This window comes from Symphalangus syndactylus, chromosome 1 (genome assembly GCF_028878055.3).
Source record: "Symphalangus syndactylus isolate Jambi chromosome 1, NHGRI_mSymSyn1-v2.1_pri, whole genome shotgun sequence".
Taxonomy (NCBI): domain Eukaryota; kingdom Metazoa; phylum Chordata; class Mammalia; order Primates; family Hylobatidae; genus Symphalangus; species Symphalangus syndactylus.
This window is the reverse complement of record NC_072423.2, coordinates 68748996-68954597: the sequence shown is the minus strand read 5'-3', so window position 1 is coordinate 68954597 and position 205602 is coordinate 68748996. Positions and strand designations below refer to the sequence as shown.

General features: G+C 44.0%; 2 protein-coding genes and 4 pseudogenes across 9 annotated transcripts; 4 read left to right on the top strand and 2 right to left on the bottom strand.

Moving 5' to 3' along the window:
• Positions 1–9787: 9787 nt before the first annotated feature.
• LOC129488303 (large ribosomal subunit protein uL16-like) lies at positions 9788–16517 on the top strand (annotated as a pseudogene).
• LOC129461572 (uncharacterized) lies at positions 16052–16146 on the top strand (annotated as a pseudogene).
• A 13738-nt stretch (positions 16518–30255) lies between the features above and the next one.
• Positions 30256–133331, top strand: LPIN2 (lipin 2). Of its 6 annotated transcripts, none has more exons than XM_055237066.2 (20): positions 30256–30490; positions 88698–88898; positions 95231–95326; positions 98475–98776; positions 109649–109756; positions 110748–110871; positions 112317–112662; positions 115879–115978; positions 118836–119023; positions 121110–121203; positions 121604–121673; positions 122464–122553; positions 123470–123552; positions 124910–125054; positions 125742–125890; positions 126428–126514; positions 128109–128261; positions 128657–128771; positions 129423–129526; positions 129866–133331. In XM_055237066.2, exons 2-20 carry the CDS (start codon positions 88707–88709, stop codon positions 130008–130010), a joined length of 2691 nt encoding a protein of 896 aa, XP_055093041.1. In that variant the 5' UTR covers positions 30256–30490; positions 88698–88706; the 3' UTR covers positions 130011–133331. The 6 variants fall into 6 exon arrangements, with proteins under 6 accessions (XP_055093041.1, XP_055093020.2, XP_055093021.2 ...); XM_055237045.2 differs by lacking the exon at positions 30256–30490 and adding an exon at positions 61317–61715; XM_055237046.2 differs by lacking the exon at positions 30256–30490 and adding an exon at positions 61541–61649.
• Positions 52620–56062, bottom strand: LOC129488302 (U1 small nuclear ribonucleoprotein C-like; annotated as a pseudogene).
• LOC129459856 (cysteine and histidine-rich domain-containing protein 1-like) lies at positions 101292–104742 on the top strand (annotated as a pseudogene).
• Positions 133332–136231: 2900 nt separating the features above from the next.
• EMILIN2 (elastin microfibril interfacer 2) lies at positions 136232–203019 on the bottom strand. 3 transcript variants are annotated; one of them, XM_063640818.1, is made up of 8 exons: positions 202662–203019; positions 202051–202173; positions 165125–165300; positions 157872–159797; positions 143149–143550; positions 141279–141311; positions 140461–140589; positions 136232–137237 (listed from the first exon to the last, which is right to left on the bottom strand). In XM_063640818.1, exons 1-8 carry the CDS (start codon positions 202793–202795, stop codon positions 136900–136902), a joined length of 3261 nt encoding a protein of 1086 aa, XP_063496888.1. In that variant the 5' UTR covers positions 202796–203019; the 3' UTR covers positions 136232–136899. The 3 variants fall into 3 exon arrangements, with proteins under 3 accessions (XP_063496888.1, XP_063496891.1, XP_055093011.1); XM_063640821.1 differs by having other exon boundaries at positions 143149–143547; XM_055237036.2 differs by having other exon boundaries at positions 143149–143535; positions 202662–203002.
• Positions 203020–205602: the final 2583 nt, after the last annotated feature.

The window sequence follows — 205602 nt, the reverse complement described above, 5'->3', positions numbered from 1 at the left end:
CTTAGAAGAAATCTTTTGGGTAACAATATGATTTAATGTATGTTTAAATGCTCTTTTTTATTATTATTATTATTTTTTTATTTTTATTTTTTTTTGAGACGGAGTCTTGCTCTGTCGCCCAGGCTGAAGTGCAGTGGCGCAATCTCGGCTCACTGCAAGCTCCGCCTCCTGGGTTCACGCCATTCTCCTGCCTCAGCCTCTCGGAGTAGCTGGGACTACAGGCGCCCGCCACCACGCCCAGCTAATTTTTTTTTTTTTGTATTTTTAGTAGAGACGGGGTTTCACCGCAGTCTCGATCTCCTGACCTCGTGATCCGCCCGCCTTGGCCTCCCAAAGTGCTGGGATTACAAGCGTGAGCCACCGCGCCCGGCCTTAAATGCTCTTGGACAAGCGCAGTGGCTCACATCTGTAATCCCAGCACTTTGGGAGGCCAAGGCAAAAGGATCCCTTAAGCCCAGGAGTTTGAGACCAGCTTGGGCAACAAAGTGAGACCTCCATCTCTACAAAAAATTAAAAATTAGCCAAGCATGGTGGCGTACGTCTGTAGTCCCAACTATTCAGGAGGCTGTGGCGGGAGGATCGCTTGAGCCTGGGAGGTCAAGACTGCAGTGAGCCATTATCACCGCAGTGCACTCTAGCCTGGGTGACACAGCGAGATCCTCTTTTTTTTTTGACATGGAGTCTTGCTCTGTCGCCCAGGCTGGAGTGCAGTGGCACGATCTCAGCTCACTGCAAGCTCCACCTCCCAGGTTCACACCATTCTCCTGCCTCAGCCTCCCAAGTAGCTGGGACTACAGGCACCCGCCACCACTCCCAGCTAATTTTTTGTATTTTTAGTAGAGACAGGCTTTCACCGTGTTAGCCAGGATGGTCTCAATCTCCTGACCTTGTAATCCGCCCGCCTCGGCCTCCCAAAGTGCTGGGATTACAGGCGTGAGCTACCACGCCTGGCTGAAAAGATCCTATCTCAAAAAATAAATAAACAGGCGGGGCACAGTGGCTCATGCCTGTAATCCCAGCACTTTGGGAGGCCAAGGTGGGTAGATCACCTGAGGTCAGGAGTTTGAGACCAGCCTAGCCAACCTGGTGAAACCTCGTCTCTACTAAAAATACAAAAATTAGCTGAATGTGGTGGTGGGTGCCTGTAATTCCAGCTACTTGCGGGGCAGATGAGGCAGGAGAATCGCTTGAACCCAGGAGGCAGAGGCTGCAGTGAGGCGAGATCATTCCACTGCACTCTGGCCTGGGCAACAGAACAACTCCGTCTCAATAAACAAACAAACAAACAAACAAACAAATCCTCTTTGTTATTGTGTAAAAAAATCAATTTCTTTTGTAAGTTACTTGCAAAAAGTCCAAACACGAAATGCTAAACAATATGGTTGTGAGAGACCATAAACAGCTTAATCTGTAGCTGGAACTAACATATCTTTACCACCAAAGTCTAATAAAGAGCAACTTCCAAGAAGCAAAATGTTTGCCTCCACTTGATGATTTCTGCTTGGAGTTTTAGCCCCGCAGTGGGCATTTGTCCTTTCGCAGCTGCACAAAATCCAAATTCCTTTATTGTGTTAGAGGGAAGATCCTACTATATGAGTCTTGGGATGGAAAGCCAAACAGCCCAGGCCTTATTGGTTTCTACCTTGTGCTATATTTAGCCACCTTCTAGGTACACAATATATGTTGGCTGAACTGAAAATGTAAACAGGAAGGAGAAAGATTTCACAACCAGGAAAGGCTACACAGTTGAGTCAGGGCTTTGTGCTCTGTTCCCAACTAGCTCCACTGCGACTAGCTATCTTTGGTCACAAAACTTGCTCAGTTAGTTGCTATTTTCTGCATCAGCATATTTCAAAAGGAAATGAACCTGCTGACTTAAGTGATGTAAGGAGTAATCGATGAATGAAAATTAACTAGCGATATCCATATAAAATTCTATTTGTATTTTATACTAAAAGATAAAATATGCCTAACTCACAAATACTCATTATAAGCTTTTTGTTTGTTTGTTTTTTGTTTTTTTTTAGTTTGCTTTAGTTCAGCTCCTAGGAATTTCTATACCATATGTTATTATAAACGTTAATTTATTTTATTCTTCATACAATTATAAAATAAAACAGGCCGGGTGTGGTGGCTCATGCCTGTAATCCCAGGACTTTGCGAGGCCGAGATGGGCGGATCATGAGGTCAGGAGATCAAGACCATCCTGGCTAACACGGTGAAACCCCATCTCTACTAAAAATACAAAAAATTAGCCTGGCGTCGTGGCGGGCGCCTGTAGTCCCAGCTACTTGGGAGGCTGAGGCAGGAGAATGGCATGAACCCAGGAGGTGGAGCTTGCAGTGAGCTGAGATGGCGCCACTGCATTCCAGCCTGGGCGACAGAGCAAGACTCCGTCTTAAAAAATAATAATAAAATAAATAAATAAAATAAAAGCAAAACAAAAGTTTTTAGGTTGGGTGCAGTGGCTCACACCTGTTATCCTAGCACTTTGGGAGGCCAAGGTGGGCAGATTGCTTGAGGCCAGGAGTTTGAGAACAGCCTGGACAACATGGTGAGACCTTGTCTCTACAAAACAAAATTTTTTTTTTCATTACCCTGGTGTGGTGGTGTGTGCCTGTAATCCCAGCTACTCAGGAAGCTGAGATGGGAGGATCACTTGAGTCTGGGGCAGTGATCCAAGATTGTGCCAATACACTCTAGCCTGGGCGACAGAGTAAGACCCTGTCTCAAAAAAAAAAAAAAAGAAGAAAGAAAAATTTTTGTTATCATGTATCAAAATTCCAGTTTCTGCACATTTAGGGAATCTTTCTTCTTGTACTTAATTAAATAAAATCTTTTAATTGGAAATTTAATAGTTAACAACTTTTTTAGTTTTAATTAAATTGTATATTTCTTACTGTATTATTCCTTATTCTTTGTTCTCACCTTCTTTAAGGGCTTCTATAAATTCAGTTTCCTTTTTTTTTTGTTTTTCCCTTTGAGACAGGGTCTTACTCTGTCATCCAGGCTGAAGTGCAGTGGTGTGATCATGGCTCACTGCAGCCTAAGACTCCTGGGTCTGAAGCAATCCTCCCACCTTTGCCTCCCAAGTAGCCAGGACCACAGTCATGCACCACCACACCGGCTAATTTTTGTTTTTTTGTGTGTGGAGATGGGATATTGCTATGTTGCTCAGGCTGGTCTTGAACTCCTGGGTCCAAATGATCCTCCCACCTCAGCCTGGCAAAGTGCTGGGATTACAGGTATAAGCCACCACACCCAGCCACCAACTTTAACACACGAGTATACATCTTGTTTTTTTTGTTTTTTTTGTTTTTTTGTTTTTTTGTTTTTTTTTTGTTTTTTTTTTGAGACGGAGTCTCGCTCTGTCGCCCAGGCTGGAATGCAGTGGCGCAATCTCGGCTCACTGCAAGCTCCGCCTCCCGGGTTCACGCCATTCTCCTGCCTCAGCCTCTCCGAGTAGCTGGGACTACAGGCGCCCGCCACCACGCCCGGCTAATTTTTTGTATTTTTAGTAGAGACGGGGTTTCACCGTGGTCTCGATCTCCTGACCTCGTGATCCGTCCGCCTCGGCCTCCCAAAGTGCTGGGATTATAAGCGTGAGCCACCGCGCCCGGCCACGAGTATACATCTTGTTCAGAACACACACATCCATACGTGGGCACCTTTGCTTTGTTTTCCCTGCCACCTTCATCAACCTCTGAGATTTTTGCAAATCGTAAATCATAGCCACAAAATACAATAGACTGAAACTCCCCCACGTGTGTGTGTCTCGCTAAAGCCAAGGTGATTTAGGATATAAGCTTAAAAGAACTATCGGCCGGGCACAGTGGCTCCCGCTTGTAATCCCAGGACTTTGGGAGGCCAAGACGGGCGGATCACGAGGTCAGGAGATCGGGACCATCCTGGCTAACACGGTGAAACCCCGTTTCTACTAAAAATACAAAAAATTAGCTGGGCTTGGTGGCGGGCGCCTGTAGTCCCAGCTACTGGGAGGCAGGAGAATGGCGTGAACCCAGAAGGCGGAGCTTGCAGTGAGCCGAGATCGCACCACTGCACTCCATCTAGCCTGGGCGACAGAGCGAGAGCGAGACTCCGTTTCAAAAAAAAAAAAAAAAAAGAACTATCACTGCTGTTTATTGACCTGCCTTGCCATTTTATGGCTTTTCCCAATGAAATGAGACAGAAAAACATTTAATGAGAAGTACATACAGTTTGGGAGACATAGCATCTTTAGCAGTCTTTACAAATTAAATGCTGCACATGTGGGAGCGATAAGATGTAGATCACTTCCTGTAATACCGTTTCCATGTTCCTGAAAATCTGAATATAAAAGAAATTTTTGAAAGTGAAGCTTAAGGCCGGGCGCGGCGGCTCACGCTTGTAATCCCAGCACTTTGGGAGGCCGAGGCGGGCGGATCACGAGGTCAGGAGATCGAGACCACGGTGAAACCCCGTCTCTACTAAAAATACAAAAAAAAAAAAATTAGCCGGGCGTGGTGGCGGGCGCCTGTAGTCCCAGCTACTCGGAGAGGCTGAGGCAGGAGAATGGCGTGAACCCGGGAGGCGGAGCTTGCAGTGAGCCGAGATTCCGCCACTGCAGTCCAGCCTGGGCGACAGAGCGAGACTCCGTCTCAAAAAAAACAAAAAGAAAGTGAAGCTTAATTCTTTTTGAAATCTGCCTTGAATCTTTTTATAAAACAAAGGAGCCTTCTGACATGTGAGCAATAAACCACCAATTTATCCTGTTTTACCAGCATAGATTTTAGGCTAGAACTAAAACTTCATTGAGCTTTTAGAGGTTTGGTTAACGAATTAACAAATATTAGCTAGGCATGATGGTGCTCATACGTGTAATCCCAGCACTTACGGAGGCCAGGTGGGCAGATCACTTGAGTTCAGGAGTTTGAGACCAGCCTGGGCAACATGGTAAAATCCCATCTCTACAAAAAATACAAAAATTAGCCAGGTGTGGGACTACGTGCCTTTAATCTCAGCTACTCCACAGGCTGAGATGGGAGGATCCCTTGAGCCCAGGAGGTAGAGGTTGCAGTGAGCCAACATTGCATCACTGTGCTCCAGGCTGGGTGACGGAGTGAGACTGTCTCAAGAAAAAAAAAAAAAAAACAGAATTTACAAATATTAATTGAGCATCTACTAAGTGTCAGGCACTATGCTACGTGCTCAGGTGCATTGGTGAACAAAACATAAGATCCTGCTTGAATGAAGTGTGCAGCCTAAAAGGCAAGACAAACAACAAGCAAACAAATAAATGAGATAATTACAAGAGAAAATAAGCAGGATGGTAAGACGGGAGAGTAGGCTGGGTGCAATGGCTCACACCTGTCATCCCAGCATTTTGGGAGGCTGAGGCAGGCGTATTGCTAGAGGCCAGGAGTTCAAAACCAGCCTGATAAACATGGCAAGACCCCGTCTCTACAAAAAAATTTAAAAATTAGCCATGTGTGACGGTGTGTACCTGTAGTCCCAGCTACTCGGGGGCTGAGGTGGGGATTGCTTGTGCCTAGGAGTTTGAGTCTTCAGTGAACTATGATTGCACCACAGCACTCCAGCCTGGGGAACAAAGGGAGACCTCGTCTCTATAGAAAAATTTAAAAATAAAAAGAAATGGAGAATAATGGAGAAAGCAGCCTTAGAAAAGATCACCAGGGGCTGGGCGCAGTGGCTCATGCCTGTAATCCCAGCACTTTGCGAGGCCGAAGTGGGTGGATCATGAGATCAGGAGTTTGAGACTAACACGGTGAAACCCCCGCTCTACTAAAAATACAAAAAATTAGCCAGGTGTGGTGGTGGGTGCCTGTAGTCCCAGCTACTTTGGAGGCTGAGGCAGGAGAATCGCTTGAACCCTGGAGGCGGAGGATGCAGTGAGTTGAGATCGTGCCACTGCACTCCAACCTGAGTGACAGAGTGAGACTGTCTAAAAAAAAAAAAAAAAAGAAAAGGTCTCTATGAGGAGGGGTCTTGGGAGCTGAGGCTTGAAGACGGAGAGAAAAGCAGCTTGTGAAGAGCCAAGGAAGGGCATTCAGGTATTAACTTGGGGGAAATTTCATAAGTGCAGGGGCAAAGAAAGGCCCCAGGGAAGGCTTTTTGTTGGAGTTGTGTTTATCCAGTATACATAGAGGAGAAGATTGGAGATAGGAGAGACCAATACCTTGCGTCAGTGCTCTAGTTCTCTTGCTTTTTTGAAAGATGTTGCCTATGATGCCATCTTTGAAATATGATAGTATTTCCTCAGGAATTCTTAGGTTGATGAAAAAAACAGGTAAGCACCTGTGTTTCTTCCCTTTTAAAGCTCAGACACCACAGGACCGGGGCTGGGGGAAAATAGATGGTAATGGAGGCATACTTTCTGTCTTTTTTTTTTTTTTTTTTGAGACAGAGTCTCACTCTGTTGCCCAGGCTGGAGTGCAGTGGCGTGATCTGCTCACTGCAAGCTCTGCCTCCCGGGTTCACGCTAGCCTCCTGCCTCAGCCTCCTGAGTAGCTGGGACTATAGGCATCCACCACCATGCCCGGCTAATTTTTTTTTTTATTATTATTTTTAGTAGAGATGGGGTTTCACTGTGTTAGCCAGGATGGTCTCGATCTCCTGACCTCATGATCTGCCCGCCTCAGCCTCCCAAAGTGCTGGGATTACAGGTGTGAGCCACCGTGCCCAGCCAATGGAGGCATACTTTCAAATAATAACAGTAACCTTCTGTTGAGGACTTACTCTGAGAGATTCTAAGAGATTTACATTAATCTCATTTACCCTTATAACCAGACTACTCATTAGAGATGCACTCAGCTGCAAGTAATACAAGACCTCAATGACAGTAGCTTAAATCCATGGTAAATGGGAGGATTTTTTCTCATATAGCAAGGACTTCCAAGGTATACAGTCCAAGGCTAGAAGAGCTGCTCAATGATGCTGTCATGGACTCAGGATCCCTTTATATTTCTGCTCCTCCAGCATTAAAATGTTGGTTTTTGTTTTCTGCTTATCCCCTTGCAGTTACAAGATAGCTGCTACAGCTCTAGCCATTACATGTGTGTTACAGGCAGAATAAAAGAATATACAGAAGAGAAGGAACAATACCTCAGACTTCATTTATGTCTTACTGGTGATAACTGAACCACACTGCCAATTCTGTCTGCAAGAGAAGCTGGAACACACATTCTCCTTTTTTTTTTTCCTGAGATGGAGTCTCGCTGTGTTGCCCAGGCTGGGGTGCAGTGGTGCGATCTCGGCTCACTGCAACCTCTGCCTCCCGAGTTCAAGCGATTCTCCTGCCTCAGCCTTCGGAGTAGCTGGGACTACAGGCACACGCCACCATGCCCTGCTAATTCTTGTATTTTTAGTAGAGACGGGGTTTCACCATGTTGGCCAGGATGGTCTCGACCTTTTGACCTCATGATCTGCCCGTCTTGGCCTCCCAAAGTGCTGGGATTGCAGGTGTGAGCCACTGCGCCCGGCCACATTCTACTTTTTATAGCCCGTAAGGTAGAGGTAGATAAGGGAGGAGGGAGTTAGGCTGAAGATCAGGTTTGCCAGTCAGTAGTACCTGCCAACATTGGGATTATCTTTCCATGTAAAAATCAAATTTAAAAACTGAGGTTTTTGACCAGGTGTGGTGGCTCACACCTGTAATCCCAGCACTTTGGGAGGCTGAGGTGGGCAGATCATGAGGTCAGGAGTTCAAGACCAGTCTGGCTAACATAGTGAAACTCCGTCTCTACTAAAAATACAAAAAATTAGCCAGGTATGGTGGTGTACGCCTGTAATCCCAGCTCCTTGGAAGGCTGAGGTAGGAGAATCGCATGAAACCAGGTGGAAGGCAGAGATTGCAGTGAGCCGAGATCGCGCCATTGCACTCCAGCCTGGGCGACACTGCAAGACTCCATCTCAAACAAAGAAACAAAAAACTGAGGGTTTTGTTTTTGTTGTTCTTTTTTTTTTTTTGAGATGGAGTCTTCCTTTGTCGCCCAGGCTGGAGTGCAGTGGCAAAATCTTGGCTCACTGCAAACCTCCACCTCCCAGGCTCAAGCAATTCTCCTGCCTCAGCCTCCCCAGCAGCTGGAACTACAGGCATGCACAACCACGTCTGGCTAATTTTTTGTATTTGTAGTAGAGAAGGGGTTTTGCCACGTTGGCCAGGCTGGTCTCGAACTCCTGATCTCATGTGATCCACCCACCTTGGCCTCCCAAAGTGCTGGGATTACAGGCATGAGCTACCGTTCCCAGCCTTTAAAAACTGAGTTTTAAAGGAGTTACACTAAGACACAAAGTCACAAGCAAGTAAACAAGTGATGGATTCCATGGTTTTAACCACTGCCTATGTTAGTAGACAACCCTTCCATTACTTACAGTGTTCCAGAAATACAAAGGATGTTTGTGGCAGCAACAACATCCTCAAAGCAGCGTTAGGAAAAGTGGCACAAACATTCATAATTATCTGTCATAGTCATCATTACCAAAAACATTTATACCAAAACTTCTATCCTAAATGACAGGGCTGCAAATAATTAAAGAACATTTTTAGTCCTTGAGGGAGTTACAAGTTAGTTGGATGAACCAGACACACAGTGGCTCATGCCTGTAATCCCAGCATTTTGGGAGGCTGAGGTGGGCAGATCACCTGAGGTCGGGAGTTTGAGACCAGCCTGACCAACATGGTGAAACCCCATCTCTACTAAAAATACAAAAATTAGCTGGGCATGATGGCAGGTGCCTGTAATCCCAGCTACTTGGGAGGCTGAGGCAGGGAGAATCACTTGAACCTGGGAGGCGGAGGTTGCAGTGAGCCGGGATGGTGCCATTGCACTCCAGCCTGGGTGACAGAGCAAGACTCTGTCTCAAAAAAAAAAAAAATAAATAAAAATAAATAAATAAAATAAACAACAATGCAGGTAAGCAAGTAAGCATAGATTTGTTACCATGCGAATGGTTGCAACAATATAAGTGCTAGAAGTTCCAAGAATGGAGAGAATAGCATATAGACTCTATTAACCACTGAGGGCTTTGGAGATCAGGTAATTCAAGAACTGATTTTGTGAATGAGGAGTCAGAGGTCAAGTAGCTGAGCAGAAACTAGGACCCAGAGATAGAGCATTTTAATCCATTCCCTTTCTTCATGGCACACTGCTATCAAGGACTAAACTATTCAAGGAAGGCTTCCTGGTAGAGATGGACTTTAAGCTGAGCCTTGAAGGCAGGCAAGAATTAGACAATCAGAAGCAGAGAAGTAGAGTGTTTCAAGTTGGCCGAGTGTCATAATAAAAGCTGCAGACCTGGGAATGAGTATGATGTTTTCCTGCAGTAATGAGGAGATGGGTTTGGCTGGAACGGAGAGAGAAGAAAGAGAAAGCAAGGTTGGAAGTTAGTGGAGGTAAACGCCCTGGACTCTAGCTGTCTGGAAACAGGGCCAGGACACTACTCACTGTCACACAACTTTCTTGCCATTGGACATAGCTGTAGGACGCCGTCCACCCACTGAGTAGATCTGTCTTTGCTGGCAAGGCCACATTCATCCATGTGTGCGTCATGTGCTTATAGAGGTTCTGTAGTGTAAGACACAGGGCTGAATACTCTTGAGGAAATGACACAAATTAGCCATGCATCAGGCAGGCAAGTATCTAATAATCTGGAAGGGGAGATTGGATTTATACCTAAATAATCACATGCAGGGCCTGTATACAAGGTACACATGTGATCTATTTCAGATACAAACAAGTTGCCTTGCCATTCAATAAAATGAAAGGAAAAATGATGTCTAGTTGGTGAGATGAAGGAAAACTTTTCAGGAGAGGCAGCACTTGCACAGAACCTGGAAGAATTGGTGGAAACAAGGAGCAGGACAACACTGCAGGAGGGAGCAACTTCAGCAAAGTTGGGTGAGGGGCAGGGAGTGCGTCTAGTTAACAGATAGGATTGGAGGACGCGTGAAGGCAATAGAGAGGATCAGAGTGAGTGGTGCATGTCACCAAACCAATCCCTTTGGGGGCTCATTGGCTGAAGAGGAACTATAGGGTGGCACTGCCATTGTGAAAATCTCCAGGTTGCTCGGTTTTCCTCATATAACTGGTTCAGGCATTCAAAGGCTCACTCTGTCTCCCAGGCTGGAGTGCAGTGGTGTGATCAAGTCTCATGGCAGCCTCAACCTCCCAGGCTCAAGCTATCCTCCCTCTTCAGCCTCCTGAGTAGTTGAGACTACAGGCACAGCTAATTTTTGTTTTTGTTTTTTGAGAGACGGGGTTTTGTCATCCTGCCCAGGCTGGTCTCAAACTTCTGGGCTCAAACGATCTGCCTGCCTTGGCCTGCCAAAGTGCTGGGATTACAGGTGTGAGCCACCACACCTGGCCCAAAGGCTACTGAGACTTTAAATTGGAAATAGTTGGCTCCTAACAATTGTGTCAGTTACACCAAGCAAACATCCTTTAGATCCCACTTTATTATTTATTTATTTGTTTTTGAGACAGAGTCTTGCTCTGTCTCTCAGGCTGGAGGGCAGTGGCGTGATCTTGGCTCACTGCAACCTCCGCCTCCCGGGTTCAAGTGATTCTCCTGCCTCAGCCTCCCAAGTAGGCGAGCTTACAGGCATGCGCCACCATGCCTGGCTAATTTTTGTATTTTTAGTAGAGACAGGGTTTCACCATACTGGCCAGGTTGGTTTCGAACTCCTGACCTCAGGTGATTCGCCCACCTCAGCCTCCCAAAGTGCTGGGATTACAGGTGTGAGCAACCGCACCCGGCCTCTTTTTTATTTTTTTATTTTTATTTTTAATTTTTTAAATGTTTTTAAATTTTATTTATCTTTTTTTTGAGACGGAGTCTCGCTCTGTCACCCAGGCTGGAGTGCAGTGGCAGGATCTTGGCTCACTGCAAGCTCCGCCTCCCGGGTTCATGCCATTCCCCTGCCTCAGCCTCTTGAGTAGCTGGGACCACAGGCGCCCGCCACCACGCCCGGCTAATTTTTTGTCTTTTTAGTGGAGACAGAATTTCACCATGTGGCCAGGATGGTTTCGATCTCCTGACACTGTGATCCGCCCGCCTTGGCTTCCCAAAGTGCTGGGATTACAGGCATGAGCCACCGCGCCAGGCCTCTTTTTTATTTTTATTTTTTGTAGAGATAGGGTCTCACTTTGTTGCCCAGGCTAGTCTTGAACTCCTGGCTTCAAGTGATCCTCCTGCTTCGGCCTCCCAAAGTGCTGGGATTACAGGCTTGAGCCACTGCGCCTCACCCCCGATCCCACTTTCTAACAGTGATATGAAAGAAAGTTTTATTGAACAGTATTAGGAGGTTTTTGAGTGCAACTCAGAAATGAGTTGATAAGACTCTGATGCCGGGGGCTGGCTTTTCAGGAGTCTTCTATCTCCAAAACAATAATAAAAACAAAATAATATGTCCTCTAGGAGGCTAAAAAGGGAAGAGATAAAGAGATGTCAGCTCTGCAGGAAAAGCTTTCCAGGCCTGGACATGCTCTTCTATATGGTGATCTAAATTTAGACTCCAATCTGAAAGCAGGAGAGAGACTGTTTGTTTCCATTGTAAATTCCACTTTCCCGGTTTGAATTTCCTTTAGAATCTTGCGGAGTCATTTCAAAAACTCCCATCTCAGGCCGGGCGCGGTGGCTCACGCTTGTAATCCCAGCACTTTGGGAGGCCGAGGCGGGCGGATCACGAGGTCAGGAGATCGAGACCACGGTGAAACCCCGTTTCTACTAAAAATACAAAAAATTAGCCGGGCGTCGTGGCGGGCGCCTGTAGTCCCAGCTACTCGGAGAGGCTGAGGCAGGAGAATGGCGTGAACCCGGGAGGCGGAGCTTGCAGTGAGCCGAGATCGCGCCACTGCACTCCAGCCTGGGCGACAGAGCGAGACTCCGTCTCAAAAAAAAAAAAAAAAAAAAAAAAAACTCCCATCTCAGGCTGCATCTGCTTCCAGGCTGTAGACACACAGAGCTGTGTTTTGGGGCACAGGAACACAGGAAGATTCCAGAAAACTCCTCAAAAGTTGAGAAGCCGTGCAACTTGGAAAGGAAGGTCATTATTTGACTGTGACAACATCAGCCATGAGGAAGATTTTCTTCACAGTGCCCTACCTTCGCCCCCACACTGCTCTTGTTTCTTGTCCACAGGGCAGTGGGTTACTAAAGCTGATGGCTGATCGCCGATTGCATGCAGATGCCTGGGGATCCTCCTTGTCAGCCTCCTCCATGCCACTCCCCTGTTTGTGCCTTTCTTTTATCGCTTCCCTCCCGGGCTGACACAGAAGGTCTCAGTATTTTGTGTGTTGTGTTTTGAGGGGAGGTTGGAGCCAGAGTGGGATGTGTTATCTGAGGGTGAGGGAGGGTTGGGGATGGCAGAAATTCCAACGAGGAAATATTGGAAAATCTGTCCTTGTTCTTTCTTCCTGCATTCTTTGAGACATGTGATGATGCTTTCTTGTCCTCCTGGAAGTTAGTGGTCACAAACTAGGCCATCCCTGGGTTCAAAAGTAGTCTCCTTTTAAAAGTTTTTTTGTTTTGTTTTGAAGAAGGGTCTGTCACCCAGACTATAGTGCAGTGGTGCAATCTCAGCTCACCGCAACCTCTGCCTCCCAGGCTCAAGCAATCCTCCCACCTCAGCCTCCTGAGTAGCTGGAACTATAGGCATGAGCCACCACACCTAGTTAATTTTTGTATTTTTGTAGAGATGAGGTCTCACCACCTTGCCCAGGTTGGTCTCGAATTCCTGGGCTAAAGCAGTCGGCCCGCATCGCCCTCCCAGAGTGCTGGGATTACAAGTGTGAGCCACCATGCCTGGCTAGATTGCTAATTTTAATAACTACATAGTGCTCTAAAATTACTGAGCATTTATTTCATCACTTCTGGGGATTTTTACTTAATGATGGAAGAATCTCCTAGTGAGAACACTGAAATTCTATTTCTACCAGAGTAGAAAATAGTCTACAAAGCCATACACCTTCCCCTTAATTTTTCTAACATTGGGGAAAATTTGTCCAACATTAATAAGCCATTTAGATAAATAAGGAGAAAGAAAACAGAAAAACTTTGTGCTGTCAACAAAAATTTATTGAATTAGAAGAACTTTCATGTAGGAGAAAATTGGAAGAGGAAAAAGAAGAGTGAAGTGTGAGAGACAACCACTCTTTTTCGCTGAGAGTCACTTCCCTAATAAGATTTCACTTTCCTGATGTTAAATAAAAATTATGTTCAGGTGTGGTGGTGCCGACCTATAGTCTCAGCTACTAGGGAGGCTGAGGTGGGAGGATCACTTGAGCCCGGGAAGTGGAGGCTGCAGTGAGCCATGATTGTGCCACTGCACTCCAGCCTGGGTGACAGAGCAAGACCCTGTCTCAAAAAAAAAAAAGAAAAGAAAGGAAAAAAAAATCATGGGAGGTCATTGTTTCAGACTAAGCTCCTGCGCTAGGCCCCAATAGACCAGACTAAAAATTAAAATGGAGTCATCCATGCTACAGTTTCACATCACCAAACCCAAACTAAATTGTTATTTGACCTTCCAAGCAATCACGAGAGAGGTAACAGCCAATTTCCCAAACAGGCCAGTGTAAATCTTCAGTCTGCAGGGTAACGGAGTTCCCCCTGCTTTAATTCTTATGGAAAAAAGAAGCAGACTGACCTAATATTAACTAATCAGTTATTTTTCTATTGTTCTGTCTCCCTGTCTCCCCCTTATAAGAAAAATAGCTTTGAAACTAATGCTGCCTTTATTCTTGGCTTCTGCTCTCTTCAGCCCTTCCTTGTCTATAAAGACAGCCCCTTCTGCTCAGCTCCGGAACACTTACACTATTTCATGGAATGAAGTGCTGTCCGATTCTCATCACAGCAAGGGCAATTGAGAACTTTAAACTACATTTGTTGAAAATGTGTCTCTTGACGCTAATGTTTAAGGAGCATCCCTTATCAGGGATCATTGTGCAGAGCACACACCCAAAAACTGAGGAGAAAGGAGGGGTTTAAAGTGTTTTTTTGAAAGATTTAAGGAGACCAGAGGTGGGAACACCTTCTTAAGGACAGTTCACAATAGTTCCAAAATTCCATTCAAATTTGTGGCTATTCTGAAAATAATTTAAGACAATGGCTGTTGAACCGAGCAACCTGGAAGCGCCAGGAAATTTTCGGGGCTGGCCTCAGGGTCCTCGCTGTACAGCAGCTTTCACACACGCTGGCGAGCCGATTTCTTCCTCGGTGAGTGCCTTTTAAAATCTCTCCTCCCCTCTGTAGCTTCTAAAATGTTACTATCATTATTTGTTTAGTTATAATGTAAAATATGGGATGATGAAGGCTTAGTGTTACAAAGGATCAGCGAAATCACCAAGTGCTAATAAATTAAATCCTTCATACACAGAATTTACAGAACACATTTTCTCTAAACGGCCCGGTTTTAAACTACGGAAGGCAGTGTGTTCTCCAACAGGATCATGATTTTCAGAGTGCCTATAGGCAGGTCTCCTTAGATAGGTCGGCCTGCTGAGTAAAACAACAGCCCTGCCTAATCTTGGAATGAATTGTGCCTGACAAGAACTGCCCATGACCCGAGGGATTCAGACAGGACAAGATTCCAGAGGGGATTTCTGCTGCAGCTGCGGTTCCGTACCTTGGCCTTCAAGATCCCTGGTTTTATGACCTGGCAGCACATGACCGGTGAAAATAAGAAAGTCCATTGACCAACTGGAAGAATCTTTGTGCCCAGGACTAAGAATGATAACCACCCAGTTCAAAGAAAGCAAACAGGCTGGGTGCGGTGGCTCACGCTTGCAATCCCAACACTTTGGGAGGCAGGCGGATCACATGAGGCCAGGAGTTCCAGGCCAGCCTGGCCAACATGGCAAAGCCCTATCTCTACTAAAGATACTGAAATTAGCCAGGCATGGTGGTGCAGGTCTGTAATTCCAGCTACTCTGGAGCCTGAGGCATGAGAATCAATTGAACCTGGGAGGCTGTGGTGAGCTGGATCAGGCCACTGCACTCCAGCCTGGGCGACAGAGGGAGACTCTGTCTCAAAAAAAATAAATAAAATAAAAAAGCAAACAAACCTAAATGGAGTGATTTGGGGCTATGTATATGTGAGTGACTTATTAGAAGAGTCTTCATGTTTCTACTAGTTTTTTTTTGCACTTCTGACCCATTTTGTGTAACTTATTCTTCCTCACCTTTTACAAAGATTTATTACAAAACAAACTGCAGTGCCTTGTTGAAAAACCATTCCTTGCAGTGCGATAGGAAAGTTCTAAAGAACACTGAGTTTGTCTTCTAAGTGTGAACGGAAATTTACAGAGCTTATAGGAGCACAATAACGTTTTAAAAAATACAGATGTATGTATGTATTAATTCATTCTCCTTTATCCTTCATTTATTTTAGTTTTTATTGTGAAATAATAATACACACAAACACCTATGTATCCATCACACAGGCCAAGAAACGGCACATTCCCCTGCTCCAGACTTACACCCAACTCCGATTGCACTGTCTCTCTCTTTCCTGCAATTTCTGTCATTTCCTTATTTTTCTTTATAGTTGTTATCACCTATGCTTTTATCTTGAAACAGTATATCATTTTTGGAATAGAATAAGAATCATGCTTTGATCTTGTGATGTTTCTTTGCTTAAGATTTTATTTTTGAAATTCATCCATGTTGATGTAAATCAGTAGGATTTCATTATATGATTACACCACAGTCTAAGTATCCATTCCACCTTTGGTGGACATTCATGTTGTTTCTTTGCAATTATGAGCAATGCTGCTCTATTTTTGTATGTGTCTTTGAGGGCACTTGGGCAAGAATTTCTAGAGGGCATGTACCTAACATTGGAATTACTGGTCCCTGTGTGTGTGTGCACGTTGAACTTTCTAGATAATAGCAAACTGTTTTCTAAAGTTGTTACAGTTTGACTCTGGGTACCCACAGTCCCAGCTACTTGGGAGGCGGAGGCAAGAGGATTGCTAGAGGCCAGGAGTTCAAGTCCTGTCTGGGCAACATAGGGAGATCCCATCTCTTAAATAAAAAGATTTTTTTTTAAAAGAAGTTGTACATGTGCAGTGGCTGCAAACAGCAGCTTTCTTGGTAGTGTGTGCAGCCTGTTTCTTGTATAGGTTGCTCTAAGGGACCTTGGAGACAGGCCTTTCAGATGGGTGTTCATGTCTCTGACCTTTCACTACCCCAATGTAGGCTCCAAACAGGCACGCGAAGTGCCTTTGGAAAGAAAGCCCCAGGGCACTGTGGCCAGGGTTAACATTGGCCAAGTTATCATGTCCATCCGCACCAAGCTGCAGAACAAGGAGCATGTGACTGAGGCCCTGTGCAGGGCCAAGTTCAATTTCTCTGGTCACCAGAAGATCCGCATCTCAAAGAAGCAGGGCTTCACCAAGTTGAATGCTGATGAATTTGAAGACATGGTAGCTGAGAAGCGGCTCATCCCAGATGGCTGTGGGGTCAAGTACATCCCCAGTCGTGGCCCTCTGGACAAGTGGTGGGCCCTGCACTCATGAGGGCTTCCACTGTGCTGCCCCCTCTTAATACTCACCAATAAATTCTACTTTCTGTCCAAAAAAAAAGTTGTACAATTTGGATTTGAACCAGTGATGTGCCTGAATGCTGCTTGATCACTGCATGACCTTGGCATTAGTAACACCTCCAGCAGTTGGCATTGAACAACTTTAAAATTTTTAACCATTCTGGCCAGGCATGGTGGCTCACACCTGTAATCCCAGCACTTTGCGAGGCCGACGCAGGCGGATCACATGAGGTCAGGAGATCCAGACCAACCTGGCCAACGTGGCAAAACCCAGTTTCTACTAAAAATACAAAAATTAGCCAGGCCTGTAATCCCAGCTTCTTGGGAGGCTAAGGCACAAGAATTGCTTGAAACTGGGAGGTGGAGATTGCAGTGAGTCAAGATCACGTCACTGCACTCCAGCCTGGGTGACAGAGCAAGACTGGCTGAAAAAAAAATTAATTAATTAAAAAAAATTCAGTCGTCCTGATGGGTGTGTGGTGGTATCTCATTGCAGTTCTTTTTTTTTTTTTTTTTTTTTTTTTTTTTTTTTTTTTTTTTTGAGACGGAGTCTTGCTCTGTCTCCCAGGCAGGAGTGCAATGGCGCGATCTCGGCTCACTGCAAGCTCCGCCTCCCGGGTTCATGCCATTCTCCTGCCTCAGCCTCCCGAGTAGCTGGGACTACAGGCGCCCGCCAACACGTCCGGCTAATTTTTTGTATTTTTAGTAGAGATGGGGTTTCACTGTGTTAGCCAGGATGGTCTCGATCTCCTGACCTCGTGATCCGCCCGCCTCGGCCTCCCAAAGTGCTGGGATTACAGGCTTGAGCCACCGCGCCCGGCCAACAGTTCTTTTTTTTTTAACAATTGATTTATTTAAGAGATTCCACAATAACATAAAACAGAAAACAAAAACCTATTTTATTTCTCCCCAAATCTGGTAAGATTAGCCGGACGCGGTGGCTCACGCCTGTAATCCCAGCACTTTGGGAGGCTGAGGCCGGTGGATCACGAGGTCAGGAGATCGAGACCACGGTGAAACCCCGTCTCTACTAAAAATACAAAAAAATTAGCCGGGCGTGGTGGTGGGCGCCTGTAGTCCCAGCTACTCGGAGAGGCTGAGGCAGGAGAATGGCGTGAACCCGGGAGGCGGAGCTTGCAGTGAGCCGAGATTGCGCCACTGCACTCCAGCCTGGGTGACAGAGCAAGACTCCGTCTCAAAAAAAAAAAAAAAAAATCTGGTAAGATTAACTTCTGGCATTTCAGATAACCTAAACTGTCACAGAGATTTGAAAACATGATCTAATGCACAAATGCTATACAATAAATACAGCTGATTAAAATTTAAAAAAATTTAACAGTAGATAAGCTGTTGTATGTATAATTTGGTATTACACAAAAAACAGTTTAACCATGTTACTTAAAATAAGACACAGATACAGAAAACCACATTAAATGATAGCTTAATGAATTATCTTTTTTTTATACTTTAAGTTCTAGGGTACATGTGCACAACGTGCAGGTTTGTTACATATGTATACATGTGCCGTGTTGGTGTGCTGCACCCATTAACTCATCATTTACATTAGGTATATCTCCTAATACTATCCCTCCCCCCTCCCCCCACCCCACAACAGGCCCTGGTGTGTGATGTTCCCCTTCCTGTGTCCAAGTGTTCTCATTGTAAAATTCCCACCTATGAGTGAGAACATGAGGTGTTTGGTTTTTTGTTCTTGCGGTAGTTTGCTGAGAATGATGGTTTCCAACTTCACCCATGTCCCTGCAAAAGACATGAACTCATCCTTTTTATGGTTGCATAGTATTCCATGGTGTATATGTGCCACATTTTCTTCATCCAGTCTATCATTGATGGACATTTGGGTTGGTTCCAAGTCTTTGCTATTGTGAATAACTTACTTTCTCCTGATTACTTGTCAGGCCTCTGAGCCCAAGCTAAGCCATCATATCCCCTGTCACCTGCACGTATACAATCCAGATGGCCTGAAGCAACTGAAGATCCACAAAAGGAGTGAAAATAGCCTTAACTGATGACATTCCACCATTGTTATTTATTTCTGCCCCACCCTGATACGATATATTCTCCCCCTCTCCCCACCTAAGAAGGTACTTTGTAATATACTCCCTGCCCTTAAGAAGGTACTTTGTGCCGGGCGCGGTGGCTCACGCCTGTAATCCCAGCACTTTGGGAGGCCGAGGCGGGCGGATCACGAGGTCAGGAGATCGAGACCATCCTGGCTAACACGGTGAAACCCCGTCTCTACTAAAAATACAAAAAATTAGCCAGGCGAGGTGGCAGGCGCCTGTAGTCCCAGCTACAAGGGAGGCTGAGGCAGGAGAATGGCGTGAACCCCGGGGGGCGGAGCCTGCAGTGAGCCGAGATCGCGCCACTGCACTCCAGCCTGGGTGAAAGAGCGAGACTCCGTCTCAAAAAAAAAAAAAAAAGAAGGTACTTTGTAATATTCTTCCCCCGCCCTTAAGAATGTACCTTGTACGCCTATCCCAAACCTATAACAACTAATGATAATCCCACCACCCTTTGCTGACTCCTTTTTCGGACTCAGCCCATCTGCACCCAGGTGAAATAAACAGCCTTGTTGCTTACACAAAGCCTGTTTGGTGATTTCTTCACACGGACGCATGTGACATTACTAATGAAATTAAACATCTTTTCATAAGTTTATGGGCATTTGTGCTTATTTTTTGTGAAATTCATCTTCATTTCTTTTGTTAATTTTTCTACTGATTGCGAAATTTTTACTTACTGATTCATAGGAGTTCTTCATGTATTCTGGATTCTAATCTTGGGTTGATTATATATGTTGCAAATATATTCTCCTGGAATGGTGCTTGTTTTTGTTTTGTTTTGTTTTACTCTTTTTATGTTCTCTTTTAAAGAAGTCCTAACTTTAATGTAGATAAATATATCAGTCTTTTCCTTTATAGTTAGTGCTTCTTGTGTCTTGTTTAATAAATCCTTTCACTCAGAATTTGATAGCATATTCTTCTGTATTATCTCCTAAAAATTTTATATCATGAATCATGGAGTCTAAGTTGAGATTTATTATAAAAAAATCAATCACAATTTCAGAAATGGTAAAATGTGGAAAAGAATGTATATCCTTGAAATGACGACAGGAGCACAATTTTGATTTCTCATTTAGGTCTTTTTTTTTTTTTTTTTTTGAGACGGAGTCTCGCTCTTTCACCCAGGCTGGAGTGCAGTGGCGCGATCTCGGCTCACTGCAGGCTCCGCCCCCCGGGGTTCACGCCATTCTCCTGCCTCAGCCTCCCGCGCAGCTGGGACTACAGGCGCCTGCCACCTCGCCCGGCTAATTTTTTGTATTTTTAGTAGAGACGGGGTTTCACCGTGTTAGCGAGGATGGTCTCGATCTCCTGACCTTGTGATCCGCCCGCCTCGGCCTTCCAAAGTGCTGGGATTACAGGCATGAGCCACCGCGCCCGGCCTCATTTAGGTCTTTAATCCAACTAAAGCTGATTTTGGGATATGATGTTGAGTCTAAATTTAATTTTGCCATATGGATAATCACTATTGTTTGAAGTATTCTCCAAACTTCATGTGTCGGAAATGTAATCCCCAAATTCATATGTTGATGGTATCTGGAGGTGGGGCCTTTGGGAGGTAATTGAGATTAGATAAAGTCATCAGGAGTCCCAATGCTGGGACTGGTGGCTTTATAAAAAGAGGAAGAGGGACTTGAATTAGCATCCCTTGCCCTCTTGCCACCAGAAGCCCCCTGCTAGGTTACAGCACGAAGGCCTTCACCAGATCCGGCCCATCCACCTTGGACTTCCAGCCTGCAGAACTGTGAGCCAGAGAAACTTATTTTCTTTATAAATTACCCAGTGTGGTATTTTGTTATAGCAATGAAAATGAATACAATAATCAACTGCCTCCTAACCATTTATTGAAAAATCCATCTTTTCCCCAATATTCTGAATTGCCCCCTCTGCCATACATCAAGTGTCTGTATATGTTGAACCTATTTCTGAGCTTTCTCTTACATTTAAAAAAAATGGCTAGGCGTGGTGGCTCACACCTGTAATCCCAGCACTTTGGGAGGTCCAGGGAGGAAGATCACTTGAGTCCAGAAGTTCGAGACCAGCCTGGGCAACATAGTGAGACCCTGTCTTTTTTTTTTTAAATCACTTTATTAAAAAATAAAAAATAAAATTACTTTTTATATTTTCTTATTTATTTATTTTTATTTTTTAAAATAGAGATGGGGTCTTTCCACATTGTCTAGGCTAGTGTTGAACTCCTGGCCTCAAGTAATCCTGCCACCTTGGCTTCCCAAAGTGCTGGGATCACAGGTGTGAGCCACTGTGGCTGCTAATTATTAAACTGACAAAAGTTACATATATTTATGGTGTACAACATGATGTGTTGATACGTGCATACATTGTGGAATGGCTAAATCAAGCGGATTAACATATTCATTACCTCACACACTTTTTTTTGTGTGCGTGGTGAGAATTTCTATTGCATTTGATTGGCCTATTTGTCTAATTGGCCCCTGTACTAATATGACCCTGCCTTCATCCTATAGTTTTGATATATAGAAAGGTAATTCCTCCCTCTCTGTTTTTCTTCAAGAGTCTTTTGAAGAAGTAACCTCTATTTTGAATGAAATTGCATTGAATTCATAGATCAATTTATTGAGAATTAATATTTTTATGAGATTGGATCTATCTCCAAATATGGTATTTCTCTAACTAGGTCTTCTTCATAGTTTTTCATTGAAGTTTCCTAATTCTCTTTATAGAGGTCTTGCTGGGCATAGTGGCTCATGCCTGTAATCCCAGCACTTTGGGAGGCTGAGGCAGGAAGGTCACTTAAGCCCAATAGTTCAAGACCAGCCTGGGTAACATAGTGAGACCCTTGTCTCCACAGATTTTTTTTTTTTTTCTTTTTGAGATGGAGTCTCATTCTGTCGCCCAGGCTGGAGTGCAATGGCGCGATCTCGGCTCACTGCAGCCTCCATCTTCCAGGTTCAAGCGATTCCCCTGCCTCAGCCTCCCAAATAGCTGAGACCACAGGCGTGTGCCACCACTCCCAGCTAATTTTTTTATTTTTAGTAGAGACGGAGCGGGGTGGGGGGGGCGGTCTCACCATGTTGGCCAGGCTGGTCTCGAACTCCTGACCTCAAATGACCCACCTGCCTTGGCCTCCCAAAGTGCTGGGATTATAGGCATGATACCACGCCCGGCCTGTCACCACAAAAATTTTTAAACAAGTTAAAAAAAATTTTTTTTAATTTGGTGTTGCAAGCCTGTGGTCCCAGCTACTTGGGAGGCTGAGGTGGGAGGATCCCTTGAGCCTAGAAGTTGAGGCTGTAGCGAGCTGTGTTCATGCCACTGTACTCCAGCCTAGGTGACAGAGTGAGACCCTGTCTCAAAAAAAAAAAATTTAAAAAATAAAGGTCTTGCTCATATTTTGTTAGATTTATTCCTCAGTCGCTTATTTTTGATATTATTCTAAACGTATCTTTAAAAAAATCTCATTCCAAACTGTTTATTACTGGTATATACAAATGCTAACAATTTTGCATATTGATAGGCCGGGCGCGGTGGCTCACGCTTGTAATCCCAGCACTTCGGGAGGCCGAGGCGGGCGAATCACGAGGTCAGGAGATTGAGACCACGGTGAAACCCCGTCTCTACTAAAAATACAAAAAATTAGCCGGGCGTGGTGGCGGGCGCCTGTAGTCCCAGCTACTCGGAGAGGCTGAGGCAGGAGAATGGCGTGAACCCGGGAGGCGGAGCTTGCAGTGAGCCGAGATTGCGCCACTGCACTCCAGCCTGGGCGACAGAGCAAGACTCCGTCTCAAAAAAAAAAAAAAAAAAAATTTTGCATATTGATTTTAGCATCCAGCAACATTACTCTCACATTCATTTCAATAGGTTATGTATATATTCTTTAGAATTTTGTACACATATGATCATGTCATTGTGATTTCTTTCTTTCCAATACGTACATATTTGATTTCTTTATCTTACCTTATTCCACTATTAGAACCTCTAGTACTATACTGAATAGAAGTGGAGATGGCTGCACACTTATGTTCCTCATTTTAAAATTTTATTTTATTTTTAATATTTATTTATTTTTTTGAGACACCGTCTCACTCTGTCACCCAGGCTGAAGTGCAATGGTGTAATCTCGGCTCACTGCAACCTCTGCCTTCCAGGCTGGAATGATCCTCCTGCCTCAGCCTCCCAAGTAGCTGGGACCACAGGCGTGCACCACCATGCCTGGCTAATTTTTTTTGTGGAGATGGAATTTCGCCATGTTGCCCGGGCTGATCTCAAACTCCTGGGCAAGCGATCTGCCTGCCTCAGCCTCACAAAGTGCTGAGATTACAGGCGTGAGCCACTGCACCCGACCCCTCATTTTTTTTTTTAAAGCAATGATTACTTACGATATTTGCTATATGCTTTTGTAAATCTCCCCTTTTTTTCAAGGAAAATATTCCTAGTTTCCTACGAATTTTATCTGGTTGGATACTCAATTTGATCAAAGACTTTTTCTGAACTTGCTGAGATCGTCATAGGCTTTTTTTTTCCTTTAATCTTTAAATGTAGTGAGTTACATTAATTGATTTTCTCATTTTAAACTAAACTTGCATTTTAAACTAACCTTGGATAAGCCCGTTTGGTTATAATGTATTACCTTGCTGGATTCACATTGTTGAAATTCAGCTCAGGACTTTCGTGTCTATATGTAAGAGTGTTTTGGCCTGGGATTTTTGCTTCTGACACTCTCCTGATCAGATTTTGGTATAAGGTAATGCCAGCTTCATAAAGCGAGTTGAGGGATAATCTCTCCTTTCCATACTTTAGAGTGTGAGATTGGAATTACTTATTACTGGAATGTTCAGTAGAAATCACTGGCAAACTGTTTTAGCTAGATTTTTCTTTGCAGAAAATATTTAACAACAGATTCAAGTTCTTGGATAGTTACGAGTTTCAGTTTTATTAATTTACGCTTCTTGGAATTTCACAAAGTTCTTTTACCTTTGTTAAGTTCTACATCATGTATGATTATAGCTTTCCCTTTATGCTTCACGTTGTGTGTTGTGCCTTCTCCTTTTTCCCTGATCATTTTTCACCAGAAGTTTGAATGCAGTGTTTGGCTTAGTTGGTTCTTTCTATTGCATGTTTGCTTTCAATTTTATTATTTTAAAAATTTTATCTTTATTATTTCCTTTCTTCCATATGACTTTAATTTCCTGTTCTTTTTCTAACTTTTTAGCTCTTTACATTTTAAACAATTTTCTCTTGTAATATAAGCTTTTAGGTCTATAAGTTTCCCCTTAACAACTTGCTCAGTTTTATCCCTCATATTTTCATACATAGTATCAAATATTTGATATATAGCATTTAAATGTTGTCACATTCCCATAGTGCTGTTCATTGGCTCATGAATTTCCAAACAAATAGGTTTTTCTAGTTACTTCTTAAAAAAATTGATTCTTGTCATTTTTTTTTTTTTTTTTTTTGAGATGGAGTCTCACTCTGTTGCCCAGGCTGAAGTGCGGTGGTGCAATCTCGGCTCACTGCAAGCTCTGCCTCCTGGTTTCACGCCATTCTCCTGCCTCAGCCTCCTGAGTAGCTGGGACTACAGGTGCCCGCCACCACGCCCGGCTAATTTTTTTTTTTTTTTTTTTGTATTTTTAGTAGAGACGAGGTTTCACCGTGTTAGCCAGGATGGTCTCGATCTCCTGACCTCGTGATCTGCCCGCCTCGGCCTCCCAAAGTGCTGGGATTACAGGCGTGAGCCACCGCTCCCGGCCGATTCTTGGCTTAATTGCATTGTGGTCAGAGGATATAGTCTGTATGATAAATATTTTCCTTTCTTTCTTTTCTCTCTTTCATTCTTCTTGAGACAGTGTCATGCTCTGTTGCCCAGGCTGGAGTGCAGTGGCACAATCTGGGCTCACTGCGACCTTGACCTCTTAGGCTCAATCAATCCTCCCACCTCAGCTTCCCCAGTAGCTGGGACTACAGGCACACGCTACCACAGCCACCTAATTTATTACATTTTTAGTAGAGGTGAGGTCTCTCTATGTTGCCCAGGCTGGTCTCAAACTCCTGAGCTCAAGCGATCCTCCCAAGCTCAAGCTATCTTCCCGACTTGGTTTCCTGAAGTGCTGGGATTACAGCTGTGAGCCACTGCATCTGGGCAATGCATTCAAAGTTTTCAGATTTGTTAAGACTTGCTTTATTTTATTTATTTATTTATTTATTTATTTATTTATTTATTTAATTTTTTGAGATGAAGTCTAGCTCTGTTGCTCAGGCTGGAGTGCAGTGGCCCGATCTTGGCTCACTGCCTCTGTGTCCTGGGTTCAAGTGATTCTCCTGCCTCAGCCTCCTGAGTAGCTGGGACTATAGGCGTGCACCACCACACTTGGCTAATTTTTGTGTTTTTAGTAGAGACGGGTTTCACCATGTTGGCCAGGCTAGCCTCGAACTCCTGACCTCAAGTGATCTGCCTGTCTCGGCCTCCCAAAGTGCTGGGATTACAGGTGTGAGCCACTGCACCTGGCCTATATGTGTTTTATATGTTCATATGTGACCAGCTTTAGTGAGGTTTCTGGGTCGCCTTGAGAAGTAATTTTTTTTCTTATTCTACTATTTTACTTTTGCAATTCTATATTTATTGGGTCTTCTATTAATCTCCCTACTTAAAGTACATACTAACCTTTACTTCTGCTGCACAAAACTCCCAAGGCTTCAAAAATCAACATTCAAACTCACTAGATTCAGCAAAAATCCTCCAGGCATATGCTGACTTTCGGCTCGGCTTACCTCTCTGGGTTCTGACCTTCACCCTGTCCTGGGGCAATTTCTTAATTTCTTGCCAGTTTATAGATGCCTTCCAGAATATATATATATATTTTTTTTTTTTTTTTTTTTTTTTTTTTTTTTTTTGAGACGGAGTCTCGCTCTGTCGCCCACGCTGGAGTGCAGTGGCGCGATCTCGGCTCACTGCAAGCTCCGCCTCCTGGGTTCACGCCATTCTCCTGCCTCAGCCTCCCGAGTAGATGGGATTACAGGCGCCTGCCATCACACCCGGCTAATTTTTTGTATTTTTAGTAGAGACGGGGTTTCACCGTGTTAGCCAGGATGGTCTCGATCTCCTGACCTCGTAATCCGCCCGCCTCAGCCTCCCAAAGTGCTGGGATTACAGGCGTGAGCCACTGCGCCCGGCCTCCAGAATATATTTTTATTATTTTGCCCAGTATTTTTGTTTTTGTTTTCAGTGGGGGAAAGTTGGTCTAGACACCCAGCTGAGCATATTAGATGAAACAGAAATCTTCACTTATTGTTCATCACATATTTATTGAGCACCTACTATGTATACAATAAGTACTATAATTGTGATCTGTACAAGGTGGACTAGAGGCATAAGAAAAAATACATCGACTGGGCTAGGACAGTAGGGCAATTGAGGGAAGGTGGTGGGAGGTAGTTAAAAATACAGGTTTGTGCCGGGCCTGGTGGCTCATGCCTGTAATCCCAGCACTTTGGGGGGCCGAGGTGGGCGGATCACTTGAGGCCAGGATTTCGAGACCAGCCTGGGCAACATGGCAAAACCCCATCTCTACTAAAAATAAATTAAAAAAAATAGTTTTGGTTCATTCATTTGATGGCTAAATAATAACTATTTTAGAAAGAGAAGAAAAAAATACAGGTTTAGGAGTCAAGGAGGGCTGGAGGCAAATTCTAGCAACACTGCTGACGAGTTATGAGATCTGAGGCAAGACACTTAACATCTCTGTGCCGTAGTTCCTTCATCTGTAAACTGGTGTTAATTATAGAAGTTGAATTACTAGAAGAGCGGGGCACACAGTGATGGTACAGAAAATGCTGGCTATTCTCTGTCCTCACAGAGAAAGAGATGCGGAAGCTGGGAATAACAAAGCTATTTTTCTAAGGTTGAATCATCTCCCCTGGGAGCTGCCAGACAGGAGGGCGTAGGACCACCTCCTTCCAACTCCAGGTTGGAGATACTTGATTCTTATTCTAGAGAAAATCCTTCTCCGCTTTCCAGATTCTCTCAAAGATATGTCTTCTCCCTGGCCCTCTCCCCCTTGACTGAGATAGGTTCCTCACTGAGCATAGAGTTTTGGAAATAAAAGACAGGAAGGAAATGTCTTGCAGACAACTTCTGCTTTCCACTCTGCCAACAACCTCCTGAGACAAGCAGAATGCCTGGGTGCATTCTTATAAGTAGAAGAAGAAAGAGAGAACTCTAAGGAAAAACACAGAAGTTAATATATGAAAAATTATTCTTGCCAGCTACCGTGGCTCAAGCCTGTAATTCCAGTACTTCGGGTGGCTAAGGTAGGAGGCTCGATTGAGCCCAGGAGTTTGAGGTTGCAGTGAACCGTGATCACACCACTTCACTCTGGCCTGAACAACAGAGTGAGACCCTGTCTCCAAAAAAAAAAAAAAAAAATCCTGTTGCAAAAGGGATGATGGAATGGCTGAAGCATACAGACTAGAAGGAGCAGGAGAGAAAATTAGAGAGAAAAGGAGCACACTGAATGCCACGCTAGGGAACTTGATTTGCTTCGTCAAGACAATGGGTTGCCAACCACCTGTGCCATGGCCAGGTCTGCAATTCAGAGTAGAGGATGCTTAGAATTGGGCAGGACTAGAGGGTAGGGAGACCAGCTGGCATATTCCTACAATGGACCACAAAAGAAATGGCGAGGGCCTAATCACAAGCAGGGGTGAGTGGTGCAGCAGAGGAGAGCCCTCAAAGTGGCCAATAGAGTAGCTCTGCAGAGAGCTAGAGCAGGAGTGGTAAGACTTCCCTTAGCAAGAGTAGGAATGATGAGGAGGAATAATGAGGAGGAATGATGGAGGCAGCATGGGAGTAGAGGGAAATGAGACTCCCTCCTAGGTTTCTGGCAAGTATGTCTAAACAGATGACAGTGCCATCAGCCAGGATAGGAGATTCAGGAGGAGCAGGTTTGAAAAAGCACAAATAATGAGTTTGAATCTGACATCACTGTGGACCTTGCTGGTTGAGACATTGAAAGCCACTGAGCACAGGCATGTAGAATTCAGAGGAGTTCCCACTAATGAGAGGAGGAGAGAGTTTCAAGAAGGAAATAATGATCAACAGCATCTTGCCCTGCAGAGATCATGAGGCATGGGACATGAAAGGGGTCTGTTTTATTCGGCAACCAGAAGGTCATCAGTGACTTTAGCCTGAGCAGTTTCAGGGTTACAGGAGGAGCAACCCTGTGAAGATGGGAGAAAACCTGAAACTCTTTCAGGTAGCTTGGGTGGGAAGAGAAGCTGTGTGATAAGTCAACAGCCTGAGGGGGAACTGAGGGGCCACAAAAGCTTCTTTTTCAAGCACAGGAATGAAGCCAGAATTGAGGAAGAGGGGACAATTAGTGGAGTGAGGTTCCTCACTTTGGAGCTGGAAGATGGTGGGTCAGAGGCCAGTCGAAGGAAGCGCTTTCTTCCTCTGACACTCCAGTGGAGTAGGTGGACCTGGGGTGGCCCCTCCACACTTCCTAGGGCAGGAGGTGAAGGGATTTATCATGCAACAAACATTCAGTGAGTCACCACTTTGCTTAAGTGGTGGTGTAAGCTGGTGGACATGAGAAAATGAGGAAAATATTAGCAATATGAACCAATCGTTCTGAGTGAGGTCTCGAACACGAGGTTGTTTGGAGGAAGGGAGGGGAGCTCTAGGGCTTCCTGAATGATGAAAGAAGGGAGCTTGGCAGAATATTTCCCTCCCAAGGCAGAGATAGAGAAAATAGCCTGAGAGAAACAGGAAAAGTCTAAGTGGGAAAAATGGAAGAAAGGAAAGAAAATAAACTCTTAACAGCCTGTTCCAGGTTGCAGACACTAAAGTAGGCACTTTACAGGTTATCACGGGGAATCCACAAAACAATTCTGTAAGAAAGACACTATCTTTTATTGACGTAGAAACTGAGGATTAAATTCTTTCTCTAGCTTTAATTTTTCTTCTCCATATTTATAAAATCCATTGAATATGGAGGGGGATATTTGAGTCCTCTGAAATTTTTATTTTACTTGTGAAGCCAAGTGAGAAGCAGTGAAATGAGGAAAATTCCTAGTGGGCTTGTGCCAGTGAAACTACCTATGTTTCTGTAGGGCCTTGATTACAGATGGGGCAAAACTTTATCGAGTTTCAGAGAAAAGCAGAAGGAACTTAAGTGAGGAAGTGGTCGCCTGCTCCCTGGATCCAAGCACTGCCCAGCTACACCAGGCACTGGTGGGAAGAAACTGGGTTGCAGCTGGATCCTTCACGAAACAGCTTTGTGTATGCAAATGCCTATTTCAGTATCCTCAGAACTGTATAAATGATCACACACAAGATGCACCTCATAAATTACCTGGCATTTATATAGAAGTAACATAGGCTTCTGTTCATTACTTTCAATCATAGAATAGTAATAGAATAGGCTGCAAATTAAAAACCAGTGTGCACCAATAGTATATAGCACCAGGAATCCAGCTTTTTTTTTTTTTTTTTTTTTTTTTTTTTTTTTGAGACAGAGTTTCGCTCCCAGGCTGGAGTGAAGTGGCGCGATCTCGGCTCACTGCAACCTCCCACCTCCGGATTCAAGTGATTCTACAGCCTCTGCCTCCCAAGTAGCTGGGATTACAGGCGCGCCAACACGCCCGGCTAATTTTTGTATTTTTAGTAGAGGCGGGGTTTTGCCATGTTGGCCAGGCTGGTCTCCAACTCCTGACCTCAGGCCATAGACCCGCCTTGGCCTCCCAAAGTGCTGGGATTACTGGCGTGAGCCACCGCGCCCGGCCCCATTTCTTTTCTTTCTGAGACGGAGTCTCTCTGTCGCCAGGCTGGAGTGCAATGGCGCGATCTTGGCTCACTGCAATCTCGGCCTCCCGGGTTCAAATGATTCTCCTGCCTCAGCCTCCTGAGAAGCTGGGATTACAGGCACTCGCCACCACGCCCGGCTGGTTTTTTGTATTTTTAGTTTAGACGGGGGTTTCTCCATGTTGGCCAGGCTGGTCTCGAACTCCTGACCTCAAGTGATCCGCCCGCCTCGGCCTTCCAAAGTGCTAGGATTACAGGCCACCCATTTCTTAAAAAGTATATTTTAATGCTGGGGACGGTGGCTCATGCCTGTAATTCCAGTACTTCGGGAGGCCGAGGTGGGAGGATGTTTGAGCCCAGGAGTTGGAGACCAGCCCGGGTAACACAGCGAGACCCTGCCTCGATAAAAAGAATAAACAAAAAACAACAAAAGAACCCCGGCATATTTTTTAAAATGAGTTGTGTAATAGGATTTTATTTTTTTTTTTGGTGGAGATGTAAGCAAGCAAAGGAGATGTGCTACTAGTGATCAAAACGGGATTATAAAACATTCATTCCCTAGACTTTCTTTGCGCTTTAATATTCCTTTTTGGCAATTGGGCTCTCAGTCCCACGTGACCCGCCGCAGGGTTGCCATGGGGACCGGAAGAAACTTTTTTTTAAAAAAAGTAAGTCTCCTGTCGCCCGAGGCAGTAGAAAATCGAGGCCCCGCCCTCACTCGGCCAGGGGCCCAGGCCCGCAGCCCAGGGACTGCGAGCGGTGAGAAGCCGCACGCCTGCAGCTCGGCGGCGGGGGTGCGGCGCGCGGCCGGGAGCGCGCGTCACGTGGCTGGGGCGGGGCCTGCGCGCTGCCCGCCCGCCCGCTGCCGGCTCGGCCGCCGCAGCCGCCGCGTCCCATTCATGAGGGCCGCCCGACTCAGCTGCGGCCCAGGCGGCTTCCGAGGCAGCGGCGGCTGCTGGCGCTCCGACCCCGTGCGCGCCCCCGACCGACCCCGCCCCCTCGGCTTCCCTCCCCAGCGGGTCCCAGCCATCGCAGTCCAGCCGCCGCCTGCCCTCAGCCGCCCGCTGGCAGGGAGCGGAGCCGCCGTAGGTAAGTGGGCGCGGGCCGGGCTCCTCGCAGGCGTCCCTCCGGGGCTGGCGGCGAGTGTCTGCGCCTGGGGGCTTCCCTCGGCGCGGGCCCGGGGCTGTCCTGCTGGAGGTCCGGACCCTCCGGGGCGGCGCGGGCCCGGGGCTGTCCTGCTGGAGGCCGGGACCCTCCGGGGCGGCGCGGGCTGAGCCGTCCTCTCCTCGCGCCCCGGTCCCCGCTTCCCGGTCCCCGCGCCCCAGTCCCCGACTCGCCACGACCGCGCCACGTAGACGCGGCCCCTACCGCCGCCGCCGCAGGACGGACCGGCGGGGTGCGCGGGGAGCCGGGGGCGGTGGGGCGTCAGTGGTGGTTGCTGAGGACTCTAAACCCGCGCAGTTCCCCCGCCGCCGCCCTGGGGATGGTTACCTGAGACCACCCCGACCACTGGGTTTGGGGCGCAGAGGGGAGTGCGGAAGGCGCGCGGGAGGCCGCCTCTCCATCCCGCCCGCGGCCCTGCGGGAGGGGGCGCCGGGCACGTGATCCGCGGCGAGGCGGGGGCCGCCGAGTTGCTGGTGTTTCTTACCCGCTGCGCTTTGCCCAGCACCTTCGCCTTCAAGCTGTGTGGACCGGGTTCAAATGTGGTTAGTTTCCTCAAAGCCCCCAGCCCCCGGTGCAGATCTTAATTTGTAAGGAACATGTTCAGATACAGTTTGTACTGAGAGCCTCTCTGTCAACTTCTAACGCCAGCGGATCACCATTTTCTCCACTCGCCTGAACATTTTAAGACTGTTTTCATTGAAAATTCAAGGTGACATTTTTTAGGCATAATTATGCAAACCAGTACCAGAAAGATCACCCTTCCTTTCAGAAAAGTACTGGAACTCTGAATACTTGGAAATGCTTTGAAGGACTACTTAGCAAATGGCCAAACTAATTTTTAATGCGCATTCGGGGCTTACCCATTTTTTTTTTTAATTGAAAACGAGGCTCTAGACTTGGTGTCAAGGTAGGCCTTGTTGAAGTTCTTTGCCCAGTAGTGATGGTGGGTGTTACTGTTTAGTAAAACTTGGCCTGGCTAGATTATAGTGTTTTGACAATACAAAGTCGGTTTTGAAATACATTTTGAAATATTTACGAATTATTTAGTGGTCCATACTGGTTTATGTTTTACCGGTCTGGTGTTGATCGTTGTTAGTGGCTTAAGATTGAGAAGAAGTGTAGCAGGTGATGCTGAAGCAGGGGAGAAGCGGCAGAGCTGGCCACACAGTGCAGGGGACACACAGTGCAGGGGACGGAGACAGGTGCTGGGCTGGTCCTCCTGCAGCATCCTCAGTTGTTGGAGGACAGTCATCCTCAGGCCGTGTCCAGCCAGAGAAGAAAAAGAACAGTATGAAGCCACGTGTGATAGCCGTCCAACATCGGCTCTTCCCTCCAATTAAATTGTAGTTGATTGTGGTATGTCAGACTGAAGTATCTCTTTCATTTCGAGACAGAGTCTCGCTCTGTCGCTCAGGCTGGAGTGTAGTTGCGCGATCACCTATCACTGCAATCTCCGCCTCCTCTGTTAAAGCGATTCTTGTGCCTCAGCCTCCCGAGTAGCTGGGTTTACAGGCGTGAGCCACCACACCCAGCTAATTTTTGTATTTTTATTAGAGACCGGGGGTTTCACCATGTTGGCCAGGCTGGTCTCGAACTGCCGACCTCAGGTGATCCGCCCCCCTCGGCCTCCCAAAGTGTTGGGATTACAGGCGTGTGAGCAACCGCCCCGGCCAGACTGAAGTATCTCCATGCCCAAATTTTGATAGGGGTGGCCATAGAAAGCTAGAAATGAAACGACAGGTTCTGTTTTAACGTTTGATGGCACAGTTGAGAGTCAATAGGGACGCATTATGCTTAAGAGAAGCTGGAAATGAAGTGTTTGAAAACCCTTGAACACTATAGTAAAGCACTGTTAAGCAAATAATAGAGTCAGCTGGGGCTTTGTCTCCTTTATTGCTAGGATAACGTAGCAATAGAGGTTCCCATCGCCCTGTATTGCACTTTTGGTTTTAAGGACTGGACCCAGAGTTCCTGAAAGCCAAATTCCATAGCTGCTCAGTAAGTTCCGAGCACATAGCCGGCTTTGGGATGCGATTCGGTCGAGGTCTGTTGAATGAAGGTAGACGCAGCCGGCAGTTTGTCCTTACCAGTGATCTGGAAGCCGGTGGCACTTCCTGAGTGAGCTCACTTACCTTCCCTGAATGGTGAGGCATGGATGAATATTCCTGGTGGTGCCACGTGTTAGAGGTGGTAAAGGGTCAGATGTTTACTTTATTAATATTACATTATGGCTTGGTTCTTTGTGTCAGCTATTCTTCTGTGCCTTGGGTACATATTTCCTAATAGATATCGGCACAGGAACGCTTAGCTGGAGGCTTTGTCTTGTTAGTTGATAGATTAGTAGTAAGAGGTAGAGTTGGTTATCTCCCACAGGTGCTTAGCATTTTACATCAAGAGGTTTTTCTTTAAGCCTGATTTAAGTCTTTCCATCTTTAATTTAAATCCATTTCTTTTTACTCTGACCCCAGTGACTGTCATTGAGTGTGTATTTGCCCGACTTGCCGTGCCAGATTGGTAAGCAGTGGTCTGGAATCTTCATTTTATTTTATTTTTTATTATTTTTTATTTTTTTTGAGACGGAGTCTTTCTCTGTCCCCCAGGCTGGAGTGCAGTGGTGCGATCTCGGCTCACCGCAACCTCCACCTCCTGGGTTCATGCCATTCTCCTGCCTCAGCCTCCCGAGTAGCTGGGAATACAGGCGCCCGCCAACACGCCCGGCTAATTTTTTGTGTTTTTAGTAGAGACGGGGTTTCACCGTGTTAGCCAGGATGGTCTCGATCTCCTGACCTCGTGATCCACCCGCCTCGGCCTCCCAAAGTGCTGGGATTACAGGCTTGAGCCACCGCGCCCAGCGAATCTTCATTTTAAAATCCTGTTTTTCTCTCTCCAATACGCTTCACCGCTTAGTAAGTTTTTATACTTCTCAATGAGACCCAGAGTCTTGTGACCTACCATTTGCCTCCTTCATGATGAAACAACCCACAAGTTGGTAGACAGAGCCTCTAGTTGGCAGAATCCTATATATAATGTATCTTTAAAACTTGAAGAGTTTGAAGGTATTATAGCCTGGAGCAGTAAGTTTTATGGCTAAATCTTGGTAGTAAGACATTTGAATAACTTGGCTTAGCGGCTTTGGTAATTAACTGTGATTTTTGGAATCCACCTCACCTGCTGTCAGCTTGAGTCTTCATTTTAGTAACACACTATTACTAACACTAAATGCTTATTACATGTGTGTTTCAAGACAAGTGTGAGGGAGTTGCTCATCCTGAGGTCCAAATGAAGCAGAGTCAGTGGCAACTCGTGTAGTGGGGAAATGACCAGAATCCTGCCGGGGCCACTTGGTGGGCTGCCTTGCTCTTGATTTTCAGCAGGAAGCTGGTGGAAGCTGGGGTTGGGCATCTGTCTCTGCTCAACTTCTCAGTCAGAAAGGAAAGAGAAGAAAAAAAGATCTGTTAGGAGGTAAACTGTGTTTTAGTACAAGATAAAACTCAATGTCACTTTCAAGATTAAAATGGTGATAAAGTAAACATTTTTATTAATTTGATTCGCTGACTGCAATTCAGTCTTTTTCTGCTAAAGCCTTTGAATGTTGTATTTCAGTGATCAGGTTTGTCAGTTTATGTTAAAATTGTTAACAAGAAATGAGGAAGAAGGCTGGGCGCGGTGGTTCACGCCTGTAATCCCAGCACTTTGGGAGGCCGAGGCGGGCGGATCACCTGAGGTCAGGAATTCAAGACCAGCCTGGCCAAAGTGCTGAAACTCAGTCTCTACTAAAAATACAAAAGAATTAGCCAGGTGTCGTTATGTGTGCCTGTAGACCCAGCTATTCTAGAGGCTGAGGCAGGAGAATCATTTGAACCTGGGAGGCAGAAGGTGCAGTGAGCCGAGATCGTGTCACTGCACTCCAGCCTGGGTGACAGAGCGAGACTCCGTCTCAACAAACAAACAAAAAATGGTACGTATTTTTATAATCTTTGAATTTAGAATTTTACTAGTGTTTTTTTGTTTGTTTGTCACCCAGGCTGGAGTGCAGTGGCACAATCTTGGCTCACTGCAACCTCCGCCTCCCAGGTTCAAGCGATTCTCCTGCCTCGGCCTCCTGAGTAGCTGGGACTGCAGGCACATGCCACCACACCTGGCTAATTTTTCGTATTTTTAGGAGAGACGGGGTTTCACTGTGTTAGCCAGGATAGTGTTGATCTCCTGACCTCGTGATCCGCCCGCCTCGGCCTCCCAAAGTGCTGGGATTACAGGTGTGAGCCACCGTGCCCGGCCGAAACAATACCGTGCCCGGCTGAAACAATTCTTTTGAAAGAGAGAAGTCTCCCTATGTTGCCCAGGCTGGTCTCAGACTCCTGGGGTCAAGTGATCCTCCTGCTTTGGCCTCCTAAAGTGCTGGGATTACAGGCGTGAGCCACCACACCCGGACTGATCTGTTGATTTTAAAGTGGGTATGAGACCTGAGCCCTGGAGTTCGAGACCAGCCTGGACAACATGGCAAGACCCTGTCTCTCCAAAAAAAAAAAAAAACCAGCTATGGTAGTGCGGGCCCCTGTGTGATCCCAGCTGCTCAAGAGGCTAAGGTCAGAGGATGGCTTCAGCCAAGGAGTTGAGGCTGCAGTGAGCCATTTTCATGCCACTGCTGGATGACACAGTAGAACCCTGAGTCTAAATAAATAAATACATGAGTAAGTGGGAAGGAGGGAAGGAAGGAAGGATCTAGGTTTAAAAATTATTTGGCTTTGGTGGTTATGACTAAGCTGTATTAGGTGAAGGGAGGAGCTAAAGATGGGGAAAGCATCCTTCAGAAACTTTAAAGTTGGAACTGGTAATTTTACTGCCCAAAAAATAGATATATGGTATAAAGTAACTTTGTTAGTGACAGATTGAATTTCTGCATTTACCTGTTTCTGAAATAAAATGAAAGGGATAAATGACCTTAGAATATTGATTTAAACTTCTATTTTATTTGAGACAAGGTCTCACTTGGTCACCCAGGCTGGAGTGCAGTGGTGCAATCTCGGCTCACTGCAATCTCCACTTCTAGGGCTCAAGCGATCCTCCCACCTCGGACTCCCAAGTAGCTGGGACCACAGGCAAGCGCCACCGTGCCCAGCTAATTTTTGTACTTTTCTGTAGGACAAGGTATCATCATGTTGCCCAGGCTGGTCTCGAACTCCTGGACTCAAGTGATCCACCCACCTTGGCCTCCGACAGTGCTGGGATTACATCTGTGAGCCACTGTGCCCAGCCTAAGCATCCGTTTTTAAATTTAAAATAAGATGGTCTCTTTTTTATAAAAGGAATCATAATTATAAACAAAAAGTTCATTGGTTAGTGTGGGATTGCAGTTCGCCTAGAAGACTTTTTATATACCCCTGACTAAACAGTAGAATTATATGCTGACCAAGATCGTCCTCATCTATTCAGTGCATTATGATATGACATTTATGGCTCCTGGCAAGATAGATATGTCCAGCTGCACTGGAGACATGTCTTTAAACTTATTCTGAAAGGGAGGTGTCCAGAATGCAAACAGCTCTTAAAAAGTATTTGGAAATAATTTATTCAATATAAGGTCATCTGATCATTTGATTATATGATTTTGAATTGCTCTCCGGTATGTGCCGTCAAAACCGTCAGATCGTTAATATGAATTAGAAGCTCTGATTTGGAGCTGCTTGAATTGTTATGGATATTTTTCCTGACATTTGAGTCTATAAACTTGTGGTCTTTGTAAAACAATGTGCTTTTCTTATGAGCCAACATAAGTTAAGGAATGTTTGGGCTTAGTTGAAGCATCATAGGGGATATATCTTTTGTTTGTTTTAGGAGGCTGTGTTATTTTTTTCTTTGTAAACACTCCGAGACGTCTGTCCACATATTATATTTCTTTAAACTCTTTTAACGGTATTTTTTAAAATTAATAATAGGTACCTGGATGGGTGTTGTGGCTTACGCCTGTAATCCCAGCACTTTGGGAGGCCAAGGCAGGCAGATCACGAGGTCAGGAGATCGAGACCATCCTGGCTAACACGGTGAAACCCCGTCTCTACTAAAAATACAAAAAATTAGCCAGGTGTGGTGGCGGGCACCTGTAGTCCCAGCTACTCGGGAGGCTGAGGCAGGAGAATGGCATGAACCCGGGAGGCGGAGCTTGCAGTGAGCCAAGATAGCACCACTGCACTCCAGCCTGGGCAACAGAGCAAGACTCCGTCTCAAAACAAATAAAAAAATAAAAAAAAATAAAAATAAATAGATATAATAGGTACCTATTTGACATTATAGCCGTAATGTCAATTTACATATAAGCTATTCGAGAATAAGAGTTACTTAGAGAAATACTACTTAAGAGAGAGAGAGAAAGCTTTCTGTTTTTATTATTTAAAATGTTAAACAAATGCTTTTCTTTTCTTTTTTTTTTTAAAGAGACAAGGTCTCACTGTGTCACTCAGGCTGGAGTGCAGTGGGGCTATCACTGCTCACTGCAGCCTTGACCTCCCCAGCCCAAGCAATCCTCCTACCTCAGCCTCCCCAGTAGCTGGGACTACAGGCCCTGCGCCACCATGCTTGGCTACTTTTTTTCTTTTTTTTTTTTTTGAGACGGAGTCTCGCTCTGTCGCCCAGGCTGGAGTGTGGTGGCGTGATCTTGGCTCACTGCAAGCTCTGCCTTCGGGTTCATGCCATTCTCCTGCCTCAGCCTCCCGAGTAGCTGGGACTATAGGCGCCGGCCACCACGCCTGGCTAATTTTTTGTATTTTTAGTAGAGACGGGGTTTCACCATGTTAGCCAGGATGGTCTCGATCTCCTGATCTTGTGATCTGCCTGCCTCAGCCTCCCAAAGTGCTGGGATTACAGGCGTGAGCCACTGCGCCCGGCCCATGCTTGGCTAATTTTTGTATTTTTTCGTAGAGAGCAGGCTTCCCTATGTTGCCCAGGCTGGTCTCGAGCTCTTGGGCTCAAGTGATGTGCCAGCTGTCCTGGGATTACAGGTGTGAGCCACTGTGCCCGGTCAACAAATGCTTTATAAGAAAGGACTGATCTTCTGTTGCAGGATTTTCTAACTGGCTTAGCTGTTAAAAATAACTTATCTAGGTAGCATTATTTGAAATATAGAAATTTGACATTTTGGGGTCTTTAATATCTGGTCTATCCATGGACATTCTTAGTCTGTTGTAAAGTGGTGCTGATGCCTTCTACTTAGGAACACTAGGTATTTCGAGGAGGTGTTTAATATTTGTAAAAGATTATCATTATTACAGTTACCTTATTGAACAACTTCTTTAGGCGTTTTGCTAAGTTTTTTACATAAAGTATCTCTCTTAAGAGTCACATCAACTGTAGAACGTACAGATAATAATGCTGCTTTCTAGGTGAGAACGCTGAAGCTAAAAGAGATTTGCCAGAGGCCACAGCCATGTGGCAGTGATGACCTGCCTCCCCATATTGCCTTGTTCCTATGCTGGCCTGCTGCCCAAGGACTCTTGACAGTTCCTGTGCATTGCTTTATCATCCCTAAATCAATTTTAGCGTTTTGTTTTTGCTTTATTATGATTATTGTTGTTAATTGTTATTTATAGAGATGAGGTCTCTCTGTGTTGCCCAGGTTGGTCTCAAATTTCTGGGCCCAAGCAGTCTTCCCGTTTCTACCTCCCAAAGTGCTGGGATTGCCGGGTTGGGCCACCACACCTGGCTGTTGTTACTTTTATTAGGTAGAAGTGGATAAGCTGTGTGTCTGTGTGTGTTTATTAGGTAGAACTGGATAAGTGCTCTGTGTGTGTGTGTGTGTGTGTGTGTGTGTGTGTGTGTTTAAGATAGGGTCTTGCTCTGTTGTCCAGGCTGGAGTACAGTGGCACGATCTCAGCTCACTGCAGCCTGGACCTGCTGGGATCAAGCAATCCTCCTGCCTGTGCCTCCTGAGTAGCTGGGACCACAGGCATGTGCCACCATCCCTGGCTAATTTTAGTTTTAATAGATATAAGGGTCTTGCTATATCAGCTGAGGAAGATCTGGTACTCCTGGGCTCAAGCGATCCTCCCACCTCAGCCTCCCAAAGTGCTGAGGGGTTAGAGGCATGAGCCACTGTGCCCTGCTGAGATGCTTTTCTTTTCTTCTTCTTTTTTTTTTTTTTTTTGAGACGGAGTCTTCCTCTGTCACCCAGGCAGGAGTGCAGTGATGTGCGATCTTGGCTCACTGCAGCCTCTGCTTCCTGGGTTTAAATGATTCTTCTGCCTCGGCTTCCCTAGTAGCTGGGATTACAGGCACCTGCCACCAAACCCTGCCAATTTTTGTATTTTTAGTAGAGATGAGGTTTCACCATGTTGGCCAGGCTGGTCTCAAACTCCTGACCTGAAGTGATCCACCGGCCTCGGCCTCCCAAAGTGCTGGGATTACAGGTATGAGCCACTGCACCTGGCTGAAGCTTTTCTTTATAGATGTCAGCATCTATAAATTGGTAACAGATAGCACCTACTTTATAGGAGCTGTGGGTTTCTCTGGGTTATTTATGTTTTGAAAGGCAATTGTGTCAAGGAGAGAAATACCAGCCAGGAAGACGGGGAGGTGATGTGGCCCTACCACGCCTACTTGGTGCACTTTGGAATGAGTTGGACAAGGTGAACCTGATGTTCTTTGGCCTGTGTTTCACAGCATGAGCATATCACTGGGCTGAGACTGGATTGAATGTCTAAGCTGTATTTCTCATACAGCATGATCCCTAAAACAAGCTAAATATTGTTCTCGGGCTTATCCTGATAGGAAGGTGACTAAAGGTGTTGGGGAGGAGGAAATGGGCTCAGCGGGACTATGTGAGACATGGTATGTCAGTATCCAACATGGTGCCTTCTTCAAGGATTTTCCCTCGTAATTTTGACAGTTCCTGATTTGAGTAAGTGTACACTGTGACTCCTGGGTTATGTGGCGCTGGACTGTGTGTAGAAGGATCATTAAGTTAAACAGTTTCAGAGTTGAATAGAGCTTCCAGTCTTTTACTCTGTTCAGTATCAGGGGAACCAGCCCCCAATATTTTAATGTAGGTTCTCTCTATTTTCCCTAAGTGACAGCTGGTCTGAGAAATAAAGAGAAAGAGTACAAAGAGAGGAATTTCACAGCTGGGCCTCCGGGGGTGACATCACATATTGGTAGGACCATAATGACCCCGAGCCACAAAACCAGCAAGTTTTTATTAGGGATTTTAAAAGAGGAGGGGGTGTATGAACAGGGAGTAGGTCACAAGGATCCCATGCTTCAAAGGGCAATAAGATCACAAGGCAAAGGCAAAATTAGAATTACTGATGAGGGTCTTTGTCCCACTGTGCACATATTGTCTTGATAAATATCTTAACAGGAAACAGGTTCGAGAGCAGAGAACCAGGCTGACTAGAATTTACCAGGCTGGAATTTCCCAATCCTAGTAAGCCTGAGGGCACTGCAGGAGACCAGGGCGTATTTCAGTCCTTATCTCAACCGCGTAAGACAGACACTTCCAGAGTGGCCATTAATAGACCTCCCCCTAGGAATGCATTCCTTCCACACAGTATCAATTATTAATATTCCCTACTGGGAAAAGAATTCAGCGATATCTCTCCTACTTACACGTTCGTTTATAGGCTCTCTGCAAGAAGAAAAATATGGCTCTATTCTGCCCGACCCCTCAGGCAGTCAGACCTTATGGTTATCTTCTATTGTTCCCTGAAAATCGCCATTATTCTGTTCTTTTCAGGCTACAGTGATTACATATTGTTCAAACACACGTTTTACAGTTTGTACAATAGTGGTCCTGAGGTGACATACATTCTCCGCTTACAAAGATAGCGTGATTAAGAGATTAAAGTAAAAACAGACATAAGACATTATGAGTATTATTAGGGAAGTGATAAATGCCCATGAAATCTTCACAATTTATGTTCAGAGACTGCAGTAAAGACAGGTGTAAAAAGTTATAAAAGTATTAATTTTGGGAACTGATAAATGTCCATGAAATCTTCACAATTTAATTTCTTTTGCCTCGGCTCCAGCTGGTCCCTCCGTTCAGGGTCCCTGACTTCCTGCAACAGTTCAGAAATCGAGGTCCCATCACATTGTTGGTAGCCAGTGGAAACCCCTAATACAGTTGAGTATCTGAATTCTTTTTGAGCAGATCTGTCTTTTGAACTAGTGCTTTCTTCACTGTATCATTTGACTCACTTGGTAACTACATCTGCAGATAAGCTCCCCGCTAACAGAGTTTTAGTGGTGTTTTCCTTAGTGTAATTGAATAAGTGAATGATACATCAGCTCAAAGAACCTTTCATTAAATAGAAATAATACTCATAGACCTTTGGGAATTCCCAAATTCATGAATATACTTTTGATGTATCATTTACTCAGTTGTCTCTTTTGTAATAGGGAGATAACAATACCTACTTGACAGGCTGGTTCTGAGGATTAAATGAGGTCATATGTTAAACTGGAGCCCGCATCCACCTCTAGGTCTTATTAGGCCAGAGAAGCCAGTGTTGAGAGAGTCATAGGACAAAGGGCGAAGGTGAATGAATGAACATTCCTCTTATCCCGAAGTAGCTGATAGTGTCATAGAGGAATCAAGTAGGTCTGCTTCTGCGTAAAGCAGAGTTTTATGAATCAGGGACAGGGAGAGACTTAGAAGGGAATACTGCTTGAGCGATTGTGGGAAAGTCTGAGGAACTGTCTTGGAGTTAGCTCTGGGCTTATATTTTTAATGTGAGAATTTAATGTTTAGTTGAAAGCTTATTTTTATCTCAAAGAAAAACATTGTTTCATGTGTTTGCTTAGAATTTCTTTCTTGACCCAGAAAGGAAGAAATTTCTTTATTCTCATAGTGCCAAAGTTAGAAAACTTGTATACAAATAGTTCATAAGGCCTCTAACATTTTTCTGTAAGCTTGAATAATTGATTTTCATTAGAATGGACACCAATTTTCTTAGCTTATAAAACTACATGAAATGTTATTCTCTGCCAATTGAAAAACGTAGGTACTGGTATACCTATATTGTTACAGTGGCTATTTTTTTTTTTTTTTTTTTTTAATCTTTTGAAGGTCATCCTTTTAAATGCTGGCTGAATCTTTCAGTGCTATCCTTGCCATCAAATGGAAATGGACCTTCCCCCCTAAGTGTGGTATCTTCATGACAGTCAAGAAATAGGACTTTTGTTTTAGGACATCTCCCTGTCTCAAGTGAATTAACTAGATTACTTTGTTGTATTTAAATTTCCTGGTTTGTTTGTTTTGTCTTACTAATGAGACATACCTACAGGTCTCATTAGTAAGATGAGGTCAGGTCAGATGGACCATAGGTGCTGATCCTGAGAGTTGGAAAGGAACTTTTCCTAATTAAAAGCAAAACGAAAAAAGCCTTACAATGCTTATATTTGCTTGGTGTTCATATTTTCCTTCCCTTAAGTAGTTTTCGTTTCTGTAAATATGATTCTTATTCATTAGGCTATATCACATAATAGTTCTATTTATCTTTTAAAATCTTAAGTATATTATTTTTATATGTAATTTAAACATTTAAGTACATAGTACTGTGAGGTTTATAATGAAAAACCCCAGTTCTCTTTCTCACAGCTGATTACTGCTTTCTAGCAAAAGCCCCTTTCATTTCTTTTCTGTTTTTGTGGGATTTGATTCCATGCTTGTATGCATACACTACTGTAGCTTGTTTTTTTCATTTTAGACCTTCTCTATTGATTTCCTACGCTGCAAGATGAAGGTTCATCTCTTACATAACCCTCCTCTCACACGCACATTTCTTTATACTAAGCTCTCAGTACCGTTTTCTAATTTTCTTAATATTCATTGTTTATATTTTCATGGCTAAATATTGCTTACAGCTAAGCATGTGCAGTGATTTTATTTCTTTGCCAGTTCAAATTTTTCTTTTCTCTAGAGTCAACAATTATTTTATTGGTTTACATTTCTTAGTACCAGTCACAAATTCAGGCCCCCAGTTTCTGATAGGACTACAGAACTCTGCAGTCAACACCTCACTCACCCTGAATCCCAGTAATTTCCTATGTTGGATTCTGAGTCCTGGATTACACATTGTCTTCTCTCTTGGCATGCCTCCTCATTTTGATGGAGCACATCCTCCAGCAGCTTTTTGAGAAAGGGTTTACAGGGAGGAAATTCTTTGAGAGCTTACATGTCTGAAAATGTCTTTATTTGAGCCTCCTACCCAACTGATAGGCTAGCTATAGAATGCTAGAATGGAAATAGTTTTCCTTTAGAATTGTTACTTTTGAGAAGTTACCTTTTTTGAGAAGTCTCAAGGCTTTTTAATTTCTCTCTCTCTCTCCCTCCGTCTCCCCCCTCTTTTTCCCCCTTATCCTATCCTTTCCCCGCTACCCATTTTTTTTTTTTTAGCACCTTTCTTTGTCTCTGTTTAAAGTATCTCATTACCATCTCTTGATGAAGCACCTTGGTTTGGGATTTGCCATCTCAGTTTTTGGATGAGACACAGTCTCTTAGGAGGGAACCCAGAAAGTACCCACTTTACCTGGCTTCACAGTGAACCCTCACCCCTGGCTTTGTTTCGTTACTTAGACCTAGCTAGCAGGCAGGTATGTCACCAGAGTCTCCACAGGCCAGAGGGCATAAAAACACCCAGAGACTGTAGTGGGTATTTATCAGTCCTGGTGAGGCCTCTCCCCACAGGTAGAATCATCTGTAGCTGTGTACACTCATGATGTTGGGGAAGTGACTGGCACTAGGTGCCGTACATCTGATGGAGGGCATGGTGTGTATCCTGCTTTGTGTAGTTGTGCCCGTATGGTGATTTTGGAATCATTTGCATAGCCTTTAACGTTGTCTATTAGCACGTTTCTGTCGTGACTGCCTTAGGTGGAGTCCACAACAGTGCAGATATTTCTTCATCCTTTGAGCTGGGCACCTGGTGGGAACTTTCAATTTGGAAAATCATGTTTCTGATGCCAGGAAATTTCTTGTATGATTTATTTGATAATATCCAACCCCTGCCTTCCCCTATCTTTTTTTTTTCTCCTGTTTCTGTACTTTAAAAAGTCTACAAGTCAGATATTGGGTCCATTTTGGATTGATACTCTGATATCATCTTTTTCCTCCTTTTGCCCATTCCTTTATCCTTGTTGGATTTACTGGGAGATTTGCTTTCTACATTTTCTCCTTCTCCTCCTCCTCTTCCTCCTCCTCCCCCTCTTCCTCCTCCTTCCCTTCTTCCGCCTCTTCCTCCTCCTCCTCTTCTTCTTTTTAAAAGAAAAACAGAACAGAGATAAGGTCTCACTAATGTTGCCCAAGTTGGTCTTGAACTTCCAGCCTTAAGCGATCCTCCCACCTCAGCCTCCTGAAGTGCTGGGATTACAGGTGAGACCCACCATGCCTGGCTATTTTTTAATTTTTGTAGAGACAGGGTCTTGCTGTGTTTCCCAGGCTGGTATTTATTCTCCAACTTTTCTATAGAATGTCTTAATTTTACAATTGTGTGTTAATTTCCAAGAGCGCTTTCTCATTCTTGGATGCTTATTTTTATTAGCGTCCTCTCCTAGCTGCTGGTGGGTTGCTGGCAGCCTTTGGCGTTCCTTGGCTTGCAGATGCATCACCCCAACCTCTGCCTTTATATTCACATGGCGTTCTTCTGTGTGCATGTCTGTCTCTCTGTCCAGATTTCCTCTTTTTTTTTTTTTTTTTTTTTTTTTTTGAGATGGAGTTTCGCTCTGTCACCCAGGCTGGAGTGCAGTGGCGCGATCTCGGCTCACTGCAAGCTCCGCCTCCTGGGCTCACGCTGTTCTCCTGCCTTAGGCTCTCGAGTAGCTGGGACTACAGGCGCCCACCACCACGCCTGGTTAGTTTTTTTTATTGTATTTTTAGTAGAGACGGGGTTTCACCGTGTTAGCCAGGATGGTCTCGATCTCTTGACCTCGTGATCTGCCCGCCTTGGCCTCCCAAAGTGCTGGGATTACAGGTGTGAGCCACAGCGCCTGGACCAGATTTCCTCTTTTTATAAGGACATCAGTCCTACTGGATTAGGGCCAGCCCTGATGACCTCGTTTTAACTTGAATACCTCTGTAAAGATCCCCTTTCCAAATAAGGTCACATTCTGAGCTACTAGAGGTTAGGACTTCAGCGTTTCTTTTTTGGAGGATATAGTTCAACCCAAACAGTGGGTTTTGAGAGTGGGGATAACACATGTGACATCCTCTGGGTTTAACAGGATGTCTAGTTACAGCAATATTTTTAAAGGTGCTTTTAGTTACACCTATCTTCACTAATGATCAGAAAGAAACTCTTAGGAAGTAATTTTTAGATTACAACTGGAGATTTTTGTTCAGACTTGTGACTGCTGAAATTTCTGCATGTTCTTGAATGTTTAGTGACAGTATCTGAGTTGTCTCATTTTCACTCTTGCTTTGTTTCTAAAGTCATTTGAAGGTTGGCAAAATGACTAAAGAAAGAACAGCAGCAGTGTCTTATGAGAAAGTAAACCCTATCTATATCCTGGCATAGTTATGTGAACATGTTAGCCAGGTTCTCATGCTCTGTCCCTCCGTGTTATACTCTACTTCTTTTTTCAGATATGAGCTTTCTTGGAGCTTTGTTGCTTAAAAAAAAAAAATGTGTCATGTATTTTCCTGTTTTGGGCTCTACAACCCTTTTCTTTCCTTAAAGTGGCTCTTCCTCCCTCTCTTCAGGCAGCAGCACCCTCTTTTATTTCCTTTATTAATAGTTGTCCCAGCCTAACATATGTTGTTGTTGTTGTCTCTCTCCCCCCATTAGAATATAACCACTACAAGGGCAGGTACCTTGTCAGCCAAGTTCACTGCTTGATCCCCAGCTCTCAGAATAGCATAGACACTGCTGTTGAACAGATCAGTGAGTGAAACAGGCCTTGTTTTCTGACTTTCCAGTGCTGTTTCACTGACTTGCTGTTGCTCTTGGAAGTCCTTCTCTCTTGTTGAAGTAGCTTAGTATGCAAGTCAGCCTGTGATAACACTGCTGGTGCAGCCTTACTTGGCATTTGTTTTGCAAAACTACTTAAAAATAGCCTAAATCTGAGTGATTGTTGGCATTGATTGCAGCAATGCCGTTGGTATGGCCACAGCCTTTCCCTTTACCCAAGTGTCCTCCCAGAGCCAGGAAAGGGAGGTCCCTCTCCTTACATTTCTGAAGATTCCGTTGTGGTCCCGGTGGGCACCGTGCAGAATTTAATAAAGCAGGGCATGAAACTTGAGCTGTGTTTTGATTGACATTGGGAAAGACTCCTGCAGAACACAGGCACAGGGTGCCTGGAGCTGCTTGGCACTGGGAGCTCTGCCTCACGGTCACCATGTTCTGTTTAACTGAGACAAGGAGACACTTCAGGTACTTCCAAAGGAAAGAGTAGGGAAGTAGTGAATTCATGCTTACCGATCTAGCAGACTTCCCTCTGGGAGGCAGGGGAACTGCATCCTTGAGAGCTAAAGGCAAGAAATTGGAGGTGTTTGAAAAACTAAGTCTGTGGCATGGGGGGTAAGGAATCCTCCTGCTACTTCTATGACATCAGCTAAGTAAGCTGATGAATTGATGATTTTTGTTTGTTTCTTTTTGAGTTATACTGCTTCTAGTAATTATAGAAGAGCCTGCTTTCCCCCCACAGGAGTCATTAAACAGTGATTGATGCCATATGTAAGGTTGGTGAATTGTTTATGCAGCAGAAGTCACCTTTTGATCAGAATTGTGGCACACAGCAGAGTTATAGGCATAGTGGCCTGGTACTCTGATGATGTCTTGAAAGTGACTGCTATAGCTTTGACTTCATTAATGTTCCTTTGAATTTGTTATGTTTAGAAAAATATAAGCCTCTGCTGGGTGCAGTGGCTCATGCTTGTAATCCGAGCACTTTGGGAGGCTGACGTGGGTGGATCACATGAGGTCAGGAGTTCAAGACCAGCCTGGACAACAGAGTAAAACCCCATCTCTACTTAAAAAAAAAAAAAAAAAAAAATGAGGCCAGACACAGTGGCTCAAGCCTCTAATCCCAGTACTTTGGGAGGCCAAGGCTGGCGGATCACCTGAGGTCAGGAGTTTGAGAACAGCCTAGCCAACATGGCAAAACCCCGTTTCTACTAAAAATACAAAAATTAGCCAGGTGTGGGGGTGGGCACCTGTAATCCTAGCTACTCGGCAGGTTAAAGCAGAATTGCTTGAATCCAGGAGGTGGAGGTTGCAGTGAGCCGAGATCGTGCCACCGCACTCCAGCCTGGGTGAGGGAGTGAGACTCCGTCTCGAAAAAAGAAAAATACAAGCCTCCAAAAATGAAATGTACATATTTATGATGTGTTGATTCTGGCACCTCTTACGCAGAAGTTTACCATTAGCAAGTATAGCAAACTTGGTGCCATTGGCAAGGCCTTTGTAGAACCAAATGATGCTTTGTTTGGAGAGGGTGGGATGTGGGTCTGTTCTTCTGGGATATATATGATATTCAATAGATAGATAAAGATATTGGTCGGGCGTGGTGGCTCACGCCTGTAATCCCAGCACTTTGGAAGGCCGAGGCGGGTGGATCATGACGTCAGGAGATCGAGACCATCCTGGCTAACATGGTAAAACCCCGTCTCTACTAAAAGTACAAAAAAGTAGCCGGGCATGATGGTGGGCACCTGTAGTCCCAGCTGAGGCTGGAGAATGGCATGAACCCGGGAGCCGGAGCTTGCAGTGAGCTGAGATGGCGCCACTGCACTCCAGCCTGGGTGACAGAGCAAGACTCTGTCTCAAAAAAAAAAAAAAAAAAAAAAAAAGATATTATCCTCGGAGGTAAGCATGTAGTCATATCTTTTCTGCAGCGTCACCATGCCTGTTGAAATGGAGATGTTGGATAATGTAATTGATGGGCATCATAAAAGAACCAATGTAACACTTTTATTTTTGGGATGGAGTCTTGCACTGTCGCCAGGCTGGACTGCAGTGGTGCGATCTCGGCTCACTGCAACCTCCGACTCCTGGGTTCAAGCTATTCTCCTGCCTCAGCCTCCCGAGTAGCTGGGATCACAGGCATGCACCACCATGCTCAGCTAATTTTTTTATTGTTAGTAGAGACGGGGTTTCACCATGTTGGCCAAGATGGTCTCGATCTCCTGACCGCATGATCTGCCCGCCTCGGCCTCCCAAAGTGCTGGAATTATAGGCGTGAGCCACTGTGCCCGGCCGTAACATTTTATTAATAAGTCTTAAGTTTGTCCATAGAGCTAATTACCTCTAATTCTTCAGTTTTGCCCTCCATTATACACATATAATAAGGAAGCTTGGTACCCTGCTTAAAAAATGTGACTGTGAAGGAACATGACCAGAAACTTACACAATGAAATGTACTTTGCACTTTAGGGACAGCGTATACATTTCATCTATGCTGTCATTCTGGAAAACATTTTGAAACACCCCTTCATTTTTAAATTGCTTTCAGAGTCTCACAGTGTATCCTTTTATCCCCAGTGGTGGAAAATCTTTACCCTTCAAGGTAGATTAGGTTTTTGGAAATAGCCAGAAGCCATTCAAAGCAACATCTGATGAACCATGCATGTCAGATGAATCATATTTACTTTTGGAGTATAAGAGTTCTGTGACTATGTGGTATTGACACTCATTTTTATCCTGTGTAGCACCTAAATTAAATTTAAAGATAGTTCTTTCAGGAAGAAAGGGGAGCCCTCATGTCATGTTTTACACAGTGGTGTATCAGTGGAATTAATTTATTGTAGCCTTCAGAGGTGATTGATTTAAAAGACAATATTCATACTAAAGTGTAGATGTGACTAGACAGTTTTACACCAAAACTTGGAAGAAGAGAAAGCACTGGGGACAAATAGGCTGAAGAGTAGCGTTCAGTTGGATGAGTCTTAAGGCATAGGGAAATGGTTTGGGAAGTTAAAACATGCAAAGAGCTGATGATTGAAGCATTTAGATTTAGAAAGTCATTTGTTTTCCTTTCCAGTGTCCCTCATTATTAAATAGCTCCTTGATGGCTGGAATCCTATCCTAACAGTCATCTGCTAAGCACTTACTGTGGCATAGGTCTTGGAACTATTCAGTTCATTGTTCTTTTTTAATGAAAAGAAAAAAGGAAACTAGCATTTATTAAGCATCTGGTAGTTTCCAGGCACCACCTCATGGGATCCTCACAGCAGTCCTACCTGACAGGTGCTCTGAACCCTGCTATATGAAGGGGGCCTGTGAAGCTTTGGCTGACCTGAAACTGAAGGAGGTTCTATGCTGGAGGTCCGTGGCAAGTGGGAGAGCTGTTGTGTAAAACTCCCTGTCTAAATTCAGCCAAGTCATGTGCTTGCCGGCCCACCCCTAACATGTTTGTGGGGACCAGTCAGAACAGGCTTATCAATACAGGGCCATATACCATCTGTTTAAACCAGTGGTTCTCAGCTGCAGACAATTTTGCCCACACACCATCCCCCGCCAGCCGGGGACATTCAGAAATAACCGGAGACATTTTTTTGCCTGTCACAACTGGGGAGGGTGCTACTGGCATCTGGTGGTTGGAGGCCAGGGCTGCTACACTCCTCACTTCCCAAGCAAAGAATTATCTGACCAAAAATGTCAATATGCTGAGAAAACCTATATCTAAACTATTAAAAGCTGTAAATCCAAAGAAAAGATAAATGTTCGAGGAGATGGATATCCCATTTACCCTGATTTGAGCATTACACATTGTATACATGTATAAAATATTATTACATGTCCTCCCCAACTATGATATATCATCAAAAAAATTTTTAAAGCTATAAATCCAGTCACCACCCCCATGGCCTGGCCTCCATGGCCACCAGTGGCCCTGCAGAAGTCTTGTCCTTTGCCAGCTGCCCTAGGGAGCCTGAGCATAGGTCTGCTGCACAGATCTACACTGACCTGCAGGGCACAGGTCTGGGGCAGCTTGGCTTGTGATAACCACCTGTTCCTTTAGCTAAATTGTCTTCAAAAAACTTTCCTAGAGGGTCTGAAATGAAGAAGAAAAACACTTACTGCCTTTGTATTGTGGGTTTGTGATACACAGAGCCTTCTAAAGTGCAGGACCCAGGACTAATGGCAGTATTGGTACCTGAGATATTATAGGCACTGGGAAAGTTCTTGAATGATAGGCGTACATTGATGTACATACAGTCTGTATGACTTCATTTTAAGGGCTGTTACTGTGTGATGTAAGGCTAGATTGAGCATGTTTTAACTACTTTGGCTGGGAAGTAATTGACTTTTTCAATACCTGTATGCTCTCATCTTTCAAAAAGCAGTGGGGTTTAGAACCAGGGGTTCTTTACTTGGGGTCTGCAGACTAACCATAGAGGGGTTCCATCGGATCCTCAGAGCACAAATCTGTGTATGGTTGTGTGGGTATACATGTATGTTGCTGGTTTGCGTGTTTTCTGTAAAGAGGGTATATTGCAAAGCTTAGTTGGGTTCTCAGAAATGAGAATGGCACAAACTACTCATGGGCTATATATATTCTCCAGGGTTACTTCTAGATGTTTCGAAGCTAAGATTAGGAATTTGCTTTGAGATCAGAAGTGGATTTGTTGTGGTCCAGTGTAATTTTTGACTGAAAGAAGAAGCTCTCTGTTGTGTGTAGGTATACATAAAATGAAAGTTACACGTAATTTTTTGTTGAAGTTACTGCTGTGGAATCACCAAGCTCGTGGTAAAAACTAAGTTGTGGGAAATACTTTGCTTTCTACTTAGTGGAGTTGAACGCTCAGAAAGCCATAGTTTTCGAAGTGTCAGATTGTTTTACCTAGAAGGATACATAGAAATTATCTAGAAATTCACTTTTTGGGTGAGGAAATTGAGGGTTAATGATATTCAGTGAGTTGCTCAAATAACCTAAGAAGTTTGTAACAGTATAGGAATAGAAGATGATATTTATAGCCAAGAACGAATATATTCTCATTTTAAACTATGGACTGTATTGACATTGCTCTACATTTCAATTAGAGTTTTATTGCATAATTTTATTCCTATTTTTCTTCTTTCTTCCTTCTTCTTTCTTCTTTCTTCCTTTCTCCTTTCTTCTTTCTTCCTTCTTCCTTTCTTCTTTCTTTTTTCTTCCTCCATCAGGGTCTCGCTCTGTTTCCCAGGCTGGAGCGCAGTGGTGTAATCATGGCTTACTGCACACTCAACCTCCTGAGCTCAAGCCATCCTCCCTCCTCAGACTCTGAGTACTACAGATGTACACCACCACACCTGGCTAATATTTAAAAAAAAATTTTTTTTTTTTTTGAGACAGGTCTCACTGGCTGGAGTGCAGTGGTGCTATCTCGGCTCACTGCAAGCTCTGCCTTCCAGGTTCACGCCATTCTTCTGCCTCAGCCTCCCCAGTAGCTGGGACTACAGGTGCCTGCTACCACGCCGGGCTAATTTTTTTTTGTATTTTTAGTAGAGACGGGATTTCACTGTGTTAGCTAGGACGGTCTCCATCCCCTGACCTCGTGATCTGCCTGCCTCGGCCTCCCAAAGTGCTGGGATTACAGGCATAAGCCACTGCGCCCGGCCTAAAGATTTTTTTATAGAGATGAGATCTCACTACTGTATTGCCCAGGCTGGTCTTGAACTCCTGGAACTCAAGTGATCTTCCCACCTTGGCCTCCCAAAGTGTTGGGATTACAGATGTGAGCCACCGTGCCTGGCCCCATTGCATAATTTTCTAATTGTGGTAAGATTCAACCATTTTTGAATGTATGATTTCGTGGTATTAACTACCATTTACTATGTTGCACAACCATCACTGCTATTTCCAAAATTTTTCATGACTCTAAACTCTGTAACCATTAAGCAATAACTCTCCATTTCCCCCAGTCCCTGGTAACCTCTCATCTACCTTTTATTTATGAATTTGCCTATTCTAGATATTTCACATAATTGGAATCATATGATATTTGTCCTTTTGTGTCAGGCTTATTTCCTTTAGCATGTTTTCAGGGTTCGTCCATGTTGTGGCATGTATCAGAACTTCACTTATTTTCATGACTGAATAATATTCCATTGTATGGATATAACACATTTTGTTTCTTCATTCATCTGTTGATGGACAGTTGTGTTGTTTCCACATTTTGGCTGTTGTGAATAATGCTGCCGTGAACACTGGTATACAAATGTCTGTTTTCAGTTCTTTTGTGTATGTACCTGGGAGTGAAATTGATGCATTATGTGGCAATTCTATATTTATATTTTATTTTATTATACTTTTTTTTTTTTTTTTTTGAGATGGAGTCTCACTCTGTCACCCAGGCTAGAGTGCAGTGGCGCTATCTCAGCTCACTGCAACCCCCGCCTCCTGTGTTGGGCAGTTCTCTACCTCAGCCTCCCAAGTAGCTGGGATTACAGGCGCACACCACCACGCCCAGCTAATTTTTGTATTTTTGGTAGAGATGGGGTTTCACCATCTTGGCCAGGCTGATCTTGAATTCCTGACCTCATGATCCACCCACCTCCCCCTCCCAAAGTGCTGGGATTATAGGCGTGAGCCACCGTGCCCTGCCTTATTATTATTTTTTGAGACAGGCCCTCACTCTGGTGCCCAGGCTGGAGTGTAGTGACATGGTATCAGCTCACTGTAGCCTCGACCTCTTGGGCTCAAGCAGTCCTCCCACCTCAGCCTTCTCAGGAGCTGTGATTATAGGTGCACAACACCACACCTGGCTCATTTTATTTTTTGTAGAAACAGGGTCTCACTATGTTGCCTATGCTGGTCTCTAACTCCTGGGCTCACATGATCCTCCCACCTTAGTCCGCCCCAGTGTGAGCCACAGTGCCCAGCCTGGTAATTCCCTATTTAGCTTTTGAGAAACCACCAAACTTGTTTTCTACAGTGGTTACACCATTTTACATTCTCACCAACAGTGCACAAGTGTTTCAGTTTCTCTAGTTTTCTTTCTAACATATATTTTCCTTTTTTAAAAAAAGTTGACAATTTTATTTTCATATTTCACAATATAAATAAAAACTGTACTTTTTTTGTCCCACTTCTCCACTCCAAAACTATTCTCTCTTTAATAGGAAGGGGGAGTACCTTTTCTGTATCAGGCTGATAAGAAAACACCCAGAGTCACAGCATTGTGATCTCCTGGTGAAGTAGAGCAAGTAATATAAAACTGATATAGGGAGGCCTCCCCTCTATCCTTTCTGTCTGTTCGAGCCATTCTGGGCCAAGTGGGCACCATCATGGGACAAGCAAGAGGTCTCATCATTGGGAGCCCAGGCATCATTGGCATGTGGCCTCCCATGGGCAGCCTCATTCCAGGAGCAGGTCCCACTGGCATCATCCCAGGAGGAGGGCCCCGTATGGGGTGCTGGCATCATACCAGGGTGAGGAGGACCCAGAAGACTGGAGGGAGGTGGTATCATTGTCCCTGCCAGTGGGGGAACAGAGATTGAAGTAGGAAGTATCTTTCCTTGTTGAAATGCAACCCTTGTTTTTTCAGTCAGGCTCTGAGCCTGTTCTTCCATCCATTTCTAATAGTAATCTTTGACATTCTGTCTCTGTTTCCTACCACTGTAATTAATATGTCTTTCTCATAAATGGAGAGTCATGGGTGAGGTGTGTATTGCAGTAGTCACGGCCATTGGCCACTCTGTTCCTTTTTAACAGAAACTATAGCCATCATAGTGGGTATGAATTGGTATCTCATTGTGGTTTTGATTTGCCTTTCCCGGGTGGTTAATGATGTTGAACATCTTTTCATGTATTTATCTGCCATTTTGTATATCTTCTTTGAAGAAGGGTTTATCTAGATCCTTTGCCCATATTTTAATTGAATCATTTGCCTTTTTGTTGTTGTTGTAGGAATTTTTAAATATATTCTAGAGTTAAACTCCCCGATTTGCAAATATTTTCTTAGATTCTGTATGATGTCTTTTTCTTGATCATGTCCTTTGATACAAAAAGTAATTTTAGTGAAATCCAGTTTATCTACTTTTTGTTACTCATGCTTTTGGTGTTATATCTGAGAATCATTTGCCAAATCCAAGATCATGAAGATTTACCCTATGTTTTCTTCTAAGAGTTTTATGGTTTTAGGTCACTGATCCATTTTGAGTTAATTTTTTAATATGGTGTAAAGTAGGGTTCCAACTTCATTCTCTTGCATATAGAAACTTAGTTGTCTCAGCACCATCCGTTGAGGAGACTATTCCTTCTGCCATGCAGTTGATTTGGTACTCTTGTCAAATATCAATTGGCCATAAATGTTTGGGTTTATTTTTGGACTCTCAAGTCTATTCCATTGGTCTGTATGTCTGTTTTATGCCAGTACCACACTGTTTTGATTACTGTATTTTTTTTTTTTTTTTGAGACAGAGTCTCGCTCTGTTGCCCAGGCTGGAGTGCAGTGGTGCAATCTCAGCTCACTGCAGCCTCCGCCTCCTGGATTCAAGCGATTCTCCTGCCCTCAGCCTCCCGAGTGGCTGGGACCACAGGAGCCTGCCACCACACCTGGCTAATTTTTGTACTTTTTGTAGAGACAGGGTTTCACCGTGTTGGCCAAGCTGGTCTCGAACTCCTGACCTCAATCTGCCCGCGTTGGCCTCCCAAAGTGCTGGGATTACAGGCCTCAGCTACTGCACCCAGCCTGATTACTGTAACTTGATAGTAAGTTTTGAAATCCAGAAATGGAAGTCTTCCAACTTTGCTCTTTTTCAGTATTATTTTGGCTAGTCAGGGCCCCTTGTAACTCCATATGAATTTGAGGCTTTTGGAATTTTGATAGTGATTGCCATGAATTTGAAGATCGCTTTAGGTAATATTGGCATCTTAACAATATTGAGTCTTCCTTTTCATGAACACAGATGTCTTTCTATTTACTGAGGTTATCTTTAATTTTTTTTCAGTGATTTTTGCAATTTTAGTTGTATAAGCTTTCACCTCCTTGGTTAAATTTATTCCTAGGCATTTTTTTCTTTCTTTTTTTTTTCTTTTGAGACGGAGTCTCGCTCTGTTGCCCAGGCTGGAGTGCAGTGGCGCAATCTCGGCTCACTGCAAGCTCCGCCTCCCGGGTTCATGCCATTCTCTTGCCTCAGCCTCTGCGAGTAGCTGGGACTACAGGCGCCCGCCACCACTACCGGCTAATTTTTTTTTGTATTTTTAGTAGAGACGGGGTTTCACCGTGGTCTTGATCTCCTGACCTCGTGATCCGCCCACCTCGGCCTCCCAAAGTGCTGGGATTACAAGCGTGAGCCACCGCGCCCGGCCGGCATTTTTTTCTTTTAGATGCATTGCATAATGTTTGAGATTTTAGAAATGCTTAGCATAGTAAATCTGAATTTCAGCTTAAATAATGAGTCTAAGAAGGTACTGTGGAAGACATCTTGAGCTCTAGCTTGTTTGTCCTTGGATATTTAACATAACCTCTCTCTAAACCTCCATTTCTTCATCTGTAAAATATAGGGATAAAGCAAATCTGTCTTTCATGAAAATTGTATAGATCAGAGATAATATATGCAAAGGATTAATTCCAGGGTGTGGCTTACAGTAAATACTAAATAAATAGTGCTTGGCTGCCAGGATTGTGTTTTCTTCTATGATTTCAATATAAATACCTATGTTGTACTTGAAGTATACTTTTTAAAATTGAATACAGTTAATTTGTTGCAAAGGCTGAAAATTTTTACACAAACTAACCCTGTTCCTGAGACAGCCTTTTTATATTAAAGTATGTTGAGTCTGGAAGAAAAATAAAATGAAATGTCACACTTGTTCTGTTTCAATGGTGCTTTATCCTTAGAAGAGGGAGCATTTCTTCTAATGTTGCAACTTTCAGATGCCTCTTTGCTTTTCGAATCCTATCTGTGTCTTGACATTACAAAATTAAATCTTAGACTTTACCAGCATTTAACTTGAAAGAGCAGCAAAGCTGACTAACTTTTCCCTTTTTCTTTTACTACTTAGTGCATTGAGGCTTTACCCTCACTGAAGAATGCAGTTACTGCCACCATCTGGAATTGGATTCATCTGTATGTGTAGAATATAACTTATGTATAAAACTGAGTATCAGTGTTTCAGTTTTTCTCTTTTTCTTACACATCTTAGTGAAGCTTTAGATTGAAGTAGGCAGATTCACTAAGTGTAATAATTCAAGAATTCAGTTACTTTCATTTTAGTTTAAATTTTGCCAGTTAAATAAAATTCTTCATAACACTTAAATATAGCATTAGAATTTCTAAACATTTTGAAACTAAATTCTTTTTTCTCATAGCGAAGTATATTAGTCATTTTTGCCATTTCTCCTGAAGAGCATAAATGAGCCTGCATTCAAGAATATGGAATGTTGCACATTCTGATGGGAAAATAGAGTGGCAGAATATAGTCAGGTTGAGGAGCATGGAAGTTTGAAAAAGAACCAGAAATTTGGAGAGAGAGAGCTGACCACAGAAACAAAGGAGGGTTGCCAGATTCTGTTGGGGACCCATTTAAGGCACAGATCAGTAATTTATACTGTTACCCATCTGGCCTGCTGGCAGCACTCATGATGATTCTTTTTTTTTTTTTTTTTGAGACAGTCTCCCGCTCTGTCGCCCAGGTATGATCTTGGCTCACTGCAACCTCCACCTCAGCCTCCTGAGTAGCTGGGATTACAGGCATGAGCCACCACACTCATCTAATTCTTGTATTTTTAGTAGAGATGAGGTTTCACTGTGTTGGCCAGGCTGGTCTTGAACTCCCGACCTCAAGTGATCCACCCTCCTGGTTTCTAAGTACAGTACTTAACATTACAGCAGCTGTTCGTTTCTATAGATGGAAGAAGGTGGCAGGAAGAAGAGTAATTACTAAGAGTAATTTACTAAGTAAAGCTAATTACAAGTATCTTTTAAATAAAAAAATTGTAATTGTTTGAAAGAGATCACAGCAACAGAATAATTTAAACAACCATCAACAGTTTTTCAGGTGGTGAGAAAATCTTGAGTTAGAACTGTTGTGAGGAACCAGCTGTGGAACAGAAAATTGGAGTCAAAGATGGACCTGAAATGTCCACGTGGAAAAAAATAAGTCAAGGAATGTGAGGATGAGGGGTTCCTACATGGTGCCAATACATTTTGTGATAATTTTCATTTATATTTTCTTTGGATTGTCTTAATGATATAATCAACTCTTGCTCACCTTCATTTGTTGTTTGTTGCTGTTTTTTGGGGGCAAGCTTTAAGCTGTCTCAGTTTTTGATCTGGAGTATAGGAACCCAGCACTGGCTTCTTCCAATACCTTCACTTGGCCTCAGTGTTATGATGCACTGGGCCACCCCTGTTATTGTGAGTCTATAACAAGTAATTTGTTTCTGAAAAGATTAAAGCATTATACTTTGAAAATTATTTAGTGTTTTAAATTTTGATGATAGTAAGACTTGCATTTCAACAGGATTTTTTGAGTTTGAATGAAATGGGGGTGATATAACCCTAGTACAGAAAATCGTATACTTAAGAGTGTCATCACTGTGCAAACTGCTATTCAGGCGTGAAATGGGAGAAGAAAAAGACACATTTAAACAGAAACAATTAGGCAATTAACAGGCCCCTTCTTCACCCCGACGTCCACCGCTGTCAAGCAACTGAGGCCTCAGGAGTCCTGCCTGAGCAGAACAGAGGGTTTTCCATTTCTTTTGGCTTTATTTTGTTGAAAACGTTGTCCAAAAGTTGTGACACAAGTCAGGCCATGATTCTTCCGATCCTTAATTAGGCTGTTTAGCTTTACTCTCTTAATGTTCAGATGCACTTGACTGCTACAGCCAGGCAACTCTCAGTATTATCTCTCTCGTCTCCAAATAATGGGTAAAAGCTTGACCTCGAACATTTGTGTTGGAAGGGTTAGACCGCAGAGGTTGTTTGGTCCTAAGCTCCTTAAACTGCGATGTGTACACTGAGCATATTCTACTTCTTACAGTAAATGTCTTGCATTAACCTTTGAACTTGGAAGAAGAAAGCTTTGGCCAGTTAGTCTTTCTTTCTTTTTTTTTTCACATTAAATAAATAGACTTATCAGGATAGACTACAAAATGTATGAATTTTAAAGATAAATGGCAAGTGTTCAAAGAAGTTTATCTTTGGGAGAGTCACTTTAAACTGGGCCTTTGACCTCAGGAGACCCTCCCTTGTTTTTTCTCTTCTGTTCCTGGAAAGATCTGTTTGCATTTGATTATTCACTCACAGTTCAGTGAAATTGCCAGCCACTAGCTATCTTGTTTAGAATTTTGAGACTGTATGAGGATATTACGAAACACTGGAACTGAGTAAACTATATAACCATTACCCAATGAGCAGTTAAACTACAAATGTTTGAAAAACCCAAGAGTTGGCCGGGCGCGGTGGCTCACGCTTGTAATCCCAGCACTTTTGGAGGCCGAGGCGGGCGGATCACAAGGTCAGGAGATCGAGACCACGGTGAAACCCCGTCTCTACTAAAAATACAAAAAAATTAGCCAGGCGTGGTGGCGGGCGCCTGTAGTCCCAGCTACTCGCAGAGGCTGAGGCAGGAGAATGGCGTGAACCCGGGAGGCGGAGCTTGCAGTGAGCCGAGATCGCGCCACTGCACTCCAGCCTGGGTGACAGAGCGAGACTCCGTCTCAAAAAAAAAAAAAGAAAAGAAAAACCCAAGAGTGGTAGCAAGAGGAATTTTATCTTGGTTTTGAATAAAACATCAGTCCCTTTGGGGTTGTTTTCATAAACAGTGAATTATAAGTGATTCCATTTAGAAGAAGCACTTCATATGCTTTAGTGTAGATGGTGAGAGTCATTTGGCTCTAAATGAAAACATTTGTTTCAGGTGAGCCATGGTCCGTTACATGTTCCCTTTGTTATGAGGAGCCTTGAAAATGCAGAAATGCACTTAAGTTCTTCACTATAGAGAAATTCGGGTGGGTGTTATGAAATTCTTTGTAATTGAGGTTATACAATATTTTCATGATTTTTTAATAATCAAAACTTAGTTTTGTCACATCTTCATTGGTAATCCAGGAGCAAGGTGTTGTGTTTCCATAGTATGGCCACTGGGGGGAGTACAATTATTTTCATGTTTTATGGTAAAATAACATGCTTGTGGTGTAAAGGTATTTCTGTTGAACCAGCTTAGTACAGCTTCAGATAAACAAATTCTAGCTAGAAAGTTTTAAATAAATCATTATACCCTCTTAAAAAGCCCTGTATACCTAGTCTTACATACTTATGGGATTAGTAGTAGAAAAAAACAAAGAAGGTATATATTTTACTTAGCATCATTAAAGTTGTGGAATCTGAACAAGATTCTGTTTTTCCTAACTAGCATTTTAGCTTTGTTTCCCTAAGTTAGACTATTTTTTGAAAGAGTTAAGTCTTGGGAAAAAGACTTCCAATTTCCATGCACTTTTTAAAAAAGATCATTGAAGATGTTATACAAAAGTAAAAAGTAGCTTTTCTCAGTATTCATTTATTTTTATTTTAGCCTGTAGAGAAGAAGTTTGACAATACAGTAGTGTTTTCCTTTGAAAATCATAGGGATGGTTAAGAATCGTTGGTTGTGATTTTAACATTTATCCATCAAGACTGAAAAGTGCCACCTTGCAGATGGGGGGCTGGAAGCAGAACTTCGGCTACCAGCCTTGAAGGTCAGGGTGATCCACAGGTGGCCATAGGAGGAAACTGTAGGTGTGTACCTGTTGGCAACACAGATGTTTAGAAAATGAGCTCACTTCTGATGGGTCCATAGTACATGTTCCTTGCAGTCAGGACATTCTGGGAGTCATCAGCTAAAACAAGGAAACAATACAAACACTAGCAGGAAACCCCAAATGACTGGCTTGGGCGCCCTGCCTGTTGTGTAAGCTGCGTTGCAGGCAAGAGTTGCTGAACAGAATTCTACCCGCTGACCTCTGCCCTGCTGGATCTCCACCACGCCTCACTTGCTAAGCCTTTGCTCCTGCCTCTTGTCAGCCTCCTCCTGCCGATCCCCAGCATGTTCTCTCTTTGTCTCTGCTTGACATAACACAAAAAAGCACTGAACCAGAAACTGGGAGGCTTCTTGTCCTGGCACCTTTGCTGACCAGTTGGGTGACATTGGGCTAATTGCCTGACCTCTTTCTGGGCCTCAGTTTCCTCACATTTAAAATGGATATGGTTTTTGTCTTTCTTCTTTCCACCCTCCTTACAGTTTTCCCCTTCTCCCGCTATCCAGTTGAATATTTTCTCATCTCTTCTACATTTTATTTCCTCTGCCCCTGTAACTTTCCTTTTTTTCACCTTCTTAGGTTTCTATTTAATCTCCCTTTCTCCTGCTAGCCTCCCCTTCTTGCTGACCTCTGGCTTCTTCCATTTTTCTCCACTGGCAGCGCCCCAATATCCGGTTTTTATCACTACCATCTGATGCCAAGGATCCTGAACTGCAGTAGATCATGGATGAAGAGATTTAAATTTTTATTTATTGCATAAAATTTAGACCATAAAAACCTAAACAGTTCTCTTCTGGAAGTAGGAGTTTGTGTACATGATGTGTATTGAATTAGATCACAAGCAACTGGGCACTTTGGTGTACTGCAGGCCCACGATACTATGCTGGGCTAGAAGGCAAGCAGGAAAACATGCTGCATGCAAGATAAGTTTTGCCATTTCTAATTTTGGTGAAATTGGTTTTTAATTCTGCCACTTAACGTTTTTATTATATGAACCTTGGTGGTGTGTTACTCTATTAAGCATCACCAAACACCTATTACTTGGTCAAACATTTGAAAATTTTGTCTTATGTGAAGTTTAGATGCAGAGAAAAAGGTTTAATGTGAAGATTAAATGGATGTGGATCGGCTAGTATATTGTTGATGAATTAACTAAATACGTTAAAGGAATGATGAACAATCCAGTTGTCCTCAGTTCTTCCTTACCTATAACTTGCCTGAATGTCCTTTTCCCCACCTTGTTCTCAAGATTGTCTTGGGGCCTTAGAGCAGCATTGTCCAATAGAAATAAAATGTGAGCCACATGTGTAATTTCAAATTTTCTAGTAACCACATTTTGAAAAGTGGAAAAAGAAAAAACTAGGTAAAGGTAAATGTAATATCTTATTTAACTCAGTATATCCAAAATATCCTTTAAACATGTAGTATATATTAGAAATTATGAGATTATTTTATTCTCTTTTCATTCTTAGTTTTGGAAATCCAGTGTGTATTTTACACTTGGAGCACATTGCAGTTGGTGCTGGCCTGATTGCCAGTGCTCAGTAGCCACATGTGGCTAATGGCTATTTGTGATGAACAGCACAATCCTAGACAATGGTATGAAAAAAATAGCATATCTTAATTCAGAAATCTAATATGTTTGTCCATGTGAGTTAAGTGTGTTTGCGGTTTTTAGAAAAATTCAGTTAAAATTACTATGTGTTGACTTACTGAGAACTGCCAAGGAAATACCAGGAATGTTTGAATTTTACAATGTTGCATTATCATATTCTTGAAATCAAATAAATTCTGCTTGTTATATACAGTGCTGAGCAGGATATCTCCCAAAATTGTGAAAATACCTTGGGTCACACCAGTCTGACAAAGGAAAAGTGTTCAGTAGTTGGGCTCTTGGAGGCATGTAATCTGGCTGACTTTGGGAAGCTCCCTGCTGCTCGGAAAATGTCTGTAAATTACTTTCCTTACATGATTAGCTTACATAAGATCACTCTCCTTATGTATAGTAGCTGTTTTTATTTCTAAAAAATGAGGATGTGATTGGTTTAGAGAATCATTAACTCAATCCCTGTCCTGTGTGATGGAAGCTGCAGTGGCCATCATGTGATTGGGCAGGTCTTGGTGCCTATCAGTGTAAACACATGGCACAACCTGTCCCATGCCCCTGCTTATCTCCTTTGGGGAGAAGGGGTTGAGGTATTTTGAGCAAATCTCATTGGTAAACTTGTGTATGCATTGCTTTTTTTTTTTTTTTTAAGAAACATTTCCTTTCAGTTTTAGCCATATAACTGTGTCTGCAAGCAGTTTGTACTCAGTTTGTCAAGAGAGCAGCTTTCTGTTTTGATTATACACCTTCATCTCTGAAAAAAGACATGCTAGTTAAATTTCAAGATGTTTTACTTAGAAGATGATAAGGAAGATGAGGAGGTTTGTAAAGGCTCATTAAATAAAACTCAAGATATTTACCATGACAAGTCCCCTCCTGGTATCCTGGTGAGTTACATCTCCCAATGTCCCTGCTCCCTTCCCTGCTTGCTCAATCTGGACACTACTGAGAGACGAGGGGATGGCACCCACCAAAAGAAAAAGACTAATGCCCTTTCTTAGGAAAATGTAATGTTGTAGTGAATTTTATTAACTTCTAAGTGTTACGTTGAACAGAAATCTTTGGCTACCTGCCCTCCTGCATTTACTGTGCCATCTTTCTACTGTCTCTATTTGTTATTTAACAAAAGACTTTTTTTCCTAGGAAAAAAAATGAAGTTGCTGTTTTAAACTGAGAATTTTTAAAAATTATGTTTCAAAAATAATATATTTGGTTTCACATTCTCTGCATTTAAGTGTAGTAGTAAAAATCATATAAAAGTGTTACAGTTTTTGTTGGCCTAGCCACAATTTTTGGAATGATAAACTAATATTTTGAAGCTGACGTTGTATTTGGATATATGAGAGAGAGTGGCTGCAGTTACTTTCTTCTGTGATCATAAACAAGAAATTTTTGTAAGCTTGAAATATGTGGGGAAAATATAAATTGTATGAACTTGTTTAATCCAGAGTTTTCTCTCTTGTTACTAGATATGACTTAGAACAAGTTATATAAGCTCAGTGTAAGTCCCAGAAATCTGCATTAAGGAAACAAAATCAAGTGACTCGAGGACAGTGTAACTCTACCTGTGGAAGCTTTCCTTTAAAAATAATAGGAAGGAAACACTATTTTCAAGGTTATTTTTTAAAATTAAGGATGGACATTTTTATGAAAACAAGCATAAAATCAATGAGACAAAAATTAGTTTGTAAAATCTGTGGCTCATAATCTGATTTTAGTTTTAAGGTTATACAAATGTTTATTATCTTTAAAAATGTTATCACACTCTGCTTTTTGCTTTTGGATCTGTTAGTAAAAGTGTACTTGTTCAGAGTTCTCAGGAACTAATGGAAAGACGTGGTTTGAATATGAATGGAAGAGTCAGGTGCTACCAAGGGAGGCAGTTTGCTTTTGAAATCAACATTGTAATGTTATAGAATGTATACACATATTGGCTTACTCAACATTTGTTGTAAAGGTCAGAAGGGAGAATAGAGAACCTTGCTGACTTTTTACGAAATACTTTAAACATTCATATATTAAGTAGCACTAACACACATAAACTGTCCCTCACAGGAAGTTCTTAAGACTTGTGTCTGCTGGTATTTTCCAGAAAGAGGTCAAGGGGTGTTTGCTTAGGCTGCATTTTATTAACGGTCCCGTTTTATGTTGCCATTAGAACATTGAAGTCTAATGAGTCACCTCCCTGTCCCATGAGAAACATGAGTTTTCTTAATGCTAACGTTTGGGATAAGGATCTGATATCTGCTTAGTAGCATGTAATGATTATATAGGAGTTTGACTTTATAACCTGGGTGTGTGTGGTGAGAGGGAGAATCCTGGTTTTCAGGGTCCAGGCCTTCTATGACCTGAACACTCCTTACAAGTCACATCCTTTCTGGGCACCCCTCTTGTAAGGTGACAGTTTCAGTTTTGAAAGAGTCTTTCCTCATGGTTTTGTGATTTAGGAATATAAATTTATCATCTCATAATTTAGAAAACCTCATGAGATTTCTATGCTTTGTTAGAAATCGAGGTGGGCGGATCACGAGGTCAGGAGATCGAGACCACGGTGAAACCCCGTCTCTACTAAAAATACAAAAAAATTAGCCGGGCATGGTGACGGGCGCTTGTAGTCCCAGCTACTCGGAGAGGCTGAGGCAGGAGAATGGCGTGAACCCGGGAGGCGGAGCTTGCAGTGAGCCGAGATTGCGCCACTGCACTCCAGCCTAGGCGACAGAGCGAGACCCCGTCTCAAAAAAAAAAAAAAAAAAAGAAATTGGGAAATTTCAAAGATGATTGTTTCATATTTTTTGAAACACATGAAGACAATACCTTTATCTGCTAAGGAAAAAGCTAAATTATTTTATATTCAAATACTCTGAAGTCCCAGAAGAATCTACTGGCCATATTTTCACCCCATTTAGGGCAGAATATACTACAGGAGTTCTTAGCCAAACTTGTAATCCTCAGAAATGCTTATAGAATTGGAGCTTTTCTGCAGTTGAGAGCTGGGGGGGACTCTAGAGGTCACCTGACTATTCTTGTTAGAGAGAACCCCCGGCACAGAGCCCAGACCTCTTCTCCGGCGGAAGTGAGACTTGATCTTGGGTCTTCACATCCTCACCAGCTGCAGGGGACTCCAGGAAGCCCTGAGGGCAATGCCCCTCAATCCTCATCTCTGTGAGCTATTTATCAAAGAACCAGGGCACCTCTGGTTGATGCCAAAAAGCTCAACCAGATTTAATAACACAAACAGTGGTTGGAGGTGGCAAGTCACCCTGTAGGTGGGGCACATGATATGAGGCAGAGTGCTTCATGCTAAGTTAGGAAACCCTGAGTCCACCCAGGATTTGGGGTGGGGCTGAGGTTGGTGGTGGGGAACCCTACCCATAACACATTGTCATTACTGATTGTTGCCCAGGTTCCTAGGACAACTCTAGGTGAACAAGTCTAAAACTAATTATGTTCCTCCAGTCTAGCATGGCCAGTGTTCAGAAAAGTAATTATTTAATTGAGTGGAATTTTATTTCCTCATAGAAATAATGTTGCTGTACCTAACTGTCTCATAATTAGCCAGAGAACTCAACCAGAGTTCCGAGTCTTATAACAAGGGGGAAGAAGGGCTAATGCAAGAATTTCCTCTTTCTTTCTGGATAAGGGCCAAGTTTCACCAAAATTTTTGAGACAAACATTTTCTGAGTTCCATTTTCAAAGCCATGTTTTAGCTCCCACTCTCCACAGCTAATAACTTTGGGCTTGAAAATGATACCTTTCCTCTCTCCTAACTCCCCTAAGTTTTAGGAGTGTTTGTGCTCTTGCCACTGAGCTGTGAATGGGTGATGGTTCCTTAAGCGCTGCAGAAGTAGCTGCATTGGAGGGAGAGGATTCTGGTAAACCTACAGGTGTGCTTTGGTAGGCTCACTAGCCAAGTGACAGTGTGCACTGAAATGAAAACTCTGAGGCCTGCTAAGAGGATATATTGGGGGATCATACAAGATTACTGGTTAGGCAGTTTGGGGGAGTAAATTCTCTAAAAGTCTTTGTTTTCAAAGCATGCTCACCACAGATGAGCTCAGGAATTTGGGGGAGAGTAGTTTTGGGATTGTGGACATGAATATGTTTTGGCTATTTGAAAATTATTTATTATTCATTTTTATATTTATGCCCCCATCTGTTTTCAGTGAGGAAGGACTTAGAAATAGTTTACAGTTAAAACATACATGCACACAGACTGCCTTCACACACACTGTATATTACATAGCTAAGCCTATTAATGTAGAGGAAACAAAATTGTCTTCATTTAGCAAATATTTATTGTGCTACAACTGAGTCCAGTAGATGCATGTAAATCAATTTTTTTTTGTTTGCCTTCACTAATATGTCTGAATTTTTTGCTGCTCTGGGTTTATGAATAACACAGCTGGGCAGATATCCAGCAAATGGCTATATGAATGCTACCATGTTGAGTTTGCCTGGATGCTTGGTCCTGATTACACGCTCGGCATACTCAGTTCGTTAGAGTGCCTGGTGAGCCCTGTATTGTAGATGTGATCCAGGTGTAGTCTTCGTGCGTTGGGAAAACACACCTTAGTTACCACTGTGCCTTTAGATGTCTCAAAAAGTCAGGCTGCTGGCCTGGCCTAGAGGAGATGGACACAACTCTGAAAGGATCTGAATAAAAATCTCGGTTGGGCATGGTGGCTCACACCTGTAATCCTGCACTTTGGGAGGCCCAGGCAGGCAGATCACTTGAGGCCAGGAAGTGAGGCAGGAAAGGAACAGGAACTACTACACCTTTCTTCAGCTCTGTTCACTGTCAAGAAAACAAGAGGGTTTGGGAGTCATTCCACGCACCTGTGGTCCTGAGACACAGCTTGAGATGTGCTACATTCTGGGATCGATCATTTGGAGGCTTTCAAAAGTACTTGCACTAGAATCTGCAGATGGGGAGGCCTGGTCATGAGGATTCCCCAAGCACCTTAGTGACTCCAACATGCACTGGGGGTGAGAAGCGAGCCCCAAGGACGGTGATGCCCACATCTGACTCATCACTGAGTCAATCTCTATGGAGCGTTCAAAAGAAAATACAGATTTCCCAGACAGACTGAAGCAGAATTGAAGGCAGTAGTGGAGGCCAAGAATAACTGTTTTGTTTAGTTTTGAAAATGAAACTACAGACTTTATTCAGATTCTTCTTACCAATGTCCTTTTTCTGCTCCAGAACCCAGCCTTACCTTGAATTGTCCTGTCTCCTTAGTCTCTTCCAATCGTGACAGTTCTTTAGTCTTTGCTTTTGATGACCTTGATGTTTTGATGAGCACTGGTCAGATATTTTGTTGAATTTGTCTCTACTTCGGTTTGTCTGATGTTGTCTCATAATTAGATTGAGGTCGTGTGTTTTTGGTCAAAATACCTCAGAAGTCCTTTTCAATGAGTCATACCAGGAGTCCCTGAAGTCAGTGTGTCTTAAGTTTTCCCAATCACTTGATTATGGTGGTGTCTTCCGGGTTTCTCTAATATAGAGTTAAAATTTTTTCCTTTTGTAATGAATGTGTATCTTGGGGAAAATACTTTGAGGCTATCCAGACATCTTGTTTATCTTGTTTCTCTTTCAACTTCTTTTTTTTTTTTTCTTTAAAGACAGAATCTTGCTCCGTTGCCCAGGCTGGAGTGCAGTGGCGCAGTCTTGGCTCACTGCAGCCTCCACCTCCCGACTTCAAGCAGTTCTCCTGCCTCAGCCTCCTGAATAGCTGAGACTACAGGTGCCACCACTCCCGGCTTCTTTTTGTATTTTTAGTAGAGAGGGTTTCATCATGTTGGTCAGGCTGGTCTTGAACTCTTGACCTCAAGTGATCCACCTGCCTTCACCTCCCAAAGTGTTGGGATTACAGGCATAAGCCACCGAGCCCGGCCTCTCCTCAAACTTTTTCTTCTATTTTTACCATCCATTGTTGGATCTTGCCTTTCATAAATAATGCTGTGATATATTCCGATAGTGAGTTTCTAGTTTCCTCATTTTTTCTTCATTAATTAGAATTCATCTGTAAGAGCTGTCATTTCTCACTTATATATTAATTTATTGTATCAGTGAGGACTCAAGAATATTTTATTCAACTGATGATAATCTAGTAATCCTATTTTGTTGCTCAGATTGTCCTGTGTTCAGCTCTTGGGAGTATACTCCTGTTTTTTCTCTGACATATGCTTGCTCTTGATTTTGAGCATTTCCCAGTCTCTGGCTCCACAAGATGCTCCAGCATTATCTTGTATTTTCCTGCCCACAGCCGTAGAATGAATCAACCACTTCTCCAAGCAGCCCTGGTTCCTTTTATTGGAGAAAGATATTTAGAAAGCAAGATCTGAGCCATAGATGGGCACACTGTTTTGAGAGTATCCTTGATTCTAGGTCCTCTTCATAGAGAGTTAGGATATTTGAGTGTGTTTTCTAGCTCAGGTATAAACACATCAGTGCTTGTGCATCTAGTTACCTGTGTATATACTTTAAAACCATGGGTTCATACCGAGACCTCCAATTCCAGCCCAACACCACAGGGTTCATTTTAGCCTACCTCTGTAGGAAGTTTTATTTTTAGAAGCTTTCCCAGGTGTTTATGATTTTTTTTTTTTTTTTTTTTTTTGAGACACGGTCTCACTGCCACCCAGTCCGGAGTGCAGTGTAGGAGGCAACCTCTGCCTCCCAGGCTCAAGCAGTCCTTTCGCCTCAGCCTTCAAAGGAGCTAGGACCTCAGGCACGTGGCACCACACCTGGCTAATTTTTGTATTTTTTTGTGGAGACTGTTTTGCCACGTTGCCCAGGCTGGTCTTGAACTCCTGGGCTCAAGTGATCTGCCTGCCTTAGCCTCCCAAAATGCTGGGAATACAGACTTGAGCCACCACACCCAGCCCCAGCTGTTTATGATTAATTAGACTTGGGGAACGATGACTTCTGGGTGTATATCTGTGGATCCAAGGGCTCCTACGGCTTAGTTAAGTACTCTTAGTTAATGAACAGTCTGTTCCATGGTGCAGTATCGTTTTCCATAACTGGGTAATCATCATTTCTTCTTATACTAAAAAGAATTTTTATGTCACTCCTAGCTAGCTCTCATTAGTAAAGTAAGTCCCCTGTTTTGTGTGGGAAATGGTAGTTTTCATGGCTAGTATGCTTATAAACATTTGTCAGAGAAATTGAGCACACCTCAGGAAATGTTTAGTGGGTTGAATGCCCAGGGAGGCTGTTAAACATTTTAAAAAACATATAGACAATTCACCCAAACAAATGACAGAAAGGCTCAGGATTCCACTAAAACCAAATTTATTTTAATCCTTGAGTTATCTTCTTTTTGCTAAGGCAGTCTACATTGTTTTTTCCATGTGTAGCTTGCTTTCTAAAGCAGGTGCTCTGTCAGACTTCTTGATAAGAAGCCCTTCAACCCCGGTTATTGAGAGTACTGACTGTGAACTTTGGGCCTGCATATGCTTGTTAATTTAGTAGCTGTCACCATAGCTACAGGAGTTGCAATGGTAGTCCATCTGGCTTGTTCTTACCCTCATTTACTAGGATACCATATGATACAGGTTGAGGGACCTTCAACCCAGGGTATTAACATAATTAGGACAAGTAATTACTTGACATTTTAAACTTGTCCTAATTGTGTTAATGTTAACTGTGATATTAACTAAAGTTCTTTGATGGGTGAGAGAGGATGAGATGGGAGATAAAGGGGATGAGCAAAGTTTAACATGTCCTTCCCTAGACATAGAACCTATAGTAATATATTACTTTGTTTCCAGTCTGGGGCTGTAATTTTGATGGTGGAAGAATCGTACAAATTCCTGACTTCTAGGTCAGTGTGTAAATAGAAAAAACTTCTGATAGAGTTGGAGTGTTTCAAAAGAAATTTTATCCCACCAATGTCAGTGATAGTCAACCCTGAAAGTACTACGCATGGCTTCTAGAGCAACCTGCTAAAATTGTGTGCCTTTTGTATGTGGAATTAAGCCAAATAATTAGATTTCCTGGCTTATTTTAGAGTTGCTTATGGTTATCAATAGTCGCCATCAAAATAGGTTAACTACACAATTCTTTTAGGTGGTTTAGGATAAGGACATACCCCTTAAAACACGCTTTTATGATCATAATGTAATCGTATCTGTAAGACTACTCGTAATAAAAAGCTTGGCTAGGTGTGGAATCCCAGCACTTTGGGAGGCAGAGGTGGGTGGATCACCTGAGGTGAGGAGTTCGAGACCAGCCTGACCAACATGGAGAAACCCCGCCGTCTCTACTAAAAATACAAAATTAGCTGGGCGTGGTGGCGCACCCCTGTAGTCCCAGCTACTTGAGAGGCTGAGGCAGGAGAATCACTTGAACCCGGGAGGCAGAGGTTGCAGTGAGCTGAGATTGCACCATTGCACTCCAGCCTGGGCAACAAGAGTAAAACTCCATCTCAAAAAAAAAGGCTTAAGATTTTTCATGTATGGTAGCATATGGAAGAATCATCATAGCCTTCTAAAGGCCTTTATGAAATTCCTACCCACACATAGCCTGAAAATTCCATAAATTTTTAGGAGCTGTTTTAGGTTTCAGTGAAGTGAGCATGGGTATTTAAGATGGACATACCAGGGCTTTTGTCAGGTCATGTCTCTGCGTAACTGCTTGACTATAGATAAGTTGCTTCTCTCAGCCTCAGTTTTCTTATTAGTACAATGAATATAACATTTACCTCACCTAGTTGTGAGGATTAAATCAGATGAGGTATGTAAAATGGCATTTGGGGTTTAAACATTTTTGTTTTGTTTTGTTTGAGTCAGGATCTTGCTCTGTTGCCTAGGCTGGAGTGCAGTGGCACAAACACTACAGCCTTCACTACCCTGGCTCAGGCGTTCTCTCCCACCTCAGCCTCCGGAGTATCTGGGACTACAGGCATGCGCCACCACACCCAACTAATTTTTTTAAAAAATTCTATGTAGAGGTGGAGTCTCCTTACATTGCCCAGGCTGCTCTCCAACTCGTGGGCTCAAGTAATTCTTCTGCCTTGGCCTCCCAAAGTGCTGGGATTACAAGTGTGAGCCAACGCACTCAGCCTAAAATGGCAATTGGAAGGGGTAAGTTAGTGCCCTCTCCACTTTTTCCCCCATCACCTCCGTGTAACTAACATTAGGAAGAATAATGAGTAAAACATCTGAATTATAGCTTATGTAATTTGTTGAGGATATACAATGTTTAAAAAGTTAAGACCATGAGAAAATGAATTTGAATTTTCACCAGTATAGAGGTGAATTTACATTTTAAGCAAATCCCACATGTGAAAATCCAAACTTAAAAAACAGTTACATTATTTTACAAAGGAAGGATTTCTCTAATAACAGGCTCCCCCAAGGACACTGGAGATACCTTAAAAACAATACCAGTAAAAGGCCAGGCGCGGTGGCTCACGCCTGTTAATCCCAGCACTTTGGGAGGCTGAGGTGGGCGGATCACGAGGTCAGGAGATCGAGACCATCCTGGCTAACATGGTGAAACCCCATCTCTACTAAAAAATACAAAAAAGTTAGCCGGGTGTGGTGGCGGGCGCCTGTAATCCCAGCTACTGAGGAGGCTGAGGAATAAGAATGGTGTGAACCTGGGAGGCAGAGATTGCGCCACTGCACTCCAGCCTGGGCCACAGAGCAAGACTCCGTCTCAAAAAAACCAGCAACAACAACAAAAAAAAACAATGCCGGTAAAATCAACTTTGTAAAAAGATATCTTAGCAATCCCGTTTTAAAATATCCAAGTGAAATGAAATTATGTTCACACAAATGCCTGTACACAAATGTTTATAGTACAGAATGAGCATCCCTAATCCAAAAATCTGAAATCCAAAATGCTCTAAAATCCAAAACTCTCTGATGCCACAAGTGGAAAATTCCACACTTGCCCTGGTGATAGGTCCCAGTTGAGATGCAGTTAAAGCTTTGTTTCGTGTGCAAAATTAATTGAAAATATTTTCTATAATTACCTTCAGCCTATGTGTTTAAGGTGTATATGAAACATAAATGAATTTTATGTTTGGACTTGGGTCATTATGTATATGCAGATATTCCAAAATCTGAAAATATCCAAAATTCAAAACATTTCTGGTCCTGAGCATTTTGGATAAGGGGGATACTCAACCTGTAGTTTTATTTGTAATTTCCAAAACCTGGAAACAACCCAGATATCTTCTAGCTAGTGAATGGATAAACATTTGATACATCCATACAGTGGGGTACTACTTAACAGGGAACAGACTACTGATACATGCAGCAATATTGATTGTCACATGGACTGTGCTAAGCTAAAGAAGCCAGAATCCAAAGGTACATACTGTATGGTTCCATTTATATGATATTCCAGAGACGGCAAGACTAGGGACAGAAAGCAGATCAGTGATTGGCATGGGTGGGGAAGTGGGATTGACTCCAAATGGGTTTGGGCATTTTGGAGAGCAGTCTGATTGATCTGTATCTTGACTATAGTGGTGGCTACAGCAATGTGTGGTCACAACTAACAACTGTACACTACAAAAGGGTTAATTTTACTATCTGTAAAGTGTATTGCTTTTTTTTTTGTTTTAAGAAAAATCTATTTTGAATAGTTCAAGGTACAGCTGTTTGTAATCTTAAAACTTCATAGCAAAATTGGCATGAACATTTAGCTGGAATTTTTTCTGTGCTGATAGGTATAACCATTACACAAAGGTTAACTTAAGTAATAGTTTAATATCTTTCATTATTAATTATAAACAGAATGTTGAACTGATTACAGTTCTTAATGATTTTACTTCTTGCATTTCTCTGTAGTTGCCAGTCAGGTTAAATGTTGCCTGTAACAGCATCTGTCACCTCATGTACAGAGGTCAAAACTGGGCATATTTTAGCCTTGATGGAAACAGACAAGAATTAAATTACCAGAAAGCTTCATGACAAGGTCTTATTTTCATTTTGGGAAATGAAGGGAGAAGCATTAAAGAGAAATGTGGAAACAGGAACCATTTAGTTTTTCAGAGCTATGGTAGTTCGAAACAAGTTTGGCCATGTGAGTGTTGTCAGGGCTGAGGAGGGGAGTGGGGCCCCCTTTTGGGTATATGCTGCTTACTATTTTAGGATCTCCTTAAGCCACACATGTTATTTTGAAATTTAACGGTAAAATTGAACATTAGTTTTTCTTGCTCTGTACCAGGTTCTATTGCTGAAGAAAATTCATGTTCTGGTACATTATCGAGCACAGGAAAATTAAACTGTTGTTTCCAGCCATTTTCCTTAAAGGCTCTGCTCTGTAGCATAATTATATTGGGCATTTTCATAAAAGTCAGCTGACTAGTAGACAATGGATAACTTTGTGGTTGTGTTTTGTTTTCCGTAATAATCTATAGTTACGGCACCCTTGCTTCTGCCTCGGCTGACTTCACACTGACTTCCTCTGACGACCAGCAGTCTCTGCTGCAAGTTACTGCTGGGCTGCTCAGTATTCCCCAGAATGATCTACATGGTGTCATTTGTTCTCACGGGGATATTTTTAGATTCACCCATCCTGAGGCGGTGTCATTTTTGTCACTGACATAGACTAGATTTATGCAAGTTTTTCTCTGTGAGGTCTTCAGCAGCTTCTGGAGGAAAGTATTGGTTCTGAACACATGGGCATTGCTTTTGGGACTTTGGGTTAACTTCCACCATGGATTTCTTTTTTTTTTTTTTTTTTTTTTGATACGGAGTTTCACTCTGTCGCCCAGGCTGTAATGCAGTGGCGCGATCTTAGCTCACTGCAACCTCCGCCTCTTGGGTTCAAGCGATTCTCGTGTCTCGGCCTCCTGAGTAGCTGGGATTACAGGTGCCCACCACCATGCCTGGCTAATTTTTGTATTTTTAGTAGAGAGTTTCACCATGTTGGCTAGGCTGGTCTCAAATTCCTGACCTCAGGTGATCCACCCATCTCGGCCCCCAAAGTGCTGGGATTACAGGCGTGAGCCACCGCACCCGGCCTGGTTTTGTTTTGTTTTGTTTCCCTCTGTGCATGGTTATATGTATCTTCACTTACCTCTTGAATTTTACTCTAAGTCAGTGAGATAAAACACAACACTGTGTATATTTCTCCCTCTCCTTGCTGATTCTGTTCACTAGGTCTTGCATTCATTCATTCATTTATTCATTGGTCCACTCATTGATCCAAAACCACTTATTTTTTTTTTTTTTTTTTTTTTTTTGAGACGGAGTCTCGCTCTGTCGCCCAGGCTGGAGTGCAGTGGCACAATCTCGGCTCGCTGCAAGCTCCGCCTCCCGGATTCACGCCATTCTCCTGCCTCAGCCTCTCCGAGTAGCTGGGACTACAGGCGCCCGCCACCACGCCCGGCTAATTTTTTTGTATTTTTAGTAGAGACGGGGTTTCACCGTGGTCTCGATCTCCTGACCTCGTGATCCGCCTGCCTCGGCCTCCGAAAGTGCTGGGATTACAAGCGTGAGCCACCGCGCCCGGCCATCAAAACCACTTATTAAGAACCTACTATTGCTAGGCACTGTGCCAAGCTTTCAGGAAACAGTGAAGCTTGCGGGACTTTTCCCTTCTTTACCAGAACTCAAGAGTTTGAAGGTGGCCTAAATGTTCATGCTGCGTGGTGAGTGCTGTGGTAGGGAGAGGGCAGGGGGCCTTGGGCACTCACAGCAACAGATCCCATCTTGTCACCTCTGCTTTCTTCTCAGCCACTGAGTCCACACATCCTCCCCCATCATCTTTTTGATCTTTGCCATTGTGCTCTGGGGATTCACAATCTGTTGTGGATGTACGTTCCTTTTTGATCCCACTTCCTCCTTACCCAGGAAACCTGAAACATCCTTGCTCCTCTTACGAAATACTAGATTAAGATGAAAACTGGTATTGGCTTTTGAAGAATTGTCCAGAAAATTATTGGGCCAATGACTGGGGTGGGTAGAAGATGGGGGCTGGTAATTTTTGAAGATGAACTAGGTGATGTTTATGGTCCTTCCTTAAGTTATACCTGCTGAAAAGCTGAAGTAGACACTGTCGTTGAGTAAAGGTCTGGGCCGCCACTGGGAGAGAAGGTGCATTGCTATACTAGGAAAGCATCTTCCCTTTTCTGAGCCCTACTCAGTCCAACAAAGCAGTTCATCTGTTTATAGAAAGTGAGTGTGTTGAAATCATCATAGAGAAGTGAACTCAGTGAGCAGAAGTCTCAGCTTTCAGATTCCCTCAAAGGAAATAACATGGTGACAGATCCAAAAATCCTAATTTAAAACTTACCAGCCCTGAGAACTAAGCTTAAGGCCAGCTTCATATTTTCTCATTTTTAAAACATTAAAAATTGTTTTTCTTAATAGATTAAGTTGTTAAGTAGAATAAAGTGTTATCTGGGTTACATTTGAAGCATGTTCTTGCTAGTTTTGCCAGGCTGATATTTGCAGGAGGGTGTTTTAGGGCTCTAGGTGGCTTTATCCAGTCAGGATCTAGCCTGATTTAAGTCCTTTGTTGGCAACATTGGAAATGGACTCTGAACAACCACGCAAAGAAACTTAACTGGCTCATCATTCAGAGAGATGCCAAGAGAGCAAGAGCCAGGGCCACCTGGGGTGTCAGTGTTCCAAGCTGGTGGGCCTTCTGCATCCCAGGTGGCCCAGCCCTCCCAGTCTTGGGTGGCCTTGGCTCTGCATACACGTTTCATGAATATCTGTTTGGGCCAGATGTCTCCCACCCCTGTCAGCCAGCAGATACCAAGGCCTGGGTCCCATATTATAGACATGGCTACTGGGGGCTCACCCTTGTGTTTCGGTGCTTCTCTGAGCACTGAAATCATTGAAATCCAGGGAGCCCTGTTTTTACCTTCAGATCTAGCCATTGCCTTATGTGTCTGTTTAAATTCCCAAACAGAAATATTGAATTAGAAAATCCCCTCTTCTTACTTACATATCCCAAAGGTTGATATTGAGTAATATTTGGTTGTAATTGTGGAAGGGGTCCTTAGGAAAGCAGTCTTCCCAGGCCGGAATTTCTGAGTTTTTTGACAGAAGCACTGCCAGTTCTAGAATTTAAGTATCATAAAATAATCAGGTCAGCTGTCATTAAAATGTCTAAAATTCTATTACTATCTATTGCTTCCACTTCTGATCCACACTTAACAGACCTTGACATCTTTATACGACAGGATGTGAACTTGAGCCCATAACAACTTAGTCTTCGTAACAAACTTAATCAGGCTTAGGAGAAAGTTCTTGCAACAGAGCCTAGAGTTAGTTCCCAAGCTTGGGTGTCTGTCAGAATCATGGGTAACCGATTTTTAAGACCTCATTTCCAGCTTTTTATGTAGTAGGTCTGGGTTGGGGTTCAGGAACGTGTATTTGTTTTTATCCCCCTTTCCCATATTTTTCATGAATGAACCTACATTCTTAAGCACCAAAACTTTGATTCTATTGCAGACAGTCCAGGGACCACTCTTTGAGAAATACTGACCTAGAGTGTGCTTCTTGCCAGTTTTCCTCATTTAGTGGGGAAAAAGAAGTTAGATATGAAAACCTCCCTGACTGTGACTTCAAACAGTGGAGGTGATGGGGTTGCTCTGATTTAGAAAGACAGAGTTCGTGATCTACAGGGAATTGACTAGAACCTCAGATCCTCCAAGGCACACCTCATCCTGACTAAATCTCATTCTCTCAGGAGGGAGTCCTCTGAGGCCCAACACCAGCTCAGAAAGATTCAAAAACTCCCTGTGTTTTTTCTCTGTAAAAGACAAAGGACAGGACAATTCCCAAGGCTCAGAGCCTTTGTGTAGTCAGTTTTCTGTTGAACTGATTTTGGAAGTAGCACAAAGTAGCAAGAGCTCTTACTTTTACATGGAACTATGCTTCCCTAACCTGGCTCATCTTCGTAATTAGTTCTTAAGCTTTAAAACAGTGAGAAATTTGCATTTTTTAAAACCACCCAGAATGATTTTCATGTACACAAACTTTTGAAGCAGTGTGGTAGTAAGTAATGTTAAGTTCAACCTTGATAGGAAGTTGCCCACCAGGTCTACTCTTTTTATTTCCATATCTCTAAATTGGTTCATGCAACAGAATTTACTGAATGCCACCTATGTGCCAGAGGTATTTCTAGCTGTCTAGAAATTGTGGCATGGTCCTCACCAGTTTCTTTGCCCTTAGCATCTACCCTTAGTCAGTCATCAAGACTGATTCTCAGCTCCCTGTGTGTCTCTTCTGCTGTAGAGCTGTGCGGTCTCTTGCCTGAATTTGTTGTGGTGACTTCTGGAGTAGTCTGTCCGCCTTTAGCTACCTCTTCTCTAGTTCTTCCTCCCCCTGTGACCTAATCCTGTCGCTTCCCTGAACAGAAGCACTGATTGCACCCATTGCCCACATGATAAACTTGCACAGGGTCCAAGGCCTTGCGTCATCTCACTTTTGTCTCTCAAACTTAGCACACTTTCCCATAAGCTGTTCTCTCTGCCTGGGACTGCCCACTGGGAACTTTCCTTCCTTAATCTGTTCAGCCCTTTACACATACTTCCACTTCTAGAACAAATATTTTCTGCTGCGTGAAGCCTTACCTAACTCTCCCAAGTAGATTTTTTCTCTTTTTGTTCTCTAGTCTTCCTAACAGTCTCCCAAATAGCATTATCATAAGGGATTATATAAGACAGTATTTGTTATATCTCTTTCAAGAACCAGGGTCCTCTGAGAGTGGATGAGGGCAGAATTTTGTTTATCTTCATAGGGACTTACTGTAGTGACTGGCATGAAATAGGTGCTTAATTTTGACTGCGTGAAAACTAAACTGTACCAGAAACAGGCCAGTATAATGGGCATCTTTTTTTGTGATTGTTTCTGAGTTAGACCTGTAGGGGGATTACATCGAGAGCCTTTCCCGGGTAAGGCTTCTTCGAGATTTCCTTTTTCATTGTGATGAAAAAGCTGTCTGGATACTTGGTGTATTCAGGAAGTTTGCTGGGAGGCACTGGGTTTTTGTTTACAGAGTCTGTACAGGGACTAAATCGTCCTAGAAATGAAGGAGAACACTTTGACCAGTCACCCTACACTGCCGGGGCAGCAGGAGACCCGCTGTGTTCTTGAGGAGACATTCGGGGCTCTTTCTCCACTGAAGGTCTAGGAGCAGTGAGTGTTAGATGCTCAGCTGTCAGCACTTCTCATGGGCCGTCTTAGCTTCAGGGAGACCGCATGGGCTTTAATGGACCATCTATTTTGTGCTCCTAGGGGTAGGCCAGGTTGTTCCTTGTGCGGCTGCTATTTTCTATTTCTTGTTTTATAAAGTGGGAATTTAAAGATAGCTAATATAAAATAATACAAAACCAAAGAAACAAATTGGCATTCTACTATGACGGGGAAAAGAAATAACCAGGAAGTACAAAGTAAGGCATTTGCTTGAATTTAAATGTCCGAGAACAGCTTCCCCTCGGAAAGGCTGGAATCCCCGTCAGGGCTTGGCGTCGGGAGTCTGTGGCCCTGCTTTCAACTTATCCTAGACTGCGCTGTGTTGTATACTTTTCCTTTCTTCTGTCTAGCTAGGTTGTAACCTCCTTTCGTTCTTTGTAATCCCTTAGCATCTGGTGGGTACACTGTAAATGTTTTGTAAAATGTTTTTTTTTTTTTATTATTATACTTTAAGTTTTAGGGTACATGTGCACAATGTGCAGGTTTGTTACATATGTATCTATGTGCCATGTTGTTTTGCTGTACCCGTTAACTCGTCATTTAGCATTAGGTATATCTCCTAATGCTGTCCCTCCCCCCTCCCCCCAACCCACAACAGTCCCCGGAGTGTGATGTTCCCCTTCCTGTGTCCATGAGTTCTCATTGTTCAATTCCCAACTATGAGTGAGAACATGCGGTGTTTGGTTTTTTGTCCTTGTGATAGCTTACTGAGAATGATGTTTTCCAATTTCATCCATGTCCCTACAAAGGACATGAACTCATCATTTTTTATGGCTGCATAGTATTCCATGGTGTATATGTGCCACATTTTCTTAATCCAGTCTATTGTTGTTGGACATTTGGGTTGGTTCCAAGTCTTTGCTATTGTGAATAGTGCCGCAATAAACATACATGTGCATGTGTCTTTATAGCAGCATGATTTATAGTCCTTTGGGTATATACCCAGTAATGGGATGGCTGGGTCAAATGGTATTTCTAGTTCTAGATCCCTGAGGAATCGCCACACTGACTTCCACAATGGTTGAACTAGTTTACAGTCTCACCAACAGTGTAAAAGTGTTCCTATTTCTTCACATCCTCTCCAGCACCTGTTGTTTCCTGACTTTTTAATGATGGCCATTCTAACTGGTGTGAGATGGTATCTCATTGTGGTTTTGATTTGCATTTCTCTGATGGCCAGTGATGATGAGCATTTTTTCATGTGTTTTTTGGCTGCATAAATGTCTTCTTTTGAGAAGTGTCTGTTCATGTCCTTCACCCACTTTTTGATGGGGTTGTTTGTTTTTTTCTTGTAAATTTGAGTTCATTGTAGGTTCTGGATATTAGCCCTTTGTCAGATGAGTAGGTTGCAAAAATTTTCTCCCATTCTGTAGGTTGCCTGTTCACTCTGATGGTAGTTTCTTTTGCTGTGCAGAAGCTCTTTAGTTTAATGAGATCCCATTTGTCAATTTTGGCTTTTGTTGCCATTGCTTTTGGTGTTTTAGACATGAAGTCCTTGCCCATGTCTATGTCCTGAATGGTATTGCCTAGGTTTTCTTGTAGGATTTTAATGGTTTTAGGTCTAACATTTAAGTCTTTAATCCATCTTGAATTAATTTTTGTATAAGGTGTAAGGAAGGGATCCAGTTTCAGCTTTCTACATATGGCTAAGCAGTTTCCCCAGCACCATTTATTAAATAGGGAATCCTTTCCCCATTTCTTGTTTTTGTCAGGTTTGTCAAAGATCAGATAGTTGTAGATATGCGGCATCATTTCTGAGGGCTCTGTTCTGTTCCATTGATCTATGTCTCAGTTGTGGTACCAGTACCATGCTGTTTTGGTTACTGTAGCCTTGTAGTATAGTTTGAAGTCAGGTAGTGTGATGCCTCCAGCTTTGTCCTTTTGGCTTAGGATTGACTTGACGATGCGGGCTCTTTTTTGGTTCCATATGAACTTTAAAGTAGTTTTTTCCAATTCTGTGAAGAAAGTCATTGGTAGCTTGATGGGGATGGCATTGAATCTATAAATTACCTTGGGCAGTATGGCCATTTTCACGATATTGATTCTTCCAACCCATGAGCATGGAATGTTCTTCCATTTGTTTGTATCCTCTTTGATTTCATTGAGCAGTGGTTTGTAGTTCTCCTTGAAGAGGTCCTTCACAACCCTTGTAAGTTGGATTCCTAGGTATTTTATTCTCTTTGAAGCAATTGTGAATGGGAGTTCACTCATGATTTGGCTCTCTGTTTGTCTGTTATTAGTGTACAAGAATACTTGTGATTTTTGTACATCGATTTTGTATCCTGAGACTTTGCTGAAGTTGCTAATCAGCTTAAGGAGATTTTGGGCTGAGACAATGGGGTTTTCTAGATATACAATCATGTCATCTGCAAACAGGGACAATTTGACTTCCTCTTTTCCTAATTGAATACCCCTTACTTCCTTCTCCTGCCTGATTGCCCTGGCCAGAACTTCCAACACTATGTTGAATAGGAGTGGTGAGAGAGGGCATCCCTGTCGTGCCAGTTTTCAAAGGGAATGCTTTCAGTTTTTGCCCATTCAGTATGATATTGGCTGTGGGCTTGTCATAGATAGCTTTTATTATTTTGAAATACGTCCCATCAATACCTAATTTATTGAGCGTTTTTAACATGAAGGGTTGTTGAATTTTGTCAAAGGCCTTTTCTGCATCTATTGAGATAATCATGTGGTTTTTGTCTTTGTTTCTGTTTATATGCTGGATTACATTTATTGATTTGCATATGTTGAACCAGCCTTGCATCCCAGGGATGAAGCCCACTTGATCATGGTGTATAAGCTTTTTGATGTGCTGCTGGATTTGGTTTGCCAGTATTTTATTGAGGATTTTTGCATCAATGTTCATCAAGCATATTGGTCTGAAATTCTCTTTTTTGGTTATGTCTCTGCCAGGCTTTGGTATCAGGATGATGCTGGCCTCATAAAATGTGTTAGGGAGGATTCCCTCTTTTTCTATTGATTGGAATAGTTTCAGAAGAAATGGTACCAGTTCCTCCTTGTACCTCTGGTAGAATTCAGCTGTGAATCCATCAGGTCCTGGACTCTTTTTGGTTGGTAAGCTATTGATTATTGCCACAATTTCAGAGCCTGTTATTGGTCTATTCAGAGATTCAGCTTCTTCCTGGTTTAGTCTTGGGAGGGTGTATTTGTCGAGGAATTTATCCATTTCTTCTAGATTTTCTAGTTTATTTGCATAGAGGTGTTTGTAGTATTCTCTGATGGTAGATTGTATTTCTGTGGGATCGGTGGTGATATCCCCTTTTTCATTTTTTATTGCATCTATTTGATTCTTCTCTCTTTTCTTCTTTATTAGTCTTGCTAGTGGTCTATCAATTTTGTTGATCTTTTCAAAAAACCAGCTCCTGGATTCATTAATTTTTTGAAGGGTTTTTTGTGTCTCTATTTCCTTCAGTTCTGCTCTGATTTTAGTTATTTCTAGCCTTCTGCTAGCTTTTGAGTGTGTTTGCTCTTGCTTTTCCAGTTCTTTTAATTGTGATGTTAGGGTGTCAATTTTGGATCTTTCCTGCTTTCTCTTGTGGGCATTTAGTGCTATAAATTTCCCTCTACACACTGCTTTGAATGTGTCCCAGAGATTCTGGTATGTTGTGTCTCTGTTCTCATTGGTTTCAAAGAACATCTTTATTTCTGCCTTCATTTCATTATGTACCCAGTAGTCATTCAGGAGCAGGTTGTTCAGTTTCCATGTAGTTGAGCAGTTTTGAGTGAGTTTCTTAATCCTGAGTTCTAGTTTGATTGCACTGTGGTCTGAGAGACAGTTTGTTATAATTTCTGTTCTTTTACATTTGCTGAGGAGAGCTTTACTTCCAACTATGTGGTCAATTTTGGAATAGGTGTGGTGTGGTGCTGAAAAAAATGTATATTCTGTTGATTTGGGGTGGAGAGTTCTGTAGATGTCTATTAGGTCCACTTTGTGCAGAGCTGAGTTCAATTCCTGGATATCCTTGTTAACTTTCTGTCTCGTTGATCTGTCTAGTGTTGGCAGTGGGGTTTTAAAATCTCCCATTATTATTGTGTGGGAGTTTAAGTCCCTTTGAAGGTCACTCAGGGCTTGCTTTATGAATCTGGCTGCTCCTGTGTTGGGTGCATATATATTTAGGATAGTTAGCTCTTCTTGTTGAATTGATCCCTTTACCATTATGTAATGGCCTTCTTTGTCTCTTTTGATCTTTGTTGGTTTAAAGTCTATTTTGTCAGAGACCAGGATTGCAACCCCTGCCTTTTTTTGTTTTCCATTTGCTTGATAGATCTTCCTCCAGCCCTTTATTTTGAGTTTATGTGTATCTCTGCACATGAGATGGGTTTCCTGAATACAGCACACTGATGGGTCTTGACTCCTTATCCAGTTTGCCAGTCTATGTCTTTTAATTGGAGCATTTAGCCCATTTACATTTAAAGTTAATATTGTTATGTGTGAATTTGATCCTGTCATGATGTTAGTTGGTTATTTTGCTCGTTAGTTGATGCAGTTTCTTCCTAGCCTCGATGGTCTTTACAATTTGGCATGTTTTTGCAGGGGCTGGAACCGGTTGTTACTTTCCATGTTTAGTGCTTCCTTCAGGAGCTCTTTTAGGGCAGGCCTGGTGGTGACAGAATCACTCAGCATTTGCTTGTCTGTAAAGTATTTTATTTCTCCTTCACTTATGAAGCTTAGTTTGGCTGGATATGAAATTCTGGGTTGAAAATTCTTTTCTTTAAGAATGTTGAATATCGGCCCCCAGTCTCTTCTGGCTTGTAGAGTTTCTGCTGAGAGATCAGCTGTTAGTCTGATGGGCTTCCCTTTGTGGGTAACCCGACCTTTCTCTCTGGCCGCCCTTAACATTTTTTCCTTCATTTCAACTTTGGTGAATCTGACAATTATGTGTCTTGGAGTTGCTCTTCTCGAGGAGTATCTTTGTGGCGTTCTCTGTATTTCCTGAATCTGAATGTTGGCCTGTTTTGTAAAATGTTGACTCGGTTAAGCACCTACACGTTGTGGGCAAGCCCCTGGAGGACTGTCACCCCCTGCCCTCTCTGACCGGGGAGAAGCTTGCAGCAGCTGCTGCTGTGGGTACCTTTGCTGTTTCATCACTTACTTTTGGGGGAAGTTTTTACCCTCCAGAATCCCCCCCAGATTCATATTGGCCACCTCTAGGTTACTCTGGGATTCTTGGAGAAAACCATAGGGATTTAGTATAACCTGAGTTCAGCCCTCAGATTTTTTTTGGCCTCAGGGACACCACATCACTTTGAGACCCAATGATTTAAGCCATGGGTCAGAGGTAGTAGAGAAAGTTGGGACCCTGAGTATAGGTAGAACTGGGTTCTAGTGAATGGTAGACACCTCTTATATCAATCTCAAATTTATAATGAAATTAATAATGCCTGCTAGCATAACCTACATTCTCTTTTTGAAAATCAAATGAGGTATGCTTGAGGAAGTTCTTGAAAAATATTACATGCTAATCAAATGCAAACTGTAATCATGGGTGTCCTGAAGGAGTTTGGTCCAGGAGCACAGGGGCAAGCTGGAATGTTTACCTACATCCTAGGTAACAGTGTCCTGTTGTCTATTTCCTGAAGCATCTTGTGTCTCTCTTGCCTCCTAGCATACGCCTCATGTCCATGAGCAGAAAGTTAGCTGCAATGGCATGTTCTTTGGTAAAAGCTGTTTTAACCTCTGTCCACAAGCCTCACGACATGTGGCGCTCCCAGGAGTCTGCTTTGTAACACTGGACCATGGTCCAGCGGGAGGGTTAATAGTAGTGGTGTGAGGAGACTTGGAGGGTGAGTATGGCTTCTTTGGACTCCCTGTAATCATTTCATCTTTAAGTAGCCAAGTAGCATTAAGTAAAAATGATACTCATATTGCTGAAAGCAGCCCACTTGCAGTAAGAAATCTGGAGGCTTCATGAAGGCTTTTATCATGTTTACTTAGAGCATTTCTGTTACTTAGAGATGCAAGTAAGGGCTTAGTTTCTAGGCTCATACTTGAGTTTGAATATTAGCTCTGCCACTTAATAGTGTGCTGACCTTGGGTATTTCTGAACCCGAGTTTCCACATATAAATGGGAATACCAAATCCATGGGTATCTGTGAAGACTACATGAGATAACATACAGGTTAACATAGCACTTGACACATGAGAGATGTGTAACAAGTTTAGTTGTGTGTTTGTTGGTAGTAGTACTAACGATACTAGTACTGATTAGATATTTGGAGATAAACTTAAGAAACAGATTTTGAAACACTTAAAATAATGGTTTAGAATGTATCCATTTTGAGGCCAGTTGTGGTGGCTCACACCTGTAATCTCAGCATTTTGGGAAGCCGAGGCAGGTGGATTGCTTGAGCCCAGGAGTTCAAGACCACCCTGGGCAACATGGCAAAACCCTGTCTCTACAAAAAAAATACAAAAATTAGCTGGGCATGGTAGCACATTCCTGTAGTCCCAGCTACTCTGGAGGCCAAGGTGGGAGCATCGCTTGAGCGCAGGAGGCGGAGGTTACAGTGAGCAGAGATCGCACCATTGCAGTCCAGCCTGGGCAACACAGTGAAACCCTGTCTCAAAATGAAAATAAAAGTAAATAGAATGTGTCCATTTTGTGCTGATAATTTATGAATTTTTTATTGTTTTTAAACTACCTTGTATCTCTGATTACTCTTTTCCTTAACAAAAGTTATTTTTGATTGAACACGTCAAATAATTGAAATAATTTTAAGCAGTTTTTGTAGGAGGGGGATTGGTATTTGAACCTATTTACTGATGCTTTTTTTTTTTTTTTTTGAGATGGACTCTCACTGTCACCCAGGCTGGAGTGCAGTGGCACGATCTCAGTTCACTGCAACCTCTGCCTCCTGGGTTCAAGCGATTCTCCTGCCTCAGCCTCCCGAGTAGCTGGGACTACAGGCACGTGTCACAGTACAGGCCAATTTTTTGTATTTTAGTAGAGATAGGGTTTCACCATATTGGCCAGGCTGGTCTTGAACTCCTGACCTCAAGTGATCTACCTGCCTCGGCCTCCCAAAGTGCTGGGATTACAGGCGTAAGCCACCACACCTGGCCCATTTTATTTATAAATCCATACTCCATATAGTGATTATTCATTTTAGTTTCTTTGATGCTCAGCAAAAGATGCTAAGCTGATCTTCAAACTTTTGGTGAATAACGAAATCTTGAAAGCTACCCATTTATTCCAGTGTGTGTCCTTTTATACCTTAAAATATTTGATAAGAAAAATACGATAGTGGGCACTGTCAGATTTTATGCATGAAGGACTAATTTGGCTTATTGAATTTTATATGCAAAGGGCCATTTGGCCTCTAATAAGTATTGTAGTTGCTTATTTTCTACTGCTTTTTTTTTCTTCACTTTTTTATTTGAGTAATCAATAAGTACTTCTTTTTCTTCAGAGCTCCCAATATTTAATCCAGCCCATGGGAAGGTACCTAGGCCTAAACAGCACACTGTATATTAATTACATACACTGTATAGCAGTTAGGCCATATCTGAGCCATTGTGTCTAGTTGTCTTTAAATATCGTTTTTAAAGATGGACATAAATAATTGTCATAAGAGTCAAAGTAAACCCAATCAGTTCAAATATTTTAAGGAATAACAATGCTTAGCCTAGAATAGATGAGACTCCGATAAATTCTTTGGTGTGTTGTGGTTTCATTTGGAAGAGCATGGTAATATTCAGTGTGACTTCTAGTGGACATAATAGTTTTCTGACATTTTTATGGACTTCTTGGTAAAGTAGTGAGTCTCTGTCAACTGTAAAGATCCCAAAACTGAAATGCAGTATAGCATTTGATGTTTAAGAAGAGACTTGTCTTAGTCAGCTTGGGCTACTGCAGCAGAATACCATAGATGGTATTTGGCTTAAACAACAGACATTTATTTCTTACCATTCTCACAGTTCAAAGTGCCAACTGATGGGGCTCTCTTCCTGGTTTGCAGACTTCTTGCTGTATTCTCACGAGGAAAGGAAAGAGAGCATGGTCTAGGTCTGTTTCTCCTCTTAGAAGGACACTAATCCATCACATGGAGGCTCCACCCGTATGACCTCATCTAAATCTATTTACTTCCCAAAGGCCCTATCTCCAAATACCATCACATTGGGCGTCAGGGCTTCAACATATGAATTTGGTGGTGGTGGGGGACGGAGGGAGGTCATAGATATTACTTAACTTTTCTAACCCTCATTTCTTTTTTTTTTTTTTTTTTTTTGAGACGGAGTCTCGCTCTGTCACCCAGGTTTGAGTGCAGTGGTGTGATCTGGGCTGACTGCAACCTCCGTTTCCCAGGTTCAACTGATTCTCCTGCCTCAGCCTCCCAAGTAGCTGGGATTACAGGCACATGCCACCACGCCCGGCTAAGTTTTTGTATTTTTAGTAAAGACGGGCCTTCACCGTGTTGGCCAGGCTGGTCTCGAACTCCTGACTTCAAGTGATCTGCCTGCCTCAGCCTCTCAGAGTGCTGGGATTACAGGCGTGATTCGCTACACCCAGCCTTAATTGTCTTTAAAAATAGAAATAATACCACCTCTAAAGTAGTTCTGAGATAATAATGAATAAGTTTAAGAATTTGGGATGTTATGAGCTTTCAAAAAAAGAGTTGCTTCCGGTGTAATTATTGTTAGAGTATTTCAGAGATGTGTTAGAAGCGTTTTTGGTCTTTGTTAAAAGAATGGGCTGGATGTATTCTCCTTGTTCCAAGAATCAGCAAGTGCACTTTAATATTTTTATTTATGCCCGTAAGCCTCAAGATAGGGATGCTGCTCTGTGACCATTTTTCATTTCCACATTTTACTTTCTGTGTGGGCATCTCCAAATGAACCTGCCTTTCTGGTTATATATTCTGTCTTTGCTTTTGCTCTTTTTTCTCTGTGACTTCTTGTTTGTTTCTTTCTGCATGGCTCTCCCTTGGTCTCTGTCACTCTCCGTTATTTATTTTCTTCTCCCACATTTTCCCTCATCATTCATGATAAAATATGAGGAATAGTTTATAGTGTGTTATTTTGCTATATTTTTTAAACATTTGGGTTACATCATTGTGTATCTTTTCTGCTGCTGGTTCAGAGTGTGGCTTTCCCAGGTGTTGACCAGGACAGGTCTGACTTGGTTCTTATCGTGTAGCTATGCTGGGCTAGCATGTAGGAATAAGGTATATGGCGCTAAATTCTGCTTCAAGAGCAGGCTGTTTAACATATCCCTCATGCCTATGACGAACAACTGAGTTTCCTCCAGACATAACAGTGAGGAAGCCTCTTTCCCCAGCTCTGTTGGGGTGACCCTTCTAGCAGACAGCTGCTCATCATTCCCAGGGTGTAGCACGTTAAGCTACAGGCCTCCCTTTACTTTTGTTTTATCAGCCTTCACAATATAAATGTCATTGTTTCATTATCTGTCAAGAGAAAACCAGTTATTTGACAACCTATATTTTTCTACATTTAGCAACTGGCATTTACACATTAGGTTTTCCCATATAACAGCACATCCCTTAACCGTGGTAGTTAAAATAATCTTGAATAGATACAGTTACACTTAATTATGAATTTTATGTTGATGGAAGCTTGTTACACATTTATGTTTATAAGACTTGTTTGTGGCTGAATGTCAATGCTTAAAAGTTAGCATTTTTTTTGTTTATTTTAAGAAAAGGTCTAACAATTATGATTTTTTTTTGTTTCTTGTAATAAAATTCATTTTAACATTGCTACCACCATTCAAGCAGTAATACCAAGATTGACTGCTTGAACGCTGTTTAATTCATGTGTGTGCCATGTAGGTAAAAAGCATGTTGTGAATATGCATTACAGAATATGAAAAGGATGCATGAGATCTAGCTGTGTTATTTTTTAGAACCACATGTGAATCTACGGTGACCTCAAAATAGAAATGTAATTATTAAAAACATAATGGGGTGTTATATGAATATTTTGATGAAACACTATTAACTCCCCACACTTTTTTTTTATGTTTCTTATTTTTTTAGTCTCATTTATTACTAGTTCATTTGTTCATTCATTCAAGAAATGATTATTGAGCACTTGATACATGCTTAATTTGGTTTAGCTATTGAGGTCAAATCAATTATTCCAAAACCAAAACCATCACCAGATTATAATTGTTTGATGTCACATAAAGGATGTCATCTTATTTTGTTATTTAGGAGTAAGTTTTGCAGCACAAGCGTTTTCCAGCTCTTCTATGGGTGCATTTAAGGGCCTTGATAACATTAGTTTTAAAATATTTTAAAAATTTCTTCCAGGGTAAAATTATCATGGCGATGCTTCGTGGTGTAGAACTGATGGGCCTTGATTACACATTCATCTGCTTGTAGGAACAGGAAACAATTTAAAATCAGGGCTCTGCCGTGGCCACTCATCTGTGAAGAGCAGAGTGAATTTCTGTGCAAGCAGATATCCTGGAGGCCCCTGAGTTTTCCCAAGAAGACAGCGTTCTTTCTCCCAGTTCAGTTTTGGACTCAACTAGCAACACAGAACATGCTCTCTGAAACTTTTCAGTGCATGGACCTTTAATTAGCTCAAGGCAGCTTCCAAGCTGGGTGTAGAGAAACCATGAGCATGAGCTACTTATGGCAGACAGCCTGGAGAGCAGTCGGTCAGTCCTGTGGTTGGGTGAAAAGTTGGCCTCTGAATTAGCTGGAGCATTGGAGGGACTCTTGGTTACTCTCTGTCATTCCAGTCCCCAGAATGGCTTTCACTGAATTGTGCTTTGGCATAATATTAGGGGTGTCAGCATCTAATGAATAAAATGCGGAGGTGTATTCAATAGCTGGAAGTGAAATCTGACATTAGGACTGAAGGGGGGATTTGGTTTTTATTAGTGGAAAAGTTGGGGATGGGGCCAAGGCAATAAAGCCACCCCTGGCTTTAGCTGTACTTCCTCTCCTTTGAGCCTTTCTGGAGAATTCCGTGCAGACCTTTTGATTGTGATTCGAATAGTGAATTGAGGTTGAGGAACAAGAGTAAAACCTTTTTCTGTGCTGTGAACTTTGTAGAACTTGATTGCATGTTCCAGTTAGTTATATTGAGTCATTGAAGGGATTTTTCCGTAGAAGTAATGTTATAAATGGTCTAGGCTCAGGCAGACTTGCCAGAGTTTATTTAATCTAGCATGTGTCTGAACCATACTATTCTGGTAATAATAGTTCCTTACAAAATGTAGCCCTCACTAATTTATTACATTGGTTCTGTTGGAAGATGAATCTCTGGTTTCTCCTGGGGATGTTTGTTTTTTCTGTTTGGCTGCTATGGCCAAAGTGGGTGCAGTAGCTCCAGGTTCCAAAGGGTCTTGGGCAGGAGGTCAAGGTTCTTTGGTGATTCTGTGCTGGTCTTGAACTTTGGGGAAAAAGTCCCTAATGCCAGTCAGTATTGTCCAGATTGCTGGGAAAGGAAAGGGAATGCCTCAGGCCCTGGCTGGAGCAGCCTCTCAGATACAAAGGAGAATAGTCTCGGGTGGTCTGTGTGTGGAAATGTGTAGAAACAGTGGTAGCATGAGACTGTTGGGTTCAAAATTAACAAGGCTAATGATATGAAATCTGGCATACAAGTGAGTAGTGTCGTTTTTGTTATGACTGTTATTTCTTTGTCATTGTCAATAGATCACAAATTTAGTGTTAACATCTCATCTAATTTTTGTTTCTTGTAGTCTCAAACCATGAATTATGTGGGACAGCTGGCTGGGCAGGTGATTGTCACTGTGAAGGAACTCTACAAGGGCATTAACCAGGCCACCCTCTCTGGGTGCATCGATGTCATCGTGGTACAGCAGCAGGATGGCAGCTATCAGTGTTCGCCTTTTCATGTTCGGTTTGGAAAGCTGGGAGTCCTGAGATCCAAAGAGAAAGTGGTGAGTGTCCTCAAGGAGAGGAAAAGTCATCCTGAGATTCAAAGAGAAAGTGAGTGAGTGTCCTCAAGGAGTAGAAAAGTCATCCTCTATGAATAAATCGCTATTGTGAGTTTTCTGGGCCTTTTTTTTTTTTTAACCTGAATGATGTTGAGACAGTGTTATGAGAAGTCAACCTTTATGTATTGCTTTTGAAGTTACTTTGAAAACCACAAAGCTCGACTGCAGAAGTCTCTTCAAGGGAAAGGGAAACTGAAAATTATTATAATAATCTTACATGTTGCAACTCAGAAAAGCAAAACAGAAACTAGATGGGGAAACTTAGGCATATTTAGAAAAAGAAAAGTTCCCTTTACCTTATATAGTATTTTTAAATACTTAGGTTAATACCTTCATACCAATTGTAAATGGAATAGGTTGGTATAATCAAGAAAACACACACACACACACACACACACACACATATTTTTGAGTCGGAGTCTCACTTTGTTGCTCAGGCTGGAGTACAGCGGTGTGGTCTTGGCTCATTGCAACCTCCGCCTCCCAGGTTCAAGCGATTCTCCTGCCTCAGCCTCCCGAGTGCCTGGGATTACAGGTACATGCCACCATGCCCCCCTAACTTTTTGTATTTTTAGTAGAGATGGGGTTTCACCTTGTTGGCTAGGCTGGTCTCGAACTCCTGACCTCAAGTGATCCACCTGCTTCGGCCTCCCAAAGTTCTGGGATTACAGGTGTAGAGCCACCGCACCTGGCCATATTTTTTTTTTTTTTGAGACAGAGTCTCACTCTGTCGCCCATGCTGGAGTGCAGTGGCGCGATCTCGGCTCACTGCAAGCTCCTCCTCCCGGGTTCACGCCATTCTCCTGCCTCAGCCTCTCCGAGAGCTGGGACTACAGGCGCCCACCACCACGCCCGGCTAATTTTTTTGTATTTTTAGTAGAGACGGGGTTTCACCGTGGTCTCGATCTCCTGAACTCGTGATCCACCCACCTCGGCCTCCCAAAGTGCTGGGATTATAAGCGTAAGCCACCGCGCCCAGCCCATATTTTTTTTTTTTTTAAAGGAAATTAATTAATGCCACATTTTGTTTGTTTTGACAAAGCTGTAAAAACTTTTGTAATCTAAATTCTTTTGTTGATACCAGGACTTGTCCCCATGTTTGACCGAAATGCTAACCAACAGACCATAGACTGGTAGACTTTCGTTTGTTTTAGGGAAGATTGATTCAGGAAGAAGATATTAGTGTAGGTTTTTCTTTTTTATATATCCTCTTCAGGTTATGGAGCAGCTGGAAGTTTTGGTAGTATATCTGATGTCAATCAAATTAGAAAACAGAGCTAGTAATAACACTTGGCAGGTACACAGTAAGATTTCTCTTTCTACTCTTGCCTCGCAGTATCTACTTAAATAACATAGAAAGGCTTTGTCAACATTTTAAAGCACAACAAAAGATCTTCACCATTTTCTGGCACAGACCTAAAAGTATGTGGTAGAGGACCACTGGTGTAAGTTGAAAACATTTATTTTCAGCTTTTTGCTATTTTATATAGCTGATCTTTAAATAGAAATTTCCTTCTGTTTAATTAAACTTAAATGTTATTTTGAGAGTGAAAGAAAATGGATTTCACAAAACTAGATATTCTTTTTCTTTTTTTCCTCCAGGAAAAACATCTCATTTCTAGGTATTACAAAATCAGTTTCCACTGGAGAACCACATTTCAGGGTAGCAGGGCCTGTGTGGTCTGGCCAGAGTCACCCTTTAGAAAGCAAAATCAGTTGCAGTTTACTTAGGGACTTAGAAACTTTCCATTGCAAAACAGTGTTATTTAGCCATAGTTTAGCTTCTCTGAAATTTTTTCTTTCTTTGTGGTAATACCAATAGTACTTTCAGACTGAACCTGTTCTGGGGGAATTGGCAACAAACTGAAATTTCTCATTAGTTGTGTATGAATCTATTGTAAAACTGCTGTTAAGGTATCATCATCATTATTATTATTTTTTTTTTGCTGGGATTGTTTTTTATCACATTGGATCAGTGTCTGGCCTTTCAAAATGGAACCTGAAGGCAGATCTAAGCATGTATGCATCTGTAAATGGTGATCAAATAGATAAAACACCTTTTCCTGCTTGCTGTGTGCCTCTAATTTAGGAAATAATACAATTCCTGTGCAAAAGCTACACAATCGTGTTACTATCTTGTCAAAACGTTGCATTTTTAATAGGAATGTACCCATGAGACACAAGAAAAGAGAATTTTTTTCCCCCTACTCCCTTAGTATCTCAAAAACCCAAATAATATGTTTGGGAGGAAATGTGGCCGTTTGATTTACCAAAACAGCTTTCCTGTGAGAAAACTGAAAAACTGTGAGAGTAAAACTGAAATCATGCCTACTTTGAGATACGCTGGCAATTTGCATTAACTATTTGTCTTATTTTAAGTCAGTTTGGGTTAGGGAAAGCTGGCTATTGATGTGAAAGTAGGACCCCAAATTTTCAAATACGGTTGTACCTATGAAGTGAATTTGAAATCATGACCACCTTAAAACCACTGTTTAGAGTGATGTAGTATAATAATTTTCCCACTGCCATCGATATGTAATTGTTTGGTAGAACAGCAGTACTCCCAGTAAATTTAATAACTTAGGAGTTTACTTTTAGAAGGTAAACATGTACTTGATATTTTAAAATTTATTGATATCAGAAAAAGCTGATTACTTGATTATTTATAAATTTTTTTTTTTTTTTTTTTTTTTTTTTTTTTTTTTTTTTGAGATGGAGTCTCGCTTTGTCGCCCAAGCTGGAGTGCAGTGGGGCAATCTCTGCTCACTGCAACCTCCGCCTCCCTGATTCAAGCTTTTCTCCTGCCTCAGCCTCCCGAGTAGCTGGGATTATAGACACGTGCTACCACGCCTGGCTGAGTTTTGTATTTTTAGTAGAGATGGGGTTTCTCCATGTTGGCTAGGATGGTCTCAAACTCCTGATCTCAGGTAATCCACCCGCCTTGGCCTCCCAAAGTGCTGGGATTACAGGTATGAGCCACCACGCCTGGTCAGATTATTTATCAAAGTTAAGTAACCCAGTGTATTAAAACTATTTTCATTGCTGATAACAGAAATTTACCCTCTACTAGCTTAGGCAAAAAAAGCCTGCTGTCAGAATTCCCTTTTTCTTTCCCCACCTCTCATCTCTGCTTCCACTTCTGTTTTCTCTCTAATGTAAGATGGCCACCAATACCTCCAGGCTCACAGTCTGTTAACTCATCAACCCCAGTGGAGAGAGAGCTTCCTACAGAAGTATCAGTATTTAGTCTCCCTGTCAAAGGAACAGACATATCTCTGGGACCAGTTTCTGTAGCTGGGAAAGGGATATATTTATTGGCTTTGGACAGCAGCACACCTCTATTCCCTAAAGCCACACCAGAAATACAGGTTGAGTATCCCTTATCTGAAATGCTTGGGACTAGAGCATTTTGGATTTCAGTTTTTTTTCATTTTGGGAATATGTACACTATACTTACCGGTTGAGCATCCCAAATCTGAAAATCTGACGTCTGAAGTGCTCCAGTGAGCATTACCTTTGAGTGTCACGTAAATGCTCAAGAAGTTTCAGATTTTTGAGCATTTTTAGATTTCAGATTTTTTGATTTGAGACACTCAGCTTGTATATGATTTGAAACAGGATGAATAGACTCCCAAAAGACATTTGAGCTATTCTTACCCAAAGAGTGGTAAGCCAGTTCAAAAGTCTAGTACATTGACTGTTTCTCAGAGATACCAGTTTCATTTCAGCATCTTAGTCCTATGTCATGTTCAGCACAATTAAGCCACAGTGTAAGAAGTAAGACTATATGGAAATGAGGGGTTATTTTAAAAACTGTTTTACTAGAATTTAATACATCAAATTAGTGTCCTTTTTAAAATAATCACCTTGGTGGGAAGAATATGTTCCAACTTGGTGCTCTCTCAAAATATTTCTAAAATCTTTGTGTTGTTGTTGCCTGAAGAGTTCACAGCATATTCTTTTAAGTATTGCCAATATTGGCATAATTTGATGTTAGGTTTAATTTTTGGAAAGACCAAACTCCATTTAAAGTCACACAAAGATGATAAAGTAAGTTGTCACATTGAGACATGTCATACTTGGTCTCTAAAAGTAAGGGCTGTGAAGTGTTAATTTTTCTGAGGTAGTGTATGAATAGTTTAGAGTCTGAATTTACATGTTAAAGAAGCATTCTTCTATTTTCCCAGCTACACTGGATAAACGGATAGCCTCCAAAAATGAAATTAGTTGCTCAAATTGTCCCAGTTTGACTGTTAGTATATGTCCTTCAAGTTGAGTTCCTTTGAAATGCTCCCATCAGTTTTTGAACCCTTCCTTCCCAGTACCAGAAGGTGTTCCAGAAGAAGCTACTTTCCCTGCCTCAGCTCTGGCATTAATTATTTTACTCCAGTGCTTTTTATTGAAGAATAGTATTTACGAACAAAGATCTGATTATTAGGTGTGCTCGTAACTCCTGAGGTATCATTGCTTCTAGGCAGCCCAAGCCGGCAGAGCTAGGAAATGGGTGGATGTGTGCACGCGTACACACACACACACACACACACACACATCCCCCTGCATCTATATATGAAAATCATGAGTGCACACGGGTTCCTCCAGTTCCCATCCACCATCGCAGGCTTCTTTCCCCCTCCTTATTTATAATTTTTTTCTTTTTCAACAGGAAACATGGCTCTGATTATCATCAGTATATCTGCTTAGTTACTCAATCCTAGGCAACACAAAATAGTTTCAGAATTGCTAACTCAAATCTCTGTGAATGTATTAACTACTGCAGAATATTTGTTTGGAGTAACATATAAAATATGTCTTTAGACTTATAATACAAGTCAAAATACTGTTTCCAAGGTAACTTAGGTTAGTTCCATTCTTCCTCACCCACTTCAGTATGGTTATGTTATTCATACATAGGAGATTTTTTTGTTTGTTTTTGTTTTGTTTTGTTTTGTTTGTTTTTCTTTTTGAGATAGAGTTTCACTCTTGTTGCCCAGGCTGGAGTGCAATGGCGTGATCTCGGCTTACTGCAACCTCCGCTTCCCGGGTTCAAGTGATTCTCCTGCCTCAGCCTCCCTAGTAGCTGGGATTACAGGCGTGTGCCACCATGCCCGGCTGATTTTGTATTTTTGGTAGAGACGGGGTTTCACCATGTTGGTCAGGTTGGTCTCGAACTCTTGACCTCAGGTGACTTGCCCACCTCGGTCTCCCACAGTACTGGGATTACAAGCATGAGCCACTGCACCCGTCCCATACATAGGAGTTTTATAACAAGCATTTTGACAAAATATGTTGATAAGGTTTGGATGTCTCCTCCAAGTCTCATGTTGAAATGTGAACTCCAGTGTTGGAGGTGAGCCTGGTGGGAGGTGTTTGGATCATGGGGGCAGATCCCTCATGGATGGCTTAGCACTATCCACTTGGGGATGAATGAGTTTTTGCTGAGTTGACAAGATCCAATTGTTTTAAAAGTGTGTGGCACCTTTGTGTGGCACCCCCAGTCTCTTGCACCTGTTCTCACTATGTGACATGTCTGCCCCCACTTCGCCTTTCACCATGAGTAAAAGTTTTCTGAGTCCTCCCCAGAAACCAAGCAGATGCCAACACCATGCTTGTACAGCCTGCAGAACCATGAGCCAGTTAAACCTCTTTTCTTTATAAATTGCCCAGCCTTGGGTATTTCTTTATAGCAAACACAAAAGTGGCCTAACGCATATGTCTACTTGAATTTTTTTTTTAACATGATATTACTTATTTCATCATTTCACCTGGTTCCTGGGAAAATGGAACTGCCATCATCAGTGACCAGTCACAGCACTGATTGTCACCTGTTACTTATGTAGTGATCTGTGGGCAGAGCTGTCAGTGAAGTTGTACTTGATGCCGTTGCTCACAGCGCACATCCTGAGGTTCCTGAAACTGTGTGTATCTGAACCGCGTGAGGTGAGGCCTGCCTGTGCCATAACTTGGAAAGTGTGCAAATGTTTGACAGTAATATTTCCCCCATTTTAAATTTGAAAAATATTTTAAAATTTTTATATGTTGTAAAAATAGATGGTGCAACACTTTCTTTCAATTCCTGGTTGTCCGTCTCTCCCTCTGCCAGCTCCATTTGGCTTCTTAGGGGTTAGATACGGGCAAGTAGCAGTGTTTCTCAGAGGCTGTAGTTCTAGGAACCTCAAAACTATGCTAAGTTTGGCTTGAGAACTCAGAGTTGCGGTTTAGTTTAACTTGAAGGAAAGACTCCTTGAACATTAAGTCATACTTTGTTTCTCCCATAGATTGATATAGAAATCAATGGCAATGCAGTGGATCTTCACATGAAGTTGGGTGACAACGGAGAAGCTTTCTTTGTTGAGGAGACTGAAGAAGAATATGTAAGTTTCCATGGGTCACACCCTCCTTACACAGTGTGCTCAGGCCTCTGGTACATGGCCCAAACGGACTGTTTAGCAGTTTTTTATGGTTGATTGTACAGAGGACTGTTGTTGGCAAGACAAGCTTTAGTTTTATGTTGAAGAACTAAGCTGTCAAAAAGGAGCTGAAGGGATGAGGAATTTTTCTCCATACAAAGTTTCAGGGTGCAGGGAGCATGCTGAATGCACATACTTGCACTTTTTGTAAGGGAAGGCACATCACTTTCTAGCTTTAATGAGCTTTCTTAGTGTTGCTTCTGGTTCGCATCTTGACTTGAATACATTCAGTTCTGCCTGAGTAAGGCATTTCTTTTCTGGCTGTGTGTTTATCCATATGTGACCTTTCGACTGGGAATCATGTTTACCATTTTGGTTGGGATATTACATCCCTCACCTTGAGTAGTCAGGTGAATTAATTTATTATGATCTCAAGAGAGTTAAATTAATTGGCATATATCCTTTTATAAGTGATTGCATGTTTGACTTCCTCTAGCAAACGAGCATGATTTTGTTATAATTCCCCCCTCCCCAGCACACACATTCTGTATCTACTGATTTGAACGCTGGTTAACGATGGATTCTTGATGGATTCAGTGGATCTTTTTATTTATTTATTAATAATAGATTTTACATTCTCACTGAAGAACTCAGATCACGTAACGTGAATCTTTTTAAAAATTCTTTCAAAGGTATCAGTACATCATTCTTCATAAAGAATAAAATCTCAAATAGCAAAACTGATGAGCATCAAGTTATTAAGGATACAGGACTACTTTTTCGGCTTTAAAGATGAACTTACAGTTTGATACAATAAATTTACAAAGAAAATTATTACCAAAAAATACAATAGCAAAATGAGATTGTTTATCATTTTTTGATTGAGAAACCAACAACTTAGGTACCAGTATGTAAAGCAGCATTGAAACACTATGATTTATGAAGGGGAAGCTTGATCAGACTGGTGCTTTTTCTAGTTTCGTCATTACTTGTCTTTATAATACCTTGTTTGCATTTAGTTGGCCTGAGCAACATTTTTCCTTATCAGAGACAGAGGCAAAGAGCAGAATGAAACATAATAAATGACATCTGTCAAAAAAAAAAAACACTTTTTGTATGTTTCTTAAAATTATGTATAATTTCATAACACTGAACTTCTAGATCAGCAGGTACCGTAAGTGAGAGGACTGGGTTATTGATAGTTAACCTCGTTTTCATGGCTTATTCTGACAGTTCCACTAAAAATTATGCTTAGCAAGGACAACTTGGAGAATGTCAACTTTTCAGCCTTTTTCTCCCTATTCCACATATGACCACATTGACCAGAGTTTATCTTGTGTAGTATGCTTCTCTTTAAAATTAAAAATTGTTAATTTATCCAACAAATGTTGGAATTACTAGTCTATGCCACATGCTATGAATACAACATGCTCCTGTTCCTCTAGGGGTTCGTCATTTAGAGTAGGATAAAAATGACCAAAAACCCAGTTTGTTGCCATTTATTTGCTTTTTTTTCTCTCAAAATTTTCTCATTTAATTATATGTCATCAACATTCCTTTCAAGTCTAGCTCTAAACCTAACTCTGTGCTTTTAATAGCTGCACAGTATTCCATAGTATGGACATACCACAGTTTGTTTAACCATTTTCTTACTGGTAGGCATTCAGGTTATCTTCATCCCACAAACATTGCTATAACAGAACTAAGAAATACCACCAGAAACAAAAAGAGCTTTAAGTAAAATAAAGATCATTGAATTAAAAATCCTCAAAGTCAGAGACCACAACCTCTCATCTGGGTTTCTTTTGGACATTCAGAATATCTTATTACACTTTCTCTGTAAGTGTGTGTTGCTGGTGAACACAGATTTCTCCTAGGTAAATCAAACTTTAGCGTCAGGGTAGTATGTTTATCCAAGCTAAGTTCAAAAGCTTAATAAAAATTAATTACAGAAACCCATACATTTTCAGAACTATTGTTTAAAAGCTTGAGTATTTTAAATTATATGAGGTTAATTTTTTTGTTGTTGTTTGTTTGTTTTGAGATGGAGTCTTGCTCTGTTGCCCAGGCTGGAGTGCAGTGGCATGATCTTGGCTCACTGCAACCTCCCCCTCCCAGGTCCAAGCAATTCTTCTGCCTCAGCCTCCTGAGTAGCTGGGATTACAGGCATGCATCACCATGCCCAGCTAATTTTGTATTTTTAGTAGAGACAGGGTTTCACCACGTTAGCCAGGCGGGTCTCAAACTCCTGACCTCAGGTGATCCACCTGCCTCTGCCTCCCAAAGTGCTGGGATTGCAGGCATGAGTCACCACGTTCTGCCTGAAGTTAATTTTTATCTCTATTATGTACCTTCCATTTCCTCTGATGATACAAAAAGGAATGAAACAAATGGCTAAGACATGAATTTACTGAACACCAGACTTGATCATTTATTTCGTATTAAGAGTTTGACTGCTTCTAAATATTGGGCCTTATTTTCTTCTTTTGAATTCCTACAGGAAGGAATATTTCTTTTTTTTTAAACATAAATGCTTTATGGTTTAAAACTTTACTAATGTCATTTGTTATAGGGTATTGTCTCTAATTGCCTTTCTCCAATTAATTTGGCAAAACATAAGCATTGGCCACTCTGTATCACTGCATCCTCACGTCACTCACCTGTCCTGCTGCCCTTTGTCTGATGCAGTGTCCTTAATCTCTGCCTTCTGCTTTGCCGTGTTCTGAATGTTCTATGTGAGTTCTTGAGAGAGTCCTTTGTAACACCTCCTGAGATGGTTGCTGCTGCTTTGATCTTTGCTTTGTGAAGAATTTAATGGGCTTAGCTTTAATTATGGCTTTGGGGTGTTCCATGCTGACTTGGCATGTCAGTTCCTTCAGATGGACTCGGTTACATGTACCCAAGTGGGCTAGTACTTAGCTGCCTCACAGGGGAAAGACCTCCTCAGAGTACAGTAGGCAGTGCCTTAGTTCAGTGGGACTTTCTTGCCTTTAGGGAATATGTATTTTTTTTTTTTTTTACCACTGTGAAAATTTATATATTCAAAATATTACTGCTTTAATTCACTGTCGAGTTTGTCTTGGATAACTTTTCTTTCTCCATTCTCCTCAAGGAAAAGCTTCCTGCTTACCTTGCCACCTCACCAATTCCTACTGAAGATCAGTTCTTTAAAGATATTGACACCCCTTTGGTGAAATCGGGTAGAGATGAAACACCATCTCAGAGTTCAGACATCTCACACGCCTTGGAAACAGAGACAATTTTTACTCCAAGTTCTGTGAAAAAGAAAAAACGAAGGAGAAAGAAATACAAACAGGACAGTAAGAAGGAAGAGCAGGCCGCCTCTCCTGCTGCAGAAGACACATGTGATGTAGGCTTGAGCTCCGACGATGACAAGGGGGCCCAGGCAGCACGGTAGGGCTCTCAGCCTGGGAAGGGTCTTGTGCGGGTACCTAGAGTTCATGTGAAGCCAGGAGCTGCCAGTTTTTTTATGGATACACAGTGTGAGGTTTGGGCTTGTTTTCCCCCTTTACGGTTTATTGTGGAATCGAGCAGCAAAGGCAGTTTCTTTGTTCCTTTCAACTATTCTATAAATATGCTACTGAAATGTCATTTGTAGCAGACTGGTTGTGTGTTTCTTTTCATAAAGAAGTTTCCAGGAGCCAAATAAGTTCTAAGTCAAAAGATCTGAATTAGTGATTGGTCCCTGGGTGAGCAGATACGGATGGACACCATGTCATCTCTGGGATTTCCCTACCCAGTGGCCTTAGGCTTGGTATCTTTTTCCTGAGGAGTTGAGTTTTGTTTTGTTGGAATTGAAAAGGAAGGATTTTTATTTTTTTACTTGAGCACTTGATTGCTGCTTATTTACCTGCTCTGTAGAAGAGCTCATTGTATGCCATTTTTCATGTTAGCACCGCTTGGGGTTGAAAGGGAGCAGTTGGGAGTAGAACATGTTTTCTCATTCAAGATTCCGTTTTCATCCACCTGTTGTACTCAGTGGCCACCTTGGCACTAGGACCATGGTGGGGATTCTCTTTATTGGTGATGACTGGACAGGAAGCTGCTGCCCACGAGTGGCCCTGCATTTCCAGACTCTCTATTTGTGGAGGGAGCTGCTGGTCCACTCGTGTGTTTTCACCCCATTGCCGAAAAGAGGTCACACCCTACTTCCTGGAAAATGGTGATATTCAAGTGTTTTTCATCCTAGAATAGATGGAGATAATTTCTTTCACTAGCTATGGAAACCAAATATATATATCAAGAGTAAACTCTACCTCAATCTAGTATGTGTTTTATTTGTCAGTCTTTTGTTTGTTTTAAATGGTCAAATCAGGAAAAAAAATACGCTTTGTATTGTTTTGTTTTGTTTTTTAATTGAGACAGGTTCTCCCTGTGTTGCCCAGGCTGGAGTGCAGTGGTGCAATCATAGCTCACTGTAACCTTGAACTCCCGAACTCAAGCAGTCCTCCCACCTCAGCCTCCCAAGTAGCTAGGACTTTATGTGCTTACCCCTATACCTGGCTAGTTTTTAAAATTTTTCTGTAGAGATGGGGTCTTGCTATGTTGCCCAGGCAACATAGCAAATTCCTGGCCTCAAGCAACTCTCCTGCCTCAGCCTCCCAAAGTGCTGACATTACAGGCATGAACCACTGAGCCCAGCAAAAAATGTTAATATAGTATTAGTATATTATAATTATACTGCATAATGAATAACACAGTATAATCCTTTTTTGTAAAACAATTTTCTAAAATTTTGAAATTTAGATTTTAAATCTTAGAATTAAACATCTACATTTGATAGTAATTTTTTACAATTCGATATAAGTAACATAGCCATTTTTAATACATGAAATTTTTTTCTACTCTTGTTTTATTGCTCACTGGCTGTCATGTCTGTGGTGTTCTGTCTTACTCCTCCCACGCTGAATATGTAACACTTTGATTTCAGTTCTGATAGAATGCAGAATTTCTCCAGTAGAACTAAATAACAAAAGATAGAAAGCAATAGTGGAAAAGTATGTTAAGCTCTACAAACGAGAGTACACTATATTTACAAAATTTTAAAATCCTGAATGAATCAATAAATTTAGGTAATTTTTTTGTCAGTGTCAAAATACTAGCTGAAGAAGAGTTTCATCATAGATGTTCTGAACTCTACTTTTATATATCATTGATTCCCAAAGAAATTTAAGCTGATAAAAAGTACCAGAATTTCTTAAAAAGAGACTCTTCCTGTCCTTTTCCTTCCTTCCTTTCAGTCTTTTAAAGGTTATTTGTCCTTCTCTTCCCTAGGAGAATAAAGTATGATAATTTTTACTTTTCTACTGCTTGACTTCAGGAATATTAAAAACATTATTATTATTATTATTTTTTGAGACGGAGTTTCGCTCTTGTTGCCCAGGTTGAAGTGCAATGGCGCAATCTCGGCTCACCGCAACCTCTGCCTCCCAGGTTCAAGCAATTCTCCTGCCTCAGCCTCCCTAGCTAGTAGCTGGGATTACAGGCATGTGCCACCACGCCCGCCTAATTTTGTATTTTTAGTAGAGATGTGGTTTCTCCATGTTGGTCAGGGTGGTGTCGAACTCCTGACCTCAGGTGATCTGCCCGCCTCGACCTCCCAAAGTTCTGGGATTACAGGCATGAGCCACCGCGCCTGGCCTAAAAACATTATTAAAAGGCCAGGCACGGTAGCCCATGCCTATAATCCCAGCACTTTGGGAGGCCAAGGCGGGAGGATCACCTGAGGTCAGGAGTTGGAGACCAGCCTGGCCAACATGGTGAAACTCCATCTCTACTAAAAATACAAAAATTAGCTGGGTGTGGTGGCAGGCTAATTACTCAGGAGGCTGAGGCAGGAGAATCACTTGAACCTGGGAGGTGGAGGTTAGAGTGAGCTGAGATCACACCACTGCCCTCCAGCCCGGATGACAGAGCAAAACTCCGTCTTTAAAAAAAAAAAAAAATTATAAACAATTTCCTTTAAAAGTTTTGTCTAATGTATAGTAAAGTGTGTAGGTGGGCAAGAAGCATGTATTCTTTTGAGAAAAACTTGAAATGCTTACACATCATAAGTTTTATTAGGATCAACCTTGTAATGCTCCCAGTGCTGCATTCTTGAAAATATTTTTACCAACTAAAATTCTTCCAAGATCTACCAAAAAGAGCACTGAAGTAATGCTTTTGTCTTAAAATTTTGTTGACGTGTGTCCTTTGTCAGACATAATAGAGCAACGTTTAGAATTCCTGAACAACCTACAGCTTGGGAAATTAAAACAATTTCTAAAACATATGCCAAGTTCCCTACTAAATTGTACAAGAATCATTATTCTAAAGGAATTTGCAAATGAATGTTGTAAGCCAATGCATTGCAGAAATATTCGTACATACCTTGTTTTTCCTGATGGTGTGAAAGGCTGTATCCACTGTGTACTGATGTGGTTGACAGGTATGAATGGCTGCCAGCCCATCTCTAAGCCAGTAGCTTGCTGGCTTGGTAAGCAGGCATGTCACAACACACGTAAGTAAGCTAGGGCCTTGCTGTTTTCAGGAGGTTGGTGGTTTGCTTTTTCATTAGGTTACCATGGAATAATTGATGCTGCCACCTGAAGGAACTCTTCCATGAAATTTCCTTAAAATAGAATCTGCTTAAATAATACAGCCAACAGAAATTAGGACTTTAAAAAAAGAAAACAAAATGTAAACATCTGTGAAAATTTAGGTTGTTTTCTGAAATAAGCACTGAGCTAAAAGGTAGACAGACTGGGCCTATTATAGATTGTAGAACAGTAGCCTCTTCATCACTCAGGGCGTTGGTTTCTTAATCTAGAAAGTGAGAGGGTCGAAGGGGCCTTTAAAAGGCCCCTTTCAGCCCTGCACCTAGACTCTAATATTATTTGAGGGAAGCTGTTTACGGTCATTAACAGCATATGAAACAACGTGTTCAAAATCTAAGAGAAAAAGAATAGGAAATCAATTGCTTTTGCAGTTGTGAGGACTAGGAATTATGTGGCGTTGCAGAATTTGCAGCTTTCCTATAGCATATTCTCCTCAGCCCCTAACCATTTAGAAAAGAAATTATTTTTCCAGAGAAGATAAATGCATAAAATAGGTTTCTCTTTTGTTTTGACAAATGGCATTTCGTTTAAACTCTTTACTTTTCAAGAATTTTGTTGATAATAGAATTAAGGTTAATTGAGGCCCCTTGACGGAGGCAGATGGAAGAGGGAATCATTCTTTAAAGCAGATTGCTATAGCACAGCTGGAGGAAACTCATTTCTGGAAATCGGAGAGCTTTAAACTATACAGGGCTTTAAAAAACTGTACCTGGTAAGTCTCCCTCCCTTCCTAAAGATGGGCATTGGGCTTAAATATAACATAAAAGCCTTGTTTGTCCTTCTAGAGGATGGATGGGTGTCTTTGTGTGAGAGAGAGATTAAAAACATTTCACCTAGGCATATGTAGCCTTTTGGAGGGAAGAGACTCTGCATATTGGATGGTGTTCTAGCATAATCTTGAGTGCAAATATATGAAACATGCCACTGACGGAAATATTTCAGATACCCAGCAATAGCAAAAATGGAGGCTCAATATCAAACCATCAGAAAGGAGTCTCAACTTTGAATTCCCTAAAGCAAACTTACTTAAAAAGTGATATCTGGGAGCTAAATCCAGGGAGCCTAAGACTTTTCACAGATAGCACCTACTGCTCTGATAATCTGCATACTTCATCTCCTGATCGGTAATTGGCTTCTAGAGAACCCTCCATGTTCTTCTGGGTTAAGTGTAGATACTCAGGGTGACATGGATCTTACAGATGCTCCCTGCCTTTTCTCTCCTTCGTTTCTGACACAGAACACAGAGAGAAGTATTGCAGGGCTCCATTTGTCTTATGGGAAATGCTCTGTATCCAAATGCCAACTGAGATCATTAGCCACGCTGAAATTCATTGACTAGTACTGTGCTAAGGTTGCTGCTAGACATTGTTAACTGAGTTAGTGATATTTGGTTATGGTGGTTAGCAACCCCACTTATCTATTACATACTACCAATGAAATAGTTTAAAATTCATGTTGCACCTATAATTTATCCCACATAAATAATTCAGGCTATTTATTTTGGCATTCAATTGATTTTTTTCTCACTTTAAAAAACTGAGGTATAGAGACTGGTGCTAACAACACGGGATTGGCTAACGCATCCTCTTGCCGTTCCTGGTGTTTGGGCCTTGCCTGTGACAGTGGGAAAAAACATGGCCTTGCTGTGCTACAACCGGAGCTCTGGTCAGCGCTTTGATCCTGAGACCAATTCCGACAGTGCTTGCACATATCACCCAGGTGTTCCAGTCTTTCACGATGCATTAAAGGGTTGGTCTTGCTGTAAGAGAAGAACAACTGATTTTTCTGATTTCTTAAGCATTGTAGGCTGTACAAAAGGTAGAAATAATAGTGAGAAGCCACCTGAGCCAGTCAAACCTGAAGTCAAGACTACTGAGAAGAAGGAACTATCTGAATTAAAACCCAAATTTCAGGAACACATTCAAGCACCTAAGACAGTAGACACGATAAAAAGACCAAGCCCAGATGAACCGATGACAAATTTGGAATTAAAAATATCTGCCTCCCTAAAACAAGCACTTGATAAACTGTCATAAGCGAATGAAGAAAATAAGAAAGAAGAAGACAGTGATGAAATTAAGATTGGGACCTCATGTAAGAGTGGAGGGTGTTCAAAGACATATCGGGGTCTAGAGAGTCTAGAAGAAGTCTGTGTATATCATTCTGGAGTACCTATTTTCCATGAGGGGATGAAATACTGGAGCTGCTGTAGAAGAAAAACTTCTGATTTTAATACGTTCTTAGCCCCAGAGGGCTGTACAAAAGGGAAACATGTGGACTAAAAAAGATGCTGGGAAAAAAGTTGTTCCATGTAGACATGACTGGCATCAGACTGGAGGTGAAGTTACCATTTCCATACTGGCTAAAAATTCACTTCCAGAACGTAGTCGAGTAGAAGCAAGTAGCACATTGTTAAATGTGCATATTGTATTTGAAGGAGAGAAGGAGTTTGATCAAAATGTGAAATTATGGGGTGCGATTGATGTAAAGCGAAGTTATGTAACTATGACTGCAAGGAAGATTGAAATCACTATGAGAAAAGCTGAACTGATGCAGCGGGCAAGCCCTGAACTGCCTGCACTAAAAAGCAGGAAAAACAAAAAGAAGACACAACAGATTGAGTGGGAGATGGGAGGAAGGCTATTACATATTTCAGAATTTTTAATACTGTGTGAAGTGGTGGCTTGCTGCTGTCATCTTTTGTTTTGTTGTTGTGTTACTGAATGTGGCATTTCAGGGTTAACATTAGGTTCTTAAAAGCCAAAGTCATCTTTTTGTGCCCCTCATCTTTCTTTTGTGTTATGTAAGATTGATTATTCATTTCTGCCTACTGGTAGGAACCATAGTTGTGTCCTATACTTGAAGAGGCTGGAAAATAGCCCATAACCATAATTGCAGTATTTCTTTATATTTCTCTGTTAAGCAAAGAAATACTAAGGAACATTTTTTTTATGTCTTTGTAGTATTCCATAATTAGTATAGCAAGATGAAATGTCCAATTTTAATCAGTTGTTTTCATGGATTTGTGTTCTTATAGTACCTTAAAATATTTAAGGAAGAGATGAAGCTCTGCAGTTTTTTCTATGTGGGATGATTACTTTTTTAAGGAGGATTAATTCTGAGGTAGTATAGTAAGTAAAGGGGAATATATGAATTGTTAACAAATTAGAATTTGTTTACAACTACTTGAATTTTTAAATTATGTCAAAACTTACATTACTTGCCAAGCAGTATGATGTAAGAGTATAGGAAACATAAATAAGAATACAGAGGTATCAATTTGGTTAAAATTCACCATTTTATAAGACTAAGCAATAATCTTAAAAACCTCTTCCCTGAATATTTAAATGTGTTTGTATGGTGTTATGACTAATTGTTACTGATTTACAGACTAAGTCCTCTTAAAACCTTTAGTTAAATATAAAAAGAAATTATATATATCTTGCCTCCCTGATGGAAAACTATATAAAATTGTAGACTTAAAAGGTTTGTGGAGGCGGGGCGCGGTGGCTCATGCCTGTAATCCCAGCACTTTGGGAGGCCGAGGCGGGCGGATCATGAGGTCAGGAGATCGTCGAGTCCATCCTGGCTAACACGGTGAAACCCCGTCTCTACTAAAAATACAAAAATTAGCTGGGCATAGTGACAGGCGCCTGTAGTCCCAGCTACTCAGGAGGCTGAGGCAGGAGAATGGCGTGAACCCGGGAGGTGGAGCTGGCAGTGAGCCGAGATTGCGCCACTGCACTCCAGCCTGGGCGACAGAGCCAGACTCCGTCTCAAAAAAGGTTTGTGGAAATACATTAGGATATCAGAAAACTAAATATATGGAGTTGCTTTATGACTATTACATATTAAATAAAATAGCTTAATTGTTTTGGAGTTTTTTTTTTTTTTTTTTTTTGAGACGGAGTCTCGCTCTTTCACCCAGGCTGGAGTGCAGTGGCGCGATCTCGGCTCACTGCAAGCTCCGCCTCCCGGGTTCACGCCATTCTCCTGCCTCAGCCTCTCCGAGTAGCTGGGACTACAGGCGCCCGCCACCATGCCCGGCTAATTTTTTTGTATTTTTTTTTAGTAGAGACGGGGTTTCGCCGTGGTCTCGATCTCCTGACCTCGTGATCCGCCCGCCTCGGCCTCCCAAAGTGCTGGGATTACAAGCGTGAGCCACCACGCCAAGTCATGAAGAGCTTCACAATTCTAGTGATAGTGTTGATTATATATTGTGCTTTATTTATATTAAATATAAGTAACACAGAATTAGATCGTTTGGATAGGTTTTGACGCAGTGCAGAGCTTAAGAAGAAAAATTAGGAAATATTCTGAAGGCCAGAACTCTGGAAGAATTTAGAAAGTTTGGGAATAAATTAAACTTACATAGATTTAAAATTAAAAGGGTTTTATTTCCCAAACCCCTTGAGTCTTTTCTTTTCCTTGGTATTTATGGGATTCTTACAAAGAAAAATTTACAGAAGTACTATTTTCGTTTATAAAGCATATATATCATTCTACTACCATTAGTTGTAGTTAATATAATTGTTAAAAGGTTTAGCTCTGTTACAAATAAAAACAAAAAGATCTGGCAGCCAGACTTTCATGATGTTACATAATGACAAGAAACTCTGGGCAGTGAAAGTTGGACCCACATGGAGTACATAAACATCTAATACCTGGAGATGTATTTAAAATTTTTCAAGTTATCTTTCATGATTTAGGAACCATTTAGAGACATGAAGTCTTTATGGGTTGGGGGAAAGGTTGATACTTAGTTTGATTAAAGGTAATGATTAATATGCCTTTTTGTTAATACTTCCTTCTGAGGCTGTTTTCCCCTAAACAGTATCTTAATCTGTTAAATGTAATTGAAATATTATTTGAAGCAGTGAGTCATTGTAACCTCAGATTACATTGATCAAAACATTGATTTATACACACACACACACACACACACACATATATATATAGCTTTTATATTTAGTCTGGTTACATTAGTGACCATGGTATTTCCTTTCTTACTTCTTGAGCCTTTGAATTTCTTGTCCAGATAAAAATCTGAATGATATTTATCTTAGACTCATACATAAAGGGACACAGTTACCGTTAGGTAGCATATGTTTTACTATCGGTTTTTCAAAAAAGTTAATAAAAAATGCTTATTGATTTGTTTCTCTAAAGAAAAAGACAAAAAACACAAAAACTGAGGTATAATTTACATACAGCAATATTCACAGACCGTAAGTGTGCAGTTCAGTGCATTTTGGCAGTCATATACATTCATGTAATCTCCGTTAGCTTTTGAATTGGAAAAATGTTAGGCTTAGAAAATGATGCGGAATTTGAAAGATGTGATGTTGTAGCACATCTGTGAGGGCTGGAGTGCCCTGTTCACACTGGCTGTGAACCTGAGCCTCCGAGCCCCCAGCCCTGACTGAAAGTCACCGTTTACTTCTTTTGCTCAGTTCTGATGTATTAGCAAAACAGAATCAGTGCTTGTGCTGTTTTCTTCACATTCTACTGTGTACGCTCCACTATAGCCTCATGTCACGTGCTTAGTTTGTTACTCTGTCATGGTTTGCCTTGCAGGTCCCTGTTCTAAGGCATACCTGCCATTTTGAAAGTTCCTAACAGGTTTCTGGAATTCCTATTTTAATAAAGGAATCTTAGGACTGAAAGGGATCTCAACATAAATCTTTTCTATCACTGTAGTGGGCCTAGACTAATGGGCTGTATTTTTGTCAGGATATGACCAAAAAAGGCCATCTCTTGTCTCCCTGGGGCTGTGAATTCAGGTGGTACCTAATCGCTCTTTCAATATTTTACTAAATCCTGTTTGCTTTGCTGAATTCTTCTTGGCTTACCTTTTACACTGCAGTGAAATATGTCCCAAAAGTAAAATATTTGTAATATAAAAATTTCAGTTAGAAATTTGTGTGACTTTTACATTGTTCTTTTCAGACCACTTTCACATATGGATAGTGATGGGTCAAGCTGATGTGTCCTTTCAGAGTGGGCAAATAAGGACCATTCACAAACCTGATTTTCCCTTTCTCAGGGGAAAATTTGCCTTTTGATATTCCTTTATTGAGAAATAGAGTACTTTTTCCTAGATGTCTTTCTCAGGCATATGTTTTCTCCCCTTCAATGAGTGGTATGCCAGAGTAAGGCCCTAGAGAAAGAAGACCAGAGTTAGGAAAACCTTAAATTAAAAGATTAAGCTATGTGGAAAAACTATTACATGTCAGAGTTAGTGGTAAATAAGAGTATGTTAAATTAAGGTATAAAGGAAGAAAAGTAATGTTAAAAAATAACCTGGTTTTCTATCCCTATTTTTAGTCCAGCAAACTAAGTGATGTGGATATTCTCATTTACATTTATTATATGTCCTATTAGAACATTGAATTTTCTATAAGAAGCCTTTAAACTTGTATAATACGGCGCTTTATGTTTTGCAGAGTTTTGTTTGTTTTTGAGATGGAGTCTCTCTCTGTCACCCAGGCTGGAATGCAGTGGTACAATCTCAGCTCACTGCAACCTCTGCCTCCTGGGTTCAAGCAATTCTCTGCCTTAGCCTCCCAAGTAGCTGGGGTTACAGGTGCCCGCCACCACACCCGGCTAATTTTTGTATTTTTAGTAGAGACAGGGTTTCACCATCTTGGCCAGGCTGGTCTTGAAGCCCTGACCTCGTGATCTACCCGCCTTGGCCTTTTGAAGTGCTGGGATTACAGGCATGAGCCACTGTACCCGGCCAGAGTCTTTGTGCTTTTTATTTTTCAGAGATTTCAACATGCTACACCGTGTAACTCTCACATTGACTCTGAAGTAGACAGGACAAGTGATAAATTTCCAACTAAAGATGAAAACGGGGGCCCACAGTGCTTCTGAGGGATGTTTTCAAGGTTATGTGGCAAGGTAGTTATAGTAACTCTGAAAATTTAAGAAGCCAACAAGTAAATTGATTAAAACCTTATTAGCAGTAGTGTAACCCCCTACCCAAGGTCTTTTTATGAATCTTAAAAGCATTTGTCATTTTTGGTATCCTCTTCTTCACATCTCCACATCTTGTAGATTCCAAGTAAAGGAAACCTTCTCAGATAATCCTTGGGCCAAACAAAGAAGAAAATTAGTCCCAAGGTTTTAAGAGGTTAGGGTATTTTTAAAATTTTGAGCCATAGATCTTGTTTGTCTTCAGCTAATATACATTTTCAAATGTATTCAGTAGAAAGGGGAGAGCAGTGGAAAGAATAAGGGCTTACTTGTTTTGAATCCAACTACTTCCTATCTTTTTGACTTTGGGCAAGTTACTAAATTTCTCTGGATCCTTGATTACTTAATATCTACAATGAAATATTACCTCATTTTGTAAGGATTGAGTGAAATAGACATAAAGCCTTAGTTTTCTTTTAGCCTTTGAATCACCCTTAAGGGATGGAAAAAAGAGAAATCACATTTCTCTTTTGTCCTCACCCTATTTATTCCATATGTGAATAGTGATTGTGGTGTTTTATAGTGGGTGGCATTGCTGTATTCCCCTTCTCCTTCATATATTTTAAAAAGAGTTAGTAATCATTTGCCCCTCTTCATTTTTATTGTTTATAGTATCAGTAGGTTTGGGGGATCTTTTAAAGCTGACAAGAATGTCATCGTTCCTGCCTTTCTTTGGTTTCTCCTTTCACAGAGGATCTTCAAATGCTTCCTTGAAAGAAGAGGAATGTAAAGAGCCTTTACTCTTCCATTCTGGGGATCATTACCCCTTATCTGACGGAGATTGGTCCCCTTTAGAGACGTAAGTATCTTTGAAATTTCTTGGTTTCTTGAAAGAGGAAGGAAGATGTATTAATTAGCTTTTCTGTTAATCTACAGTAATGATATTTCCCATTTCTCTCTCACACAGCCAAGGAACTGAATGTTTACTTTTAACATAAATATGAATCTTTTCTCTCAATAGTTATTTTTTTTCTAAATTTGATCTGACTTAATCTAACAGTGTTGGCCAGTTGTAGATCTGTATAATCAGCATGGAATTTAGCCATCTACAGTTATTTTTTTTTCTTTTTCTTTTTAGTAGAGACAAGGTCTCGCTCTGTTGCCCAGCCTGGAGTGCAGTGGCACACTCATAGCTCACTGCAGCCTAAACCCCTGGGCTCGAGTGATCCTCCCACTCAGCCTCCTGAGTGACTGGGACTACAGGCATGCACCACTGTGCTCAGCTAAGTTTTAAATTTTTTGTAGAGACAGAGTCTCGCTATTTTGCCCAGGCTATTCTTGAACTCCTGGCCTCAGGTGATCCTCTCGCCTTGGCCTCCCAAAGCACTGGGATTACAGACATGAGACATTGTGCCCACTCATCTGCAATTCTTAAAAATTCTCATCTTTTAGTGTCAACTGTTGGCTGTAACTGAATAATATAGTGAAAAAAAGTATAGTCACAACTGTTTATTCTGCAATCAAATCCTCGGGGGTTACGTTAATTTGCCTCCTTTTCCTTTCCTACAAAATTATCTTCTTTCTTATTGATTTCTTGTGAAAAGCAAATGAGATTATGAATCTACAGTGTTTACAAAGGACCTGGTAAGTCCTCTTAAATACTGGTTGGTGTCATTTTTATTATTAAAGAACTCAAGTGGAAGAAATAATTGATGCTCCCTTCCATAGAGTTTTTATATATGCAGGATAAAGTCGAAATATTCAAATTTGTTTCTTTTAATCTGTCAGGCTCAGCAAGACTGAAGGTTTCCCGACTTTCAAGTCATCATGTGTCTTTGTTCTCTTTGCAGCACCTATCCCCAGACAGCGTGTCCTAAGAGTGATTCAGAGCTGGAGGTGAAACCTGCTGAGAGCCTGCTCAGATCAGAGTCTCACATGGAGTGGACGTGGGGCGGATTCCCAGAGTCCACCAAGGTACTCGGGTTTACCTGCCTGTGGAAAGTGTCTGATTAAACAAGTGAAGAATCCCTCCACCCATAAGTAAAGGAGGCAATTTCTGACTGGGCTCTCATGAATATAAATGATAGTGCCCTCATGTCATAAAAGTAAATTCAAAGTTAACATTTTTTGTAACATTTGGACTATATATTTGCAACTGAAGGAATTCAGTAGTATTTTGTGTATATTTCTATTTACTGAATAATAATGATTGTTAATTATTATAAGGAAATTTTAAAAGGCACCTTAAAATAAACTAAAATTTTCAAACTCAATTTTTATTTTTTATTTTTTTGGAGACAGAGTTCTTGCTCTGTCACCCAGGCTGGAGAGCAGTGGTGCAGCCACAACTCACTGCAGCCTTAACCTCCTGGGCCCAGGTGATTCTCCCACACCAGACTTTCAAGTAGCTGAGACTGCAGGTGTGTGCTGCCACACTCAGTTAATTTTTTAGTTTTTATTTTTTGTAGAGACAAGGTCCCGCTATATCAGCTTGGCCTGATCTCAAACTCCTGGGCTCAAGAGATCCTCCTGCCTTGGCCTCCCAGAGTGCTGGGATTACAGGCGTGAGCCGCCATCCCCAGTCAACACGGAAATTTTAAACAAGAAATTGTTAAACCTTTTTTTCCAGCTCATAATGAAAGAAGAAAGAACTGGGAAGATAAATTTCTTGAGAGAGAAAATGTTTAGATCTTCTGTTGAATTTAGGTTTTTTAAATATACATTTTGCTTATATTTGTGATCGAATTTAGACTTGCCACTTTTATACTGTTTTAACAGAGCCTTGATGTGGTCCAAGGAGGGCTAAATTTTCATTTAGTTTTCTCCCCTAAAATGAATATTTTCTACTTCTTAGTAACTGAAAATTGTCAGTTTCCTCAGTCTTCTCCAGTATAACTTCACAGTAGAACATTTAACATATACCTTTTTTTTTGAGATAGAGTCTCGCTCTGTCACCTAGGCTGGAATGCAGTGGTGCCATCTTGGCTCACTGCAACCTCCATCTCCTGGGTTCAAGAAATTATCTTGCCTCAGCCTCCTGAGTAACTGAGATTACAGGCGCCTGCCACCATGCCCGGCTAATTTTTGTATTTTTAGTAGAGACAGGGTTTCATCCTTTTGGCCAGGCCAATCTTGAACTCCTGACCTCAAGTAATCTGCCTGCCTTGGCCTCCCAAAGTGCTGGGATTATAGGCGTGAGCCACCGTGCCCGGCCAGAACATTTATTAAGTATCATGATATTGAACAAAAGGCAATTGTTAGTTTTTCTCACTTTATTATGGAATTTTTACATATACAAACTAAGATATTTAATGAATGTGTTAAGTTAAAAATAGAATGAACAGATTGCCAGCTTAGGAAATAGATTATAACAAATACTCTGAAAGTAGTTTAATTTTTAAACAATTTAACTTTTTTAGGTCAGCAAAAGAGAACGATCTGACCATCATCCTAGGACAGCTACAATTACACCATCAGAAAATACTCATTTTCGGGTAATTCCCAGTGAGGACAACCTCATAAGTGAAGTTGAGAAGGATGCTTCCATGGAAGACACTGTCTGTACCATAGTGAAGCCCAAACCCAGAGCCCTGGGTACACAGATGAGCGACCCAACGTCTGTGGCAGAGCTTCTCGAACCTCCTCTTGAGAGTACTCAGATTTCATCTATGTTAGATGCAGACCACCTTCCCAACCCAGCCTTAGCGGAGGCACCCTCAGAATCCAAACCGGCAGCTAAAGTAGACTCGCCATCAAAGAAGAAAGGTAATCGTTTGTTTAATTTGGCTCCAGGTACTCTCAAATTAGATGGTAAATTATTTCAGTGTTCCACATTACATGTGATGGCTGCCTCTGTATTTGTACTCACCAGTCGAAACCCATCACACACTTTTTTTTTTTTTTTTTTTAGCTGGAGTTCCGCTCTTGTTGCCCAGGCTGGAGTGGAATTGCCTGATCTCAGCTAACTGCAACTTCCGCCTCCCGAGTTCAAGCAATTCTCCTGCCTCAGCCTCCTGAGTAGCTGGGGTTACAGGCACACACCACCATCCCCAGCTGATTTTTTGTATTTTTAGTAGAGATGGCATTTCACCGTGTTGGCCAGACTGGTCTCAAATGCCTGACCTCAGGTGATCTGCCCGCCTCGGCCTCCCAAAGTGCTGGGATTACAGGTGTGAGCCACCGTGCCGAGGCCCATCACTCACTTTCTTACAATTGCTTTCCATGGCGTCCCCCTGGAAAGTCCAGTTGGAGCAGGGCCCGACTTGCACACTGCTGTCTCCTGACTGTTGCTACTTAGTGGGTTCTTGAGAAGCATTTACTGAGAAAACAAATAGTTGTAATCAATTGATGAGTAAAATTAACCACTTTATTGATTAGGTATGTCAGTAAAGTGAAGTAGAATCTTAAAAAATTATAGAAAAAATGTTTTCACTTGAAACATCTTAGCTGAGGCTAAATTAAGTAGGTTTTTTAGCAGTAATATTGGATAAAAATCAGTGCATACTAATTATGATTATGAGTATGTGCTTTCTTTTGCTGATTATTTCCCTCTAAAATAGGTAGAAGGCTAGGTGCAGTGGCTCACACCTGTAATCCCAGTACTTTGGAAGCTGAGGTGGACGGATCACTTGAGCTCAGGATTTCGAGATCAGCCTGGGCAACATAGTGAAACCCTGTCTCTATCAAACATAAAAAACTGAGCCTGGCATGGTGGCTGCGGTCCCAGCTACTTGGGAGGCTGAGGTGGGAAGATCGCTTGAGCCCTGGGGCAGAGGTTGCAATGAGCCAAGATCATGCCACTCCATTCCAGCCTGGGTAATAGAGTGAGACCTTGTCTCAAAAATAATAATAAAAAATAAAAATTACCTTAGAAAGTTATTCTAGTCACCTGAGCCCAGGGAGGTCGAGACTGCAGTGAGCTGTGATTGCACCACTGCACTCTAACCCATGTGACAGAGTGAGACCCTGTCTCAAAAAAAAATAAAATAAGTAGAGAAAACATCCAACTCTTGGTTCAACAGTTCTTCCTCACTTTTGGAACACAAGTTTAATAAATCAGAACATCCTTACTATTTGAAAATAAAAAGCCAACCATCGATACTTGGTACAGCAAGAGTCAGAACATATATATTCTGAACTCTGGCCTTGGATCCTATTTTTAGGAAAGTGTGAAACCTTCTCTAAAATTACCCAGCATCATATATAGCCAATTACCTATTTCACTTAAAAAAATATTCTAGCACCAAAGATTAGGTAATTATAAACCAACTTAATATATATTAGGTATGGACCTTCAAGTTCACTCAGAAATAATTTATCTAAAATGAAAGAATGTGACTGTCGAAGGTGTTGGTGGTCAGATAAAACCATCTAGCTAATGGTGGCTTAACTTGGCACCTGCTCTTCCACCAAAGGCCTGTAGCCACTTCTTATGCTCTAGAAATTGTTAAGGAGGGAAATCCAGTTCTTTTAGGATGAATCTTTGTTTTTGGAACTAATGACCCCTGTTCTTGGCACACAGTGCAGGATCTGACTAGAGACAGGAACCCTGAGTGGTTTTTACTATTCTTTTGGCCTCATTCTTTTTCCCCTCTACTTTTTATTATACATTTTTGCCCTCGCTCTTTCCTCAACCCCTTTCTCCCTACATCTCTCCATTCATCCACATAAAGTGTTTTATTAATAAAACATTTGAAAACAAATTGGAGGCATGACATTTCACTCTTAGATATGCCAGGATATACCTTCTAAGAATGTGAACATTCTCTGCATAGCCCCAGTACTATTGTCATCTTGAAGAATTCATGTTTACATTTCCCTAATTGTACCAAGAATATTTTTTTAGCTGGCCTGTTTCCCAAGCCAAAATTGCATCAGGGTTCACATGTTGCATTTGATTTTTATGTTTCTTTTAATCTTTTTTATTTTATAACTCTCTCATACACCCATACACACCCTCATACCCACTCTACACCCGTGATAGTAACCTTTTAAAGAGCCCAGCCAGTGTCTTCTAGGCTCTCTCATGTTCTGGATTTGTCTAATTGTTTTTTTGAAGGTGACACTCCTATATTTTCTTAACTGGGAGTTAGCTCTAGACCATACTGCCCACTAGAAATGGAATATGAATCACGTGTAATTTTGAATCATCTCATTGCCACTTTTAAGAAAGTAAAAAAAAGGTGCAATTAAGTTTAGTGATGTATTTCATATAAGCCAATAAATCCAAAATATTTTAATATGTAATCAATATAAAATTATTAATGAAGTATCGTAGTGTGTTTTACGCATTTTTAACATATTTTTTGTACCTCACTTTAGCAACAGTTTAAATGCTCAGTAGCCACATGTGGTGTGCCCACTAGAGTGGGCAGTACAGGTCTAGAGGCTTAGAGTTATTGTTTGAATTGAAGATTACTTTATTGCATATATTGAGTACTCATATTGTATCTCATGATGACCACTAATAGTAATGCTGAACGTGATTATTGTTTAAGATGTTATCTGCCACATCTATCCATTGTGAAGTATTTTTTGTCCTTTTGTAGTTAGAAGGTAATGCAGGGTGGATACTTGGGCACCATGTGAATATCCTGTGCCCAGACAACCTTCCCTTCATGGTTTTAGAGTAATGCCCTCGTTCCCAATGCAGGTGGTTGCCTTAAGTTTGGTCATGCTTGTTCTTAGACCTATAAATATAAACAAGACTTCACCATTAAAATATAAATTATTTAGGGGCTAGTATTACTCAATTAACAGCAAATGAGAGAATGAGTAAAATCAAAGTATATGTATGGAGCACTGAACTCTTCTATTGGCATGGATGGCTGAGAACCAACCTAAGTAAAAAGGTTGGTTGACACCTTTAAAACCCTATTCAAATCCTGCTTGTCAGTCGTACTGTTTGCAAACGTGCGTGTTTTACAGAGTTGTAAATGAAGAATAACTGAATTCTTACCTCTGATTTTTTTTTTTAAACAGGTGTTCACAAAAGAAGCCAACACCAGGGACCTGATGATATTTACCTTGATGACTTAAAGGGTCTAGAACCTGAAGTTGCAGCTCTTTATTTCCCTAAAAGGTAGAGTGGTCCTTATTTATTGAAGGACAGCTCTGAAATAGTCTAGTTATTTCTAGAGTAAAACATTTCATCTCAGGAAAAAGGAATAAGATGATGGTGTCCTTTAGCTAAATCTGATGCTGGCTTCAGGTTTTGGAAAATTTAGAAATAGTGCATGTCTTATTTCAATATAGTGACTTGAAATTAATAATTACTTATGAAGACATTTTCAATGCAATGAGGAGAGAGATACTAGCTAACCTACATAAGGGTATATGACTTCTGATTAGCATTTCCTGTAGTGGTTAATACAAACTCAACATGCTTGGGAAAATTTTTTAGCATTTATATTATTATGTGTTTTAAAAGAAACACATCTTTATTTGAAAATGTTTTCCAAAGAAAGCTTTCACTTCTTTGGAGTCTGAGATCTGAGCCTTTTCTGAACTGGGTCTGCGTCTGGTGAGGCACTGCCCCCGCAGCCCATGTTCCCCACATCCCCTGCAGCTCCACAGCTGCCACCCAGCCTCCCTCACTGTCCCGTACCATTTTCCCTTTGAATTACTTCAAATATGGTCCTCAAATATGATACACTTGGACTGCCTTCCCAAGTTCATTTCCACTCTTAGGGGAATTCTGTTAAACTGCTACTCTGTGGTTAACAAAAAAACAACTTTTCTCCACGGAAGATATGACTTGAATATACTGAGCCATAGGCACACATAAACACTTGTAAATGAACTACTGAAAAGTATATTTTGTTTTTTATCTGGAATAGAAAGATGGGATTGACATAAAGCTATTTAAATTTTTTACAGGTATTTTGGGAAAGTTCTTAAAACTCCTTTCTAGCTCTGTCCTAAATGTATCTCAACGTATCTCCTTCATTTGAAGTAATAGTTGGATTTTTTTAAGGTGAAAAAACTGAAACGGCTTTATTTTAAAAGGAAAGTTCAAATATAAGCTGTCATAGAATTACCACTTTTTTCCCCACATTTTCCAGGCCTTACTCATGTATTTATATTGGTATTCCTTAGGTATATATCTTAGTTTCTCTTTTAAAAAATGAGAGTAACTAAGGTGATGATACCTTACTCCACTCTACTGTAATTTAACTGTTCACAGTCACTGTCCATGCGCTAAGTAAGCTTCTTACCTCATTAACTATTTCTTGAAACATTTCAGAAATATTTAAAGATAGTGAGTGAGACTCTTGTAATCCATGTAAGCATTAGTCATGTCATGATCCTTAGCATCTTCATTACCAAATTTACAGTATTTGTAATTATCACTAAACTTTAATATAGATCACACACTTTTGTATTTGGTGGCATCCCCATGTGTGTAGATGTTGTTACTGGTTGGGGTAACACTAGTTGCTGTAGAGGTGGAACTCCTGATCTCATTGGCCTACGGTGATGGAATTTTGTTTCTTGTCCCTGTGAGAATGCTCTGTGTTGGTATTTAGGGGGAGGCCTTGCCCACAGGGATTCAGGAACACAGGCTCCTTTCACCTTGAGGCTCTCCCATCCCCCTAGGATCTCAGAGTCCAGTTTACGGGCAGCAGAGAAAGGAATGAGCATCACATAGGGCCCCTGGGGAGGGGCAACACGTATGCCTTCCGTCCATATTCACGGCTCGGTCATCTGCTCACGTGGCCACACCTGACTGCAAGGGGGCCTCGCCGTGTGCCCCGGAGAAAAGAGGACACAGGTGTGGTGAACACAGAAGGGTTGGCCTTGCCCTTCACCCCCAGTATAACAACAGTTCTGCTGATTTTCTGTTTCCAGTGAGAACATTCTGTCAGTCCAATTAATCTCAAATTTTGTGGGTATGAGTGTGCATTGCTATTAAGAGGAAAAAAATCCAAAAACCTGAATTTTTTTGTTGATTCAAATGGGAAACAGCTTTTGAAACTGTTACCTAGTTACAACATGTCTGTAGTGTGCTGCCACCTACTGCTCAAAGATGAGATTTGTTTGAAAGAGCCAGTAAACCTCTGGGTCATTGTTTTTTAAAATCAACATAAAAAATACTGGCTTTTTGAATAAAATAAGTGAATTTGAAAATTCTCAGTATCTCAGATGTGACATTAAATACCTATTCAAAGGGTATAGAGTAGTAAGCATTGGTGACTGTGAGACTTAAGGTGCTGTGCCATTCATGATTATTCTCTCTCAAATTTACACTTCATTGCATAAGGTTTCCCTTGATCACCTTCTGTGCCTTATCTTGAAAAATGAAAATATTCAGTAACCTCATCTTTAGCTCCTGGAAGAACAGTTACATCCAGTTTATTTCTGAATACATTTCTTTTTCTAGGTGGGTCTTGCCTCTGGAGAATTTGCTCGTTTAATTTCTCCTTCCTTCTTTGTGAGGTAATAGGTGAACTTAGAAAAGTTTGGTTTTAAAGAATATAGCCTTGGACTGCAGTAATTTTCTACAGGATGTATAAAGTGCCACAGCTTTTTCTAGGACGTTAGGATCAAAGGTTTCCAAACATCAGATTTTCTTAATTACCCTGTCATTTTCATCATGGAAATGTAAATAAATTCTTATAACTATTTTACTCCTTTAATCAAAAATCAGAAAGGCCATAGTTGAAATGTTTGCATTATTGTGAATGACCGTGGTGATTTTGTGACATATTTACTATATTCACAGTTAATTTCTCACTAGTACTATATTAGGTTATCTTTCATGTCATTTATGGTATGATTCTAAACCCTGCCTAAGAAAAGTTATGCCTGATTGTAGGTCCATCTGTTCTTTTTAGGGGATGTGTTACTTGGTTTGAGCCCCCAGAGAACCATGCAGTAAACTAGGAATTCAAGGAGTTGTAATAAAGCAGATCTTTTTCCCCATCCCCTGTCCACAGTGAATCGGAGCCCAGCTCCAGGCAGTGGCCTGAGTCTGACACACTCTCTGGCTCCCAGTCCCCACAGTCCGTGGGAAGCGCAGCTGCAGATAGCGGCACTGAGTGCCTCTCAGATTCTGCCATGGACTTGCCTGACGTTACCCTCTCCCTTTGCGGGGGCCTCAGTGAAAATGGAGAAATTTCGAAAGGTACGTTGGGTGTTCGTGCCCCGTCTTCATTTCAGAGAGCAATCTTGTCATCACTTGGTTAAAACTTACCGTATAGCCATTTCAGGATATTTACATTCTTTAGGGATCTTGTGCAGGTAACAGGTATATTCTGTAATGTCAGACACTTATACCCTCATTTAAGGTCTTAATTGACACCTCTTTATGGGGTGGCTTTGAGGTAGTGTGCTCTTAAAGGCTCTAATTTCAAATTAAGAGGTTAGGAGTTACCAGGCCGCCCTGTTTTCTGAGCCGCCAGGGTGTGATCATCACACTGCACCAGTTTTCTCATCTGTAAAGTTACAGAAACATTTGTAGGACTGGGGCCCAGCTGCCCTTCTGGAAAGCACTGGGCCTTAGACATGAATATAGGGCCCTGAAGTTGTAGAAAATTGATTGTCCACTGAGTAAATGGTCTTTCTGGCAAAAATTAGGAGGATTACTTTCTGTATAAGGCTGGAGGGTTGGCCTACGAGAGTAAAGCTTGCTCAGGAATCAGGAGGGAGTTTAGCAGAGATGACAGGACGCCTATAGGCTGGGCTGAGTGCCGTGTGCATCTGTCCTCAATTCATCAGCATTTTTTTTTTAACCTTCCTTTTAAAACTGAACTCTTAGTATTTCTCATTTTGGCCTGTGGCCCCTGTTTGAATTTCCTCTAAGGGAAGATTTTCTTCCCATGACTAGTGTCATCTTTTGTCTTCCTTCTCCCTTAGAGGAACTGAAGGCATGATGTGGCAGACTGCATGGCCAGAGGCTCAGGACCATGTGTTCCTGAAGTCTTTCCTTTCCAGGGTCACAGGAAGCTCATTATGCCTCTTCCCTGTGTCTTCATTGTTTGTTTGCTTTATATTTTTCAAGAAATTTAAAGTGTGTTATGGCCAGTGGTTCATTCTAGGGACAAAGTTAAATAGGTCACATTCTTTTTGTAATCCTCTTAAATGTTCAGTTTAAAAAATTATATGCGAGGGAATGAGAAATACAAAATGTATGTAAAATACAAAAGTTACACCTTTGTTTTAAATATTGGTGACTTAGTCTGGTAGAGTTTATTGGAAGAGGCAGAAATGGCAAGTAAATGTAAGTAATACACACATTACCTGGAGAAACAATCCAAGTGAGCAGTTTCTCTGTTAGCCTAGATCTAGGAGAATACAGGTTTAGGAACAGAGTACAAAAATTCATGGGAAGCCCTCATTCACTCTGCAAGAACTTGGGATTTATTTCACAGACCTTGAGCCAAATTCTAGGTTTTTTTGTTTTGTTTAATTCTCCAAGCAATTGTAACATATGTATTTTGTTGGTTTTTTTTATTATTTAAGACAGAGCCTTGCTCTGTCACCCAGGCTGGAGTGCAGTGGCGTGATCTCAGCTCACTGCAACCTCCATTTCCCAGGTTCAAGCGATTGTCATGCTTGCCTCAGCCTCCCAAGTAGCTGGAATTACAGGTTTGCGCCACCACACCCGGCTAATTTTTGTATTTTTAGTAGAGATGGGGTTTCACTGTATTGGCCAGGCTGGTCCCTAACTCCTGACCTCAAGTGATCAGCCCACATTGGCCTCCCAAAGTGTTGGAATTACAGGCGTGAGCCACTGTGCCAGCCCAAACAATTTTAAGGTATGTTTTGATATAATGTAGCTTGCTAAAGCTGTAAGACCCCTATGAACATTCCCCAGTTATGCTGTTGCCTATTAGTAAAGTTTCTTCCTCTGAGAATAGAACTTGCAGTTTTCGTGTGCATGTGTGTGTGACTGTCTGTCTTTCTGTGTCTGTCTTCCGTCCCTCTCTAGCCACATGTGTATGTATTTTTTTGAAAGTCTCTGGCATGTCCCTTTTTACTAGTTTGTTTTCACTGGGAGACAGTGGAAAAGGAGAATAGAAAAGAAGTGTTCTTTCTTGTCCTGGGGAAAAAAAGCGTCTGACATTTTGCTTTTGATGAATATTCAAAAATTAGTTTTTTTAGAAAGATGATTTTAGCCTGCAATTTCTGCAATGCAGAGAGTATTATAATAGTCTTATATAGGGATTTATGTAATCTCTAACCAAATTGATTATTACTTTACATTGCAGAAAAATTCATGGAGCATATCATTACTTATCACGAATTTGCAGAAAACCCTGGACTTATAGACAATCCTAACCTTGTAATAAGGATATACAATCGGTAAATACTCCTGCTTTTATAATTGTTAAATACTCTTGCAGTTTTTTTACAAGTGCCATTTTTAACTGTTACTTATAAAAGTTTTCCTTCTTATAAAACTTGTCATCTCATATAAATTAGCCAATGGGCAATGACTTTGAAGTGAAAGTAAAGCTTCAATTTTGTTTTTAAATGAAGCATTGAAATGTTACTTTGTCTGATAGATTTTACGGCTTCTCTGTTCAGAGAAGTTGTGCTTGAAGCAGAGGTTATTCATGTGACAAAAAATTTAGCTGATCATATTTATTGAAAAGAATAAGCAATTTTATATGTCACTTCTCTCTCCCTTCCTGATTCCCTCCCCTTCTCTCTTGCTCACTTTCACTGTGTAATGGTTTTGCACAATTTTTGTTTCTCACAGTTACTATAACTGGGCTTTGGCAGCTCCCATGATCCTTAGCTTGCAAGTATTCCAGAAGAGCTTGCCTAAGGTGAGGCGATCCACCATCTGCTGCCTTTCCGAAAGCATCCACAGTGTCTAGTACTTAGACAAATCCATATGTGCATATTTCTAAACTGGGTACTATTCAAAGTTTTACTTAAGCTTAATATTTAATATAAAAGACCAAAGTCATATGTACCCACTAAAAATATCTCATGCCCAAACTCTGGGAAATTAGCAGGGCTGCCACTTCTTTATTTCATTTTTATTAATATAAATACTAGTTTCTGATGGTCTGTAAAAGTTGAGAGATTTTACTAATCATAAGTTAAATATGGAATGGATGAAAAAAACTTTCTCTCCCATTAATATGGGAAGCAGCAGCAAGACGAAGGTGATGTAGCCAAGAGAAGCTTGACATCAGTGTGGTTAGGGCAGATGGTGGCTAACATACCTGTTATATACAAACTCACAATTGGTTTTTAATCTGTCCACCAAGAAGACATCATCAGCCTAGTTGGTCCTCTTAACTCATGAGAACCACATTTTCCAAAGATAGATAAATGAGATTTGCCCACCTGCCAGCCCCTAAGGTCCTACGTAGCAGACCGCCTGGTCTTATGCCACAGAGCTGTCACAAAACTGTGCTGCCATGAAAGTAGGATGGGATCTGTCTCTCAGAGGTGTTAAAAACGCTAGAGGAGTCTGGGAGGCATGGAGAGAGCATCGCTCACATTCTCACATTCCAATAGTAAGGCCCCGTCCTTCAGGCTAGCATAGAAGATAGGTGCTGTGTGACCAATAGATCGCCTAGACTAACCCAGGTTGGTTGTTTTCAGGCCACAGTTGAGTCCTGGGTCAAAGACAAGATGCCAAAGAAATCTGGTCGCTGGTGGTTTTGGCGAAAGAGAGAAAGCATGACCAAACAGGTAACAGACCTAGAGGTCATTGTTTTCATGGGCTGAAAGAAATGAATCTTTGATTTATTCAAAAAATCTTTTTGTCAGGCACAGGAATGTGGACTGTATAGGGCTATTTTACCATATAGCAGTTTCCATTTTTGAGCATTTACGACGTACAGGTGCTGTTTCAAGTGGTCCTTTACTGTAGCTCAGCACTAGAGATGTTTGAGTTGCCATTTCATAGGTAAGGAAACCTGGGTGCTTCACGAAGTCACGTAACTGGTGAGAGATGGAGCTGGGGCAAGACCTTGAGTCTGACTCCAGAGCCTGTGCTCTTTCTACTTCACTGCATTACCTATCAGATAGGAGCAGAAGGTTATCGTCCGCCTTCATAGTTCCAGATACAAATAACCAGAATCTGTTCCACCAGGTCTCCGTAGAAATTCATCCAGAGAACCATACTAAACAAGCAGCAGAGCAAATCTTTTTTTCCCCAGCACCTTCTGAAAAAGAGGGTTCAGGGAGTTTTCACCTGTTTTTCAAATGTCAGAAGGGAAGTCTTGCCTGAACCAAGTTCATGTCCACATCAGCAAGGGGGCTGCCTTTCAGTCCCTTCTGCACGTGGTGAGTTACTCCCAGGAGGAGAAGGAAGCTGAGGACCTAACAAGTTTGGGTTGCTCGTATTATGTTTTGTGACTTGAAATGGTGCTCTTAAAATGTTTTACTTCTGGGTCTGTAGGGACAGTGATTTGTGTAGAAGCACATGACTTCTGTCTTAGGTTTCTAATTCTTTGGCTCAGAATAGAGAAAGTCTGGGTTTTGAGCATTTTTAAGTTGTGGGTTCAGAAAGCAGTTGTGTTCTTTCCTAGAGAGGGCTGCTGATGAACTTGGCTTATCTGTAGGGAAAAAATTGCATGTTGCCATTATCATCTTGCTGTTACAGCTGCCAGAATCCAAGGAGGGAAAATCTGAGGCACCGCCAGCCAGTGACCTGCCATCCAGCTCCAAGGAGCCGGCCAGTGCCAGGTGGGTGCCCTGTCCTCTGCCCAGCTCATAGCACTCAGGCCCTCCTAGCAGGGCCATTACTTCTAAGTTGATTTTGGCAGCTTGTTTAGTTCTTGGGAACATCTTCTACAGATATGGCATGATGTGATATATTTGTGCCACTCAGCAGATGACAACTGCTTTTCTAAAAAACATCACCAGCTTAGAAAAATAAATACCCTACCTCCTTGTGGAGCCGTGACATCAGTGTATGGGAAGGGGTTATGAGGAATGTTTTAGCCGTGTTGTCCCTGGTGCCCCTGCTCCCCCTGCATCCCATCTGGAGCCAAAGGGAGACATAAAAAATAATCTGAAGGTTGGCTTGGGTGAGTTTCATTTCCTGGAAGAAACAGCATTCTTTGGAAAGTTAGGGTAAGCAGCCCTGAGAGGAGTTGCTTGCGATACGCCCTGTTCTGCTTTGGCTTGTCCACCTCCCCCAAGCCAGTGCATGCTTGCTTCTCCCAGCCCTTGGCTGTTTCATTTAGTGTCTAAGGCTGAGGGTTTATTTTCTTGCCCCTTACCACCCCCCATCCTATATCTTTTAAGGGGTGTCTAAAATTTTTCTTACTAGTTTTTGTTTTTTTCTAGAGTCTCACTGTGTCACTCAGGCTGGGGTGCAATGGCGTAATCATAGCTCCTCGGCTCATGCAATCCTGCCTCAGCCTCCTGAGTAGCTGGGACTACAGGCGTGGGACACCATGCCTGGCTAATTTTTAAATTTGTATTTTGTAGAGACAGGGCCTTGCTGTGTTGCCCAGGCTGGTCTCAAACTTCTGGGCTCAAGCAGTCCTCCTGCCTCAGACTCCCAAGTAGTTAGGACCACAGACAAGTGTCACTACCCCTGGCTAATTTTTAAATGTTTCGTAGAAACTAGGTCTCCCTACGTTGCCCAGGCTGGTCTCACACTCCTGGGCTCAAGGTGTCTTCCTAACTCGGCCTCCTAAAGTGTTGGGATTATAGGTGTGAAGCACTGCACCCAGCCCCTAGTTTTGTTAAATCATTGTAAACGATTATGTTTTCTTTAATTTGTACCTTGTGAAACATACATACCCTCTTCAACAAGAGTCAGTAGACCTTCTAGCATTCACTGGGCATAGCAGAAAATAGCAGGTCGTAGTCAGAAAGTAAGTGCTTGCCAGTTATGAAAGTGGCCTTATCAGTTAACGATATGAATATTTCAGGCATACAAAGCTGTGGATATGGGAGAATGGCAGAAGGGATAACTCTACCCATTCCTAGAAAGGATTTAGGATATCTTTATTTTCTTGATCCTAAATGAAAAGCTCTCATCAATAAAATGCCCTGCTGCCTCTTCCGTAACTGGGCTAATGTTGAACAGGCCGGCTGAGAATGACTCCTCTAGTGATGAGGGGTCACAGGAGCTCGAAGAATCCATCACAGTGGACCCCATCCCCACAGAGCCCCTGAGCCACGGCAGCACAACTTCATATAAGAAGTCTCTGCGCCTCTCCTCAGACCAGATCGTGAGTCTTGCATGATCCGTGTTGTCCAGTAGGACTTATTTTAGTAATGGTTTAATTTGATGCACATCCTCTTCTGTCCACACGTCGCCAGCTGTATACACACCACACGGCATGGTTGTGTCAATGCCTATCCACAGTGGAACCACGACCCCCGCCCCCAAGAGCTATCAGGCCCACCTGGGGAACCTGTGGCTTGGGTCCTGCCACCCACCCCAGACCTCCTTCCTCCATCTCTCGAGAGTCAGTCATACACAGCTAGCCCAGCGCTGAGCCAGGTACTGTCTCTTAGGAGCCACAGCAATAGAGAAATGACATTTTAGACACAATTTCTTCTCTTATTTCCCACCCTGACTTTGACCCATTTTCGGTATGAAAAGGTCTTGCTGGGACCAGAGCAGGCTGTGGCTAAAGCAGTAATTCTCAGGTGTGGAAGTAGTAGACCTTTTGCTTTGTGGGGGTTCAGAGAAGTCCCTGGAACCCCAAAATACTGTTCAGGCAGTGGCTCCCTCGGCGTTGTTAGCTGTGGTTGGCTGTGGTGGGCTGCTGTGGTGGGCTGCGTCTAAGACCACGGAAACCATCCTGCCTCTTGTTGGGATTCTGAGACACCAGTTGTTGTTCTGTGAATTTTTAAATCGTTTCAAACTATGTTTTCAGCTGATTTTCTTTATTCTTATGCTTTTTAAAAAGGCAAAACTGAAGCTCCATGATGGCCCAAATGATGTTGTGTTTAGTATTACAACCCAGTATCAAGGCACCTGTCGCTGTGCAGGGACCATTTACCTGTGGAACTGGAATGACAAGATCATCATTTCTGATATTGATGGGACAATAACCAAGTAAGCTCAATCCTTCAGGTGGGTGGCAGGGAACAGCCCTGTGCTCATGGAGGGGCAGGCAGTGTGTGGTGAGGAGTTCCTCACCTGGGGCGCGAAGCCCTCAGCCAAGGCATTTTATAAGCTATATGCCCTGAGGCGTCCCCAGTATAGTCCACATGGGGTCATTTTTTTGCATGGAGGAGATGGTGAGGGTGCATAACAAATGTCAAAAATCACTTTTGGAAAGATGTAGTTATTTGGTTTCAATTCTGATACGAAAACAAGCCCCTTGACATTGGGGCGGAGGAAAAGAGAATGTGTGGTAGTCAGTTACTTCCGAACGCACGCATCTGGCGCTCGTGAGACTCCGCTTTCAGAAGCACCTCAGTGGGTGCATTTGCATGGGATGGCCTTGCAGTTGCTTGAAGCTGTGATTAAATCCCCTTTTAAGAGTGTCCCGCCACCAATTAGTTATTGGCAGCTGATAGTCAACCCAATAGGAAAACGCTCTATGTGTTTGATTCCTGATACGTTTTCCTGTTTCTACCGTTTTCTTAGGTCGGATGCTTTGGGACAGATTCTCCCACAGCTGGGCAAAGACTGGACTCACCAGGGTATAGCAAAGCTCTACCATTCCATCAATGAGTAGGTACCCTCCCCACATGTTAACTCGCTCTGGTGAGCTGGAAGCTTGCTTTAAGAACTATAGAACAATGGTGTAAATCTTCAGTCCACATGAGTCATGTGTTTATGCTGAAGCCTTCCCGCTCTTCCTCACTCCTTTCCCGTTGATGGTGTGGGAGCCGTGTGCACCTGGCATTGGCATTGAACCATGTGTCTTACCTGTGTCATCTCAGTTAATCCTCACGGTGCTGTGTTTCAGGCACTATCTACATCTATAACTAGAATGACAGTTACTTTTTTAGCTAGAATTTAACAAGATAGCTGATTTTCATTTTTGGTTTATTTTCTGGGTATTTTAAATTCTTTTTTTTCTTCTTTTTTTTTTTTTTTTTTTTTTTGAGATGGAGTTTTGCTCTTGTCACCCAGGCTGAAGTGCAATGGTGCGACCTTGGCTTACTGCAGTCTCCGCCTCCCGGGTTTAAGTGATTCTTCTGCCTCAGTCTCCCGAGTAGCTGGGATTACAGGCACATGCCACCTGGCCAAGCTAATTTTGTATTTTTAGTACAGATGGGGTTTCATCATGTTGGTCAGGCTGGTCTCGAACTCCGAACCTCAGGTGATCCCCCTGCCTCGGCCTCCCAAAGTGCTGGGATTACAGGCATGAGCTGTCGCGCCCAGCCTTAAAATTGTATTTCTTTGAGTAGATAGTGCACGCATGCATGGGGGAAATAGTTCTTGCATGGGCTGCTCTCTCTTGGGGCACCCTTTGAGGGGAAGATAGCCGTGCTGTGGCTTTTGTGGGTTCCTAATACATATATTACATTGATCTGAAGAACCTCAGTGTCTTCAGCATTAGTTGAGAATGCCATAATATGAAAATTATGACTATGTCAGTTACCTGGGTATAATTTTGCTTCTTGTCTGATGGAGTGGTTTGCATCTTGCACATTGCTTTTATTTTTTCTTTACAGTGGGTAATTTAAAGATAGTCCAAGGTTTTTTCTGTCCTCTAATCTGGCTTTCAGGGACTAGATGCTGAACATTTTATATCAGTACTTAGAAATTTAACATAATCCTTAGTTGCCTGTACCTCCATTTTTTTCCCACGTTTTCCATGGAAAGGTGAAACCTCTATAATCCTAAGCAGTTTCCTGCTAAATTTGAGAATTTGGTTTTCACAGTAAATGAGAAGAACTTTATTTGGATCTTTTAAAAGAAAAGTGTGGGTTGGGCGTGGTGGCTCACACCTGTAATCCCAGCACTTTGGGAGGCTGAGGTGGGCAGATCACCTGAGGTTAGGAGCTCAAGACCAACCTAGCCAACATGGTGAAACCCTGTCTCCACTAAAAAATATAAAAATTAGCCGGGCATGGTGTTGCATGCCTGTAATCCCAGCTACTTTGGGAGGCTGAGGCAGGAGAATTGCTTGAATCCAGGAGGTGGAGGTTGCAGTGAGCCGAAACGGCGCCACAGCACTCCAGCCTGGGTAACAGAGTGAGACTCAAAAAAAAGAAAGAAAGAAAGAAAAGTGTGGGGGTTTTTTTGTTTTTTGGTTTTTGTTTTTTTTTTTCTCTTAGCCAGAACATGTGGGCTAACAGGGTGTGTTTTCTTTCAGGAACGGCTACAAGTTTCTGTACTGCTCGGCCCGTGCCATTGGCATGGCTGACATGACCCGTGGCTACCTGCACTGGGTCAATGACAAGGGCACAATCTTGCCCCGGGGCCCCCTGATGCTGTCCCCCAGCAGCTTGTTCTCCGCCTTCCACAGGTACCTCTCCGGCAGGCAGCCCGCTGCCCCAGCATATGGGTGGGGCTGGGCCCAAGGTTGGGGGATGTGTGGGAACAGATGTCAGATGTTGGAGCCGCCACGCCTTTCCCAGTTCTTTGGTCCCTCATGGTGTCCTACCACATACTGCTCACCTGCCATGTGGCGGGCCTGGTGAAGAAAGGCAGGTTCTAGGAACTGTCAAGTTTTCTCCTTCCCTAAACTTCATCACTCAAATTTTCTTAGTTATCAGACTGGCAAAGAAGGAGAAGGAAAGATTCCAGTTACAAAGGATTGAAGAAATTGGGTGGTTGTGAGCACTGAAATTTTTTTAGGACCACTTACTGGAGACAACGACCATTTTGGGATTGGTGATTGTATTTGTATTTTTTTCTTAGAGAAGTGATAGAAAAGAAACCAGAGAAGTTCAAAATTGAGTGTCTAAATGATATCAAGAATCTGTTTGCCCCGTCCAAGCAGCCCTTCTATGCTGCCTTTGGAAACCGTCCAAATGTGAGTATCTCCTGGGCTCTGGGTTCTGATGTGGGTGAAATTCAGAGGGATGTACTTCGTGGGGTGTAGCCACGTCCCAATTCTCAAAGCAGTTTTGTAAGCAAAATGAGACATCTGTTCTGCTTGTTCGGTTTTCACTTGATCTATTCCAAATATCTATAGCAGCTGGGGAGGTCCTGTAGGTGCAGATCTGCCCCAGAATTTATACGAAGGACGCTTTTCCATCGTTTCTGTGTCTGCCATTCCATTTCCTCAGGCAACTCCGGCTCCTCTTCTAAGCAGTTCTAAGCTGCGTCCTTGGATCACCCCAGAGCCAGGGTCAGTGCTGGCCCTTTGCTAGCACTTCCCAACCTGCCTCCCTTCTGCAGGGCCATCGGGCCTCAGGTGTGCAGAAGATGTGGCCTCTCTGGCCTCTTCTGTGCCAGGGCCCCTGGCTTCCCCTTGGTGGCTGCCCAAGTTTTCTGACTCTCCAAGCACCACTCTGTAGTTTAGGTTTGTCTAAAGCTCAGTTTTGGTGGCAACTGCACTGTGCTGCCTCCGCATGTTTTCTGTCGAGTCTGTCTGTGCAGTGCTTCTGGCTCACAAGGAGCCTGAGAAGTATCTCCTGAATTCTCCTCCCTGGAATCACCCGCTTGCTATTTTCTTCTGCAGGATGTCTATGCCTACACACAAGTTGGAGTTCCAGACTGTAGAATATTCACCGTGAACCCCAAGGGTGAATTAATACAAGAAAGAACCAAAGGAAACAAGTCATCGTAAGTACATTCTCAGCTCTCAGCCCAGCACCCTGCAGCCAGGGGTACAGTTGGGGACAGACAGACCCTGTCCTTTTCCCCCGATCCTTGAGATCAGGCCGCGATCAAAGGATCAACTACATCTCCTCTGTGGGTATCTCTCTTTCACAACATCTGTTTGAGGGGTCTCTGGTTATCCTAGACTTGTAAGAGGGAGTTTGAGCCCTGTGATGGGACTGAGGCCTGCCTCTGAACCTGCCCACCTGAGCAATCTGAGTGACAGCTTCACAGCCCCGCATCTTGTGCCTTTGACCGATCTTGAAGTAATAGTCTGTGCCTCTTCCCCAACCTTTCTCTTAGGTATCACAGGCTGAGTGAGCTCGTGGAGCATGTGTTCCCCCTTCTCAGTAAGGAGCAGAATTCCGCTTTTCCCTGCCCGGAGTTCAGCTCCTTCTGCTACTGGCGAGACCCGATCCCTGAAGTGGACCTGGATGACCTGTCTTGAGGTGGCACCTCAGTGGGTGGGCAGGGCTTGGTCCCCCTCCCAACAGCAAGGGAAGGCAGCTGGCTCTTCTGCTGACCTCAGATACCAGCCTTCCCCAGCAGGGACAGGTGCTCCTGGAGCTGGTCCCGCCATCCTCCTTTGCTTTCCCAGGCCGGCTGCTCAGGCTCGGCAGGTCTGCACCTCAGCTCCTGGAAGGAGAAGGGAGGAACTGGGCGTGGGGCTGGAGGCCTGGGATCCCTCCTTCGTGGGTCACACACGTTTGCTGCTGTGAGCTGGGGGCTCCTTCCATTGCATCATTTTAAAGGGAGAAAAAAGCAGCTAAAAAAGAGTGGACCAAAACACTGCACACAGTGAAGTGTTCCAGTTTCCACTGGGCAGTTGAGGTGGCTTCTGTAACCAGGGCTGTCTTCAGATGTCAGGGTCCCTGAAGCGCTGCGGGCCCAGTCAGTGATGCTGGCTGAAGCTGCCTGTGCACGTTTCTTCTCTGGGCACCTCATTTCCCGCTACACTGAAGGGGTCAACTGCTCCAGTGGGCCAAGTTGGGCACGACCCCTGCCCCCGCAGGGCCCATGCACCAGAGCCACTGAGCCCAGTCCCATAAACCTGGCCCTCTTTGGGGAAAGATCCCCACAGAGCATCCTCCTCTCATCTGTGACAACTCCACAAGCCCTTAATTTCTTAGACCTCACCAGAAGAACAGGTCTCACAAGTATATATTTGATGTCTGTAATAAAAGTGGGAAGGTGGGTCTTAAAACAGACCAAACCCCGCCCTGCCCCCAACAACTCTGCTTTTAGGGAGGCCTCAGAAATGCAGATAGGCGGTTGAGTGGGGTCCTGGGAAGAGCGCTGGATCCCTCTTCTTGCTGCCTGGTGTGGGCCTTTGGAAAGCGTCTTGCCTTGGAACAGGATTTCTAAAATTCTGTGATTCAGATTTTCAGGGAAGTACAGTGAAGCTTGCTTAAAGGCACTGGCTAGCAGTGTGTGACTTTGGCTTTTGGAATCACACCCTGTAATCAGGCCCGTGGAAGCAGTGTCAAAGAGGGGTCTCGGAGCTCCTATGGAGCAGACTGCCCCCCCCCGCCCCCCACCCCAAGCAGTGTCCCCAGCCTAGCCCTGTGAGACCCCATGGGGACACGGGTGCCTATGTATTTTCACTAAAATGTACATGGTAGCTCCATTTACTGATGTGGTTGTAATGAACTCACATCATGTCTGAAGAGATGGCACCAGGGAAAGGTGTGCCATAAGCTGCTGCAGAGCTTTTGGTATGCTGAGTGTTGACAGAGCTGCACTGTTAACATTGAGAGAACCGTCAGGAGCCCAGAACCAACCCCAGGTCTTGGTCTTCATTGGCGAGAACACAGGACGTGGTGGTTCCTGAGCAGAGAGGGATCTGCAGATACAGGCTTGGTGCGCGGGGTGGTCTCATGGCCAACTCTTCATGCCCCTGCCATTGTAGTGGAACCTCTACATGTTTTAGTTTGCTTCACCTAAAATAATGCTGATCTAGAGATAGAGAAATAGGGGTGGTTATTTTTCCAGATTGGAGAGTTGAAAGTCCCTGACTGATTTCAGCCGTTTTTCCTAGTGCTGTCGGATGCAGAGACAATGTTGAAATCCCCTAAACACAGTTCTCAGTGGCAAAACCTAGGAAGGCTCATTCATGTTCCCAGAGAAGGGACCACATGAGCCTTCTCCCGAGCGAAGCTTCCCCCAGCTTAAATAGTTCATAAGGACTAATTCTTTAATGAGTTTCTTTATCTACAGTAGGTTAGGGATCTTGGGTTCTGTTTATATGAAGTTCTACCTAGTTTGTGAATTCTAATACAGCAGCCGTGCAGCCACCTTATTTCATAGATGCCATCTGTGTGTCCTCTTGACTGCCTTCTATTTAGAGGAAGAATGAGAGCTTTATGTGTTTAACTGAGCTTATAGTAGGACTTCTTTGCATATGTATGGTACTGAAAAATCTTAGTATACATCTTTAATCCTTTTTAGGTTGTCCTTTAAAGAGTTTTTGACTAGTTTCTTTTTCTTGACAGCTCTTCTCTTTGGACACATGGGCCTTCTTAGAGGGTTCAGTCTAGGACCCGGCTCTCCTGGCCCTGTGTTGAGGGTAGCTGCTCCCTCTGTCCCTGTGTCTGCTTGCACTAGACTTTGTTGCTGCAGATTGATCCAGTGGGTACATAGGCTAATTAATGTGAGTGTTTTGCCTTGTTTAAAGGAGTCCCTCTTGCTGAAAGTAGATGATTACTATTGCTGTAGTGTTAGGAAAGTATTAAGTTTGTGCTGAAAATCCATTGCCATTTGGTACAAATGACATTTGTTCTTTCTGTGAAAGAGATGCCCTCGAGTGTGTTTGTACACAAACCCTTAGGATGGTGAGTTGAAGCATCACCCTCGCACTATCTTCAGTGACGGGTGACGGCTCAGGGAGATGGCAGGCAGATTGGGCTCCAAGTCATTATTCTCTCAGTTACTGCATTGGTGAAATGGCCCTTTCCCTCTTTGCAGTTCAGTCTAAGTCTCGTATTTGCTTTGCTGTCTGTGTGCTGAAGCTCGTCCTGTGTGAGTTGCTGTCTGCCTCTTGTCAGGCTGTGAGGTGCTCGTGTAGACCTGGAGCATGCAGGCTGCCTCCGTTTTTGGGTACTGTGTTGTGTTTTGCTCTAAAAACATCTGCATAGTTTTCAACTGGAAAAAGAAAAAACTTAAAAATGGGGTGTCCTAAAATGAAAGCTGCTCAAAGTCACAGAACAACCGAGGGACAAAGGAGATTGGATGACTGGGAAGCGCTGGCCCGGAACAGCCCCTGCAACTGTGGGGCCTGCACACAGCCCTTCCACAGTTGGCACTGTGCGTGCAGGCCAGCCCTTTAAAGAATAAACAAGGAAGTTGGCTCTTTCACTTTTTACAAGTTGGAAAAAACAGACTTCCAGGGAATTTCATCTTTTTATCATCCTATGATGTTTTCCCATGTTTTAGAGCTTCCAGGGTTTAATAAAACTGGTTAAAAATTGGGTCTTTCCCTGAAGTAAGTGTTCTTTCCAGGTGAAAACTACTCTCTTGGTTTTGTTTGAAAGTAAGAAAGGGAGGGGAAACTTTGCTCTTTTAATAATTATGTTCAGCCTATGATGAAGTATTTGATTATTAGACAGCAATGTCACTAATAAGTTGTAAGTTGTCCAAAGTTAATTGTAAACATCAGTACAGTACTCTTAGTTACAGTAAAGCAATTGTCGCAAGATGAATGGCTAATATTTTGGTGCAGTGTTTGATGTTCAAAACAAAATGTTACAACAATAAACGAACATAAACTGAATGCATTTGGCTCTTTTCTTCAGGGGACATTGAAACCATCTTTCTAGATTCTTGCCAGAAATTGGTAATTTCCATAATTAGCATCTTGATCTTTGCTGACACTTAGATTTGTCTACAGCAGGAGCTCCTTTTTGTTGCTTATTCTTAAAACCTGGCTCCAGAAGTGCAGCTACACCCCCAGGAACTAAACTCTTGCTTTGTACCTTCTGCCAGGAAATGACCCATCCATATGTGACTTCTGCTGTGGTCTCGCGGCTGTCCAGGAGGCTGTGTTTATCTCCTCTCCCTGAGCACTTGAATTCGCTGGGAGTCCTGTCCAGAGCCCCACCTTTCCTTAAACCCTTCCTCAGGGTGGATATGATTTAGCAATCAATCCTGATGTTTTCATCACAGAGTCAGAGTGACCTATGATCAAAAACCACATCGCATATATTACTTAAATGGTGATCTTTTGTCCTCTCAGATTGCTGGGCCCTTACCAGATGCAGCATATACTGAACCCTGCATCCCAAAGGCACTCCACAGGAGTGTGCGTTCAGGATGGAAACATTTGCATTTCGTGCCTCCTTGCCATGACGTGATGGCAACCATGGGTCTTTGGGAATGCAAAAGAAGAGCTCAGGGAAATTGGTTACAAAGGAAATGGTCTTTACCCAGAGCAGCTTTGAGGGCTTCAGGAGAGCAGTGGACTTTGCATACCTGAGCTCTGAGGACGTGCCTGCGCGTGGCTTCTTTCTGTTTTGCCCTGCACCCATTGGAGTTGGCGTGTATCCTTCCGTTTTCTTTCCCGTTTATAGGATGGCATAAGGAAAATACACATTTATGTTTAGAAAGGGGCTGTGGTGTGGATATGTGCAAAGCTGGGTTTCCAAGCTACAGGCATGAACGAAGTGACTCCAATCACAAATACTCCGTCAAGCTGCAAATACATAAATTGTGAGAAAATTAGTCACCTGGGAAAGCTAGATTAACATGCCAACCAGGAAGTAATTTCAAATGCAGTTTAAGGTGTGCATTTATTGATGATACCATTTTGTTTTTAATCGTGTAAATGAGGCCATTTGTTAGTGTTACGTGGAGGTGAGGAGGGGATGTCACAGTCCTTCTCTACTTAAGAAGTGTCCTGACCTTTTCTCAGCAACAACTTGATATCAGAAGTTGTGAACTTGGCTGGGCATGGTGGCTGACACCTGTAATCCCAGCACTTTGGGAGGCCGAGGCGGGCAGATTGGCTGAGCTCAGGAGTTCGCGACCAGCCTGGGCAACACGGTGAAACCCTGTCTCTACTAAAATACAAAAAATTAACCGGGCATGGCAGCGTGCACCTGTAGTCCCAGCTACTCGGGAGGCTGAGGTAGGAGAATTGCTTGAACCCGGGAGGCGGAGGTGGTTGCAGTGAGCTGAGACTGCACTACTGTACTCCAGCCTGGGCGACAGAGTGGGACTGTCTCCCAAAAAAAAAAAAAAAAAGTTGTGAGCTTGTGCCTGATTCTGTCTCAGGGTTTGGTATGCCTCTGACTCGCAGGCACTACTTCAGGGGTGATGACTTCTTGAAGGGCTGCTTCAAACCCCACAGCCTTAAGCTCAGCTGACCTTGTTCTACTACCTGTACAAAAAGACAGCCTTTCCCTTTCTAAAGATGTCTCCTAAGTGGGCCAGGATCCACCTGTCTGTCATCCAGCTTTATCTCAAAGTAGAGGCAGGCTCCAGCCATAATGGGGAATATTCTGTTTTGCCTGTCTTGAATACACAGAGCTGAGATTCACCATTGTTGGTGAGTAGAGATGCACTGAAAGGAGGACTGGGTTTTACCCGATGTTCCAGACCCATCTACGGAGTAGGGAAAGCAGCAGGTAGTCATCACCCACCTTCTGCCTGAGCACGTCCCCTTGGGCACCGAGTGCGGTCTTCTCAAAAGGAGCGTGAGGGGAGAGGATGATGGCGCTTGCCGGCTGGGTTTTCCTGAAAACACTGCTGCACTGGGGTGCTTTCCATGAGTCATTCCTAGGACAGCCAAGGATACTCTGACAGCTCTCTTTAGCCAGTTCCCCAGCTGTCGTAATGGGGTGAGATGTCATTCTCTCTCCCGCTGCTGGACAAAGAGGTCCAAATTTTAAATAGTAAAACGGCAAACCTTTAGTTCTTGCTCATGTCTTCCTAGCTGTGGCGGGGGGAGTAAATAGGAACTCTGAAGTGTCCAGTGGCCACCCTGTAAATTCATTTGCAAACAATTCTTAAAGCATTTTTTTACAGCATAAGAGCATCTTCTGGGCCAAGGAAACTGCAGCTCCTGTTTCTACCGTCCAAACCTTTCCCCAGTGGGACTTGATTAACCAGTAGGTTTTACCAACCTGATCCACAGAGACTACCTTGAACTAAGGGTGCTGAGAGGTCTCCGTGGCCACTGGTGACAGATTAATACTCCCGGGCCTCCCCTCAGTGGAGGCATCTTGCTGTGTGAAGATGCCGTGTTCTCAGATGGGCTCAGCTGTCAGTGTGTGGCCAGCGTTAGGTTGAGCCTCCTGCTGCTTAGAAACCCGAGAGCTCGGCGAGCTGTGTCTGCTGGAGATTGGTGCAGTGAAGCAGCAGGGATCGAGTTAGCCTGGGCAGCTGCTGTGGTCTGAGTGCAGCATCCCCAGAGGAGCCGCTCCAGCTGCAGATGACATGGGGCCTTGACCTCCGTGCACATCTGGTCCGTCTTCACAAGCCAGAAACAAAACCCAAGTGTATAGCTTGGATGCGGAGGGGTAACAGTTTTGTAGCTGAGATAGATTAGATTAATTTTACTCAAGATTATTTTCTGTAGCCCTTTTTGAAACAAAAAATTTCTTAAGTTTGCTTTTTAGCAACAACTCCCGATCTGTAAGGGACCACACTTAAATTAACAAAAGTAACTGGAAATGGCTTTACATCTTTATTGACACTCCCTGTCTTTCCACTTAAATTGTACATGCCATTTAAGGAGCCCAGCAAGCTTTGGGAACAGTCTCTAACGCATCCCCATTTGCAGCTGGGCCAAGGCCCGCCTGAGCAGGCTAAGTCCCAGGCGGCAGTGGTGAGCCAAGCAGGAGACAGCCCAAACTAAAGTCAAGGTCTCTGTGTGGCGGCCCGGGCCACTTCGGCACTTCAGTGTTTAAACTTCTGCGTGCAGTGTACAGACAGACAGCTGGCCACAGTGCTGCCCTGCAGTAAAGACCAGCCACAGTGGCCGGCTCTCCCCTGCCTCCCTCCCAGCCCACAGTCAGACGGAGCCTCTGTGGCAAGCCCAGGCCCAATCCAGGGCCCTCGGAGTGTAGACACAGGTGGAGGCCTTTCCAAGTCTTCCAGTTGTCCAGTTAGAGTGGCAGAAAAGTCAGTGGCCACATTCACCGTGTGCCTCACTCTCTGCAGCCTGGCCGGATGCAGTAAGGCATGGTGGCCTCAACAGTGAGGGAAGGCCTTTATGTTGGGGACAGGTGGTGGGCATATGTGGAAACTCTAGCCCCGTGCTTCCATTACATACAAAACCGAATATATTAAAGCTTTAGAGTTTTTACAACTATCTTTCCCCTGACATCTCCCCAGTCACCTTAGAGGTGGGAAAGGAAAGGATATAAGAAAACCCCACTAAATGTGGAGTACATTTCGTCAAAGTCTGTGTGAGCCAGCTTGCCCCCAGTCACCACAATGTTGACTGCATCTCCCGCCTTCAGGTGCACAATGAGGTGGAATGCCCCCGGGCCCCCGCAGGTGTGCAAAGCCCCTGGAGGGCGGTGGTATTCCAGGAACTCTCTCCTGTACCCAGCAGTATGCAGCTGGGCCACGCTGGCGTTGGAGACCGACAGCACTGCTTCCACGTAGGCGTCTCTCTCAGGGGTGAGTGTGGCCGTGATCAGGTAGCGCCCATCATAAGGAGCCGTGAAGACCCCTGCGGGTAGAAAGGCAAACCCTGTGCTCACCTGCTGTCGTCACAGCCTTTGCCATGGCAGTAAGTGGCCCCCCAGTGGTTAACCTGGGCCTGGGAGACCAGCCATCTCTGTCTTCCCATGGCAGCTGGCTGCCTGCCTCAGCTTCTTTTTATGCTCATCCCCTACAGCCTACCCGTGGGGCAGAGGCCACCTTAGCCCATACCACTTTTTGCCATGGACCTAAGAATGCCTCTTGGAGGCATTCTTTATTGGAAGCACCTAAAGGCTAAAGTCAGCCTCAAAGCTTGGCTGCTGGGCAGAATACCCGTGAGGCAGGGCCAATAAAAACGAAGCTTGCCACCAACCCAGGGAGAGGCAGACATGGCACCATGTAACCCCAGGGGCCATGCCAGGCTTCTCCTGTAAGAGGCCATTCTCCCCACACTGGGCAATGGCCAGAAGTGAGCACTGATACTCAGCCCATGACACACACATTCTGGGCCCAGGGTGGGAAAGGAAGTGGTGGCCAAAGGTGAGGAAGGTGGAAAGATCTGTACATGTCACAATTCACTAAGCAGAAGCAGCTGTAGGTGGCCCCATAGCTAGGAGAGTCAGTGCCAACACCAAATGCTGGCAGGAATGGCCATCACTCACGGGCTCTGCAGTGGGCACCAGACCTTGCCGCTGATCACAAGCCAAGAGTGGACATAAAATGGAGGGCCCAGGAGCTAAAAAGAGTGGTCCTGGCCATGCATGGTGGCTCATGCCTGTAATCCCAGCACTTTGGGAGGCCAAGGTGGGCAGATCACCTGAGGTCAGGAGTTTGAGACCAGCCTGGCCAACATGGATAACCCCATCTCTACTAAAAATACAAAAAAAATTAATTAGATGGGCATGGTGGTATGCACTTGTAGTCTCAACTGCTCAGGAAGCTGAGGCACGAGAATCCCTTAAACCTATGTGGTAGAGGTTGTGGTGAGCCGAGATGGCACCACTGCACTCCAGCCTGGGTGACAGAGGAAGACTGTCTCAGGAAAAAAAAAAAAAAAAAGTGGTTGTCAGGAGCCCAAGCCTTCAATCTGCTCTGGAAAACAGAAGAGGCCTGGCTACCCAGTCCCCTTCCCAACTTCGAGCAGCAAGTAACTGAGGGCTTTCCAGAGGCTTCCTAAGGTACCTGGCCCTGAGGCCAGCACCAGCCCTGGTGTTTTGAACGTGGCCTTCACCTTTGTTCAGAGTCGCCGGTGGTGAAGCCTCACTCAGTTCACCCAGAATTTCCTTTCTGCACCTGCTCCATGCAAGACAAGAGGTAGCTCTGGGAATGTGAGACTAGAGGTCACAGTCCCTGCCTGCAAGCGCCACCTGACCTGTCCAAGCAGACGAACCGTCCCTATGGCCAAGGCAGTGCAGAGTGACCTGGGGAGCATGGCCTTGTTACAGTCAGGCAGATGGGAGCAGGGCAGGAGAGCCCCTACCCCAACTAGGAATGTCAGGCAACCATCAGATGATGGTCCTGCAGTTGTTAACTGTCTCTCTAAATTAATGATTGGTTGCAGCCAGCACCACAGAAAGGCAGTCGCCCAATAGTCAGACAACCTGAAGCTGATGATCAGCTGCTTCCAGATAAGATCTCCAGAGTTGGGCGATGAAGCTCATGCATGCGCATTAAGAGGCAAAAATGATGTTTCAAATGGTGTTTAACTGGTGTGTGACCTTCCTGGGAACACCTGACTGGTGCAGGAAGAACACCTCACGTGGGCACACGCACAACTCCAGGAAACACTGCGCATGCCCCCCTCTTAGGCACTGGCAGGCCCCTGTGCATGCGGACGGCCCCCCAAGGGAAGAATCAGGAAAGGAACGCAACCCCAGGGAAGCATGCCAATGTATAAGACCCCAAGTCACCGGTCAGACCGCACTTGAATCTCTCAAGTCACCCACTTGGCCGTCTTCCGAGTGTACTTTCCTTCCTACTCTAAAACTTGCCTCAGTCTCACTCTGCCTCGTGCCCCTTGGTCATATTCTTCTGAGGAGGCAAGCATTGAGACCTATATGGATTCCCCTTCACTGATGTACTGACCCCCAAAGGCGACTGCCACTCTGAGCAGAGGCCTGGAGGCCTGTGGGGCCCAGGAGGAAGCTACACGGCGGTGGAAAGTAAGTGGCGTTCCTCTCGCCTTGACCTTAGATGCCAAGCTCCAGCTTAATCAGCCCGGGGCACTGAGAATTTCTCTGAGTTCTGCAGGTAACTTAGGCTTGCTAACATAACAGTTAAGAGCCACTGACTAAGGACAGATGGGATTTAGCCAGACAGTGACCAGACAGGGCAAATGTGAGGCTGGGGGTGGCTAAAAACTACCAAGAAGGAAACCAAGTCCCCCTCCCTCCCAGTGGCTTATGGGTGGCAAGGCCTCCCTGAAATCCACTGCCCCACCCCCCTCCAGGAGGCCCTCTTCACAGTGCGTGAGCAGAACAGTGACTGCTGAGGGCAGAGAGAGGTCAGGAAAGACCCCGGGCTGTGGGGACCTCCCCACACCTGCCTGGGAGCTCTGTCCTGATGGGCCCCTGCTTTCCTTGGAGCTGCCCTCAGTCCGGGCAGAGCAGCCCAGCCCAAGTGGACACTGATGGCACACAGGGAACCCGGAGGTAAACTCCACACCCATGATCCTTGGGACCCCCAGAAACAACCCGGGGCAGGGGGACACGCCAGGCGCTGCAGAAAGACTCAAGCTCCCAGCTGAAGGGATTCTGTTGCGGAGCATGAGGCCCTCTGAGGAGCGCAGTCCCTCTTCTGGCTCTGTTCATCATCAACTAGGAGACCCTGAGGGAGCCTCCCGTTTGTCCTGGCCCAGGTTGTCAGGATGACTGTCAGAGCCCAAGAGAGAGGGGTGCAGTGGTGGCTATCAGAGGTGGCCAGGGCATGGCGGGCTGTGCCGGCAGAGCCCTCGTAACTGCCGTAAAAAATGAATAGCAACCCCAGTGGTGAATGCTGAGGACTAGCGTGTTGACCTCACGACTAGAAAATATTACACACCCATGCAGCCTGCAGCCCTCGAGCCGGGAAACATTCTGCGTGAAAGCCCACAGAGTGGGGCAGAGGAGTGCAGGCCCACTTGGGCATCTGCTCCAGGGTGGCATCCTCCCTGAGCCCACGGGACGCTGGGAACCAGCCAGCCATGGTGGGAGGGGTCCCACCTGCGTTGGGGTAGGAGGAGGACACAGTATCAGTTCCCTTCAAACACTCACCCGTGCTGGGGTTATAAACATCCCCGTCGTTCACCAGCACTTTGTTAAAGAGGACAACGCCCCCATCGCTGGGGAAAGGCTTCTGGGTGAGCCCCGCAGAAAAAGACACCAGAGAAGGCACTGGAGCTCCTGGAGCAGAGAAAGGATGGAATGGATTGACCCACGGACTTCTGTCCTCTAGGGGGAGGGCCTGGAAAACTGAGGCCTACGTGCCAGGCCCATTTTATTTCACCCAAAGTGGTGAAGCAAACTCCTCATGCCCAAGAGCCAGAGGGTTCCCTGTCTGAGATCAGCAGACAGGACAGCTGAGGAATCTGAGAAACTGGACAGACTCTTGTTAGGAGGGTGTGTGAGAGGCTGGGCATGTAAGCATATGAGATGAGCATGTGTGTGTGTGTGCGCACACTTGTGAGCACACGTGTTAGGAGGCCAGGCAGTGGGTGCATCATCATCTAGGGAGCTGCTTCCTTACTAATAAATCAGTAAAACCTGGAGCCCCAGGAAGCTCATCAGGACCACACAAGGGCAGAGGCCCACCCAGTGATCCCCTTGGGAAACTTAATGAGCTGGGATGATGGAGGAAGGAAGATTCCTTGTCTTGGGCCTGACTCTGACCCTCTCTGGGGAGCAAACCTTGGGGAATTTGGTCCACTGTAGTCAGCAGAGGGCTGTCCCAGTGCTGCTGGTGGGTGGGGAAGGGCTGGGCCCAGGCTTGATTTGTGTTAATAGCCTGGAGGGAGGAGGCAGGAAATGCAGAGGAGGGGCAGAGGCCACCAAGGAGACCGCTCCTCCTGCCCCTGGTCTCTCAGCAGACGTACCTGGGGAAGCTACAGGAGGTGACTTCGGGTATCCTGAAAAACAAAGGAAATGGCATGTCAAACAAGATCCTAAGCACCAGCTCCTTGTTCTGAGCCCCCTTTTTTCTCTTTGCTCCTCACAAGTTCAAATCGAGTCTTCACTAGTATAGAAACAGACATAGAACAAGGGCACCCACTGTCACTGCCCTCCTACAAGCAGAGGCACATTTGTACCAGCCTGTCCCTGCTTCCTCACTAGCCCATTTATCCCTGGCGGGGAAGAGGGCACTGAGGGCAAGCTGGCTGCAGGAAAGAAAGAGATGGGCGCTGGAGCCTTGGAGGCTTCTCTGCGACTGAGAGTCACACAAGCCAACGAACATTTGCCCTCTAGCAGTGTTCTGTTCAAGAGCTCTACCTTCAATTAGACTGAACGCAGTACTTATTAAATGGAGGCATGGATGGGTGGGTGCAGAAGTGGAGGGACAAATAGATGGATGAGTGGATGCATGCAGGGAAGAGTGCACGGCTTGATGCGTGGATGGATGTGCACATGCATAGGTGGGTAGACAGATACGTGCATGGATACATGGGTGGGTGGGTCCCTGGGGTGCCCCAGCCTCTGCATATGAGGATGCATATGTGGGTGGATGGATGTGTCGATGGGTGGATACGCTGATAGATGTGTGTGTGGGTGGCTGGATGGAAGGGATACATGGATAGATGCATGGGTGAGTGCTGCATGCATGGAAGGGTGTGTGGATGGACAAATGAAGGAACAAATAGCCCAAGAGAGCCTAAGCATCCATGATACATGGAACTAACAGAAAATAAGTGTTATCTTAGAAAACAGGACATCTGCCTAAGAGCTGTGATCACCGCAGCTCAGGTATCTTAGAAGGAATAGAAAAAAGAAAGCTGGTGAGAGAAAATGTCTCCTTCTCAGCAGTGACTCAGCCTTCCAGACAGCCGTGGGCATCAGGGGCCTTGGGTGCACCAGGCTAACACCGATGGGGAACAACCCCAGCCCTGCCAGTGTCTGCATGTCCCTGATGGTCAGCCTGGTCTGACTCACGGTTTGCATTGTTCTATGCATGTATCTATGGCAGATGACATGACCTGCCCCATTCAGGGTCATCTGTTTATCTGTTATAGCCACAAACCTCAGTTTCCTCATCTGTAAAACAACACTGGCTTCACAGTGCTGTTAGGAGGGCTGCAGGAGATCCAGATGCGGTTCAGTCCCTGGCACGTGGTGGGTATCCCACAAATGCTCACTTCCTTCTCCTCCTGTCTCTACTATGACACCACCCCCACTGTCACCACGACAGTAATGGTGTGGACATTCACAACTCATGGGGAGCACTTCCCAGTGGGGCACTGAACTGGGCTTTTCTCTATCCTCACAGTAACCCTCTGAGGTCCTGCACTCTCCTCATTTTATGGTTGAAGGAACTGCAGCTCACAGAGCTCAGGAAGCTGCCCCAAGTCCCAAAGCCTGTGGTTGACAGCCTTCCTGCCTAGCCACGCTGTTGTGCCACCTGCTTTGCTACTACCCAAGCTCCCAATACCCTTCTGGTTTCCAAGATCCTTCCTGCTGGGAATCAATGAGCTGCCCGTGTGGCACTGGTACTCCAACTGGCGGGGCCACTCAGTATTTCTAAGTATAGACAACTGTACTGTCCTTGAGGTGCCCCAGCCTCCGCGTGCTGGATTAGCATGAGCGGTCCCTCAGGCCTCGGCATCCTTCCAAAGCTGCATTTCTGAACTTGTCCCCCTGAAGGCTGGACCCCGGACCGCCAAGCCCCTCAGCAGACCCCGAGGCTCAGGCGGAAGTTCTGGGCTAGCCCCGCACTCCTCACCACGCTCCTCCCCGCGCAGCCCTGGGCCTCACCTGGTGCGCCCGCAAAGCCTTCTGCGCTGGGGATGGTCCCGCTCCGGGTCTGGCCATCCACGCCGCGCCGCAGACCCCGCCCAGACACGCCCGCGCCTGCGGGAGGCCCGGCCTGGCCCATCTCCATGATGACCCCGGTGGAGCCTGGCAGCTGGGGCAGCCCAGTCCGGCCGGGCCAGGCTGGTGGGGGCGGCCTCTCCTCAGGGGGCCGCGGCAGCAGGGGCTGCTGGGGCAGGACAGGCCAATGGGGCAGGACGGGCGGATGGCCCGCGGATGGCCGTCGCCCAGGGTCCTCTGGGGTTGCGGGGCCGCTGGGCCTCGGCGGGGTGGGCTCCGGCTGCGGCGACTCCTTGGGGGCCTCTGAGGGCGGCGGGGGCGAGGGTGCCTCTGAGGGCTCCTCTGCTGGGCGTCGGGGAAAAAGAAACACACAGGATTAGGAAACCTCAGCCCTGACTGCCCCGTCAGGGTCCCCTCCATGAGTCCCGGCGAGTGGGGTCCCCGTGAGGACTCTGCGGCCACCCCTGCGACGTCACGCTAGCAGGACACACGGGCGTCCGCCTGCATCTTCCGAGGACGCCGTGGGCCACCCGAAGCCGCCAGGGAGCCCTGCCCAGGGCCGTGGGGTTTCCAGCCTCTCCTGCGTAGACGGCTGCACTTTCCAAACCGGCCTCATTCTTGGCTCCGGCATCCAACAATTCCCGATTTCACAGCACGCGGACACCATGGGTGCACCGCAAATGACTGAAAGGGACCTGAGGCCACCGACCCCCTCACAGTCTCTGAAACACGCTCCTCCCAGGGCCCCACGGCCTCTCCCGCGGGCTGCCGAGGGACCCTGCCGGAAGGCCCCAAGGCTGCGCTGAGGCCGTGCGGAGGGCTCAGGCTCCACGGGGGCCACAGCCACAGCGCTCACTTCGCCAGCCGAAGGAACTTGCAACGGAGAAACCTCCTGATTTACATTTCCCGGCCCTCTTGGGAAGCAGCCGGAAGCTGCCGCCCTTTCCTCCTTTGAATTCGTTCCTGGAACTAGCCCTCCAGGAAGCCCCTCCCGACCGTCCACAGGACGCCTAAAAATACCCGGGTCTGGCTGAGGAACCACTCACAAAGAAACGCCATCCCCCCCGCCCCCATCAGTCTGGTGCCCACAATGCCCAGAGTTTCAAAGTGCAACAAATTTGATTTTTCTTTAGGACCCAACAAAAATCAGTAGCTGCCTCTCGACCTGCTGCTGTCTAGTTTTGTTTTAAAACTTACTAAGCGGGCTGGGCGCGTTGGCTCACGCCTGTAATCCCAGCACTTTGGGACGCTGAGGTGGGCAGATCACTTGAGCCCCCAAATTCGAGACCAGCCTGACCAAGATGGCGAAACCTCATCTCTTCCAAATACACACACACACACACACACACACATAGCCTGGTGTGGTAGAGCACACCTCTAATCCCAGCTACTCGGGAGGCTGAGGCAGGAGAATCACTTGAACCCAGGAGGTGGAAGTTGCAGTGAGCCAAGATCGCCCACTGCACTCCAGCCTCACTAAGCTGGGGAGAAGGGCAGTGGAGGTGGTTGATGGGTTCAAAAATATAGTTAGACAGAGTTAATAAGATCTAGTATTTGATAGCACAACAGGGTGATTGCAGTCAGCAATTATCTTTTGCACATTTTTAAATAAAAGAGTAGAATTGGAATGTTTGTAAAGAAATGACAAATGCTTTGGATAATAGGTACCCTATTACCCTGATTATTATACACTACATGCCTGTATCAAAATACCTCATGTACCCCATACATATATACATCTACTCTGTACACATAACACCTAAAAATTAAAAAAATTAAACTAAGATAAATATGGCAGATCAAATACATGCCCCCCTCTCCACCCGCAGAGGCAGGTTGCCAGAACACCCTGAGAGAGGCAGTTTCTCCAACAGCCTTTCCTAACCAATGTTCCATGAGAGAAGCCCAAGAGAAAACAATTTGAATGATTACTTTCTCAGTTTTCCCTGAGGATGATACAGAGCTAATTCCATTCTAGATACAGAGAAGTTAGTTCACTCCAAACAATAGAATGGCATCAGGATTTACATCTCTTTAGAACCCTGGTTGAGAAAGGCTGGGTTAGACAGAGAAACTGAGGCAGATGGATTGAAAAACATGCAGATACCAGCTACAGTGGAAGATAGGAGTAAGATACCAGTCTAAAAACACTAAGTGAAAGTCTGCTCCCTGAATAAAGAGGCTCACAGTCCCCATCCTCTGCTGAGCTCCCAGCCACTTGCTTATACCTCTAGCTGGAGATAGGAGGATTCTTCAAATTGACCCTATAATGATGCCCACAGTTGTGAAACTCTATCTAGTGTCTCCCCATTAAATGTGAACCAAAGTCAAAATCACCTGACATATGAGGAAAGCCGCCTGTGTGAACGACAGGGACCAAAGCAAGCCACACCAACTAATGAAAAAGAACTCTAAAGAGACAGACACAGTGCAAGAAAATAAACATATAACTACCCTCGGAGAAGTAGAAGACATTGCATCCAAGATGCAAGAATTGATTGCTGTACAAAAGGGATAGTCAGAGAATAAGGGTGAGCCTTTGCTGATTAAAAAGGCACTTGCCAAAATCAGAGATTTCAATGAAAGGCTTGGTAGACAAAAATTAAGGAAATCTTTCAGAAGATAGAATATGATGACAAAATGATGATCAATAGGAAGGAAATCATAAGAAAATTAAAGGGTCAACCTAGGAAGTCCTTCCAGAAAAAAAGAGATCAGAAAAACTGGTATGTAGGGGTAATGGGATGGTAAGGAGATAATTATCAAATAAACACACAACTTCCCAGAACTGAAGAAAATGAAAGATCCCAGCACAATTATTGAATAAAAGGAATAAACCAAGCCACATTCAGAACACTGAAGATAAAAAGGAGATATTACAAACTTACAAGGGAAAAAAATGTAAAAAGTGACTGCAAATCAGGAAGGCATCACCAGGCTTCTCAACAGTATTGGAAACTAGAAGAGAAGGGAACAATGTCATCAAATAATGATAGAATATAATTGTCAACCTTGAATTCTATACCCAGCAAAAATACCCATCAATTACAAGAGTAGAATAAAGATATTTTTAGACAGGCAATATTTTTAAAATTTTAAAATGCTATCTCTCAAGCACCCTTTCTTAAAAAGGTATTGGGAAATGTGCACTACTGAAACAAGGGAGTAAACCATGAAAAAGCAACAGAGAGTAAAGAAAGGGGAGAGAGGCTAAAGACATTTCTAGGATAGTAGTGAAGGCAGGCTCAGATTGAAAGCCTTATTGCAAAAGTCTAGTGAATAACCAGTCCAGGTTAGATCAGAAAGAGCAAGAATTCCAGGAGGGAGGTCAATTTTTAAAAAAATGGAACTGACAAATGATCTGATACTTTTTATGATGTAGAAAATTGTATTAGGAGGCTGTTGAAGGGTAGGAAGACTCCAAAATAGATACATAGGATATAAGCAACACTACTACCAATTAAGAGAAAAGTAAGAAGGAAAGCAACACAACCTTAGAGAGCTATTGGGCTCAGCATAGCATAGATGTTGCATATGGACTGTAGGATAACTCTGTTGGGAACTGGGAGGAAGGGGAGTCAATATACAATGTCTAACGCTGATAAATCAATTTAGAAATACGGAGGTAAGTACCAAAGAAAAACAGCTGGAAGAGTTACATGTGGCTGCCTCTGGGGCATGGGAAGAAGGATGGAGAAGGGGGCAGGGGAGCTGGTTTTCATTATGAGCTTCTCAGCGTTATTTTACTTATTTTTATAAAATATAATTGTAGAAGAAACTGAGGGCCTGTTTCTGCCCTTTCCCCTCTAATCCAAGCACACTTGAGTTGACTCCTCATCTTTCTTTTCTTTCCTCCTCCTCTCTGGACATCATCTCCCTGGCTCAGAAGCTGGCCTGCCTCCCAGGGCACACGCCTCTGCCTGAGCCCCAGCCCCACCCTCCCTGCTCGTCTTGGATCGGCTCCGTCTGACATCACTCCTCTCTCTTCTCAACCTCTCTTTCCTTCCTCCCCACTAGTTTCTTCCTTTTAGCCCAGGCGTATGTCTCTCCATCGAAAACTCAGGGGAAAACAGAATTTTCCTCTGTCCTTCAACCCTCGATAAGTTACAGTCAGCAAAACATCTTAAAATGGCAAAACACAGGCCCCCCAAACTGGCCCTTATTTTCTCCCCTGTCCCCACCAACCCATCAAATCACCCTTTTCCTCTGAAGTCCGCCCTCGTTCTCCCTCATCCAGGCACACGGAGTCCTATTTCACTCTTCCTTCTCCTTTGGTCTCCCCCTCCCGCTCTTTCACACACAAATTTGTTGCTAAGCCCAGCTGATTCTAATTTTGAAATATTGCTTGGATCCTTCATTCACACCTTTTCCAGAATCCTCTTTAGAAAGCATTCTAATCATATTATTTTCTGCTCAAAAATCTTCCATTGTTCTCTACCTCTCGTAAAAATCAAACTGACTCTCTTCGGCCTGATGTTCCGAGTCTCCCGCCTCCTTTGGCTGCCATCAGTATGCTCACTGGTACCCAGCTCTCATGTGACTTCCCTGGCTTCGTGCCTTTGCCATGTACAGCCCTGAAATGGCCTCTTCCAGCACCCTCACTGAGAGAAACGGCACCCACTCCTGAAGTCCCAGTTCAAAACCACCTCTTCCATGAAGCCTTCTTGGATTGGCCCAGCAGGCTTGAACAGTCCCGTCTCTGCACCAGGAAACAACATGGACCTCTGGGGGCTCTTTCTGTGGTTCAGACCTTTCCTCTCTGGCTGACTGATGAGTACTTGAGCATCTTAATTCTCTGCCATCCCCAGGGCCTAGCACAAGGCCTGGTAACTGACATTGAACAATTTAAGTATTGGGTGAATAAAAGAAGGCTCAACCTATCTGCGACAGGCGCTATGGGCCATGCACCCTAATTCCTGCCAGCCATTAAATTGGGGACCCTAATTTTGCCAAAAATAATTGCCATTCTGGGGTCCTAACAAGGCAGTTCTGATACATATAGGGCAGTGATCATTCTGTCTTTTACTATAATCCATTTTAATATATCCATTACTCCCTCAACACCCAGACTTGTTACACTAGTGGAAGGCAGAGGAAAAAGAATGAACTAAGGTATTGGTTGAGCCAAATATCCTCAGTGGATCTCCTTGGGGAGTCCGTGCATGAGTGCCGTGGACGGCTGAAGGCTCCAAAGCAGCCCGCCACATCATAGCAAAGACAGTCATGAAAAAGCGACGTCTCATTGGGATAGGTGCCCCCAGCCCTGGCCTCTCCCAGCTCCGGCTCAGTCCACAGCATCACATGGGGTGCCGAACGCACACATTTATGACCAAGTCCTAACAAAGGCTGGATAGCACTCTGCTCTTTCTGGAAAGAGACCTCTCCAGCAGCCGACTGCTTTCTGAACTGAACATGTGTTTCTAATTCAAGAACAGACCATTTGAAATGAATTCTTCATAAGAGCCAAGGTTGCTCCTCATGTGTTTTAACTCCTGAGGAATGATAGGGACAGACCAGCCACACCGCACCAGGCCTGCCTGACACCCTGCATGGGTTGGGTAGGGTTGCAGCTTCACCACGGGTGAACCTGACATGTAGGGATTAAAAGCCATTCGCTCTCCTGGAAAGCTCCTGTTAAAAGTCAATTTCAAAACCAAACATCAATTTCAACTTTTACTAAAACAAAGACTTTCCTAAGAAAATCCCCAATAATTCATGGGGCTGATGTGCTAAAAATGAGTGTCTTCCCCCTGAACTAACACCCTCGCTCATTACAGGAGTCAGGGGTTGCCTCCTGTCTCCAGGAAGCCCTGCTTTCTGCAAGAGCCCTGAGCAGCCAGGCTGCAGGAGGAGACCTGGGGAAAGGGTTGGCCCTGTTCTTGGCAACTAAGGGGTGTCTTGTCACAGAGCAGAGGCTGTTGGAGAAAGCCTGGCCTTAGCTGTTAGAGCCTGTGGTTGAGACTCGGCTGTGGGAAAGCCACTGAAACCTTGTCCATGCAATGGGCTCAACCTGCAGTGCCCTCCTGTCATCCAGGCAGAAACTGATGCCAATCAGACAAAGCAATGGATGTGGGTGTACCCTGCTAATGCCCCGCTATTTGTAAAACACTGTGCAAATGTTAAGCGTAATTCATCAGAACTCCAGTGAAGGTGAAATCTGATCTCCCTGCCATCCAAAAGGTATACCTGCTGACCAAATGCTGAAACTGGAGAAGTATTTTAAAGATGATGATCAAGACTTGAGACTTTTTTTTAAAAAAAAGCATCAAAGTGCTGACATACAGAATGCTAAGCGGATGGATGGAAGATGCTTTCACAGTTGACTGCTCCGCTGAGTGGCAAAGCTCTAGTTCCTGGGAAATAACCCCATACCATCACAGACTGAAGCCTGAGAAATGCTGGACTCATCAGAAAATTCAGAGAAACTGTCGCTTGTGGTGCTGAATGGGCCCAGGGTGAGCTTAGATAAAGGGGCTTTTTCGAAGAAACAGTTGTTGGTCTCCCCTGCGGGACAGGAGGGCAGGCCACCAAGGTGGCTGACAAGCAAGCATGTAAAAGTATCCCTGGGGCTGAGAAGGCAAACATGCATTCCCTGGAATAGTTCTATTCCAAGTCGATGTCCACCTCAACCCTGCTTTTGAGCTGGGCACTGTGGCTCATGCCTGCAATCCCAGTACGTTAGGAGGCTGCACTGGGAGGATCGCTTGAGGCCAAGAGTTCGAGACCAGCCTTTCAACATAGCCAGACTCTGTCTCGACAAAAAAATTTAAAAAATTAGCTGGGCATGGTTGTAGTTCTGGCTATTCAGGAGGCTGAGGCAGGAGGAGAGCATGAGCCCAGGAGGTCAAGGCTGTAGTGAGCTGTAATCACACCACTGCACTCCAGCCTGGGCAACACAGCAAGACCCTGTCTCAAAAATAAATAAGTAAATGAATGAATGAATGCTGTTTTTGAATTTGGTTTGAATGAAAAAAAAGCCCTCAAGCTTATAAGAGGGAGTACTGTGTTAGTTGCACTGCAGAAGGGACCATATTGACACCAAAATAATAAGACTCCAGACATAACAATGGTGAAACTCATGGGATAGGGCTAAATACAGAAAATGCATCTAAATTTCTGCAAAGTACAAACTAGTGAATGTTGAAATATAAATACAGCTTTAGTCATGTGTGCTAAAATCTGTGGCAATACATTTGAGCTGGAAAGTAATTTGCTATCACAGAACCCCAACAGAGAAGGCGCTCACTCAGCTGAGCATCAGCAGCTCTTGGAATTTTTAAATTTATTTTAGAAATTCACAAGCTGGGCCAGGCGCGGTGGCTCACACCTGTAATCCCAGCACTTTGGGAGGCTGAGGTGGATGGACCACCTGAGGTCAGGAGTTTGAAACCAGCCTGGCCAACATGGTGAAACCCTGTCTCTACTAAAAATACAAAATTAGTGAGGCATGGTGGTGGGCGCCTGTAATCCCAGCTATTCGGGAGGCTGAGGCAGGAGAATTGCTTGAACCCAGGAGGCAGAGGTTGCAGTGAGCCAAGATTGTGCCACTGCACTCCAGCCTGGGTGACAGAGCAAGACTCCATCTGAAATAAAATAAAATAAAATAAAATAAAATAAAATAAAATAAAATAAAATAGCGAGAAAGAAATGCACAAGCTGATTCTAAAATTTATATGGGAGTGCATAGGAGGATCTATACTGCTTGATTTTAAGACTCACTATATAAAGCTACATGAATAAGCCACCAGGAGAGACCTCAAAAACTGGAATGGAATCGAGTCCATAAGTGGGCTCACACAAAGCTGACTTCTGTTGGTGGCGCAGTGTCGGTCAGTGGTTCATTCTGTGTCCTCCCTCCCCTCGACCTCCTCTTTCTTTTTGGGCACAGCTTACCTGGGGTGGGTAGATCCCTCTGCCTCTGGGGTAGCCTTCCTTCAATTTCCAGGACTAGAGCCAGCGGTTTTTTTAGTTACAAATTTAATTACAAGTTCCTGGCCCTCACCTCATCCCTGCTGCTGAGCAGCGATCTCCTGAGTGAGCTGAGGAGTTCTTTTTTTAAGATCCCAGAGGCATTTATGCATGCAGCTCTGGGAAAGCTCCATTCTCAGAACACTGCAGCTCTAAGTTCAAGGCTAAGATGCAGTAGAGCAGCTGCGGTTTACACGAACCAAAGGGCATCGTAGAAACCTGGTGCCTACAGGATAAAGGGGGCGAGTTGTCAGAAGTTCCCTATGGCCTGAATATAAGCAATTTATTGAGCCTTTCTGTGTTTATAAAACTCTAAGTCCATCATGCTACCTTGGGCCTAAACTCTCCCCAAACTCAGCTGATTCTGAGTTGTGGCAAAGGGGTCAGAATGCTGGCATCAGGCAGTGCCCTGGCCAGGCTTTCTGGTTAAATAGTTATTTGAGAAGGCTGTGCTTTTTCACTGTTATAGCTTAACTCAATAAAAATAGTACGCTTAAACCTGCAGCACTCCTAAAAGAAATGCGATGATGAAAATTACTCAGAGACATGAGCAGAAAGGGGTGGGAGAGTAGAAAAAGGAAGTGATGCCGTTATCTCTAGTGTGCTGACATCTAAGCCGGCTGTCTCTTCTTGGAAGCGTGACATCTGGAAAGAGAAATCCCCTGCACCCAGCTACGTCCCTCTGCCTTCCCCTCCTGCTTGCTACCAGCACCCCTTCCTTCCTCTACTGGGAGAGGAACAGTGGGAAGGTGGGGTCCAGCTGAGGCTCAGCCTCTGCGTAGGGCCAGGGGAAGCTAAAGCCAGCTGGGGAGGGCGGGCTGCCCCATTCTCCACATGCTGCTGCCACTAGGCTGCAGGCCGGGGCAGTCCTGGGTCCCAGGCAGGGAGACAGCCTCTGCTGGTCACCCAGTGCCTGGGAGGCAGACTCTGCGGCCAGGACACACCCCCACTCATGGGGATACCTGTGAGTAATTCCCTATGAATCACTCATGGGTCACGCAGACTCTAGTGGGGGTAAGGCTGGGCAACTTGGGGAAAAGGAACAAAAGAGGATCCTGCTGAGAGAGTGTGAAGGCCTGATGCTCCCCGCACCTGTGAAAATGGGAGTGAGTCCATCTGGGAAGGAGGGCTAAACTCCGTGGCTACATTGCATAGGGAATAAAGGGCCTCGAGCCTCCTTTCCATTTATAACCTAATTTGTTCATAAGTGATGAGATTCTGCTCAAAAAAACTATTGATACATGAGATACATGAAGGTGTAAATGCTGAAGAGGGAGATCTCTAGGGTTTTTTTTGTTTGTTTTTTTAAAGAGACAGGACTATGCTGTACTGCCCAGGCTGGAGTGCAGTTGTGCGATCATAGCTCACTGCAGCCTCAGACTCCTGGGCTCAAGGGATCCTCCTGCCTCAGCCTCTCGAGTAGGTGGAAGCACAGGTGCAAACCACCACACCCAGCTAATTTTTAATTTGTACAGACAGGATCTCACTGTGCTGCCCAGGCTGGTCTTGAACTCCGGTGCTCAAGTGATCCTCCTGCCTTGGCCTCCCAAAGTGTTGGGATTAAAGGTGTGAGCCACTGCGCCCAACCATTTCTAAGGCTTTTTATACTGTCTATTTGAACCCCAATTTTAAAAAGAAGAAAAAGAAAGGGAAAGCAAGAAAAACAAAAAAACCCGTGGCCATCTACAGCATCCCCGGAGCCACCAGGGCCCCTCACCCTGTGTCTGCTGTGTTCACAGGCCCTCTCTCACTCTTCCAAGGCTGGAGGCCTGGGGGTTTATAGGTAGAGAAAGGGTGAAAAGTTCAGACATGAATTGATTAAACATCCATTCTAGAGGATGGAGGGTTTAAGTAATAGGTAATTTTCCTGAGTGATTACCAAGTCCAGGACACTAGTTAATCCTCCACTGTTCACAAGCATGGATGAGCTGAGATTTCAACGGAAGTAATCACTCCCCAGCTCAAAATCCTTCAATAGTTTCTCACGGTACTTAAAATCCAGCTCCTTTATCACAGCCTAGAAAGCCTGCCTGATCTCATTCCTACCCTCGCTTTGACCTCATTTTGCTGATGACCTTCTGCCTTGCTTATACACTTGGCCATAACAGTATTCTGGGTTTTTCAAAAGAGCTTCCTCATAGCCTTTGAGAATGCTGTTTCCTCTGCCTGGACCATTTTCTTAAAAGTATATATTTTTTGTATTTTTTGTAGAGACAGGTACTTCCTGTGTTGCCCAGGCTGGTCTCGAACTCTTGGGCTCAAGCGATACACCCGTCTGAGCCTCGCAAAGTGCTGGAATTACAGGCATGAGCCACTGTGCCCAGACTTGTGGACCTTTTGTTCCCCCACCCCCAACTCCAAAAAAAAATTGTCCAGGTGCGCTGGCTCATGCCTGTAATTCCCAGCACATGTAATTACAGCACATGCCTGAATCCCAGGCTGAGGCAGGCGAATCACTTGAGTCCAAGAGTTTGAGACCAGCCTGGGCAACGTGGTGAAACCCATCTCTAAAAAAAAATAAATAAATAACAAAAAAATTAGCTGGGCGCGATGGCACGTGCCAGTAGTACTAGTTACCTGTGTGGCTGAGGTGGGAGGATCACCTGAACCTAGGAAAGTTGAGGCTGCAGTTAGCTGTGATTGCACCACTGTACTCTAGCCTGGGTGACAGAGCAAGATCCTGTCTCAAATATGTATATCTGGCCGGGCGCAGTGTCTCATGCTTGTAATCCCAGCACTTTGGGAGGCTGACATGGGTGGATCACCTGAGGTCGGGAGTTCGAGATCAGCCTGACCAACATGGTGAAACCTTGTCTCTACTAAAAATTAGCTGGATGTGATGGCAGGCACCTGTAATCCCAGCTACTTGGGAGGCTGAGGCAGGAGAATCGCTTGAACCTGGGAGGCGGAGGTTGCAGTGAGCCAAGATCACGCCACTGCACTCCAGCCCCAGCAAGAGAGGGAGACTCCATCTCAAAAAAATTATATATATATTTATTTATTTATTTATTCATTATATATATGCAATATATATATATGCTATATATATATATGTCCTTAACAGAAGGATACGAAAGAGACTTAGATCTATTTAAGCATCAGCTGAAGGCCCTTCTTCTCCCCTGTTGGCTGCTTCTTGGATAATTCAGCCTCACCTCAGTGATGCTTCCAAAGGAAACAGGATCTGTGAAGAGGGCAACAGGCTGAGTAGGAACACCACAGTGTGTGTTCCTGGTCTGGCGATCTGCTTACTGGTCCAAAACCATCACACATCTTCACCTCTGGACCTGTGCTCACTGTGGTAGATATCATGACCACCATTAATCCCCCTTCCCTCCCCAAACATACCAGCCACATCACCCTTCAAGAGCAGACCTGCTTTGACAATAGAACGTGGCAGTGATGCCACTCCAGCTCTGGGCTAGCCTGTGGCAGGCCCAGTAGCTTCCACTTTCCCTTGCCTGTCGCTATAGTCTGACTACTTGAGACTGCCATGCTGTGAGGAAGCCCAGGCTGGCCACATGGAGAGAGGGGCCAGGTGGAGGAGCACCGAAGCACCAGACAAATGACTGAGTCTTCACAGACCTTCCAGTCAACCGCAAGCTGAATGCAGCTGAGTGGGCGACTCAAGCTGATGCCACATAGAGCAGAAGAACCGCTGAGCCAAGCCCTGCCGGGGTTGCTGACCTACAGAATAATGGAAACTAATACATCTTTGTTGTTTTAAGCCAGCAAGATTTGGAATGGGTTGTTATAAAGCAATAAATAGCTAATCCACACTGTCTTCCCCTCCTGCTTTCTGAATCCCACCCATCCGTCAATCAGATCCAGTAACACCTCCTCCTGGAAGCTTCTCTCATCTCACCTTATTCCTCACCCCATCAGCCTCTGTACTCTGCTCGGTAAATACCTACACTGAGGGCTCAGCTCAGGGCTCTCTCCTGAGAATCCCTCCCTGACTTCCACTGTGGGTGCTTCTCTGAACATGCAAGGTAGCTCATTCTCACCCCATTCCTGTGACCATCTGTCTGCTTGTTTCCCCATCAGACTGTCTTTTATCCACAAACTCCCCCACACAGCCATTACCTACCATGTAATAGGGGCTCAATAAGAGCTTATGAACTAAAGGGATACACTGCTATGCCACAAACAATCTCATTCATCTCTCTGCAGACCTGTGAGTCTCTTTCCCACTGTGATTGCAAATGCTTTAGCGTAAGGATTATGCCTACTTATCTCTAGGTCCCCCAAGAGACTTGCACATCGTAGGCACTCAGTAAACATTCTGTTGACTTTTAACTGATTGACATGTCACTTTCATTGTGACCTTAGCTCCAGATTCTCCCATGCACCTCTGATACTCAGGTTCCAGGTCTCCTAGACCTGGATGCTAGACAAGGGCAGAGGAGGCTCTGCTTGTTTATTTCTAGCTCTTTTCCAATCAATGAAATTCTCAAAACTCCATGCAGTCTACACTCACCACACTGAGTTCAGTCCAAAGGGATAATGTTTTGTATGGCACATTCTCTTTTAAAAGGATTCACCCCCCAACTCCTACTGCAACAGACAAATGTGAAAATGTTAACACAACTTCCCACGCCACCAGGGAGTTCCAAATCAACTGGAAATATCTGATTCAATCTGTTATCGTAAGACACAGACCAGACAGCGTTGTCACCACAAGGGACAATCATTCTATGAACACATACATGGTCTTGTGACCTCTACTCAACATTCCAGAGATAGAGAAGCTGAGTGGCCCTGGAGTGGGGGAGGGGCTGGGTTATAAATAGTGAGGTGCAGTGGGCTGGACACTCGGATGGCGGCCAGATTCCTGGTCCTCCTGGGCCTAGGTGACTCGTCATCTGCAAGATAAGCACAGTGCTCTGCGGACATCCAGGGCATTTTCCCACCTACCTCGGACCCTCTCCACCCTCCTGAGCTGCCAGGACCTGGCCCTGGCTCTCCCTAACCAGGCCAGAGCTTGCCTGCTTCCCACGTTCTAGCCTGCCCTGCCTTGGGTTTTATGTCTCATCTGGGACTTGATCATACAATCCCAAGGCTCACAGAGGCTGTGAAATCTCAGTTCCTTGTGCAAGGGCCTGTGTCACCCAGAGCGGAACCAGGTTGGGGAGGTAAAAGTACCAAAGGCAAGGATGGGTGAAAAGAAAACAGGGAGGAGGAGGTCAGGAAATAGGCTCCTTCTAGCACAAAGCAGGCCCCTCAACAAGTCCCCGTGGACCAACTAAGTCTGCGCTCAGTTCTGGGGGAGACACAGTCATCGTGGCTGGACTGGAAGAAAACAATTCTTGGGTGCAGCCTGGCCTGGTTCCCATCCTGGCTCCCCCACTGAACAGCCACATGACTTTGGGCACATTTTCCCTGTTGGAAAACAGCCTTTCTGTGAGACGGTGATGAGATTCAGTCCCCCTGAAGGGACTAAGCCAGTGCTGTACATAGAAAGTATTAAAAAACGCAAGCTCCCTCTTCCTTCCTTTCACGCCTGGACTCCAGCTAGAGAGGGCTGGCTCATGTCTGAGGCCGTCTCAGAGTACAAACCCAGGTACAAGAGAAGCTCTGTCCTTTAAGGAGGCTGCGTTTAGCACCCCCAAGTAACAAAAAAATCTTATTACATATATTATTCATTCATTCACATTCATTCATTCAACAAACATTTGTTGAGTGCCTCAGGTGTAGCCAGCATTGCTCTCAGCACTACTGCTGAGATTCCTGGATCCAGGCACTATGGAGCTTTAGATAGTTCCTGCCCCTAAACTGCTCTCATCCACAGTCCCGCTGTCTGTGTCTGGAAACAAATATGACAGCATCCTATCTGCCATCAGCTAAGCCCTGAAGATGATAATGACACAGATAAAAAGTGATACTTGAAGAGAGGTACGTAGGAGACTCCCTAGGTAGAAAAGAGGGCAACACCCACTGCCCCAAGCTGTTATGCCAAAAATCTGACACCAGCTCTGAGCTCACCAACCTGATTCTACAGATAATATTTTGCCATCCGTCTGTGGGAAGAACCAGTTTTCCTTTTTTATTTTCAATGTGTTGTGAACTGATATTTTTGTAAAATATATAGATCATGTGCTTAAATGCTACAATGTTGTTTGTTTATTTATTTGAGATGGAGCCTCACTCTGCTGCCCAGGCTGGAGTGCAGTGATGCGATCTCGGCTCACCTTAACCTCTGCCTCCCGGGTTCAAGCAATTCTCCCACCTCAGCCTCCCGACTAGCTGGGACTATAGGCACGTGCCACCACACCCAGCTAATTTTTGTATTTTCAGTAGGGACGGATTTTCGCCATGTTGGCCAGGTTGATCTCGAATGCCTGACCTCAGGTGATCCACCCTCCTTTGACTCCCAGAGTGCTGGGATTACAGGCATGAGCCACTGCGACCAGTCTGTCAAATTATTTTAGAAGTTCCTAAATACTAACATTGAGAATATATATATTTCTCATTGCTACCCAGCACCAAATAATTCAGGCACCAATCTATGAACCACATTTGGGTAGGCCTGATGACATTTAGTTAATTCCGTGAACTGTCCAAAATCTAGCATAATACTGTCACATTTTTACCTGATGAAGTTTCAACAATATCAAAAATGAACAAAAAATTATTTTAAAAATGTTGCTGCGTGCTGCAAAGAAATACAAGAAATAGAATTGTAAGATTCAACTTACTTGCTGATGGTTGAAATTTGACCAGATCTTGCAAATCAGTAGAAATCTGGAAGACGTGGCTGTAGAACTGCTGGACTGAATTCTTCAGGCCAGAAATGTCTCTGGAATGCGACCTGAGCGTTCCGTTCATCTGCCTGACACAGTTCCACAGGCTGCTGACATGCTTGTTGAGCCCCTCCTTGATCCTCTGAAGATTTGCTGAGATAGAATCCAGCTTGCTGCAAGTTTTCTCCATATGAGACACCCTGCCCTCCACCATGGAGACCTCCCTCTGGACCCCCTGCATGCTTTCCTTACAAGCATCCAGCTCCGAGATGACTTGGCTCTGCAACCTCTGCCACCTCTCCTCCAGCTGACTGCAGCAATGAGCCATGGGGTGCTGGGGGGACGGCAGGGTGTCCACTGTCCTTTCTTGCTCACCCACCTTAGTGAACCCACCCATGCCAGCGTTTTCACCTGCTCTACAATTGCTCATTTCCTTCTGAAGATGAGTCACATCATTTTCTGTGTGGTTTAATTGAGAATAAAGAAAACTAAAATCCTCTTGAAGTTTCTGGATGGTTCGTTCGGTTTCTTGAAACTTCCTGTGCATCGTGTCGTTGAGAGATTTCAAAAGGTGCAGGCTGTCGCGTACTGCGCGGTCTTCCCTGTTTGGCAAGGCACCTTCCATCCCATGAGGCTTTCCCTGGATGTTCTGCAGGCAAATGTCTTCAACAACTTGAACTTTGTCCTTCAGGTGGTTTAATTCCATCATGACCCGTTCATCTCCTGACCCTGACACCCCTGGCAGGGCTGCTGCCCCTGGGGGACTGAGCTCTGCACCAGTGTTGTTGGCCATCTGTAGGAGAACGCTCCCCAGACGGTCTTCCAGAGACTGTATTTTCTGATCAACAAGCTGCTTCAAGTCACCCACCTCTCCATTAATGGTCCCCCGAAGGGTTTCCTCAATGTAGAAGCAATGTTCTTCAGCGTTCTTCTCCGTCACATTGATCCTTGCATCGAGTTCATTCCATTTTGCATCAAAGTCCACATCTGGCTCTGGAACTATAAGGCGGTCAAACTCATTGTCCAGTCTTGCATTCAGCATTCTGGTGGCTTCAGCAACTCTCTCAATTTTCTGGTCCAATGTCTTGATCTGTTGACCAATGTCACCATTCTTTTCACTGTCGCAGCAATTTGCCTGGGCTGAAGGTTCCTGTAGCCGGGCTCGGAGGTTATTTATTTCTTTTCTCAGGCTTGTTTCCTTCTCCCCTATGAGCTCTATCACTCCTAGGTAGCTGCTCCCATAGTCATCACACTGCTGTTGGAGGCCAGTGAGCTTGTACTCACACGAGTTTTTCAGGTCAGCCAGCTTTCTGTCCATGCCCTCCATGAGCTCCTCTCTCAGGGCGTCGATCTTACTGTCCACATAGGCTTGGTAGAGTTCGTTGGTTGTCATGGTCACCGTCGGGCCCTGGGCTGCTTCCTGGAGCTGTCTGAGCTGCCCTTCGTAGCCCTTCACTTTTCCATCCAGCTCTTCCAGCTTGTCACTTTTGTTCTTTAGAGTATCTTTGACTTCAGCCAATTCAGACTTGATGTCCTTCACGCCAGATTCCTTAGTGTTGAAGACACCAGGACTCCGGCCCATTTCTGTGTCTCCACTAACAGTGGTGTCAGGCTTGGGGTGCTGGCTGCTGAGCCCTGGTGCCCGTGTTTTACTGGCATCATCCTGACTGGCATGTTTGAGATTTTCACTCACTCCAGCAAGGGAAGACTGGAGGTCAAGAACTGTCCTTGTGAGTCGAAGAACCTTCTCCTCTAGCACCTGTATCTTCTTTTCCTGAAGTTCCTGAGGCCCCTCTTTTGGATCTACCCCCCAGCTTGGTTGTGCTGTACTAGTTGGGGACAAAGTCTTCTTGGGCTCTGAGACTTGGCTGGGTTCATTATCTGTTACAAAGATAAAGTTGGACATGAATGAACATTTTCTACCTTTAGCCAGATTCTGCCAAGACAATAAACAAGGTACCTACAAAATACATGTACACCTTCACTTACAGGTCACTACACAATTGTAGGTAAGTACTGTGGTACAGTAGAAAAGAGTATGGGCTTTGTAGTCAAATAGACCTCTACTTGCATTCTGGCTCTGCTATTTACTGTTTGTCCTTGAGCAAGTTAACTAACTTCTGTGAACTATAATCCTCTCATCTATAAAGAAGAACAGCTCCTAGAGCTGTTAAAATAATACGTACATGGCACCTATTAGATAACCAATGGTCTCTTTCACCCTGAGGGAAAATATTCATTATCCGCTTTATCATATGAACACTTCATTCCCATATTAGTGAACTGCAGCCACACCCCAAGAGTTGACTGCATACAGTAAAACCACAAGAAACCACTTTAGCAAGATCCACCCATTAGCTGTTGGATGGTGATATCATATGATATCATATCATCTGATGTTATTCTCAAAGCAGTGCCTGAATGTTTTGTCCTCTACTTTCATTAACATCTCTGTGCTCGAAGAGTCTCATAGACATTGTTTAGCCCTGCTTGCAGTTTGGCGGACAAAAAGCAACAGAGATAAAGCAACTATTCATCAGTGTCTCCTAACAACAGCACCGTCTGACCATATATAGTAAGATTCACTAAGTCAAAGAATGCAAATATTGAAAGTTGGTCAGGGAGGTGGTGTGTGCCTGTAGTCTGTTACTAGGGAGGCAGGAGGATGGCATGAGCCCAGGAGTTTCAGGGCATCCTGGGCAATATAGCAAGACCCTGTATCTTAAAAAAAAAAAAAAAAAGAAAAGAAAAAAAGAAGAAGAATGCAAACATTGAATTTTGGATAATCTTATTTTGAGAAAACACCAAGGAAACAATCCAAAAGAAAGAAACAATTACTAATCTTTAATAATAAGGGGGGAATGATACTGATGAGTCATAAAATGAAGATAAATTGATAGACATAGAGGCAAATAAAAAGGAGACTATTGAAACCTGCAGCAATAGGACAATAAGAAACAAACTATGCCCTGAGTACAGTAGGATACAAGAAATACTGCGCCTGGGCATGATGGCTCACGCCTGTAGTCCTAACACTTTGGAAGCCTGAGGTGGGTGAATTGCTTGAGGATAGGAGTTCGAGACCAGCCTGGCCAACATGGCGAAACCCCATCTCTACTAAAAATACAAAAATCAGCCAGGTGTGGTGGCAGGTGCCTGTAATCCCAGCTACTAGGGAGGCTGAGGCAGAAAAATCGCTTGAACCCAGGAGGCAGAGGTTGCAGTGAGCCGAGATAGCGCCGCTGTACTCCAGCCTGGGCAACAGAGAAAGACCCTGTCTCAAAAAAAAAAAAAAAAAAAAAGAAATGAAAAGAAAAAGAAGAAGAAAAAGAAAGAAATACTGAAAGAGGTTAACACTGACAAACCTGGCAACTATAGTGAAACATATCATATAAAGTGGAAGAAGTCAAACACAACATAGGTTGCAATTAAATAAAATGCATTAACATATTACACTGGAAAACATTGGAAATTAATTTAGAATGTTGTAGATATTTGAATTCAATGATCATTGTTTTTTCCTCCTCTGAACTTTTGCACAAGCTCATAATAGCAGCTATTATTTATTAAAATCAAGTTAGTGGTAAAACCAAATCTGAAATTCAGATATCCAAATCCCCAAGAATCTTTCTTTTTGCGGAGAACTACAAAGAACACCTTGTTTTCCTTACTGAAATATTTATTCTCTCTCTCTCTCTTTTTTTTTTTTGAGACAGAGTCTCCCTCTGTTGCCCAGGCTGGAGTGCAGTGGCGCGATCTCGGCTCACTGCAAGCTCTGCCTCCCGGGTTCACGCCATTCTCCTGCCTCAGCCTCCCGAGTAGCTGGGACTACAGGCACCCGCCACCATGCCCGGCTAATTTTTTGTATTTTTAGTAGAGATGGGGTTTCACTGTGTTAGCCAGGATGGTCTCGATCTCCTGACCTCATGATCCTCCCGCCTCGGCCTCCCAAAGTGCTGGGATTACAGACGTGAGCCACCGCGCCCAGCCCTTATTCTCTCTTAAGACACTAAAGAAAGAAACAAGTTGCTGAATCATATGCAAGTGGAATGCTATTCTAAACAAAGGAAATAAAAACAAAGGTCAGTGAAGGGGGGAAGATTGAGGATGTAAGGAAATGCTTTGCTCATATACCATGGTGACTGGGAAAATTGCATTTTTTTCAAAGGATAATTTGGCAACATGTATCAAAATACTCAGAATCTTTTGACCCTACAATTACACTTCAAGAAATTTGTTCTAGTAAATAATCAGAAATGAGTGCAAAAATTTAATAGGAAAAGATGCATATTCATATATTATCTGTAATACTGAAAAATTACAAACAACCTAAGTGACCAACAGTAGAGGATGGTGTTCAATAACTCACATTCTCTCAAGCCATTAAGTGGTATTGTAGAATATTTCATGACATGGAAGGTTGTCCATTATAGGTTATTCAATAAAAAATAAGTTTCAGGTCGAGTGCAGTGGTTCTGCCTGTAACCCCAGCACTTTGGGATGCTGAGGTGGGAGGATCACTTGAGTCCAGGAGTTCAAGGTTGTGAGCTGTAATCATGCCACTACACTCCAGCCTGGGTTACAGAGCAAGACCCTGTCTCTAAAAAAGAAAAAGTTGCAAAAATAGTATTTTTTTTATAATGACGGTGAATTCAGGGTATGTTCATCCATTCTGTGTTGAAATAAAGGAATATCTGAGACTGGGTAATTTGTGAAGAAAAGAGGTTTATTTGGCTCACAGTTTTGTAGGCTGTACAAGAAGCATGGTGTCAGCAACTGCTTCTGGTCAGGACCTCAGGAAGCTTCTGCTCATGATGGAAAGTGAAAAGAGGGCCAGTGTGTCACATGGTAAGAGAGGGAGCGAGAGGAAGCAAGAGGGAAGGGAGAAGGTGCCAGCCTCTTCCAACCAACCAGCTCTCATGTGCACTAACAGAGCAAGAACTCATTGAAGGTCACATTGCAACATGAGGTTTGGAGGGGACAAACATTCAAACTATATCAGAGGATAAGCATTTCTTTTTACTCCTTCCTAAAATCCCACTAAAAGGACAAAATAAAAGGAGGAGGGAGACAAAAAAAAACCTACTCAAGTCACACACACAAAACTGGGAGTCAGAAAAGTTTTGGTGTTTTTTTAGCAGCAATATTGGAAGCTAGAGAAAAACTGAGCACTATTGTCAAAATTCTGAAGGAAAGTGATTTCTGACCTAGATTTCTGAAGCTAGAATAAAAAATAGTTTTCATACTATAAAGTGGTAAAAAGTTTGCTTCCCATGTAATTGTCTCATGAAGCTACTAAAGGACATGCTCAAGCAAAGCAAGAGGATAAGCCAAGAAAGAGGGAGCAGGGGACACAGGAAACAGGGAATTCAATAGGAGAGGGACAAGTTAAGATCCTCAGGTGATGACAGGAAAAGAGGATGTCCCGTCCAGGTAGGGCAAGTGAGAAGGCTCAAGGGAGACTTCTTCAAGAAGATGAAACTGCTGTGTCTGAACATATGGAGGGGACATTTAGAGAGCCAGAGAAGAGTTGGGTTGAAATAGCAATAAAAAGATAGAAAACCAAGCAAAGGAAAAACATAAGACAATGATTAACTGTAAGGAATCAAAAAGCCGCGTAGGAAAGAAAACCTATCCATAGTACACCACATGGCTCAGCTGTAAACATTATCTACATAGTTACTACAATGTAAACATTGAATACTGAGTAAATAAAGAATATGGTCTAACCGTATGGAAGGGATGGGGGGATAGGAGCCATGTGTTGAGGAGTGGATGAAAGGGAGTTAAATTCTTGCCTTCCATAATGAAAAACCAATAGATATGGAGGTAAATTCCAAAAGATTCATCTGAAGAGTTTAAAGTACTACCCATGGAAAGGGAAAATGAGAAAAAGGGTTTGGGGATGGTCATTGTTTTTCCTATTAGTCCTTATAAAGCTATTCAACTTATTAAACTACAATATGCTTAAACTTCTGTCAAACAAAAACTAAAATGAAACAAAACAAAAATAAACTATTACAATCCACCAACCCCCATGTCATGTTCCCCGCATCCCAGTATCTGTCATGGATTATTGTAATTACTCTCTAATGTCTGCCTTCCATGAAGTCAGGGACTCTCTGCCTTTTTTCTCACTTATTCCAAGTACCCAGTATAGAGCCTGACAGATACAGAAGTTCAATAAATATTTGTGAGATAAATGAATTTTTCTTTAACAAAATGAATGTACAGACATAGGAAAGAGAGTAAGGTTCTATAACAAAATGTCAACAGTAGTTCTCATTTAGTCATGAGATTATGTATCCTTAAATATTTTTCCTATATTTTATAAACATTCTTTAATTGATGTGCATTACTTTTGTAGTGAAAAAATCATTTTAAAATCTATTTTTACAGACAATGTTGGGAAGAACTACGAGTTTCAAAATTGAGAACACCTCATGGCAAAATATAATCATTTAAGCATCTAATTTCATAAGAAAACCCAGGCTGCATTTATTATGACTGAACTTAAAAAGATGAAGTGATGGCCGGGCACAGTGGCTCACACCTGTAATCCCAGCACTTTGGGAGGCCGAGGTGGGCAGATCACCTGAGGTCAGGAGTTTGAGACCAGCCTGGCCAACATGGTGAAACCCCATCTCTACCAAAAGTACAAAAATCAGCCAGGCATGGTGGCAGGCGCCTGTAATCCCAGCTACTCGGAGGCTGAGGCAGGAGAATTGCTTGAACCAGGTAGGCAGACGTTGCAGTGAACCGAGATTGTGCCACTGCACTCCATCCTGGGTGACAGAGGGAGACTCCATCTCAAAAAAAATAAAAAATAAAAAGCAATTTTAACCCCCCTAAATTCAGATGTATGGGCCCAAGTAAAAACAAACAGTACATCACTACATCTGAATCTCTTTACAGCTGTGCCTCCAGGTGACACAAGTCTGAACCCACTGGCATTTCCTACCCTGATGTTTAAGACATTGGCTTTCACAACAAGCTGGCCCTAGCAAAGCAATTTACTTGCAAGGAAGTTTGTCTTACTTGCTACTGCTCCTGAAAATAAATTTGTCACATGTGGCTACTGCAGGCATCTACGTGTGTTATTTGAAGTCCATTCAAAGCTCACCATTGTAAAGCACGAATCCTGTTGTTTGAAGGAGCACCGGAAATATTAAAGGTGGCCACACATAATAGCACAAATAAGAAGTTACCTGTGGCCTTCTTCAAGCTGTTTCGAGGCCGAGCCGGCGTGGGGCGGAGGGTCTTCACGGGGTCTTTGGGGCCTTCTTGGCAATCTCCCCCTCTAAAGCCAGGACAGCACCTCCATTCCAACTGTGTCACTGTCTTATATCTAGTGACATATCTAGGTCTGAAGTTCACTCGATACCTGTGGACAGAAGGGATGGCATCTCTCTTTATTGGCTGCCGTTACAAGCATCTTCCGGCGCTAGACCCAAATAAAGAGGATTCAGGGCACGCAGGACCCTGCCTGCTCTCCAGGCTGGCCCGGGGGGGATGTTGGTCTCCTCAGTCCAGATCTGGCTGGGGGGTTCAGCCTAACTCAGCTCAGCCTCAGGAAGGCAGGGGCTCCCCAATCCTCCACCTGCCCTGAGCACCCGTTTCCCAGCAAGGGGAACACACAGCTTAGAAAATCACCAAGGCTCCCATTTGAGAAGGATACTTTTCAGCCCCCAAACCAAGCTTTTGTTTCACCAAACTTCTGTTCTACAACTCAGTTTGTGGGGATTTGTTTCAGATGTCACTAGAGATTGTTTTGTTTTGTGTTTTAAAGAAATATTCCTGGCCAGGCACAGTGGCTCAGGCCTGTAATCCCAGCACTTTGGGGCCGAGGCTGGCAGATCACTTGAGGCCAGGAGTTCGAGACCAGCCTGGCCAACATGGTGAAATCTAGTCTCTACAAAAAATACAAAACTTAGCCTGGTGTTGTGGCGCATGCCTGCAGTCCCAGCTACCGCTGAGGCACGAGAATTGTTTGAATCCAGAAGGTGGAGGTTGCAGTGAGCTGAGATCGTGCCACTGCACTCCAGCCTGGGAGACAGAGTGAGACTCCGTCTCAAAAAAAAAGAAAAAGAGGCTGGGCACGGTGGCTCACGCCTGTAGTCCCAGCCTTTGGGAGGCCGAGGCGGGCGGATCATAAGGTCAGGAGATCGAGACCATCCCGGCTAACACAGTGAAACCCTGTCTCTACTAAAAATACAAAAACATTAGCCGGGCGTGACGGCGTGCGCCTGTAGTCCCAGCTCCTCGGGAGGCTGAGGCAGGAGAATGGCGTGAGCCCAGGAGGTGGAGCTTGCAGTGAGCTGAGATCGCGCCACTGCACTCCAGCCTGGGTGACAGAGCAAGACTCTGACTCAAAAAAATAAAAAGAAAGAAAGAAACCTCCCTGGCACCCTGCTCTCCATCATGTCTGTGTGTTTACTGCTGCACCTCCCTTTCCCGCTGCTAGCAAAGGTGGCCACCAGCTTTTGGAGATGGCAGCTCACACTATTTGTGTTCACTTTTTACAAAGATGCCCTGGTTCATACTGTCAATGACAGAAATCAGGAAGCAGAATTGGAAGCACTCAAAAAGTCCTGTTGACAGTGCACATTCCCTCATGCCCTGGGATATTACACAGAGAGCTTTGCAGTGAGCTGGAAAGTCCTCCAGACTCAAGGCTGGGCCTGGGCCCACAACAGACTTTGACAGCCCCGCAGCCCCGGGCTCACCGGGGATAGAGCCAGGAGTTCAGCCCCCACAGCGGCCCCTGCTCACAGCACAGGCAAAAGCCACAGCCACACAGGATGGGGCCTCCCTACTTCAGCCCAATTGTGATTTCCTGCCTTGCAAATCATCTCTCTTGAAGCTCTTCAGCTCCTCTTCATTTCTTACACCAGCACCAGCAGCTGGCCTTCTTCTTGAGCCAATTCCCAGAAAGCAACAGGCTGAGTGTCACTTTTTCAGGGTTGCTGAGAGCTGCCCATGGGGGAGGCGGGACAATAGCAGCAGCGGAGTTACCTAGCAAAGCAACTCCCTCCCAAGCACCAGCCCTGTGGCAGGTGGACTTCAAAGTTACCTCCCAAAGGAAAGCACAAATCATGTGCTGGACCTTCGACACGTGATGGACCTTTGACACCCTCCCCGAGGGTCACACTCTGACAATTACACTCTGGGTATAGGATCCACCCCACTGGGACTGGCCAGGCACCCTGCAGAATCCCAAGAGGGCCCTACTGACAGCCAGGACCCACCAAGCCCTTTAGACTTCCTAGCACCTTCCACTGTCCCTGTTTCCTTTGGTTTTTGTTGTGTTTTTTTTGTTTTGTAGAGTTAAGTATCACTTGGTTGCCCAAGCTGGAGTGCAGTGGTACAATCATGGTACATTGCAACCTCAAACTCCTGGGCTCAAGTGGTCCTCCCACCTCGGACTCCCAAAATGCTGAGATTACAGCCACCATACCTGGATAATTTTTTTTTTTTTTTTTTTTTTTTTGAGATGGAGTTTCACTCTTGTTGCCCAGGCTGGAGTGCAATGGCACCATCTCGGCTCACTGCAACCTCTGCCTCCCAGGTTCAAGTGATTCTCCTGCCTCAGCCTCCCAAGTAGCTGGGATTACAGGCGCCCGTCACCATGCCTGGCTATTTTCTGTATTTTTAGTAGAGACAGGGTTTCACCATGTTGGCCGGGCTGGTCTTGAACTCCTGACCTCAGGTGATCTACCCACCTTTACCTCCCAAAGTGCTGGGATTACAGGTGTGAGCCACCATGCCCAGCCAATTTAAAAAAACATTTTTTTTAAGAGATAGGGTCTCACTATGTTGCCCAGGCTGGTCTCAAGCGATCCCCCAACCTCAAAGTGCTGGGATTATAGGCGTGAGCCACCACGCCCGGCCTTGGTCTTTAGAGCAGTGGTTCTTAGCCTGAGCCATCAGAATCACCCAGGAAACTGAAAAAATACCCGCGCTTGGGTCTCCCCCTCAGAGGTTCCGATTTAAGGGGCCTGGGGTGGCGGCCAGGCATGCAGATGTTAGAAAGCTCAGAGAGCCTTTTCCAAGGAAAACTGAAGAGGAAGGCTGATAGTAACATGGAAAAACAAGGGCTGCTCAGGCAGTTGGATGAGGAGAGGAAAGACCTTCCTTCCAGGCTCTTCCTTCTCTCATTGCTGTCCACCTCCACCAAGGCCCTACTGTACATTTTCCCCTTTTCACAAGTGAGAAAACAGAGGCTCATGGGGTTAAGCGACTTGTCCAAGTTCAAACAGCCCAGAAGGGGCAGGGCCGTTAAACCCAAGCATCCTCTCTGCACCCCACACAGCCATTCTCTCGGGCGATGCCTTATATTTGAGGAAGCAACCCCACCTGGAGATGTTCCAGAAGGCCCTAAGGGCTGGGTAAGAAGGTAGGCAACCCCCACTTCGGCCAACCCATTCCTGAGCATCCCACCCGTGGCCAGGTACACACTAGCCCTCAGTCCCCACCACCACCTAGCAGGAGTCCTCTGTGTGGTCCTTGAAAATGTAAAAAGGGAAGAAAGCATCATTGCACTGGATTGTTTTGCGTTCTCAAGTAGAGCATAATGCTGGAAGAATGTGTAATCTCAGAAAAACGTGGTTCCTCTGAGCATTCAGACTGAATGTGAAATGTGTTTGCTCTCAGGTTTTGTTCATCTGCCAGGAGATGACGACCCAGGCCTGCATGAAGCCGTCTCAGAGGAGGCTGAGCCAGGCCGGGCAGAGCACACTCCTGTGCCCATTGAAGAGGAACGGCCCCCACTCCAGCCCAGCAGGGGGCTGTGACCTCTGTCATGCTCCAGAGTGGAAGAAAGGCCTTGCTGTGCCAACACACTTTGTTCTTTTCTTTCAAGCCAATTTTATTTTGGGGCCAGCTCCCCAGCTCCTAATGTAGGAAAGTTCCCTGGAGCCTGGAGCCCCAGCCCCTCCCACTCGACACATGTTCCCCACTCCTGCTCGGTGTCTGATCTGCCTGCTGTTGAGTTTCTGGCCAAGGGAGTTCAGGTTGAGGCGCTCCTGACAAGTTTTCAAGCCTAGCGTGGGGAAGAGGCCTTCCTGGCTGGCATCAACGGTTGGAATCCGTCAGCAGCCACCTCCTGCGGTGGGAAAGCTCCCTAGGGATGTCACATGACGATGACAAATCTGGATCTCAGAGGTGGCCTCGGGCCCTGCTAGTCAGCCCTCGGGCTCAGTTGGGAGCTCAGGGGGAGGGGGAGATGAAAGGGTTGTCCAATCCCAAATCCCTACTGGGATTTTCCCAGCAGAAAGGGGTTCCCACTAAGGCAGTAGTCAGCTAGAAGGTTCCCTAGAGGATGGGGAGCAACAAAGGAGGATTCTGGGTCACCCTCTTCATCACCCAAGGCACTGCAGGAAAATAGCTAGTAAGCTTTAGAAAATGCCAAGGAACTTCCAGCAAAATTGTACCTTAATTGGTGGAGGGTGCTCGTACCCTTCTAAAAGTCCCCAAGTCGTTGTCAAGTGCAGCCAAAGTGGAGAAGCCCCAGACCCAGGATCCACTCCTCCCTTCAGGGAATTGGCCACCCTCCTACTAGGCCTGGGAGCCAGAGGACCAGGCAGGGGACATGAAGCAGAGGCAGGCGGCCCAAGCATCCCCAGGGGCCCCTGAGCTGTGAGCACATGGGAGATGCTCACTCGATACAGAATCAGTCAACTAACTGCAGTGTGGGGGTGGCCAAGCCATGGGACCCACAGCCAGAGGAAAAGCTAAGGCGGCGGGGCGGGGCGGGGCGGGGCGGGGCGGGGCGGACTCGGCTGCAGCCCTGGCTCCCTTCCCAGCCTCGGCTGTGACTGTGATAGTGCCCCAGCCCTCTGGAGAGCCCCGTCCACAGCTGCCTTGGGTATGGGCGGGGGCGGTCCTTGGGTCTGTAACCCTGGGCCTGTCGCCCTGCCGCCTGGCCCCTGTGAACTCTCCCCAATTCCAGCCAAGTCTCCTTTCCCCCGCCTCTTCCTCTAAAACCCTTTTTGGAGGTGAAACAAGGGTTTCCCATTTTTATGGGTTCAGCAACCGTGTCAAGACACTAGACTGGCCCAGGAGATTCTAATGAGAAGGGAGCTATGAAAAAAAGGCCTGGAAAAGTTGTGTCAGCATCCAGGGACCATATGACTGGAAGTGTCCCTGTTAAAACAAAATGTGATAAAATGACAGTACCTCCACTTGACGTCATCCCCACAAAGACTCCTTCTACTGACTCAAGTTGAGACCTCCTTCATAACATGCCTCAGTTACATTTGTGTTTGCTTACTCCGTGTTTGTCTTCCCTGCCAGACTGTAAGCCCCATGAGGATAGAATTCCTGTTGGTTTTGTTCACTATAACATCCCATTTCAAAAAATTAATATACTAGGCTGGGCACAGTGGCTCATGCCTGTAATCCTAGCACTCTGGGAGGCCAAGGAGTGAGGATTGCTGAGCTCAGGAGTTCGAGACCAGCCTGGGCAACATAGCAAAACTTCATCTCTACTAAAAATCTTTAGAAGTCAGCCATGCATGGCGATGCACACCTCTTATCCCAGCTACTTGGGAGGCTGAGGCAGGAGGATCATATGAGCCCTTGAAGTTGAGACTGCAGTGAGCCATGATCACAGCCATTGCACTCCAGCCTGGGTGACAGAGACCCTACCTCAAAAAATAAATCAATCAAATTAATATACTTAACTTTCTTTTTGGGGGGAGTGGGGGGCAGGGCGGACGGAATCTCCCTCTGTCGCCCAGGCTGGAGTGCAGTGGTGCGATCTTGGCTCACTGCAACCTCTGCCTCCTGGGCTCAAGCGATTGTCCTGCCTCAGCCTCCTGAGTAACTGGGATTACAGGCACCCGAAACCATGCCAAGCTATTTTTTTTTTTTTTTTTTGTATTTTTTAATAGAGACAAGGTTTCACCATGTTGGCTAGGCTGGTCTCGAACTCCTGACTTCAGGTGATCTGCCTGCCTCAGCCTCCCAAAGTGCTGGGATTACAGACATAAGCCACCGTGCCCAGCCAAACATTTTAGAGCAGTTTTATATTTACAGAAAAATTGAGAAGATGGTACAGAGATTTACCATATACTTCCCTCCATCATGTACAGCCTCCCTCATTATCAACGTCCCCCTCAGAGTGGTGCACTTGTTACAACCGATGAACCCAACCTCCAGTGACACACCATTGACATCCTGAGTCCATAGCTCACCTCAGGGTTCACTCATGGTGCTGTCCATTCTATAGATCTGGACAAATATATAATGATGTGGATGCACCATTAGGGTGTCGTACAGGGCATTTCACTGCCCTAAAAATCCCCTGTGCTCCACCTATTCATCCCTCAGCTTTTTACTATCTGCACAGCTTTTCTATTTCCAGAATGTCATATAGTTGGAATCATATAGTATGCAGCCTTTTCTTCTTTGTTTGTTGTACAGGGTCTTGCTCTCTCTCACCCAGGCTGGAGTGCAGTGGCACGATCACAGCTTACTGCAGCCTTGACCTCCCATGCTCAAGCAATCCTCCAGCCTCAGCCTTCTGAAGAGCTGGGACAAGAGGCACGCACCATCACGGCTGGCTAATTTTTGTTTTTAATTTTTTGTAGAGACAGGGTCTCACCCTGTTGCCCAGGCTGGTCTCGAACTCCTGAGATCCAGTAATCCTCCTGCCTTAGCCTCCTAAAGTGTTGGGATTACAGGTATGAGCCACTGCACCTGCACCTGGCTATCTGTAGCCTTTTCTGATCAGCTTCTTTCACTTACTAACATGTATTTAAATTTCCTCCTCGTCTTTCCATGGCTTCATGATTCATTTCTTTTTAGTGCTGTATAACGTTCCATCATCCTTTTTTAAAAACATCCCTATTTTTAAGCCAGCCGTGGTGGCTCACACCCATAATCCCAGCACTTTGTGAAGCCGAGGCCAGCGGATTACTTGAGGTCAGGAGTTTGAGGCCAGCCTGGCCAACAGGGTGAAACGCCATCTCTACTAAAAATACAAAAAAAACCCAAAAAACAAAAATTAGCCGTGTGTGGTTGTGTGCACCTGTAGTCCCAGCTACTCAGGAGGCATGAGAATCGCCTGAACCTGGGAGGTGGAGGTTGCAGTGAGCTGAGGTGGCACCACAGCACCCCAGTCTGGGCAACAGAGTGAAACTGTGGCTCAAAAAAAAAAGAGTCATCATTAAATCAATAATTGATTAATCAATTAATGACCAGTCATTTTTCGCTAGTAGGTTTTAGGGAGTCCAGTGTCCCTACTGTAAACCCCAGAGTCATCCTCAGGTCTAATCAAAGCAGATGTGAATTCCTGAGTCTTTCCAGAACCAAGTCAAGCTCCAAGATCCTTAGTCTGTAATGATCTGGACAAGAATCACGCCAGAGGTGACCTAGGGCTGTGCTATCCAATAAGGTAGCCATTGGCTGTATATGGCTGTTAACATTTTTTTTTTTTTTTTTTGAGATGGAGTTTTCGCTCTTTTTGCCCAGGCTGGAGTGCAATGGCGTGATCTCGGCTCACTGCAACCTCCGCCTCCCAGGTTCAAGCAATTCTCCTGCCTCAGCCTCCCTAGTAGCTGGGATTACAGGCATGTGCCACCATGCCTGGCTAATTTTTTTTGTATTTTTCTTAGAGATGGGGGTTTCTCCATGTTGGTCAGGCTGGTCTCGAACTCCCAACCTCAGGTGATCCTCCCGCCTTGGCCTCCCCAAAGTGCTGGGATTACAAGCATGAGCCACCGTGCCTGGTGTGGCTGTTAACATTTAAACCAATTAAGATTGAACATTTTGTTCCTCAGTCACACTAGTGTATTTCACAGACTTAACAGCACAAGTGGCAGTGGCCACGCTTGCAGTGTTGGGCAGCGTGAACATCTCCATCATTGCAGAACATTCTGCCTGACAGGGCTGCGCTGGGGATTCATGAGACTGTTGAGTAATCAGCAGCAGGTGCGCATCTGTTCATGTCTTGATCCCTAACCCCCATCAACCCATCTTCTCTCTCCCTCCACATCCGTTCCAGACCTAGGAATGGAATCTTCCCTGAAAATACCCACACGTCCCGGAGGGAATCATCCCAGGGGACCATCTCGCCAGCTGCTCCACAAGGCAAGGCTCCTTGCCTTGTGTTTACGGCACTGACCTGGGTTTTATTTTGACACAGGTTACTAAAACTGCACAGAACCAAAACCTGGTGCCCCCCTGGGGACACTTGTTTAACGGGATTTCTCCAGAGAGCCGACTTTTAGTAAATCCCTCTCCTTCCAGTCATTGGTTGCCCCCAGAGGCCTGGAGCCAGCTCTTCTTGCTCCATTCGTGTGTGTGGGAATACAGTATTGACTGGAACGGAGCCGGGAGGATGGAGGAAGAAACCAGAAAGGAGGTGTTTCCCCAGGGATGATAGGAAGTACCCTAGCCAGGCCAGGGGGAGGAACTGCCCGCCCCAAAGAAGGAAAATGAGCATTTCCAGGAGACTCCGATTCTCACACAGGGCAGACTGGGTTGGGTTACCCGGAATCCGCTATTGCACTAAGTTTCCGTGGAGCAGTTCATTCCAGCCACAGTAATTCATTCTTTTCAAATTTTGGTAAAATACGCATAACATGAAATTTAGCATCTTTTTTTTTTTCGTCCTTGAGACAGAGTCTCACTCTGTTGCCCAGGCTGGAGTGCAGTGGCGTGATCTCGGCTCACGGCAACCTCCACCTCCCGGGTTCAAGTGATTCTCCTGCCTCAGCCTCGCAAATAGCTAAGATTACAGGCACCTGCCACCACGCCTGGCTAATTTTTGTATTTTTAGTAGAGACAGGATCTCGCCATGTTGGCCAAGCTGGTCTCGAACTCCTGACCTCAGGTGGTCTGCTGGCCTCCGCCTTCCAAAGTGCTGGGATTACAGGTGTGAGCCACTGTGCCCGGCCACCTGAAATTTAGCATGTTAACCACTTTTAAGCATACAATTGTGCAGTGTTAAGCACACTCACGTTGTGATGTAATCATCACCACTAGCCATCTCCAGAACTGTTTCACCTTCCCAAACTGAAACTGTGTCCCCATTAAACACCAACTCCCCATTCTCCTCCACCCCCAGTCCCTGGAAACCACCACTGTACATTCTCTATGAATTTGATGACCCTTATACCTCATTTAAGTGCAATCATAGAGTATTTGTCTCTTTGCGACTGGCTTATTTCACTTAGCGTAATGTCCTTAAGGCTCATCCAGGTCACAGTGTGTCAGAATTTCCTTCCTTTTTACACAGCAATTCACTTACAAAGTTGACTTCAGTCAATTTAGAAATTCGCAAGACAGTGGACTGATTTTCTTTCTTTCTTTTTTTTTTTTTGAGATGGAATGTCAGTCTGTCACCCAGGCAGGAGTGCAGAGGTATGATCTCAGCTCACTGCAACCTCCACCTCCTGGGTTCAAGTGATTCTCCTGCCTCAGCCTCCTGAGTAGATGGGATTACAGGCGCATGCCACCATGCCCAGCTAATTTTTTTTGTATTTTTAGTAGAGATGGGGTTTTGCCATGTTGATCAGGCTGGTCTCAAACTACTGACCTCAGGTGCCGCCCACCTCAGCCTCCCAAAGTGTTGGGATAACAGGCGTGAGCCACCACGCCCAGCCAGTAGACTGATTTTCTAGGAACTACTTATGACAAATGTTTTGTTTGAAAAAAAAAAAAAACAAAAAAAACAGTCAATCAATGAATAAAAAATAAGCTTTTTTCTTGGACGATGTGGTATGAGAAAAAAAAAAAGAGGGCTTTTTATATTTATTGACATTTTGCTAAACATGTTGGGCAGTAGAGGCTATAAAGTTTGAAATAGGAAGTGATTTCAAAACTAGGTTGAAGGAAAAGTAGTTCTGTCCAGTGGAAGAAACATTTCCCATTTGAATCCACTTTGTCCTACTGACAGTCAAAAATTGGCCATTTGAAACCATGTGCATCTATAAAGCCAATCTCTGCATGTTAGGAGGTGCACTCTGACCCCAGAGATCCCTTCCAATGCAAACATTCCACAGTCTGAAAAAGTCTCCCACTCCAGATAAAGTCAAGGAACCAAAGGACCTTCTTGCAGCTTAAAGCACATCAAATGCCAAAATCAGAATTTTCATCTTATCTCTTTCTGCTACATCACATATTTTAATCAGATCTCTACATGGAGAAATTAATAACATGAAAGCAAAGAAATGTGAAATATTTCACTTGGCCTTTTAGGAAAATTCATCTAAATTCTAAAAGCCAGAATGCTTGGGCAAAGACATTTCTGAAACACAAAATGTATCCAATGAATCTAAAAGGTTGAAGAGCCCTGATAAAAATCAGGTTACAATGTAGCTTTGTACATATTTGTAAAATAACAGGTCTAAGACCAATGCAGTGTGTTCAAAATGAAAATATTCTACAGGTGACTGTTTCCCAGTACAAAAGATGTATCTGCTGGATAAATCACAATTATAAGCTGCTTATTTTTCCATTTCCTCTTGAATTGATTTCCTTATCACGTAGAGTGGCAAGCTAGCTTTTAAAATCTAAAATCCTGGCCAGGTGTGGTGGCTCACGCCTGTAATCCCAGCACTCTGGGAGGCCGAGGCAGGTGGATCACGAGGTCAAGAGATCGAGACCATCCTGGCTAACACTGTGAAACCCCGTCTCTACTAAAAATACAAAAAATTAGCCGGGTGTGGTGGCAGGCGCCTGTTGTCTCAGCTACTCAGGAGGCTGAGGCAGGAGAATCGCTTGAACCCAGGAGGCAGAGGTTGCAGTGAGCTGAGATCACGCCACTGCACTCCAACCTGGGTGACAGAGCGAGACTCCATCTCAAAAAAAAAAAAAATCTAAAATCCTTTTCACTTCTCAGTATTTTTGCCCTGATCATATAGGGTAATGAATAGAAGTTTTCCCCACAATTTATCACCCCCCATATCCCAAAAGACAGAGCTATTCTACAGTCCAAAAGAAAGGTGATGAAAGAAAACCACAGCAGCTCTGCTGCGAGGCTTGGTCCCAACTTGGCTGCAGCAGACAGTGAAGTTGTTATTCTTAGATTTACTAGGAGAGCAGTACCTTCCTTCTGAGCAAACTCACATGGCTAAAAATGACATCATTTCCAACTGCAGGCTGCACCCAACCCCATGAAATATAGCTCATGCAAGCCTTCCACCGTGGGAGATGCATCACAAAACTCAAGGCACTGCCCTAAGTGTGGGGAGGTGGGGAGTGAGTGTGGGGCATCCCACAAGCCTTAGCTAACTGCATGTCTGAACCATCCAAGACTTGATGGAGGCCCACATCCTCCTAAAGAATTATTTTGGGGAGGGCCACTGCTGCTGCAGGCTGTTTCAGCCAAATACATTCTATACTATCCCCATTCTGAAACTGACATCATGTTTCCTCATTCCTGGAAGCAGAATCACAGAACACTGGTCTCACGATCCCTCCCTCATCAGCTCCCCAAGTGTTCCCACGGCATGGCCATGAGAACATCTGCTGGCCTGAGCCATTAGCATGGTGCTCACCACCAAGTGACCCTCCCTCCGTGGACTTGTGATCCAACCCTTTCTATTCAGAGCTGCTGAACAACTCTATTTTGATTATTCCCTTTCTTTTTTAATGGCCCAAGTTCTCCTACAAAAGTCACAAGAATGACTGATATGCTTTCTCCTGCTTTTCCCTTGACCTGGGCTTTCCCTGGTTTGCAGCACCAGCACCCCTCCCTCTTCAAGGACTTTGGTCACCCTGTGTTTTCTCTTCCCAGGTGCCACATCCTCCAGCAACGCTTCAGCGTGTAGCTGCCCATCCACTCTTCTCAGTGTTGTTTTTAGATCCTGTACATCAAGAGAAGTGGCCATGACATCCCACTTGGAATCAATTTCAGACCTTTGGGTGAAGGCCACAGATGCTGACAAGCTCTTAAACAGGCCACGCCTGTAAACGGTGCCAGTCACTCAGAAGCATCGAAAATCTGGAGACATAAAGAGTTTCTTTGCAGATATAAACATAGTTTCTTCCTTTTGGAAAATTTATTCTCGTTTTTAAAATATCTAGATTTGAAAACACAGGAACACATATTTCTGATCTAATTTATGACCATATGGAAGGAAAAGGACCCAAACATTATAACCTAGTTTCAAATTTCTTCCATAGTCCAGGTTAACACGGTATTACTATGTTTTTGAAATTCACACTTCACATAGTGAGGTGCAGATGTCTTCATTCGCCTGCACTCTGCTCAGAAGGGGCATGGCGTTTCTGGAAGAAAATGCCAGAGCCCAACCCACCTCCAGGCCTGGAGGGAAGGACAGCACCAAGGAGGGGAGGGGCTGCTTAGCGAGATAAAGAAAAGAACTGATGCAAAGTTATTTTCCCCATTCTGTATGTCACCACATGTCTTCAGCAAATGATGGTACACACACACACAGGAATCCAACAACAAAAAGTAATCAACTACAGCTGGGTGCAGTGGTGCACACCTGAGTCCTAGCCACTCAGGAGGCTAAGGAGGAAGGATTGCTTAAGCCCAGGTGTTTGAGACCAGCCTGGGCAACATAACGAGACCCTATCTCTTAAGAACAAAACAAAACAAAACAAAAAAAAACAAGTAATCAACTACTAATACATACTATTACACAACATGAATGTGTTTATTTGCTCTTAAATGGGAGGGGTGATGGAGGAGGTGGCCATGGGGGAGTAACAAGGAAAGAGGAGCTTTTCTCCAGGACGAATCAGGGTGGCCAACAGACTTTTAAGGTGGGTAACAACTATGATGTCCTTTAAGTCGTTTGTGTTGTGACAGTCATCAGTAAAGTCCTCATGGCTTATGCAGGCTTGTGGGACTGTACTTCTATTAGAGAACTTGAGGGTGTAAGGTTTCATACCAAGGCCAACCCAGAGTGGTTCAGAGAGCTAGCGCACAACTCAGGAGGCGGCAGGACACTAAGCCTTGGGAATTGCCCCTGTCTACAGGGAAGATTTGGGGCTGCCACAATTCCTGTACTTCAGGAGGAATGAGACACATATATAGACTTTTGGGGTGAAGAGGAGCCCAACTGACATCTGTTCACAATTTTTTCCATTTTTTAAATTTTTATTTATTATTTTGAGATGGAGTCTTGCTCTGTTGCCCAGGCTGGAGTGCAGTGATGTGATCTCGGCTCACTGCAAGCTCCGCCTCCTGGGTTCATGTCATTCTCCTGCCTCAGCCTCCCAAGTAGCTGGGACTACAGGCGCCCGCCACCACACCCAGCTAATTTTTTGTATTTTTAGTAGAGACGGGGTTTCACTGTGTTAGCCAAGATGATCTCGATCTCCTGACCTCGTGATCTGCCCACCTCGGCCTCCCAAAGTGCTGGGATTACAGGCATGAGCTACCACGCCCAGCTATTTATTTTGTTGAGATGGAGTCTCACTTGGTCGCCCAGGCTGGAGTGGTACAATCTTGGCTCACTGCAATCTCTGCCTCCTGGGTTCAAGTGATTCTCCTACTTCAACCTCCTGAGTAGCCGGGATTACAGGCACGTGCCACCATGTCTGGGTAATTTTGTATTTTTAGTAGAGATGGGGTTTCGCCATGCTGGCCAGGCTGGTCTCGAACTCCTGACCTCAGGTGATCCGCCTGCCTTGGCCTCCCAAAGTGCTAGCATTGAGCCACCATGCCCGGACAAGGCCTATAAGTGTTAAATATAGGTGGCTTGTTTCCCATTTCTTTAAAATTAAATTTTTGGTTTTTTTTTTAAATCACATAATCTGCATTATTTTGTTGTTTTATTTAAATAAAACACTTAAGATCTCTGGGTTAAGCAGTGTTTCTTGTCCTCTTAACAATAAACATGGGCATAAGCTAGCCCACGACCCAAAAAGACTTCACTTTGCCTCAATCAGTTTTTGCAAATAAAATATAAAACCAGGCATGGTATTCTCAAAGAAGCCACACAATTAATATTAAAATAATTCTCTTTGTGTTTAGTATTCACCTTTTTCAAAGAACAGTTATATCTTTGGTCACTCTATCCTCTTGGTAACGCCAAACTCTTCTCTATAGTGGCGTGACATGAACCTTCACAATTTGAAAGCTGTGTCATAGATCAGGGAGAGTCACAGCTTAGCAAAAAACATGTAAAGGTCACACTGAGATTGCCAAGTAAGTAATCTACATTACAATTTATATCATTACTTTGGTTGATTTAACTAGAATCTACCATATCACATCATTTTAAGCTGCAAGCTACTGCATTTTCATCGAGTATTGAAAACCATTTTCAGTCCAGGCATGGTGGCTCGTGGCTGTAATCCCAGCACTGTGGGAGGCCGAGGCAGGAGGATTGCTTGAGCATAAGCGTTCGAGGCCAGCCTGGGCAACATGGTGAGACCCCGTATGAATTTTTTATTTTAAAAAAACCAGTTTCAAAGACTGTATCTCTCACAATTTCCATTTTAAAAATAGAAGCCATGGACAGTTGTTCAAATTTATAGTCTCCATGACTGAAAATTGAAAACTCAACCCAGATCACGTGATTCTTAGTAGAAGGAAAGACAAGCTGAAAACACATGCTTTTTCATCCATTCATTGGGCAACAGCAGCATCCTTTGGATGCCTACCAGGTGGTACCCGGGCATCATGGCCTTTCTTGAGCCGTCAGCATTCAATATGAAGCACTTATACTACTATGGAAACCATATGAACAATAAACATATCTCTATCATCTGTAACAACTTAGGCGCACTACTCCCAGCTTGGCCAAAGATCAGTTACATCAGACAAGACCCAACCCTGCTCTAATCCTGTTACCTCCAATATCAACTAAGATTTATAATATTTGCTCCTCTTTTGCCCCCCAGACATTAAAAGGATAAAAAAGGAAAAAGCTTTGAAACAGTAAAGCTTTACAGAAATGAAAATTATATACAATGTATTCATTTACCATAAGGCAAACATTTGCAATAAGACTAAAAACTTGGATTACCTCCATAATAATGGACTCCACTGCCCACATGAAGGGTTATAGTTAATTTCTGACAATCAGGTGATGAATAATGAGGTCCTGATTGTCTCTCAGATAAAAGCAATCCTGCCATAACCTCCAAATGACAGGCCATGAACTAATTCAACTTCCTTTGCAACACGTGGTCCTTTCTAGCAATACCCTCAACAGAGGAGCACACAGATCCCCGCTCAGTGCCAAATCTCCACGTCCTCAGAACCTGTGGAGCAGGAGGAGCTGCAGTCCCAGGCCCAGTGCTCACTCCCTCCACTGCCAGCTGGGCATCCCCCTCCGTTCTGGCATGGACTGCCAGTCTCCTGAGTGAGTCCCTCCTGTGCCCCTCACCCCACATGGTGCCCCAACCCAAGTACATTTTGCACACACAGCTGGTTAGCATTTGAAAGCACAGCTCTGATGATGTCCCTGCCAGGTGTGGTGGCTCACGCCTGTAATCACAACACTTAGGGAGGCAGAGTCAGGAGGATCACCTGAGCCCAGGAGTTTGAGGCCAGGCTGGGCAACATAGCAAGACCCCATCCTCCATAAAAAGGGGGGAAAAACTCAAATTTGATGATGTCCCCAATGAAAGCATTCATGACCCTCCTTTGCATGGATAATAAAGCCCACACTCCCAACCACAGTGTTATGGACTGAATTGTGTGCCCCCCAGAAAGATATGTTGGAGTCCCAACCCCCAGTACCAGAAAATGTGACTTTATTTGGAGACAGGGTCTTTACAGAGGTGATCAAGTTAAAACAAGGTCATTAGAGTGGGTACTGATCCAATAGGTCTGGTGTCCTCAGAAAACAGGGAAAATTTAGTTACCGGGGTAGCTAAAGAAAAAAGAGGGGGGTGGGGGAATTTGGAGACAGAGACAGGCACACACAGAGGAAAGATGACGTGAAGAGACACAGGGAGAAGACGGACGTCTACGAGCCATGGAGAGAGGCCTAGAACAGATCCTTCCCTCAAAGCCCTCGGGAGAACCAACCCTGCCGATGTCTTGATGTCTTGATCTACGACCCCCTGTGGACACCCACCTCCAGGTCCCTGCTCGTGTGTCTTGGCTTACGCTGACCTTGGCCTTCTCTCACATCTGCATATATTCAACTAGAAGCTTCCTTCAAAGCCGTAAGATGTCACCACTTGCAAACAAGTTCTCAGATTCCTCCTGGCTGGAAATAACTTTCTTCCACCTCTGAACACCCCAGCACGTTGTGCTTCTCTTACTGCAATTCTCATTCCCACCTTTTATGTTTTAATCATTTATGTTTATGTTTCAATTCACTTGCTAGATGTGCACTTCCAGAAGCCCACAGAAAGATCCTTACTGTATCCCTGTAGAAACTAGTTCTGGGCCACATGTAGGCCTTGCACAAAAATATTTGTTTAATGAAACAAAGAGTCTTCAAATAATAAGTCTTCTTCCAAGCCTGTTGAGCTTTCTGCCAATTCAAAATGGCTTATGCTAATTATGAATCCTTAATCCAACATTTTCCAGGACTATAAATGTGAAATGTTTACTTCATTATGTTTTTATTTTTATTTACTTATTTATTTTGAGACAGGGTCTTGTCACGTAGGCTGGAGTGCAGTGGCACGATCATAGTTCATTGTAGCCTCAACCTCCCCAGCCCAAGCGATCCTCCAACCTCAGCCTCCTGAGTAGCTGGGACCACAGGCGTGCACCACCACACCCAGCTAATTTTTGTATTTTTGGTAGAGACTGGGTTTTGCCATGTTGCCCAGGCTGGTCTCTAACACCTGAGCCCAAGTGATCCGCCTGCCTCGGCCTCCCAAATTGTCGTATTACAGGTGTGAGCCACCACGCCTGGTCCATTATTATTTTATCTAGTGTTCTATATCTGTAATGTATTTCCCATCTCAGTTGTTCTTCAGAAACTCCGAGAAGTATCCTTACTATCAATATAAGTTATTTTGCCCACTCTGTATTTCACCGTATGTCTTCAGCAACTATATACAAATGATGGTACACACACACACACACACACACACACAGAGGAATCTATTCAACAACAAAAAGTAATCAACTACAGCCAGGTGCAGTGGCACACACCTGGAGTCTAGCTACTCAGGAGGCTGAGGTGGGAGGATCGCTTAAGCCCAGGAGTTCAAAACCAGTCTGGGCAATACAGTGAGATCCCATCTCAAAAAAAAAAAAAAAATCAGCTACTGATACATACAACATGAATGAATCTCAAAATCTTTCTGTTCAATGAAAGAAGCCAGTCAAAAGAGAGTACAACACAACCTGTATGACTCTATTTACATAAAACTTTAAAATATGCAAACTTATCCCTAGTGAGGGAAAGTGGATCAGCAGTTCCCAGGGAGGGGGCACATGGGGAGAAACTGGGGGGAGAGATTAGCAAAGGATATGTTGATTGTGATGTTGGTTTCACGGGTATATATGTCAAAATATTAGATTGTACAACTTCAAATATGTGGCTTACTCATGTAAATTATACTTCAATTAAGCTTTTTTTAACTATGTAATTTCTGCATTAAGGTATTTTTAAATCTCTTCAAATCTGTGAAAGCAAAGTACCAGAGAGTCTTTTCTAGACTATGCAATAACATATTTCAATTACATAGAAACTAAAATCAGCATCATTAAGTCTTTGTCAAAGTTTCAGAATGAAGGTTTAACTAGAGTTGGTTTTTTAAAAATGTATCAGATTACTCTTCAACACATAACCAATTGTTTCTGCCTGCCTATTGAGAACTCAGGTCTAATATTTACTTTTTGTTCTTTTAAAGGTATTGGATCAATGATTAAGGAAGAAAGCCAAACAGGATTTAAAAAACAAAATAACTCCCTTCAAACTGACATATTGTGTAAAATAACACAAAACATCACAGATGTATGTTAGCATTTTGAAAATACAACAAGAAAAAAGTCCAGGACCAGATGGATTCACAGCTGAATCCTACCAGACATTTAAAGAGAATTGATACCAATCCTATGGACACTATTCCACAAGACAGAAAAAGAGGGAACCTCCCTAAATCATTCTGTGAAGCCAGTATCCTCCTAATACCAAAACCAGCAAAGGATATAACAGAAAAAGAAAACTACAGACCAACATCCCTGATGAACATAGATGCAGAAATCCTTAAAAAAATACTAGCTAACCAAACCAACAGCATATCAAAAAGATAAGCCACCATATTAAGTGGGTTTCACACCAGGGATGCAGGGATGGCTTAACATATGCAAGTCAATAAATGTGATATACCACATAAACCGAATTAAAAACAAAAATCACATGATCATCTCAATAAATGCAGAAAAAGCATTTAATAAAATCCAGTATTGCTTTATGATTAAAATCCTCAGCAAAATTGGCATACAAGAGACATACGTCCATGTAATAAAAGCCATCTATGACAAACCTACAGCCAGTATAATACTGAACAGGGAAAAGTTGAAAGCATTCCCTCTGAGAAACGGAATAAGACAATGATGCCCACTCTTCACCACTGCTCTATTCAGCATAGTACTGGAAGTCCTAGCCAGAGCAATCAGATGAGAAAGAAATAAAGGGCATCCAAATCTGTAAAGAGAAAGTCAAACTGTCACTGTTTGCTGATGATATGATTATATACCTAGAAAACCCTAAAGACTCCTCCAAAAAGCTCCTAGAACTGATAAGTGAATTCAGCAGTTTCAAGATACAAAATTAACGTACACAAATCAGTAGTTCTGATATACACCAACAGTGACCAAGCTGAGAATCAAATCACAAACTCGACCCCTTTCACAATAGATACAAAAACAAAAACAAAACTTAGGAATATACCTAGCCAAGAAGGTAAAAGACCTCCACAAGGAAAACTACAAAACACTGCTGAAAGAAATAATAGAGGGGGAGGAGCCAAGATGGTCGAATAGGAACAGCTCCAGTCTACGGCTCCCAGCGTGAGTGACGCAGAAGACACGTGATTTCTGCATTTCCAACTGAGGTACTGGGTTCATCTCACTGGGGAGTGTTGGACAGTGGGTGCAGCGCACCCAGCGTGAGCTGAAGCAGGGCGAGGCATCGCCTCACCCGGGAAGCGCAAGGGATCAGGGAATTCCCTTTCCTAGTCAAAGAAAGGGGTGACAGACAGCACCTGGAAAATCAGGTCACTCCCACCCTAATACTGCACTTTTCCAACAGTCTTAGCAAAAGGCACACAGCAGATTATATCCCGTGCCAGGCTCAGAAGTTTCTACGCCCACGGAGTCTCGCTCATTGCTAGCACAGCAGTCTGAGATCAAACTGCAAGGCGGCAGCGAGGCTGGGGGAGAGGCGCCCACCATTGCCGAGGCTTGAGTAGGTAAACAAAGTGGCCAGGAAGCTCGAACTGGGTGGAGCCCACCACAGCTCAAGGAGGCCTGCCTGCCTCTGTAGATTCCCCCTCTGGGGGCAGGGCATAGCCAAACAAAAGGCAGCCGAAACCTCTGCAGACTTAAATGTCCCTGTCTGACAGCTTTGAAGAGAGTAGTGGTTCTCCCAGCACACAGCTGGAGATCTGAGAACAGGCAGACTGCCTCCTCAAGTGGGTTCCTGACTCCCAAGTAGCCTAACTGGGAGGCACCCCCCAGTAGGGGCAGACTGACACCTTACATGGCTGGGTACTCCTCTGAGACAAAACTTCCAGAGGAATGATCAGCCAGCAACATTTACTGTTCACCAATATCCGCTGTTCTGCAGCCTCCACTGCTGATACCCAGGCAAACAGGGTCTGGAGTGGACCTCCAGCAAACTCCAACAGACCTGCAGCTGAGGGTCCTGACTGTTAGAAGGAAAACTAACAAACAGAAAGGACATCTACACAAAAACCCCAACTGTATGTCACCATCAAAGAGCAAAGGTAGATAAAACCACAAAGATGGGGAAAAAACAGAGCAGAAAAACTGGAAACTCTAAAACTCAGATTGCCTCTCCTCCTCCAAAGGAACACAGCTCCTCACCAGCAGTGGAACAAAGCTGGATGCAGAATGACTTTGATGAGTTGAGAGAAGAAGGCTTCAGACGATCAAACTACTCTGAGCTACAGGAGGAAGTTCGAACCCATAGCAAAGAAGTTAAAAACCTTAAAAAAAAAATTAGACAAATGGCTAACTAGAATAACCAGTGCAGAGAAGTCCTTAAAGGACCTGATGGAGCTGAAAACCACGGCATGAGAACTACGTGACGAATGCACAAGCCTCAGTAGCCAATTCGATCAACTGGAAGAAAGGGTATCAGCGATGGAAGATCAAATGAATGAAATAAAGTGAGAAGTTTAGAGAAAAAACAGTAAAAGGAAACAAACAAAGCCTCCAAGAAATATGGGACTATGTGAAAAGACCAAATCTATGTCTGACTGGTGTACCTGAAAGTGATGGGGAGAATGGAACCAAGTTGGAAAACACTCTTCAGGATATCATCCAGGAGAACTTCCCCAATCTAGCAAGGCAGGCCAACATTCAAATTCAGGAAATACGGAAAATACCACAAAGAGACTCCTCAAGAAGAGCAACTCCAAGACACATAATTGTCAGATTCACCAAAGTTGAAATGAAGGAAAAAATGTTAAGGGCAGCCAGAGAGAAAGGTCGGGTTACCCACAAAGGGAAGCCCATCAGACTAACAGCTGATCCCTCGGCAGAAACTCTACAAGCCAGAAGAGAGTGGGGGCCAATATTCAACATTCTTAAACAAAATAATTTTCAACCCAGAATTTCATATCCAGCCAAACTAAGCTTCATAAGTGAAGGAGAAATAAAATACTTTACAGAGAAGCAAATGCTGAGAGATTTTGTCACCACCAGGCCTGCCCTAAAAGAGCTCCTGAAGGAAGCACTAAACATGGAAAGGAACAACTGGTACCTGCCACTGCAAAAACATGCCAAATTGTAAAGACCATCGAGGATAGGAAGAAACTGCATCAACTAACGAGCAAAATAACCAGCTAACAACATAACGACGGGATCAAATTCACACATAACAATATTAACCTTAAATGTAAATGGGCTAAATGCTCCAACTAAAAGACACAGACTGGCAAATTGGATAAAGAGTCAAGATCCATCAGTGTGCTGTATTTAGGAAACCCATCTCACGTGCAGAGACACACATAGGCTCAAAATAAAGGGATGGGGGAAGAGCTACAAAGCAAATGGAAAACAAAAAAGGCCAGAGGATGCAATCCTAGTCTCTGATAAAACAGACTTTAAACCAACAAAGATCAAAAGAGACAAAGAAGGCCATTACATAATGGTAAAGGGATCAATTCAACAAGAAGAGCTAACTATCCCAAATATATATGCACCCAACACAGGAGCACCCAGATTCATAAAGCAAGTCCTTAGAGACCTACAAAGAGACTTGGACTCCCACACAATAATAATGGGAGATTTTAACACCCCATTGTCAACATTAGACAGATCAACGAGACAGAAAGTCAACAAGGATATCCAGGAATTGAACTCAGCTCTGCACCAAGCAGACCTAATAGACATCTACAGAACTCTCCACCCCAAATCAACAGAATATACATTCTTCTCAGCACCACATCACACCTATCCAAAATTGACCACATAGTTGGAAGTAAAGCACTCCTCAGCAAATGTAAAAGAACAGAAATTATAACAAACTGTCTCTCAGACCACAGTGCAATCAAACTAGAACTCAGGATTAAGAAACTCACTCAAAACCACTCAACTACATGGAAACTGAACAACCTGCTCCTGAATGACTACTGGGTACATAACGAAATGAAGGCAGAAATAAAGATGTTCTTTGAAACCAACAAGAACAAAGACACAACATACCACAATCTCTGGGACACATTCAAAGCAGTGTGTAGAGGGAAATTTACAGCACTAAATGCCCACAAGAGAAAGCAGGAAAGATCTAAAATTGACACCCTAACATCACAATTAAAAGAACTAGAGAAGCAAGAGCAAACATATTCAAAAGCTAGCAGAAGGCAAGAAATAACTAAGATCAGAGCAGAACTGAAGGAAATAGAGACACAAAAAAACCTTCAAAAAATCAATGAATCCAGGAGGTGGTTTTTTGAAAAGATTAACAAAATTGATAGACCACTAGCAAGACTAATAAAGAAAAGAGAGAAGAATCAAATAGATGCAATAAACAATGACAAAGGGGATATCACCACCGATCCCAGAGAGATACAATCTACCAACAGAGAATACTAAAAACACCTCTATGCAAATGAACTAGAAAATCTAGAAGAAATGGATAAATTCCTGGACACATACACCCTCCCAAGACTAAACCAGGAAGAAGTTGAATCTCTGAATAGACCAATAACAGGCTCTGAAATTGAAGCAATAATAACTCACCAACCAAAAAAATTCCAGGACCAGATGGATTCACAGCCGAATTCTACCAGATGTACAAGGAGCAGCTGGTACCATTCCTTCTGAAACTATTCCAATCAATAGAAAAACAGGGAATCCTCCCTAACTCATTTTATGAGGCCAGCATCATCCTGATACCAAAGCCTGGCAGAGACACACAAAAAAAGAGAATTTTAGACCAATATCCGTGATGAACATCGATGCAAAAATCGTCAGTAAAATACTGGCAAACTGAATCCAGCAGCACATCAAAAAGCTTATCCACCATGATCAAGTGGGCTTCATCCCTGGGATGCAAGCCTGGTTCAACATACAAAAATCAATAAACATAATCCAGCCAATGACAAAAACCACATGATTATCTCAATAGATGCAGAAAAGGCCTTTGACAAAATTCAACAACGTTCATGCCAAAAACTCTCAATAAATTAGGTATTGATGGGACGTATCTCAAAATAATAAGAGCTATCTATGACAAACCCACAGCCAATATCATACTGAATGGGCAAAAACTGGAAGCATTCCCTTTGAAAACTGGCACAAGACAGGGATGCCCTCTCTCACCACTCCTATTCAACATAGTGTTGGAAGTTCTGGCCAGGGCAATCAGGCAGGAGAAGGAAATAAAGGGTATTCAATCAGGAAAAGAGGAAGTCAAATTGTCCCTGTTTGCAGATGACATGATTGTATATCTAGAAAAGCCCATTGTCTCAGCCCACAATCTCCTTAAGCTGACAGGCAACTTCAGCAAAGTCTCAGGATACAAAATCAATGTACAAAAATCACAAGCATTCTTACACACCAATAACAGACAAACAGAGAGTCAAATCATGAGTGAACTCCCATTCACAATTGCTTCAAAGAGAATAAAATACCTAGGAATCCAACTTACAAGGGATGTGAAGGACCTCTTCAAGGAGAACTACAAACCACTGCTCAATGAAATAAAAGAGGATACAAACAAATGGAAGAACATTCCATGCTCATGGGTAGGAAGAATACATATCATGAAAATGGCCATACTGCCCAAGGTACTTTATAGATTCAATGCCATTCCCATCAAGCTACCAATGACTTTCTTCACAGAATTGGAAAAAACTACTTTGAAGTTCATATGGAACCAAAAAAGAGCCTGCATTGCCAAGTCAATCCTAAGCCAAAAGAACAAAGCTGGAGGCATCACACTACCTGACTTCAAACTATACTACAAGGCTACAGTAACCAAAACAGCATGGTACTGGTACCAAAACAGACATATAGACCAATGGAACAGAACAGAGCCCTCAGAAATAATGCCACATATCTACAACTATCTGATCTTTGACAAACCTGACAAAAACACGAAATGGGGAAAGGATTCCCTATTTAATGAATGGTGCTGGGAAAACTGGCTAGCCATATGGAGAAAGCTGAAACTGGATCCCTTCGTTACACCTTACACAAAAATTAATTCAAGATGGATTAAAGACTTAAATGTTAGACCTAAAACCATAAAAACCCTAGAAGAAAACCTAGGCAATACCATTCAGGACATAGGCATGGGCAAGGACTTCATGTCTAAAATACCAAAATAAATGGCAACAAAAGCCAAAATTGACAAACGGGATATAATTAAAGAGCTTCTGCACAGCAAAAGAAACTACCATCAGAGTGAACAGGCAACCTACAGAATGGGTGAAAATTTTTGCAATCTACTCATCTGACAAAGGGCTAATATCTAGAATCTACAATGAACTCAAACAAATTTACAAGAAAAAAACAAACAACCCCATCAAAAAGTGGCAGAGGATATGAGCAGACACTTCTCAAAAGAAGACATTTATGCAGCCAAAAGACACATGAAAAAATGCTCATCATCACTGGCCATCAGAGAAATGCAAATCAAAACCAAAGTCAGGAAACAACAGGTGCTGGAGAGGATGTGGAGAAATAGGAACACTTTGACACTGTTGGTGGGACTGTAAACTAGTTCAACCATTGTGGAAGACAGTGTGGCGATTCCTCAGGGATCTAGAACTAGAAATACCATTTGACCCAGCCATCCCATTACTGGGTATATACCCAACGGATTATAAATCATGCTGCTATAAAGACACATGCACATGTATGTTTATTGCGGCACTATTCACAACAGCAAAGACTTGTAGCCAAGCCAAATGTCCAACAACGATAGACTGGATTAAGAAAATGTGGCACATATACACCATGGAATACTATGCAGCCATAAAAAATGATGAGTTCATGTCCTTTGTAGGGACATGGATGAAGCTGGAAACCATCATTCTCAGCAAACTATCACAAGGACAAAAATCCAAACACCGCATGTTCTCACTCACAGGTGGGAATTGAACAATGAGAACACATGGACACAGGAAGGGGAACATCACATACTGGGGCCTGTTGTGGGGTGGGGGGAGGGGGGAGGGATAGCATTAGGAGATATACCTAATGTTAAATGAGAAGTTAATGGGTGCAGCAAAACAACATGGCACATGTATACATATGTAACAAACCTGCACATTGTGCACATGTACCCTAAAACTTAAAGTAGAAAAAAAAAAAGAAATCATAGATGACATAAACAAATGGAAACACACACCATGTTCATGGATGGGTAGAATCAGTATTGTGAAAATGACCATACTGCCAAAAGCAATCTACAAATTCAATGCAACTCCCGTCAAAATACCACCATCATTCTTTACAGAACTGGAAAAAATCCTAAAATTCATATGGAACCAAAAAAGAATCCACATAGCCAAAGCAAAACTAAGCAAAAAGAACAAATCTGGAGGCATCACATTATCTGACTTCAAACTATACTATAAAGCCATAGTCACCAAAACAGCATAGTACTGGTATAAAAATAGACACATAGACCAATGGAACACAATAGAGAACCCAGATATAAACCCAAATACTTACAGCCAATTGATATTCAATAAAGGAAACAAAAAGTGGGGAAAGGACACCCTATTTAACAAATGGTGCTGGGATAACTGGCAAGCCACATGTAGAAGAATGAAACTGGATCCTCATGTCTCACCTTACACAAAAATCAACTCAAGGTGGATGAAGGTCTTAAATCTAGGACGTGAAACTATAAAAATTCTAGAAGATAACATTGGAAAAGCCCTTCTAGACATTGGCTTAGGCAAAGACTTCATGACCAAGAACGCAAAAGCAAATGCAACAAAAACAAAGATAAATAGGTGGGACTTAATTAAACTAAGGAGCTTTTGCAAGGCAAAAGGAACAGTCAGCAAGGTAAACAGACAACCCACAGAGTAGGAGAAAATCTTCACAATCTATACATCTGACAAAAGACTAATATCCAGAATCTGTAACAAACTCAAACAAATTAGCAAGAAGAAAACAATCCCATCAAAAAGCAGGCTAAGGACATGAATGGACAATTCTCAAAAGAAGATGTATAGATGGCCAAAAAACATATGAAAAAATCCTCAACGTTACTAATGATCAGAGAAATGAAAATCAAAACCACAATGCGATACCACCTTACTCCCGCAAGAATGGCCATAATCAAAAAAATTTAAAAATAATAGATATTGGCGTGCATGTGGTGAAAAGGGAACGCTTCTACACTGCTGATGGGAATGTAAACTAGCCCAACCACTATGCAAAACAGTGTGGGGGTTCCTTAAAGAACTAAAAGTAGAACTTCCATTTGATCCAGCAACCCCACTACTGGGTATCTACCCAGAGAAAAAGAAGTCATTATATGAAAAAGATACTTACACATGCACGTTTACAGCAGCACAATTTGCAATTGCAAAAACGTGGAACCAACCCAAATGTCCGTCAATCAACAAGTGGATAAAGAAACTGTGGTATAGGGCCGGGTGTGGTGGCTCACGCCTGTAATCCCAACACTTTGGGAGGCTGGGGTGGGTGGATCACTTGAGGTCAGGAGTTCGAGACCAGCCTGGCCAACATGGTGAAACCCTGTCTCAACTAAAAATACAAAAATTAGCCTGGCATGGTGGCGGGCACCTGTAATCCCAGCTACTCGGGAGGCTGAGGTTTGACAATCACTTGAACTCAGGAGGTGGAGGTTGCAGTGAGCCGAGATGGTGCCACTGCCCTCCAGAGCCTGGGTAACAGAGTGAGAATCAGAAGAAAGAAAAGAAAGAGAAAAAAGAAACTGTGGAATATATATATATACAATGGAATACTACTCAGCTATAAAAAGGGATGAATTAATGGTATTCACAGCAAGCTGGATGGAATTGGAGTGAAATAACTCAGAAATGGAAAACCAAACATTATGTTCTCACTCATAAGTGATAGCAAAACTATGAGGATGCAAAGGCCTAAGAATGACACAATGGACTTTGGGGACTCGGGAAAAGAGTGGGAAGAGGGTGGGAAATAAAAAACTACAAATTGGGTTCGTTGTATACTGCTTAAGTGATAGGTGCACCAAAATCTCACAAATCACCACTAAAGAACTTACTCATGTAACCAAATACCAGCCATTCCCCAAAAACCTATGGAAATAAAAAAAATAAACAAAAAGGAAAATACAACAAAAAGCACTTCCTAATTGGGATTACTCATTTTCTGGTAAAGATTCTGACAAGGAGTTTCTAGAAAGTGCTTTGCTCTTTGGTTCCAAACACGAGATACAGTGGCATTTCTGCTTTCCCCCTGCACCGGCCGTGAGAAGGAGATCTGTGCCTTGCCTTGCCAGTTATTTTCAGCAACAATGCAACAGAATGACTCGCAAATCTTGAGAGTGGCCAGGAGGTGATGAAACTTGTTGTGATGGGAAAGGGCGCATTGCCCATCGTGGCAGAGTGGGGGCCCTGACCTTGCTTCCTGGCACCAGCAGGCTGCTGCTCCTGCTGAAGGCTGCCCCAAATCTCCAAGGTCAGAGATGCCTGACATAAACCAGGCCTGAGCACCGTCAGCACAGCAGACCGGACTCAAGGTTCTGGAATGTGTGAAATATTAAGAAAGGCTTGACCATGCCTCCCTGCCCCAGTCCTTCATTCAAAGGCTAAAGGCAAGCCAGAGTCGCTTTAATGGAGAGAGGTTCTCCCCAAGAAGGGCTGGATTGCGAAACTCGTCCCACGCCCTAAGTTCTGTCGCAATCACCCCCTCGGCTTTCCTCCTCAGTTTCAAGATATGTGGAAAAGCTTCAGTTAGCAGAAAAACAAGCAGCACTGTCACCACTATGGTTTAGAAAACACATTTAGGTCTTTACCTCATTATCCTCTCACAACATCCCTGTCGAGCAGATGCAGGGAAACCACTTCAAGTAAGAGGGAAACATCTTGTGCCTTGTCTTCTGATGGACTGAGAGTAAATCTCTGTAAAACATAAGCTAATGAAGGCCATGCATTAGGCAGAACCTGTGCAGTCACAAAGGTGCACAGATGGGAAAAGTTGAGGAACAGCTGCAAAGTCTCAGCAAATTCTTCCATTGAAATAATCCACTTAAAAAGCTTCACCTACACTGTTTTTCTTTAACCAAACTTCTTTTAACCAAACACATAATAAAATACATTGTCCTGAAAGGCTGACACTGCAAAGAGTAATTCTTAGGCGTATTCCCTCATCTTCTAATATTTTCTTAGGTGGAACAAAAAAGGGGCAGCTGAGTCCTTCTGGGTCCTTCTAAGTGACACACCCAGAAACGTTTGCTTTTACAGTATTTTCGAACCAGGAATTTGGCTCATTTGAATGCTCCCTACTTTGTTTCAGCCCCCATCACCATTTTAAAACAGGAAGGAAAGAAGAAAACTATTGGCACGTTTAGTTTTAGTCATTTCATTATTTTTCCTTCAGTGTGAACTGCTGTCATGTTGAAAAATAAGGGGTTCCTCCCTCGATTCTCCCAGGAAAATGGTTCTTTGTAAGGAGAAATCATGCTCGGCTGTACCATGTTATCAAGTGGTTTGTTGTTATTTTTAAGCCAAGAAAACTACTTCATCAAGGATGGAAGTAGTTAACGCTGAGCAGTAAAAAAGTCACACAGCCAACAATAAATCAGAACATTTGTGTGGCAGACTAGAAGGAATCTCACCACTGGTTAGTTTACCCGCTTTCGATTTTTAAAAACAGGATGTAAAGTTCTGTGTAACTGTTGGATGCGGCACCTACTTCATTATGTACACGCAGCACATGTTAGTAACAACTTAATATTAGGCACATGAGGAAGAGGATTTTTTTCTAAAAGAATTCAAGGAACACATTAGTGGCTGTGGGGTAGATCACCTGGGGATTGGCACTAGTTTACCACCACTCACAGCAACATCCAACATCTAGCTAACCTTTCTTTACTGACATACTCCAGGCACACAGACACCTGCAGAACCAGTAAGAAATACCCACAGGCTCCTGCAGCATTGACTTTGACCATAATCACTTATGTGCATTTCCCCAAAGAGACTGCACTGCTGGCTTGGCTTCCGATGCAATTTCTAAGAATTTCACTTAATTCTTTTTTACATTTAAATTTTATTTTACTTTTTAGAGAGGGGGGTCTATGTTGCCCAGGCTGGATTCAAACTCCTGGACTCAAGCGATCCTCCCGCCTCAGCCTCCCAAGTAGCTGGAATTACAAAAACATACCACCGTGCCCAGCTGAGCTTCACTTAAAGTTCACCTTAGGCAAGCCAGTATCATTATTATCTTAATTCACTGAATTTAACGATTTCAACCGTGAGCATTTTAGCCTTTCTCCAATGTGTCAGTAAGCATTAACTTCAAACCCCAAGTCTTCAAAGATAAGATCACCTGTGAGGCAATAACATTCCAAACCGACAAACAATGAAAACGGTGAGTGTTCACCAGACATGCCTGCTAGGTATGCCTTACGTTAGTGTGACAGCGCAATTTTTAAAAGTTCTGTCAGCTGTGTTCCCGTCCTTGGGCCTCCTCCCCACAACCCCGTCATGTAGACGTGAGGAAAGTGTGCCTCAGAAGGGCTAAGTGACTTGCCTGTGGTCACACAGCTTGGTAGTGGGAGATGTCAGGCTGTAGGCCAACTCTTCTGTCTCCTCTTCCTAAGCACATCAGCCACCCACCCAACCTGGATGGAGCTCCTACCCATTTGCCGTTCTCTACAGCCTGCCCCCACCTGCCTCCCCTTTTCCGGCTACCTCAGGATTTTAACTCAAATACCACGTGCCAACGTGGGTGGAACACATCAACAGAGGAAGACCGGTTACAGAGCTTAATTAAGACAAGTTCTAACAAAAAGCAGGCTGTTTTTCGTAAGGCCATTACCTCTGTTTGAATGCTATTCACTGTTCTGTAGGACAAAGGTAGAAAGTGTAGCCCCTAAGCACGAAGTTCTTTTTCCAAGACCCCAGTCTCGGCCCTGCCTAGTCTCCTGGCTGAACTCGTGATAAGAATAAAATAATGGTGTGGGAATGTTCTGGAAATGCCGAAGGGCCCTGCAAGCATAGCATCTCCTTCACTGGGAACCTAGGAAGGAGACAGGAACAAGAGAAATCAGAAACCCGAAAGGAAGGTCTGGAGATTCTAGGGGAGCAGCCCCAAGGGGCCGATAAGGAATGGAAACCCAAAGAAAGAAACTCAAAATAGCAACAGTCTGCAGCTCTCGAGGGCTGGGCGCCTGGGATTCCAGCCCTCCCGTGCAGGAGTCTCTGACACGAGCTCAGTCTTCCTCAGCTGACTCCAAGTTACCTTCGATGCCAAGGAACAAGCCTCCTAACAGCCAATTGATGGCGAAACTTTTGTTTAAAAGCTGAAGGAAAAAAAATTCCCCCAAAGCTGTACACAAAAGGTACGTTTTGAACTGAAAGTTATTCTGTTCCTGGAGATGTAGAAAACAGAAAACTGGCTCTAGAAGATGTAAGTGTTCATTTTCTTTCCCCCGATCCCCGCAGCCTTACATGTTCTGTTCTGGGTTTTGTTGGTTTGTTTGTTTTGTTTTTGACTCTGTCACCCAAGCTGGAGTGCAGTAGTGCAATCATGGCTCACTGCAGCCTTCAACTCCCAGGCTCAAGCAATCCTCCCGCCTCAGCCTCTCCAGTAGCTGGGACTACAGGCACGTACCACCATACCCAGCTAGTTTATTTTATTTTTTGTAGAGACAAGGTCTCACTATGTTAATCAGGCTGATGTTGAACTCCTGGGCTCAAGCAATCCTCTTGCCTCAGCCTCCCAAAGTGCTGGAATTAAAGGCATGAGCCACCACGCCCAGCCAAATGTTCTGTGTGTGTGTGTGTTTTAAGCCACATTTCCTGGCTGAGGTTACTCCCTAATAGACAAATTTTCTGCCAACTGAACAACCATCTGCTCCCCTTGGAACCTGAGGAGGATTAGAGGTGTTCTAAACGCAACAGAACTCAACACCTGCTGCAAATTCCTGGCAGGCATTATCTCAGCAGCACAGGCTCTGTGTGTTGACCCCGCCCAGATCCCTCCCCCGACTGGTAAGATCCTTTTAGAAAAAGAGCTAATAGGAAAAATTCCACCAAGATACAACACAGGCCTCGAGGGGCTGAGGGGGAGGTGGCCAGATGCTGATAAGCCCAAGTCAGTGTGTGGTGTTAGAAAGAGAAAACTCTGGGCCCTACAGAAACTCAGCCCTGAGTTGGGAGGCAAAGTGAACTCAGAGGGAATAATCCTGCCTCACCTCTGGGGTCCTTGGATGTCTTCACCAACAATGCAGCCTATCTGTGGACCGGACACCTCCCAAAGCCCCCAATACTAAAACCATCAGGCTGAGCAGGAGGTGATGGGACAATCTGGAAGCATGAAACAACGCCAGTCCAATAAAGAGAAGAAACATGGTGCTGTTTTCTACCAGCCGTACATCCAAACACTACCAATAGGTATTGGAGGCTGTAAGAAATGTCAGGCCCTTCCCTCCTGCCTTTCCACCCTGCCAGGGAGGCTGGCAATGCAGCACCCGTTGCGGTAGGCATCACACATGCACCCTCAGGGTGCTCAGCCCGGCTGTGGGTTGAGACCTCCAGGGGCTGCCGGGTGTGGAGTGGGAGGAGTGTGAGGTTTGAAAATAACAGGCATGGGTTTGGAGGCAGGCTCTGCTGCTTCCTAACTACTTGCCCTCCTGTAAAATGGGGGCAATGACCCCAGAGGGTTGCTATAAGAATGGAAAACAATGAACGTGGCGGGGGCTCGTCACATCCTCACGATGCACTTTAAGGAAATATTCTCACTGCGGTCAGCCTCAATCCCACGGATGTCAACCTGCCCAGTGCCTCGAAGAATTCCAAGTCACTCCAATTCCATGTCTCCACTTATCTGTCCCTAAAACCAGCCCATGACCAAGGCAGAACGTCTCCACCTTTACAGCGGCTCCAGAGAGTCCAGATGCAGAGGCTGCGTCCACCACACTGACGGGCGATCGCTGGGAATGTCCTAAGGGCTGGGGGGTGGCAGAATCTACCAGACTGCTCAAGCTGCCAAGGGTTTTTAGGATTAATTGGGAAAATTCCCCAATACAATGAAATTTTTAAGAGATTTGGCTTTATTAATGTAGAAGTATAAAGTAAAACAATTACCTCAGGAGGGGAAAACCACCCTTAGACCCACCTTGGGAATTAGGACTGAATGGTAAATGCCTAGCATGCAGTTATGTGCTATTTAGAGTCCACAGGTCCCTTCTGCATCCTCTCCTTATCTCCCAGGGGATGATCCCCTTTCCTTCTCCTCTTCCTCAGATTCTATTGAGCCACCCTTAGGAATTTATGGAGGGAAGACAAATCATGTTTTGTTGAAGCAATCCTGTGCCCAGAGGATCCACAGCCCTCCTCACATCTAGTACCTGTGCACTACAGAGAGACACAGAGAGAGAAGACATCCCAATTTTAAATTCCTAAGTGATGGCGAATCTTTATAGGTGTTTAAAGAATTATTATTGCAGGCCAGGTGCAATGGCTCACGCCTATAATCCCAGCACTTTGGGAGGCCGAGGCAGGCGGATCACTTGAGGTCAGGAGTTCGAGACCAGCCTGGCCAACATGGTGAAACCCTGTCTCTACTAAAAATACAAAAATTAGCTGGGTCTGGTGGTACAGGCCTGTAATCTCAGCTACTCAGCAGGCTGAGGCAGGAGAATCACTTGAACCCAGGAGGTGGAGGTTGCAGTGAGCCGAGATGGTGCCACTGCACTCCAGCCTGGGCAGAGTGAGACTCTGTCTCAAAAAAGAAAAAACGAATTTTTGCACAATTACTTACACACGAAACTAGTATCACAACCATTAGGGCATGGGCTTTAAATTCTTTTTCTGGAAGCCTGCTTTTAACACCATTCCCCTGTGACAAGTTTCATGTTGGCAGCTGAGCTCAGGAACACACGTGTGGAAGTCCTGAAGTGGTCGAGCTCACTGGTCCATGCAGTATATCCGATAACTCTCACCTCTCTAATAACAACTTTAAGCAGTCCAATCTGCCAGTGTTTCATTAAAATAAGTCAACAAACTGTATAGAGTGAAAAATGACATAGTTCATGCTTTGTAGGCAAATGACCCACAGTAGAGAGGGTTAAGGGCACATGCATGCACATGCACACACATGCGCGAATGCACACAGAAATGCATTCTCAACACTTTTATATGAGAATTGCCTTTTATGAAAGAAGGTGTAAATGCTCTTAGTAGTTGAGTACTGTGCAACCTACCGAAAGCACACACTAAGACAAACAAACAGGCACATTCTCCATTGCTATAGAGACAGAGGGCAGTCCGCAAAGCCCTGGATTAGCAGGCGGCTCAGTGGCTACCTTCACGTGATCACAGGCAACTTAGGGAATGGCTCATCTCAGTTTCCTCCTTGGTAAAATGGAGACAATACCATTCAACCCGAAGGGCTGTTGCAGAAACTAAATAAACTAATATATGAAATGGAAAGCCCTAACACGGGGCCTGGCACATAGAAGGTACTTTATAGTATCAGAAAAGTGATTACTTAAAATGCCCACTTATATAAAAACCCCTTCTGTTCCTGGTTTCACATAACAATATTCCAATTCACAATCTGGAATCTAAGGCTTTTCATACATGTAAACGGGGCACTGTGTAATCCTTCTGACAAGGCACCTGTGGCCTGTAGTCGGTCTCTACAGCTAAGGAGGCTGTTAGGGCCCAGTGACATGGCTGGGCACAGAAGCCCTCCTCCTGTTATTTGAACGAGTACCTCCATCACACCCCATTTCCCAGAGGTTTCACCCTCAGTCTCAGAGCACTCTCTCTATGGCTACTTTACTTCTGTCCCCAGATAGGCAGAGTGCTCTCTCTCTCTCTCTGTTTTGAGACAGGGTCTCACTGTATCACCCAGGCTGGAGCGCAGTGACATGATTACAGCTCACTGCAGTCTCGACCTCCTGGGCTCAAGCAATCCTTCTATCTCAGCCTCCCGAGTAGCTGGGACTACAGGTATGCACCACCATGCCCTGCTTTTTTTTTTTTTTTTATAGGGATGGGGTCACACTATGTTGCCCAGGCTAATTTCAAACTCTTGGGCTCAAGTGATCCTCCCGCCTCGGCCTCCCAAAATGTTGGGATTACAGGCATGAGCCCCTCTGCCTGGCCCAGATCTCTCTCTAAGTAATTCTTTACCTGCTTGGCTATTATCTAACCCCTTTTTTTTTTTTTTTTTCATCAGAGCCTTTTTCCCATCATATCATTTTCTGTATAACTAAGTTTCTTCATGACTCACTCCCTCAATCTCACATAAATTACAATGCCTGCACCCCACTGACCTGAATGGTCTCTTTCTGCAGAAACAATTGCTTCCTGCTCACTAACCCGTGGCCTTTCTGGAGCCTGAAGCCTCCAGGACTTCTCCTGAATCTCTAAAATGGGGTTTCCTCCACCAATATCTTTGCTTCACTCTCTCTCCTTGCCTGGCTCTTCCTCTTCCTTCCCCTCCACTGTCCCTAAGAACTCAGCTCTGCTCAACCATGTCAAGGCCTCAATGATGCCAACCTGTCTGTCACTCTCAACTGCCGAAATGCGTTTCTATCTCCAGCATCTCGGCCAACCTCCAGCCCTGTACTTCCAAGACTGCTCACAAATTATCCCTCAGTCACTCTAGGGTGAGTTTCTGAAGAACCTTTTTATCCAGCCTGGGTAACATAGTGAGACCCCATCCCTAAAAAAATAAAAATAAAAAACTAGCAGGATGCGGTGACTTGTGCTTGTAATCCCAGCTACTCAGGAGGCTGAGGTGGGAGGATCGCTTGAGCCGAAGAGTTAGAGGTTGCAGTGAACTATGATGGTGTCACTGCACCCCAGCCTGGGTGACACAGTGAGACCCTGTCTCTAAAAAACAATAATAATAAAAAAGAACCTCAACTTTCCTTCCACAGGTCCCAGGTGACTCAGGCTTCTGGATTCCTCAGAAAACATTGAGCAATTCCATGTGAAGCAGCCATTCCTCCTTGTTAAGTATAAAAAGAAGGTTCCTTCCTTTGTCTTCATTCATCCACCAATTCTCAAAACTTAGGGGCCAGACATGGTGGCTCACACTTGTAATCCTAGCACTTTGGCAGGCTGAAGCGGGCGGATTGCCTGAGCTCAAGTTCGAGACCAGCCTTGCCAACATGTTGAAACCTTATCTCTACTAAAAATACAAAAAAAAAAAAAAAAATTAGCTGGGTATGGTGGCACGCACCTGTAGTCCCAGCTACTCGGGAGGCTGAGGAATGAGAGTTGCTTGAACCCAGGAGGCAGATGTTGCAGTGAGCCAAGATCATGCCACTGCACCCCAGCTTGGGTGGCATGGTAAGACTCTGTCTCAAAACAAAACAAACAAACAAAAAACAAAAAAGAAACCTTAGGAAGCATTCCTCAGTTGAAAAATAAGGTAAACCATTCTGTTCCATTCCTAAAAAAATTGAAAAAGGTCAATACTGAATTTACTGCTGAAGCTAATGTCAAGGTTTTCAGGTTTATCAACTCAGTCTGTCTTTGTTTCTTAAACTTCACACTTACAGTGCAGTACTTAAAATGTAAAAATGCTCTTGAATTGTTTACATGGTTATTATTGAAATAAAACACCCAGGTCACTTATTTTGGCTTTGTTTAATAAAACAACAGAAACATCTGTCATTTTTTATAACAATCTGTTGTCCTACTCACTGGGTGGCAAAAATGCACTCCCACTGCCTTGCATTAACCTGCCAATCTGGAGGCGATTCACTCCCCACTGACAACCAAGTTTCACTGAGTTTTGGTCAAATAGAACAATTAAATCATCGTTTGGTTTTTCCAAGCAGCTAACATAATTTGAGAAAATAAAAACAAGCCATCTTTTAAACAAAAATGCATTACTTCCCAAAATGAAAAATTAATTTATCTCCAAATTGTCACCAGTAAGTTTTAAGGTTATAGCAAGCCACAATATGCAGTTCTTGTATAAGATGAATAAAATATTCCTGACTAATAACTCAATTCTAATTTTAAACAAATGCATTCAAACTGAGTTGAATACTTAGTTTGTATCACTCCCACAGTGTAAAAACCTTGCTTGGTTCTGATGTCACTGACTGCTGGCCATAGACGATGAGGTCTCAATCTTACTAAGAGATTAAGGTTGGATGACAGTACCTTATCTCTCGGACAATGTATCCAACTCAAAGAGATAGCCTAGCTGGGCATTCAATTTCAGCGTTTTCCACTGTATATTAGGAAATGGGGACCTCGTCTAAGTTTCTGTTTGTTTTGCTTTGTTTTTGCCAAGCAGGAATTAACTGAACCCTGTTGGCAGCTCCTCCAGCAGCCCACGTGGGGTGGACCCAGCGACCACTTCCCACAAGACTTCAGGCTCATCTACTGTTCTCTGGAATATGGTTTCCTGGAGTACAAGTTCCAGTCTGTCCCTTGGTTTGGCCAAAGACAGATCCGCCTACTGACTATTCTCTGCTGTAATGACAACTGTGCTCTAAGACAAACAACTTATTCTTAGTGGAAAACAATTAATTTCAGCCATCACATGTGTTCCTCAACAGCCATTTATTCACACTGGCCCATCTTCCGATATCAGACTGACACAAAACCCCTAAGACTTGCCTGATGACAATTGAATGAGTGTCATGTATTTAACGGCATTTGAACTTTATTGCATTGCTTCCTGTTTTTTTTTTTTTTTTTAAGATGGTGAAATCTTTACAAGCAAAAAGATGATTAATTCTTCCGCCTGTCTTTAACGGCCATTCTCTCCCACAATCTCTAGCGAATCTCCAAATCTAAGTTGGGGGGAGGGATGCTGGGGAACCACACTTTTAAGCAAAGTGTTCCTGAGGTTTTAGCTTAGACATCTACAAAACTGGAAGATTCCGTTTTATGGGGACATACGGACAGAACTCACTCGTTTTAGAACACTACTTAGCCAAACCTCTCAGCGAATCCTATACTGGAAAGTCTTTAGCAGTATACATTTTGGAATCTTCTGTGTGCCCCAGAACACACAATATGGATCCAATTAGATTCAGCTGCCTTATGTTAGAAACAAACATTGAAAGGAAAAAAAAACAGAAGTGGGAGTGGGAGCTTTGTTCATCCTCTCCTTTGCCCCCGCGACCCCACACTCCCAAGGCGTGCGCATCCTCCCCGCTCACTCCGACAGCACACACTCCCTAAATAGCCCAGCGTGGCCGGTGCCCCGTGCAGCGCTCTGAGCGCTTTTCCGCTGCTGGGTTTTCACCGGATCTGGAAGAGATTTACAGGACGACTAGAGACCAGCGCGGCAACCCCACCCCACCCCCACCGCCCCGGCCCGGGCGCGCCCCGCCCGCTCCGCGGCTTCAGGACTTACACCAGTGCGGACGGACAGGGCATCTGGTTCCAGGCACAGTTGTACTGAGCCTGAATAAAACTCTCACTTCCCTCCAGCACAGAGCAGCTCACATTCTTGTTCACGATGTAGGCGCACCAGTTCCTGGGGTGCAGGAGAGAGAGGGAGAAGGGCACGGTGTAAACCCGGAGAACAATGAGGCCAGGGGAGAGGGGACGGCAGCAGCACCAGACCGAGCGAGGGTCGGGGGGGCCCGTCGCCCTCTGCGGAGGCGGGAACTTCACAGAGCAGACGCTGGAGGGTGCCCGGGTGCGCCTCTGGAGAGCGCGCTCCTGGACCCGACCAAGACGGGAAAGAAAAGCATCCATGGTCCCAGGGGTTCCTGGAATTCCTGGGAGTCGTTTTCGGATCACCCGGGTCTGCGGGACACTCTCTGCGCCCACGCCCCCGGAGTCAGCTCTGCCTGAGGCGCCGGCTGCGGAGCGCGCGGTTCCCCGGAGAAGGAGCCGCCCGGGGAAGTCCAAGGGAGACCCCCGGCTGCCGCTCGTCGTCTTTGGCAGGGCAGCTCCGGGCTCAACTGGGGGCCGGGGAGGAGTAGGCGGTTTGGGGCCAGCCGAGGGGCGCGCACTTACTTGTTCCTGGCGCTGGGCCGCGCGGGATACCCGGGCTGCGGGCCGGCGTGGCACAGCCCCGCGCCGCCCAGGGCCAGCAGCGCCAGCGCCCAGCGCCAGGGCGCGCGGGGCCAAGGCCATCTCAGCTGCCACATCCTGCGCGCAGCGGGCGCGCCGCGCCTGCCCGGGTCCGGAGCGCGGCGGATCGGGGCACCGGCCACAAGGCTGCCGGGGGCCAGGGCGCCGCCCGCGAAGGCAGGAGGCTCGGGCGCTTCGCGGCGCTCCAACCAGCGCTCCGCGGCCGCCCCCTCCGGCTTCTCGTTCCTACTTCTCCTTTTGCAGCCCTGTGCGCCCTGCGCTTCTCCTCGGTCCCTCAATGACGCATGGGTCCCCCCGGGTGCCGCCCTCTTTATTTCACTTCCCTCTCCGAAACGTGACTCTCCCTCCACCACGTCTCCCTGTTTCCAGTCCCTTCACTTCTCAGCAGGGGGCTCGGGGTGGAAGAGCTAAAGGGTTTGGGATAAGGGTCTACGTTACAGAATTTCCAATTACTCATTCCTTTGGTCTCTTCCCAGATGCCGAGCAACTCCGCCTCCCACCTTCCAACAAGCTCGCTCCCGGCCCCTCGGGACGCGGCCGCCGTCGGCGAGTCTGGCTGTCCTCGCGTCGTGCCTGGGTGCCAGCCTCCCGGGGTGAATGAGGGACATGTTTATCAGTCCCGCGGGGAGAGGAGTGGGGGCTCGACTCGAATTTCCTCCTCGGGCAAGGCAGGGCCATTCCGCCACCACCTCCATGGACTTAGAGAGTCCAGGGGGAAATGAACGCTGATTCTCTTCTTTCTTTGCCCAACTCTGCCTTAGGCACCACCTAACAGTTTCCGAGTACACGCGGGGGGCGGCAGGACAGGACAAGCCACAGCCCCACCAATTCCCAGAGGCTGCTGCAGCTCAGCGTCCAGCTCTATCACTTACTCCAGTTCTTGAAAGGTGATCTCACAGCCTCTGCCTCTGAGGTCCTACTGTGAACTTTCTTTTTCTGTTGAAACTAAGGCATTTACTCACCTTTGCTTCTCAACAGTTCAGGCACTGCTAGACATCTGTCTTAAACTTTCTTGTATGTTTTCTGCCTATTGTTGAGTTACACTAATCTCTACCAGTTTCTTTTTGGGATGAAGTACCAGAATGTTAAATAAAATCACCACCCAAGTGTTGTATTCTAAGGGGTGTTGGAGAGAGCTATGTATTTGAGATGACCTGCTGCATCTAATTAATGTACAGGGTCGTGAGTGGTATGGTTACCAGACTCCACAGATAAACTGTGGCCTCTGTGAGCTAACCAGACGCTGTTGGCCATGACTTGTTAAGTGAATAAAGCTTTGCTGTGGGCCAGGCGGGGTGGCTTACGCCTGTAATCCCAGCACTTTGGGAGGCCAAGGCGGGTGGATCACCTGAGGTCGGGAGTTCAAGACCAGCCTGACCAACATGGAGAAACCCCGTCTCTACTAAAAGTACAAAAAAAAAAAAATTAGCCGGGCATGGTCGCACATGCCTGTAATCCCAGCTACTTGGGAGGCTGAGGCAGGAGAATCGCTTGAACCAGGGAGATGGAGGTTGCAGTGAGCCGAGATCTCACCGCTGCACTCCGGCCTGGGCAAAAAGAGTGAAAATCCATCTCAAAAAATAAAAAATAAAAACGTTTGCTATGTTCCTACTTTACTAAATGAAGCCATTGGTCTATTTTGTTTCTAATATTCTTTGATGGTGTTGTTGGACCTTTTGATTTGCAGATGAAAGAAAGAGATGTCCCTAAGTAGAAACTACAGGGGCCAAGCAGAACATTATACCATGTAAGGACATCATCTGTCCCTGGACTCTTAAGCGGAAGATCATGCAAATAGTGGACTGAAGTCATCCCAGCCTTCAAAAGAGCCACCGTGGGGGGGAAATAACAGAAAGGGATAAAAAGCTGTCTTTCGTAACCCAATCTGTATCTTTCTGTGTGACTTCCCTATTCTGCCTGTCCTAACACCATCTTGGCCGTAAAGACTCATAGAGTAGAAACAGAGTATAGAAATGAAGAAGAGGAAGGGCGGGGGAAATGGGGGGAACACACAAGTTGTGTGTGTCTACAGTTAGCAGAGAACAACTCCAATGTGTCTCTGATACAGGTAAATGTCAAACTTGAAAGTGCATTGAACTGATCAAGTCAATCTGTTTTTTCCGTCAAATCAAAGTTATACTAGGAAGTTGTCCAAGAGCATAAGGGCCAACTTGTCATTGAGATGACCACGATACTATATTTAATCAGCTATCAATAGCATTTATTGGTAAATACATTTCATTCTGAGCATCTGTTACAAGCTAGGCATCGTGCAAAAATACTGAGGATTCATGAGTGAGCCCAAACTGACACGGGGCTTGTGTTTGGAGACCTTCCAGGCATTGCCATGCAATGAAGGGTGTTAGCGTTCCTGATGGACAGTCAACTAAATGAGCTAATGTTTATTGCATGTCTTTCTCTAGACATAAGCCCATGTATGTTATTGTGGGTCTGCCCTGGGAAGACAGAACATTTTTGACTTTCAGAAGGTTACTTCCCTCTTTTGTATTTTTATTTATTTGGGGGAAAGGGTCTCACTCTGTCACCCATGCTGGAGTCCAGTGGCGTGATCATGGCTCACTGCAGCCTCGACCTCCCAGGCTCAAGCGATCCTCCCGCCTTAGCCTCCCGAGTAGCTGAGACCACAGGTGTGTGCCATCACACTCAGCTAATTTTTTTGAATTTTTGGTAGTGATGGGATCTCACCATGTTGCCCAGGCTGGTCTTGAACACTTAATCTCAAGCCATCCTCCTGCCTTGGCTTTTTAAAGTGCTGGGATTTCAGGCATGAGCCACTGTGCCTGGCCTATTATTCCATTCTTTTACTTTTTTGTTTTTTTCTCTTGAGATGGAGTCTTGCTGT

Bases quoted from the DNA above. Each gene is read 5' to 3' on its own strand.
- EMILIN2 (XM_063640818.1), bottom strand. From the start codon at position 202,795: ATGTGGCAGCTGAGATGGCCTTGGCCCCGCGCGCCCTGGCGCTGGGCG. The intron at 159,798-165,124 runs GTAACTTCTTAT...TCTTTGTAACAG, and splicing joins CAGCTTGAAGAAGGCCACAG to ATAATGAACCCAGCCAAGTC. The intron at 137,238-140,460 runs GTGAGTGTTTGA...TTCTACCCGCAG, and splicing joins TGTTTATAACCCCAGCACGG to GGGTCTTCACGGCTCCTTAT.
- LPIN2 (XM_055237045.2), top strand. From the start codon at position 61,614: ATGTTTTACTTAGAAGATGATAAGGAAGATGAGGAGGTTTGTAAAGGC. The intron at 112,663-115,878 runs GTAATCGTTTGT...TTTTTTAAACAG, and splicing joins CTCGCCATCAAAGAAGAAAG to GTGTTCACAAAAGAAGCCAA. The intron at 115,979-118,835 runs GTAGAGTGGTCC...CCCTGTCCACAG, and splicing joins GCTCTTTATTTCCCTAAAAG to TGAATCGGAGCCCAGCTCCA.